Source organism: Pongo pygmaeus, chromosome 18, assembly GCF_028885625.2.
Source record: "Pongo pygmaeus isolate AG05252 chromosome 18, NHGRI_mPonPyg2-v2.0_pri, whole genome shotgun sequence".
Taxonomy (NCBI): domain Eukaryota; kingdom Metazoa; phylum Chordata; class Mammalia; order Primates; family Hominidae; genus Pongo; species Pongo pygmaeus.
Genome location: NC_072391.2, coordinates 53,743,591 through 54,002,500, shown reverse-complemented (window position 1 = coordinate 54,002,500; position 258,910 = coordinate 53,743,591). Strand labels below are relative to the sequence as shown.

General features: G+C 45.2%; 10 protein-coding genes, 1 long non-coding RNA gene and 4 pseudogenes across 22 annotated transcripts; 2 read left to right on the top strand and 13 right to left on the bottom strand.

The window, feature by feature from the left end:
* Nucleotides 1-15,611: 15,611 nt before the first annotated feature.
* On the bottom strand, nucleotides 15,612-134,466 carry NUP93 (nucleoporin 93). 5 transcript variants are annotated; one of them, XM_063655170.1, is made up of 23 exons: nucleotides 134,329-134,464; nucleotides 117,387-117,579; nucleotides 104,644-104,761; nucleotides 61,063-61,125; nucleotides 54,001-54,129; nucleotides 41,802-41,876; nucleotides 38,951-39,040; nucleotides 36,699-36,838; nucleotides 31,418-31,550; nucleotides 29,843-30,000; nucleotides 28,523-28,688; nucleotides 28,141-28,234; nucleotides 27,117-27,308; nucleotides 26,274-26,400; nucleotides 26,086-26,158; nucleotides 25,750-25,794; nucleotides 23,796-23,912; nucleotides 22,660-22,778; nucleotides 21,323-21,440; nucleotides 20,797-20,880; nucleotides 18,529-18,657; nucleotides 17,661-17,778; nucleotides 15,612-15,878 (listed from the first exon to the last, which is right to left on the bottom strand). In XM_063655170.1, the coding sequence occupies exons 2-23, from the start codon at nucleotides 117,563-117,565 to the stop codon at nucleotides 15,703-15,705; spliced, it is 2,643 nt and encodes an 880-aa protein (XP_063511240.1). In that variant the 5' UTR covers nucleotides 117,566-117,579; nucleotides 134,329-134,464; the 3' UTR covers nucleotides 15,612-15,702. The 5 variants fall into 5 exon arrangements, with proteins under 5 accessions (XP_063511240.1, XP_054309007.1, XP_063511241.1 ...); XM_054453032.2 differs by lacking the exon at nucleotides 17,661-17,778 and having other exon boundaries at nucleotides 134,329-134,466; XM_063655171.1 differs by lacking the exon at nucleotides 20,797-20,880.
* A 98-nt stretch (nucleotides 134,467-134,564) lies between these two features.
* On the top strand, nucleotides 134,565-158,874 carry LOC129016035 (uncharacterized). Of its 2 annotated transcripts, none has more exons than XR_008494709.2 (3): nucleotides 134,565-135,057; nucleotides 157,334-157,414; nucleotides 158,084-158,874. It is a non-coding gene; the product is annotated as an uncharacterized LOC129016035 (long non-coding RNA). The 2 variants fall into 2 exon arrangements; XR_008494708.2 differs by having other exon boundaries at nucleotides 157,151-157,414.
* A 20,333-nt stretch (nucleotides 158,875-179,207) lies between these two features.
* LOC129015162 (developmental pluripotency-associated protein 2-like) lies at nucleotides 179,208-180,424 on the bottom strand (annotated as a pseudogene).
* A 2,650-nt stretch (nucleotides 180,425-183,074) lies between these two features.
* MT1X (metallothionein 1X) lies at nucleotides 183,075-185,045 on the bottom strand. Of its 2 annotated transcripts, XM_054453061.2 has the most exons (3): nucleotides 184,687-184,841; nucleotides 184,025-184,090; nucleotides 183,075-183,317 (listed from the first exon to the last, which is right to left on the bottom strand). In XM_054453061.2, the coding sequence occupies exons 1-3, from the start codon at nucleotides 184,712-184,714 to the stop codon at nucleotides 183,226-183,228; spliced, it is 186 nt and encodes a 61-aa protein (XP_054309036.1). In that variant the 5' UTR covers nucleotides 184,715-184,841; the 3' UTR covers nucleotides 183,075-183,225. The 2 variants fall into 2 exon arrangements, with proteins under 2 accessions (XP_054309036.1, XP_063511238.1); XM_063655168.1 differs by having other exon boundaries at nucleotides 183,075-184,090; nucleotides 184,687-185,045.
* A 4,341-nt stretch (nucleotides 185,046-189,386) lies between these two features.
* On the bottom strand, nucleotides 189,387-191,233 carry LOC129015329 (metallothionein-1A-like; annotated as a pseudogene).
* A 4,462-nt stretch (nucleotides 191,234-195,695) lies between these two features.
* LOC129015323 (metallothionein-1H) lies at nucleotides 195,696-197,033 on the bottom strand. Its single transcript, XM_054453066.2, has 3 exons — nucleotides 196,914-197,033; nucleotides 196,254-196,319; nucleotides 195,696-195,926 (listed from the first exon to the last, which is right to left on the bottom strand). Exons 1-3 carry the CDS (start codon nucleotides 196,939-196,941, stop codon nucleotides 195,835-195,837), a joined length of 186 nt encoding a protein of 61 aa, XP_054309041.1. The 5' UTR covers nucleotides 196,942-197,033; the 3' UTR covers nucleotides 195,696-195,834.
* Nucleotides 197,034-198,726: 1,693 nt separating this feature from the next.
* Nucleotides 198,727-200,081, top strand: LOC129015321 (metallothionein-1F-like). Of its 2 annotated transcripts, none has more exons than XM_054453064.2 (3): nucleotides 198,727-198,840; nucleotides 199,435-199,500; nucleotides 199,846-200,081. In XM_054453064.2, exons 1-3 carry the CDS (start codon nucleotides 198,813-198,815, stop codon nucleotides 199,935-199,937), a joined length of 186 nt encoding a protein of 61 aa, XP_054309039.1. In that variant the 5' UTR covers nucleotides 198,727-198,812; the 3' UTR covers nucleotides 199,938-200,081. The 2 variants fall into 2 exon arrangements, with proteins under 2 accessions (XP_054309039.1, XP_063511237.1); XM_063655167.1 differs by having other exon boundaries at nucleotides 199,435-199,543.
* A 7,469-nt stretch (nucleotides 200,082-207,550) lies between these two features.
* On the bottom strand, nucleotides 207,551-209,054 carry LOC129015322 (metallothionein-1F). Its single transcript, XM_054453065.2, has 3 exons — nucleotides 208,743-209,054; nucleotides 208,118-208,183; nucleotides 207,551-207,785 (listed from the first exon to the last, which is right to left on the bottom strand). The coding sequence occupies exons 1-3, from the start codon at nucleotides 208,768-208,770 to the stop codon at nucleotides 207,694-207,696; spliced, it is 186 nt and encodes a 61-aa protein (XP_054309040.1). The 5' UTR covers nucleotides 208,771-209,054; the 3' UTR covers nucleotides 207,551-207,693.
* Nucleotides 209,055-221,545: 12,491 nt separating this feature from the next.
* LOC129015328 (putative metallothionein MT1DP) lies at nucleotides 221,546-222,758 on the bottom strand (annotated as a pseudogene). The gene is made up of 3 exons (XR_008494535.2): nucleotides 222,731-222,758; nucleotides 222,312-222,375; nucleotides 221,546-221,776 (listed from the first exon to the last, which is right to left on the bottom strand). The product of XR_008494535.2 is annotated as a putative metallothionein MT1DP (transcript).
* A 6,635-nt stretch (nucleotides 222,759-229,393) lies between these two features.
* On the bottom strand, nucleotides 229,394-230,708 carry LOC129015326 (metallothionein-1E). The gene is made up of 3 exons (XM_054453068.2): nucleotides 230,626-230,708; nucleotides 229,967-230,032; nucleotides 229,394-229,617 (listed from the first exon to the last, which is right to left on the bottom strand). Exons 1-3 carry the CDS (start codon nucleotides 230,651-230,653, stop codon nucleotides 229,526-229,528), a joined length of 186 nt encoding a protein of 61 aa, XP_054309043.2. The 5' UTR covers nucleotides 230,654-230,708; the 3' UTR covers nucleotides 229,394-229,525.
* A 1,570-nt stretch (nucleotides 230,709-232,278) lies between these two features.
* On the bottom strand, nucleotides 232,279-233,621 carry LOC129015324 (metallothionein-1E-like). The gene is made up of 3 exons (XM_054453067.2): nucleotides 233,515-233,621; nucleotides 232,860-232,925; nucleotides 232,279-232,512 (listed from the first exon to the last, which is right to left on the bottom strand). The coding sequence occupies exons 1-3, from the start codon at nucleotides 233,540-233,542 to the stop codon at nucleotides 232,421-232,423; spliced, it is 186 nt and encodes a 61-aa protein (XP_054309042.1). The 5' UTR covers nucleotides 233,543-233,621; the 3' UTR covers nucleotides 232,279-232,420.
* A 1,774-nt stretch (nucleotides 233,622-235,395) lies between these two features.
* LOC129015318 (keratin-associated protein 5-8-like) lies at nucleotides 235,396-237,436 on the bottom strand. Of its 2 annotated transcripts, XM_054453060.2 has the most exons (4): nucleotides 237,337-237,436; nucleotides 236,629-236,846; nucleotides 235,971-236,036; nucleotides 235,396-235,623 (listed from the first exon to the last, which is right to left on the bottom strand). In XM_054453060.2, exons 1-4 carry the CDS (start codon nucleotides 237,390-237,392, stop codon nucleotides 235,517-235,519), a joined length of 447 nt encoding a protein of 148 aa, XP_054309035.2. In that variant the 5' UTR covers nucleotides 237,393-237,436; the 3' UTR covers nucleotides 235,396-235,516. The 2 variants fall into 2 exon arrangements, with proteins under 2 accessions (XP_054309035.2, XP_054309034.2); XM_054453059.2 differs by lacking the exon at nucleotides 235,396-235,623 and having other exon boundaries at nucleotides 235,636-236,036.
* Nucleotides 237,437-241,752: 4,316 nt separating this feature from the next.
* On the bottom strand, nucleotides 241,753-243,821 carry LOC129015161 (uncharacterized). Of its 2 annotated transcripts, XM_054452758.2 has the most exons (3): nucleotides 242,985-243,821; nucleotides 242,330-242,395; nucleotides 241,753-241,983 (listed from the first exon to the last, which is right to left on the bottom strand). In XM_054452758.2, the coding sequence occupies exons 1-3, from the start codon at nucleotides 243,724-243,726 to the stop codon at nucleotides 241,862-241,864; spliced, it is 930 nt and encodes a 309-aa protein (XP_054308733.2). In that variant the 5' UTR covers nucleotides 243,727-243,821; the 3' UTR covers nucleotides 241,753-241,861. The 2 variants fall into 2 exon arrangements, with proteins under 2 accessions (XP_054308733.2, XP_063511235.1); XM_063655165.1 differs by lacking the exon at nucleotides 242,330-242,395 and having other exon boundaries at nucleotides 242,985-243,775.
* Nucleotides 243,822-248,344: 4,523 nt separating this feature from the next.
* Nucleotides 248,345-249,791, bottom strand: LOC129015320 (metallothionein-1E-like). Its single transcript, XM_054453063.2, has 3 exons — nucleotides 249,576-249,791; nucleotides 248,924-248,989; nucleotides 248,345-248,575 (listed from the first exon to the last, which is right to left on the bottom strand). The coding sequence occupies exons 1-3, from the start codon at nucleotides 249,601-249,603 to the stop codon at nucleotides 248,484-248,486; spliced, it is 186 nt and encodes a 61-aa protein (XP_054309038.1). The 5' UTR covers nucleotides 249,604-249,791; the 3' UTR covers nucleotides 248,345-248,483.
* Nucleotides 249,792-256,643: 6,852 nt separating this feature from the next.
* LOC129015325 (metallothionein-1L-like) lies at nucleotides 256,644-258,072 on the bottom strand (annotated as a pseudogene). The gene is made up of 3 exons (XR_008494534.2): nucleotides 257,872-258,072; nucleotides 257,219-257,284; nucleotides 256,644-256,874 (listed from the first exon to the last, which is right to left on the bottom strand). The product of XR_008494534.2 is annotated as a metallothionein-1L-like (transcript).
* Between the last annotated feature and the right edge of the window lie 838 nt (nucleotides 258,073-258,910).

Below are 258,910 nucleotides of genomic sequence, written 5' to 3'. Positions count from 1 at the left end.
GATGAGGACAGGGAAGAGGAGGGAAAGGAGCTCAGGAGGGGTGTGGTCAGTGCAGGAGGAGAGGCAGTGGGACTGAGGCCCACATAGTGCTGTGGGGTGGGGAAAGGAGGGAAGAAATAGTGGGAGATGAGGCTAAAAGGGATCCAATTGTTTCTTCATTCCACTGCATTTATTGAGTGCCCACTGCATACCATGCCCTGTGCTAGGCCAGGGAGGCACCACAGGGAACAAGACAGAGACCCTGCCCTCCTAGAGCTCACGTTCTAATGGGAGAGACAGTAAATAAACAAGCAAGTATTAGAATACATTTAGTGATAAGTGCTGTTAAGAAAACAAATTTTTTTTTCTTAGGAAGAGTACATTAGGCCTCTTTGAGAAATTCAAGCCAAGCTCCAACAATGAGAAGGAGCCACCCACATGTGAGCAGGTATGAGCACAGGGGTTCCAGATGAGGGCAAAGCATGTGCAAAGGCCCTGTGGCAGGACTGTGGTATGGGCTTCAAGACTGGCAAAGAGGCCTGTGTGGCTAGAGCAGAGGGACCAAGCTGTTGGCATTCGAGACATGTAAAAGGGAACATCTAGCCTTATAGGCCAGGGTTAGAAGTGTCCTATTCTGTTCTACAATGGTCAGGTTTATTTTTACAAGCTTATTTTGGCTGTTGTCTGGAGAATGGGCTGAGGGAGAAGGGCTAGGTAAGACTAGTCAGTGGGCATGGTGGCTCACACCTGTAATCCCAGCACTTTGGGAGGCTGAGGCAAGCAGATCACCTGAAGTCAGGAGTTCAAGACCAGCTTGACCAACACAATGAAACCCCGTCTCTACAAAAATACAAACATTAGCTGGGCATGATGGCAGGTGCTTTTAATCCCAGCTACTCAGGAGGCTGAGGTGGGACAATTGCTTGAACCCGGGAGGCAGAGGTTGCAGTGAGCCGAGATCTCCCCATTGCACTCCAGCCTGGGTGACAGAGTAAGACACAGTCTCAAAAAAAAAAAAAAAAAAAACAAAACTAGTCAGGGGCCATTGCAGGTACAGGACAGTGATGGCCAGACTTGGGGAATGGCTGTGGGATGGCAGGATGGTGAGAAGGGTTGGGAGCTGAGATAGATTCTGAAGGCAGAGCCAACAGAACCAGCACATGGATTTGTGTGGGGCAGGGTTCAAAGGAAGGGGGGACCCGGGAGAGCTCCATGGGGGAAATTATTGTATTGTTTCCAAGTAGAGAACCCTGATGGGAAGGCCTTGAAGGCCAGGGTAAGAAGCCTGGCCTTTGTCCTGGGGTCTCAGGCCCCATCTGTTTCTGAAAAGCCAGCCCAGGGCAGCAGTGGTGTGGTGAACAGTACAAGAAATGGGGCCAGGGAGGGCCAGGTGAAGGCTATGGCAACAGTCAGGCTGGAACAGACAATGACCCTGGCTATGAGTTCCAGGGCCCACTCTTGACTACTCACAGACTTCGGCATCACACTGGAACCTCTAACAAATGCTGATTCCAGGGCCCCACCCTGGAGATTCTGTGGACCTGGGCAAGAGGAGGTGAGGGGCAGACATCAGAGTTTTTTGAAAGCTGCCAGGTGCTTCTGAGCAGTCTGGGCTGAGATCCAGTGAGCTACAGAGGACAAGCTTTCACACACAGACTCCCACCCCAACCCCATCCCCAGGTCCTTGCGTCCGGCCCGGTCCCACGAGGCTCGCCTGGAGAGGATGGGTATGATGCAACCCTGGTGTCGTGAAATAGCCGGGTAAGAGGATGCGCTGCTCGTCGGCCTGATTCACAACACCAGCTGCAGCAACGATACCAGAACTCCGCCGGCTTCCTCTAGGCTGTGGCTCCTCCGGTTTTGAAACAGTGATGAACCCATACAACATCTTCCCCAACCAATGGCTGCCCCAGGCCAGTATGGCACCAGGGCTCAGGGGTGTATATGGTGGAATCTGGGTCCCTGCCCGCAAGGGGCTCACAGACTTGATGTTCATGGGGAAGAGGGGAACAGACATTTAAAAAAACCTGTACAATGCAGGGGGTGCAGAGAAACAATGGAGGTACTGAGCACTGGGAAGGCCTGGGAAGCCAGAGGCTGGACTGCAACCTCTCCAGCAACCAGGACCAAGAAATTGAGCCTTGAGGACAGGTGCAGGGGCTCACGCCTGTAATCCCAACACTTTGGGAGGCTGAGGCGGGTGGATCATGAGGTCAGGAGATCAAGACCAGCCTGGCCAAGATGATGAAACCTCGTCTCTACTAAAAATACCAAAATTAGCCAGGCGCAGTGGCAGGTACCTGTAATGCCAGCTACTCAGGAGGCTGAGGCAGGAGAATCGCTTGAACCCAGGAGGTGGAGGTTGCAGTGAGCCAAGATTGCGTCACTGCACTCCAGCCTGGGCGACAGAGTGAGACTTTGTCTCAAAAAAAAAAAAAGAAAGAAATTGAGCCTTGAGGAGCACACAGGTATGTCTATTGCAGTCCTGGTCCTCTACCTGGACAATGTTATAGCAGTTGGACACTAAGGTACTTGTAGCTATTGATAGCTAAAGCAAAAAAGGAAACATATATGATGAGTTAAGACATTTTCATTGTTAAAGGAAGGACTCCCAGCCAGGTGTGGTGGCTCACGCCTGTAATCCCAGTGCTTTGGGAGGCTGAGGCGGGAGGATTGCTTGAGCCCAGAAGTTCAAGATCAGCGTGGGCAACATAGAGAGATCCCGTCTCTACAAAAAAATTTTAAAAATTAGCCAGGCATGGTGGTGCACACCTGTGTTTCCAGCTACTTGGGAGGCTGAAGTGGGAAGACCACTTGAGCCCAGGAGGTTGAGGCTGCAGTGAACTGTGTTTGCCTGGCTCCAATCTGAGATCTTGTCTCAAAAAAAAAAAAAACAAACAAACAAAAAACAAAAACAGAAAGGAGTACTCCTAGTTCCTTTTTCTTCATGGACAGACTAAAAAAAAACAAAACAAAACCCTATTTAGCCAACATTCATTCCACACTTGTAGATATTAATAATGCATTAAACACAATCTGGCTATTTTGAAGGACACACAGAAGGATAAGGCATGGTCATCATCCTCAGGAGCATACAGTTCATCAGAGGAGGTAAAGCCAACAAATAGCCACAAGGCGAGGCAGGAAGACATAAATCCCTGGATAAAATGCTACACGGGTTCAGAGAGAGGATGATTTCCTCTGGCTTGTACCAGGGTAGAGTGAGGTAGATGACACAGAAAGCAAAAAGATAAGCAATTATTTAAGAAGGACAAAGTCCAGTGTTAGCCTGGAGCTTCGTGGCAGCCAAGGCAGAAAGCACAATCATGATCAGCAGTCACTACCTGATGAAAGAATGAGATTTACTTTCTTCCCTTCTTCCTCTTCTCGTTAAAAATAAATAAATAAATAAATAAATAAATAAATAAATAAATAAATAAATCTCCATCAACTCTTTATCTGTCCATGCAGGTTTAGCTGGTGCTCAGCCCTGCTGCATCAACATGAACTGGAGCAGTAATTCTAATAAAAATTCAGTCCTGTAATAACAGACACAAGCATATGTTCCTCCACCCTGATGACTCTGCCAACGTGCTCTCCAAGAAACCAAGGACTCGAACCCATTGTCTTCACTATCTTTGACCTTTCTTTTTTCTGAGACAGGGTCTCACTCTGTCACCCAGGCTGGAGTGCAGTGGCGCGATTACAGCTCACCACAGCCTCACCTCCCAGGCTCAAGCGATCCTTCCATTTCAGCCTCCCAAGCAGCTGGGACTACAGGCTGTGACTACACTACACCCAACTAATTTTTTAAACATTTTTTGTAGAGACAGGTTCTTGTTGCCCAGGCTGGTTTCGAACTCCTGAGCTCAAGTTATTTACCTGCCTTGGCCTCCCAAAGTGCTGGGATTACAGGCGTGAGCCACCGTGCCTGGCCAGCCTTTCATTTTCAAATTTCATTGGAAACCTTTTCTTTTTTTCTTGAAAGCAATAGGGGAAACATGATCATTCTGTTCCATTTTGAATTCCACAGGTAGACTTCTAATCAGAACACTCTTTAATGGATATTTTTGGAGTCTAGGGGCCTATGACTTGCTCCTGCGACCAGAACCAGGAGGCCTAGAATCTCAGAGCTGCGTTTGAAAGCTAAGCTCCCCGACCCACTCCCTCAAGCCAGGCCCAGTCCAGGGAGTGAGGAAGGATGTGAGCCGAGAGGCCTGGCTGAGATCTGTACACCTGCTTTCTGACCTGGTGCTTTTAGGTCACCGTTTGTCAAATGGAGATAATTCTACCCAGCCATGGGTTTTCCGATGATATTAAGAGGTGATCTGTGAAAGCAGCATTTTGGAGGATATTAATAATGCTCTGCAAATGTAAACTTTTTGGTTTTTTTTGGTTCTAGCCCTTAAGCTACCAGAAAAGAAAGGTGGGAGAAAATGTACTCATCCTCTACTTGTTTAAGGCAGTGCTCTTTGGTAAGGGCAGCTGCTACATGTTTTTATTTGTTGGTTTGTTTTTAATTTTAAAAGTTGAGGCAGAGGGAGGAGTGGGAAGAGGAGGAGCTCAGGTCCAAAAGCAGAAACGCAGAGAGTTGGCTTTTAGAGTCATCAGAGCCCAGGCCTTGACAGGCATTGCATGCATGTAAAAGCAGAGAACGTTCAGCGTCCTAGAAGCTCAGTGTCCAGAGGCTCTCCAACATCATCTGGTTGACTCTCCGCCAGATACCTGAAATAAGCGGCTGACTTCCTTACCATCCCCCAGCAGAGCTGTAAAGGATCTTCTGCCAGTGGTCACCCAGCACCCCAGGGTTCAGATGTAAGAAGACACTGGGGCTGGCCTCCAAGGGGAGTCTGCACTCCAGGCTGGGGCCACGGTGGACCTTCATGCTCTGGCTCGGTGCAGGTCCTGCAGGGTATGGAGCCCCACAGCGGGAAGTTTGAGGGGTGGTCTGGAGAACAGAAGTCGGCTCCTTACCCCGAAGGAGCTTGCAGTTAGCGGCAGCACTGTGCGCTGAAGAGGCTCGGGACAAGCCCATTCAGGGCACGTGCCTGCCAGTGGTGAATGCAGGAAGGCCAGGGGCAGCCGGACACTGGGAAAGAGCATCTTTGATCAGGGTCCCCGGGCTCCAACCAGAGCTGTCAAGTGCTCATTCACTTGTGATCTCCTGAAAAATGTGCCCCCTGAGCCCCTCACACACAATGATGCTCTTTAATGTGTTTTTTTTTTTTTTGAGAGGGAGTCTCACTCTGTTGCCCAGGCTGGAGTGCAGTGGTGCAATCTCGGCTCACTGCAACCTCTAAAGCCATTCTCCTGTCTCAGCCTCCCGAGTAGCTGAGATTACAGGCGCGTGCCACCACATCCGGCTAATTTTTTTGTATTTTGGTAGAGACGAGGTTTCACCATGTTGGCCGGGCTGGCCTCGATCTCCTGACCTCAAGTGATCCACCTGCCTAGGCCTCCCAAAGTGCTGGGATTACAGGCGTGAGCCACTGCGCCTGGCCTCTGATGCCATTTTTAACGGTTAACTTCCCAACATTAAAAACCACGTTGGACGGCTAGGCTGGCTTTGACCTTGATGGGTATAGAGTTGGCAAGCTGACCCAATGGGACTTGGGGTGGTGCATGTTTTTCCCTAACCAGATAGAATTTGTATCTTTTTATTTAGTACATCTCAGACATTGTATGAAAATCTGTGTTGGGGAAGGGATTTGGGGGATTTCCACATTTAGAAAGATCCACAGGCCTACTTCATCACTCCCTGCTTCAGTCACAGCAATGGTTCCTGACCCTAGCAGGGCATGAAAATCACTTGGGAAACTTCTAAAAAACAAGAATCAGTGCCTCGGCCCCTCCCCAGGCCAGTTAAGTGGGAAGCTCAGGGGGCAGGGGCTAGGAAATCAGTAGCGGCAAGAACTCCTTGGGTGATTCTAAGATGAAGCCAGGGCTGTGAATTGCAGGGCTGGCGCTGTGAGCTAGAGGAAAGAAGACGCTAACTAAAGCTGTGTGCAGCACAGAATCTGGCTCTTCTTGATAAAGGGATTGCTGATCTCAAGTTTTTTTTAAAAAGTTAGCTTTCATGTTGTAAAAGGCTTTTTTAAAGAGCTTTTTCTCTCCTGGTTAGATACGGGAATACATAAACTGGCTACCAGCCCTTTTGTGCTGGATTCATTGCCCAAGGACAACAGGTAACCTTATAATTATTGGTTTGCACAGAAAGTGTGTGCCCCCAAGTCAGACCACCCCTGACTCATCTCTCTGCCTCATGGGCCACATACACCCCAGGTGCCCTCCATACCCGCCACATACTTACCTCTTGAACAAGGGAGATGCCCTATCAGGCTTCTGCTTGGCCAGGGAAGGGATGAACACGAGGCCTGGGACCTCTGGCAGGCCCCTCAACTCACCTGAGTCCTGCTGTTTCTCCTGCTTCAGGATCATAGGAGAGATTAACAGCTGCACGACACCGCTGGGGCATATGAAGCAGGCCAGCTGCAGCCAGGCCGAAGGGACCTGGGGGTCCCTGCATCCTGGGCTAGCAGGATGGCCACACCCACACAGTGTTCTCCCATCCCTGCAGGTCTGAATCCTGGTCACTTGCAGACAACTCCTGCATCCCCGGCCAGAATCTTTCCTCTTTATATGGCCCTTCCTTGTGGCTTTTTTTTTTTTTTTTTTGACACAGGGTCTTGCTCTGTCACAGGGGCTGCTGGAGTGCAGTGGCTCAATCTTGGCTCACTGCAGCCTTGAACTCTGCCTCCCGGGTTCAAGCTATCTCCTGCTTCAGCCTCCCAAGTAGCTGGGACTACAGGCTTATGCCACTACACCTGGCTTATTTTTGTATATATATATTTAATAGAGACAGGGTTTCACCATGTTGCCCAAGCTGGTCTCAAACTCCTGGGCTCAAGTGATCCTCCTGCCCCAGCCACCAAAATGTTGGGATTACAGGTGTTAGCCACCATGCCAGGCTCTTTGTGGCATTTCTTAAGGCTTCCTATTTGATTATGGTGTCTGTGTGCACATGTATATAACCTGCTTCTCTCTTTTCCCCAACCACACAGTGAACCTCAGAAAGCAGGGATTGCACCTTAGTCTCAGAAATCACCCCATAGTGGGCCGGGCACAGTGGCTCACGCCTATAATCACAGTACTCTGGGATGCCGAGGCTGGCAGATCACTTGAGTCTGGGAGTTTGAGACCAGCCTGGGTAACATGGCAAAACCTCATCTCTACAAAAATACATAAAAATTAGCTGGATGTGGTGGCACGTGCCGGTAGTCCCAGCTACTCAGAGGATTGAGGTGGGAGGATCGCTTGAGCCCCCGAGGCGGAGGTTGCAGTGAGCTGAGATCATGCCACTGTACTCCAACCTAGGTGACAGAGTGGGAGCCTGCCTCAAGGGCCATGGTGGGTGCTAAATGGATGAGTGAAGCTCTTGAGTCAGCCTGGAAAGAGAGACCCTTATAGGAAGAGGCCCCGTATTGTCTCTCACCCTAGTACGAAGGAAGCTCCTTGAGGGCAGAGATCTTGATTCAGTTCACCATTGTGACCCTGTGCCTAGAACAATGCCTGGCACAAGGCAGACCCTTAAACATTTGTTGAACTGCATTCTCCACTTGGCAGTTCCTAAATAAACAGGAACCACAAGTTGAACTTGACATGTCAATGTCTTTCCCCAGTAGCAAATTTTTGACTCATCAATGTTGACCTAATTTTGTCTCTTACCAAAAAAAAAAAAGGCATCCCTGAGGTGGGAGTCATTGATTTGACCTGCACCCATGTGCAGGCCCTGTTGTGAACGGCAGAAGCCCAGTGGTGGAGGACGTGCCTACAGCCCTACAGCCCTGGAGACCGTCTCCACAAGGCAGGGAGCTGGGTGGCCACAGTGAACGTTTATTTATGGAGAGCCCCCTGTGCGACAGGCAACAGGTTTTAACTTCCTCTTCCCAGTGGCCTGATGGAACAGAAACTGGTGTGCCTGCTTCCTACAAGAGCAAACTGGTTCAGAGCAATGGAAGGACTTGCAGCTCCCAAGCTCTGAAGCCTTGTGGTGCAGGGTGGCTGCCTGGCCAGGACTTGCTCCCTCCGGCCAGGGCACGGTCATTCCATGTTCCTTACCTTTCCCTCTTCCCTTCCTCCGCCTCCCGCTGTTGGGAAGACCCTTACTTGCAGAATTTAGTTTTCAAAGAAGTCTGACATACTTGTGCTTTCTGATGCTACTGGCAGCTGCCAGCCACCAGAGGGCCACATCTTAAATATCTGTTTTTGAAGAAAAAAAGTGCTCTATTTGGTTTGGTTCGAATTTTCCTTAAAATTCAAGCCAGCTGCTCCATCAAGCTGATCAGAGACCCACCCCGAGTGTGGTAGGGTCAGTGGTGTGGTGGGGGTGATGCCTCTAGACTGGTGCTATGGGAAGGAGACATTTGGGAAAACTGAGGAAAAAGAATTTCCAGCCAACCTCTCCAACGAAAATGTCTCTCCCCGCAACACCACTCCCAGCAGGCAGGTTCCCCAGCTTCTGGGGCCTCACTTCCCACCATCAGTCCTCATATTTCTCTGTGGCTGTTTGCTTCTCAGGGCTTCTATGCAAACCTGGCCATTTCCAGGAACAGCTGAGGTGCCACTCATGTTGGGGGGACCAATGGCCTTAACTTTGTCTTCTTCCCTTGCAATCTGGGTGGCATTCTAATGGTTTTAACTGAGGACCCAGAAAGAATCTTCACCCCACTGAAAAGCCTATAGCTCTTAAGAAACCTGAGGCCGGGCATGGTGGCTCAAGCCTGTAATTCCAGCACTTTCGGAGGCCGAGGTGGGCGGATCACCTGAGGTCGGGAGTTCGAGACCAGCGTGACCAACATGGAGAAACCCTGTCTCTACTAAAAATACAAAATTAGCTGGACATGGTGGCGCATGCCTGTAATCCCAGCTACTTGGGAGGCTGAGGCAGGAGAATCGCTTGAACCGGGGAGGCGGAGGTTGTGGTGAGCTGAGATTGTACCATTGCATTCCAGCCTGGGCAACAAGAACAAAACTGTCTCAAAAAAAAAAGAAAGAAAGAAACCTAAATAAACAGGGCCACCCTTACCCCCAGAGGCCCTCTCTCCATCCACTCCCAGCCCCTGACAGTCTCCCTCCACAGCCACAGGCTGCCAGCCCCAGCTCCAGGAGGTGCTGTGCCATCCCACGGGAAGCCATTAAACCGGCTGATGGGGTCTGAGGCCCAGATTCCAAGGTGACTCATCAGGAAATGGCCTCCCAGATGCCCGCACAAGCTGAGGGCCCCAGGCAAAGGGGAGGGGCTGAAACTCTTTTGTGGAGCCCCTTCAGGGATAGCACACTGGGCCACTGGGCAGCTGACCCACGTCACTTCAGAGCTCCTGTTAGGGCAGGTCCCCAGGTGGAGAGATATGAACACCCTACCTCCTTAGCCATCTGCACATCCTTGAGCAGAATCCCATGACCCAGATCCTAAAACACCTGCCCTGGTCAAAAGCACAGGCAGCTACTGTCTAAGAGAGCAGGAGACATCTGTCCCAAGGTCAGGCCCAAGCCTCTTCTGCCACCCCACCAAAACATGGCCCCCAAATTCCGGCTCCCCTTCCCCAAGGCCAGTAAGTGGCTCTCAACCCCCATTTAAAATGCTTTCCACTGAAGGTCTAAAACAAGGGGTTACAGATCTTAGCTGTTCCTAGCCCCAGAATGCATGCCGCATGCTGGGTTTATCACCAGAATGCTTCCGACTTACTGTCCCACCACACCTGCAGCCAGAATCTGACCTTTCCCCCCAGAATTCTGAAGTTCAGGGGGAGAAAGCACAAATTTAGAGCTGGGATGGGAGTCCTGTACTTACAGAGACCTCTGGGGACTTTGCAGACCCAGGGACTGGACAGGCCTTAGGAGCCTTCTTTGCAGGGAGTGGAGAAGGGGCCTGGCTCATTAACCCCCGAGGCCAGGTAGAGGTACTTCTGTCACCTTCTGAGGAGCCCCCAGGCTGTGCCTCAGCTAAAGATATTCCCAGGAAAGGCCTGAGAGAGGTTTCTGCTCCACTGAAGGACTGAACAAAGGGGGCACATGGCACTCTGGGAGAACATTCCAGAAATTTACTGGCTACAGACAGGGGTGGTGGTGAAGGAACCATCCTAAACAGAGTAAATGCAGAAGTTACTGTACAGAAAGGAACATGCAGAACACATCCACCAACGCTCTCCCACCGTCTCCCTTCTCCCACAAGCACCACACAGAGTGACTCGAGAAAAGCAAAAAAGAAAAAAAGGAAAATAATCAGTCAACTGAAAAACGCAAAGAATTCTCCCCCACTGAGTTTCTAACACAAGTTACTGATCAAGTGAGAAACGGCTGTACTTTGGCTCTTTCCTTTCTTTCTAAAATACACAGTATTTGAAATTCCTGGTTGAAAAACACACAGTAGATGACAGCCACTGAGGTCAACTGGGGCCCACATTATCCCGCTCAGCTGCCTGCCTAGCTCTTCAAAACTGCGTATCTCACTGTCATTTCCGATGCCCACACAAGCACAAACAATGCACAAAATCAGGGTAATCCAATTCCACTAGAGAGCTCCCGGCAGCCCGTGGCAGGCCTGAAGGTCTCTAGGCAGCAAGCACCAGCAGAGGCAAGCCCAGATAGGGCAGCCACATAGAACTGGGACATACTTACACTAGGAACTTCTTCACTGTTTATCCAAAATGCAAACTTAATTGAGTGTCCTATATTTTTATATGCTACGTCTGACCCGGATGAAGGGGCCTTACCTGCAGGCCATAAAGCCCTGGGTGCCACCTGAAAGCCTGCCTAGGCCAGGTCTGCTGAGGCCACCAAAGTATATGTTCTGATGCTGAAGTCCCCTCTGGGATCACTGGCTCCCCACTTCCTGCTCAAACAGAAGCCAGTGTCTGGGGCAAACTTTTTTGCCCTCCCCATCCCCAAGAAATAGAAGCTCAAGGGCAAAGGCAGCCGGGCGTACAGAGTGTGCTAGTGCAGAGCTGGGTTTCTGCCAGCACCCCCTCCCTTTTTCTTTTTAAAGATCTGGCCTTCATTATTCACAGTACATCAAATTTCCACCCCCTTCTCAATGTTTCCCTGCTGCTGTGCAGCTCTGCAAGTTTCTGTCTTTGAAGGAACAGCCCTGAGTCTCATCTGATCCTGGGAGACATTATTCTCTTCCACCTTCTTTCAGACTGAATGCCTATTAAGGGCCCCCACGGTGAATCATGGAGTCTGAATCTAGGCACATGGAGCTGATCCAGAGGATGTGGGGAGGAGCTTGGCACAGGAGGACAAAGCAAAGCATCTGCTCATTCAAATATCTGCTGAGCAATCTACTGTGGGCCAGATACCCCAGAGAGGGCACCCAGGAGAAGCATATTTCAAAAACCAAGGTTAGGACAGGAAAATATCTTCTTTCCCTGGGTTAGCAACTTAGAACCACGAGTACTTCACTTAGGTGATCCTGGCCAAAAGAGGAAAAAAAAACGAGCCTACTTTTAAAGAATTATGCACAACTCTGGGAACAAATCAGTGTTTGATTACCTCAGATATTCCAGCTACCTAGCACGGCCCAGCACACAAAGAGATTTTGAAATGATCTGCTGAAATGGAACCTTGGCTGATAAATACATGTGGCCTATCTAGCCAATCACAAGTTATGTGTGTAACAAGGCAAAAAAGCAGCACAGACCACTTGAAATCCTTTTCAGAACACTTTAGTAATTTTTAACTTTTTTCCTTTTCAGTTGGAAACAAGTGGCAGAAAGACAGATTTATTTCCTTCCTGTCCCTGCCCTGTGAGGGATACCAATATATTATGGAATTGTCAGAAGATGGCGGAAGATGGGATGACTTCTGGATTCAGCGTAGGATAAAGAATGGGGGATATTTTCTTCCACAGTTTAGACAACTCCTGTTTAATGAGATGCTGACTTCTTCCTGGTATTTCTGAGATGCAGGAACAAAAGCCCAATTCTGATATAAAACACACATTTCCATCAAGAATTTTATATGTAACACTTTCTCCCAATTTGCTGACACGGGGCTCAATTCCTCTCCCAGCTGACTGAGGCTAAGGGAGAGTTCGCAGTCAGTGTGGGGACTGCCAGGACTTTGGCAGGCCTGGGGCAACCCGCCAGCCCAGGGCTTCATTTTCTGACTCAGCATTCAGCATGCTCAAGTCACTTCCTGAGTGGCATGCTGGAAATTTGGCAACTGATGTGAACTACCTAATGAACTAGACAAAGGTTCTGGTGCCTAATAGAGAAAAAGAATAGTAGAGATCCAGTCTAAAGCAGGAAGGTGTTGACAGAGCTGCATATAATTGCTAAATTTAGTATTAAGGGTTCTGGCTAGGTGCAGGCAAGGGTAAAAATTCAAAGAGAGAAAAATCACCCTCAGGTTTTTTTTCGGTCAGCAAATGCTGGACACTGCGGAAAAGTCTATAGTTTTTTGCTTTAAAGTTGCCTATTCTAGGATTTAAATGATGCATCAAAAGAGTAACAGTGGCTGCCAAATTGTCCTTAAGAGGCTCTAATTAGACTGTAAGTTCGCAGAGGACAGGAGCTGGGTCTGCATCCTGGCCCCAGCATAAATGGGCACTTCCTGCTCTTTGATGAGCCCGCCCAGCTCATGAGTGATAAAGGAAGGCATCTGCTGTGGCAGAGCTCACCAGTTTCGCTTCAGTTTTCCCTCTGAAGTTGGGGAGTCAAGAGTTTGTTGTTGTTGTTGTTGTTGTTAAGCCAAAAGAAGAGAATCTGTGGAATTAAATCTCCAGGCATCTGAAAAGGATCCAGATCAAGTCAGTACTTTCCTTTGAGTGTTTCAGTGAGTTTATTATGAGCCATTCTGAGACAGGAACAAACCCTGACAGTCTCCAAGTGCCCCCAATTTCATTAGAAAGATCAAAATCTCACATCTGGAAGACAAGACGCCTAGTGCCACTTTCTCTTAGTTTCTCTGGGTAAATAGTGAAATCCTGGCCCAACATCTAAGGAAAGAGTTAGTTCTCTGAAAAACTGAGCTGAAGATGAGTTTTTAAGCTAATAACTTGTCACAAGATCATGACTTCTGGGCATAAGCTGTAATCATGGGTACATGACAACCTGATGTTGTGGCCTTGCAAATTCAGCCTGTTTCTCATCTCTGCACAATTCCAGAGGCGTGTGCTCAATCACAGAATCAGCTTGTAGGACAAGAACTGGGATTTGCTCCATCCGAGGCCTGGCCCTTCTGGTATGAACCTACTTATCTTCTTTCTCCTACAAATGTCTCTCTCAGCAAGTCCTCAACTGCCAACCAGTGACCACTTTTCTCCCAACTCACAGCTCCCATAGCAGAGCAGCTCAAGGTCTGGCTGCTTTTCTCTCCTTTCTCATTTTAGGACTCATCTACAGGTCAAAGAACCTCATCCCCTGGATGCAGGGCTGGTGTGCAGTTCTCTCTTGGACAAGTAGAACTGCATGATGCAAGGAAAGGCAAATCCATGATTCTCATGGGATAGTGAATAAGAGGTAAACCAGGAGCAAACACGTATTTAAACAACTTGAGCCTTCTCATCTGTGGTATTGTTATATTTCTATCTGCAAGTAAAATCCAGTATTAGAAAAACAAAGCGCTAAGTCGCACTTTATGAAAAGTCCACAGAATACTCTTTTTATTTTTGAGACAGAGTCTCACTCCATCACCCAGGCTGGAGTGCAGTGGCATAATCTCGGCTTACTGCAACCTCCGCCCCTTGGGTTCAAGTGATTCTCCTGCCTCAGCCTCCCGAGTAGCTGGGATTACAGGCGCCTGCCACCACACCCAGCTAATTTTTGTATTTTTAGTAGAGACGGGGTTTCTCCATGTTGGCCAGACTGGTCTCAAACCCCTGAACTCAAGCGAACTGCCTGCCTTGTCCTCCCAAAGTGCTGGGGTTACAAGCATGAGCCACTGCACTTGGCCAGAGTACTCCTTTTGTATTTTTTTGAGATGGAGTCTCGCTCTTTCGTCCAGGCTGGAGTGCAGTGGCATAATCTTGGCCCACTGCAAACTTCGTCTCCTGGGTTCAAGCAATTCTCCTGTCTCAGCTTCCTGTGTAGCTGGGATTACAGGTGCCCGCCACCACACCCGGCTAATTTTTGTATTTTTAGTAGAGATGGGGTGTCACAATGTTGGCCAGGCTGGTCTCGAACTCCAGATCTCAGGTGATCCACCTGCCTTGGCCTCCCAAAGTGCTAGGATTACAGGTGTGAGCCACTCCACCTGGCCAGGAGTACTCTTTTTTAAAAAGCACTATTAAATCATTTGATTAGCTTAAATCAGCACATATAAGCAGGGCACAACTTGCTAAATCAAGGCCCCTGCAGGGCTCATGTTTCAAGACTTTCTAGTAAAGCTCAATTGAAGATAGTCCTCCAGGGTGACAAGATGGGACTAGAGGAGGAAGGCAGAACACAGCTCCACTGACCCTCAGGCCACATCCTTCCTGGAACATGGAATCCTACCGATAAGCAGGAGTTGGTTCCATTATCTACAGATTATTTCTTCCCAGAAGAAAAGGTAACAATTATTTTAACAACTGGGGGACAGTGGGGATGACCATACCCTGTGACAAGACAGAAACTTCTCCCTACAAGCAAAGGCACCTTTGGGGACCCTTTGGGGATCTTAACATTCTGCTGGGAAAGAGTCTACCTCAGGGAGCCGTCCATCAAACCAGCAGAGCAGACCGCTGCCCAGTGCCTCAAGGCTCCAGTTGGCCCATTCAGGAACAAACACACGACCTAATTTGCTCTCTGGTTTAGTCTAGGGCTTTGGGACTGATGGTGGGGGAAACAGAGCAAATGATGGGTGACAACTACTGCTCAGGGAACAAACACCCACGGTGCTGATGTCATGTGGTGGTCTGGATTCTGTACATTGCAGACTCAGCACGTGACCCATGAGCTTGCCTGGCCAATTACCTTAATGAGTGGGGAAGGGGGAACGGGGGTGGTCTGAGCAGAGGAACTGACGACCAGAGAAGGGAAAGAGGGGCTTAAACGTCTTTCTAGGAGGGATGTGTACAAGCCCGAGCAGTCAACTCACAGTGGAGCAGCTACAGAGGAGTGCAGTGGCAAGGTTTACCCCTTCCTCAAGCGCAAGCTGGAGCACTTGCAATCTTCTTTCTTAAGGCTTTTTCTAGGTCTATGCTTTTATCTCCACTGGGATTGCAACAGAACAGCAAACTGATGAATCCTGCAATCAGAGCTGATGATTTGGAGGATGGTCTTGGACCATCTGGACTTAAGTCACACTCGAGAAGAGGAGAACATGGAGTGCTTGATATTTCACACACAAATCTTACATCTTCTAAGGCTGAGGTTGACTTTCACATTCAAATAAAAATGTGAAAATGAATCGTGACTCTGCTATATGGAATATCATATCTAAATAAAAGTAACTCCCAAAGGCTTTGTTTCCTGGCTCATTTTGGGTAAATTTTTAATTATTTAAGGTCAGTTTAACCAAATAATGAATATCTACATAGCCTCTCATTCCCTGGCCCAAGAGCTAGTGACAGCATTTCCCATTACACAAATAAAAATGTAAACAAAATTTCAAAGGAAAAAAAAAGAAAATAAAAGAATGTTGAAAAGAAATACAAATCAAAGAAATTTATTGGTGTTGACAAAAATACATAATACAGAAACCAAAACAAAACACAACAGAAACAAAACCAGAAACCCCACCCTAGTGGGCCCATGTGCCTGATGTACTGACAGTGTGCCGACTCAGACATCCCCAAAGTATGGCACTTAATTCATGAGGACCTCCATCTGCACCAGCCTCGCATTGGTGTCCCCAGACGTTCGGTATGGTATCATTCCAGCAAAGGTAATCAGGGTGCGGGCTTGACTTCGGAGTTGCTGAGAGAGAAGGGAAGGAAGGGAAAGAAATCGGTTAACTTTCGAGTCAGGGCACTATTCCATGTTCTTCCATCCTCTACCCCAGGGTGTCAGGGACAGATCCCTGGTGGGTGGATGACAGTCATACCCTCCTCTGTCATATTCCTTCAGCATGACACAAAGTTAACAAAGCTCATCCCCTGAGGCCCGTTCCACAGGCATCCAAACCCATCTATTAAGCAAAAAGCAGATGGGTCTACCAGGCAAGCCGCCTCGCCCCAACACATTTGGCTAGCTTTTGACAAAGCCCTGAGCTTCAGAACTGCCTGCTCCAATCTTCTGAGCCTCTCTCTGGCTGGTTTCTGTCCATCTGCTTTAACAGGGATCTGAGTCTCCAGACCCCATGAAGCCCTTGTAACACCAGAGGCAAGGGCTGTGACTGTGCAGTCCCAATCCAGCTTTCTTCCTCCCATGCATGCTTCCTCTTCCTTCCTTTCATTCCTCCTGTTTCTCCCTTCCCGACATACATGCTTAGCCCTTCTTTCCCCAGGCAACAGTATTTATGGAATTCCTGGATTGTTCAGGAGGGAAAAAGGTGGCCCTACAAATTTAAACCAAATCTGGACTAGAAAGGGAGAATCTACCACCAACACCTTTCTGGACTAGTAACAAGAATTTAAACAAAAACTGAAGAGTCATCTACTAGGCTTACTTAAGGACCATTCCAGAAGAAAACAGAAAAGAAATGCTTTTTACCTGTTGTGTAAAACAAACTAGCGAGTGTATGTCCTTATTAATGTCCAAATAAAAAGAAATCTGACTGTGTGATGCAAATATCCATTGTATTTTCTTTAGAAGTGAAGAAAAGTGCATGGGCTCTTGTTAAATGAGCTCTAGGGATGTTCAAGTAAAAGGATTCACCCCCTTACTGGGCAGCATCTCACTTTAAACCATGAAACCAAGGACATCAGTGGGCTTGCGGACTTCTTGGGCACGCAGCTTTTATATATAACCTTTTACTTAATCCTATCCCTCCCTACCTTTCAGAAAAAGAAAGAAAAAGGAGAGTGGTGGGCAAAAGGAAGGCAGGAGAATGATCTTCAGACGTGGGACATGGCTTGCCAGGGGACCAGCTCTTCTCAGTGGGCAAGCCCCCCTGAACTGTAAGCAGCACACAGAGCACCAAGAAGTATCCACCATCTCAATACTCACATTCACAAACGTCACTGCACTGGGTTTCTGTCAACAAAAAAGATTCCTGCCAAATGGTGGGCACCATTAGCCCACCGCTGGCACATCTGACATTTAGACTCCTATCTGTCCGGGGTAGGGAGAAGACCAGCAAATGCTCTGGTGCGCACCTGGACGGGCTCACCACTTCAGTGGACCACTCTTGAGCAATGTTACCCACATTCCTAAAGGTGGAAATTTCCGCCATCTTTCACTAAGCACCAAGTTTTGTCAACAACAATGCCTGTGGGGTCACCGTGGAAAGAGCTCACAGACATCCTTGGAGGCAGAAGACAGATCAAGGCTTCTTGGCTGCCAAAACCAGGTCTGATGTTAGACACTGAGATCCTGAGAGTCTCATCAAAAATTAAGTGGAAAGGTTAAAGGAAAGGTAATTTTAAAAAACACCATTGTGGGGCCGGGAACGGTGGCTCACATCTGTAATCCTAGCACTCTGGGAGGCCGAGGTTGGGGGATCTCGTGAGCTCAGGAGTTCGAGACCAGTCTGGGCAACATGGTAAAATTCCATCTCTATATAAAGTACAAAACTCAGCTGGGTGTGGTGGTGCGTACCTGTAGTCCCAGCTACTTGGGAGGGTGAGGTGGGAGGGTGGCTTGAGCCCAAGAGGTGGAGGTTGCAGCGAGCTGAGATCGTGTCATTGCATTCCAGCCTGGGCGACAGCGCCAGGCCCTGCCTCAAAAAAAAAAAAAAAAAAAAAGCAAACACCATTGGACTGTCCCCTTATGGTTTAATTGGGTCAAAAAATACCTTTGCTCTTTTTTTTTGTAATCAGACAACATATGCTGTGAGCCCCAGGGTTCTAGCTACCTGGACTCCACTTGACCCATGCACTGCTGGAGGTCCCACAGGCAGCAGAAAGGGCACAGGTGTCAGAGAGACCCAGCCTCCAGACATGGCCCGTTCACCTACCTGCCACCTGAGGGCAGTTGCTTCCCAACTGCACAGCTCAGTTTCCTCAGCTGTGAGAGGGGATAAGATGCTGTCCTAGTTACCTCTCTAGGGTCACTGTGAACACAGGTGACAGGAGAAACAAGGGTTCACATTAATGTGTTGATCAAAAATAAAGTACGGTTTTAATAAAAGTGTTCACTAATGAGCTAGGACTAACAAAATAAACTTATCTTTTAAAATGTGCAGGAAGTTCTTATGGAGTCAAATAGAAATTAGCATTCTGTTTGATTTGTTAAAAGGTAAGATTTGCAGACCTAGCACATCTTTTTATTTTTTTAAGCTTGAGAAGAGCCGCAATCCCTTTAATATTTGATTTCCTCTGGGAGCCTCCTAACACGAGATTTATCCAGCTGCAAGGTACTGAGAAGAAAGAGCAGTTTTGGGTCACATGGTCTTATAAGAGTGCAACGGATTCCAAACCAGAAAGGTGGTGCTTAGCAATGTTGCTCGCGAATGCTGGGATCTTACAGAGTCGCGGTCCTCGATGACTCGCTGGGGCCTGGATGACGAGGATGGACTTGTTCCCTTGAGCCTCTTAAACTGTGTGAACAAGATGTTCATGGTGGCAAGAAGCACTTCTGAGAGGTTGTGCCTGATCTACATAGACAGAAAAACAGAGTAAAGAAAAAGAACCAAGCCTTTGGGGCCAACCACAGACGGAGGGAGGGTGGGCTGCTCCAGGCAGGCCTGGTTGCATCACTCCTCACCATTGCCAGGTGGAAAGCCACACAGTCACCCAAAAGGAGCTGATGGTACTGAAACGTCAAGTGTGAGAAAAAAACCCAAGCAATGCTGCTCAGGTCAGGTGGTTACTGTTCCTGCTCCTTTATGCTGTTTTTCCCTTAGTCAGGGGCAGCGAGCCAGAAGCATGCTGACATCTGGTTAGCATTAGGCTTAGACTGGCCAGCAGAGTGGCTGCCATTAAATAATCTGAACTTGAATGTCAGGAGGTACAGGTGCACACACTACTGCTCCACAGTCCCTACCACTCTCCACTCTCTCAAACTCACTAGGCTGTTTCCACTGGATCTGCATGGCCCTACCAGAGTCCTTGGGGGCGTCTACAAGGCCAGGCCCTGGTGTACTACTTTAATCCCTGATGCAATGAAGGATGCATTCAAGGAAAGGCTAGAAATAACAAAGGAGCAAGTGGCTAAGGGTAGAGGCCACAGCAGGTATAAAGGGAAGGTCAGCGAGGGGCAAGACCTTCTGAACTGTGTGTACCACAGTAGTCAACATCCCTCTTCATGTGCAGAACTGGCCTTACTTCTTTCTCTAAAACAGAAACTTTTTTTTTTTTTTTGAGACAAAGTATCCCTCTATCGCCCAGGCTGGAGTGAAGTGGTGCAATCTCGCAATCTCGGCTCACTGCAACCTTTGCTTCCCGGGTTCAAGCGATTCTCGTGCCTCAGCCTCTGGAATAGATGGGACTACAGGCATGTGTCACCACGCCCGGCTAATTTTTGTATTTTTTAGTAGAGATGGGATTTTACCATGTTGGCCAGGCTGGTCTCGAACTCCTGACCTCAGGTGATCAGTCCGCCTCAGCCTCCCAAAATGTTGGGATTATAGGCGTGAGCCACCGCACCTGGCTGGAGACATTTTAAAAAAGGCATCTGCTCAATGAGGAATAATTTTAAACTGAAAGACCACTAGTGACATCCCAGAGCCAGGCAGCTGGTTCTAGCGTCTATGGTGTCGACAGCTGAGTTGAGTGTTTGTAGCTCTAGAGAAGAATTTACCTGGGCCACACACTGGAATGACTGGGGGAGGTCTGGGCTGCAGCAATCAGGGAAAACAGAATCTCTGGGGTCTAGGCATGAGGGTTTTTAGAAACTTTTCTAGAGATGCCAGTATGCAGCCCAGCTGAGCACCCTAGGCTAGATGCTGGCAATATGCTAGAAATCCTACAGACAGACAGTGGTTCTGGGGCTTATGGGGTGATAGCTTAGTCCACAGTCACTGCATTTGCTTCTTTAGACAAAATGGATTGGCTGGGCACGGTGGCTCACGCCTGTAATCCCAGCATTCTGGGAGGCCGAGGCAGGTGGATCATGAGGTCAGGAGATCGAGACCATCCTGGCTAACACGGTGAAACCCCATCTCTACTAAAAATACAAAAAATTAGCCGGGCGTGTTGGCGGGCGCCTGTAGTCTCAGCTACTTGGGAGGCTGAGGCAGGAGAATGGTGTGAACCTGGGAGGTAGAGCTTGCAGTGAGCTGAGATTGCGCCACTACACTCCAGCCTGGGCGACAGAGTGAGACTCCTCCGTCTCAAAAAAAAAAAAAAAAAAAAAAAAAAACCCGAAAAAAAAACCCCAAAACAGATCAGGGAGGGCAAGGGTGGCAGTGAATCATGCTGTGTTTCATGTACCCAATGAAACTACTTAAAGATAATCAGAGTTAAGCACTAAAATACCCTCTAGCACAAGCGGATAATAGAAGAATTAAACGAGACTTCACAGGATCAACCAGAAACCTGTTTCTCCCAAGAACATGTCAATCACTGAAGTGACTGTATTTTCTCAATTAGGAATTCAGACAATAATCTGATGGGGATGTATGCACTCACAGAAAAGCCAGGCCAAGGTATCTGAAAGGGAACCACTCTGGAAAACTCAGTCTGGATAGTTACTGTAACTAGAATTCTTAAAGCTGTTAGGTACGGGAAAAGAAAAAGCTTTTGGTGGAAGTGGGGGAAAAAAGAATTCCATAACTCAGGAAGAAGGAACTTACTTCATCACTGAAATTTCTGAAGGCAGCCACTCTCTCTTCCACACTTTCCTGATTCAGGGGCACCAGTTTCAAGCGCTCAATTATCTGTTTAAAACAACCACCGGCCCCATGTAACACAACCATCACAGTCATTTCATCTCTCTACATGTAAAGTCAGCACCTCACACACTCCAAAGGGCTTCTTCGTAGAAAACGCCATTCCCCCTTGTACACACAAAGGCTTTGATTCTAACTAGCTAACTTAATTCTTATCCTCATTTTCTGACACAATTTTTAAAATTCTGAGATTTCAAATTACTTTGAGAAACTTATCTGTTTTCAGATTAAAGGGGAAAGGAATAGGAAAAAAAAAAAAAAAAAGAGCAACACAGGAAACTCCTTTTAAGTCCCAGGATTGTACTTGTCCTTCTTCATTTAACAAACATACTGGCAACAGCTCCTTTGTTTTAAGTAAATTCCATGAAGTGTTTTGAATTTTCAAGGGTGTACATTAACCTGCACTTCAAACACCTTTCCTGAAACTTACATCAAAAGCTCTATCAATATGACCACTATGATACTCGTCAAAAAAGGTGATCAAGTCCAAAAGAAGATAGAACGTGGAGTCCACAAATTTATTTGCGCTTATTCCTTGAGCCCTATACCTGAAAGACAAAAACGGGGTGGGGGTAGTAAGAGTGTATCAGGAATTTCTGTGTAATCCGTAACAGTGGAATAGCATTTAAAAAGACAGTGGGGTGTGGTGGCTCATGCCTGTAATCTCAGCTACATGGGAGGCTGGGGTGGAAGGATTGCTTAAGGCCAGGAGTCAGAGACCAGCCTGGACACACAGCGAGACCCCATCTCCACAAAATATTAAAATATTAGCCGAGTGTGGTGGTACATGCCTGTAGTCCTAGTTACTCAGGAGGCTGAGGTGGGAAGATTGCTTGGGCCCAGGAGTTCAAGGTTACAGTGAGCTATGACTGCACTACTGCACTCTACTCCAGCCTGGGTGATAGAGGGAGCCCCTGTCTCAACATACAAAAAATATATAAAAAGTATCAAAACCTCTTGAGCTCTCTGGGTGAAGTTAATTAAAGAGTATAAAATGGTTTTTATTTTGAAACAGCCAAGCACTGATAGTGGATTTGGTATGAATCCACCTATAGGTACTCCACATGGAGCGTGGTTCTCCAGCCTTGACCATCATCTCAGCATCCAATCTTCATGAAAGGTGGTAGGTCGTGACGGGCAAAAAGCTGAGTGGCCATCACTGGGGATTATTTGCTAGGTGGAGATATCTCATTTACCAAAGAATGTTCTTTTGTGTTACCCTGGGAAGGCACCCCAAACCCAGTTTTCTCTGGGTCATTTTACTAGGAATATCTACAGAGAGCGCAAAAAGTAATGTTGTTAGCCTCAGTCTGGGATGTAAACTAGTTAGAAGTCTGATAATTCAGTTAACTCACTGGGGATCCAGGTAGTCTGAAACACTGGCCACGACACCTCTAAGAATCTCCCCTATCCAACCATCACTAGCTTTGGTCTTGAATGCCTTTGAGAGGGCTGATGAAAGTACACAACAGTATATAGGTGAGCATAATGCTGAAAATTAAACTTCATGTGCGTGATTAAATACTGAGATGCCCTTTCATACCCATTTCTTTGGCAAAAATGTTAAGTTTGATAGTACCAAGTACTAGTTCTGATGTGGGGACAAAGGAACTCACACAGTGCTGGCGGCATGGTGAGTTAGTAGAACCACTTTGGAAAGCTGTCTGCTGTTACCTAGTAAAGCTGAACATGCATTTGGGTGGGCATAGGTGGCCTGACACTGGCAGTGGCACCCTCAGGGTCCCATGGAGCCAGCTCCTGGCTTACCGTTCGGCAATGGAGAGTGCCATGTTCTTCAGCCTCTCCTTGTTGGATTGCGGGGCACTGATCTGGGGGACGACAGGGCTCAGCAGTTTGTTCATCAGCTCCAGTACCTTGTCAGCATTCTGCTCAAGTTTTTAAAATTAAGGAAGCAATCAATAAAGTAATCAATAAAAGGAACAACTATATAATGCCCCCTACCCACCAAAGAGAACTTTCTGGGGTGATGGATGGAAATGTTTGGTATCTGGATCTGGATGGTGGTTACAAAGATACACACCTATCGACAATTCGTCAAGCTATACATATAATTGTTGCACGTTTTTCTACATCTTAATTATACCTCAATCAAAACATTTTTTACCGCCTCCCAGGTTCAAGCAATTCTCGTGCCTCAGCCTCCTGAGTAGCTGGGATTACAGGCATGCACCACCATGCCTGAGTAATTTTTATATTTTTAGTAGAGACAGGGTGTTGCCATGTTGGCCAGGCTAGTCTCGAACTCCTGGCCTCAAGTGATGCGCCCGACTTGGCCTCCCAAAGTGCTGGGATTATAGGCGTGAGCCCCTGCACGTGGCCTATAGCTGGTTTTTTGTCTACTTTTCTCAGTTGATAAAGGAGAGAATGTAATCTTGTTTAGGTCATAGAATCCTTAGCAGTTATCATATGTTCTTAGTCATCATTTGTTCTTCGGTAGAAACACGTATTCTAGTCCTCTCAAAACGCCCAGCTGTGGTCTTATTTTCTTTCACTCCTTCCTGCACACTGATGTGGTCTTATTTTCTAACACCACTGTTCCCCAGTGTGTCTGTGGCTGCCAGGGTCAGCATAATGTCATTTTCAACAGTGGCTTCACCATCGAAATGTGATGGATGCTAATTCTGCTGCCAAGTGAGACAACAGTTCAATGCCTGCAGGACATCCTTTCAATATGTTGTTTGGTCAGAAAAATCTTATGGGCAGAAATAATGCTGTAAAATGGGAATTCTGTCCTGACTGGACCATTAACTGTCTAAGCACTAGAGCAAACGCCTCTGCAGGGAGGGTGCTACAACAATGACACTGTCCAAGTGGCTGCACATTTAATGCCAAAAGACCGGCAGACCTGTGAAGTGCAGAAGAAGAAAGCGGGCACACTTTACCTTGGCAAGGTCATACAGCTTAGCTGCCTCTTCAAACAGTCCTTTATTTTCTGCCACGGAAGCAACTTTGTTGATAATAGGCTTTGTGTCACTAGTAAACTTATCTATGACTCCAGGCTGACAAGACAAATTATGGAGGGGGAGGAAGAGAGAGACGGGTGCACAGAGCTATTATTTTAAACACAGAGAAGCAATTAGGATCCAAAAAATACTTCAAGTGAAATTGCTTGCCCTGGGCAACGCATATATTTCATCAGCCAAACTCTGGCTTTCTTGGGGATATAAAGTCCTATTAAAACTATAAAAGAGACCAAGGAAACTACACATGAAAGGGCAGACTTACTAGAAGCACAGAGGAGTCAGCAATAAGACATCTGTGCTTTCTAATTTTCCAAAATGACCCAGAGAGTCAGTGAAATCAATGATTTTAAATTTGCTGATGAGTAGGAACTAGAGAGAAAAATCAGGAGGCTTAGAGAAAATATCTGAAAGATTTTGGATTTGCTTTCTAAGACAGATGGCAAAAGGAACTCAGTGCTGAAAAAACACACAGCAAGTGGTAACAGGACATTTCTTTTTTTTTTTTTTCTTTTTTTTTGAGACGGAGTCTTGCTCTGTCTCCCAGGCTGGAGTGCAGTGGCGCGATCTCGGCTCACTGCAAGCTCCGCCTCCCAGGTTCACGCCATTCTCCTGCCTCGGCCTCCCAAGTAGCTGGGACTACAGGTGCCTGCCACCACGCCCGGCTAATTTTTTTGTATTTTTAATAGAGACAAGGTTTCACCGTGTTAGCCAGGATGGTCTCAATCTCCTGACCTCGTGATCTATCTGCCCGCCTTGGCCTCCCAAAGTGCTGGGATTACAGGCGTGAGCCACAGCGCCCAGCTGGTAACAGGACATTTCTTAAAAAAAATCACCATCACCACTCAACAGCAACTAAATGATCAGGAGAGCATGAAAGAGGCCTAAGGCACCCTGGGAGAATGAAGGCAAGTGTATAACATCTCTTCCTGGCCATTCTGCTTCTCCACTAGCACTGGACTCTCACGGCTAGACCAGGTCGAGGTGGCTGGACCGGGTCAAGGTGACTTGCCCTGCCACTCGGGAGGCAGCACAGGATAAGGTCTTATCTATGTTTGTAGCTCTGTCAACTCACACACACTGGGAGCCCAATGGCCCCAGTGCAGCCTGTTAAAGAAGAAACTATGCAAAGCGCTCAGCACAATGCCTGGTGATTGTCATCGCCCAATAAGCAAGGCCACTGTCATCAGCACTGTCACTTGCCTTTCTTCTGAAGTAGATGGTGTGAGCAGTGTGAGCTCATCTACAGATTGCTGGGTCCAAATCACTCATTTTTACAAATGAGAAAAGTCAGTCCCTGAGGGGCAAGTGACTTTCCAAAGGTCACAGGGAGATTCAGGGTCAGGACTGGTCTCTGACAACAGGACCTCTGACCCTCCTGTCATGGCAACCAATGGGCATAGTGAGTCCTGAAATCCCTCAAGCTTCCAGGAGTATTTCCAAGGTCACTGTGGAGTTCAAAGCCCTTGGAAACTGCATTTTGAAGGAGGTCAAGTGCATGTCTAACTTTCCCATCTTGGGAGAATGGGTGCAGTAATCAATTTCTTTTCCTTGCATGTTTTCTGAGCCAAGAATGGCAGAAATGTATAATAGCATTCTCAGCTCAAAAAATGACAGAGGCATGAACAAATGAATATTCTGAACATAATAAAAAAGCTATGTAATCACAAATTAACATATTTTAAGAAGATATAAGTGTGTGTAAAACCAAGGTCATCATTTGGGCCCATAATTTTCATTCCATTTTTTAAATTAAGCAACGCTCTTCAGATTTGCATCTTTAGTACCTTGAATCTTAAAATCTAAGTGTATTCTTTCTATATTTATAAATCCCCAATGGCTAACGAACATTTCTCTAACGATGCATTTAACTCACCTTTCTACTTCCATCATTCTCTAGTTTCCCAAGAATCATATCGAACTGCGGAAGGAAAAAAGTTTACTCAAATTATTGGACAAAGATATAAACACACTCCATAAGTCTTCAGAGAAAAAGGAGGGGAATCAAATGGGATGAATGGGATAAGTCTTGCGCAAACTAAAAATCAGTGTGACTGAAATAAATATTTTCATTGTTAGAAACCAAAGAAACTCCAAAAACTCCCTAGGCCTTATCCACCACAACCATATTGAAGTAAACACGCAGTTCGGAATGAGCATGGGACATGCACACTGAAAAACATGGGGAGGAGAGAAAAGGAAACCCACTCACCTCTCGGCTTTCAATCACAAGCTCACTCACACAGCGCAGAAACATGTTTTCTCCTTGACTATCTTTCTCATCCCTGTAAGGGAAAAAAACAACTCAGTTTCCAGTCTGGACATGAGGTCTCTAATAGTCATTCTCAGAATGGCAGAAATTGAAACTAGCTGAAGTAAATGGTCAAAAGCAAACGTTACCTGAGGAAATAGAAGTACTGGAGGGCCTCCCTTGGGTCCGTGGACTCAAACTTCCGGGTGTACAGCATGAGGAGCCGCACAAAGTTCAGCCGCCGCATGCAAGGAGGGTCACCAGGCTCGTGGCTGACTGCGTTGTGGGGGTCAGAATGGGTCACAACCACACTGCCCCTTTGACCCATGCAACCCAGAAACTATGGAAGCTTAATCCACAGACCCAGCAGCATCTACTCCTGCAGCCCAGTCAATGTTTGCCAATATAAGCTTTGGCCAGTCCCTTTTACCATTCTATCCTCAATTCGTCCCCAGGCCCAGAGTGGAGAAAACAGCACTTTGCCATAAATTACTAATATGCTGGTCTTTGAATGAAAAGATAATCCAACTGACGATTATGGCATGTGCTCTGGGATGACTTTGCTGCACCAATAAGGAACCCGCAGCCATTCATCCACATTTACTTTCTCTCTCTCCCCTGACTCTCTCATCCCAGGCAGGTATGCACATGCCTGGCTGGGGTTTCCAATGTCATTAAAGCCAGCCCTAATGGGAATCAGACCCATAACTCTAGGGGCTGCTTCTTCGCCATTTTCCAGGCAATCAGACTGGCCACAAAGCTAGCACTTCGAACAGCACTTTATATACTTAACTTCCAAGGGAATACTAATGCTGGGGGGGGAAAGCAGGAACCCTTAACACTAATCATCTAAAAAGCTCAACTGTCCACATGCTCTAAAATGACTGGTACCCTTTGCTCAAATCCTTATTGGTTGTGGTTTTGTGGCCACTGTCGCCCAAAGGGGGACGTGCTGTGGTTACATTACTGTCAACCCAATCCCAAATACTCACGGAGCTGAGCACTCTGTCCAGAGGACTTTAAAAGCAGCTTCAGCTCAAACAGCACCAGTGCTACATGGACAGCATGGCAGCGCAGCCGCTCCATGCGGAAAAGAAAGGCAATTGCTGCTTCAAACTGCGCTGTCAGGAACAGGACTTGGAAGTAAAGGAAGGGTTGCTGGTTCACCGTAAAGTGGGACTCGCCTGGGAGAGAGGAGAGGAGAGGAGATAAAACCAACTCAGAAAGAAGGTGCTCACTGGTGGCCCAACCCCCAGGCAGCAGCCCTGTGAGCCCACAGGACTTGCTGGACAGGAAGAAAGCACCAGATTGAGTCTGAATTGATCAAGGGGGCCCTGAATACAGTAAACTGCCATGTGAAATGTGACCTGGCTCCTCCACCTTCTCTAGACCTCATAACATTACTGGAAACTGTGACTGTGCTGTAAAACTCCAACTGCTTGCATTAGGTAGGAGAGAAACAGAGCTAAGGACCTTAAAATGGACCACACAGAGTGTTCATCTCCATTACCCTGTTAAGTCACTCAAGGAGAGAAATGAAGATTTCAAAGGAGTTTCAGTTTACTCACAGTCACAGAAATCTGAATGCAACAACTGGTAACCACTATTTGGAATCTTCTTTTCTTCTCAGTTTTTAAAAAATATGGGAAAAAAAGAAGAAAGGCTGTTTCTCTCTCTCTCCTTTGTGCTCAGATCTAGTGACTGGTAAAGATCTACTAGGAAGCAACAGCTAAGTCTTCTTTGTCTCTCCCTGAGCATATGTCTACTAGAACAGTTCAAAGAATTAGAGAAAATAGATTATTGCGTATGACCATGTAAGTTTTATGCATTTCTTAAGGCCACATACCCTTTATTTGAATTTGGAATGGTAGTTTTGTTGTGTTTTGCCTTGACAATCTATAGGAGTTTTGGAAGAAAGACAAAAGTTCAGAGATGAAAAATTTTCCCAGAGGAAAACTGAAGTAGTCACCTTAAGTGGACAAGAGAAGGGAAAGGTGGTTATGTCCAGAATCTTACCATAGTCTTCCAGCAACTGTTTCTGGAACTGTGAGAGAGTGAGCCTGTCTTGTGGGGAGCTGGTGCCATCGTCGTCAAAACACACTTGGTTCAACTAAATCCCCAAGAGAAACACACGCATTGGTACAAACTACACCCTGAGCCACATGCACAGAGTTGTAGCTGTTCAGCAGCCATGCTCAATGATGTCAGCTGGAAGCTGTGTTTAAGGCTATGGTTATGAGCTGGGAATTACACAACAAAAAATGGGGACAGGAGACGAGGAACCTACTGGTCCTGATCACTGTACTGGCATCATACATTAAGCAGGTAAAATCTTTGTGGGGACATGAGCACAGAAAAAGGGGTAAAGCCCTGCGTGGGCAGGGGAAACAGTGCGTACCTTCAGCCACAGGTAATCCTCAGTTTTGTCCGCCACTTCACTCTGGTTGTCGGTGACGTCACATCTGCCAATGATACAGTACACGGCCCGCTTGTAGGGATCTGTATTGTTCCTGAGGGCCCTACGGTAATGCAGCCGGAGCTTGTTTTCCGTAGCTGGGGACAATCTACAGACATAAGGGAACAGACAGATAGATACATACTCAATAAAGATCCTCAAGGGCATCTGAAAGCGTCCCAGGTCCCAAACACATAACAGCAGGGAAGCCGTCCTTCATCCGGGGTAAGAGACGCTGTCTCTGCCCCATCCCCTCCCCTTGGTACCATTGCTTTAACCTGACTTGCAACTACCAGCACCTGCATCTATTGGCCTGCTGGTTTTCTATTTGCCGAGGCCTTCATGGGCAGGTGAGAAATGCCAGGGAATTAGAACTCCATTCCACACTCCAGCAGCACTCAAGCAGTGATGGACAGGAGTGAATCCTTCCCTTAACTGTCTTAGCCCCTCTCTGGCCTCCACACTCCCTTATTCATGTGAGATCACCTCCTAAATAAACAACTTGCACTCAAATCTCCTTCTGAGGGAACCTTAAGACATTAACCCTACTTTAAATTCTAACATGAGCAAGACAGGGGCTTGTGGTTTGAGGCAATCTCTCGACACGACATTATTAATGCTGCCAAGAAAAGTATCCTAGTTTTTCACAAGTACAACTACAGTAACCGCCATCATTTCTTCTACATACATGTACATATATATAACCTCAGTTTGAGTATGAACTTAAGTCCAATTACATTAGCAAAATCCAAGGACAATTAATACTTAGCAGTTCCTTAATGCAAGAGAACTTAAAGACTTAATGAATCAATTCAATGATTATATTTCAATTTTACTAACTTCTAATTCTAGCCTTTAAGCTACGAAGTACCTGACAACATATTTTCACACTGGTTGACCAAAAAAGCACTGTGTTAACAAGTGTAACTTTTAAAAAGTCCCATTTTATAAAGCATCCTTGATGTGCCTTAGATTTACAGAGTAAGTCAAATCATGCCCCTGAACCCGGCCCTTCCTTGTAGGAACAGAAAAATTCCCAAACACAGATGCATGCATGCCTAGACATCAGTGTCAGAATGGGGCATTCTTTCAATGTTTTCACTCCTTATTCCCAAGAGAGTTCTATTTGCTTTCAAAACTTCCTTTCCCCCGCAAGCAGAAACTTGTTTTGGGCCCATCCAGGGAAAAGAGAATAATAACAGTGAAGGTTGCCCCTTTGATTCTGCATGGCTGCCCCTGGGCGTGCCACCTCATTCACCATACCTTCTGTCCTTGCTGTTCATGTACTCCTGGAACCAGGTTTTAAACTCTCCCAGCTGGTGCTGGGCTCGATTAACTACCTGTGAAGCGGCAAGCAGGTCTCCACAGCGCATGCAGTAGTAAATTAGTGCCCACACAGGATGGCCTTCCACCTCTCCATCCTAAAAGAGGAACAGTAAGTGCTCAAAATAAACAAGGAAAAGCTGACTGCTTTCATATGTGCTAAAACCGAGCTAAGCCCCTCTCCTTTATGTCACTTAATCTTCAGAACAGCTCCCTGCAGTGAGAACCATTAACAGCCTTTTCCTGTTTTACAAACAAGGAAACTGAGGCATGGAGGGGTTAAGTCATCTGTCCAAGTAAGCTGTTAAGTGGCAATATGGCTCCAGAGCTTTTCCTCTGAAGCACTATGTACCCAACTTGATCCAAAGCCAACCAATGGTTTTTCCATGGAATCCCAGGGGCCCATAGTAACTGGGTGATGTTCTTGTGTGATAATATACACACATGCACTCCTACAATCCCACAAAGCAAAGGCTAAAGATGTCACTGACCAGTAAGAGACTATCCTTACAGTACTCAAGTTTATAAAACGTCATAAACATTTTACTCAGTATCTTGGTGTCAGGTACTGCTGGGCACTGGGGATCTGAGAGACAACTCCGTTCCCACTCTCTGAATACTACAGCTTATTTATCCCAAGTCTGGTTTTGCCATTTGTCTGCACAGCGGCCTGCACTTACGCTTCTGTCTTTGCTTTTCTTCACCTCCTCCAGAAGTAGACTTCAGGCCTTCTTTCTTGGCACTTCCACCCTTCCCTCAACAGGACTCTTTCTAAAACCCAGATCTGAACTTGCCCACTTAAACCCCTTTGAGCTGTTTAAGTCCAAAGTGTTGGGCCTGGCACTTAAGGCCTTCACTAGTGGGCCCCAAGCTTGCCAAGCCCTACTGTGCACCCAGTCCTCCAGATACTCTCTCCTGCCTCCACGCATCTGTGCATGTGTTACCTCCTCCTGGAATACTCTTTTCCAAAACTTCAGGTTGGTGAACTCCTATTCTTTAAGAGAAAGTGCAAATCTCACCTTCTTTATGCAGCTAATCTCCTCTGTATCCTGCCACCCTTTGCATAAGGCTCCAGTTTAGGGCTTTGCATTACTGTATGATAATCTCCCCAACTGGACCATGAGCTGAGAAGAGACCACATCCTAAAAACTACATTCAACTCCATTCTTCCAGCTGTTTTAGCCAAAAATCTCAGAAGTCATCCCTGACTCTGCCTCTCACACTCAAATCCATGTTCTTCAGCAAGTCCTATTGGCTCAGCTTTCAAAACATGTCCAGAACCCAATGACATCTTCTCCATGCACTCTTCTCCACCCTGGGCTGAGCAACTGCCACCATTACCTGGACTTCTGTACTATCAGCCTCCTAAGAGGTCTTCACCTTCTGTCCTCAGCCGTCTCTGGTCTCATCTCCATACAGTAGTCTCCACAGATATCCTCATTTTTACTGAAAATGCCCATCTGAGGGCAACTGCTCTGGGAGTGTAACTGATCACACAGAGAAAGTTGTCAGTACCTGTAGTCCAGGCAAGGGAGCTGGAAGTTTAATGTTCAGGAAACTTCGAACCAACTGGTAAGTCCCGGGCACCCCGCCCAGCTGGGCCTGATGCAAATTTCCAAAGACAGTCACAAGGGTGTAATTCTTATAACTGGAAAAATTTTAAAAGAAAAAACAGGGAAGATTGAAAACATTTATTACACATCTCTATGCCCATATCCATGACATTACACTGTAGCTTGGAAGGGCAGGGCCTAGACTTCAAGCTCAATGCAGAAGAGGAAACAGTATATGCTTAATGAAGCAAACTACATTATTACTCAGTGGGCTGTGGATCACAGTAGATTTCTCATCACTGCGGAAACTCAAAAGAATCCCTGGAGGAACACAACTGTGGATTTCAAATACATTAAGGGTGGATATACAGAATAATAATTGCTCCAGCTCACAGCCTAATGCTCTGGTGGGTTCTTGTTAAACTTTTTATTTTGAAAACTTTCAAACCTACAAAAAATTAAAATAGTTCAATGAATGCACATAACCTTTTACCTAGATTTACCAATTTTTAACATTTCTTTATGTTTTCTCTCTCCACACACACATAACATTTTTCTCCCCTCAAACCACTTGAAAATATGTTATAAAAATCAGGGGCTACTTTATCTGTAAATATCATATGGCTCTGAAGAACTAGGACCTTCTCCTGGCTAACCTCAATATCATTATGATACCAAGAAACTTAACATTAATTTATTATTATCAAAAATATAACCCACATTTCTTAATAGTGTCCTTTACAGTTTTTCAAGCCAGAATCTCATCAAGAAAATATAATTGTCAAGCCACTTTCCCTTAATCTAAGATAATTCCATTAATTCTACCACTATTTTTGTCTTTCATGACAATGATCTTTTTTTTTTTTTTTTTTTTTTTTTTTTAAAGGCAGAGTCTTGCTGTGGTTCCCAGGCTGGGATGCAGTGTCTATTAACAAGTGCCCTTATTTTTTTTGAGATGGATTCTCACTCTAGTCGCCCAGGCTGAAGTGCAGTGGCGTGATCTTGGCTCACTGCAACCTCTGCCTCCTGGGTTTTCAAGCATTTCTCTTGTCTCAGCCTCCCAAGCAGCTGGGATTACAGGCGTGGGCCACCACACCCAGCTAATTTTCGTATTTTTAGTAGAGACGGGATTTCACCATTTTGGCCAGGCTGGTCTCGAACTCTTGACCTCAAGTAATCCTCCTGCCTTGGCTTCCCAAAGTGCTGGGATTACAGGCGTGAGCCACCACGGCTGGCCCACAAGTGCCTTTAAAGCACTCTACAGCCTCGAACTCCTGGGCTCAAGCAATCTTCCCACCTCAATCTCCTGAATAGCTGGTGCTAGAGGTACACGCCACCATGCTCAGCTGGATACTGACCTTTTATTTATAGAGTCCAGTCCAGCTGTCTGGTAGAATATCTTGTAAGCTGGATCATTATTTGATTCAGGTTCAACTTTTTTGCCAGTAGCCCTACATAGCTAATGCTGGCACTTCCCACTTAATCCCACAATGAAGTAGGTAGTAGGTTTGCTTCTTTATTGGTAACACTAGATATGATTCACTTGCTTGAAAGATGTCCACCAGATTTCTCCATTACAATTTATTATTCTCTTTGTACTTAATAAGTAGTCTGTGGGGCAATACATGGAAGTCATGCAAGTATTCTATTCACCAACAATCTTTTACTCAACGGTTTTACTTTCCATTGATGGTCCTTGCTGCACCAGTTATTACACTGGTGGTCGCAAAATGATGATTTTTCTACCATTCCCTCTTCATTTATTTGCTAGCATGCTGCTTAAAATCCTCTGTAGTGGTTTTAAGTGTTTCCATACCAAGATTAAATAGTCCAATTCACAGATACCCAAATATGTGGTTAATGTAATAACTTTCTAAATATAATGTGTTCTTGTCAAAAACAAGAGACTACCTCAAAAAGTCAGGTGTTCAACACCAGGTGAAGTAAAACAACAGAGAGAGTGAAACAACCTAAATCTTAATAGCAGGAAACAGACTCAACAAAAAAAATTTTTTTTTTTTTTTTTGAGACGGAGTCTCGTTCCATCCCCAGGCTGGAGTACAGTGGCGCCATCTCGGCTCACTGCAACCTCTGCCCTCGGGTTCAAGCGATTCTCCTGACTCAGCCTCCCGAGTAGCTGGGACTACAGGTGCGCGCCATCATGCCTGGCTAATTTTTGTATTTTTAGTAGAGAAGGGGTTTCACCATGTTGGCCAGGATGGTCTCAATCTCTTGACCTCGTGATCCGCCCGCCTCGGCCTCTCAAAGTGGGGGGATTACAGTCGTGAGCCACTGTGCCCGGCCGACTCAATGAAATTTTAGCCACTGTGCCCAGCCGACTCAATGAAATTTTATGCAGTTATGAAAAAAAATACACGTCAAGAACAGGGGGGAAAAAAGAAATATAACAAGGTAATAGGAGCCTCTAGATGGTATACAGGTCCTCCCCTCTTTTTTCACGTCTTATTTTTAGCATCTTCCAAAGTTTCTATAATAAGGATGTAACATTTTTATAATGAAAAACAAAATTTAACAAATGTTAATGAGTTCCCCATCATTGGAAGTTGCTTTTTTTTTTTTTTTAAGATAGAGTCTTGCTTTGTTGCCCAGACTGGAGTGCATGGAGTGCAGTGGCACGATCTCAGCTCACTGCAACCTCTGCTTCCCAGGTTCAAGTGATTCTCCTGCCTCAGTCTCCCAAGTAGCTGGGACTTGTGCCAGGTGCACACCACCACACCCAGCTAATTTTTGTATTTTTAGTATAATTGGGGTTTCACGATGTTGGCCAGGCTGGTCTTGAACTCCTGGCCTCAGGTGATCCACCCTCCTTGGCCTCCCAAAATGCTGGGATTACAGGCGTGAGCCACTGCACCTGGCCTGGAAGTATTTATAAGCAGAGGTTGGATAAGAAATTGAGGAGTTCTATAGCAGCCAGGACAAACAGATGCCCACTATGGTCTCTTCCAATTGGAATTAAGACAGTCCATGTGCTGACAAGGGCCTAAGCTGAAGAAGTTTAAATTCCTTGAGGGCTAAGAAATATATATCATGCCTCAAATCTTGGAATGTGGCAGAGAAGAGACAGACCAATCCTATATTTTCACAACATTTCAGCCTTGTAATTGAAAAATTATTTGGGACTGGTCTACTTTGCCATCTGGTGCATTACATCACTTGAACTATTATTATATGCATACTGTCGGTGAATCAGCAGCAGAGAAAAATATTTTAAAACTCAGTGTAATTATTCTAAAATACCCCCTTTATGAAAGGTGACAATGAACGCTCACAAAAGATGCCATGAGAGAGTGATGCCACTACAGTGAAAAATAAACTTAAGATTACAATTATGAACAGGAAATTCCCAAATAGCTCCAAGAAGCACCGTTAAAGAAATTAATGGAACAAGATAATTTTTAAAACTAAACGAAAAGACTAAAAGAAATGGACTGGCTTACCAGCAATTTAAAACCAAGGAAAGCAGCCCAGTACCATTGGTGAACTCAAGCACTAATGTTAAGGATCAGGGTGATCAAGAAAAAAGTAGTCCCGAGCAGTCATACACTTACACTCATTGAAAAAAAATAAAAATTAAAAAAAATCCTAGGCCAGGCACGGTGGCTTACGCCTGTAATCCCAACACTTTGGGAAGCCGAGCCCAGTGGATCATCTGAGGTCAGGAGTTCAAGACCAGCCCGGCCAACATGGTGAAACCCCATCTCTATTAAAAATACAAAAATTAGTCAGGCATGGTGGCGGGCTACCATGCTATTCAGGAGGCTGAGGCAGGAGAATCGCCTGAACCCGGGAGGCGGAGGTTGCACAGAGCCGAGATCACACCATTACACTACAGCCTGGGCAACAAGAAGGAAACTCCATCTCAAAAAAAAAAAATAGCTGGGCATGGTAGCACACACCTCGGGAGGCTGAGGTGGGAGGACTGCTTGAGCCTGGGAGGCAGAAGTTGCAGCGAGCCCAGATTATGCCACTGCACTCCAGCATGGGTGACAGAGCCAGACCATCTTACAAAAAAAAAAAAAAAATTCCTGGAAGTTTTTATATAGTCTAAGAAATTCTGACTCATTTTGCCGACTGGTAACAAATAAATGCTACTATGTATGTAGGTTCTTTATGGCTGAAGATTGATAAACCCAAAACTTAAACACAAAAATTCAGCCAACACTTGGATGAATTATTTTATAAACCCTTTATTCCTATACTAGGAGAATAAAAATCCATTTTGAGCTCCAGATTTTTCTTAACCAGGGAGTGGAAGCTAGTGAGTGTAATGTGTCTGATGGTGTTCATTTCAGTAGCTCTCATCTAATTAATATACTATTTGGTATAAAAACCTATTCTCTGCTGTACCAAGTTTGAATTACCTCAGTAACATACAAGGAAATCTTCTGACTTCCTAATGAAGTATTGTTTTATTGACAAAAGGCGATCTCACTGCAAGGCTGCTGGCAGGTGCAGAGGCTGAGTGGCAAAGGCCTGCAATTTAGCAAGTGTATTCAACTTGGCTTTCTCTTCTCAGGCCAGCAGGGAGGGGCCCAGCACCCTGTCTCTAAAATAAAGATTCTATTGCACACTCATGACAACCCCTGCTGGCCAATTCAGAGTTGGAAGGAGTGTCCACAGGGAGGGATGATGGCATGGGTCCTACTAACGAAGGGAACAATACTTTGGGCACAAAGGCACTGCCACAAACCCCTCAATAACCAGCTCTGATTGGTGAGGAGGTGGCAAAGAAACCCAGGCATAAATCACAGGCATTATCAGCTCGGAATGACCCTGACTTATGGGAATTAACCAAGTAGAGTCAGAACAAAAATAAAGGGAAAGGAGTTTTCCTAGGGTTTGAAGGTCGTAACATGCCTGGGAGTAAAATTAAAATGTGGAGAGAAAAGAGCCTAAGGAGTAATGGCTGAACCACATTAGAAAACGATTATGACCTAAGGCACTACGGCCTTACGTATTAAGAGAGAGTGTGGAGAAAGAAAAAGGGAATTCGAACAGTGCTCACTTACCATGATTTTTTAATGTGTGATTTTTATACCACTGCAGAAACAGTCCTGGTAGGGAAGTGAAACAGGATTACAACTCTGAGCCTTGTTCAATTTAACATAATAAATCTTAAAGTATACCTACAGCACACTTAGCCTGAGGACAACTTAAGATCTGAGAAACAGCTGACTGCAAGGGATGTGAAAGCCAGCCCCACTGTGCTACTGCTGCCTTACCTCTGCTCAAGGTACGCCAAGGCCTGCCTGACAAACTCCATGCGCACTTCCACGCTGCTGCGGTTCTTCAGGGCATCAGTTGCTGGTGTCAACAACACATCTGTCATTTGTTTTACCATGGTCCACATGTCAGAAATGCTCTGCACATAAACGAAACTGCATATGACAATGCTGCAGGGCCAGAGAAATTATCTAGTTCTTTGTGGCACTCTGACCTCCAAGGTGGGCAGAATGTGGTGGGGGATGAGGTTCATGTCATCTGTCTGTGACGGCTAGGCTTAAGCTCAGTGCAGAAGATGTGTCTCTGCTGGCCAGACTTCAGAGTTCCATCCACCGATGAGCACCCCTACCCCTGCCCTGAGTTGGTTTTCAGATGAATTACTATTCCAGGTCTGACATAACCACGTACATAATTAAAACCACACACAAGTCGCGAGAACACTGAATCTCAGCGGGTTATCCCTTTAGAGAGAAGGAATCCATTTATAGTCATCCAAAGTTCTAGAAGTTTAAACTCAAAGAGCTGCATTTCAGTCCTTACAAGGTTATCTGAGTTTCTAAAGGCTTAAAATAAGAGTTTAACCTAATAATACAGGTTTTTGTCCTCCCAGAGACACTCCAGGGGCCACCGCTCTTACCTTACTTGGTGAGCGTCACAGCCTCCCATTTTCCTTCCTACTCACTCCCTTCAAAAGACGCCTCCCAGGAAAGGAGCGGGCGTTCTTTCCTCTGTGTTACCACCACACAGCTGGGACTCCCTCTCCCCAGAATCCTTCTGCCTGTAAATCGCTCCTTAAAAACAACGTGTTCCCTGAACCCTTGGCAATACTTTAAATGTATGAGTCCTTGCAGGATAGCACTGATTGGAGAAAAAGCAGGTTTATACTTGCTCCAAAGCAAAAGAGAAAAGGCTGTTTTCATGGTCTCTCTCAAAAATTAAAACTTTAGAATGTCCAGACAAATGTGACTCTTCCTAGGTGGTGGAATGATTGGTGAAACCTGACTTTCTTCTTTAGATCTGTTTACATTGTCTTATATTTTAGTATTTTAAAAAATTAAGCTCGAGACCATCCTGGCCAACATGGTAAAACCCCGTCTCTACTAAAAATACAAAAAAATTAGCCAGGCATGGTGGCGGGTGCCTGTAGTCCCAGCGACTCGGGAGGCTGAGGTAGGAGAATCGCTTGAACCCAGGAGGTGGAGGTTGCAGTGAGCCCAGATCTCACCATTGCACTCCAGCCTGGGCAACAACAGCGAAACTCCATCTTAAAAAAAAAAAAAGAAAGAAAGAAAAAAAAAAGTTAGATACTTTTTTTTTTTTGAGACAGGGCCTCACTCTTTGTCACCCAGGCTGGAGTACACTGGCATGATCATGGCTCACTGCAGCCTTGGCCCCCCTGGACTCAGGTAATACTCCCACCTCAGCCTCTCGAGTAGCTGGGACTACAGGTGCATGCCACCATACCTGGTTAATTTTTCTATTTTTTGTAGAGAGGAGGTCTTGCCATGTTGCCCAAGCTGGTCTTGAACTCCTGGGTGCAAGCCATCCACCCACCTCAGCCTCAAAACGTGCTAGGGTTACAGATGTGAGCCACCACACCGGGCTGAGCAATTTTTAAAAAGACAAAAAAAAATCTGTGTATGGGTGCTTGCTTCCATAATAGCCTTCCCTCCTTTCTTCCTTCCTCCTAGCCACCTACCAAGTAGTCATCCATCCACTTTTTTTTTTTTTTTTTTAATTTTTTTTGCCCCTTATGGGAGAAAACTGGCCAGGAATAAGGGATGAGGGAGGAGAATAAAGAAAGGCAGTATATGTGTGTGTCAGAGGAACAGAACCAGTGGTATATAAAGAATGCTCACAAAGGCCCCACCGAGTCAAGCTCCAGGGCACACAGGTGTGAAAAGCCATCACCTTGACAATTCAGCTCTCATTAAGGAGCCTACTAGATTGTGTAAGGAGGGAAACTGGTGAGTGGGGAGTAAAAGCCTGATGGGACTTCAAAGCAAATACGGCTTGAAGAGAACTCTTGTGACTATCAATTGATACTGGCAGGGCCTTTTGAAGATGCATTTAAAAAAATTCATCATCAAGAAAACCACCCAAAGTTATTTAAAATAAAACTGAAGAACCGTTAACATTTCATTCCACAGAACGGGGTGTCTCCGCAGCACATTTCAACCAAATCGGCAAGTTGCTAGCCCCATTAGAACACTGGACCCCAGTTTCTACTTGAGTTAGCTCTAGGTGCTACCTTATCATCCAGCTCTGCGACGGAAGCACAAAGGTCCACCAGGTTAGGCTGCAGGTGTCCATTTACAATTTTCTCATTATAGATATAAATCTGAAATGATAAAAAGCAAAGTAAATGGCACAGTATCTATTTTCTCTTCTTTGTAAACCTGAAGCAGGCAACGGCTGGCAGAAGCTTCGGCCAACCTTTCCTTCCTCGGAGTGGCTGAGCCATCCACACTGGCCAGCTCCCCAGTTGCGCTGGGGTTGTGGGTAACACACCAAAGCTAACTGCCACCCCACCCTCCAAACACCTGAGGAATGGGAGCAGCGGGGTCCAGGGGGAGAAGAACCACAGGCAGATCTGTGCCTCTCTGTCCTAGTGAGGAAGCACCCAGGGGAAGACAGGGGAATGGAAGGGCCCTGGCTGCTGCTTCCTAATAACCAAGGCAAAGGACTCAATTTTTTCAAAAGGACTGAATGGCCCTGGTATAGGGTTCATGGATGGAGTGGGGAATGTTGGGCACTGCCTCCCTCCACAAGTGTTAGAATAGCAGGTGTGGCACATGTGGAATATCCATTTCTCCTGGAAAGAATCTCCGTTCTTCAGGTAAAATTTTCTTAAGGAAAATGAACTATGTGATATTTAAGGTATGGGAAAGCCACTCTTACTTTAGATTTTATTTTCAAGGAGCTAAAATGATGACAGTAGAAATCGTAAATTCACTCTTCTAGATTTAGAACTAGTTAAGTCCTGGTAGGGAAGTGAAACAGGACTTCATTAGTTAAGATTTAGGGCTTAACTAGTCCTAAATCTTAACTAGTTAAGTTCTAAATCTTCCTGTGGAAGATTCTACTTTGTATATGAAGTCTTTGCTCTCCCATAGTAGTGATGTTAGACAAATCATGACCTTGTTGAACTGTAGTTTCCCTCTACGTTAAATGGGGAACATCAGTATCATTCATCTTCCAGGGCTGTTATAAAGATTACATGGTTTCGCTGGGCACAGTGGCTCAAGCCTTTAATCCCAGCACTTTGGGAGGCCGAGGCGGGTGGATGACCTGAGGTCAGAAGTTCGAGACCAGCCTAGCCAACATGGTGAAACCCTGATCTGTACTAAAAATACAAAAATTAGCCAGGTGTGGTGGTGCATGCCTATAATCCCAGCTACTTGGGAGGCTGAGGCAGGAGAATCACTTGAATCTGGGAGGCAGAGGCGGAGGCTTCAGTGAGCTGAGATCGCACCACTGCACTCCAGCCTGGGTGAAAGAGCAAGACTCCGTCTCAATCAATCAACCAACCAATCAATAAAATGGTTTTAAACCATGACGTAGTACTTATTCACTCAATGAGCATTTCTTATGGGCCTTCCTTTGCAAGGTACTGTTCAACATGGGATATAATGCTTCACTCTTCAGTGGAGAGGACAGCCGTGTCAACAGACACAATATTACGGTGTTGTATGTGCTATGAAATGTTAGTTTAATGACATCTTTAGTCTTTGCAGGTGTAGAAGACACACAGTCTCTCTTCTCAGAAGCCTATATTTCATCAAGCTTCTCTCCGTGGCAATAGAGGAGTCAGCCATATAATGAAGGTGAAGGGTAAAGGATGCAGATGCACGGGGGAGTAAAAAGAGAGAGGTATAAAATTGGAGCAGGAGGAAATAAATGAAGGCCAGTGGCAAAACATGAGGGGGTTGGAAGGAGGGGATCTCATGTGTAGGAAGGTGATGAAGCTGGGGGCTTCAGCTGCCTGGAGTTTGACATGGCAATGGCACCCCAAAGAAGAGAGACTTTTAAAAAGACATTTAGAAAATTTCTCTCAACAAAGGGTAAAAGAGGGACTTCTGATAATACCATCAGCTAACCAGGTAATTCAATTCATGTGGAATGCCACTGACTAAATAACTGGCAGCTGAAGAGAGACCCCTTGGTTAAAGAGCACAGGGTCTAACAGTTTCTCACTGCCCCCTGCTCACCTCCATAGCTGCCCTGTTTTTGCCTCCAACCACCCTACTCCAGGCTGGAGGAGGATGAGGTGGGTAATGTTGAGGGCCACAAGTGGGACCCTTGGGTCCCCCTCAAAGAATCTGGGAGGTGGTAATGGCTGAGCAGATATTCCTGGAGCACTGCTGGTAGAGGATAATCTTAAGGGGATGGAGGCCCACTGCCCTCAATTCAAGAAACAGGATATTTTTCCTTCTTTGTACTTTGTGGGAGAAAGCAGCAAATTACAATAAAGCACAAAGTCAGCTGGCACTGCTTTATTTAAAAAGTCAATTCCAGCTATGTATGGTCCTCAGGGTGGTTTCAGTCCAACAGAATTCCTGTGCTTACCACAAAGCATCTCAATCCATACCCATACTATTGGACAGTCTTCATCTACAACCAGAAGGATGACCCCTAAAATATTATGACCTTTTCTAGGACAACAGTGGTATTAAGTAGTGAATACACTATGCTTATCAAGACAAAAAAGCATTTAGAAAATTTCTCTCAACAAAGAGTGAAAAAAGGATTTGTTAATACCATCAGCCTACCAGGTAATTCAGTTAATACGGAACTCCATTTGCTAAGCAGCGGTTACCTGAAGCTTTACTGTACATGGGATTATTGCCAAAAATGCATACTGAGATGCTGTGGTCAGTGTAAAGGACAGACTTCAATTTCCTCAAATCAAATGTGAGTAATTCTATTACCCTATTTGATAGAATTCTCCAGTGGCCTATGGTAAAATATTAACTAGTTCTCTAAATGAAAAAATACAACTTGCTTTCAGGGTTTGACTTTTACAAGTTTTTGTTTCCTTTTACTCCCTAGAGGTTCACAAAGGATTTTCCTGGCTTAATCCCCCTTGAAATCACACTTACTTGCCGCGCATAGGCCATCTCGATGTTATCCAGAGAGCTTCGACCAGGGGGTCCCACATCACTGATGTAGCTTGGCTGTGGATAAATACACATTCAGAATCAGTTAGGGACAGTATTCAGTCATGTGAAGAAATAAAATCACATCATAAACATATTCTTGTCTTTAACAGAGCTGCGAAAAGTCTGTTTCCTAGTTATGAATTCCTCAAAGTGATGATTTTAGGGATTTCAATAACATGCAACTTTTACTGTGAACACATGAGAAGAGAGCAGGCATGAGACTGGATTAACTAAATAAGAGTGAGGGGCTGCATAAACCCTATCGATACCTCAATGACTGTTTCTGGAAATGTACATCTTTCCAACATTCTGTTTCAATCTCAAGCCCCCTCTCTACCTCATCTTCCCTTCCCATGTCTTCACACTAGTGAGGCCCTTATTTTTATCAGTGGGCCTCTTTTTCATCAATCATATCAGGCAGTTGAGGGAAAGCAGTTTATAGAGTCAAACACCTGATTCAGACATTTCCACACTAGACTCCACACTAAGACAACAGCTGCTGATTACTTTTCTGTTATCTGAAGATGTGAGACCAGGGCAAGTTGGACATTCATTCAGTAAATATTTGCTAAGTGCCTGCCACATGCACAGCTGTGTGTATATCCATCTCCATAAGAACAAAAACAAGCCAGCCTGCGAAGCCTGTCCCCAAAGAGCTTACAATCTGAAGAGGAGAGTGCAATAAAAATACAGTCATATATTACTTAACAATGAGGATAGGTTCTGAGAAATGCATCATTAGGAGATTTCGTCATTGTGTGGACTTCATAAAGTATACTTACACACACTAGATGGTTTAGCCTACTCCACACCTACGTTGTATGCATAGCCTATTGCTCCTAGGCTACATACCTGTACAACATATTACTATACTGGATACTGTAGGCAACTGTAACACAATGGTAAGTGTGTATATATTTAAACATAACTAAATATAGAAAAGGCACATAAAAATATGGTATAATCTTATGAAGCCAGCCACCATCACATATGCAGTGCATGACTGTGTATGAAAAAAGTTTTAGTCTTTTTTAAGAAAGAATATTCATCTTTAGCTAAGCTTATTTCTTCTGTAAAGAAATACAGATCAAAATTAGGTAAATTCTTAAGTTCCCACTGACTAGTTTGTACTGTAGCATAGCAGAGATCAAATTCTTTAAGCTTATCTCATTTATTAAAAAAAAAAGCTGAATGTTCCATACACTAAAATCTAAAATAAATCAGTTTAAACTAAGCTTTCTGTGAAACCAATGGAGAAGATAACAGCCAAGCTTCCCAGCACTATGAAGCTGGTAAAAGGAAGAGTACAGTGGGCATGCACCAGGAGTGGGGGAGAGAGGGGAGGGGAGTTATCAGAAAGGCAGTTAAGCCCCTGGTTCTGGAGAATGAACACTGGACTGTCAAGGATGCCTGGGTTCCAGGAGGGCCACTTCACTCCCTGGCTTTGGGTTCTGGAGCAAAGCACCTCCTCAGATTCCCATTAGTCAAATGAAGGGGCTATCCTAGGTGACCTTGAGAGGTCCCCTCAGCTCTGATTTCCAGCTATCACTGGTATTAAAAGAGCTTAAACAGTTCACTGATCTGGGTAGATGCTGCTGGCTGGCACAATGACCATTCCCAATTCCTACTTCTCACATCTTTACACTCTGCCACCTTTCAAGCTGGAATTTAGAGTTATTAGGTTGGTGTGCAAAAGTGATTGTGGGTTTTGCCATTACTTTCAACGGCAATCACTTTTGCACCAACCTAATAAATGTACCCAATAGTGTGCTGGTAAATGTTTTTTTAACAGCCAGCTCTTGGGAAAAGGGATGATGGGTAGCATTGCTGGTGTCTGTGGTTTAAATTCCCCACCATGGCAGATTTCAAGCTATTCAAGGTAATATCAACTAGACTGCAAATTCCTTGAAAATTTAACAACAGGTCCTCATGTGCTGATCCCTATACACCACTGAATATACCCTTTTCCAGACTCTACTACAGCAAGGAATGGCACACCCTAGTTCTAGCCAATGAGATGAAAACACAAGCCTGCTAGTATACTTGGGGACAGATTCTGCTTTTACTGATTGGAGGGCTGAGGCAGGGGGCCTGTCATGGCTTTTCAGCTCTCTCCCCTTCTTTCTGCCTTGAATGCAAATATAATGTCTACAGCTCCTGCAGCCATCTTGTGAACCTAAAGTAGATGGATGTGCTAGAGAGGGTAGTGCACCAGGACAGAAAGATGTTGGGTCCCTGACGGCACTGCAGAACAACTGGATTAACATCAACACTCTCCACACCTGCAGACATCTTGGTAGGTGAGAAATATACACCCCTATTCAAGCTACTAAAGCTCAAGGTTTCCACTACTCACAGCCGAAAGCATTCCTACCTGAAACACAGATTTAATTTAAAAAACCACTGGGTTACAATAATAACAATAGCTATTAATGAGCACTTACTATGTGCCAAGCACTGTTTGAATTTCCATGTTATTAACTCCACAACCCTATGAAGTAGGTACTTTTATTTATTTATCCATCTTACAGGTGAAGACACAAAGGCACACACAGAGGTGAAGCAATTTGCCCAAGTTCACTTCAGTAGGAAGCAGTGGAGCTATGGCTTGAATCCACAGTCTGGCACCACACTCTGTACTCTTTGCTACTGCTCTATCCTGCCTGCCAGGGCAGCCTAGGGCAACTCTCCAAAAACAGTCATCACAGAACAGTAGAGAGGAGTAGTAGTAGTAGTAGTAGTAGTAGTAGTGGTAGTAGTAGTAGTAGCAGCAGCAGGAGTAGCTGGAAATCCTGGATCCACTACTTATAACAATGTGACCTGGAGCATACTGCTGCCTTTAAGCCTCAGTTTCCTTAGCTGTAAAGTGGGGGTGGTAATGGTATCCACCACATAGGATTGGGATGAAGATTAAATGGGGAGAAAAATAGTATGAATCCCTACCTCACAGCACTGTTGTGAGGAATAGGTGGAAGACCTCAACACAGTGTCCAACATATGGTCAATAAACGCTAGCTGTTATCACTTTATAAACAAAAAGAAACCACCACAACGAACACAGGAGCAAATCCTATGCTCAACAACAACAGACAGATATGGACACCTCAGAAATATGACCTAAAGTATTTTACTTTGTGCAGGCTGAAAGTCTCATTTCATTTTTCTGCAATGAATACACATTCCTTGTTTGATGGAAGCCCCCCCAAGCCCCCCGGCCAGGGCATTTTATACTTCTGGACTCATTCTGAGTCTTCCTATTAACACTGTATTAAGGACTGTTCTCTAAGACAGCCACCTTTCTGAAACAGAGCTATCCAAAAGCTGGAGATTCCACAGTCTTTTTACAGGACACAGCACTAAGCCTGTTAATTCCAGTAACCTAGTCAAGGAGAATAAACAAGGAAATGAAAAGGAGAACAGCACTAAAGCATTTTTGCAAGGACACAGTTGTTGTAGCTAAATATACATGAGCAGCCTTGAGAAATATTTTCCAGTGCTAAAAACCTAATTTTTAAAATTATCCATTTAAAAAGTAGCTGGGTATCAGCCTTCAAATTTCCATTTAAATTAATTTTGCCTAATGCTCTTGTTTTCAAAGGTACCTATCCTTCAGTTGCCCTTGACCAAGCCGTTATTTCACCACACATAAAGTCAATTATCCACAAGAGGATGTGTACGTGCACATTCCTGAACAGAGGAACCGGCAAATATTTAGCTGGAATTCCACAGCCAGGGACTGCCTGAGGGCTGGGAAAGCCACCAATCTCTGGGGTTCTCTGCAGTGGGGCTTGGTGGGGCCATAGCAAGGACGACAGGACAAGATGACAGGAGCAGGGAGCCAGAGACCAAAAGAGCAGGGAAGACAACAGGGTTTCTTCTTTTAGAAGAAAACAAGCAGCTCACCCAGGAGTCTGGAGACAGATATGTGGAAAAACAGCAGCCTCTGGGAACACAAACTGAGAACAGTCTCGTCAGAGTAGATGGTGTTCCCAAGACAGCCATTCCAGGACAGGATGGGGACCGAAAGTGGCAGGAGGGAACCGCAAACTTGTATTAAGCACCTACTATTGTACAAAGTGTATCCAGGGATGCATAAAACTCTTTTCCCAAGGAAAGCACATTCTAGTTAGAAAAAAACGAAATGCAGGCAAGGCGTGGTGGCTCATGCCTATAATCTTAGCAATTTGGGAGGCTGAGGCAGGTGGATCACTTGAGTCCAGGAGTTCAAGAACAGCCTGGGTGACATGGCAAAACCCTGTCTCTACAAAAAACAAAAACAAACATTAGCTAGGTGTGGCGGAACGCGCCTGTAGTCCCAGCTATAATACTTGGGAGGCTGAAGTGAGAGGATCACTTGAGCCCGGGAAGCGGAAGTAGCAGTGAGCTGAGATTGCGCCACCGCATTCCAATCTGGGTGACAGAGACCCTGTCTCAAAGGTGGGGGAGAAAAAGAAAAAAAAGGAATGCAACTAGCACTCCTAGCAAAACGAATATAGGGTAGTAAGAAAATATGATGATACTGCAGACGGAAAAGAATTTAATTTCTAAGTGGAATGTTTTGGCTTTATGTAAGCAAAATGGAAACATGGTGATTAATTTACAATAGTTAGCTTTAAAATCTGTAGGCAAAAGTCCAGTACTACTAGGAAAAAAAACACCAACCAGGGACCAGAGAGGACTAGGGTCCTAAATGCAACCCAGGTAATAACTGTGTGACCTTATTAACCCTACTAATGATTGTGTGACCATGGACAAAATGAGAGGAATACTTGGGCCACACATAGGCCGGAACACTATTAGAACTACTAAAAAACGACAGACATCTATGTGTACTAACCTAGGAGAAGTTGCAAAATATGTAAAACAAAAAACATAATGCAAAATTATAGGAACTAATATATAAAATGATACTATTTGAGATAATAAATCGATAAGATACACAGACGTGCATGTAAGGCCCTGGGAAAAACTGGAAGTGTGTGCACCACTGACAGGTTGTGTTTGGGTGCAGGATGGGGAAGAGCAGCAGAGTGGGTCTACATTCCTTTACTGTCAGAAAAGCGCACAAGATCAGACAAGGGCCTGTTGAGTTGAGGTTTTTAAAAAATCTTTTTGAAAGAGCAGCAGAGCACTTTCTATACCTGAACTCCTACTCAAACCCCTAACAGGTGAACTGGGTCCATCCCCAAGGAAACTGCCAGGGAGCCACAAAATACAGCTCAGAATCCTATGGTCTGCAGTTTTCAAACTGTTAGTTCATATTCTACTATATTTCATTTCATCTAATAGTCCACCTATTGTAAAACACTGTTATGTATCAATAAGAAATTTTAAAATGCTGTTAATGATATACTGCTGAATTTAAGACATATTCTGATTTGAGAGATGTTGAGATGTGATGGAATATAGTATTAAGAGTTATCAAAATTAGAGACTATGTTCAACATACACTGTTCACATATCATAGTGTGGAATGTTACCATCATTATCTACACTTATTAAGCTACAGTTTAGCTTCTCTAGTGAGATTTCTTGCTGAGTCATGTTCCAGACAATACATTAAGGGATTGCTCATTGACTATGTCTAATACCACAAAGCAGCCACTAGACTACACTCAGGTTAAATTTATCTTTAAATGTTGTTTTAAAAGTTGGCTAAGGTACATCATGGATTCCCCAAACTGCTCAAATCCTGCATGCTGTCATGCAAGCCTCAACAGGGAAGTTCTTCCGCATGCTGAGCAGATGCAAAAACTGGGATGTGAGGATTTGTAGCCAGGGGTCTCATTTTTGTTTCAAAGCACATCATTTTTATTCACACCACAACTTAAAGAGTTAGTAACAATCTTTCAATTCCTACTTTCCTCTAAAAAGTATACTTTTTTCTTCCAGTGATATCCTAAGGAAATTAATTTCCCAAATTGACTCTACGCTACTGAAGCATCATTTCCTTTATTAAAACTTGCTAGGGGGGCCGGACACAGTGGCTCACGCCTGTAATCCCAGCACTTTGGGAGGCCAAGGCGGGCAGATCACGAGGTTAGGAGATCCAGATCATCCTGGCTAACACAGTGAAACCCCGTCTCTACTGAAAATACAAAAAATTAGCCAGGTGTAGTTGCGGGTGCCTGTAGTCCCAGCTATTCAGGAGGCTGAGGCAGGAGAATGGCATGAACCCGGGAGGCGGAGCTTGCAGTGAGCCAAGATCGCGCCACTGCACTCCAGCCTGGGCGATAGAGCGAGACTGTCTCAAAAAAAAGAAAAAAAAACCAACTTGCTAGGAACAGATATCACCAATGTCTCCTTTAGAAGGAACTGGGGGAAACTCCTGTTATTGGAAGGTGTGGGGGAAAAACATGTTTCAGAAACCACTATATCCTAGTCTACTTTTTGCTAAACAACAACAAACAAACAAAAAAAAGCTTTGAGCCTCTCTTTATATTAAATTACCAAAATTTGGACATTTTCCTTCAAGTGTTAAGGTCAGCTCAAAATTATGTGAAGCTGTCTTCTTAACCAATGACTCTATTCCAACGACCTTATTCCTGACAATAAGGTGCCCAGAAAAGAATGTTTTAGATATCGTCATACTCCTTTAATTATCTCCTCTATTTATATGCAAAGATTTTTTTGATTCCTAACAATACTTTATAAATCAAGGAAAACACTTAAAAAGGGATGGATCCATATTAAAATGATTAAAGTAAAAATGTGTATCTTACCAAATACCAACAATTGCACAAAGAATGCTAGAATATGCTGACTGTGTACACTATGCTAGGCACTGGGCTGGCCACTTTACATATTCTACATTCCTTACAACAACAGTTTTTTAAGAAAGACATTTCATGGCCAGACGCAGTGGCTCACACCTGTAATCCCAGCACTTTGGGAAACAGAGGGGGGCAGATCACTTGAGGTCAGGAGTTCGAGACCAGCATGGCCAACATGGTGAAACCCTGTCTCTACTAAAAATACAAAAATTAACCAGGCATGGTGGCACATGCCTGTAATCCCAGCTATTCGGGAGGCCGAGGCACGAGAATCACGCCATTCCACTCCAGCCTGGGTGACACAGTGAGACTCTGTTTCAAAAAAAAACAAAAACAAAATATTTCATAATGAGGAAGCCCAGGCTTGGGGACCCAAAGCCTGCTGAATACCAAAATCTGTCTTATGCCTTTTACATTGTGTAGTCTCCTATAAAGAGGGTGGACAAGGTGTCCGTCCATGTGAAGTATCACCTTTTCATTATTTTGAAGGAAATTATACGGAAAAGGCCTACAAAAACACAAGGTTCCACATACACACTGGAATGGTTAAACTTAAAAAGACAGAAAACATCAAGTGTGGCAAGGATATGGAACAAATGGAATTCTCACATACTGCTGGTGGGAGGGTACTCCAATACGACCATTTTGGAAAACAGTTTGGCAGTATCTACTAATGCTGAACATATGCATACCCTCTGGCTCAGCAATTCCCCTCTTAGGTGTACCCAACAGAGATGCAAATATGTGCTCACCAAAACACACAAAAATGCTCACAATAGTACTATTTATAAAAGAACTGGAAACTAAAAGGTTCACCAATACTAGAATGGATAAACAAATTGCAGTTATACTGTTTAGCCATGAGAATGAATGGCTTAAAAGTACATACAATAATATACAAAAGGTTACATAAAAGCAGCTAGAAACAACTGTAGATACTGTATGACTCCATTTACATAAAGTTCAAAAACAGGCAAAATTAATTTACGATATTGGATGTTAAGATAGTGGTTTCCCTTGTTGATAGTGGGTGGTGACCAGAAAGGACCACAAAGAGGATTTCTGGTAATGTTCTGTTTCCTCATCTGGGTGTGTTCCATTTGTGATGATTCATTGAGTTGTACACTGTTTAAAAATTTTTTAATTTTTTGAGACAGAGTCTCACTGTGTTGCCCAGGCTGGGTGTACAGGCTGGGGTACAGTGGTGCAATCACAGCTCACTGCAGCCCCAACCTTCTGGGCACAAGCGATCCTCCCACCTGAGGCTCTTGAGTAGCCCGGACTACAGGAGCGTGTAACCATGTCCAGCTAATTAAAAAAATTCTTTTTGTAGAGACGGGGTCCCACTATGTTGCCCAGGCTGGTCTCAAACTCCTGGATTCAGGTGATCCTCCTGCCTCAGCCTCCCGAAATGCTGGGATTACAGGCGTACGCCACTGCACTCAGCCTGAGTTGCATACTTACGTCTCTGCACTTTTCCATCTATACGTTATACATAAGGAAAAAAGTTCAAACAACAAACAACAAAATCTGTAAGATTCCAGAAAAAGGCAATTCCCTGGATAATCTGAAGAAAGACCTGTATGCATCACTTGCCAACATTTACAAACTACTCTGCCAGGTGTCACAATAGAGAATAGCAAAAGCATAGATAACTCCCTTCCACGGGGACTTGAGGTCAAGTAAGAAGAGTCTACTAAACAGACTATTCTATTTTTAAGAGAAGAGCAATCAAGAAAGAACATCCTATTATCAATTTATAATTACATCCAAATCCCAATACAGAACACAACCTATTAACACCATTTTAAAAAGTGAAGTTTATAAAACCATGAGCTGTTCTAATTATTTGCTCAGATTCACAAAGAATTGAGAAAGAAACATTAGGCTGACCAATGATATTATACATTTGTTTTTCGTTCCCAAAGACTCTGATTTCAGTCTGAAATCTTTAAGTCTAAGAAATAAGGGACAGGGTCCTTAATGAGCAATTTCCCAACACAATGACTTTGGCATCTATTTATTTGGGGGCTAGTTTAATAAAACAAAACCAAAAACCCTGGTGTTTAAATCAGGAACAAACCAGGAATAGATACCAGATGTGTAGTTACCCTTTGCCAATGCACCTATCCTTGACCTAGACTTCAGTAGAGTAAGAGTCCACAGGCCAACCGTCCTGGGTCTCACGAACATATTATGTGTCTCTCTGAGCCTCAGTTTTCTTATCTCGATGTGCAAAAAGAATCTTAGCTACTCATGAAACAACTTCTGGGGAAAAAAAGACTTATCAGGAAGCACTGATGATATTACCTGAAAACATCTAGCACCTAATTTTTGTAACGTAATTTTAAATCTTCACCTCTAAATTACATGAAACTGCTTTTTAAAAGACAATAGGGAATGGCTATTATGGGTCAGGTGCTTTACATTATCACTAATCTTCCTCAATAATCTCACTTCAATCAGTAAAGACCCTGAAGGTCTGCAGGGTTAATTAAATAACTTGGACAAAGCGTCAGAACTAGTTACTGCTGATTTGGAAAAGCTAGGAAAAAGCCCAGGGCTGCCCTCCCTCAACACCAGGTGGTAAATGTGTGGCAAGCCCTGGCTCCCTCTGGCACAAAGGCAAAAATCATAGATAAAGGGAGACACTCTTTTTTGCTGCTCCTGGATGTAGCCTCAAAATCCCTCTCAGGAAAGACCTCTGGGATACATGAAGGGAAAAAAGAAAAAATGCAGAACAGAGCATGCAGTAAGCTAACGTTTCTGTAAGAAGGAATGGGGATAAGAACATACAGTCTCATATACTTGTATAAAGACACTTTGCGAATTTACACAAGAAAGTACTAATAGTGATTACCTACGGGGAAGACAAAGGGAGAAGAGAATAGGGTATTTGGGGACAGGGTGCTTTAATATTTGAATCATACAACCACACTGCATATATATATGTATTTATATATATATATTTTTTTGAGACGGAGTCACGCTTTGTTGCCAGGCTGGAGTGCAGTGGCGGGATCTCAGCTCACTGCAACCTCCAACTCCCCTGGTTCAAGTGATTCTCCTGCCTCAGCCTCCGGAGTAGCTGGGATTACAGGCACACGCCACCAGGCCCAGCTAATTGTTGTTATTTTTAGTAGAGACCAGGTTTCACCATGTTGGCCAGGATGGTCTCGATTTCCTGACCTTGTGATCCGCCCTCCTTGGCCTCCCAAAATGCTGAGATTACAGGCGTGAACCACCGCGCCCGGGCCACACTGCCTATATTTTTAAATTAAATTTTAAAAAGAGGGAAAAAATTTCAACTTAGCACTAATGTCAGTCAATTAACACTGGTAATTAAGAAAAGGGCTACTTAACATAACCATTCTATAATACACTGTTTCAATATATCCCTAATAGTTCAGTTAGTATGAAGTTAGCTACAGCCAAATGATTCACTCAACAAATATTTCCTGAGCATCTACAGTATTCCAGGCACTGGAGATAAAGGAATAAACAAAACAAAGATCCTTATCTTCAATAAGTTTACATTCTAATGGGAGAAAGAGACAATATAAAGACATAAAACTTATACTATGGCACATAGAAGGATATGCCAAAAAGAAAAATGCAGGAAGAGAAGGGGATATGCAAAGTGTTGAATAAGAAGGGGTTGGTTTGGATTTCAGGGCCTTGGAAGGTCTGAGATGGCAATGGGTAAATATCTGAAGGAAGTGAGAGAGACTGCCATGCAGTCCTCTGGGGGAAGAGCATTCCTGGCAGAAGCAACAGGAAGCACAGAGGACTCGAGGTAGAAGCAGGGCTACCAGGTTTGCTGAAGGAACCTGTAAGAAGCCTGTTCGGCTGGTGCAGCAAGAGCAATGGGGAAAGCAGCACAAGATGAGCTTGGAGAGGCAACAAGACCATGTCATGTAAGGACCCACATGTCAAAGTGAAGACTTTGGTTTTCATTCCATGTGAGATGAGAGTCACTGAAGGGTTCTGAGCAGAGAAGTGACACAATCTAACCTGTCCTTTAATAGTTGTGTTCTTGCTGCTGTGTTGAGAAGAGACTGTAGCAGTGTGCAACAGCAAAAGCAGAAAGACCAGAGTGGTCAGCAGCCTCTAAGATGGCCCCAATAACTCCCACCTCCTGGTAGTCAAGCCCTTGTATAATCCTCTCCCCTGGAGTGTAGGCTGGATTTAGTGACTTACTGCTAACCAACAGAGGTGGGATACTACTTTTAAGTTATAGAAAGATGATAGTTTCTGTCCCGGGGGCTCTTTAGCTCTCCCTTGGACCCATTCCCTCTTGTTCTAGGGGAAGCAAGCTATCATGCTGTGAGCAGCACAATATAGAGGCCCACTTGAAAAGAAAATAATGTCTGCAGCCAAGAGCCAGAGAGGACCTAAGGCTTGCCAACAGCCATATGAATGACCTTGTGAGTAGATGCTCTTTGCATCTAGCCTTGAAATGAGTGCAGCCTCGGCCAATACCCTGATTGTGCCTAGAGACCCTGAGCCAGAAATACCAAGTAAGAAGCTACACACTTGTTTTCAACAAACAAGGTTTGGAGTAATCTGTTACATGGCAATAACAACAACCAGTCAGGAGGCCCAGTTCAATAATCCAAGCAAGAGATGACAGTGATTTGTACCAGAGTGTTAAAAGTGGAGGCAGTGAGAAGTGGTTGGATTCTGGGTATATTTTAAGGTAGGGTTAACTGGATTTGTCAACATGTGAAAGAGACTGGGTGTGAGGTGGGCAAGATGGAGAGGACAAAAGTGAGGCTGAGGTGTCTGATCTGAGCAAGTGAAAAACTGGAATTGCCATTTATAAAGATAGGGAACTCTGTGAGAAGAGAAGGGGGATAGGGAAGGAGTTGCTATCATGACTCAATTCTGGACATATTTAGCCTGTGAGGGCAATGAGACATACAAGCAGAGCCAAGAAGGCAACTAGATAAATTAACACTGGCTAGATAAATTAACTAGATAAATTAACACTAAGGCTCAAGGCTGCAGGTGTAAATCTGAAACTCTTTGACATATAGATGATAGGTATTTAAAGCCCCAAGCCCAGATGAAATCACAGGACAGCGATTGAGAGAGAAACTGAAGAGGTCAAGGACTGAGCCCTGGGACACTCAAACCTATAGAGGTCAGGGAATTTGAGGAAAGCTCAGCAAAGGAGACTGAGAAGAAGCAGGCAGACATGTTGGAGGAAGTCCAGGCAAATGTGGCATCCTAAAAGCTAAGTGAAGAAAGTGTTTCAAGGGGAAGACAGTGATCCACTGTGCCAAAAATACTAGTCAAGTAGACAAGCATTCTTTGACTTCATGTTTTTATTAAGAGTAGTTTATCTTTTGCATTCAAGCTACCTCGCTTTCTTGAGTAAAGTCAAGGGCGTCTTCTCCTGACGCCAGCAGTGTGTGCAGAATTCGCTGTTTCACTTGCTCCCACTCGACCAACATTGACTCTCGATGGTACTCCTCAGCCATGCCAAAGGTCTGTCAGAAAGGAACAGAGAACAATGACCCTCAGGAAAAAAACAAAAAACACATGGTTTAAGACCCAACAGCAACCTAAAGCCCTCCAGACGAACCACTTCTCCATAGGTAGAGAAAAAGCAATCTACTTTAAAAATTATCTTTAAAGAATTTACTGGCTGAGCGTGGTGGTTTACACCTGTAATCCCAGCATTTTGGGGAGCCAAGGCAGGCAGACTGCTTGAGCCCAGGTGTTTGAGAACAACTTAGGCAACATGGCAAAACCCTCTCTACAAAAAATTAGCTGGGCACAGTGGCGTGCACCTGTAGTCCCAGCTACTTGGGAGGCTGAGGTGGGAGGATCACTTGAGCCCAGGAAGTCGAGGCTGCAGTGAGTTGTGATCGCAACATTGCACTCCCTCCTGGGTGACAGAGCAAAACCCTGTCCCAAAACAAAACAAACTGCACTCCAACCTGGGCAACAGAGCAAGACCTTGTCTCCAAAAAAAAAATAAATAAACTTACTGACAACTGTTTGCAACATACCGTATTTCACTGATTTTCAGACATTTTAATAAAACTTTGGTAAAATATAAACTTTTTTTTTTTTTTTTGAGACAGAGTTTCACTCTGTCACCCAGGCTGGAGTGCAGTGGCACGATCTCGGCTCACTGCAACCTCCACCTCCACGGTTCAAGTGATTTTCCTGTCTCAGCCTCCCGAGTAGCTGGGATTACAGGCGCCCACCACCATGCCTAGCTAATTTTTATATTTTTACTAGAGACGGGGTTTCACCATGTTGGCCAGGCTGGTCTTGAACTCCTGACCTCAGGTGATCTGCCCACCTCAGCCTCCCAAAGTGCTGGGATTACAGGTGTGAGCCACCGTGCCCAGCCCACATAAACCATTTTTAAGTGTATAGTTCAGTGGTATTAAGTACATTCTCATTATTGTGCAATCATCACCACCATCCCTTAGCTCCTGGCAACCACCACTCTACTTTCTGTTTCTGTGAATTTGACTACTCTAGGTACCTCACATAAATGGAATCATACAGTATTTGTCTTTTTGTGAGTGAAATAAGCCAGAGACAATCAGCATAATGTCCTTAAGAGTTGTAGCAAGTGTCAGAATTTCCTTTCTTTTTAAAGCTGAAAAATATTCCATTGTATGAATATACCACATTTTCTTTATCCATTCATTCACTGATGGACACCTGGGTTGCTTCCACTTCTTGGCTTTTGTGAATAATGCTATAAACGTGGGTGTACAAATATCCCTGCTTTCAATTCTTCTGGGTATATACTCAGAAGTGGAACTGCATGGTAATTTTATTTTTAATTTTGTGAGGAACCGACATACTATTTCCACAGAGGCTGTACCATTTCACATTCCTACCTGCAGTGCACAAGGGTTTCAATTTCTCTACATCCTCACCAACACTTAATATGTTGTTTTCTGGTCACAAGTGGTGGCTCATCCCTGTAATCCCAGCACTTTGGGAGGCCGAAGCAAGCAGATCACTTGAGGTCAGGAGTTCAAGACTACCCTGGTCAACATGGCAAAACCCTATTACTACTAAAAATACAAAAATCGACTGGGTGTGGTGGTGTGTGCCTGTAATCCCAGCTACTTGGGAGGCTGCGACATGAGAATAGAGGTTGCAGTGAGCTGTGATTGCACCACTGCACTCCAGCCTGGGCAAGACTGTCACAGAAAACAAAAACATAAAAACCATATATATATATATTTTTTTTCCCTGTTTTTTCCTTGTAACCATCCTAATGGGTATAAAGTGGTATCTCACTGTGGTTTTGATTTATGTTCCCCTAATGATTTGTGATGTTGAGCATCTTTCCATGTGCTTATTAATATAAACATCTTTATAAAAGCTCTGAAATTAGATCGTATGTCATAGCAGTATTTTTTCTTTGTAGCATATAAAATAATGATGGATTATAAAATCAATAGTATCTTACGATATAATAAACATCTAAGATAAGAAAAAACAAGTTTCTCCCAGTGTTTTATTATTATTATTATTATTTTTCTGTTGCCCAGGCTGGAGTGCAGCAGAACGATCTCAGCTCACTGCAAACTCCACCTCCTGAGTTCATGCCATCTTCCCACCTCAGCCTCCCAAGTAGCTGGGATTACAAGCATGCACCACCACACCTGGCTAACTTTTATGTTAAGACTTTTAGTAGAGACAGGGTTTCACCATGTTGGCCAGGCTGGTCTCGAACTCCTGACCTCAAGTGATCCGATCGCCTTGGCCTCCCAAAGTGCTGGGATGACAGGCGTGAACCACTGCACTAGGCCCCAGTGATTTGATTTTTTAAAGAAACACTAATACTTTTATAGGAGGAAGCAAATCAGTAAAAGAAAAAGAGACTTCTGGGATTAAACTGCCTACTAGGCTACTCAAAGTTACTGAAAAGCCACTGTCTACTGGTAGTTGCAGGTAGCTGCCAAAATAAAGGCATTCAGAAGGAAAAGAAAAAAGAAAGGAAGTCTGGGGAGGGGGCGGGAAAGGGAAGAAGGAAGATGACAAAAAAAAAATCTGAGAATTAAAACAACATAGATATATTGAATTATGACCATTCTCAGCCTATTATTCTCCAATTGGCAGACCAGGTTTCCTATCAGCTTAAGCCTTTTTGAAAAGCCATTTCATTTACAATCAGATTGGCATCTAATTAGGCAGCAATAAGGGAATGAGTATTAGCAATGCCTGCTTTATTACTGGCAACACAGATAATTTATACTGATAATATTGATATGCATGAGCTTTGGGGAACTGTTAGAAAAATCACATACATATACTCTTCCTACAATTGGGATGTTTCGTTTCAGACCAATATTTATTAAAATGTGAAAAAAGGACATCAGACATACACACACAGACACGTGATTAGGAAGAAGGTTGGTGCGTTGCTGGACCCTTTTCTAATACATATTCTGCAGACACAGGAGAAATGATAATTACAAATTTTAAAAACAGTCTTCCAACTGGTTTTTTTCTTTTCACTGACAGTCAGGCAGAATGGACCATTCCAGTCAGTTAGCCAGAGCTGAAAAATACCCAGAGAAAAACCTTTGCTTCTTGCTCACATCCATAAACTTAAACATGAAAGCTATGCATTTTAAATCAAGAGAAGTATGATGGAACACAAAGGTGGGGTGGGGGGGGAAGAGATAATTTTCTTAGAAGTTGTCCAGAAAGAATGGACAAGTGTGAGCCACAATTTTGTCTAAAACTTCCCTACATAGTGGTCAAACCAACTGCCTCCTCAGCCTCTAGCCTCTCCCAGCAAGGTAAAATGGAGGGCCAGGTGGCATAAGGATCAGGTAGGGTAGAAGTAAGGAGGCAGGGGGAGGTTGATACGCTATACAGCCTACCGAGCTGCAACACGAAGTGAGCACACCACAAAGTGTAGCAAGTCTTTTTTTCTTAAGGACAAGACCTCTGGCTACGAGTGGCAGAGTAGCAAAGGCAATTAAAGAAAACAGACAATACACCACCCACAGAGACTGCTGAAAGTGGAGAGAGACTTTCAGCATCAGGTAAGGGTCAGAATGACGACAGTGGGAATTAACCATTCCCTGTTAATTGGGCTGCCTGCCTGTGTGCCAAGAACTCCTGCTTAGCACTTTGAAAGTACTTTGAAAACTATCAGCTTTCCGGGTTCAAATCCTCAGATATATCTGAAAGTACGCCAGGCTACTCATTTAGAAACACCCTCACAACCTGAATGAACAGTGCTGTAGTTCTATTTACCATTAGTGTGATAAGGAGCTTCAAATAAAAATAAATGGCCCAGGCGGGCAAATTGCTTGAGGTCAGCAGTTCAAGACCAGCCTGGCCAACATGGTGAAACCCCATCTCTACTAAAAATACAAAAATTAGCTGGGCATGGTGGCAGACGCCTGTAATCCCAGCTACTCGGATGGCTGAGGCAGGAGAATCATTTGAACCCTGGAGATGGAGGTTGCAGTGAGCCGAGATCACACCATTGCACTCCAGCCTGGGTGACAGAGCAAGACCCCGTCTCAAAAAATAAATAAATGATCCAATATCAAAATTCTCTTCCCTTAATTGCATCACCTCCAGCTTATCTTAATTACATTAGAGGTAATGGAACATTCAATCTGTGGGCTAATCAGGGATGATCAGCCACCCATCTGTCCCATTCCAATCTATTCTGTTTATATCCACATCTGAACCATTGAACTAAAGTGCAAGGAAGAATGCTAACTAGAGGAACTAATGAGAGGGAATCAACAGAACTGCTCAACTAATAACTAAGAGAAGAGGAGGGCAATAAGAGTCTAAGGTGAGGTGGGAAGCAGTGATAAGAAGAAACTCAAGAGAAAAGAAAAACGATAAACTGGAAGGGTGTGGAGAGATCTAAAAATTAAAAGGAAGGCAAAACAAACCACAGAAAATGACAAAACAGTGGAGAAACTATTATAAATTAAATCTGAATCTTTCAAGTTATTATGTGTGGAAAATATTTCTCTTTGAACACAGTTAAGAAAAAAAGCATGGAAAGAATTGGACAGCTGAATTAAGAGCAGGTGGGGAGCATTTGAACCCCATTTTCATAAAGGGAAGAGGGCAATATGCTTTGACTTCACACCCATTTATTACTGCACTGTTGCTGGCTTTTAGAAACACTGCATATGTTCTGATAATGTTGTTCTGTTTTTGCTGGGATGTACCAAATGGCGAAAGACAGGACACACTTGTGGTTTTGTAGCTTGTTTTCTTGGCATTTCAGCAGGACACTGGCAAGTTATTCAAACATGAAATAGTCACAAAAATACCAGAAAGTTGCTCACTTTTTGTGTGAAAATGATTCTTGCTCAGTGGCAGTTTCCTGGTGTCCAGACAGGTCAAAGGTCTCCCCCTAGGCTGGCTCCCAACACTGGAATGCCTCCCTCACAAACACATATGCACACATTTTGCACTGTGGTATGTCACCTAAATGTTTTGGCTGGCTGCACATTTAGTCTCAGTATGGCACAATGTTCAGAGACTGCCAATTCCAGAAACACATTCTGCGGGGTAAATGGATTAATAAAGCTTGGTAGCATTCAACAATCCTAATTTAATTTCACTGGTCCTTTACAGCAGAAGAATCAACGTTGGTGAGTAACTCAATTAATGTGTGAACCAAAAAAAACCCTTTTAAAAATATTTTCAGATCTGAATCAAGTGAATTTCTCTGTATCTGTGACTAAGTACTATTGCCAACAATATAATTAATGAAATTTTGGGGATTTTATTTATTTTTTTGAGACAGAGTCTCACTCTGTCACCCTGGCTGGAGTGCAGTGGCACAATCTCAGCTCACTGCAACCTCTGCCTCCCAGGTTCAAGCGGTTCTCCTGCCTCAGCCTCTTGAGTAGCTGGGACTATAGATGTGCACCACCACAACTGGCTAATTTTTGTATTTTTAGTAGAAACAGGGTTTTGCCATGTTGGCTGGGCTGGTCTCGAACTCCTGACCTCAAATGGTCCACCTGCCTTGTCCTCCCAAATTGCTGGGATTACAGGCGTGAGCCACTGTGCATGATGGGAATTTTATTTTGATAACTAAACATATCAGTCATTTAAATAATGACTTTGGAACATTTCCTTATAAACTGGAGCTGGCAAGTCTCCCTGCTGCCCTATTTCACCTCAGTACTACTGAGACATGTTCACCTTCACAGAATATTTTAATAAAGCACACTGAGAAGCAGCATTTTTTTCACTTTATTATTTTTGAACTACATAATAAATAAATTTCACTGGATATAAGAACTAAATAAGTAAACAGAAAAACAGAGGTGTCACTTTAAGCCTACTCCCTTTGCAGAGAGGGCCACTGCTAGCTGATGGAAGGTACCCTGCCAGCCTCCTTCCTGGGGAAAGCTGCACTTCTAGAACCAATTCCACAGGACAACTAGCCTTTCTTTTCCCTCACCAAAAGGCCCCAATGGCCCAAAAATCTCTTTCACTATAATGGGATGTTATGGAAAGGTTTTGATATTTGGATCCTTGTCAGAAATAAATGGAGATAACTCACATGTTAGTAAACAATCTTTGAGAATCTTGCAGGACTGCTTGTTGCAGAATATTGTTGCACATATAATGGCTGCTCTTTGGCAGATTTATTTACCATCTTTTCAAGCATGGAGCTAGTTTTATGTGTGTGTGCTTTTTTTATTTTTTTTTGAGCTTGGAGAAATTGTTAATATAAAAGGTGGTCCACTCATACTGTGTAATAAAAGGAAACTAAGTTGAAGGAAATTGTCAGCGATCACAGCTGCTTTTCTGAACTGCTGATTCAGTAGAAACCAAAATACCATTTATACAATAACAATGAAACCACTAATTTTCTGGTCTTTCCATTTTAAGATTAATTTAATAGTTAATTGTCCAGTCCAGTGTCTCAGATGCATTTTAGTCACTAAATACATACAGAGTTATAAAGCATGGTATTCTCCTCAAAAAATGGTTCCTGTAGAACTCTCTCTGTAGGAGAGAACTGGGCATGGGACAGATTCCAGCTTCCAGATCCTACACTCCCCTAGTATATACTGCTACCCCTCATCTGCTTTTTTTTTTTTGAGACAGGATCTCGCTTCTCATTCTGTCCCCCAGGATGGAGTGCAGTGGCATGACTCGGCTCACTGCAGCCTCTACCTCCCAGGTTCAAGCAATCCTCCCACAACCACTGGAGTAGCTGGGACCACAGACGTGTGCCACCATGCTTAGCTAATTTTTTGCATTTTTTGTAAAGATGGGGTCTCACTATGTTGCCTAGGCTGATCTTGAATTCCTGGGCTCAAGCAAACTTCCTGCATCAGCCTCCCAAAGTGTTAGGATTACAGGTGTGAGCCACCACGCCCAGCCCTCTTGCCCTCATCTGTATACATCTACATTTTGGTTAATTTTCTTACCCTCTTCCGGGACTCTTCAATGGCAGACAGCAGGGCATTGTCCTTCTCATTCTTCAGGAAGCCCTATAAATGGGGGAAAAATTAACACAACTTAAAATTAACTTTCAAAAAATCAAAAGTATACTGCAGGACAAACAGTAACCATAATGATATCTACTATGCTACCTACACCTCACAAAACTCTCCCAACTTGAAAACATCAACATAGATGACTTTTACAGATGTTTCTTAGTTTCTTCCATTCTGGGAGCACATGATGATTGTTAGAAAGTAAAGTCCCCATGAAACAACAGTGTGGGGTTCTATATCCCATAAACATGTAAAAAGTGGAAAGTCAAGACTGTCCTTCAAAATTCCTAAATGGCTCATATTGCAGATACAGCCTTGGTGATGAAGCTAGTCACAGTTCCTCTAACTGTTCCTTAGTCTATATTTCTCTGTTGGTTTAAATTAATTTCTTCCTAACACTGATGACATCATCATTGCCCACTTGTCTGTGTGCTTTTCACTTGTTGGCCAATATCTGGAAAATTCTAAAAATCCTTTTTTTACACATTTCTTCCAGCGTTTTGCCATGTGCACTCTCTGTTTCAGGTCTGATGATGTCCACTGCTCATTTAATATAGGTGAGGTGAAAAGACAGCCTACAAGTCTAGTTTAATATAAACAGGTTAAATGCCTGTAACACAATGGCCAAAAGGATAGGCTTTGAAATTTGACAGTTTCAAATCCTAGTGCCTCCATTTACTACTAGTAGCAGGACTTTAGCCAGGTCGCCCAAACTCCCTAAACCTCAGCTTACTTGTTTGTAAAAAAAATAAGATAATGTAATCAAGTTATTGACCCCAGGCTCAATACATGTAGCTCTATTATTAGAATCGATTAGATTTAGATCTGTTGGTGACTTCCATTAGTGAAAGAGATGCCCAGGATGACCTCTTTGCTGCTGTTCATTGTCCTTATTTGCTTCAGCCGAGATCCGACAGGAAAAGGGCTGAGACATTATTCTGACAGCCACAGTTGCAGACAGACAGATATACAGAGTGCACTTCCCTGCCAACACCTTGCTCTTCATACAAGGGTGCAGTTTCTTTTCCATAGCTTGGGCTGGTGGGGGGCTGAGTAGGAACAAGATGACCCATCAATTGACATATAGAGATCAAAGTCTTAGTTGTAATATGAAGAACTCAGGTTACCTTACACATCAGATCCACCTATACTCCAATGCAAGGTACAAGCATGTCACTACTGGTGCATTTATACATGTCTAAAATCACTCTGTCACCCAGGCTGGAATGCAGTGGCACAATCTCAGCTCACTGTAAACTCGGCCTCCTAGGTTCAAGCGATCCTCCTGCCTCAGCCTCCCAAGTAGCTGGGATTACAAGCGTGCACCATCACACCCAGCTAGTTTTTGTATTTTTAGTAGAGACAGGGTTTCACCATGTTGGCCATGATGAGGACAACACGTTGGCTCGACCACGAGTGATCTGCCTCCCAAAGTGCTGGGATTACCGGTGTAAGCCACCGCACCCAGCCTCGTGTTTTTGCTTTTTTTTTGAGACGGAGTCTCGCTCTGTTGCCAGGCTGGAGTGCAGTGGCGCCAACTCGGCTTACTGCAACCTCTGCCTCCTGGGTTCAAGTGATTATCCTGCCTCAGCCTCCTGAGTAACTGCGACTACAGGCGCGTGCCACCACCCCCAGCTAATTTTTGTATTCTTAGTAGAGATGGGGTTTCACCATGTTGGCCAGGATGATCTCGATCTCTTGACCTTGTGATCCAACCGCCTTGGCCTCCCAAAGTGCTAGGATTACAGGTGTGAACCACCGCGCCCAGCTCTGTTTTTGCTTTTTAAAGCAACTTTGGGAAAATGTAATACAAAGTAGAATTTGGCAAAAGCTTTTCAAATGACAAGCTAAATTAAAACACAATCGTTTTCTTGCATTGGAAATGGTTAATTAGTTTTTGATCATTTTATAATTTAACAACTGTAATGTTTTAGTATATAGTCATGCATCACTTAATAACAGGGATACATTCAGAGAAAGGCTCCTACTAGGCGATTTCATCATTGTGTGAACATCATAGAATATACTTACACAAACCTAGATGGTACAGCCTACTACACCAAGCTGCATATGGTTTAACTTGTTGCTCCCAGGCTACCAACCTGTATGGCATGTTACTGTACTGAATACTACAGGCAACTGTAACACAATGGTAAGTATCTGTGTATCTAATTATAGACAAGTTACAATAAAAATATGGTATTGTAATCTTATGGGACCACTGTTGCATATTTGGGTTTGTCCTTGACAAAAACATCATTATGTGGCACATTAGTGTATTCTGTTCAGTCTTTTTAAGAAGGTAGCGGAGGCAGGTTGGGAGGCAGGATAATATTGGGGATATACATTTAAATAAAACATTACTAATTATAGATTTCCCAGATTCCTTATGTATTGGCCTATGTCTCCCCAACACGTGCTGTCACACCCCAAAAACCTGGGCAGTGCACTGGGATGGACAGGAACAATGACCAGCAGCCCAGGAAATAGTTCCCTCTTAAAGACTCCATGGCCAAGCGCGGTGGCTCATGCCTGTAATCACAGCACTTTGGGAGGCCAAGGCGGGTGGATCACTTGAAGTCAGGAGTTTGAGACCATCCTGGCCAGCATGGTGAAACCCTGTCTCTACTAAAAATACAAAAATTAGCCAGCCGTGGTGGCGGGCGCCTATAATCCCAGCTACTCGGGAGGCTAAGGCAGGAGAATCGCTTGAACCAGGGAGGCAAAGGTTGCAGTGAGCTGAGATCACGCCACTGCACTCCAGCCTGGGTGACAGAGACTCCATCTCAAAAAATAAAAATAAAAATAAAAATAAAAATAAAAATAAAAAGACTCCTCCAGCACAGCCTCTCAGGCCGCTCTGAGGACACAACATGAAGACTCTCCAAATACATATACTGATAACGGGGGTAGGATGGGGAATGGCATCGGTCATTTGCCTAATGTAATGACATCAATAAACCAGAGCACATAAAGCTAGGAACCCACACGGTTCATTCAGAAGGGGGCAGCTGGTCACCACCTACCTGCTTTTGGCTATCACAGGGGACCCAGACACAAAATAATGGCAGATTTTAATGGGCCTTGTTTGTACCTTTCACAGCAAATGATTATGTCAAGTCAACAAACCTTTAGTATAAACACATTTTCATTAGTGGTCTCCAATGTGGCTAAAGCTAAAGGCTTTAGTGTCACAGTTCACAAACAAAGCTATGAAACTATTATCAAAGACTAATGCTCCGAAACAATGAGTAGGCATGGATTCTGCTCCGTGGCACCTTTTTGTGGCTGCCGCTATGCTGCTGATTGTCCAAACAAGCTACGTTTGGGGGTTGGGGGGGGATTACCACTGCCTCACAAAGCCTGGTCTAACATTTTCGTTTTGGTTGTGGGGAGGGGAGGGACCTGGGTTAAGTCTGGTGTTCTGTCATATTCCTTTTCTGGGCTTCTTCTGTTCTTCCCAGTCAATAATGACCAGCCTATCCCATTCTTTTTTTTTTTTTTTTTTTTTTGAGACGGAGTCTCGCTCTGTCGCCCAGGCTGGAGTGCAATGGCGCGATCTTGGCTCACTGCAAGCTCCACCTCCCGGGTTCAGGCCATTCTCCTGCCTCAGCCTCCCGAGTAGCTGGGACTACAGGCGCCTGCAACCACGTCCGGCTAATTTTTTGTATTTTTAGGAGAGACGGGGTTTCACCGTGTTAGCCAGGATGGTCTCGATCTCCCGACCTCGTGATCCACCCGCCTCGGCCTCCCAAAGTGCTGGGATTACAGGCGTGAGCCACCGCGCCCAGCCTATTCCATTCTTTTAATGACACCCATGTTCACATCTCTCTCTCTCTCTCTCTGTCACACACACACTTACAACACAAATGCAAAGCAATGACCACATTTGTTGAAAAGCAAAATAATATTCTGCAAGAAATGCAATTCCCAAATTTCTGAGAGATGAAATTTCAAGTAAGAATGAAACAGAAGAAAAAAAAGACATTATTGCTTTGGGATAGATTACTCTGGTCTTTAAAATATTTACTATAAAGCTACATTTTACAACTCTCAATAAATTAAACGAAGCGTGTGTGTGTGTGAGTCAAACCTCACCCACATATAAACAAAGACCATTAACCATTATATACTTAAAAAACTGGGCCTAAGCACAAACTGAGCCCACAAAATAGATTTTGAATTTTAATTTTTCATCTTTTCTTCCTTTCTAAAATGAAGTGTTAAATAGGTTATACATCATATTTTATTTTAAAAAACACATGTGGTCTGTCTTTTCAAAATATTTTTTAAAATAATAATACATCTATCTATCTATCTATCTATCTATCTATCTATCTATCTAGAGACGGAGTCTCGCTCTGCCACCCAGGCTAGAGTGCAGTGGCGTGATCTCGGCTCCCTGCACCTCTGCCTCCCGGGTTCAAGCGATTCTTCTGCCTCCTCAGCCTCCTGAGTAGCTGGGACTACAGGCACATGCCACCACGCCCAGCTAATTTTTGTATTTTTAGTAGAGACAGGGTGTCACCATATTGGTCAGGCTGGTCGCGAACTCCTGACATCGTGATCTGCCCGCCTCAGCCTCCCAAAGTATAAAATAGTAATTTATACATCAGAATACTGCTGGGATCTGTGTGCCATCTAGTGGCAGTTAGTTTCTTTCAAATAACCCACACCTCAAGGAAAAGTAACAGCCCACTGGAATTAAAGAACTAAAAAGTTGGGCAGAACCATACCTGCCTCAGTCCAGGTCCCCCACAGATCTCCTGACTTCCCTTCCCTACCCATGTGTTTCCTTTCTCTCCAAACTCCTTCTCCTGTGAGATGCCTCTCATGCCTCACCCAGGAGATGTACTCGTATAGCTTACGGGAAAATGAGTTCTCTGGAGAAGGGAGCTGGAACGTGAAGGATTAACTGGCTCCCTGCCACTGAGATGCCCCCTGAGCACAGAAAAGGCCCAACAGTTCACCTCCCGCTGGTAGATGCCAGCATCTAATGATGACCCTCAGAGCTCCCCATCACTACTATCCCTTCATTCCCATCAACAAGCACTTGTAATTGCTCACAGTCCCCCATCTGATCCTTCTGCTGTGGGTCAGCTCAATAAAGAACACCCCCCAAAACATCTGCAGGCCAGCTAGGTAAACAAGCTCCTCCTGACTTCCCCATCTGTGTACTGCTCCTCACTGCCAGGGTGCTGAAACAGACCCTTGCCTAACTGGCTCCTCAAATGTGTTTTGGTTTCCAGCTTTCTATAACACATAATAGCCACCATTCAGGAAACAATTAAGGGCCAGACACTGCTCTAGGCAATTCAAAGACATTATTGCTAATCCTTTAACAATATGAAAGAACAGACATGATCATCCCACTCTCCCCTACCGCCCTCCCCGGCCCCATTTTACAGGTAAGAAGCTGAGATTTCCACATTTAACTAACTTGAGCAAGAATTCCCGACCAGGAAGAGGCAGAGGCAACATTCAAACATAGTTCCGGCTCTCAAGACCAACTATTTCTGAGATACTTAGGGAAGAGTAAACCTCTAAACAGCAAAAATCAAGAAAAAATTTCTCTCTCTAAAAGGACGGAACCCAGGAGGAGAGTAAAATTTCCTTAAATTTGTTTTCATCATCAGGCTACTCTTTACAAACAATAAAGTTGAGGGTCAGAGAATACGTATGGCATACTAATAATAGCTAACACTTAAATGGTGATTACTTTGTGCCAGGTATAAGTGTGTTACACACATCTGGTTCTAGACCTCATTTTTAACCCAAAGCTACTGTCTCTCAATACTACTTAACTGGATCATACTTTGAAGTATATCCTTAATAGAGATTTAAAAGTTGAGTGAGCTGTACAAAATGGTTTCTTGAGCCTCTACTAACTTAAAAGCTCTGTGGGGTTCTATGTCCAGATGACCCAGTTCGTACACAGCAAAGTTCAGACTCAGAACCCAAATTTTGTGATCCCTTATTTTCCCTTTTCCACTCTCCATGCTATCTCTCATCATAGCAAATCAAGGTGAGATAAACTGGTATTTTATGTTTGCACATTTATTCCTCCCCCCCATACATATATAAGAAATGAAACAACAAATGTCAAGTTTTTGCCATTCCTTTAGAACAGTGGTTTTCAAAATATGAATCAGAACTCATAACTGGGTCATGAAATCAACCAGTTTTTTGTTTTTTTGTTTGTTTTTTGTTTTTTAAGAGATGGGGTCTCGCCCTGTTGCCCAGGCTGGAAACAAGTGGCACAATCACAGCTCACTGCAGCCTCAAACTCTTGTGTTCAAGTGATCCTCCCACCTAAGTCTCTGGAGTAGCTGGGATTATACATTCTTGCCAAATCTGGCCCAATCAGCATTTTTTAATAAAATAAATGCAACAGAGATATGTGGTATGGGTACTGATTTGTGAAACTTTTGTTTCAATTATATATATGTAATTGTATGTGTGTATGAGTCACAGTCTAAAAGCTTGAACTCATTGCTTTAGAGGTCAACACCATAGTGTTTCAAAATAGTGCTACTATTATTGTTGTAGAACAATAAATGCCACACATCTGCCCAAGCAGTATCTCCAGTCATGTGTTCCATCTTTGACAGAGAAAGTGCTTCGCTGCCTTGCAATGTATCCTGGCAAAGAACAACCCAGAACGTAACATCGAGGTTAACTTGATTCTCCTAAGGAACATGTAGTCACATTTCAAGGACCTGGCAGCCAAGGTGGCTCTTAAATGGCTCAGGTCAAGAAAGGCATGAAACTGCCTTATTTTTACCTATCATGCAGACTCTGGGTTTCAGAATACATACGGCAGCTAATTCCTACCATAGAAAAAGGGAGCGAGCAAAAGGATGTTTGTTTTTGCCAAATGGCCCAATTCTCTTCGCTTATTTGTTCTCAAAAGTGAAAACTACAATAAATAAGAGTCTTTGTGAAAAAAAAAAATTCAGTATCCACCTTGGCCAGGAAAGTCAGATGGCAAAAAAGTGCTCACATTTGTTCTTTCACAGTTCTGTCCTTCCCACCTATAGCAGATAAGTGATTGGACAGTTGGACAGTTACATAGTCTGAATTGATGAACATAAAAATTTCCTGTTAAAATAAATAAACAAGAGTCTAATTTGGGCTTACAAAGCAATAGTCATGTTTTCATGGCCTTCAAAACACAAGAGACTATCTCATGTCTCTTTCCATTAAACAGACCAACCAGCAATCCACCATATCAAAATGTAAAAGTGAGGCATCTACAGCAGGCTGAACATTTACCAGAAGGTATCTGGTATGACACAAAAATAGGTGCCGGGTGCTACAAAAATCATGTATCATCTCTCATTTTAATATGTACAATACATACAAATTAATAGGAAATCTGCAGCCAACATTCCAAATCAAAATAACATCAACACAAAATGAGCAGTGGCATCAGGAATGGTCATTGTTGTTGAAAAACCATTGCTAAGACACAAGCAACAGCTAGAAAGCAATGAAGGAGGAAAGAAAATATAATAAAGCAGTTAAAAATTAATCAATAAAGGATCTGCTCCAAGATAAAACAAGAATTCCAATAAGTATTGGAATACTATTAAGTATTCAGTTAGTACTAAAGTTAGTACTTTAGTTAGTGCAATGGAGAAGTATCCACATTCTAAGAAGACAGGAATGTAAGTTGTACCATTACTTTGCTTCAGCTCATTCTAAGTAAAATACTCCCTGAACCTCTCCCAAACCTTCTTGCCAATTTCTGAACAAACGAATGACCTCTTCTAAAAACTTCTCTTGGATAAAATTAGTACAAAGATAAAAAACTACTTATGGAGAAAATGAGGAAGGATGAAATAAGATACTGTTTTCAGATGAGCACAACAGAAATCCTACCAGTACCTGGAGAGCCTCTGGGCTTATCAGATGGTGTGGACTCGCTTTTCATTAGCTCCCTTTTGTGGTGCCTACACGGAGAGTGCCTCAGGGATTTTTTCAAGTGCAAAGAGATGTTCATTACTGATAAAGCCCAGAAAATGAACAAAGAAATTTTTAAATTTGAGCAGTTTCAAGATTTGGGTGAACTTCCATAAGGGTTTATAGCATGTTTGGTTATTTCATTAGACCACTATTACTGCAATAAAATAAGAATACATAAAACGTCAGCTTATAAGGCCCATGAGAAACTGAATTTCCTTCTGCAAGGAATACAGACTGAACAGCAAAAGTCCAGGCTTTATTCTCCAACTCAGATATTTAAAGTCCCACTGCTTGTTTTTTTGTTTTGTTTTGTTTTGAGATGGAGTTTTGCTCTTGTTGCCCAGGCTGGAGTGCAGTGGCACCATCTCAGCTCACTGCAACCTCTGCCTCCCGGGTTCAAGCAATTCACCTGCCTCAGCCTCCTGAGTAGCTGGGATTACAGGCGCACGCCACCACGCCCAGCTAAGTTTTTATATTTTTAGTAGAGACGGGTTTTCATCATGTTGGCCAGGCTGGTCTCGAACTCCTGACCTTAGGTGATCCACCTGCCTCGGCCTCCCAAAGTGCAGGACAGGCGTGAGCCACTGCACCTGGCCCCACTGCTTGTTTTCTACAAAAATTTTAATACTTTAAATTGTTTGTTCACAGATTGCATATATAACTTCAAAAATAACCCTGCAGAAAGCAGTGCTAAGCGGGCAGAGCTGACATTCGCCAACTGTAATATGTTTTTAATGCTGTTATATGATTTCTTGCTGTGCATTTATGCAAAAGCCTAGCTGCTCTCATTCAGCAGGTGGCAGCAGACGCTGTAAGAGTGGCTGTGGAGTTCCACCATTTGCCAGCTCGGCAGATCCATCACTGCTGCAGGCAGCTCTGGAGCCACAGGTGGCAGACCTTGGCGATATAACATGGCACTGTGTGGGCACCAGGCCATCTGTCACTGTCAGACTGCTGGGTCCCATTTTGTACATGGTTTCTGCTATTGGGCTAAAAAAAGGTTCACACAATTATGTGATGGATTTGTGTCCATTAAGGCAAAACAAATTACTTGCCCCCATGATTTAAATTGGTTTTCAGAATGGTCTATAAGTTCTCACAGGTTAAAGAGAATTGAATGTGCATAAGGTGATTCAAAACCTGACAACAGATGGCACTGGGCAATGCCTCCTCCTGGACCAGCAAAGGGCTTTACAGGCAACACTTTAGCCCAAGTGTGCTGGCATGCTTGGTCCCTTCAGGGGCATGCCATTACAGCTGTGATATAACTCCATCTGCACCTTTGCCTTCTGGGAAAGCCACAGGCCTTAGAGACACTAACGTAAGTCTATCCAAATGCCTTTTGCAGACCCTACCTATTACCACCCCTCCACCTCCCAAAAAAGAAAAAAAAAATTATCACACAACAAAAACCCAACTTCAAAGATTTAAGCATTGGGTAAAAAAATAAATAAATAAAATAAGAGGTGGGATTCACCATGACCCAGAGGGGAAAGCTACAGGGAAAGTCATCTGCAATAATGGGGACATGCCATTCCTGTGGTGGGGTACTGAGGAGACCAGAGATGCATGACACATCTCCCTTGTCAACACAATGTAGGCACATAACTACTAGATGGCTCTTCTGATACCTACACCACGGTATCAAGCTGGGGCTGCTAGCGCATCTGTTGCTGCACTTGGGGAGGAAGGCCAAGGTTAAGGGCATTCCTATGATGGCCATTTAAATCTCCGTGCTACTACTGCAAAGCCAGTTCTGCCCCCTTTCAGGGGCCCTGGGGCATTTCTGTTATTTGCACTTCTCTCTCTGGTCATCCCAGGAAGCAGTCCTTCCAGCTCAGTTACTAAAGGGCTCTGAGACTCCGTATGGAGTGGAAACAAGTTAAGGGCATAATATAAATGATGGCCACCCAGGCACTAATGGAAAAAATGCTTCTCAGCAGAACCTCCCTCTTCTCCAAAATCCAGCAAAGCCCTATGCTACCCTTTTAGGGTTGTAGAAGCAACTTTCCTTTGGAAGTCACAAGACGGATAGGGAAAGGAATTGACTGCTCTGTACTGCTACTTTACCACCTCCAGAAAATCAGGCCAGAGCCCGTGTCCTAGTGAGAAGGGCCGTGATGCAGCAGGATGTGCCAGGCTGTGGTGGAAGGGCCTCTGCTGGCCATCCTCTCTCTCCTCTCCTGGGAGGGTAGGGGAAGCAGGACCGACAGAAGTCAAGTGGGGGAGGGAGAGCAGCCAGCCAACTGCTGTCAGACTGCTGAGGTAACCCCAGGAGAGAAAGCAGGGATAACTGTGAACATTTTATCCCCTTCCCTCAACCACTCCATAAAGGTTAGGGCTAAACTTTGGAGACACAAGAAAAGAGAGGATTCGGAGGAGAAAATGGTTCAATCTAGCTTCGCAAATGGAATATTAACAGTGTGTCACAGTATGTCTGGCTTCAAAGAGCAGCAGCAGAGCCCTCTCCTCACCCAAGGTATAAATAGATCTAAAAAATATTAATCTCATAGTCACACTAAGGTGATGGGCAAGATAAGATAAGGAAGATACATTCAGGGATGACAAAAAATGTTTCAATATGTCTTTAGGGAACTGATTTCCACCTTGGAAATGCATTAATCCACATCCAAAGGACTCTGGATGCTAAAACCGCACTGCAGTATAAAATGGGAATGCATCAGTAATGGCCTTTATCATGACCAGCATTCCTTCCCACAGCTCCCGAAACCCACCCTACAGGAACCCACTAAAGCAATTCTTTACTATTTAAAGCACACACACAGATCCCCAGCTTTGTCATATCTAGTGTCTTTTTCCCTTTGGAAAAAAGAAACAAAAGCAAGATTTGGGGACCACAAGCAGGAAAGGATAGCAGAGGGTGTGTCTCGCAGTCTGTCAGGTAGGAGCTGAGCAGCTTTGCCAGGCTGGTTTCTACAGCGCTCAGGATTAAGCCTCGAGTTCTACTTAGCAAGCACAAGGAGCGCTGTTAGTCAGGACAATGTTTGGGAACCAAGTCTCACATTTCCCTGCTGGTATACAGTGTCAGTCATTTACACTGCAGTTGAAAATCACAGCTCCTCCTGCTATGCAGCAATGCTTATGCTGATGGGATTGGAGCACCAATCATCACAGATCTGTCACAGAAAAGGGAGCTCTGGTTTTGCTGCAGTTTCTTCTTATTCATTCTTTCTTCAAAAATGGATTTGTTTGGAGACTACTAAAACAAACAAACCTTCCCTTTTGTAATTTCACATTCTCTTAAATGGAATTCGTCAAGGTATTCCTTTGTTAACAGTATTGGTGATTTCACACTCTCTAAAACCTTAATTAAGTTTGGAAACATTGTGACTTTACCCTGTCAGAGCTGAGGAATACTGCAGAATGCAACACTCACCACTATCACCACAGGTATGGAAAACTGGAAACACTGCTTAGCTGGAGTGGCAAATACAGGCAACAGAAAGAGAGATGGTAAGACCATTATTCAAATACAAATTGCCTGAAACTGACAGGGAGCTAAAACCTTTCACCTAGCTCATCCTTACTGGGAGGAGAAAGGGAGACTCTGCCCTGCAGGACCCCTCACACCGAGAGTTAAAGAGGTCGTGACCCGCTGAAAGGACATGTCAGAATGCCTGGCTCCATCCTAGCTTACAGCGCATGAATTTAACAACTCTGCCCATCCCAGGAGATTTCACCGTTCATGCCGAGCCAACACAATGGATCCAAAAGCTCAACTTGCAAGATAGAGTTTATTTTTAAATGTTTGTTTATAAATGCTTATCATCTTCAACATAGGCCCAGGAAGACTCCAAGCACAGCTCAGTAAGTAATTTCTGGCACAGCTGAAAAGGAACATCTCTGTGAGTTAGGTTGCTAAGGCAAAGACAAGACAGACTTTGCTGAAAGCTCAATCCATTAGATCAATCAGTCACCAGCAAGCTGGCAGAGAAAGAAATGGAGTCAGATACAGACAGAGACACAGCGCAGCACAGATTAGGAGTCAGGTGGTCCAGATTTAGGGCAAAATCAACTGCTTTCCAGATGTATGACCTTGAGAAAGTTATTTAACTGCAGTTAAGCCTTCCTTTACTTAACTATATAACATGAGCTGATTGCACTAAACCCTAAGGCCAGCACCAGAACTCCAACTTCATGAGAGGTGGGAACAGGTGAGAAATCAACACTGTCATTACCACTACGACTACTGTTCACGTGCAAAATAATCCATACCTTGAACCACAAAAGAAAGAAAATAAGCTTTGTTTTTGAAGGTGGCCAAAATACATATTTTATATATAAAATAACTAAAACCCACAAAGAGCTAGAATGAAAACCACAGACAAATAACATAGTTTCGTAGGAATGCTACTTCACCTCACCATAAAGGAGAAGCATACTGTCCTTTGTTTTCTAAAAATTCACCCTATGTTGGAAGGAGTAAATTTTTATGCTAAAAAAGAAAAAGAAAGCATAAGGCAAGGCATTTCAGAAGTATTAATACAAAGTACTTTAAATTCTATTTTAACCACACTTGCCATCAATTTCTTAGAAGGAACATTTGAAGCCATCTACATATAAGTGCTAATTAAATCTTTACTTCGAAAATCTCAAAATTTTTATCTTCTAACAATAAAAAGTGGCTGTAAATAGGCAAGGCAGTGCTCCTAAAGGTGTCTTCAAACTTAATTTAAAGAAAATAATTCGTGCGGTCCACCCCTTATCACAGTGTTCCTGGTGACGCCATTTTACTCCTTCCTCTCTGCCATCTTAGTACCACGGAACGTTTACTAGCGAGCTGGCTGACATGCTTGCTTATCCACATTACAGTACTGCCAGAGCAGTCAAAGGTTTGATACAAATACATTTTTTGTTGCAAAAAGAACCAATCCCTGACTCTTCACTATCAGCCAGGCTAAAATTTCATGAGAAAACTGAAGAGTTTCCAGATTGAAGAGGTTCAGGAATCCCCTACAAGTACCAGAAAGGAGAGCCTCTTCCGAGCAGCCAAACTTGAGTAGACCATGGTGGAGGCAAAGAAAATAGGAAGAAACTGGGTCTCTCCCACCTCCCCCAGGATACTTAATACCTAGCCTTACTGTAAAGCCAGCAAAAGGAAAAAAGACCAGGATCTTCAACCAAGTTTTACTGTAAAAATTTCAAAGGGAGGCTTTGTGACACCCCCCATGTCATCCAACCAAACATTTTATGCAAGCAAATCTGCAGTTAAAATGGAGTTCTAATTTGCTGACCTAAAACTCTTTCATTTCAAGGTGCAAGCCTCATAAAAACCAAAGGAAAAGAATCCCTTTGCATTCTACCATATATTTAAACATGTTAAATGCTGTCCCCATAATTAAAAAATTATGCTGAGATCTAGGCTCTTATTCCGTAAGTTAATATTTGCACCACAGATTTATGGATCTTGTAGGATTCTAACCAGGGCTTACAACAACCGAACCTTCCTATGTCAATGAAAAGGCTGATGTGAAGAAAATCATTTTCTCCCTAGTCTCCAACATCTATTAATTGGAGAAGACAGCACTCAGTGAGTAGGATAAACAGGAGTAGGATAAACAGATACCCAGTTCTGTGAAGCTTCAACTCCTGAAACAGCTAATAAAGCATGTTGAGCAAATTCTTCATGGTAAAGTTTACTATAAAATACACGCACTATAAATTCTTCAGGGTTTAAAAGATAAAAATTCTTCAGCCTTTAAAAGAAACACACATCAAAGTTAAAATCCACTTGTTTCCTCTTAGTAACAGTATAAAGGAACAAAGAAATAAGCCGGGTCAAATCCAATTAATTTTAAGAATCAAGATTTATAAGCTTACAATTACAAACAAGAGTTTTACACAAGCAGCTTTGAAGTCACAACTATTAATTAAGTAGAAAGCACTAAAAATTATCCCCATGAGTGAGAGTGAAAGCCTCAATCTATTGATCTTTGAAAACAAAAATCTTGTTTTGTCAAAACATTTGTTTCTTGTGTATTTTAATCAGCTATTACAGGTCATTAACCCGGAAGCATTTTCATAAAAAACAAGAGCAAAAATAAGACACTAAAATTAAAATCCAGCAATTCTTTTCAGGAATGGAAAACAGACTGCTTTTAAAAGACAGTGAAAAGAAACCTGAACTCTTTTAGATTTACCATATTCAGATTTCTTTTTCCTCTCAAGTGTCATTTCCATTCATGACTAGTGATAAATTCATACTTCTCATTAACTTAAATTACTGATGAATAATTAAAATCATGTGCTAAAATCACTCACAAAACCTATATTTTAAGCATATATATCACACCTGGTTTTTGAGAAATACATAAAAATAAAATCCAAGAACCTCTGCGTTACACTTTTCATATTTGCAGCGTTCATTTAAAAGTCTATTTTGCACATTCAACCAAAAGCAAATTTTCAACCTCTCCCCGCTATATGAGTACAAGAAATACTTACTGTAGACAAAAGAATTCCATTTTCTTTCTGGGAATATTCTCCACCTTCCTAAAGAACTCTTCTATACAATGTGCAAATTCATTTTCGTAGTTTTACAGTAACAAAGCTCCTGTGCCATGGAACCTAATGTAAATGAAATGGCCTTGCAGCTGCCTTCAGAATACAGCTCACCTCGACCATGATACAGCTAATTGTTAAAAATGGTGGCTGAGACATTTTCCATACATTAAATTAAGGAGCTCTGATGAAGGCGCTGGCATCCACCCACTTCAGACAAAGGAAAATAATTTGCAACTGTACCAAGGCATGGATAATTGAGTCATCTCCCATACAGGGTCAGTGTTAGAGGTTTCCTCCATCTTTACAAAATGCAAACCACATCTCATTGTCTCATCTCAGAAATCGATTCTTTGCAATGCTGCACTGGGTCAGAGTTTCAAAGGAATCTTAGTCATGGGTAAATCCAGAACTCCAATGCCAAGAGGAGCCGAATTCTCACAGTTCCTCTCCCTCTGCTGAGCAGCTCTCCTCTATTCCCCAATTGAGAGCTCCTCAAGTCTTCCTATTGTTAAGAGTAAAGAAAGTCCCCACACCTCCAAAAGGAAATAAACCCCTCAACTAGGGTGAACAATTTCCAAGTACATGCTTCAGAAAGAGGTCCAGACCCCACAGGTCCCACAATACAAATACATTCCTTAGGATAAAAAGCCATATGCATCATCATATTTTGTTGTTGCTTTTAAGGGAAGACAACAAACAAGCTGCTTTTTAATGCCGAATTAAATGTATTGTATCTTTGATATTAATCAAGGAATTAAAAGTATTGCAGGCAACATTTATAATTCTATCACCCTCCAGATAATGCTTACATGACTTAGGAAGTTTTCATTTCACTTATACAAATTATATTCTCTAGCCAAAAATTTGAAATATACTTAAATGACTCCTATTATCTCTTTTGAGGCTGAATTTAAGAAATAAAAAAGAACCATCTCAATTTATATTGCCAATATTTAGTAAATACTCAGGAATCCTCCTCTTTGGTGTTACTGTTTAGTTCTTCTCATTTCAAGCCTTATGCTAAAACATTTCCTGTGATAGTTCAAAAAATCTCTAATAGTACTTTTTCCCTAACCACCAAATATAAAGGACTGAATTCCTAAAGAATCCTACACACACACACACACACACACAAACACACACACACACTCACTCACTCTCACCTGCAATCCCAAAGAAGGATCTGGTTTTAGCAAATAAAATAAATTCTATTTTCATATTCCACCTCATACAAGAATTCTACACTTCACATGTATCTCCTTTAAAAATCCTAAAGACCACACTACTTGCTACTTAAAGAAGTTCACAAAAATCCCAATAACCAACTATTTAAATATTTAAGCAAATGCTGCCCCACCCAATACATTTTTAAAAGAAAAATATTAGAATGGCAAGATACAAATCTGAACAATTCTCAGAAGAATCAAGTACTTCTTCTCTCAAATGAGTTAACTGCTTCCAAATTTATCTCAAATTTTCAAACAAACCAAGACCTTGTCTTTCAGAGGCACTGCAACAACATGCTGCCACTCTATTTACCAGAGTGCATTTGTCTTAATTTCTTTACAAAACACAGCCAATCCTACCTGCAGCTCTCAAATTTAAGGAGTTACAGAACGGTCGATGCTGTCGATCACTGCAGCTCTTCCATACCTTCTTATATGAGATGAGCTCTGTCGGAACCAGTGCTCAAGTTTTTCCCACCCCAAACTGCCTGAATTGAGGGATGGGGGTGGGGAGAAGGACAGAGAGAAGAGAAAAAGAGAGAAAGAAGAAAAAGGAAAAGAACAACCCCTCTGCAAGTGCTGATGTGACTGAAGCACTAAAGAGTCAAATTAAACAATGAGATTGCAGGGTCCCTTTAAAAAGGGTGCACCGCAGCCCCCGGAGCACAGCATTCGTTGTGCTCTACACAAATTCAGAGAAGTCAGCCATCAGTTTGAAAGCACAAACTGATGGGAGTAACAGTTTATAGGTTACAGAAGGGTATTTTATTGTTAACGGACTGTACCAAGTTAAGATTTAAGAGGGGGAGAGACAACATGTAGGCAAGGAATGCTATGATACTTTTTTTCCCCAACCCAAACCACTGCAATTACTCTGATGTGAATTTTTGATGACTTCCGACATCTTGCATGGTTAATAATCGCTTCAGCTGTCATGTTTGGTTAATGTGGAAAATGCATTTGCTGCATTGTGATGCAGTGCTGTGGCCACAGATTGTAACACCAGTTGTGAAGCTGGTCCCTTAACTGAGCAGCAGGAATTTGCACATGCCATGATGCTAAAATAAATGGTAGTTAAAAGATTTTATACAGCAGCAGACAGATTCTGCCATTTTAGTCTACAGTATGTGTAGATACAACATACAGAAGCATCTCGGATCATTGTGCCCTTGTCAATTGTACTGTCCTTCAAGCAGAACAGTAAATTCGCCATCTTAAATGTTTGGCCTCTTAGTAGTTAAAAGATTTTGATACTGTTTAAATAACTATTCAGATTAATTATAGCTTTGAAAAGAACAGAGGTTATTTGCATTTCAGGAATATACAGCCAATGAAACTGTCACTGACACAGGAAAATGCAGACCTTTTATTAACATATGCTCAGCTCAACTGTCACTTCTTTGTACAACATTTAGGGGAAAATATATGATGTGTAAGTAATGAATATTCCCATTCTACTGCAATGATTTTTAAAAGTGCTCCTCAGGAAGGGATTTTTTTCCTCCATGTTTTAACATATAACCTGAAAATTAAAGACTACATTAAAATATTATCATGTTTTTCACTGTCAAAAAAGGAAATTCAGTGCAGCAAACAACTGTACAATTATAGGAAAGCTTGTGAAAAAGCAAAGATAGAGCCACGCTAAGACCAAGGCACCAGATGATTAAAGTCAGGCTGGTCAGGTGATGGGTCATCATCATGGTGCAGACTGCAAAAGGAAAATAGAACGATTCTCTCCTCAAAAACAAAAACCACAAACCCTAAGACTGCAATCTGTTGGTTGCAAAACCAACATCTATACTGCAGAACCTGAAAGACACACAATATTTGCCAATTTCATGATGTATTTTTATATAAATATTAACTTGGCTATTTAGCATACAGAATTTGACTACTGACGGTTCTTACTCTTCTACCATCATCATTTTTGTATTTTAAGAAGCAAAACCAACTTACATTGTTCCTTTAAAAGAATAAATATAATGAACTTATTTCTTACATCAGAACTTTTGCCAATTAAATAAATACCCAGAGTTGAGATGTTTCAGACATTTCTGCCTTACAAAAGCAAACAAAAAACCCCAACTAAACTAAAAAGAATGAACATAGGAACACACTGGTGTCTGAACAGTGAATAACAATGAAAGAACTTATGTTACTAGCATAAAAATCAACTCATGATTTCCTTTGTTTTATTCATTGTGATAACACCAAATGCATAATTTGGAGGTGCATGTGTTAACAAGCACTGTAAAGCTGAAGAGCTTTCTAGTTTTCTTACTCTAACTTAAAATTAACTGCACCAACAGTGCTATGTGGTGCCACAGCAGATGTCACAGTAGTTGTAGCTAACATTCAACAATCAAGCTTTTTTTGTTCCAGACCCAATACAAGGTACCACTAACAGCTGAGAAAACTGCACAAGGAAGGAGGGAGAAACGTGTGTGTTGAGGGTAGCTTTGAAATTAACCAGGCTCAGCTTATGCTCCAATTACTGAACAAAAGACAATCCTGGGGGACCTCTCTCTGAACCAGTGCAAGAAGCAAACTCTTTTGTTTCTGATCAAATAAATACTGTACTGGAGCATGGTGGATATACAGCAATAGGAGTCTCTGCCTAGGGATGAAAAGAACCCAAAGACCCAAGTGTGGTTAAAGTCAAACTATATCACGGATGTAAAACCTGTTCCCAAGGGATACATCTGAGGTTCACTACAGGGGAGTAAGAAAACCCTCTTTATTTACTGAAAAAAACCTCACCGAGTCAGTTAAGACGTTTTTCCTCTTTAGTATTGCCAACAAATAAATTGAGAGGGTATTTCTTTATGCTAGAATAAATTCTAAATCAGCTCAGCCCCTTCTTCCTCCATCTACGAGTATCCCAAGGAAACTAGATAAGTGGCTGGCTTGGAGTTGCAAGATATGCTGGCTGGAAAGGACCTCTGAGCAGAAGTGTTAACTATCCTGCCTTCAGACCCCAGATGCCTGAATAGGTAAGGAGGTCACAACAAAAATGCTACAAAGAAGCCACCTTACAAAGGAGGTGCTTCTCTACTTATTTGTCACTAACTGAACATAAAGTGATCTATTCCTAAATTTGGTAGTCCATTGTTTAATTTTGTATTCTGGCTTTACATAACCCTAGACACCAAAAACTAAAGCAAAAAGAAAAGGGTTAAAAACTAACGGGTCCGTGCAGAGACACACATAGGCTCAAAATAAAAGGATGGAGGAAGATCTACCAAGCAAATGGAAAACAAAAAAAGGCAGGGGTTGCAATCCTAGTCTCTGATAAAACAGACTTTAAACCAACAAAGATCAAAAGAGACAAAGAAGGCCATTACATAATGGTAAAGGGATTAATTCAACAAGAAGAACTAACTATCCTAAATATATATGCACCCAATACAGGAGCACCCAGATTCATAAAGCAAGTCCTGAGTGACCTACAAAGAGACTTAGACTCCCACACATTAATAATGGGAGACTTTAACACCCCACTGTCAACATTAGACAGATCAACGAGACAGAAAGTCAACAAGGATACCCAGGAATTGAACTCAGCTCTGCACCAAGCAGACCTAATAGACATCTACAGAACTCTCCACCCCAAATCAACAGAATATACATTTTTTTCAGCACCACACCACACCTATTCCAAAATTGACCATATACTTGGAAGTAAAGCTCTCCTCAATAAATGTAAAAGAACAGAAATTATAACAAACTATCTCTCAGATCACAGTGCAATCAAGCTAGAACTCAGGATTAAGAATCTCACTCAAAACCGCTCAACTATGTGGAAACTGAACAACCTGCTCCTGAATGACTACTGGGTACATAACGAAATGAAGGCAGAAATAAAGATGTTCTTTGAAACCAACGAGAACCAAGACACAACATACCAGAATCTCTGGGATGCATTCAAAGCAGTGTGTAGAGGGAAATTTATAGCACTAAATGCCCACAAGAGAAAGCAGGAAAGATCCAAAATTGACACCCTAACATCACAATTAAAAGAACTAGAAAAGCAAGAGCAAACACATTCAAAAGCTAGCAGAAGGCAAGAAATAACTAAAATCAGAGCAGAACTGAAGGAAATAGAGAAACAAAAAACCCTTCAAAAAATTAATGAATCCAGGAGCTGGTTTTTTGAAAGGATCAACAAAATTGATAGACCGCTAGCAAGATTAATAAAGAAAAAAAGAGAGAAGAATCAAATAGACGCAATAAAAAATGATAAAGGGGATATCACCACCGATCCCACAGAAATACAAACTACCATCAGAGAATATTACAAACACCTCTACGCAAATAAACTACAAAATCTAGAAGAAATGGATAAATTCCTCAACACATACACCCTCCCAAGACTAAACCAGGAAGAAGTTGAATCTCTGAATACACCAATAACAGGAGCTGAAATTGTGGCAATAATCAATAGCTTACCAACCAAAAAAAGTCCAGGACCAGATGGGTTCACAGCCGAATTCTACCAGAGGTACAAGGAGGAGCTGGTACCATTCCTTCTGAAACTATTCCAATCAATAGAAAAAGAGGGAATCCTCCCTAACTCATTTCATGAGGCCAGCATCATCCTGATACCAAAGCCTGGCAGAGACACAACAAAAAAAGAGAATTTTAGACCAATATCCTTGATGAACATTGATGCAAAAATCCTCAATAAAATACTGGCAAACAGAATCCAGCAGCATATCAAAAAGCTTATCCACCATGACCAAGTGGGCTTCATCCCTGGGATGCAAGGCTGGTTCAATATACGCAAATCAATAAATGTAATCCAGCATATAAACAGAACCAAAGACAAAAACCACATGATTATCTCAATAGATGCAGAAAAGGCCTTTGACAAAATTCAACAACCCTTCATGCTAAAAACTCTCAATAAATTAGGTATTGATGGGATGTATCTCAAAATAATAAGAGCTATTTATGACAAACCCACAGCCAATATCATACTGAATGGGCAAAAACTGGAAGCATTCCCTTTGAAAACTGGCACAAGACAGGGATGCCCTCTCTCACCACTTCTATTCAACATAGTGTTGGAAGTTCTGGCCAGGGCAATTAGGCAGGAGAAGGAAATCAAGGGTATTCAATTAGGAAAAGAGGAAGTCAAATTGTCCCTGTTTGCAGATGACATGATAGTATATCTAGAAAACCCCACTGTCTCAGCCCAAAATCTCCTTAAGCTGATAAGCAACTTCAGCAAAGTCTCAGGATACAAAATCAACGTACAAAAATCACAGGCATTCTTATACATCAATAACAGACAAACAGAGAGCCAAATCATGAGTGAACTCCCATTCACAATTGCTTCAAAGAGAATAAAATACCTAGGAATCCAACTTACAAGGGATGTGAAGGACCTCTTCAAGGAGAACTACAAACCACTGCTCAAGGAAATAAAAGAGGATACAAACAAATGGAAGAACATTCCATGCTCATGGGTAGGAAGAATCAATATTATGAAAATGGCCATCCTTCCCAAGGTAATTTACAGATTCAATGCCATCCCCATCAAGCTACCAATGACTTTCTTCACAGAATTGGAAAAAACTACTTTAAAGTTCATATGGAACCAAAAAAGAGCCCGCATCGCCAAGTCAATCCTAAGCCAAAAGAACAAAGCTGGAGGCATCACGCTACCTGACTTCAAACTATACTACAAGGCTACAGTAACCAAAACAGCATGGTACTGGTACCAAAACAGAGATATAGATCAATGGAACAGAACAGAGCCGTCAGAAATAACGCCACATATCTACAACTATCTGATCTTTGACAAACCTGACAAAAACAAGAAATGGGGAAAGGATTCCCTATTTAATAAATGGTGCTGGGAAAACTGGCTAGCCATATGCAGAAAGCTGAAACTGGATCCCTTCCTTACACCTTATACAAAAATCAATTCAAGATGGATTAAAGACTTAAATGTTAGACCTAAAACCATAAAAACCCTAGAAGAAAACCTAGGCATTACCATTCAGGACATAGGCATGGGCAAGGACTTCATGTCTAAAACACCAAAAGCAATGGCAACAAAAGCCAAAATTGACAAATGGGATCTAATTAAACTCAAGAGCTTCTGCACAGCAAAGGAAACTACCATCAGAGTGAACAGGCAACCTACAAAATGGGAGAAAATTTTCGCAACCTACTCATCTGACAAAGGGCTAATATCCAGAATCTACAATGAACTCCAACAAATTTACAAGAAAAAAACAAACAACCCCATCAAAAAGTGGGCAAAGGACATGAACAGACACTTCTCAAAAGAAGACATTTATGCAGCCAAAAAACACATGAAAAAATGCTCACCATCACTGGCCATCAGAGAAATGCAAATCAAAACCACAATGAGATACCATCTCACACCAGTTAGAATGGCAATCATTAAAAAGTCAGGAAACAACAGGTGCTGGAGAGGATGTGGAGAAATAGGAACACTTTTACACTGTTGGTGGGACTGTAAACTAGTTCAACCCTTGTGGAAGTCAGTGTGGCGATTCCTCAGGGATCTAGAACTAGAAATTCCATTCGACCCAGCCATCCCATTACTGGGTATATACCCAAAGGACTATAAATCATGCTGCTATAAAGACACATGCACACGTATGTTTATTGCAGCATTATTCACAATAGCAAAGACTTGGAACCAACCCAAATGTCCAACAATGATAGACTGGATTAAGAAAATGTGGCACATATACACCATGGAATACTACGCAGCCATAAAAAATGATGAGTTCATGTCCTTTGTAGGGACATGGATGAAACTGGAAATCATCATTCTCAGTAAACTATCACATGAACAAAAAACCAAACACCGCATATTCTCACTCATAGGTGGGAACTGAACAATGAGAACACATTGACACAGGAAGGGGAACATCACACTTCGGGGACTGTTGTGGGGTGGGGGGAGGGGGGAGGGATAGCATTGGGAGATATACCTAATGCTAGATGACGAGTTAATGGGTGCAGCGCACCAGCATGGCACATGTATACATATGTAACTTACCTGCACATTGCGCACATGTAACATAAAACCTAAAGTATAATAATAAAAAAAAAAAAAAACAAAAAACTAACGGGTCCAGCATTCATCAATATAAGGGATTAAAGTGGGCTCACTTAAACAAATGTAGAGATTACAGTCTAGAAAAGGGAGCTATTGAACTTTTGTGGTTCAAGTAGAACTATAATAATTGCCAGGTAAAATAATATTCAAGTGAACAACTGTAGAGCTCTACAGTACAGTGACCATATATAGGACTTCACCCAGAAAAACTTTTACAGATACTTGGGCTCTGCTCTGTCTTCTGCCAGGTTCTCCAGGCTGCTGGGAAGATCAATAGTACTGGTGGGTAAGTGCTTTTAAGAGTAAAGAAGGAAGCCAGGTGAGGCTGGGTGATGACTCCCTCTATGAGCAAACTCCCAGCTTTCTGAGATATAGCTGGGATAGCTGGGTCCCTGCTCCCTTTCCACCCCACCACTACCAACCTCCTCCTGGCTTCTTCTCCTCACTGAGACCGTGGCCCTTTGCCTCCTGCTAAACATTTCTCCTATTACACATTCATTTCTACTGCCACAATTCTTCTCTCCAGGCCTGTGGCTCTTGAAAATTCTGTATGGAGCTGTTTTCTGAGCAATTTTCTTACCCCATCTCCAAATGCTTCAGGAGCATTTCCACAGTGATAGCTTACCAGAACATCAGAAACGGAAATGAAATCTCAACTCTCAATCTAGTTAATCTTCCAATTCCTTAGCCTCAACAAAAAGCACCCATCCTTCTCCTTGCCCCAAACCTCACGTAATTTCTGAACATCCTTCTTAAGCCCATCAGGCACCACATGTGGCAGATGTTTTATCCCAAATGTCCTTCACACATCTTTTTCCTCTGTTTTCTCAGCTTCCACATTGGTCCTGGCTGTTGTCACCTCAAAGCTGTATTACTACAATTGCCTCTGAATGTCATCTAGCAGCTATCCTTCCACTGGCCAAACCAACTTCCATAAGCACTGCCATGCCCTCCCTCTTCTCAACATTTACCTGCTCCGAAACTTTCAACACCTACCACCTACACTCCACTGCCTGGCAGTCACTCCTTCCATGTTTGACTGCCCTTCCCTGACAGATTTTACTTCTTAGCACATAACTTCCATTTCTTACCTCCCTGACTTTGGTCAGGTTATTACTCTTCTTTCACTTCCTGCAAGCTAAACCCATTTCATTTTTCAAGGCCAATCTGTTCCAGGGAGTCTTTCCCAACTACCCCAGAATTCACTTGTTATTAACCGCTTCCATGCCTCTGAATTCCCATGGCATTTAGAATCCTGTGTCACTCTCATTCAGTCTGTCTGTCACTTTTCACAGCTTGGACAGTTTGATCTTGCAGGAATGTCGGTGTTGGCTCTCCAGATAGAAGACAAACTTCCAGAGGGCAGCATCCAGAATTTGTATTTATTCGAATTATCTCCATAGTGTTGTCCTTAATGGGCACTGAACAAAACCACTTCTTAACTTTTATTAGTGTCTACTAGGCCCTGCCCAGGTAGATGCAGGCAGTTATACTTAAAGGGGAGCTAAATATTACTTTTGCTTGTTCTTTCAAATCTTTCCAGCTCCCTGAGATAATTCCAGCCTTAGGTGGTAAGATACTAAGGCGGTTCTTGGCCAATGTGCCAAGGCACTAAGCTCTTCTTTGTGACTAAGCATCATTACCAACAGTATTCAATTCCCAAAGTTGGCTTCCTCATTATATGCAACTAGATCCACGGAAGTTCGGGGAAAATGAGACGGCCTGACCCAAAGTCAGTGGCATAGCATTCACAGCTCATCTGTCCTTACTAGTCAGCTGAGAATGAAAAAGCAATCTGCTAATTTATTGCAGACATTTCATCCTGAATATTATTTTAAGTGAGGAACACCAGATTTAGGCAGTCAATAAAAAAAGAGAAGATTTCTGCACAGCCTTATTTAGCACTAAAACAAATTACAGTTCATTCTCTCTTGCTGATACACAAACTAGACTCCCCAGGGGTCAAGAAACAACAGGGAAAAGTAAGCTTTCCCGGCTAATAAGTTCCTGCTGCCCCAGAGTGGTAGTTCTGCCTTTGATATGACTATAAACCAAAAGGGTGAGAGCAGGGTTTATAAGTGGGCCAGATACGAAATGCACCTCGGTGAAAGAAATTTCAGAAGTAAGATTTCCATTTTAAGTGTGTTTTCAAGTAGTTCCCCAATAAAAGCAATTATTAATGGGAAGAGGCTAAAATGGGAAGAGGAAGTATAGTCCTCGATATTTCTCCAGGGCAATTCACTACAGTTTTAAGCAGCCTCCCAGATTTCTAAAAATCAAAATGGGAAAGGCTCTTTTCCTATCAGTCTGTCTCTGTTTCTGTCACACACACACACACACACACACACACACACACACACACAAGCTCACTCTCTCTCTCTCTCTCTCAGCATCTATTAAGCGTTGGTATTTAGACAGAGGGAACAAATGAGACTTTCAGCAAGAACTTGTAGAATATGTGAAGAAGTTCTACCACAGTAAAAAATAAATGAAATAATAAGATATATGTTCATTGGATTCATAGCCACAAAATTCCAGGCACAGAGAGACTCAAACTCAGGTTCTGGCCCAGGTCCTGGCTTTGGGCCCAAGACCTGGCTTTCTTGTTTCTTTACAGAGAGAGCTCTTGGCACAGCACTATGGGACACGTACTGAGAAAAATTGCATGGGTGCCTGCTAGAGCCCCAGATTTCATGGAATTTTAAGTCATTACATGGGCGATGGTGGTGGTTGCACAAGAACGGCTTCTAGCTTGTTAATTCTTGTTACCAATGTACTTTTCACAACAGATGTATTTCTTGCCAGGTTGATTGTAAATAGAATTCTTTTAAACAAATTCTATTTTAAATTCAGCAGGGAAGCTGTTATTTGAAGGAACACTAAAGCTGAACACTGTCCCAAGGTTTCTTTTACAAATCTAGATATTCAGATTTGGATTTGCTTATTAAAAGCAGAGTCCATCATAATTTTACTATTATGTTAAAGAAAAGACACTAAAACCTTAATTTTTATATAGTTTTTGCAAATATTTATTATTTGTGCTACTATCTGGAAAACAGTGATATGGCCAGATACTGGTAAGAAAAATACAAAATAAAAGACCCCTCAACAGAAAGAAAAGGATTATTAAAATTATCCAACCCTCAACGATTTAAACAAGGGGGAAAAACTGTATTTCTTTCATTATCAGGTTATAATTTTACTTTACACACTGACATAAATAAAATGTAGCTTTCTCAAAGTTTTCTACGAAGAAAACTTAAAGGCAAAATTCTATTTTTTCATCAATCCCTATTATAAAATTGAAAATAGCATTCCTCAAAGCAATAAAAAAAATCTGGCACCAACAAATAAAAGTATATTCAAGGATATAAACTTTAAGAAAAAAAAAACTATAAAATAGCCAGAGTAAAAATGATGAGAAATGACAGTAAAATGAATTTGAAACAGCAACTACGGTGACGACCTGTGGGATACTGGTCCTACATGAAGGATGAGAGAGGTGAGGGGGCCCCTGCCTTTCTTCACCCCTACTTCAGGTCAGGATAGACAACCATGGCAAGGGAGGGGTGGCCTTGTCTATGGGGCCCTATAAAATACAGGGTTGGGCTTTCATCGCTGTACCTGTGCCCTCCTCATCTCAAAATAGGGGCACGAGGATCTGCAATTCTAAAATTTTTTTTGGAAAAACAGGCTGATTTTAAAATCTGCTTTCCCCATATTGTTCTCTCCATCAGCCTTCCAGCAGGGATGCACAAATGGTTTTAAAAACAATGGTCCAGTTTTATTAACATGCTTCTTAACACTATGTCCTCCAGAAAACTACTGAGGAGACCAAAACGTTTCCAGTTCTACTACTTTGCCATCTCACACCCTTAAGATACTGGAGCATTTTAAGTAGCCAGTTTCCCTCAGGAAAACCTACAACATTGAAACTGTAGTAAGAATGGGGACTATGTTATATCTACTTAGAGTGCTTAACACAGCATCATGCACAGAGTAAGTGCTCAACATGACTGATTAACCTATAAATTGCTGAATATTATTATTCAGAAGTTCTAGAAATGTCTACATAACTCCAGATGGTCATCAGCCTTTTCCAACTGTAGTGTTTCCTGGCAAACTATCATTTAGCATTTAATCTGGTGAAGTGTTCCTATGAAGCTACCTACACATTATTAGAACTTAATTCGGGCTGGGCGCGGTGGCTCACATCTGATCTCTGCACTTTAGGAGGCCAAGGTAGGTGGATCGCTTGAGCTCAGAAGTTTGAGACCAACCTGGGTAACATGGTGAAACCCCATCTCTAGCAAAAATACAAAAAATTAGCCAGGCATGGTGGCATGCGCCTGTAGTCCCAGCTACTCGGGAGGTTGAGGTGGGAGGATCACTTGACCCTGGGAGGTGGAGGTTGCAATGAGCAGAGATCGCACCACTGCAGTCCAGCCTGGGCAACAGAGCGAGACTCTGTCTCAAAAAAAAAAAAAAAAAAACCTTAATCTGGTGACTGATAGGACTACCCACATATGATTTCTAAAATCAAGCAGTGATCAAGTCCAGTGGAAAGCATACTAAAGCTAGAGTCAGAACAACTGGGCTCTAGGTAACCAAATCATTCACCTCATGCCTCAGTTTCTTCATCTGCAAAATGAGAAAATACCACCACACCAGGATAAAGTAAGAGCACTGCATGTATTTTCAACTATCTATACAATAGGATTCTCTTCAAAGCCAAGAGAAGCCATTTCAAATGATTTCTAAAACACAGGCAGCACATTTTAATACATTTTTCAAATATGCAGACTGATTTAGACATTTCCAAAGAAATACTTGTTCTGCTTCTCTGCTTTCTCTCACGGCATCTGTTGTTACTAGCAGCTAAGGAAAAGTAAAATCTAATGTCATTAACAGCAGACCCAAGATCCCTAGTACACATTTAATGGTGGGGGTGGGGGGCATACAGAGAGAAGCAAATGAAAAGGTGAACAAAATGAGAATGAGAGGAGCTGAGAGAAAGGCAGAGAAATCAGGTTAATGAATAAAAACAAGTCCATCTTTCATCTCTCCTGGCTCCTACTGATGGCAGACGGTGTATTTAATCTGCTGAGAGACCAGATTTAAGGCCTCCTTTTGGCATAGTCCAACCATGAATTATTAACATTTGCAGAAGCAACAGCACATCCGCTCACAGTAATCAGAGAGGATAATGATGATTAACTAAGATGGGATTATTAATCCTCCCACTTCCCTTTCCCATGTCTCCCTCTCTTCTTTATTCTCCTCTGGGCTCTGACTACTTTTTAGGTAGTATATTTTGAGCTACAGCCTTAATATCAGATTCAATACCTCTATGATGAAAACAATTATAACTGACAAATTATAAGTCATAAGTTTTTAAATATATATGTTTTAAACATATATTATATTGAACACTATGTCCTTGATGAAGCAAAGATAAAAACAAAGGTGGTTATAAATTCTTTATGGACTCAAACACTTAAAAGATAAATACACTGCTTTGCAGGCTGCTTTGTTTACAGTTTGTTTAGTGAAAATTCAGTATTAGTCCACAGGTGGACTGAGTTTAAAAGTTGGCAGAGACACCTAGAAAAGCAGGTTTACCTACAGTAGACTTCTGTTATCACTTAATTCAGTAGATCTCAAGCTGGAGTACTTGTTAAAACACAGACTCTGGGTCGCACCCTCAGAGATTTGGATTCAACAGGTCTGCGGGGAGCCTGAGAATCACATTTCTTAAAAGTTCCCAGGTGATGCTGATGCTGCTGGTCTGAGCGCCACACTCTAGAATCACTGACCAAAAGGCTTTTCTCTGGTTGCCAAAGGTGTTCAGGGCAGGAGAGGAATGGAGGAGGAAATTAAACCCAACCTGAGCTAGAAAGTTAATACAAAGACAGAGATGAGATCAGTGGCTCCTTCCCCTTCCTAACCCGCAAGGAAAAGCCTAGATGCCTGAAAGGCTCTGCAATGCGTTTGTTGCTCGAAAATAAAACCCATCCCATAACACTGCCCCATTCTCAAAAAAGAAAGTAGAATGAATAGTTAACAAATAGTGAAAAGCATATATGAGGTTGGGAGGTAGATTAATTTACAACTTCATTTCAGAAACACAAGAAATGCAACCAAACGCCTTCTTTTCCTTGGTCAGTTTCTTCCCTGTTCTCCCCCTACTTAGATTTGGCTTTAATGTATAATCAATCATCTAATAATAAATAAGTTGCAACTCTCACCTCAAACCTTGGCTTACTAAGTACTTGTGAGGAAAAACCAATTCAAACTGTGTCTACTCTGCTCTCACCACACAATGACAATCAACACAGAAGACTTCCTTTTGGGTTTTTATGGAGGCTTCCTTATGTAGGCATGCCTGATTAAACCACTGGCCACTGGTGATCAACTTAAACCTTCAGATCCTCTCTCTTCCCAGAAGGCTGGAGGAAACAGGGTCCAAGACCAAATACATATTTCGCACTATCACAGTACTGTAACAGAAAACTCTTACAGGCCCTCAATACCAAGCTGAGTCAGACACTAAAAAACAAAGGTAGAAAATTAGCAGAGGCTTCAGGCAACGGCCAAAGTAAGGAAATGCACTTCAGGGTACATATTACAAGAGCAGAACATGAGCAAACTGGCTAGACAAATAAAACTAAATTCCATTTATTTGGGGTTTGCAAATGCAGAAAACACAAGTAAGCAGAGTATGTAGGGCAGTGGAGAAACAAGGAAGAGGCCCACCTCTGATACACAGCAAGGCTAGGCTCCCACAGAGCTTCCGGGCCCCTGATGGGGAAATGTCATTGCATAGAAAACAGATAAGAAATGGTCAGAGGAAAGGCAGGGACAAAACATTAAGAAATTTGACCAGTGGTGAAAGAACTAGCTTACTGTCTTTGCAGAAAAGAATAATATGGCATTTACCCAACGAATCCATCACTTGATGCCTTCTTCAGCAAGGCATAAGAAAAGGAAGACTACAGGACAAGGTATAAAGAATCCGGAGTCCAATCTCACTCTCCAACTGTGCTCATTCCACAGGAAGATAGCTTTGGTGGGTGCATACTGCCAAGCTGTGGGAGCCATTCTAACAGCCATGTTTTCACAGCTAACACTTGATCAGAAAAATGAGAAAAAATTCTACCCAACCGTGTTCTCTACCCTTTTTCTGCCCTCAATACCGCTGAGGCATCTGGTACACTCCCATTAGCAATGGTAACTCCTGCTGACAACCAGTCTAAAAAGGCTGAGGCAAGGGGACAGGTGGCAGAGAGAGGGATGCAAAGGACAGAAGGAAAGCAAAAGTGAAAGGAAGAAAGGAGAAAAGACCAAAAAAGAAAAAGAAAGAGAATGAAAGGGAAGGGAACAGAGAAGGTGGTATCCAGCATAAAACAGAAAGCAAAATAATGGCAAAAACAAAAACAAAACAAAGAAATCTTTCCTTCAATCTGCTCTAAAACCCCTGACATTCCTTCCAGTCCACCTAAAGTTCCAAATATGGCATTTGTTTCAGTTTGCTGCTTTTCATTTGCTTGGCAGCAATGACCTACTCAGACAGCATAAACCCAGCACCACGTCACATAAAGGAAAACAGCAGTAAACTATGTTAGCAGTATCAACAAACATCAGTATAACTTTTTGTTCCAAAGTATATCTCAGATGGAAAAAATGAGGTTTATCACCACTCAGTGTACAGTCCACAGAAGGCAATCATGCCAAATTACTCTTCTAAGTAGCATTTCCATCCCTAATTTAGTTAACCAGCAAGTCTTTCGTGCTGGAGGGAATAAATGGAAATGTCATTCCTTAGAAAACAGGTAAGAAATGGTCAGAGGAAAGGCAGGGACAAAACATTAAGAAATTCGACCAGTGGTGAAAGAACTGGCTTAGTGTCTTTGCAGAAAAGAATAATATGGCATTTACCCAACCAATCCATCACTTGATTCCTTCCTCAGCAAGGCATAAGAAAAGTAAGACTACACGACAAGGTATAAAGAATTATTTGGGTTCAAGTTCCACCTTTTACAGTAACTAATCTATCTTAGTCTCAATTTCTTCCCCTTTTAAATAAAGATGATGCCAACACTCAATCAATCCATCTCATACACTGCAGTGTGGAACAAGAGAATAACAAAGCCCACTGTAAAGTATTATACAAATGAAAAGATTATTATGATGTGTCCCTCAAACTTCATACAAAGTTCCAGGCCTATTACTTCCCCCTAAATCTTCCAAATTAGGACAAAGTCACAGAACTTCTCAATAACCAGCCTTCCAAATAGTTTGAGGGGACAATGAAATGATATAAGGGTTGTTCATGAAATCAGCACATCTCTGATACCTTTTTGCATATAAGGAAGCTTTTCCATTACAGAATAAAGGAACAGACTGTGTGTCAATTTATAGGAATTGACCAATTTTGAGCTATGAGGGTCACATGTTTTTTTGTTTTTTGTTTTTTAATTTTTCAGTAGAGACGGGGTTTCACCATGTTAGCTAGGATGGTCTCGATCTCCTCACTTCGTGATCCGCCCACCTCAGCCTCCCAAAGTGCTGGGATTACAGGCGTGAGCTACTGCGCCCAACCTATGAGGGCCACTTTTACAGTCTATTTCTAACACACACTTCATGTACCAGTCCCTCACTTCTCTATTATCAATTTTCCTTGTCATTTCAAACAGAAGATGTTCTACTGTTTCAAGTATCCGGTTTAAAAAGTTCAACACTCCCCAAATGGTACCTGTTCTAACAACTTCAAGGGGGAGTACAACAGTCAAGAAAGTGACTATGGAGCCATTTTCCAAATTTTCTGAAGTAAGCCCATCTTATTTTTGTGATTAGTGGGGGTGGGGGAAGTCAATTTTCCCACCTTAAAGCCATTTGGTTCTCATTTACTCTCAAAGTCACAGATTTAATGTTTTTGTCATCTCACTCCCTCAGCCTTAACTCAGGGGGTGAAAACACACCCTTTATTCCAGTCAAAAGATGCCCAGGCTGTGAAAGCAGATGGTGAAAGTTTCTTGTGACCAATGATGACTTCTCCAACCACTCCTGAGCCCCTGGCCAGCTCTCTCCATAAACAGGAGACTGCACCAGCCCTTCAGCTAGATTCTAATTTCAACTCCATGCCAGCAGAGTGGAACCAGGCAAACCTAATTGTCACCTATTCTTGCATACTCACTGACACCCCTTCTCCCTTCCCTGCTTAGTCTTCTCTTCCTGATTCTGTTATGTTAGTTTGTGTTTGTTTATAAAAGCCAGATAGCCCAAAGAGTACCAGTTTGCAAGACATCAGGTGTTAATGTTCAGCTGAATGTCAATTCCTCACTTTTATACTCTTAGACGTGAATAATTTTGCTGTAGAGAAATCTGTCTTGTATTCTGGAATATACACACAAAGTTGAGGGCTTTGTGTCTTTAAAACCAAATACACATAATACCCTTAGACAGACAAATCATATTATGCAATACAAGATTTCAACATTCCGGCACATTGCCAGGGCTTAATGGCCAGTCAGACGCTAAGTAAGGAAATGGGTTTGCATTAAACCTACAAATAAGTCAACAATCAATAGTTCAGTATTACAGTAAAAATTTGATGTGCCCTTTAAATTGCTTCTAGCATCATGCTTCTAACTCAAGTTCAGCTTCAGAAGCAAAACAAAACAAAGATGATCAAGCAAGAAGCTGAACACAACCTATTTTCACAAGCACAAAGCTTTGGCATTTTGAAACTAAAAGGTGCTCCAGGATTTCACAGAAATCCTTTACAGTGTACCTGTAGGGCAGCAAACCTGAAAAATAATAGGCTGAGCTTTAGACAGTAAATTAAACTGACAGCTCAGCAAGCAGAAAACTATGGCAAAAAAAGCAAGCACCTGGAGATAAATGGATGAAGCAGGTTTGGTCTTTCTGCAAAACTGAATGCCCCTCAACCACCACCTCCCAACACTCCGTAAGAGTTCACATCAGGGTTGAGAAAGTATGCTCCAGCTTCTCCCTCAATCAATGTTATTTTACTACTAAGCTTGTGTAAATAAGAGCTATGCCTACCACATCCATTCAAAAGATACTTTTCTCCGGCACTGTGGGCTTTCTATTCTTTATTTTGCTCTAAATGAATGATCAATTATACTTCTATTTTATACTTTCACTAACTTTCCTCCTTCTAATACATCCTCAAAAACTTCCCTCCTTCACTAAAACAGTCTTAGTCTGCAAATGCAATTTAAATCCTAGGCAGCTAAGAGCACAGTATTGGACTCAAATCAATAGACTGGAGCTCTGGTCTGGCATATCTAGCCTCTGTAAGCCTCATCGGTGACATGGGGTTAACAATAAGTATCCACCTCAGAGGGTTGCTGGGAAGATTCAATGAGCAAGCCTAGGAAGTGCTTAGCACACGTCTGAACATAATAAATGCTCAATAAACCTTGGCTTTGCTTCCCTGATGTTAGCTGGGGTAAGACAAAAGTCAATTTTTTTTTTTTTTTTTTTTTTTGAGACAGAGTCTTGCTCTGTCCCCCAGACTGGAGTGCACTGGGGCAATCTCGGCTCATCGAAAGCTCTACCTCCCGGGTTCACACCATTCTCCTGCCTCAGCCTCCAGAGTAGCTGGGACTATAGGCACCTGCCACCACACCAGGCTAATTTTTTGTATTTTTTAGTAGAGACAGGGTTTCACCATGTTAGCCAGGATGGTCTCAATCTCCTGACCTCGTGATCCACCCGCCTTGGCCTCCAAAGTGCTGGGATTACAGGCGTTAGCCCCCACACCTGGCCAAAAAAAAAATTTTTTTTTTTGAGACAGAGTTTTGCTTTTGTCACCCAGGCTGGAGTGCAATGGCACGATCTTGGTTCACCACAACCTCCGCCTCCCGGGTTCAAGCAATTCTCCTGCCTCAGCCTCCCAAGTAGCTGGGATTACAGGCATGCACCACCACGCCCAGCTAATTTTGTATTTTTAGTAGAGATGGGGTTTCTCCATGTTGGTCAGGCTGGTCTCAAACTCCCGACCTCAGGTGATCCACCCACCTCAGCCTCCCAAAGTGCTGGGATTACAGGCGTGAGCCACTGCGTCCAGCCAAAAGACAAGAACTTAATGTGTCTCTGGTACTACGTTTCCCTGCAACGGTGAGAAACAGGGAAGGAAGAAGGAAGGAGAAAAAAACACAACTATTTAAACTTGTGGTACTCAAAATATGGTCAAAGGAGCATCGGTCCACAAATGGTTTGCTCCCAGTCTGCAGCAGATAAGTGCAAAAACTGACAATAAGGATTTATAGATTTTTACAGCAAACTGAGTAATTTTATAGCTATCAAATCCAATTTTAAAAAGGGCTTGTATTTTGCATGTCTTTTTTTCCTAGTAATTCATTTTTGTTATATTTTATAAAAGTATCTCTCAGTCTGAGATAAAGTGAAGAAAAAAACTGGTTTGAGAAGCATTGATTCAGTAAAAGCACCTTTTGAATGAACAACACCCACCACTATATTCATTCAATGCTAAGACATCTGGGGCAGTTTAGGACCTCATTACAGAATTAAATGATCCTGTAAATGCCCATAAACTTTCAAGGGTCTGCCAGGCCCTGCTCATTTAGAGACTGGTCCTCCTGTTGAGAAAGATTGATGTGCACTGTGAAAGTGAGAGAACCTACTAGAAGAGAGAAAACTCCCAGGGAATATCACACTAGTGTATTTTGGTACCTTGAGCAAATCAGAGATACCATATAACCTTCCATGGCTGTTTCTACCTGTCCCTAAGATAGCAACAGCATTTTAAAATAGACTATTTTTTTAAAAGAAAAGGGAGGAGTGGAGGAAACTCTCCCCCATATCCTTTTGTTCATCCCATTCAAAGAAATAAACCAAATTAGTCAGTAATTTTTAAAAATCAGCAAGTAAATCCACACTCCCACTTACATTCTGCTGACCTAACCCTCCCTCCCTTTTGTTTTATAAATTAAACAAATAGTCTAGTCTTCATTGCAAATATGTCTTATAAGACAAGGGTTCTTTCTGAATAATTTCTTGGCAGCTGTGTCACGCCCAGCCCTGCTCAGCAGATTCTGCTGCAGTGCTTCAAGTGCTGCAGCTTTCTGGAAAGCACAGGCAGGATTTTGCTGATGGCTTCTCAGCCTCACAGCCACTCCACAGTGAGAGGCAAGGACTGGCCCTTCTGTCCTCCAGGATAATTAAAGTGGTGCGTGCACCACTGCCGATCTTGTGATCGCTGCAGACCAGCAGCTGTCAGAATCAAGGGCCTTAGCCCCAGCATGGCTGTCAGCAACCTGGGCTTGGGGAACACATACAGCCTCTCCATATCTGAAGTGCAAGATGGAAGCTGAGCATCTGTGAAATGGAAAGATGCTTTAAAAGAAAGCGATACACACTGGTTCTTAGAGCACTGCAGCACAAGAAAATTCTAAGTCTAGGTCTTGTCAGTAGGGGATGCTGCCCATCTTACCTCCCAGCTTCTTTTCCTGGTCCCTACCAAACAAACAAATGAAAAGCAGTAAAGCCAAGGGTCTCCCCTCTATGTAATCCCCTCTCTCGGTTCCATCGCAGATCATGGATTTTTAGTGAGACACTACCAACCTGGGCCCCAAAGTTTTGTAACTGAGAAGCCTCAGTTTGCCAACTGCCACATCAGGCTGCACGCCTGCACAGCTTTGGATCGAACATTCCAAAAACAGAAATAAGAGATCACAAGGTGCTGTGGCAAGCTGATCAAAGTGGCACACTGGGTAAAGGGCTGCCATCTGAGAACAACAGACTGGTCTACAGTAAAACATTCAATATTTGACAAGGCTTTAACCACCATTTAAATCACAACCACTCCAGTATCAAATAGTTCAGCAGATAAAAAGACATGCCCATTTCTGGTTCCTGCAACCGAGCAATTTATAGATGCCAGACTGAAGACGTCAATCTATGTTTCTCATCTCCAGAGTGCTGGGGCATCAGTGGTATCGGCAGGTTAAGAGACACCTGGTGAAGGAGGGAGGGGACGACTCAACTCCAGTTCAAAGGCACCAGAGCCTGGCCAATATCTGAAGTCTTCTATTAAAATGTTAAATATTTCAGCCACGGGGCTTGTTCCAAAATACTCTTAGAGAACCATTCCAACTTCTTTCTTCTTTAAGTTGGTAATTGATATTCTCTTGCTCACTACAGGATATAAGAAACCTCCTAGAAGACAAAAAAGCCTGTCATTTCCTGCTCATTCAGAATGCATTCAGCATCCATTTACTTGCTTCTTCTGAAAGCCTTGCATTCAGGAGTAAGTGTGAATGGATAAATAAAAAGGGTGAAATCTTATATCCCTGGCTCACATAAAAGCAGTTTTTCACATTTTCCCCAACCCATTTTTATTCCAAAGTTACTATTTTTAATTCCATTCACAGAATACTTTAATGTAATTGCATACTTTGCCACCAGACCACAATGCCTACCTTTTCCCTTATCATGGACAGGCAGAAAAATTAAATCATTTCAATTTCTTACCACTGTGATCAGCATTAGGCTACCTAATTATAAACACGAAACAGGATGGCACATTAGCCTGCCTCTGTGAATACATTATTTTTTTTTACAGGTTTACTGGTTTTTACCAGCTCCAAGATTTATACTGGGTCAGGGTTTAATGACAAGGAACAGCAAATAAACGTTTATTAAGTAGGTGTGATGTAGACACCACTGTGTTCACATAGGGGACAAAGCTTGGCACCACTTATTGTCCCTCAACCAGAACAGGGCACAGTAAGATGTAATGTCTTTTCTACATGCAATTCAGTCACTACACCCAAATCTTGGCCTAAAATGTACCTGGTGTTCCAGGAAAGGATTTCTCTTCAACTAACAGACTTTGGATCTGGTGATAATCAGATTCATCACTCCTACTGAGCCCAGGAGCATTAACTATAGGTTGTTTTAAGTCCAGGATGGGCAGCTGTCATAAGCTGAGAAAGAGCAAGATTCAAATATCCATTAAATCCCTCTAAAAACTCAAAAGAAAGGGTATCATGAACATCCTGTTCATTCTCTTAGGGACAAGAGGAATATAACAAAGGAGATCAATAAATGCAAATGCTTAACTGAAAGCCTTCACACCATTAGATTCCACGGAATAGTCTCTTATATTTTTATATTATGTGAAAATATTTAGACAGCAAAGTCTTATTCCTTCAGGGTCCACAGTCCATCAGTTCAAAATCATCCAATTTGGGCTAGATCACCATTTTGTGCAGAAGAGCCTACTCAGGCATATTAAGAGCAGAAACAAGATGGAAGATAGGGATGTTCTGCCTACTTAAACCATTTCTCAGAATTGTTACACGAATTATCAGTATGCAAACAGACGCAACTCTTAAGAACTTCATCTCTTCCTTAGATTTGCTAAAGCAGGTCTGGTAATAATACTTTTCCTTGGTAAACATGCTTAGCAGTTTCAGTTTCAGAAACAGATGAAAATGACAACTGCATTTCTTTCAGTCTTAGAATTAAGATACTGTTTACCCATTCAGACTGTACTTTCCCTTAACTGATTCAAGCTAAGGAAATTTTACTGTACTTTTTCTTCAATATTAATATTTTGCCAGTAATTCCTGAAGAGCTATTTGCATACTAATCATTCCAGGCAAATCTGACCCTCTTTCCAACAAACTGCCACAGTATTTCTGCAACCTGTTCCCAACCAACAACTTGCCAGTACTACGAACACCCAATTAGTGAGCAACTACTTTTCCTCTTTGCTGTTATACATAGCTGCATTTAAGGAGCAGAAGACAGAAAACTAAAAGACTATAAAAATAATTCAGGTGATAAGGGGTTACAACACTATTGATTCATTTTTTAATTTTATTTATTTTTTGAGACACAGTCTCTCTCTGTCGGCCAGGCTGGAGTGCTGTGGTGCCATCTCAGCTCACCACAACCTCCACCTCTTGGGTTCAAGTGATTCTCCTGTCTTAACCTCCTGAGTAGCGGGATTACAGGCGTGCGCCAACATGTCCGGCTAATTTTTGTATTTTTAGTAGAGACAGGTTTCACCATGTTGACCAAGCTGATCTTGAACTTCTAACCTCAAGTGATCTGCCTGCTTCGGCCTCCCAAAGTGTTGGGATTACAGGTGTGGGCCACCGCATCCGGCCATTGATTCATTTTTATACTTAACAAAACCATTTAGTTTCTTCTTACTATTTAAAAGACAAACTAAAAGTGGTTTGAATATATTCTACATTTCCAAGGACAGGAAAAGGAAGAAAATAATGAATATATTATAGATACAATGTGGCAAGCAAAACAAGTTTTTAACAGTCAATTATTATCACACCTTTAGTCTTACATATGATAGTTCAGTTTCCCTAACTCTAATTTTTTTATGGTTATTTTATCCTGTTTATCATTTCTTTTCCTCTTTACTCATATAGGACAGATCTCCATCTGGAGATTTAGGCAGATTATAAAGGCCTTCAGAACAGAGTCTTTTTTTTTTTTCTTTTGGGTAGAAGGGGCTGAATTTTCACTTAACTGATTAGAATTGGCGGCTAAGTCAATTCCAACATAATCTAGATTTCTATTTACTTTGTAAGGGAACATGCAGAAAGTTTTGTCTTTTCCTAAGCAGGGAAGCCAATATACTATATTTGGAGGCTGTGGGGAAAACAGGTCTATTAAGACTGCAGAAGAGGTGACATCTAAGGAAAGCCTTAGGGTCTTAGACTGAAATTAGGGCTTGGATGTTCCAGGATAAGTGAAGGCAGTGAGCAAAGATATAAGTTATAAAAGAAAAAAGAATGGGTTGGGCATTTACATATATATATATACACACACACACACACACACACAAGCAGGTCCTTCTACCTTGGAAAAATGCCAAAATTTAATCCTATCTATACTTACCTTAAAAACTACATATTTAATACTTTAAGAAGTAGAGAGTTTCTAGTTGAAAAAATGTCTCTAGATAAATCTCTCAAACACATTACAGACTGTTAACATGTTTAGAAAGAATAACTACTATTAAATTCTGAAATCAGACGTAAGTAGTCACCCTCATTTCCCAAAGACTCAAAGGAGAATGAGGAGGATGACATGAGAAACTTAGTTGGGACCTGCAGTACTGAACGACTAGCAATGGATATCTTATCCCAATACTGCCCATGGATATGAAATGGAGTTAGATTTGAAGATGTTTCATTCTTTACAGTAACAGTTTTAAAATTTCTGGCACTATAAGTACAGTGGGTTGAAGTGTGTGTCCCACAAAAAGATATGTCCAAGTCCCAACCTCTGGTCCTTGTAAATGTGACCTTACTTGGAAATAGGGCCTTTGCAAAACATAATTAAGGATCTCAAGAAGAGATTATCCTGGATTTAGGGTGAGTCCTAAATCCAATGACTGGTGTCCTTATATGACATGAAATGTAGACCTGACACGCACAAGGAAGAACCCTGTGAAGATGGAGGAAGAGACTGAAGTTATGCTGCCATAAGCCAAGGAATGTCAGGAGCCAACCAGAAGCCAGAAGAGGAAGGAGTCTCCCCTAGAGCCTATGGAGAGTGTGTGGTGCTGCCAATACCTTGATTTCAAAGTTCAAGATTCCAGAACCGTGACAGAATAAACTTCTGTTGTTTTAGGCCACCAAGTTTGCAGTACTTTGTTACAGCATCCCTAGGAATTTAATATAGTAAGTTTGGCAATTATTTATTATTGCTCTGCAATGGTCTAATGCCATTAAAAATATTTTTAATTGTTAGGGATACATCATATTTATTCATGTTGTACATGTGATACTTTGATACAAGCATACAATGTGTAATGATCAAATCGGCAATCAGGACACCCTTCACCTCAACTGTTTATCATTTCTTTGTGTTAGAAACATTCCAATTCCACTCTTAGTTATTTTGAAAGTCTAATGCCATTTAAAAATATTATAGCCTAATGCTGGGAAACTGCAGCTCCCATTTTCATGGCCAACTCAGGCTATTTCTGCACAGACTTCTTGAAATATACATGCAATCTAGTGAAAAAACCCAGAATATAACTGAACTATGTAAATTTGCACTTTATTATTATATAATACACATATCCATGATACATTAGGTCTGTTCAGATCACAGTAAAGATGTGCAATATGCCCTCAATATTTTTTTCTCCAAAGACAGAAGTGAGCAAGTGGATATCTGTGAGAGGACGCATACTCCCAAGCACCACAAAGTCATTTAGAACAGATCCAGAACAGCTGTTTTAGTAGCATGTCCTGTTATCACTCTTCACCTCTATTACACAAATGTAGGCCTTCTTTATGACCATTTCCAAAAAATAAAATCAATAAACATTAAAAAAATTCTACTAGTATCATCCCTACATATATTTAAGTGGCGTTTCTTTAATATACTACCTTTGCTGGTCACAGCAATTTTTTTAAAATGCATTCACAATGCACGCAAACATTATTGATTATGACAAAGAACAAAATGGTAACAAAAAAAACCCATATTAATTTCAAGCTCCATTAGAAGCAGAAGGAAATATAATCAATGTTTACCAAATAGAAAAGGACAATGCATACATGGCAAAATGCCTTTAAGCTTATAAGTAATGCAAACAATGGATAGTACAAAGTCCTGGACAGTATTTGTCAAAGAATGCATCAGCATTTCCTTTTTATGAACAGTACTTTAAGTGGCTTATAAATTGACATAATAATTTCCCTCTGACTGATAGCACATGGAATTAGGGTGCATTCTCACCTCAAAAAAAATGCATTGATTGAAAAACAAAAGTTCAATTACAAAAGTCCATCAGATTTATGGTATGTGAATTATATCTCATTTAAGCAATTAAAATAAATGAAAAAAAAGTCCATCAAATAGTATATCTGGCTTTTCTAAAGACAAATCACTGAAAATGTCCAAGTTTATTCTTCTTGGATAACCAACACATTATGAGAAGAATTAAGAGGAGGATCACTCCATGCCAGGAGTGCAAGCTGGCTTGGCTCTTATGCTTGGTTACTAAACAAGAAGTCAGGGAAGGATATGTGTATAGGAAGTTTAAGCACAGGTCAACTGAGCCACACAATACAACTTAAAACCTCCAATCCCTATTGATAAAACGGAGTTCCCCCAGATCAGGCCAAAGCTAAATTTTCTCCTTTAAGCCTTTGCTGGCAAGAAGATGAAGTCAACAGAGAACTTATTTCAAAACTAGTAAGCCTTAAACTTTTACTTCAGGTCTAGATGATCGATTCCTAATTAATCAAAAGTTATCTTGGACTGACCATTTTGCATTTTTGAAGCTATTCTGGAACAGCACAACGAAGAGGTGAGTTGTTTTTTGGTTTTTTTTTGGTTTTTTTTGAGACAGGGTCTTGCTCTGTCACCCAGACTTGAGTACAGTGGTGCACACAGGAGGGACTCACTGCAGCCTCAACCTCAACCTCCTGGACTCAAGTGATGTTCCTGCCTCAGCCTCCCCCTGTAGCTGGGACTACAGGCATGCGCCACCATGCCCCGATAATTTTTTATCTTTGTAGAGACAGAGTGACATAGTTTGAATACATGTCCCTGCCAAATCTCATGTTGAACTGTAATCCCCAATGTTGGGGGTGGGGCCTGGTGGGAGGTGACTGGATCATGGGAGCAGATTTCTCATGAATGGTTTAATACCATCCTCTTGGTGCTGTCCTCATGACAGTGAGTTCTTATGAGATCTGGTGTTTGAAAGTGGCACCGGCCCCTGCCCCCAACTCTTTCTAGCTCCTGCTTTCACCATGTGACGTGCAAGCTCCCACTTTGCCTTTTGAAATGAGTAAAAGCTCCCTGAGGCCTCCCCAGAAGCAGATGCTGGTTTTATGCTTCTTGTACAGCCTGCAGAACCATGAGCCAACTGAACCTCTTTCTTTATATATTACCCAGTCTCAGGTATGTCTTTATAGCAATGCAAGGATGGCCAAATACAGGGGGTATCACTATGTCGCCCAGGCTGGTCTTGAACTCCTAGGCTCAAGCAATCCTCCCACCTCAGCCTCCTACCATGCTGGGATTAGAGGCATGAGCTACTGTGCCTGGGCAAGAGGTGAACTTTTGAAATGGAAGCATCCTTAATCTCAAAGTTCAGAGACTTCCCAGCGGTACAGGACCAAAGCTCTGATGCGCTCATTCCAAATTAAGAAATTCTCTTTGATGTAACTAAGCATATATTATTAGAAAACCATCTAATGGCAGTGTTGAAGGAGGGTATTCTTCCATTAAGTAGAAGGTTAGATGAAATGATCATTATGACTCAATGCATGTACAAACCTGTCAATACCTTAAGGTAAAAAAATGGAGTTTCACATCACTGGAAATGCATGAAGTGCATCACAAAATGCTGTTGAGTATTCAAAATACCTACTCCAAGAATATCAAAGAAAATGTAAAAAACACTTTGTTTTTCAAACAAACAATTTCTCTGGTATTTTCAACATTAGAAACAAAAACCCTTTCAGCAGGTGCCATTTCTCTCCACATTATTAGGGATGCTCCCAAAATATATGGTGATTATTCATCCCTGTTATATGTATTTGTTAACAGAGAGCCTCAAGCAGTTGTACGGGGGAGGGGCACTAAAACTTAAAAAAAAAGTTTAAAAAGTATACATGCCATTTTAAGATTACATGGAAATGAGAAGGCAACTGTAAGTTGACAGGCAAAAATGATTTAGCATATAAAACTGGAAAAACTGGATTTTCATACTTTGGGAACATAGCAGCAATAGGAAAAATATCTATAGTTCTTCAACTCTCAACTCAAAGTAGTTTTAGGTTTCTGAATTCAAATAAATGCAGTAGAAATGTGGCCATTAGATGGACTAAAATGGTTCTTAGGAAGGTTACTAGGGTAGAGAGTATTAATTCAAATTGAGCCCAAATAATATTGCCCATTTCTACTAGAATTTGCCTCTGCAGGAGGCATCCTCTCATTTTCAGGTAAATCAATGATAAAAAAATAAAATGGTACCCCACTGTCCCTTCACTCTAATGCAAATGCAGTGTTCCAATTCCTCAAAAACTAAATAGACCGTGAGTTTTTTCCTTAACAATTTTATGTCAGTTTCTGATTAGATTAAAACAGCTATCAATTGCTTGTGGCATGTTTGGTTAAATGAGACTGGAGTGTTCTATTAGACTACTTCCTGGTGCCACTAATGCAGCCAAACACTTCTTGGAAATCACTGAGTAGGTTTCAGTAAATAGTACTCTAAGTTTTCCCCAGCTTTTTGCCAACCAATACAAGCAAGATGTAAAAAAGAAATGTGGAAGACGAATAGTAAAATTATTTGAGATCTAGCAAAGAAAGTGAAAGAAACTTGTGACTAATGTCTCTGAGCCTTGGATTAAGCCCAAGGAAGGAAGAGAAATCTGTTCTCCTAATTATAATAATCTAAAAAGTGCAGGTTGGAATTGCTTTTTTAATTCAGCCACACAGAGAGCTCTGAAAATAACCCAATGTTTTCCACTATACCTCCAAAGCTGAATCTACTGTTCTCTTAATATCTGAGGAAGAAGAAAATTAACAAAGAAAACTGAAATTCCTCAATCTGCTGGTTAAAGAAGGGCCAGGGTCTTCAGCCCGGGTTATATGCTCTGGGTTCCACCTGCACTTGGCAGCCCTTACCTGAATGTCAGTGTCCTTCACAGGCTCAAGAGGCTCAAAGGTGGTGGCTGCACTCAGACTCTCCAATCGCTGGGAGATGTGGGATATGTCAAGTCCCCGAGATCCAAGGAGAACTGACCTATGTGAAGATATAGAATAGGGAGATATAAGTAAGGGGAAAAGTAGGATTAGGACATCTAATATGCTTCATCAAATACTGGACAGTATTTTTAATTCAAAACTTCCTATATACTGTCCAGACACTTTTACATAGTTGTTTTATATCTTTCCATAGAGAACACCTGGAATAAGAGCCATAACACTGTACTGTGTAGTAACAGATTCAAGTTCTAAGCATGCCTGAATTTGAGAGCCTTGTCTAGAATAAAACGATACTACTACCATAGACTAGACTGCTCCAAACATGTCATAGTAAAGAAACCCATGAGGTACATGCTATCATTCATCCCCATTTTATGGATGAGAGAACTAAGGTACAAAGAGGACAGCCAGCTTGCCCAAAGTCACAGAGTCAGGAAGTGGCAGAGGCAGGTCATCTAGTTCTGCGGCACAACCCTTTTTTTTTTTTTTTTTTTTTTTTCTGACAGTCTCACTCTGTCGTCCAGACTGGATTGCAGTGGCACGATCTCGGCTCACTGCAACCTCCGCCTCCCAGGTTCATGTGATTCTCCTGCCTCAGCCTCCCGGGTTGTACAGCACAACTCTTAACCACCATTCTACACTTACAGCCTCCGTAGATGGATATAGTGAACTACAACATTGTAGACGTTTCAGGAGTAACCTAGTATAAACGTCATTCATGAGCTAAGGAAACTAAAGGTTCAAGGTGACCAATGATTTGCCCAGGGGCAATCAAACCAGAATTCAAGGCCAGTTCTCCACGGCTTCCCTTCAAAAGCCAAACGCCATGTTCAGCACATCTGCAGGTTCCCTCTCTGCTGCCCAGTCTAATAATATAGGAGGCTGTTATCTGATCAGTAAATGCGTTTGAAGAGAAATGGGATAATATAGCCATCTTTATTTCTACTCATCTGGGGCAATGTAACAATGCAAGGGTAGTTTTTTTAAAGAAAAGGTTGCACTAATATCTAGAACACTCTCTGGAAAAAAGAAACTTAGGGGAACTCAATACACTCTACTCTACTGTACTCTACTGTACTCTACTCTGGAAAAAAGAAACTTAGGGGAACTCAATACACTCTACTCTACCTCCACTCCACTCCACTCCACTCCACTTAGGGGAACTCAATACACTCTACTCTACCTCCACTCCACTCCACTCCACTCTACTCCACTCCACTCCACTTAGGGGAACTCAATACACTCTACTCTACCTCCACTCCACTCCACTCCTCAATACACTCTACTCTACCTCCACTCTACCTCCACTCCACTCCACTTAGGGGAACTCAATACACTCTACTCTACCTCCACGCCACTCCACTCCTCAATACACTCTACTCTACCTCCACTCTACCTCCACTCCACTCCACTCCACCCGACTCCCTCCACTCCTCCTCCACTCCTCCACTCCTCCACTCCTCCACTCCTACTCCTACTCCTACTCCTAACTCCTACTCCTAACTCCTACTCCTACTCTACTCTACTCTACTCTATTCTATTCTATTCTATTCTATTTTCAGACAGGGTCTTGCTCTGTTGCCCAGGCTGGTCTCAAACTCCTGGCCAAGCGATCCTCCTGCCTCAGCTTCCAAAAGTGCTGGGATTACAGGCGGGAACCACCACATCCAGCCCATTAATTTGTAGACTGTTTTTGGATTATAAATTAGTATCAAAAACTCTCACTGATAACATTTGTGTTCACTTTGTGTAACTTAGTAGTCAGAGAATTTGGCAGCACATGTAACCCTAACACCTACACGTATAACACCTAAAAGTTTCAATCCTGAACTAACAGACTTATTGGAGAAGAGAAAGGATTTCGCATATGCAGTTCTAATCCAATAAATACTACAGCAACAGATTACATTTACCCAGAGGTTCCTTCCTATAGATTTTTGTCTCTTCCACATCAACTATGATGCCATCCCCGGGGCTTTCCCTCTAGGTTGCCATATCTTGCCTCTTTCCTCTAATAATCCTAAATAGTTAACTCTCTAAAAGAGTGGGTCTCCCTTCTCAAAAGAAGACATTTATGCAGCCAACAAACATATGAAAAAAAGCTCAATATCACTGATTATTAGAGAAATGCAAATCAAAACCACAATGAGATACCATCTCACGCCAATCAGAATGGCAATTATTAAAAAGTCAGGAAACAATGGATGTTGGCAAGGCTGTGGAGAAATAGGAATGCTTTTACACTGTTGGTGGGAGTGTAAATTAATTCAACCATTGTGGAAGACAGTGTAGCAATTCCTCAGGGATCTAGAAACAGAAATACCATTGACCCAGCAATCCCATTACTGAGTATATACCCAAAGGATTATAACTCATTCTACTATAAAGACACATGCACATGTATGTTTACTACAGCACTATTTACAATAGCAAAGACTTGGAACCAACCCAAATGCCCATCAATGATAGACTGGTTAAAGAAAATGTGGCACATATACACCATGGAATACTGTGCAGCCATCAAAAAGAATGAGTTCATGTCCTTTGCAGGGAGCTGGATGAAGCTGGAAGCCATCATTCTCAGCAAACTAACACAGGAACACAAAACCAAACACTGCATGTTCTCACTCATAAGTGCGAATTGAACAGAGAACACACGGACACAGGGAGGGGAACAACACACATCGGAGCCTGTCGGGGGTGGGGGGCAAGGAGAGAGAGAGAGCATTAGGACAAATACCTAATGCATGCAGGCCTTAAAACCTAGATGACAGGTTGTAAGTGTGGCAAACCACCACGGCACATGTACATCTATATAACAAACCTGGACATTCTGCTTATGTATCCCAGAACTTAAAGCAAAATTTTTTAAAACTCAAAAAAAAAAAAGAGTGGGTCTCAACCCTGGCTGCACATTAGAATCACCTAGCTTCAGGAGTAACCTAGTCTAAACTTTCCTCTCAACAACTGTGATTAGTTGTGATTAATATTGGACTCAAACTCCTGGGCTCAAGAGATCCTCCTGTCTCCACCTCCCAAGTAGCAGGAACTAAAGATGCTTGCCGCTGCACCCAGCTTTACAATTTATCATTTAAAGTATACAATTTGGTTATTTATTTACTTATTTATTTTGAGACAGAGTCTCGCTCTGTTGCCCAGGATGGAGTGCAGTGGTGCAATCTCAGCTCTCTGCAACCTCCAGCTCCCAGGTTCAAGCAATTCTTGTGCCTCGGCCTCTCAAGTAGCTGGGACTACAGGTGCACACCACCACACTCAGCTAATTTTTGTATTTTTACTAGAGACAGGGTTTCTCCATGTTGGCCAAGCTGGGCTTGAACTTGAGGCTCAAGTGATCCACCCACCTTAGCCTCCCAAAGTGCTGGGATTACAGGCATGAGCAACCATACCTGGCCTACAATTCAGTGATTTTTATGTATTCATAAAATTGTACAACCATCACTACAATCAATTTTAGAATATTTTCATCACCCCAAAAAGCAACCCCTGACCAATAGGTGGTGATTCCCCATTTCCCCCCAAACCTCCCCCATCCCCTGGCAACTACTAATCTACTTTCTGTCTCTATAAATTTGCCTATTCTGGACATTGCTCATAAATGCAGTCACACAATATACAGTCTTTTAACTGGCTTCTTTCATTTAACATAATGCTTTCAAGGTTCATTCGTGTTGAAACATGTATTAGTACTTCACTCCTTTTTATTGCCAAATAGTATTCTACTACATGGACATACCACATTTTATGTATCCATTCATCAGTGGATGGGCATTTGGATTATTTCCACTTTTGGCTATTATTTTTAAAAGTTGCCATGAACATTCCTTCACAAGTTTTTGTGTGAGTATACATTTCCATTTCTCTTAGGTATATACCTATGAGTGGAATTGCTGGGTCATATAAACCCTATGCTTAATCTTTTAGGAAATGCCAGACTGTTTTCCAAAGCAACTATACCATTTTACATTCCCACCAGCAAGGTATAAAGATTCCAATTTTTCCCACATCCTCGTCAACACTTGTTACTATCTTTTTGATTACAGCCATTGTAGTGGCCCACTTGTTTAAAGCTATTATAGAAAAAAATTAAAAACACAAAATTTTGGGAGCCTCTGAATAGCTACCAGAGAATGTAGAGAAATGTCTGGATATCCAGGCAGAAGTCGGCTACAGGGGCAGAGCCCTCATGGAGAATCTACTAAGCAGTGTGGAGGGGAAATGTGGGGTTGCAGCCCCCACAAAGAGTCCACACTGGGGCACTGCCTAGTGGAGTTGTGAGAAAAAAGCCACCATCCTCCAGAACTCAGAATGGTAGACCCACTGACGGCTTGCACCATGTGCCTAGAAAAGCCACAGGCACTCAACACTAGCCCATGAAAGCAGCCAAGGGGGCTGTACCCTGCAGAGCCAAAGAAGCATAGACGCCCAAGGTCTTGGGAGCCTACCCGTTGCATCAATGTGCTTGAATGTGAGACATGGAGTCAAAGAAAATTATTTTGGAGCTTTAAAATTTAATGACAGCCTTTCTGGGTTTTGGACTTGCATGGGGTCTGTAGCCCCTTTGTTTTGGCCAATTTCTCCCTTTTGGAATGGGAACATTTGCCCAATGCCTGTACCCCCATTGTATCTTGGAGGTAACTAACTTGTTTTTGGTCTTACAGGCTCATAGGCAAAGAGACGTGCCTTGTCCCAGATGAGACTTTGGACTTGGACTTTTGAGTTAATGCTAGAATGAGTTAAGACATCGGGGGTCTGTTTGGAAGCCATGACTGTGCTTTGAAATGTGACAAGGACATGACATTTGGGAGGGGCTAGGTGTGGAATGATATGGTTTGGCTCTGTGTCCCCACCCAAATCTCATGTCGAACTGTAATCCTCAACATTGGAGGGGGTACCCAGTGGGAGATGACTGCACCATAGGGGCAGACTTCCCCTTTGCTGTTTTCATGACAGTGAGTTCCGATAAGATTTGGTTGTTTAAGAGTATGTAGCACTTTCCCCTTCACCCTCTATCCTGCTCCACCATGTGAAGATGTGCCAGTTTCCCCTTCACCTTCTGCCATGATTGTAAGTTTCCTAAGACCTCCCCAGCCAGGCTTCCTGTACACTCTGTGAAAATGTGAATCAATTAAACCTCTTTTCTTCATTAAAAAAATTAAAATAGTAAACCTCCTTATACCCATCACCCAGCCCCAACAATTTGCATGTCGTAGCCAACCCTGTTTCATCTACATCCCTACCTATCTTTCTCTATCAACAAATATGCTTATTTGTTATATCCAAGATATTGCCTAATTTTTTCACAACTTTTAAAGTTGTGTTTGTTTAAATGAAATCCAAATAAAGTCTCTACTTGTGGATGATTAATATGCCTCCTAAATCTCTTTTCATCAACAGGTTGCCCCTCCATCTCATTTTTTTCTCATAATCTTTGTTGAAGATTCCGGATTATTTATCTTGCAAAGCAGTGTTACTCAAGCCTTAAATGTACATGTGATGAGAAAGGTACAGACCAGAAAAAAAAAGTGCATATGAATCACCTGGAAAGCTTGTTAAAAATGTAGATTCTGATTTAATAGGTCTGGGATGGAGCCTGAGAATTTCCATTACTAAAAAGCTCATGGTTGATGCTGATGCTGTTGATCCATTGACTACACTCAAAGTAGCAAGGCTACAGTTTCCCACAGAAAATGTTTTACTGACGGAATCCCCATGATATCATTTAACATGCTCCTTTGTCCTCTGTATTTCCTGCAAATTCAAAGTTCCAAGGGTTTGATTAGATTGAGGTGCCACTATTTTTATGGCTAGATTACTATGTACTTTTCATCAAGAGGTATTTAATATCTGGTTATCTCTATCTGAAATATTTGCAGTCTTGATGATGATTGCTTAGATCCATTTACTCCTCAGTAGTTGCAAAATGGTGGTATCCTAATTCCATCTTTATTAGCTGGAATACTTCCATTCCAAGAAACTCTAAAATCAACTATGTAATTACCCTGAATAATGAGTTGGTTCTCTAGTATTCTCCAAAGGCGATCAATGAGTTTTGTTTTAGTATATAAACTCATAAATTTTAAACATATTTGATATGTTTCAATCCAATGCAGTTATTATCCTAATTGATGATCAAATAATCTCATCTTTGGCCAGTAGAAGCCTCTTCAACTTGGTTTCTGGGTCCTTCTGCCAAGACTGTCCTAGCATCATTTGTTGAAAAGACTGTTCTTTTCACAATGAACGGTCTAGGTACCCTTGTTGAAAATCAGCTGATCACAGACACATGGGTTTATTTATCTGGATTAATAATTCCATTCCATCAATCTACATGTCTATCCTTATGCCAGTACCATAGTCTTAATTACTGTGACTCTGTAGTAATTTCTGAAGTTGCAAGTGTGATTCTTCCAACTTTCTTCTGCTTTTTAAAGACTGTTTTGGCTATTCTACGTCTCTTGTATCTCTATATGGATTTTAGAATCAACTTGTCACTTTCTGCAAAAAATCCCAGCTGGGATTTTGATAGAGACTGTGTTGAATCTGCAGACCAATTTAGGGAGTATTAATATCTTACTATTAAGTCTTCTGATCCATGAACATGGGATGTCTTTCACCTGCTTTCTTATACAAATGATAGAGTACTAAACACTTTTCTCTACCCTGCATTTTTTACTTAATAATATGCCCTGGAATCACTCCATGTTACTGTATATTCTCATTCCTTTGTACTACTGAAGAGTACTCTACTACATAGACATACAACATTATTCCACTAGTCACCTACTGATGGACATTTGTTTGTTTTCAATTTTTGCTATTACACATAATGCTGTAATGAATATCCCTGTGCACAGGGTCTTCTTGTGTGTGTTTTTTACCAGTATATCTTTGGGACAAAACCCTAGAAGTGGAATTGCTGGGTCAATTTTGCTAGCTATGTCTAAATTTTGTCCCATGGTGCTGTACTCTATCAGAGACAAATAAGAATGTATCCAGTGCCAAAATAATTTTAATGTATACCAGGATTTTGAGAACTTCAGAATTTAAAAATTAGCTACTAGACATGAAGTCCTTGCCCATGCCTATGTCCTGAATGGTACTGCCTAGGTTTTCTTCTAGGGTTTTCATGGTTTTAGGTCTAACATGTAAGTCTTTAATCCATCTTGAATTAATTTTTGTATAAGGTGTAAGGAAGGGATCCAGTTTCAGCTTTCTACATATGGCTAGCCAGTTTTCCCAGCGCCATTTATTAAATAGGGAATCCTTTCCCCATTGCTTGTTTTTCTCAGGTTTGTCAAAGATCAGATGGTTGCAGATATGCGGCATTATTTCTGAGGGCTCTGTTCTGTTCCATTGATCTATATCTCTGTTTTGGTACCAGTACCATGCTATTTTGGTTACTGTAGCCTTGTAGTATAGTTTGAAGTCAGGTAGCATGATGCCTCCGGCTTTGTTCTTTTGGCTTAGGATTGACTTGGCGATGCGGGCTCTTTTTTGGTTCCATATGAACTTTAAAGTAGTTTTTTCCAATTCTGTGAAGAAAGTCATTGGTAGCTTGATGGGGATGGCATTGAATCTATAAATTACCTTTGGCAGTATGGCCATTTTCACAATATTGATTCCTCCTACCCATGAGCATGGAATGTTCTTCCATTTGTTTGTATCCTCTTTTATTTCATTGAGCAGTGGTTTGTAGTTCTCCTTGAAGAGGTCCTTCACATCCCTTGTAAGTTGGATTCCTAGGTATTTTATTCTCTTTGAAGCAATTGTGTATGGGAGTTCACTCATGATTTGGCTCTCTGTTTGTCTGTTATTGGTGTATAAGAATGCTTGTGATTTTTGTACATTGATTTTGTATCCTGAGACTTTGCTGAAGTTGCTTATCAGCTTAAGGAGATTTTGGGCTGAGACAATGGGGTTTTCTAGATATACAATCATGTCATCTGCAAACAGGGACAAAAAGCAATGGCAACAAAAGCCAAAATTGACAAATGGGATCTAATTAAACTAAAGAGCTTCTGCACAGCAAAAGAAACTACCATCAGAATGAACAGGCAACCTACAAAATGGGAGAAAATTTTTACAACCTACTCATCTGACAAAGGGCTAATATCCAGAATCTACAATGAACTCAAACAAATTTACAAGAAAAAAACAAACAACCCCATCAAAAAGTGGGCAAAGGATATGAACAGACACTTCACAAAAGAAGACATTTATGCAGCCAAAAAACACATGAAAAAATGCTCATCATCACTGGCCATCAGAGAAATGCAAACAAAAACCACAATGAGATACCATCTCACACCAGTTAGAATCACCATCATTGAAAAGTCAGGAAACAACAGGTGCTGGAAAGGATGTGGAGAAATAGGAACACTTTTACACTGTTGGTGGGACTGTAAACTAGTTCAACCATTGTGGAAGTCAGTGTAGCGATTCCTCAGGGATCTAGAACCAGAAATACCATTTGACCCAGCCATCCCATTACTGGGTATATACCCAAAGGATTATAAATCATGCTGCTATAAAGACACACGCACACGTATGTTTATTGCAGCACTATTCACAATAGCAAAGACTTGGAACCAACCCAAATGTCCAACAACGACAGACTGGATTAAGAAAATGTGGCACGTATACACCATGGAATACTATGCAGCCATAAAAAATGATGAGTTCATGTCCTTTGTAGGGACATGGATGAAACTGGAAACCATCATTCTCAGCAAACTATCGCAAGGACAAAAAACCAAATACCGCATGTTCTCACTCATAGGTGGGAACTGAACAATGAGAACACATGGACACAGGAAGGGGAACATCACACTCCGGGGACTGTTGTGGGGTGGGGGGAGGGGGGAGGGATAGCATTAGGAGATATACCTAATGCTAAATGACGAGTTAATGGGTGCAGCACACCAACATGGCACATGTATACATATGTAACAAACCTGCACATTGTGCACATGTACCCTAAAACTTAAAGTATAATAAATAAAAAAGAATTAGCTACTAGAATTGTTAGAAAAGAAAGGTCATTTAAGTGGTTGACACCTGTAGAAACTGTTCAGAGTGTGGCTTATGCAGTGTATGGCTTATACGATGCATATGCAGGGAGAGAAAGGACTGATGAAGGAGACAGGGAATCTAGGGTAGGGACGGCTTTATAAATAAAGCCTGTACTAGAAACTTTCAGTCTGTAAGGGCGGAAAAATCCTTAGAAGGTTCCCTGCCTTCTACCTGCTTCAATTCCCAAAAGCCAGGCAGTCCCGCATGAGCAGTCATGGAAGCTGGAGTCTCCTTCCAGTTCCAGGTGAGTAGAAGGACAAAGACTGTTCCCAGCATACATGGGAAGCATATAAAATGTCAGGAGGCCTGGGTTCAGGTCTCATCTGTCACTTACTGAAAATATTGGATACATCACCTTTCTAAGCCTCAGTTTCTTCCTCTGTTGAATGTGGGGGAAAATGCCTTCCCTACCTCTCAGGCACTGCAGACCAGTCAGGAGAGTGCCTGTGACAATCCTTCAGAAACTGAAAAGTACCATACAAATATGAGGAATTCTTACTAAGTTGGATTTGAAATTCTGGCTTGGCCACTCATTATTTGACTTTCCTCAAGTTTAAAACACAGATAACACTTTCACAGGGTTATTTTAAAAAGAAATTATATAATGCGTGTAAAGTGTGTGGCACAGCGCCTGACAAACAGTAAGAGCTTAAACAACAGCTTATAGTATTATCACAAGGAGAGTTATAATTTGCTGTTAAACTTTAGGGCAATAAATGTTTATATATGCTTTGCGTGATCTTGGAGAAGTATGTGAAAAAATAAGCAAATTAATAACATTGGTTATGTTGGATGACAAAGTTAGGGAGAAAGAGTGACTATTGGCTTTTTCTTTATACACCTCTAGCTTGCCTGATTTCAGAATTTGAATGGAAAAATCTAGCGCGGTGTCTTTGATGAGAAAAGAGGGATATGCAATTGATGATGGGCACCTTCCAACCTCCTGGGCTCAAGCAATCCTCCTACCTCAGCCTCCCGAGTAGCTGGGACTACAGGTGCGTGTCACCATGCCTAGCTAATTTTTTGTAAATGGGTTTTGCCATGTTGTCCAGGCTGGTCTTGAACTCCTGAGTTCAAGCGATTCACCTGCCTCAGCCTCCCAAAGTGCTGGGGTCACAGGCATGAGCCACGGCACCCAGCTCAATATTCCGTTTCAGTTGATCAATGTGCACATGGGTATTCATTCATTTTATTATTTATACCAGGAGTCAGCAAACTTTTTCTGTAAACAGCAGATAGTAAACATTTCAGGCTTTGCAGAGCACATGATCTCTGTCAAAACTACTCAACTCTCATACAGTAGCACAAAAGCAGCACAGACAATAAAGTTCCAATAAAATTTTAAGGCTGCATGTGGCTCATGGGCTGTAAACCCCGATTTACATTTTTATATATGTTAAGCATACTCTTCTTTATGTGTGAAAAAATTTAACAATTGTAAAAGATCAAACACACATATTAAAAAAAGCTATCAAAGCTATTCTCTAAAACAAAATATTCAACACAGTGTATTTGGACAAATACATAAATTTGGCACATAACATTTCAATCTTAAATCTACAACCTAAAATCTTAAAGACAGAATTTTCTTTCAAAACTTATTTCATGTAAGAAAATTTTTCCTACTCAGTTCTCTCTTCTGCCCTCATCTTGTATGTACTAAAATATTCACACCACACTTTATGTCTCTGCCTATCAAGAAGATGGAAAAATACAGTCATCAGCCCTTTGGTTTCTTTTTAAGCACCTGCCCCACCCTATACCCATTCTTTCAACATTCCAACTTCCTCCTCCCTAAAATAATGAATTTAAGGTAGAAAGAAATGAAAAAGAATGGAAATTTACAAGAGAGCATGACCCATAATTGTTACCAAGAAAACATTTTCCCTTTTTGCTCTTAATAGGCTGTAAAGCTGATGCAATTAAATTATAACTATAGCAACTAAGCTGGCATCATGGGCCTTTCGCTCCAGCAGTATCTCTGCATACAGCACAGAGCCTGCATGCTCAAGACTGGGGGTAACTGCAGGCAGCCAGGAGTAGCAGGTAAGGAGCCTGCAGGGAAGGCAAGTTAGCAGAAGTGTCTAAAGCCTGGTTGGGCTGTGAGAAAGCAGTGTAGGGAAGCAGTTGGCTGCATTTAGCTGCAAGGCTGCAGGGTAAAAAATCTCTGCCAGGGTTCCTCTGATTTGCCTTTACCAATGCCAACAGAACCAAAACCAACTAGTTATTTTAGAAAATAACATTTTGGGGAGGCCTACAGAATATTTCCACTACATCCTTACTGACTCGACAGAGCAGCCAAAACATTCAGCTCTCAAGAACAAGAATGTAGCCCACTCCTACATAATACTCCTGTGACATCTGTTAAATGCTTAGAGCAGACAATGTCCCACATTAACACCAGCACTCAGTTCTTTCTCAAGTTCAAGGAATGAAGACTGAGGAGATGACTGCCAATTTTCCGTATTTCCTGCACAGAATCTCAGTGTCTTTCCAGACCCACCAAAGGCACAAGTAGCAGCACCCTCTCCATCCTCCCATGCCCTTCCATCACAATCAGAGGAGTATGCACTCTGGAGTCAACCTCACTAGGTTTGAATCCTGACTTTACCACTCGCCAGCTGTGTGATCTGGAAGAGTTACTTGCCTTCTCTGAGCCTTTGTTGCTCAACTGTAATGTGGAGATTGTAGCCTAATGATGGTTGCGAAAATTAAGCAAAATCTCACATCTAGCCAAGCTTGTAACACACAGTAAATAATCAGTAAATCACATTTCTTAAGGAAAGCAGCATAGTTTTTTTCTGCCCCACTCCCCACATTATAAGCTCCTTGAGGGCAAGAACCATGTCTAATTCATGGTTGTCGCCCCAGAGATGGTCCAGACCTGGCACAGCGTGGACCTTAAACATGTTTGTGGAATCAACAGCCCAGCTGATACTGTGTGGCAGCAGTGGCTGCCAGCCCAGTCAGTCAGCACTTTTCCCCAGCTGCACTCTCTTGGGGCTCACCCACTCTCCTGTTCTACAATCAGCTGGGGGCACTGTATCTCCAAGGCCTTTCAGAAGCAGCTTCCTGGGTCACTGACAACAAGCAGACAGAATCACTCCTCACTTGGATGGTTTCTCGTCACTAACTGCTCATCAATTTCTTCCAAATGCTCTTAAAAACTGTCCTCATCACTGAGTGCTCTCTGGCTTTGAAGGTAAAACTCATCTGTGGGGCCCATATGTATTAACATAACAGGAGCCATTTATGACCCAATGATCACTGAACCCAAGCAGAACTACTGTGACCAGATTCAGCATGACAGAGCTCTTTCACCCCCTCGCACCTTGTGATCATCTCTCCCTGTGATATCGGCTCATGACTTGGTGAGGCAGACAGGCTAGAAAACCTGAGAGGCAGGGAAACAAACCAAGGCTGCTGTCCTGTTTACACCTTTCTGAGTTCCCAAGAATCTGGCTAGTGGCTGTCATTCACAGATTGGATCTGAATTCAAGGAGGAAAGAAGAAACAGATCCTACCCCCAAGCCACCCAGTACTAATGCTGCCTCCCTACCAGTACTCACGCCTTGACATCTGCCGTCTCCTGGGACGTGCGTGTGAGGGTACGGGAACACAGGCGCTCGCCCGCCTGCTGGATCTCCTGTAAGTTCCGTTCCACGTGGGGAAGCTCTGAGATGCCCTCAGTCTCAGCAGCAAGCTGTTCAGCTTGCTGAAGGAGCTCACCAAACCCCTCAGTATCCATTGGAGATGCAGATCCTAGATGGGAGAAAAAAATGAAAAGATCTAAATCAAGGGAAAGACAGGTTTCAAACACTGCCTGAATCTGTTACAAGCTTAACAAAACAGCAGAACTTTTTGTAAACAGACGAGGACACAGCTCATCAACAAGCAGGATTTGTTCCTGAACATAGCCCAAGAACAGGCCTGACAGAGAAAATGAGTCAGGCTATGAAAAAACAGATCATTTCTGTGCAGATTGACAGCCCCAAGATTGATTTCTGCCATCAGAACAAATGCACAGATATCAAGTCACAGACCAGAATTCCTGCCTCCTTCCACAGACTCAAAGCAGATAAGGAAATGGAAATCATTGTGGCAACCTCTAGGAGGCTTAAAGAACAGTCAACCTGCACCTCTTATTCTCCATCCATCTTAGAAAAACACTACCACCCCAAAAAGCACCAGGCAATTTATAAGACCTTATCTCAAATGATCCTCACAACCACTCTGTGAGGAACAAAGAAAGAAGAACAAATTCCAATCCACAGAGGCTGAGTTACATGCCGAGAATACTCTCTACTGTGATTTGGCTGAACCAAGACCAGGAAACATAGGCATTCTTCGGATTAACCACCACTAACTCTCCCTCTCTCCCCTACTGTTATTCTAACACACCTGCCCCTTCACTAACATAGAAGAAATTCTTCTTCTTTTTTTTTTTAATACTCACGTCCAGGTCTCCATTCACACATTCTTTATCTTACAAGGTTACTGAGAGCACAGATCTGTGCCTGCTCGTTATATATGGCATCCAGGACATTAGATTTGTTACTGTACCTGCTACTTTTAGAAATGCCAATAGTACAGAATATATACTGCACTATTCTTATATAAGGTTCTTGACCAAGAGAATGTTTTTAACTCCTACCACTAATTAAATCAACAGAAGATAAAAAGTAGCACCATGGTAAGAAAATTGGGCACAGTGGCTCACGCCTGTAATCCCAGCACTCTGGGAGGCCGAGGCAGGCAGGTTGCCTGAGGTCAGGAGTTCGAGACCAGCCTGGCCAACGTGGTGAAACCTCCATCTCTACTACAAATACAAAAATTAGCTGGGCGTGGTGGCACACACCTATAATCCGAGCTACTCGGGAAGCTGAGGCAGGAGAATCACTTGAACCCGGGGGGCAGAAGACTGCAGTGAGCCAAGATCACACCACTGCATTCCAGCCTGGGCAATAGAGTGAGACTCTGTCTTGGGAAAAAAAAAAATTTACATTGCTAAAAGGTTCAGAAGAAAATCTTTCATTAAAAAAATTACTTGTACAATAGCTCTTGTTATACTTTTTTTCCTTTTTTTGGGAGACAGAGTCTCGCTCTGTCAGCCAGGCTGTAGTGCAGTGGTGCAATCTTGACTCACGGCAACTTCCACCTCCCAGATTCAAGCAATTCTCATGCCTCAGCCTCCCAAGTAGCTGGGATTACAGGCGTGCACCACCACACCCAGCCGGGGTGACACTACCGGCTTTTTTGTATTTTTAGTAGAGATGGGTTTTGCCATGTTGGCGAATAATTATATGTCAGCTATGAAGCACAGGTTAATTGTCAAAAGGACACTGTTACTGCCATAAATCCATTAAGAACTTTTAAAAATGAGCATTAAAGGACATTAACTTTAAAGGCAAAGGCACAAGGTTAAAACAAAAATAGCTCAGCTGGATTAAACATAAAGACACTTTGGTATTCTTTATGAAGTTCCAAGCTGACTTTAATCTTCAACAAAAATTCACGTACACAATAACTCTTAGCCTCAAGTTTCTAAACAAATATTGTAATTTTTTTGACCCATATAATCAGGCTGTAATTCGCAATCTTTATTGTGAGAAAATGGAGATAGGAGAATTAGGAAGGTATCCTCAGGGAGAGAGGAGGAAACACAAGAATTTTGAGGAGAGGGGCATTTTTAAACAACTACTCCGGCCTGATAGAGAAACGTGTTTTCTCAGGAATGTTCAAGGCCAATGACATTCTACTAATTACACGAAACCATGGTCATTCACCAGAAAGGGAAAAGAAAAGAAAAGCATTCCCTTCTCCAGAACCCCACCCCTCCCCTCCGCTCATTATTTTTACTCTAAGATAAAAATAATTTTTCTAACAGAGTCAAGGAAAAGAAAATACTCTTTTCTTTCATGAGGAAAACTTTGGAAATCCCTAACTAAAGAACTGAATGAAATAAAACTTTTCTATGATTAAAAAAGAAAAAGAAAGATAAAGGAAGAAAGAAATATAACTAATATTTCATTTCATATTCATATCAGACAAAGGAAATGCTCAGCTTCTCAAATGACCAGCCCACCCCAAAGATTTTGAGCAATGAATTTGAGTATAAGTAATTAATACAGAATCAGTCATTTACTTTAACATGGTCTAATAAAGTTTTTTTAAGTTAATTATATAGAATTGTTTTTGACAATGGTAAAACAAAGGTTGAATCTATGAACAACATCCTAAACGTAATATCCCAAAACTGGGCTCTAACTTTTCATCCACAAAACCTGCCCCTTGGCCTTCTCAGTGTGTGAAGACTTCATTATTCAGTTGCTTGGACCAAAACCCATGATGGCCCCATAACTCACATCCTACATCCAATCAACCAACAAAGCCTTTCAAATCTACCTTCAAAATATATCCAGAATATATTCCCTCTAAATACCAAGACCAAAAACCAGGTGAACAGAATCTGCCTGTCCTCGCCATCTCTACCTAGACACCTCCCCACATCCAAGCTGCCTCCCTAGACTCTCTCAGCAGTCTCCCTCCCTAACCTCCCAGCTTCAGCCCTTGCCTCCCACAATCTATTCAGTCTATAGCAACCCAGCAACCAGTGATCCTTTTACAGTCAGTCAGATCACATCCCTCCTGCTTAAATCTCTTGTACAGAATGAAACCCTACAAAAGGGGCCCCACCTCCCCTCATCACTCAGACTCATCTCCAGCCCTATCTCCACTCCTTTCATGGGTGCCAGCCACTCTGGGGCCTCTTTGCTGGTCCCCAACGGATCAGGCACATTCCTGCCTTACAGCCTTTGCACTCCGTGTTTCCTCTACTGGAATGCTCCTCCCCCAGAAACACTCAAGGCTGACTCCCTATTGTTTCGGCTCACCTGTCACCCTGCCTTTGAGGCCAACCTAGAGAGCTATTTAAAAATACAAGCCACCCCCAGCAATCCCCCATCTCCTTTACTGTCTGTCACCTCTGCGAGAATATAAGCTGCACGAGCACAGTGTTTTGTTCACTGACGTACCCCAAGCTTCCACAACAGTGCCTGGCACATAGCAGGTACTCATTTTTTGAATGAATAGGAAGGGTTTTTTCTTCCGTTGGTGAGAGTCTGTCCTTCTCAAAGGCTTCCTGCACTCCCTTGCCAAATGGGCACCCACTAGCAAGCAGAGATCTGAACAAAAACATTCCCTTCCAGTTGGTATCAGACTACCAACTGATACTTAAAATTTCTGAGGCAGCACAGCATAAGGCAGTGACAGTCTAAATGGCATGAATTCATATCACACTTGGTCCAGACTAGTGCTTTCCCTCTAAATACCAAGACCAAAAACCAGGTGAACAGAATTACAAACCAAAAGAAACAGATATATATAGAAAGAATTTTGCTACATAACTTCAGGGTAGGAGTAAAAAGAAAATAAGCTTGTTCCACGTCTGCACAGAAGAAGAGAGATATGTATGAAATACTATATTTGGGAAAAACTGGATCTGTCCTGCATTATTATTCAACCAGTAGAAATTAATTATACAAAAAAGTTTTATTAAAGTTTCCAAATTTATACATTTTTTGTTACAATCATTGTGCAACTAAATCTATACTTTGATGTATTAATCATCCCACTGCACTAAAATGCTTCAATTTATGGCTAATTTCATAAATTTAGGACAATTTTTGTCCCCACCACAAAATATCAATTTAGCCACAAAATATAGAGATTAAACCACAAAATCAACTTTGACCCAAGAGACTAAAAACTAATCATGAAAATAACCTCAGTAAGCTTTGTCCAGTAGAAACAATTAAAATGATCTATGGGGGAAAAAAACTGAAGTCCAAGCCTTGTGTTGGGAAAATCTGGCCATGTAGCCTGGACACCAGCTGCATCCTTGAGGAACTATGGAGGAGAGGCACAGGAAGAAGCAACAGTAAGAAACCACGGAAGCAGGACCCGGAGCAGTCAATGCAGCACAATTGGGGCTGGACAGGAAAAGGCCAGCAGGGACAGCGGAACAGCACTAGGGCTCCTCTATGACAGCAGTGACTAAGCCCTTGAGCGTGATTGGGAATCTTTTGGCAAGGCAACACTGGCAGGCACTTCAGAGAGCATCGCAAAGTATCAGGGCCTTGGGCAACAAATTACTCTCCCTATAAGTAGGACTTGGCAGAAGTGCTACTGAGCCTCCACACAAACTCCTCAACAACCTGGGCAACTGAGAACCTTAAAATGAATGGCAAACTTATCACTGCTGTTAGAAGGTAGGATTGGTTACACTTGTGGGAGTAAGGACAGAAAGGGAAGGATGAGGAAGGCTTCAAGGGGGCTGGCAATTTTCAGTTTTTTGATCTAACCGTTGGTTGACAGTATGCTCACTTTTCAGAAAATTAGTCAATCTAGACTCATGATTTGTGCATCATACTTCAATAAAAAGCTCCCCGCCCCACTGCTGCCAAGCAAAGGACAATGACCCACCTTTTGTCAGAAGCTGCAGTAGGATACCCCACTAAGCTAAAAATAAGGAATGTTCTCAGTGGGAAGCTCCCATAATGTAGATCTCTTCACCACACCTAGAGGATGCTCAGCAAATTAACTAAATGTAAAAAGTAAAACCCACAGTTTGAAAGAGACAGCTCCTACCTAGAGCTAAACCAAGGGCTGGCCAAACTTCTACTTCCTCATGCTGGTCTGTGTTCACCTGTTATTTAGTGTCTAAAACACACGTCCCTTTAGGGCATATCAACATTCATAAATGAGGTGGAAAAAAATTCCCAAACTGCATATAAGGTGAAATGAACTAAACATAAAGGCAGAGCAAAAATGCACAAAATAATTTCAGTTCATTTACTATTAACATGTGAGTCTTATGAAAAATAAAATCATTTCCACATTCCGAATATAATAACTATGTTAAATATTTAATCGAGCCAGAAAGAGTAGATACTTAAATATTCAAACAGCTAAGCACTTCTAAACCATTGTAAATCAGTATTTCTCAAAGACTGGCCCCTTCAGGATTTTATAGATGGTCTGAATCTTAATCTGTTACAGTATTCATGCTTATTATATTAAAATCCCACATATCTGTTTTCTGATATTATTGGTTCATTGGTTTCGTTTATTTTTTTTTTCATTGATGGAATCATGCCCAATTTTTATTTTTTTATTTTATTATTATTATACTTTAAGTTTTAGGGTACATGTGCACAATGTGCAGGTTAGTTACATATGTATACATGTGCCATGCTGGTGTGCTGCACCCATTAACTCATCATTTAGCATTAGGTATATCTCCTAAAGCTCCCCCCACCCCACAACAGTCCGCAGGGTTTCGTTTATTTTTAAAGCATCAGCCATGAGTAGAATACCTCTCTTCCTTTACTCAGGGCTTATGGACTCTCAAGCTGGGGAATCACTGAGTCATCCCACAAATAGCTGTTACTCACTAGTTCTCTAGACTTAAGCCTATGTTACTCCCAGGATATACTCCAGAAAATTAAAGCACCAAAGCTACAAAGGGAAAAGGAAAATGAAGCAAAGGAAGCTATAAAAGAGCCTCAGAGCCATCCATCCTAGACATATCTGCCAACCGCTTGCCCAGTTTCTAGTCTCCTAGGGCAAGAGTGAGCAAACTTCTTCTGTAAAAGGACAGGTAGTAAATAGTTTGGGCTTTGTGGGCCAGGCTCTGTAGCAACTACTCAACTGTGCTATTGTAGCTTGAAAGCAGGCATAGGTAATATGCAAACCAATAGGCGTGGCTGTACTTTAATAAAACATTAATCATGAACACTAAAATTTGAGTTTCATATAATTTTCACATGATTATAAAATATTTTTCTCTGGATTTTTTTTCCCCCGAGGATCCAAAGATGTAAAAACCCTTCTTAGTTTATTTGGCACATAGGCCATAGTTTGCCAACCCTTGGGCCTAAGGTATTTAAGCTAGACTTGATAAGCCAGCTACCCTAACTAGGCCCCAGTGTGAAAACATTGTTAAAAAGATAAAATGAGTGACACAATAGGTGTGTTGCCCTCTCGTTTCCTCTTTAAACTGTTCATTTGGAGAGCATACTTGGGGAAGAAATCTGTTTTGTAAATGATGATGCCTGTCCCATTGACCTAATGCACAGGATGCTAAAGGGAATCCACTGCTCTTTGTAAGTATAATGCAACATATCAAACCCATGTGAATTTTCCCTTTTCCTTATCACCCACAATCCAAACAGCCCAGTTACGCAAGAAATACAAAGGGCTGAGAAAAAGATGAAAGAATAAAGACAAAAACATCTGTCTTTTCTTCCATGTTAAAGAAATCTCTCTCCATTCACTGACTTGCATGGGAGATGACACCAGCTATTTTCCTGCAGAATTTCAATATAATCAAACAATACTGACTGAGGAATTCTAATTTAGTAAAATGTATGTAGTAACATACCCAAATATTGTCTCTTTCAACTTCAAAGATCATGCAACCTAAAAAAGACAGTTGTTAGCACTGCTATTTTTTTTTGATGTTGTCAAAGGGTGAGATTTTATATACATCAGAGAAAGTAACAGATGTTGCTATTTATATCCTTTCTTCCAAATGTACAACTGACAATGTTCTTCCTTTTTTGATTATTTTAAATAATTATTTTTGATTATTTTAAATATTTTAAATAATAACAGTAAAATAACAGTAAACAGTACTGTTTTTAATAACAGTAAAAGAAATGGAAAATAAAAACATATTTTAGACAGAATGGGTGAGAAGATTACATCGTGAACCCAAACACCTGGTTCCAACACAGAATGTTCATTTATTAGCAGATAAACTGATTTACCTCTGAGATAAAACCCCAATTTCTCTGTCTCAATTTCCTCATCAATCAAAAATGGTAATTCCTACCTACTTCAAGGAGTTGTTGATACATAAAAGTATCTTATAAACTCTGCTGATTTATGTAATTGTAAAATGCTATTTTAGCTTTTTTTCCCAAGTTGCCAATTTGGCAACATTTTATCACTTAATTATAAACATCTCTGCTTCAAAAAATCTTTTAGTAAATATTTAATCCCAAATTATAACTTATTTAATCACAACTTTATATCATTAAGTAAGAACTTCTGGAAGACAATTAAAATGTTTAAATCTATGTTGTATTGCCCACTACCAAATATGCTTTTTATTATAAATCCAGATTTCCATAATGAAGGTGTGATTCGAAAGAAATTTAGCATTTAATTTTAAGCAGAAACTCTGCCCTCAAACCTTATTAATCAGACTATGACAGGAGTAAAACACAAGAATGGTGTTCAACATTCTTGTGAATGATTCTTTCTTTTCTCATCCAAGATTGATGAGAAAAACCTCCACTCAAGGTATCAAAAGTTTAATACTGATTCTGTTCTCCTCTCTTTTGAATACATAAACTAGCTAGATGACAATATCATTCCACTTTTTACTATTATCTGTCAGCTGTCAATTACAACAACAACCCAAAAAAAATTAAATCTTGACAGACATCATTGTTTCAGATGCCTCTGGAAGAGAGAGGAGAGGAAAAAAAATGTTGGAAAGTTCTTTATAGCCCTGTGAGACTAAGTAAAAGAGTTAGACCTTATCATTATTCAGAAGGTAGAGTTCTGGAGAAAACAAAGACCTAAAATAAATTAACCTAGACAGAAGAAAAAGACCTGGGTGATTCAGTAGCAGTACTGCCCTCAATGACTCCATGTTTGCAATAAGGAATGCGTAGTATCAGCTTCCCTGATACATAAAATATCACTTGTATTATTTCCTCTTCAATGAGCAAAGAGAAGTAATAACCTGGCATCGCAAAGAAAAATAAATTATCCACATAAGTAACTTTCTGATAAACTCTTGGCTGTCCAGCAGAAGGCCCAGCTGGGAAGAAAGTGCTGTGGACTACAGCTTGGCTCCATCCCATGCCAGCCCTCTGACCCTGGGGCTGGATCCTCTCTGGATGAGGGGGTTGCTCAGGTGATCTCTAAGGGCCTGCTCACCTTAAAGAATTTACAAATGTGAGATGTTTTAATTCGGTCTTTAAACTTACTTGATGCTTCCTAGGAAACAGCCCCATTTTAGTGGTGATGGAAATTATCTCTATAGAGAACCTTAGGAATGATACTAGTTCTGTCTTACAACTAGCATAAACAGGGGCAGATCACCAAGTCGGCCCCAAAAGGCCTGTGGCTTTGGTTCTGGCTCTGGCTCTTCTCTCTAAACCAATGCTACTCAACTTTGCCCCACAGGGGACATTCAGCAACAGCTAGAGACATTTTTGGTTGTCACAACTTGGGAGGCAGAAGGTGTGCAGATTCTAACAAAAGTCTGGGTCCCTACCATAATAATTTTAAAACCATTGCACGTAGAGAATCATCCCACTTGGGCTTTTTATGGCAGTATATTCATACCTTGGTATACCACACAGCAATGGAAAAGAAACTACAGACTACACAGAACATGGATGAATTTCGCAGACATCACAGTGAGCTGAAGAAGCCAGACACAAAAAGAAAAAAAAAAAAAAGCACTGTATGACTCTATTTATATGGATCTTAAAAACAGGAAAAACGAATCTATGGCACTAGAGATCAGAATACTGGTTATCCTTGGGAGTGTAGGGGGAGTGCTGATTGGGAGAAAGCACAGCAGAGCTTTTCGGGTACTAAGGACTGAACTGTGTTCTCTCAGAATTCCTATGTTGAAGCCCTACCCCACAATGTGATGCTATTTGGAGACGGGGTCTTTGGGAAGTAATTAGACTCAGATGAGGTGACGTGGGTGGGGTCTTCAGGATGGGATAAGTGCCCTTAGACACGCCAGAAAACTTGCTTTCCTCCACCTACCTCTCCCCACACATACACATCAAAGAAAGGTCTTTGACTACACACTGAGCAGCTAGGAAGAGGGCCCTCACCAGAACCCAACTATGCTGGCTGGCATCCTGATCTCGGACTTCCAGCCTCCAAAACTGTGAGGAAATAAATTTCTGTTTAAGCCAGAACAACAGATATTCTGGTATTTTATTATGGTGATCTGAGCTGACCAAAGTACCAGAAATGCTTTATATTTCAATACGGACAGTGGTCACATAAGTGAATAAATGTGTAAAAATTCCCTAAGCTGTATACTTAAGGTTGACTCACAGTTTTTTAGAAGGAATAGCAAGAAACAAAGCACTAACTTAGCAAGAAACAATCTAGCATTACCAAGGTGAGAGTTGGGAGACTTTTCTACTTTTCTTTTTTTTTTTTTTCTGGGTTCGACTTCTTTTTTTTTTTTTTCTTTTTATTATTATTATTATTATTATTATTATTATTATTATTATACTTTAGGTTTCATGGTACATGTGCGCAATGTGCAGGTAAATTACATATGTATACATGTGCCATGTTGGTGCGCTGCACCCACTAACTCGTCATCTAGCATTAGGTATATCTCCCAATGCTATCCCTCCCCCCTCCCCTGACCCCACAACAGTCCCCGAAGTGTGATGTTCCCCTTCCTGTGTCCATGTGTTCTCATTGTTCAATTCCCACCTATGAGTGAGAACATGCGGTGTTGGGTTTTTTGTTCTTGCGATAGTTTACTGAGAATGATGATTTCCAATTTCATCCATGTCCCTACAAAGGACATGAACTCATCATTTTTTATGGCTGCATAGTATTCCATGGTGTATATGTGCCACATTTTCTTAATCCAGTCTATCATTGTTGGACATTTGGGTTGGTTCCAAGTCTTTGCTATTGTGAATAATGCGGCAATAAACATACTTTTCATTTGATTCCCTTGTCAGGGTGAATTCTTCTCCATGAGTATATGTGATCTTACATATTTTTTAATAACTTGTTAATTTTAATATTGCTCTAAATTCTCTACTTCAGAGTGTGTGTCTCACCACTGCCCTTGAAGCCTCAATGGCAATGACTGTCAAATCCACACCTGCCCCCGAGTACTCAAACTCCAACCATGAGTTTCCAGGCACCACTGGTGCATCTCCTCTCAAGCACATAACTGTCACACCCACCATGTCTCCAAATGCAGTTATCCACCCCCAACTCCTCCTCCGCCTCTGCCCCTGGCTTCTGTCTCCCAGGTTCTAATTCACCCTGCTCCTTTGCATCTCTGTGTGCCCTCAGATTGTTTACTTACAGGTGTCCCTCCACTCTCAGACTCAGAAACCAAACACATGTAGATACATTTTTCCATAGCAAGCAGGCAGGTATTCCTCATTATCCAAACTATTGCTATTCTCTAACTAAAACTCAGGAAACGAAATACTACAGACTCAGATAACATGATATTCCTCACTCTCCAAACTCTCATTACCGAAACAGATTATTTATTTATTTATTTATTTATTTATTTACTTTTAAGATGGAATCTCACTTTGTTGCCCAGGCTGGAGTGCAACAGCATGATCTCAGCTCACTGCAACCTCCACCTCCCGGTTTCAAGCAATTCTCCTGCTGACTCAGTCTCCCGGGTAGTTGGGATTACAGGCACGTGCCATCACACCAGGGTAATTTTTTATTTTTAGTAGAGATGGGGTTTCACCATGTTGGCTAGGCTGGTCTCGAACTCCTGACCTTAGGTGATCTGGCTGCCTCAGCCTCCCAAAGTGCTGGGATTACAGGCATGAGCCACCACACCCAGCTCCTAAACAGATTTAAATAGCATGGGGTATTTATATTTTTGCAACATCCTCTAACTATTGCTTTCATCCCCATCACTATCACCTAAGGCCAGACCTTCATTCCTTTAAGTCTAAGTCCTTCTTACATGCTAGAACATGGCCTTCCTCCTTCTAGCCCTGCCCCCAACTCTATGCACCCTACTCTCTGTGGCCACCTCTATCTTCCTTTTTTTTTTTTTGAGACAGAGTTTCACTCTTGTCCCCCAGGCCGGAGTGCAATGGTAAGATCTCAGCTCACTGCAACTTCCACCTCCCAGGTTCAAGTGATTCTCCTGCCTCAGCCTCCCGAGTAACTGGGATAACAGGCACGCACCACCATGCCCAGCTAATTTTTGGGGTTTCACCATGTTTGCCAGGCTGGTCTCGAACTCCTGACCTCAAGTGATCCGCTCGCCTTGGCCTCCCAAAGTGCTAGGAATACAGGCGAGGGCCACTGCGCCCGACCCCACCTCTCTTTCTGACACGGCTGTTGCCCCTGCTCAAAAAACCTCACTGGCTCCCACTCACAGGGATCCGGGTGAGACACTGCTTTTAACTTTCTACCTCCCAGAATAAACCTTGTGTACCAGTCACCTGATTTACTTGGTCCCTGACTATCCTTGCACATGTCCTGCTCTGTGCCATTTTTCCCAAAAAGAAACACCTACCCAACCTTCCACTGCAGCCCTGAGCTCCAACCAGCTCCTTCACTCTTTAGCTCGATGACTTTGGGCAAATTAATTACTCTCTCTGGGCCTCATCTGTGAAATGGAAAAATAACTGTATCTCCCTCACCTGTCACAAAGTAACCACTCAATAAACATTAGCTATCATTATTACCACCAATTCAAGTCCTACCTACCAAATGGTCTTCCTCAATACACATTACCTACAGAAATTTTCCCTCATCTAAATTCCTTTTACTCCATTCATTTATTTGCTCGACATCATCTCCTGAGCTCTGTCTGTGTATGAGTCCCCACTATGGGCTTTATTTGTATAATCTAATGTCATCCTCACAGCAGACCTCTAGTGTCCAAAGGGACCAACTGGTACACAGGTTTTTCAGCAGGGGCAGCAGCCGTGTCAGAAAGATAGAGATGGGCACAGACAGTAGGGTGCATGGAGTGGGAGGGGTTAGGAGGAGGAAGGCCGTATTCTAGCATCTAACAAGGACTTGGACCTTCCCCATCTTCCTCATTTCAGTAAATAGTATCTTCATGCTAGAAGTTGCTCAGGTCTAAAACCATGGCATTGTCCTTGACTTCTTTTCTCCTCTTATACCCTACATTAGCAATTCATTTCTACACTACATTTATTCATATATACATAAGTCGGACCCACTTTTTGTCTCTTCTACCACTATCATCCTGGTGCAAGCCACTCTCATGTGTCACATCTGGGCGATACAGTAGCCTCCTGTCTCCCTGTTCTTACTTTGTCTCCTCCCACTTCCCAGTCTGTTCTCCACACCACACTGGGAAGGATCCTCTGAAGGGGCTCAAACCTTCAATAGCCCCCATCACTCACAGGCTGAGATCCAAAGTCCTTACCCTGTGCTGTGAGGCCTACATGACTATCCCCGACCCAACTCCTTCTGTTACCACTCTTCCCCAGGATTATGCGCTTTGGTCCTATGGCCTTCCGCTCTTCTTCAAATATGCTAAATACACTGCTGACTTGGGCTTTCAGTCACTGTTTCCTCTGCATCTGCAGGAATATTCTCCTCCAAAATACCTACCTGGCTAACCCCCTTAATTCCTTCAAATCTCTGCTCAAAGGTTTCCTTTTTAAAGAAGCTTCTCAGCACACCCCAGCTAAAGCAGCTCCATCGTCCACTCTACGTTTCTGTTCTACCTCGTTGGTAGTATGTTATCAATTTCTGGCATCACATGTCTACCTGTTTGTTCATTTATTGTCTGTCTCCTAACAGGCTCCTTGAGCCTGGGAACCTTGTCTGGTCTGTCCACAGCCCCATTTCTAGTGCACTGAACAACAGCACCTAATGCTCAATAAATATGTGTTAAATGAATGAAGGAAGGAAGGAAGAGAAGACTATAACTTTGGTGTACCTAACAGATCAATGTAGGAATTTTTGGTAAGGTTTGAGGAAGTTTCTTCTGGCTGTTAGCAACTGTGTATGGGAGATCTAGCTGTTTGAGGACACTGTTGAAGCTATAAAAAAGTATAAAGCTACAAAATATTTCAAACTTTATGTTATTTAGGGGAGAAGAGATGTAGGTATAACAGACATTAATATAAGGCAAGTAAGTGAGCTAGGAGGACTCTAATCTATCAAAACAAAGGGGATTCTCATATCTCTATGTCCAGCCCAACTCTTTTCCCAAGCCAGTATTTCCAACTGTCCACCTAAAACCTATACCTGGATGACTCACAGGTGCCTCAAACTACACATGTCCCAAATCAGACTCATCACTTCTCTCTCCTTAGCCACTGCCACTACCAATGCTTCCTTCTCGTGGGTTCCCAGTCTCTTTCAGTAAAACAATTAGCACACAGTCAAGTAAGCCAGAAACCACCTTCGAGTCACCCCAGCGTCCCCCTTCACCTCCTCAACACTCAGCCAATCTCAAGATCTACTTCTCAAACCTTTTGCAAAGTCATACCCTCATCTCTCGCCCCTTCTCTGACTTGCACCCCGACTAAGCCTTCTTGTTCCTCCAATCAACCTCCCCATGGTCAGGGAGGTCTTTCTGAAATGCTTTCCTGTCTTAAGTCCATCAGGGACACCTTCCATCCCCTACAGAATAAGATGCTCATGTTTTGACACAGCTATAAAGGGTGCTCTCCACACAACAGACACTGCCACCCTTACTATCCTCATCTCTCACTGCCTTCCCCCAATTATATACCCTAGCAATTCTCTATTCTTTGGGGTGCCTGTTTCCTCCCTTCATACTCCTGTACATGCTAAGTACACACTCTCTATAACACATCCCCACCCCTATCTTGTCACATGGGGAACTCCTATGTATGCTGCAGCCAGCTGGGAAAGTCCCACCTATGCCAACCCCTCCCACACTACTCTGAATCTTCTATACTGTTCTTCCCTAGTGCAGCAGTTGTGATTATTTCATCACACATATGTCTCCTTCTCTAGTGGCAAATTTCCTATAGGGTAAGGTCCACAGATGCTCAACTCTGAGTCCTCAGCATTAAGTCTGGCACATAATAGGATCAGATACATATTTGTTGAATTAAAGTGACCTGTTCCCTGAACACACCAGTGAAAGATCTTCCCTCTAACTCCATATTCTTTAAATAAACTCTTTCGTGAGGAGTGGGCCCTCTCACCTTCGGATCTTTGCTCCAACCTGTCCCCCTCCTTGGCACATCCATCTTTCCATCAACCTTATTTTCTACATCAGTCCATCAAAAAGCTGGTTCAGACCCTCAGGCTCACCACATCTCCAGCTGCTCACACTGTAGGGTCTTTGCACCTGCTCTACCCCCTACCAGCAATGCTCTCAGATAGTCCCATGACCTGCTCATTCATTTCAAGCAGGTCTCTATTCAAATATCCCTGTCCTCCTTTAAGAAACAGCCCTGACATCACACTTCCTATCTGTGCTTTTATTGCTAGTGGTACCCTCCATAGGCTTATCAGTTCAATGAAGGCAGGCCTGTCTCCTTCACCACTGCATCCCCATGCCTGCAAGAGTGCCAGTAACATCCATCTAGTTCATATTTTTTGAGCACCTACTGTGTGCCAGACCTAGGTGCTAGGAACACATCAGTGAACAAAACAGATAAAAATCCCCTCACTCACATTCTACAGGGGGAAGACAACAATACACAAGAAAAATACATGAAATATAAGTGCTAAGAACAACTAAAGCAATGAAGGGAGGCGGGAAATGGGGAAAGCCTCACTAGATGCCTCCCTAGTGAAAACCTGGAAGAAGTGAGTGCAAACTACATGGATATTAACTTGCAAGCACAAAGGCCCTGAGGCTAAAGCATGTCTGACATTTGGAAAGGGAGGGAGCAGAAAATGAGACTGGGAAAGTAACACTGGGTCAGATTATGTAAAGCCTTATAGCTCACTGTAAAGGGGTTTGTCTATCATTATTAACGAGATGGGGACCCATTGGAGGGATTTTTTTTTTTTTTTTTTTTTAAGTAAAGGAATGATACGATCTGACAGCCTGTGTTTTAAAAAGATCCCCCTAGCTGCTGTGCAAAAAACAGGGGCCAGGACAGAAGCAGGAAGACCAAATGGGAAACTATTTCAATAATCCAAACCAGAGGTGGTGACCTGGCCCAGGGTGGCAAGTACTATTTGTGGCGTGAAAAACAGAGGGCTGGGTGTGGTGGCCCACACCTGTAATTCCAACACTTTCGTGGGAGGCCGAAATGGGCGGATCACTTGAGGCCAGGAGTTCAAGACCAGCCTGGCCAACATGGTGAAATCCTGTCTCTACTAAAAATACAAAAATTAGCCAGGTGAGGTGGCACACGCCTGTAATCCCAGCTACTTGGGAGGCCGAAGTAGGAGAATCGCTTGAGCCTGGGAGGCAGAGGTTGCAGTCACACGATGACACGAGATCGCACCACTGCACTCCAGCCTGAGCTACCGAGGGAGACTGTCTCAAAAGAAAAAAAAAAAAAAGAAAGAAAAGAAAAAGAAAGACAGCAGTCAACGATGGCTCAAAGGTTATTAGCCAGGGTCTTTCCTATGATTGAGATGAGAAAAAAAAGGCAACAGAAGCAGTTTGGGGAGAGTAATGAAGGGGAGCTTGCTAGCCCTCTCTTGGCATGTTTAATTTGAGTTGCCTATAACCCATCTCAGTGGAGATATTAAGTGGGTGGCTGGATAAAGGTCAGGGGTGAGGCCTGCGATGGAGATACAAATATCGAATCTGTTAGCCTCTGATATGTAGGTATTTAATGCTATGAGATCACCATCAATGAAAATAAAAATATTGCAAACACAAATGCACAAAGGAGAATTTAAAGAAAAAAAATAAAGAAGAAAAGCTAGGATGACCGAGGATACCCTCCCACATCCCCCGGAAAGAATACAAAAAGGTGACCCTCGCTTTTGCTGAAAGACAACTCGGTCAAAATAAAAATTAAATAAATAAAACCTCCTTCCCACGTCTAGCAGAAGGGCAAACCCAGACCAGAGGCTCTGTCAACGGGTCTTTAATACTTTCACCAAGGACCCATAGGGCCGGCCCCGTAATTTTTTCAAAAGAAACCCAGTGAACTTGGGCATCGCCTCTGCAGAGAACGGGATGGAGTAAGCACAGAGAAGGGTGGGCCACCCCTGGGTTCCAATCACCAGCATCCTCCTGGATGTACAAAAGGTAAGCCAAGGGTTGGGAGAAGCTCCCCTCGCCCCAAAGACCCCTTCCCTCGCAGAGCAACGCCTCCCTACAGGATGTGTCCATGAGGGGTAGGCAAGCAGGCAGGGCACGGTCAGGAAGGTAAGCACGCGGGGCGTTGTGGCGCAGGCTTAGGCAAAGTGGGCTCGCGGGGCACGAGGTGGAGGTGAGGGCAGGGGCGTGGCGCGAGGGCACCACAGTGGGGAAGGGGGAGTCGGGAGGCCTAGGTTCTGCATTCAGAAAGTGGTCCAATGATAGGCACCCCCAGGGATGCAGCCCGACTCTAAGCCTCGCGGGCGGCTCGACAAGGCGTTGTGTCGCCGGCGTCAGGCGTGCCCGGCTGCCATGAGGAGAACGGGAAGTGTGAGCGGCGGGGTTCCGAGCGTGGGGACGGCGCTCCACCCAGTCACGGGGTCCTGGGTTCAAGGACAAGCCCACGGTCGCAAGGACGCGACCAGACACACCCTTACCTTGTACTACAGCCGTCTCCGCCGCTCAGGTGCCGGCTTGAGGACGCGGCCGCCGCTTCTCGCGCCGCTCTCCCCCGCTTCCTGATTGGCCAAGGCTGGCCGCTCCCAGAAGCCCTCGCGCGGTGCGCCGCCAAATGAACTTTATGGAGACCCGTGGGGGAGGACAAGAACAGGGGCGGGGCTGGGGGCGGGGCTGGGGCGGGGCTGGGGGCGGGGCGGAGGTGGTGCCTTGGGCCAAACTGTCACCGCTGGGCCACAGGCAGCCACGGACCTCGCCTTTCCCACTTGGTTAGAGTCGGCTCTGCCGAGAGAAAGCGATTCCAGAATTCCCTAAGTTAAAGGAATTTCTTACTCCTTATTGAGCGCCATCCAAGGGCCAGGCCCTAGTCTAGGAACTGGCAAAACGGTGGCGACCGCGTCAGACAAGATCGCTGCCCTCATTGAGTTCCCAGGTTGGCAGGGGAAACAAAAATCTAATAAATAACTGCAGTTTGCAAGAAGAGCTATGAAGAAAAAACAGGGTGATGGGAGAGAGAATGCTTGGATGTTGAAGGGAGGCCTTTCTGAGATGGTGACATCTTAAGCTGAATAAAGAAGAATGAGAAAGGATGGGGCTTGCAAAGTTCTGGCTTCAAAGAATTCCAGGCAGAGGGAACAAGAGTGAAGTCTCCAGGGGAAGCCAGCTTAGTGTTTGGAGACTAGAAAGAAGGGGTGTGTGGCTGGAAGATGGTGAGTAGGGACAAGTGGGGTCAGACTCATCCATAGACTGGATGGCTTATACACAACAGAAATTTTTTTTCTCACAGTTCTGGAGGCTGGGAAGCCTTAGATTAAAGCACCCGCAGATTCAGTGTCTGCTTAGGGCCTGCCTCCTAATTCATAGATGGCACTTGATATGGTTTGGCTCTGTGTCCCCACCCAAATCTCACCTTGAATTACAATCCCCATAATCTCCACATATCAAGGGTGAGACCAGGTGGAGGTAATCAGATCATGGGGGGCAGTTTCTGGCATGCTGTTCTAACGCTAATAAGTCTCATGAGATCTGGTGGTTTTATAAGCGTCTGGCATTTCCCCTGCTTGCACTCATTCTCTGTCCTGTTGCCCTGTGAACATGTGCCTTCCACCATAATCGTAAGTTTCCTGAGGCCTCCCCAGCCATGCGGAACTGTGAGTCAATTAAACCTCGTTTCTTTATAAATGACCTGGTCTCAGGTATTTCTTCACAGCAGCATGAGAACGGACTAATATAGCACTTTCTCCCTGTAACCACACACAGAAGGGTGAGGGGAGCTCTCCAGTATTTCTTTTATTAGGGCTCTAATCCCATTCATGAGGGCTTCACTCTCATGACCCAATCACCTACCAAAGTCCTCACCTCTTAATACCATCCCAATGGGGGGCAGAGTTTCAACATATAAATTTGAAGGGGGAGGACACAAACATTAAGAAGTCTATAGCAACTAGTGTCCAGCTTTGTTTATTTTTAATACCTCACACCAGCATATTGTGAGTTCTCTATAAATAATTGGTGCTGATTAACAATATGTATGAATGTGGCCTTTGCCCTGAAGCTATTAAATATGTAACCAGACCCTGCTGTGGTCAGAGAATATCCACAAAGATAATAGTATCTTGCATCTCAATAATGTTTTATACTTTTACCTTGTTTTTCCTTTATGTAAAAAAAAAAAAAAAAAAGAACTTTTAATGACATAGACAAATGCTTGTGCAATATTGCCAAATGAAAATTCAGGACACTTGCCTTTTAAAGCTGAATATCTCTACATTGTAAAACCCAGCAATTCAACTCCTAGATATATGCCCTAGAGAAACTCTTACACATATGCACCAGGAGTTATAAGCAAGAATCTTCATAGCAGCACAGTTCATATTAGCAAAAAACTTGAAATAAGCCAAATATCTGTTAACCAAAAAAAAAGGATAAATAAATTGTGGGATATTATGCAATGGAGCATTACACAGCAGTGAAAAATGAATGTGCTTCAGCCACAGATACACCATGGATGAATCTTGGAAACGTAATGTTAAATGGAAAAAGTGGCCAGGTGCAGTGGCTCATGCCTGTAATCTCAGCACTTTGGATGGCTGAGGCAAGAGGGTAGCTTGAGCCTCAGAGTTCAAGACCAGCCTGGGCAACATGGTGAAACCCTGTCTCTACCAAAGATACAGAAAAATTGGCTGGGCATGGTAGTGTGCAGCTGTAGTCCCAGCTACTGGGGAGGCTGAGGTGGGAGGATCACCTGAGCCCAGGAGGTCAAGGCTGCAGTGAGCCCTGGTCGTGCCACTGCACTCCAGCCTGTGCAACAGAGTGAGAGCTCATCTTAAAAATCCTTGCGGTTTTCCAGATGGTCTTCCCATATACCTTCCTATCCCCAGAGATAACCACAATGTGACATTTCATATTTATCATTCCAATGTTTTATAGTTTTATCACAAATGTATCTGTGCATAAACAATATATTATTTGGGTTTTTTTTGTTTGTTTATTTTTTATTTTCTTGTTTTTAAGAGAATTGGGTGCATTGGCTCACTCCTGTAATCTCAGCACTTTGGGAGGCCAAGGTGGGAGGATCACTTGAGCCTTGAAGTTCAAGACCAGCCTGGGCAATGCAGTGAGACCCCCATCTCTACAAAAATAATAATAATAATAATTAGCCAGGCATGGTAGCTCATGGTCGTAGTCCCAGCTACTCAGGAGACTGAGGTGGGAGAATCACTTGAGCCCAGGAGGCGGAGGTTGCAGTGAGCTGTGATCACGCCGCTGCATTCCAGCCTGAGCTACGGAACAAGAGCCTGTCTCAAAATTAAATAAATAAATACACAAGAGATAAAGAAAGAGGATATTGAAATATGATGAAGTGGGAATGATGTCTCTCCTGGCTGGGGGAACCACAAATGAGTCCTTAAAACCTAGTGTACTTTTCAAGATTTCTGCAATGAAGTGACCATGCATAACTCCCATAATCAGAAAAAATACACTAAAACTGAGTTGGTTGGTTTTGTTTTGTTTGCACAGAGTTATAACCAACATCAGCTTCCCAATATTTGCCCAGGTATGTGATTCAAAGAATTTCCTTTGAGGATTCTGAACTCACCTCCAGCTCTACTCCTTGAACTGTCGTCTTGTCCAAATGCCACAGAGACAGGAGTTTTTATCTCCTGGTGGCAAGATCTGTAACAGAGCAATTTCTGAAGCTGTTTCTGTCTGTCAATTAATTACATAGCTTAGAAGAGCTTTTTTTTTTTTTTTTTTTTTTGAGACGGAGTCTCACTCTATCGTCCAGGCTGGAGTGCAGGGCTGCTATGTCGGCTCACTGCAACCCCCGCCTCCTGGGTTCAAGCAATTCTCCTGCCTCAGCCTCCCAAGTAGCTGGGATTACAGGTGCCCGCCACCATTTCTGGCTAATTTTTGTATTTTTAGTAGAGACAGGGTTTCGCCATGTTGGCCAGGCTGGTCTTGAACTCCTGGCCTCACGATCCACCCACCTCGGCCTTCCAAAGTGCTGGGATTACAGGTATGAGCCACCATGCCTTGCCAGAAGAGCTTTGTTAAACATCACTTTATCTGAGCTCAGAATCTTTCAAGAGCCTTTGCCTTGAGAATTGTTCTGAGATGTGCCCCAGAGCCCCTGCAAGGCCCCTTTCTCAGAGGTGGTGATTTACAAGCTCTTTCCTACTTAAAAGGGAGCTGGGTGGTGGCGGAGAGTCCTTACCTTCCCTCATTTAGTCCTACTGGGTCCCAAACATTATTTAACAGAATCCTGTTTTTCAAAGGAAGTCTTTGATGGAACCCTGTATTGTAACACAGATTTTGCATCTCTTCTGTACATACCAAGTGTATAACTCTGCATTTTTTGGCTGCACGATGATATCAAACAAACACAGGTCTTTGTACGCTCGTCTAGTTCAATTGCGCTTTTGAATATTCTTAGTCTTCAGATGAACTCATTGAGTATATGGGATGTGCATTCAATGCACTATACCGTATTACCAGACAGTTGCTCTCTAATGGGACGTCTTTTAACACTTGGACTCCCCTGTGGAGCGTTCCTGCCCCAAATCTCAGTCCCTGTGTTTTGATTGGTGGCATGTGACTCAGGCCTCGCCAATCAGAGCAGAGTACTGCAGTACCCTGGCCATAGGGACTGGTTATAACCCAATAGGATCAAGAAAATGCACTCTTAAGATGTTCTGCTTGGACAGTTATCTTTATGACTGGAATAAATTAGAACTGTGAAGATGTTTTTGTAGGCATTATCATTCCTTTCAAATTTTTGTTTGTTTGTTTGTTTGTTTATTTTGAGACAGAGTCACACTCTGTTGCCCAGGCTGGAGTGCAGTAGCACAATCTTGGCTTGTTGTAACCTCCGCCTCTCAGGTTCAAGTGATTCTTGTGCCTCAGCCTCCCTAGTTGCTTGGATTACAGGTGTATGCCACCACGCCCAGCTAATTTTTGTATTTTTAGTAGAGATGGGATTTCACATGTTGGCCAGGCTGGTCTGGAACTCCTGACTTCAAGTGATCTGCCCTCCTTGGCCTCTCAAAGTGCTGGGATTACAGGCATGAGCCACCATGCCCGGCCTGTTTAATTGTTTATTGTCCACAGGGGAAGAATTTGTCTGGGAGGGGAGACAATACAGAAGAGAGCAATGTAGTGATGGAGAGAGAGCCTGTACTCAAGTGACATTGTGACACAGCTTCTGGATCAAGCTGTGCCTAAAGCTAACCCTATCCCTGGAATGTTTTGTTGCATGACCCAGAAAATTTTATTTTTTGCTCAATTTCACTGAGGTTTTACGTCACTTGCAATCAAAACAATCCTGAAGGATGCAGGTATTACTTGAACCCTTATAGCATCTCATCTAACATGCTTGTTATAAGGTCAATAGGCCAGAATTCAGTAAGCTTAATTCAGTAAACTTTTCCCAGTCGAACTGCTTTTCCATCACATGCAATATAGGGAAGTATTTTCCACAATGTCAAGAAGAATGTTTTCACCATCAGATTACATTTTATTCTACCCATTAACAAAATCATATTAAACAGTTCCATTTACAAAGAAGCTGAGAAAGTCTTATTTTCATGTTCATTGCATTTTGTTCCACAATGACATTGTAACTTGGCAAGGAATACAGAATTATGTTGCATGGTTTTGTTTCTGTGTAAGTTTGATCAAGACAATGGTCAAGTTTTATTATTAAAAAGATGAGGCTTTTGGATACATAGCATTACAAATTTGCTTGAACCCACAGAATGTACAACACCAAGAGTAAACCCTAATGTAAACGACAGACTGGGTGATCATGATGCGTCAAACGGGCTCATCAGTTGTAAGAAATGTACCACTCTGGTGGGGGATGTTGGTAATGGGAGAGGCTAGGCGTGTGTACAGGCAGGGGGTATGTGAAAAATCACTGTACCTTTGGCTCAATTTTGCTGTGCTCCTAAAACTGCTCTAAAAAAAAAGTTTATTAAAACATTTTTTAAAGTAAGGCTCAGCTGGGCATGGTGGCTCATGCCTGTAATCCCAGCACTTTGGGAGGCTGAGGCAGGCAGATCACTTGAGGTCAGGAGTTCGAGACCAGCCTGGCCAATATTGTGAAATCCTGTCTCTACTAAAAACACAAAAATTTGGCCGGACGCGGTGGCTCACGCCTGTAATTCCAGCACTTTGGGAGGCTGAGACGGGCATATCACGTGGCCAAGAGATTGAGACTATCCTGGCCAACATGCTGAAACCCCATCTCTACTAAAAATAAAAAAAATTAGCTGGATTTGGTGGTACGTGTGTCTAGTCCCAGCCACTCGGGAGGCTGAGGCAGGAGAAGCGCTTGGACCCGGGAGGCAGAGGTTGCACTGAGCCAAGATCACGCCACTGCACTCCAGCCTGGTGAAAAAAATAAAAATAAATAAATAAATAAAAATACAAACATTAGTTGGGGTGGTGAGCACCTGTAATCCCAGCTACTCAGGAGGCTGAGGCCAGAGAATCGCTTGGACCTAGGAGGCAGAGGTTGCAGTGAGCCAAGATTGCACCCCTGTACTCCAGCCTGGGCGACAGAGCAAGACTTCATCTCAAATAAAAAATAAAAATAAAAAATAAAAGTGATTCATTGTTCTTCTTGTGACTTTGTGGGGAAAGGGCTTCCATTTGACCTCCTTTCATTTAGTCTCTTGAAAAATATTTGTTGAGTGCTGCTGTGTGCTGAGTGCTGGGGATTCAGAATGAATGAAATTGATGAGATCCCTGGCCCCATGGAGCTCACATTCTAACAGGGCAAACACACAATAAACAAATGAACAGATTTTGGGGAAGGTTAATTTCAGGGAGTGATAAGCCTGTATATAAAAAAATAGAAAGGGCCAGGGGCAGTGGCTCATGCCTGTAATCCCAGCACTTTGGGAGGCTAAGGTTGGGGATCACTGGAGCTCAGGAGTTCAAGACCAGCCTGGGCAACATGGGGAATCCTCATCTCTACAAAACATACAAAAATTAGCCGGGTGTGGTGGCATGTGTCTGTAGTCCCAGCTACTTGCGGGGGCTGAGGTGGGAGCATCACTTGAGACCAGGAGGTCGAGGCTGCAGTGAGCTATGATTGAGCCACTGCACTCCGGCCTGGGTGACAGAGTAAGACCTTGTCTCAAGAAGAAAAAAAAAAAATAGAAAGTGCAGCTGAGGGAAGTGAGTGCTGCTTCAGCTGGGGAGGTAATGGAAGACCTCTCTGAGGAAATGACATCTGAGCAGAGACCTGGATTCCTGAAGGAGCCATGTGAAGCTATGCGGGGTCAGCAAGTGTCAAGGCCTCTGGGACAGACAGGATTCCAAAACACACCTTCTACTTACCACCAAATCAAACAAACACACCAAAACCAGAAAACTCCAGGCCCAGGTTCCTTCACTGGTGAATTCTTTCAAATATTTAAGGAAGAAATAATATGAATCTTACATAAACTCTTCCAGAGAACAGAAAAAATAAGAACACTTTTCGACTAGTTCAATGAGGGGGGCATAACCTTGATTCCAAAACCTGGCAGGACCCTACAAGAAAAGAAATAGAAGAACAGCCCTACTAAACATAAAGGCAAAAATCTGAAATAAAATATTGAGAAACCAAATCTAGCAATATAGCAAAAGGATAATACATCAGGATCATAGGAAGAATTATTTTTTACCAAGAATGTAACATTAGAAAATGTGTGTAATTCTCCGCACTAACAACATAAATGAGAAATATAAATGTTTATCTTAATAGATGCCAATAAAAAGCATTTAATACAATTCAACATGTATTTATGATAAAAACTTTTAGCAAAGTAGGGATAGATGGGAACTTAATCTGATGCAAGGTACCTATAAAAAACTTTCAGCAAATATCGCTTAATGGAAAAATATAAATATTTCTCCTAAAGTCGTATAAACATAACAAAGATGTCAGCTGTTACCATTTATATTCAACATTGTATTAGAGGTCTATGCCAGTGCAGTAGGCAAGAAGGAGAAATAGTAGGCATAAGGATTGGCAAGAAAAAAATAAAATCACCATCATGGACAGATGACATGAATACATAAGAAGAAAATCCAAAATAATCTACAGACAAAATATTAAAATTAATTAATGAAGTTAGCAAGCCTGTAAAAAAAAGTCAGTATACAAAAATTAATTATATTTCTATATATTTGTGAAAAATAACTGGAAAATGAACATTTTAAATGATATCATTTGCATTAGCATAAAAATCATATAAATAGGATTAAACCTCACAAAAAGATGTACAAGATTTTGATGCTAAAAACTACAAGGCATTAATGAGAGCAACTGAAGAAGACCCAAATAAATGTTGAGATAAGCCATGTTTTTGGATCGAAGACTCAAGATGCCAGTTCTCCCCAAAGTGATTTATGGATTCAATGCAATCCTAACCATAATCCTAGCACATTTTTAATGGAAATTGACAAGCTGATTCTAAAATTTATCTGAAAATGCAAAAGGCCAAAAACATTCTTTTCAGAAATTCTTAAAGAAGAAAATGTGGGAGAGGGACTTATGCCTCAAGATTTCAAGACTTATTTAAAAGTTGTCATCCTTATTTAAAAAGGATGATCTTGGCAAAAGAATGAATAGACAAATGAAACAGAATAGAGAGCCCGGAGACAGACCCACACTTATATAGTTACCTGATTTTAAAAACAGTAACTCAAGGGGAGAAAGGATTCTATTTTCAATAAATGGTATTGAATCTATTGGCTCTATAAAAAATTTAAAAAGAACAGCAGCATTCATCTCATCCTTACCTCACACCATAAACCAACAATGAATTCCAGATGGCTTATAGACCTGAATGTGAAAAAAAAAAGTACAATAAACTTTCTTAAAGATAAGATAATAGGCTTAACGACCTAGAGGTTCTGGGGGTTGGCAAACATTTCTTAAACAAGACACAATAATCATTAACTGTAAGGAAAAGACTGATAAATTAGATGGAACTGAGAGAGTGAAAAGGCAAACCACTGGAAGAAGTTTGCAATACACTAATCTAACTAAGACTCATATCTAGACTATATAGAGAACTCTTATAAATCAAGAAGAAAAAGACAGATCCTGTTAGAAGTGGGCAAAAACCTAAACAGGTATTTCACAAAAGAGGATATGTGATGGTTAAATTGTATGTGTCAACTTGACTGGGCTATGGGATGCCCAGACATTTCATCAAATGTTATTCTGAGTGTGTCTGTGGGGGTGTTTCTGGATGAGATTAACATATGCATGGGTAGACTGAGTAAACCAGATTGCCCTCCTTAATGCGAGTGGGCTACATCCAATCAGTTGAAGGCCTGAGAAAAATGCAAAGGCTGAGTAACGGAGAATTCCTTCTACCTATCTTTAAGCTGGGACATGGGTTTTTTTTCTGTCTTTCAACTCAAACTGAAACATTAGCTCTCTTCCTGAGTCTTGAGACTGTCAGACTGGGACTGGAACTACACCAACCACTCTTCTAGGTCCTGGGTCTCCAGCTTGATGACTGCAGATCTTGAGACTTGTCAACCTTCATAATCATATTAGATCTATCTATCTATCTATCTATCTATCTATCTATCTATCTATGCACACACATCTGATTGGTTGTGTTTCTCTGGAGAACACTGACTAATACAATATCTGACTTGCCAATAATATATGCAAGGTGCTTAACACAATTGGTCATCAGGATAATGAAAATTAAATCCATAATGAAAAACCACTACATATCTATCAGACCAGAATAACTAGATATTTTATGGAGGATACTTCCATACAATAAAATGCACTTGTTTTAAGAGTACACTTAGATATGTTTAGTACATGCATATATCTGTATGACCATCACCACAATCAAGACGTAGAACATTTCCATCATCCTGATGTTTCCCTCATGTCCCTTTGCAGTCAATGCCTGTTGGCTAAATTTCATGTAAATGTAATCACCCTTTATCTTTCGTGTCTGGCTTCTTTAGCGCAGCATCTTTTTTTTATGTTTGTCCATGTTGATGTCTGTATCAATAGTTCATTCCTTTTTGTTGATGAATAGAATTCATTTTATGGATATATCACATTTTATTTATTCATTCATCTTTGTTTTGTTTTGTTTTTTTGAGACAAAATCTTGCTCTGTGGCCCAGCCTGGAGTGCAGTGGTGTGATCTCGGCTCACTGCAACTTCTGCCTCCCGGGTTCAAGTGATTCTCCTGCCTCAGCTTCCCAAGTAGCTGGGATTACAGGCATGCACCACCACACCCCACTAATTTTTGTATTTTTAGTAGAGATGAGGTTTCGCCATGTTGGCCAGGCAGGTCTTGAACTCTTGACCTCAAGTGATCCACCCACCTCGGCTCCTAAAGTGCTGGGATAACAGGCGTGAGCCACTGTGCCTGGCTTATCCATTCATTTTGGTGGATGTTTGGGGTTATTTCCAGTTTTTGGCTATGAGGAATAAAGCTGCTGTGAAAATTCTTGTATAAGTTTTTGTGCAAACATATGTTTTCATTTCCCTTGAATAAATACCTAGCAATGGAAATTCTGGGTCATATGATGCATATATATATATATAACTTTATAAGAAAATGCCAAATTATTTTCTCAGTGGTTGTATCATTCCCACCAGGAGCAATGTATGAGTTCCTGTTGCTTCAATCTTTGCTCACACTTAATATTGTCCGGTTTTTTCTTTATTTGAGGCATTCTAATAGACGTACAGAGTATCTCATTGTGGTTTTAGTCTTCATTTTCCTGACAACTAATGATGTTGAGAAAATGGCTACACTTTAAAACTGACAATACTAACTGTCCAAGAGGTTGTGGAGCAACTGGGACCATCATATGCAGCTGAGGGTTTATAAATAGGGACAACCACTTTGGAAAACTGGCAAAATATATTAAAGCTAAATATACACATACTCTATGACCTAGTACATCTATCTATCTATCTACCTATCTATCTATCTTCAGCATAAATGTGTACATATTTTCATTAAAAGCCATGTACACCAATGTTCATAGCACCATTATTTGTACTAGCCCAACAGTGGAAACAACTCAGAAGTCCATTAACAGAAGAAGGGAAAAATAAATTATGTTGTGGTCATATAATAAAATAATTCAGGAACAAAAAAGAATGAACTCCATCCACAAGCAACAACATGAATGAATCTCGCAGACATAATGTCATACAAAAAAAGCTAGACACAAAAGTATAATTTCATTTATATAGAGTTCAAGTAAGGAAAAACTAATCTATAGTGACAGATATCAGGACAGTGATTATCATGAAGCAGGGAGAGGTTGTTGCCTGGGAAGGGGAATGAAGGAAACTTCTGAGATCTCTTAATGTTCTATTTCTTCATCTGGATGCTGAGTGGATGGATGTATTCACTTTTTAAAAATTCATTGAGCTGCACGTTTAAGATTTGTGCACTTTACCATACATATATTATTCGTTATGCTACAATAAAAAGTAAAAATAAAATAGAATATTCCCTTCACCATGGAATATTAAATATTTTTGCAATCCGAAATTCATGTCACTTTCCCTAATAGTTTGCAGTCTGGAAACTTGCTTTCCTTCTTTGGTATTCCCCACAATAGCTAGCATGTGGTTCATGGAAGGAAAGCAAGAAATATTTCTTAAATAACAGAATCCAGCTCCACTAATTGTTACCCCCTATCTTGAGCTGCTGCTTCCAGAGACGATTTCTTAGTGGGGAGTCGCAAATTACATAAAGCTTGGTGAGCTGTGGCTGAGTGATCAGCAATATTCTTCAAAAGTCATTGAAAGCTTTGGCTAGGCAAAGTGGCTCACACCTGTAATCCCAGCACTTTGGGAGGCCAAGGCAGGGAGATCACTTGAGGTCAGGAGTTTGAGACCAGCCTGGCCAAAATGGTGAAACCCCATCTCTACTAAAAATACAAAAATTAGCTGTCATGGTGGCACGCACCTGTAGTCCCAGCTCTCAGGAGGCTGAGGCAGGAGAATCACTTGAACCCAGGAGTTGTAGGTTGCAGTGAGTCAAGATTGTGCCACTGCACTCCGGCCTGGGTGGCAGAGTGAGACTCTGTCTTAATTAAAAAAAAAAAAAAGTCATTAAAAGCTTAAAAGGGAAGCTTCTTACTTTGCCTTTCAGATGGGTTTCATGTCAGCAGCATAGAAGGTGACTTGACATTATCCAGGATAGCAAACAGGCTTTCTCTAGAACACCAACCCCTGGAAATTGATTGAGTTTGTGGGAAGCCAAGGGTTAAGGATACTGAGAGCAAATCCCAAATCCAGGCTCAGTGGAGGAAGGCCGGGACCATTTGACCTGTCAGTCGGGACTGACTGGCTGCAAACAACCAGTTGAAATTGGCCTAAACAGTAAGAAAATGTATTAGCTAAACTAATTAGAAGTCCAGTAGTAAGGTGAGTGTCAGGTTGGTTGATTCAGCCGCTCCCCAAGGATTCAGGTCTTTCCATCTCTCTGCTCTGCCATCCTCAGTATACACTCCATCTTGCGGGCAGTAAAGATGTTTCTGGTCAATAAAGGTGGACAGCTCCTACCGTATAAAATGGATTGTAATTCTTAGGCTCTGTCAGCACTCCTGACAGATGTGTAGCACTTAAAGGTATTCTCTCTTGCTGGGATATGTTAAAGAGTAGACAAGAAAGGCTTGCAGTGAGCCGAGATCATGCCACTGCACTCCAGCCTGGAGGACAGAACGAGACTCCAACAACAACAAAAAAAAGTAGACAAGAAACGAAAGAGAGAGAAAAAAAAGAAAGACCACAGCAATCACTAATTAAGCACAAACTGTGTGCAATGCCCTGTGCTAAGGTCTCTACAAGATTTTTCTCATTTAACCCTCACAATGACTCTTGGAGAGGAATGCTATAGAGAGCCCTGTTCTACAGATGCAGAAAATGAGGCTAGAGGGCCTCAGTATTTCAAGGCCATGTAGTGAGCCCAGTGCAGAACAATGATTCAAACAAGACTCAGACCCATGCTTTGTATTAATCCCAACACTACATCTCCTCCCTCAGAGTAACAGTGATACCCCCTACATTGTAGAGGGCACCACAGTTTAAAGTTAACAAGCATAATAAAGATCTAGAGCAACTAGAGTTCTCACAACTTTCTGGAGGGAATATAATTACACACCTATGGCTGGGTGCCGTGGCTCACTCCTGTAATCCCAGCACTTTGGGAGGCCAAGGTGGGTGGATCGCTTCAGCCCAGGAGTTCAAGAGCAGTTTGGGTAACATAGTGAAACCCTGTCTCTACAAAAAATACAAAAATTAGCCGGGTGTGGTGGTGCGCACCTGTAGTCCCAGCTGCTTGGGAGGCTAAAGTGGAAGGATTGCCTGAGCACAGGGAGTAAAGGTTGCAGTGAGCCATGATTGTGCCACTACACTCCAGCCTGGGCAACAGAGCAAGACCCTGTTTCAAAAAAAACAACAACAAAACGCACACACACAAAACCCACAATTGCTTTGGAAAACTAGCAATTTCTAAGAACGTTAAACACACACTTACCCTGTGACCCAGGTGTTCTACTCCTGGGTTATTTACCCAAGGGAAATTAAAACACATGCACACAAAAATACTTGTACAAAAATGTTCATAGCAGTGTTAAAATATGCTCCCAGCTAACAGACAAAATGGACTTCCCATGGCAAACTGAGGTGCTCAAAGTTAAAACAGAACCAGGCAACCATAGGTGGGTGAGTGAGCAGTCATGTACTCTGTGATCTCAGAAAGATGTAAAAGTGTCACAGGACCAACCTTTCTACAATCAAATCAAACTAGTGCCTGTTTTCAGTGAGAAGATAAACTGCCCCTTCCTCCCATCGGGCCTTTTGAAAGAAACCTTTGATAGAGACTTCTGGTTCAGGGCTTAGAAACCACCCAATCAGGGCTCAACTATGTGTGTGTGTGTGTGTGTGTGTGTGTGTGTGTGTGTGTGTGTGTGTATATATAATTTTTTTTTTTTTTTTTTTTTTTTTGGTGAGACAGAGTCTTGCTCTGTCACCCAGGCTGGAGTGCAGTGGTGCAATCTCTGCCAACTGCAACCTCCACCTCCCGGATTCAAGTGATTCTCCTGCCTCAGCCTTCTGAGTAGCTGAGATTACAGGTACGCACCACCACGCCTGGCTAGTTTTTATATTTTTAGTAGCGACAGGGTTTCACCATGTTGGCCATGCTGGTCTCAAACTACTGACCTCAAGTGACCTGCCTGCCTGGGCCTCCCAAAGTGCTGGGATTGCAGGCGTGAGCCACTGCGCCCGGCTTAGGACTGGACTATTTTGACTAATCAGAACTGAACCAGTTTGAATCCTTCATTTGTACAAGCAGACCTAATTGAGAATTTTCCCTGCTGAAGCCAGACTCTACCTTTATTCTTCCCAGAGTAAGCTTTCACTTATGCTGAAGACTGTGCCTCCCCATTCTGCAGATTGTTTTCCATGTATGTAGAGAGAGAAAATAAAGCTCTCCCTCTTCCTCTGCAGATCTCATGGTCTTTTGTAATGGCAGCTTTACTCATAATAATCCCAAACTGGAAACAATTCAGATGTCTACCCACAGGAGAAAAAATGGATAAACAAACTGGATTAGCCACCCAGTGGAACACTACTCAGCAATGGAAAGGAACACACCACTGACTGCTGCACCAATAGAAATGAATCCCCAAAACCTCTGTCAATTGAAAGCCAGACATAAAAGAATACACACTATGAGATTCTACTTATCTCAATTTCAAGAACAAGCAAGCTCATCTCTAGTGATAGAGGTGAGAATAATTGTTCCTTGAAACTATGGGCCAGGAAAGAGCACAGGGAACTTTTTGGGGTGTCAGAAATATTCTATATCTTGAGCTGAGTGGCAACACAGGAGTATACATAACGCAAAAATTTACTTATTTATCTATTTGTGTATTTATTTATTTATTTATTTATTTTTTGAGATGGAATCTCGCTCTGTCGCCCAGGCTGGAGTGCAGTGGTGCGATCTCGGCTCACTGCAAGCTCTGCCTCCCAGGTTCAAGTGATTCTCTGGCCTCAGCCTCCCGAGTAGCTGAGACTACAGGCGCCCGCCACTGCGCTGGGCTAATTTTTTGGTTTTTTAGTAGAGACGGGGTTTCACCATGTTAGCCAGGATGGTCTCGATCTCCTGACCTCGTGATCCACCCACCTCTGCCTCCCAAAGTGCTGGGATTACAGGCGTGAGCCACCGCACCCGGCCCTATTTGTGTATTTATTTAATGTATTTTTTTTTTGAAGCAGGGTCTCACTCTGTCACCCAGGCTTGAGTGCAATGGTACGATCTTAGCTCACTGCAACCTCTACCTCCCCGGCTCAAACTAACCTCCCACCTCAGCCTCCCAAGTAGCTGGAACTACAGGTGCAGACCACCACGCCCAGCTAATTTTTGTATTTTTTGTAGAGATGAGGTTTCACCACGTCACCCAGGCTGGTCTCCAACTCCTGGACTCAAGCTATCTGCCCACCTCAGCCTCCCAAAGTGCTGGGATTGCAGGTGTGAGCCAGTGGGCATGGCCATAAAAATTTATTAAGCTGTACACTTAAGATTTGTGCATTTTACTGGATGTAATTATTTCTCAAAAATTTTAAATTAAGGAAAAAGTGATTGACAGCTATTATTCCACTTGAGCCTTGCAATGACTTAGGAGTAGACAGGGCAGAGTTTATCATCATTATGTATCCTATGGGGAACCTAAGCTCCAAGGGGATTGAATGACTTACCCGAGTCATATAAGGAAAGAGTGTCAGACCAGGGCTTGCACTCAAGTCTTCTGAAATCGAGGCCAAACTGGGCACAGTGACTCATGCCTGTAATCCCAGCACTTTGGGAGGTCAAGGCAGGTGGATCACTTGAGGTCAGGAGTTCGAGACCAACATGGCCAACATGGTGAAACCCCATCTCTACTAAAAATACAAAAATCAGCCAGGTGTGGTGGTGCATGACTGTAGTCCCAGCTACTCAGGTGGCTGAGGCATGAGAATTACTTGAACCCAGGAGGCAGAGGTTGCAGTGAGCCAAGATTGCATCACTGCACTCCAGTGTGGGCAACAGAGTGAGACTCTGCCTCAAAATAAAAATAAAAAAATAAAAAAATTAAAATCAAGGCCAGTGCTTTTTATCTCAAGAAAGCCTCCAAGGTGAATTTAGAGCCCTTCATTAACTCTATTAAGGAATTATCCAGAGAAGTCCTTACATGGACATTTCTGCCAGCTTTCTGAATTGAGATTGGAATGAATCCCACACTCATTAATCAGCAGCAGCTGACTATCAGATGACATTGTCAAGGTGGTAGGCTTTTTTTCAACATCTGGTTGTTTTATTTGTTATTAAACATACTGACTGTTGAATGAGAAAAATCCTTGTCCTACACATCTCTCCATTGCTGCTGTTTAAAAACAGCTTTGCCGACATCTATCAACTTTGTTATGTCAAATTGCACAATTTGTCACTGATGCTGAATTTGCCAAAAGAAAAGTGAATTTGATTGACAAGGCCCAAGGGCTTCTCTCTCTTCCTTTTCAACATTCCAGATGTTTAAAAAAGTTGGATCCACCCCCAGGAAGGCTCATCTGTGGGTGAAAAATGTACCAAAGGAGCTTGGGGGATATGGTTTCGGTTTTTGTAGAAACTTTGCCTCCAAGAGACCCCATCTTCTTGAGTGGTTCAAAGTACCCTCCAATTTTAATCGCCGCCTTTCAATGGAGCCATCTGTTTCAAGGCCCATCTGTCAAGGGCTGTCTTGTGGTTGATTATTAAATGTATTTGCAGCTGGAGTTTCAAGAAAAAAAACTTAAAATGATAAAAGTGTCCCCAAGAGTGAAAGTAGAAAATAGAAACAGACTTGTAGCTATTGCCACTCTTAGAAATCAGAGGACTTAGGCCAGGCACGGTGGCTCACACCTGTAATCCCAACACTTTGGGAGGCTGAGGAGGGTGAATCACTTGAGGTCAGGAGTTTGAGACCAGCCTGGCCAACATGGTGAAACCCCATCTCTATTAAAAATACAAAAATTAGCTGGGCATGGTGGTGGGCACCTGTAATCCCGCTACTTGGGAGGCTATGGCACAAGAATCGCTTGAACCTGGGAGGCAGAGGATGCAGTGAGCTGAGATCACACCACTGCACTCCAGCCTGGGTAACAGAGAGAGACTCTGTCTCAAAAAGAAAGAGACAGAGAGAGAGAGAGAAAGAGAGAGAGAAAAAAATAAAGAGAAAGAGAGAAAGAAAGAAATCAGAAAACTTAGTCCTTCTCTGCAAACCCAGAAGAAAATTGATATCAGCAAACCAGTGTGGAGAACAGTAGTGAACACAGCTGGCTTTGGAGCCTTCTAACACCCTTCTTTGGTAACTACACCAAGAATCTCTCCCCATTTACTTTCCAGGGATTTACTTCTTTCACATTGTGGGTATTCTTATGGGGATAACGGAAACCCACCATGAAGGGTTGTTACAAGGATTGGGCTACTTAATACATGTTAAAGACTTAGAACAGAGTTTTGCATATGGTAGGTGCTCAGTAAGTGTTAACCATTTTATTTTTGGCAAGGCCAGTGGCCCCAGTACTCTAGAATTGAGTAGAGGTCTCCTCGCCCCACCAGTGCAAAGCTGTCAAGTACCCTACACACATCATAAAAAGTTGCAATTTTTTATTCTTATCTTTTAGAGACACGGTCTTGCTGTGTTACCCAGGCTGGAGTGCAGTGGTGCAATCATAGCTCACTGTAACCTTGCACTCCTGGGCTCAAACAATCCTCCTGCCTCAACCTCTGGAGTAGTTAGGACTATGGGCACATACCACCATGCCCAGTTATTTTTAAAAACTTTTTGTTGAGATGGGGTCTTACTATGTTGCCCAGGCTGGTCTCAAACTCCCTCAAGCGATCCTTCTGCCTCCGCTTCCCAAAGGCCTGGGATTACAGGTGCAATTTTTGTTTCGTGCATAAATTTCACTAGAATGGAAGCCCTTGAAGGCTTTGTGTCCATTAGTGGGTGTTCAGTGAATGTCAGTTTAAAAAGGTCCTGAATGACCTGCCAGGACACTCTCAGAATGGAGGCTCCAATCACCCAAGTTATCCAATTGCTTGAAGGCAGAGTCTTAACTCAAATTTGACCCAAACTGGGGCACACTGGCATGTGTGGCATAGCAGAGAAGACCAGCTCCTATACATGACCTCTCTTGGGGGTCAGCCAGTTCAGCTGTTCTGTAATGTAACTGTCTAGATCTTATCAGCCTTGAGGGATAAGACTGTGCCCAGTGCTGGCCGCTGGGCAGAACTCAGACTTCAGTAAACCAACCCCACAGTTCTGAAAACTGTGGGACACACAAGCTGGAGGCTGTAGCCCCCTGGTTGATGGCTGTCTTAGAGGTCTCATTCTTTTTTAGAATAGGTAATAATTTTTAAAAATCGTGAAAAAGTCAAGCAAAAGGTCAGGAAAAAGAGGATGCACAGGCAAAAACAAAGCTTTCTTTACCCATCTGACTGACAATGTTGTAATTGCTTTTCATGGAAAAGCATGTTTAGGTGCTTTTTTAATCCCTAAGTGTCTTCACAGCATTTACTTTTTGTTATGTATCTGATTTTGTATTATGAGAAGTCTGATTTTTAGTTTCATCGTTCAGTTAAAATTGGGAAGTATGTGGCCAGGTGCGGTGGCTCATGCCTGTAATCTCGGCACTTTGGGAGGCCAAGGCAGGAGGATTGCTTGAGGCCAGGAGTTCAAGATGAGCTTGGGCAACATAGTGAGACTTGTCTCTACAAAAAATGTTTTAAAATTAGCTGGGCGTGGTGGCATCTGCCTGTAATCCCAGTTAGACGGGAGGCTCAAGCAGGAGGATTCCTTGGCTCAAGGAAATTGGGGCTGCAGTGAGCTGAGATCGTTCCGCTGGACTCCAGCCTGGAGACAGAGGGAGACACTGTCTCAAAAAAAGAGAAAAATTCAGAGGTGTGAAGGAAGAGTTTTTATTCCAATATGGTCTTATTTATTTATTTATTTATTTATTTATTTTTGAGATGGAGTCTTGCACTGTTTCCCGGGCTGGAGTACAGTGGCGCGATCTCGGCTCACTGCAACCTCTGCCTCCCAGGTTCGAGAGAGTCTCCTGCCTCAGCCTCCTGAGTAGCTGGGATTACAGGTGGGCACCACCATGTCCAGCTAATTTTTTGTATTTTTAATAGAGATGGGGTTTCGCCATGTTGGCCAGGCTAGTCTCGAACTCTTGACCTCATGATTTGCCCGCCTCGGCCTCCCAAAATGCTGGGATTACAGGCCTGAGCCACTGCACCTGGTCATGGTCTTAATATTTTAAATAGTCAAATTCTCTGCTGTTTTTTGAAACTCTATGCTGGCAAAAATCAACTTTTCTATTTTGTTTTTCCTGAAATTAGTTACCATAAATAAAATGAAAATATGTTCACTTCAAGCAAAGCCCTGTGTAGAATAAGCCATTACTATACGTGTGCAATGAATAAAAGAAATACAACAACCTGAGCAGAACAGGAATAACTTCTGTGCTGTGGGTTTGGCTGGGCATGGCTTAGCCCATTGTTTCATTACACCTGTTGACAACAATGACATTTACAGAGGCTGCAGGGAACTAGTTAAGCCTTTTTGGCTTGTTTTTGTCTTGCCCTTCTGCCTTCTGCCATGTGAGGAGATGGTGTCCAAGGTGCCATCTTGGAGCAGAAACCAGACCTTCACCAAACACTGAACCTGTTAGCATGTTAACCTTTGTCTTCCCAGCCGCTCCAGAACTGTAAGAAATAAAGTTCTATTATTTATAAATTACACAGTTTGTGGTATACAGTCATAGCAGCACAAACAGGCTAAGCATCCATTAACAAAAACCAAAAAGTTGATTTTCCCCATCCCCTCACAGGAATAGCAGCCAGTATAGAAATTAGACTTCAATTCAGCTATGTAAAGAAACAAAAAACAATGATGACAACAATGCCAACACTTAGGGGCTTGAACAAGATAAGACATTATTTCTGTCACATGAGAGAATTCTGAAGAGAAGCCATCTAGGCCAGGTGGTGGCTTCAGTCATCAAGGACCCGGCCACCTACATTGCTGCTCCCCCATCCTTAGCATCCTGCCTCAGTCTCCAAGATGGTTGCTGGAGCTCCAGCCATTATGCTCTTGTTCCAGCCATTAGGAGGACAGGGACCAGAGTGGCACCTCGTCCCTTTCAAGGATACAGTCCTGAAGTTTTACGTCCACTTCAACTTACAAATCATCGGACAAAACGGTCACGTGGCCACTCTTGGCTGCCAGATAGTCTGGGAAACGTAGTTTTGGCTGTATGTCTACGTCCCAGACACTTGTCAGGTTCCTATTACTAAGAGGAAGAGGGGATAGATAGTGGGGCAAACCCATTGTCTCTAACCCAAAATTTCTTGGGTTCTTAAATTCTGGGTTTCTTGTTCTATGTGGCAGGTGTGTGTGTGTGCATGGGCACTCAAAGGCATGTATGTTAGGGGAAATGGTGTCAACCAGGGCAAAAAAAAAAAAAAAAAAAATAGTGCTTCATTATCTGAGAGCAGTGGACCTCAAATTTTAGTGCATAACAGAATTACTTGAGAAGTTTGTTAAAAATATAAATTGTCAGTAGGCAAATATTCTTAGAAAACTAGCACTAAACAAAAGAGACAAAACGATAAACTGGTCCTCAGGAAAAATGAAAACTTCTGACAATCAAAAGATACCATTAAGAAAATGAAAAGTGTGGCCGGGGGTGGTGGCTCACGCCTGTAATCCCAGCACTCTGGGAGGCCGAGGCAGGCGGGTCACTTGAGGTCAGGAGTTCATGACCAGCCTGGCCAAGTTGGTGAAACCCCATTTCTACTAAAAATACAGAAATTAGCCAGATGTGGTGGCACATGCCTGTAATCCCGGCTACTCAGGAGGCTGAGGCAGAAGAATGGCTTGAGACCAGGAGGCAGAGGTTGCAGTGAGCCAAGATCGTGCCACTGCACTCCAGCCTGGGCGACAGAGTGAGACTCCCTCTCAAAAAAAAAAACAAAAAGAAAATGAAAAGTGGCAGTTTTCTTGGTGCAGCTGGCAGCATGTTGGTCTCATAAGCTGAAGAAAATGAAAAGGCAAGACATAGACTGAAAGGACATCTTCTCAACACACATATATGACAAAGGACAGGTATCCAAAATATACAAATAACTTCTGCAAATTAATAATGTAAAAAAAAACGATTTTTTTTAACGAGCAAAAGATTTGAATAGGCACTTCAGAAAATACAATATAAAAATACCAATGAACACATGAAAAAATAGTCCACATCAGTAGTCATCAAGGAAATCTAAGTTAAAGCCACAATGAATAACACTTCATACCCAGTAGAATGGCCACAGTTTAAAAGTCTGACAATAGCAAGTGTTGGCGGGAATGTGAAGCAACTGGACCTCCCATATTCTGCCAGTCGGGGGTGTAAAATACTACAACCACTTTAGAATATGGTTTGGCAGATTCTAATAGGACCCCAGCAATTCCACTTCTTGGTGTCTATCCCAGAGAAATAAAAGAACAAGTCCACAAAATGACTTGCACAAGAATGCTTATAGCAGCTTTATTCATAATATCCCCAAACTGGAAACGACCTAAATGTCCATCAAAGAAGAATGGATAAACAAACTTTGGTACAGGCATACAATGTAATACTACTTAGAGATATGAAAGAACAAACTCTTGACACATACAACCATATGGATGGATTTCAAAAACATTGGATTGAGTAAAAGAAACCAGAACAAAAAAGTACACACTCTCTGATTCCATTTATATGAAGTTCAGGAACAGGCAAAACTAATATGGGATAGAAATCACAATAGTGTTTTCTGGTCAGGGACGGGTGGGATATGGACTGGCAGGGGGATGAGGGAACTTTCTAGGGTGATGACATGTTCTAGACCTTGAATGAGATATGGGTTACATGGTGGTATATGTTTGTCAAAACTAGTCAAACTGCTGTTAAGATTTGTGCATTTTAGCTGGGTGTGGTGGCTGACACCTGTAATCCCAGCACTTTGGGAGGCTGAGGCGGGTGGATCACCTGAGGTCAGGAGTTCGAGACCAGCCATGGCCAACATCTCTACTAAAAATACAAAAACTAGCCAGGCACGTACCTGTAATCCCAGCTACTCAGGAAGCTGAGGAAGAAGGATTGCTTGAACCCAGGAGGGCGAGGTTGTAGTGAGCCGAGATCATGCCACTGCACTCCAGCCTGGATGACAGGGCGAGAGTCCTTCTCAAAAAAAAAAAAAAAATATATATATATATGTATATGTATATATACACACATATATTAGTGCATTTTATCAAATGTAAATGTAATTTTACCCCCAAAATTATGTGTGTGCAGGCGCGGTGGCTCACGCCTGTGATCCCAGCACTTTGGGAGGCCGAGGGGGCGAATCACTTGAGGACAGGAGTTGGAGACCAGTCTGGCCAACATGACAAAACCCCGTCTCTACTAAAAATACAAAAAACTAGCCAGGTGTGGTGGCGTGCTATTGTAGTCCCAGCTACTTGGGAGGCTGAGGCAAGAGAATTGCTTGAACCTGGGAGGCAGAGTTGCAGTGAGCCAAGATCCCACCACTGCACTTCAGCCTGGGTGACAGAGCGAGACTCCGTCTAAAAAAAAAAAAAAGTTATGTGTGTGTGTATGTGTGTGTATATAAATTGCTAGCCCTGAGCTCAGAGATTGTGATTAATGAGATAGGGGGAACTGACATTTTGGGGCATTTTTATTACCCCTTCTTCCTTGGGGAGTTTTGATGTAAGTAGACAAGATGGACAGGGGTTGCTCATGCTGGGGAGGAAGGTGTGGAGGCGGGTGGCTCTGAAGGGAGTGGTTCCCTAAAATCTGGAGGACCACAAGGTCTTGGATCTGCTGCACACAGTGCCCTGGAGGAGGCTCTCAGATACTGCTGGTACCAGAATGTCTGGGGACACCGGTGCCTAATACTGGGATCTTGGGGGAGTAGACAGGGTCCCATCATGGAGGCTTGTGGTCAGTGGTGAGGGTGGCTGGGAGGGCATCTTTGTGGCCTGCTGAGAGCAGCTGCGGCCAATGGCCAGTGGAAGCACAGCCCCGAAGCAGCCTTGTTTGTGCAGCAGGATGCCTGGTGACAACAGTGTCCGGGCTAGTAATCACAGTCACGGGTGACATTAGCTGAGCATTTCATCAATGCTAAGTTTTACATGTATTTACTCATTTCATTATTCCCATTTTAGGGATGAGAAAACTAAAAATCCAGGGAGATTTTAGCAACTTGCCTACCTCACACAACTAGTAGCAGAGCCAGGATTTTAACCCAGACAGTTCCAGGGCTCAGGTCCTTACCCTCTGGGCTGGCCTTCCCCCTCCACTGCCCCCTGATACCCTCACTTTTCTGAACATTGGACTCATTCCTGTAGCTGGAGATAGAGGATGGAAACTCAAAAGATGATTGAAGATTAAAAATCAAGACGATTGAGGTTGGACTTCTCAAAGCCTTGGTGAGTGGGAAGCCACAACCGCCTGCAGGGCCAACCTGGTCTTGTAAATGATTAAAGCGGCAGGTGTGATGTATTAGGGAATGGTGGGGCCTGTGGCAGGACTGCTTTAAAGGGGGTGGCCGTTACTGAGATGTGCCCTTGGGGCCATGCAGAAACAATGGCCCAGGGCTCCAGAAGATCCACGTTTTTTAAGATTTTGATTTTTATAGCCCATGTTGCAGAAAAATAAAACATATCTGTAGGTGTGCTGCAGCCCAGGGTGATGGCAATATCTGCTCTCCTCTCCCTCCTGGGTGATCTGCACCAGGATGGGCAGCAGGCCAGTGACCTTCAGAGGCCCAGGCCTTTGAAGGATGAGGGTGCTTAGCCCTCTGTGAACCCATTCTCCCCTGCACCTTGAACCAGGGCTTTTTGAGACTGCTCTCCTGCCTGCATGCCCCCATCTCCTAACAAACAGGAGCTCCATCTCAGACTCGAATGATCCTCTGCCAGGTCTTTCCGTTGCTTTGTCCAAAGGCCTACACATCTGCCAAAGTTCAGGGTTATCTCCCCTCCACCTTTCCCTTTGTCTCCAGCCACCTTTCTGCTGACTGATTTTGTTGTTTTTTCTTTTTATAATTCCATTTGTGCTATCATGCGGCCCGATCTTCCATCTCATTCCACATCCAGCTGCAGCCTGAGCTTGAGCATTTGTGAGCTTTGCAGCCAGATATGAACAGAAGACAGATTCATTTCCTGCTGCCTGCTGCTCCAACCCCAAATCTCCCAGTTTGATCCGAGAGCCCTGAAGATTTGCCTTCACCCGGCGCCCCCCAGATGTTTCTTTATAAGCCTTGCTTGTAAATAGGTGTCAGTAAGGGTCTCACCATGCAGGATGTGGGTGTGTGGGTGCTCCAGATCGCCCCACCGGCTGTCACCATCCCCCTGCTGTTGCCAATGCATCCGTTGAGGATGCCTGGCAGGTTACATCCCATCCCGGGGGCAAATGGTGACTGACAACAGAACAAGCACTCACCCGCTTACCCCACAGCAGGACAGTTCAGTGGGAGGAATTTGTTCTAGAGCACCCTGGATCAGGCCGAGGCTTTCCCCTTCCATATTCGGCTTCTTTTGCTCCTCTAATAAGTCACGCATGTGGAGCCCTAAGGAGCTAAAAGAAAATTGGAAATGAGCTTAGCTGGCAAGAACAGACACAGGGGTAGAGGGGAGTGAATGTTCTGAGAAATAGGGTCAACCACAAACAGCTCACTAGCACCCAAACATCTTGTTGCAAGCATTCAGCTCACAGCCCACCTGCACCCAAGCTTCCTGTCTGCAAGCCTTCAGCCCAGACAGCACAACTTTATAAAGTCCCCTGCAGCCCCTGCCTTTTCGCAGACAGCATTCCCTCTGCTATGTTGCTCGTTGCTCCCTTGGAACATATGTCCCACTTTTCTCTAATAAATCTACCTTTCTTTCCCCACAACTGTCTTGGCAAATTCCTTCACCACCTGTGACGCTGCCCCCAGGGAGTCAGTTTTTTGTTTGTTTGGTTGTTTTGAGACAGAGTCTCGCTCTGTCTCCCAGGCTGGAATTCAGTGGTGCCATCTCGGCTCACTGCAAGCTCTGCCTCCCAGGTTCAAGCTATTTTCCTGTCTCAGCCTCCTGAGTAGCTGGGATTACAGGCATCCACCACCACGCCCGGCTAGTTTTTGTATTTGTAGTAGAGATGGGATTTTACCATGTTTGGCCAGGCTGGTCTCAAACTCCTGACCTCAAGTGACCTGCCCGCCTTGGCCTCCCAAAGCGCTGGGATTACAGGCATGAGCCACCGAGCCCAGCTAGCCCCCAGGCAGTCGTTGACCATGATAACGTGCACCTGAATCCCTGTCTCCAGCTCTGCATTTGAGAAACTCGGACAGAAGACAACTCCTTACAACACTACAGTGGGTGTTTGTGTCTGTGGGCAGAAAAGGGGCAGCAGCGGGCTAAGTGGAGACCGGGGCAAAACAGTCCCATGCTTCCATTACCAAAGGCAAGGCACGTAAATCCTACATGTCATAGTGAAAAATTAAGCAATCTCAACTTTCCAACAATAAGGAACAGACTCAATATATCATAAAACATGCTTATGATACATATTACGCCATCATTAATGGTGCTGTATGAAGTATTAAAAAAGTTGATATTTTTTGAAGCGCAAGGAATGGGTACATGGGGGTTCATTTTACTATTCTCTCTGCCTTTGTATATGTTTGAAATTTTCCTTAATAAGATGTATGTTAAAAATGGATGGAGAAATTGCTGTAGCATATTGAATGGTATTTAGAAAGAACTCACACTGTATAGTTAGGTGAAAAAACTGGCTAATATATAACATAGTAAGTCTATATGTATGTGGATTTTTTTTAAATATTAAGAAATTGAGAGGCCAGTCACGGTGGCTCACACCTGTAATCCCAGCACTTTGGGAAGCCGAGGCGGGTGGATCACGAGGTCAGGAGTTCAAGACCAGCCTGGCCAAGTTGGTGAAACCCCGTCTCTACTAAAAATACAAAAAAAAATTAGCCGGACATGGTAGTGCGGCCTGTAATCCCAGCTACTCAGGAGGCTGAGGCAGGAGAATTGCTTGAACCCGGGAGGCGGAGGTTGCAGTGAGCCGAGATCACACCACTGCATTCCAGCCTGAGCGACAGAGTGGGACTCCGTCTCAAAAAAAAAAAAAAAGAAAGAAATTGAAAGCTGGGTGCTGTAGCTCACACCTGTAATCCCAGCAACTGGGGAGGCTGAATGGGAGGATGGCTTGAGCCCAGGAGTTCAAGGCTTCAGTGAGCCGTGATTGCACCACTGTGCCCCAGCCTGGGTAACAGAACAAGACCCAAAAGCTTAAAAAAAAAAAAAAAAAAAGAAAAGAAATTGAAATGTACTTTCCCGTTGACCCTGCAATTCCACTTCTAGATAGAGAAATCTACACGGGAAAGGACATAGGTACAGCCTAAATGTCCGTTAATAGGAAAATGGCTTTTAAAACTGTACCATATTAAGCTGGGCTCAGTGGTGCATGCCTGTAGTCCCAGCTACTTGAGAGGCTGGCTCATGCCTGTAATCCCAGCACTTTGGGAGGCCAAGATGGGAGGATCACTTGAGGCCAGGAGTTTGAGACCAGCCTGGGCAACATAGTGAGACCCCTGTCTCTACAAAAAATAAAAATAAAAAAATTAGCCAGATGTGGTGGCCATTGCCTGTAGTCCCAGCTGCTTGGGTAGCTGAGGTGGGAGGATCACTTAAAGCCAGGAGTTGCAGGCTGCAGCGAGCTATGTTAGCACCATTGCACTCCAGCCTGGGGGACACAGCAAGACCTTGTCTATAAAAAAAGAAAGAAAGAAAATAAAGAAAAACAGGGGCCGGGTGTGGTGGCTCACACCTGTAATCCCAGCACTTTGGGAGGCTGAGGCAGGTGGATTGCTTGAGGTCAGGAGTTCGAGACCAGCCTGGCCAACGTGGTAAAACCCCGTCTCTACTAAAAATACAAAAATTAGCCGGGTGTGGTGGTGTGTGCCTATAGTCCCAGCTACTCAGGAGGCTGAGGCAGGAGAATCACAGGAGAATCGCTTGAATCTGGGAGGTGGAGGTTGCAGTGAGCCGAGATTGTGCCACTGCACCCCAGACTGGGTGACAGAGCGAGACTCTGTCGCAAAAAAAAAAAAAAAAAAAAGAAAAGAAAAGTCTGTATATTTCTATGTATGTAAAGAATAGTTCAGAGTGCTATTTATTACCCTGGTGAAGTGGCCATCTGATCTGAGAGGTGACAAGGGTTGAAGGGAAAGGACCAGGAGTGGGGCTGGCTTACTACTGAGACTTAAGACTTATCTGTTATGTTTTAATTTTTTACAAGAAGAATATATTTGTCTATCACGCATAATTAAAAATTAATAATGCCCAAGACTACATGTAAATACACTAAAGTGTTCGCAAGGATCATCTATGGGTGATGAGAGTTTCTTAGTTCTTTTTCTATAATTTATGAATTTTCTACCGCAATCATATATGACTTCAGCAATCAAGGTTGGGGGAGGGAGGAAGGGAGAAGAAAGAAAAAAGAAACTAAAGTATCATTATTGTGCCAAGATATGTCCCCACTTTCACCTCCGGGGTGCATTCAGTTCATTCTGCCTACTCAAGGCCTCCCCACGCAAGGTTTCCTGATCCCCAGCCCCTCCCTCCAAAAAGAGGCTGCTCTTTCCTTAGTGCTCTCTGAGCCTTGGATAAGACCCCCATAGCAGACACAAACCCCACAGGCCCACACTGGATGGATGTGTAAGTTTCCATACCCAGGGCAGGCCCTCCCCGCTGGCCTCTGACCTCCTGGCAGCATCCCCCGACCCCACTCTCCACCCTGAGCCTGGCCCTTGGGCATCAATTATAGTTGGTGAAATTTACATTATTCAGAGACCTTCAATAGAGAAGAGGAATCCTTCACATGTGCCTTTCCCTCCCCACTTGGGGCTCGTTGTGCATCCCAGGGGTCTTCTTACCATTTCTCCCACCCCAGTACTCCCAAGTGTGCATTGCCACCCCAGCTTCTCGCTCACCTGTTCTTTCTCACTAAGCATCTATTGTGTGCCAGATATTGTTCTGGGCACTGAGATACAGCTAAATAAGTGAGCGGCTCCCAGTGACATGCTCAGTAAATGGCAGAGACGGGACTTGACCCTAGGCCTTCAGATGCCATGTCCGACACTGACTCCAGAACTTCATACCCCAGAACCATTGAGGGTGAAATTCTTGTTTTTATTAGAGCCACAGCAGCAATCATGATTCATTTCTTGGCACTCATCTGCCAGTGTGGTTATTCTGAAGTTCAGGGCGATTACTTCACAATTGCCCTTTGCTGTTCTTATTCCTTCCTTGACTGAATAAATCTTTAAGGTAATAAGAAGGGAAAATATAGTCAGCTCTCTTCTGGGCCTATAAAACCAAGATGTGAGATCATTATATTGTTTCATGTGCTAAGTCAAAAAGATCGAATATTTTAATGCATCATTATAAAGCATCTTTTCCTATAATGACATAATATATGTCAACTTATAATTGCTTTCCTTCAAATACTGCTCCTATTTCCAAAGACGGAGATCTTTAATTTGCAAGTTTGCCTTGTCTGACTTTTTTGTTTTGTTTTTGTTTTTTGTTTTTTTGAGAAAGGGTCTTGCCCTGTTGCTCAGGTTGGAGTACAATGGCATAATCACTATTCAATGCAGCCTCGACCTCCTAGGCTTAAGCGATCCTCCTGCCTTGGTCTCCTTAGTAGGTGGGACCACAAGCACATGCCACCATGCCTGGCTAATTTTTTAAATATTTTTTTGTAGAGACGAGGTCTTACTATGTCCCCCAGGCTGGTTTCAAACTCCTGGGCTCAAGCAATCTTCCCATCTCAGCTTCCCAAAGTGCTGGGATTACAGATGTGAGCCACTGTGTCCAGAGTGTGACTTATTTCTTAAGTATACACCCTGCCATTTATGTATGTATTTATTTATTTATATTTTTTTATTTATTTTGAGACAGAGTCTCGCTCTGTTGCCTAGGCTGGAGTGTAGTGGTGCCATCTCGGCTCACTGCACCCTCTGCCTCCCAGGCTCAAGCAATTCTCCTGCCTCAGCCTCCCAAGTAGCTGGGACTACAGGCCTGCACCACCAGGCCTGATTAATTTTTGTATTTTTAGTAGAGATGGGGTTTCACCATGTTGGCCAGGCTAGTCTCAAACTCCTGGCCTCAGATTATCCACCTGCCTAGGCCTCCAAAAGTGCTGGGATTACAGGTGTAAGCCACTGCGCCCGGTCACACCTTGCCATTTAATGTCTGCAGTAAGAAAGAATTTTTCCATTTACAAGATCCCTGCCCTTATGGAGTATGGAGTCTGTCAGGGGAGATAGACAATACATCAAATAAAAATATGGGAGGTTAGATAATGACAGAGGCTCAGGGAAAAAAATAAAGCTGGAAGAGGAGTGGGATGGGTTTCTGATGGGGAGTGAGCTGAGTGAAGACTTGAGAGAAGTGAGGGAGGGAAAGAGCCAGCTGGCAGAACATCCCAGGCCCCCAGGCAGCAGGTGCAAAGGCCTTGAGGCAGGAATTCTTGGTGATCTTGGGGAAAAGGAGGAGGCAAATGTGGGTGGTAGGAGAGAGTCATGAAGGGCCTTTTGGGCCAACATAAGGACTTCAGCTTCTACTCCAAGAGAAATGGCAAGCCATGGAAGGGTTTGGAACAGAGGAGTGACCTGTTCTACCAGGATGAATCCCGTGGCTGTGTTGAAAATCCATGACAGTTCTGGCTGCAATCGCCTGAAGTATCTCCTAGCCTCTTGAAACTTCATTGTTATTGCTATTAAATACCCAATTTATGATGGTTTGCCTTAGGATTTCTTGACTTTACAATGGTGCAAACACATTCCGTAGAAACTGTACTTCGAACACCCATACAGCCATTCACCTTTTCACTTTCGGTGCAGTATTCAATAAACCACATGAGATGTACGACACCTTCTTATAAAATAGGCTTTGTGTTAAATGATTTTGCCCAATTGTAGGGTAATGGAAGTGCTCTGAGTGTGTTTAAAGTGGGCTAGGCTAAGCTATGATGTTCAGTAGGTTAGGAGTATTAAATGCATTTTCAACTTACAATATTTTCAACTTATGATGGGCTTATCAGGATGTAGCACCTTCTTGCCCCCTGAAGTCAAGGAGCATCTGTATTGTTCAATCTAAAAACGACCGAAGAACTTGACTTCTGCCCAAGTCTAAACCTCAAATAACCATTTTATCTGGGCTGGATGGACAGGGAGGTGGCCCAAGCCTGGAAACTGAGGGTCAGGAAGACTCCTCACCCTCAAGGTCACCCAGCTCACTGAGTCACTATAGCAACAGCTCTGACACCCCACGGACACAGGATTCTCAGATGGCCTTGCTCCTCACAATGTGCTGGAAGGTTCCGTGCATTAATTTGTCTATTTCTAATGATCAGACAAATTTGGAAAACACTGCTTTGATGTATAAGATGTTCCTCTCTTATGGCACCCTGAGTGTGTCTAATTACCTCCAAGTATACAAAATTCTCAAAAATATACTCACAGAAAGAATTCAGATGCACTGGATCATGAATTATAAATGCATTTCAAGTAGAACCTTTAGCAGCAGGAAAGGTAGGGGCAGAGTGGGTGTCCTAAACATGCAAACTAAGGTAGGCCCGAGGAAAATGGGCAGGTCACTGCTTATTCCAGCTCTTTCTAACCCCAGACTATTTTCTCAAGGGCCTGTGTGTGCACCTCTCACGTGATCTGAGCTGTGAGCCCCAGGGCTTCTTTCTAGAATCTAAGGAAAGCAAGTCTGACTGTCTTAACCTTTTTTTTTTTTTTGACAGGGTGTCACATTGTCACCCAGGCTGGAATGCAGTGGCGCAATCTTGGCTCACTGTAGCCTCGACCTCTCAGGTTCAAGCGATTCCCGTGCTTCGGCCTCCCAAGTGGCTGAAATTACAGGCATGTGCCACCACGCCCAGCTGATTTTTATATTTTTGGTAGAGGCAGGGTTTCACCATCGTCTTAACATTTTGATGTGCTGGTTGGGTTGACTAGGGACACTGAATTGGAAGTTCCATTAGCTTGCAATAAAGAGAAATGACCACCAGGGGACAGCAAACGTCCAGTAAGCAAAGTCAGTGCCTTTTGAAAAAGTACTCAGGCTTTACAGAAGTGAACAGAAGGGCGGGGAATTTGTGACAGTGGGCGGCGGAACACTTAAATTCTTGGTAACCATAGCTGAATTGTGTTACTGATTTTTTTTTTTCTAACATACCCGGCTTTCAACCTGCCTAGAATCCCCCTACCTTTATCTAGGACCTTAATTTTAAGAAAGTACTTATTTGATAAACTAATCAATGAATTAAACCAGTTCTCAACTGGCACTGGTGTTATTTTGCATCCCAGGAGCATTTGGCATAATTTAGGAATATTTTAGTTGTCACAGTTAGGGGTATATAATACTGCCGGCATCTAGTAGGTTGAGGCCAAGGATAATGCTAGACAGCCTACAATGCACAGGGCGGCCTACAGCAAAGGATGATGTGAACCTATATGTCGATGGTCACAAGGCTGAGACAACCTGGCTTAAACCAACAAAGTCCTACCTCTCATGATGTGAAACCTGAGCTCCCCGTGTCTCTTCTCTCTGTAGCCCAGCCCCTGGTCTAGGACGTAGCAGGGGGAATCACCCATAATGTCTGGGAAAATAAGATATTATTGCTGTCCTCAAGGAACTGACAGTCTGCAGGAATTGAAATTTCAGATGCCTACAGGGCCAGGGAGGTAATATAAAGAGATGAAGCAGGCAGGTAGGAGATGGGATGGGGAGTGGTGAGGAATGGGGCAAGTTGGAGAACGCGGCTCTAAAAGAACAACCACCACTTAGCTCAGCTTGTTGCCATGTATAAAAGTGGGCCCACAGGCCAGGCGCAGTGGCTCACGCTTGTAATCCCAGCACTTTGGGAGGCCCAGGTAAGTGGATCACCTGAGGTCAGGAGTTTGAGACCAACCCGGCCAACATGATGAAACCTTGTCTCTACTAAAAATACAAAAATGAGCTGAGTGTGGTGGTGGGCTCCTGTAATCCCAGCTACTCAGGAGGCTGAGGCAGGATAATCACTTGAACCCGGGTTGCGGAGGTTGCAGTGAGCCAAGATCATGCCACTGCACTCCAGCCTGAGTGACAGAGTGATACTCTATCTCAAAAAAAAAAAAAAAAAAAAAAAAGTGGGCCCACTATTGCCAGACCTCCAGCTGTGGGGAATACAAAGGGGTTACATTTGGGCCAGTCCTTGAAGGATCAGCAGAATTTTGCTGGGTGGAGAGGAAATAGGTGAGAATTCGTATTTCAGACAGGGATGTTCCAACCAGAAGCTGCAAATTGACCAAACCTGGCCCTCTGACTTTTCTTTGGTCCACACAACCTTTTTCTTTCTTCTCTTTTCTTTTTCTTTTATTTTACTTTATTTTATTTACTTACTTACTGAGACAGGGTCTCACTCTTTAGCCCAGGCTGGAGTGCAATGGCACAATCACAGGACCCTGCAGCCTTGACCTCGCAGACTCAAGCAGTCCTGAGCCTTGGCCTCCAAGTAGCTGGGACTCCAGGTACAGGCACCATGCCCAGCTAATTATTTATTTATTTATTTATTTATTTATTTATTTATTTATTTTATTTATTTTTTTAGAGATGGGGGTCTCACTCTGTTGCGCAGGCTGGTCTCAAACTCCTGAGCTCAAGCAATCCTCCTACCTTAGCCTCCCAAAGTGTTGAGATTGAGGTGTGCCTCTTTTATCTTATTTTCTATTTTTTTTTAATTTAAGCTCCTAGAACTGAGTCTTTTCTTTTAATGCAACTTTTTATTGCAGTAAAATATGCATAGCATAGAATTTACCATTGTAACCATTTTTAGGTATATAACTCAGTGGCATTAAGCACATTTACAATGTTGTGTAACCATCACCACCATCCACTTCCAGAACATTTGCATCGTCTCAAGCAGAAACTCTGTACCATTAAAAAATAACTCCCCATTCCCTTTCCCACTGGCCCCTTGTAACCTCTATTCTGTTTTCTATCTCCATGAATTTGCGTCTTCTAGGCGCCTCATGTAAGTGGAATCATAAAATATTTGTCCTTTTATGTCTGGCTAATTTTAATTGGCATAATATTTTCAGGGTTCCACACAATCTTTTTAAAACTTGGATATTTTACATAAAAATCTGGATTCCTGGCTTGTCCTAAAAAATTGCCAGAGTTGAGTGGCCTAAGAATGGTTTCACATTTTCAAAGGTTTTTGTTTTTTTTTTAAGAGAAGGAGGAGGAGGGGGAGGAAGAGAAAGAGGAGGTAAAGAAGAAACAGAATATGCAACACAGATTGTATGTGGCTCACAACGCCTAAAATAATTACCCTCTGGCCCTTTACAGAAATGTTATGCAGGCTTCTGGCCTGCATAATAATAGAATACAGTACAGCAATTAAGAACTGATGAGTTTTGAATATTTATTCCTTTTGTTTTATTTTATTTATTTTGATTTTTTCTAAGATGGAATCTTTCTCTGTCGCCCAGGCTGGAGTGCAGTGGCACGATCTCGGCTCACTGCAACCACTACCTTCTGGGGTTCAAACAATTCTCCTGCCTCAGCCTCCCGAGTAGCTGGGATTACAGGCGAGCACCACCACACCTGGCTAATTTTTTTGTGTTTTTAGTAGAGACGGGGGTCTCACCATGTTGGCCAGGCCGGTCTCGAACTCCTGACCTCATCATCTGCCTGCCTCAGCCTCCCAAAGTGCTGAGATTACGGGCGTGAGCCACCGCACCTGGCCTATTCCCTTTATTTTTAATATAACTTACGTAATTGTAAGTTTATATAATTTTTAGTAAAGGCTGGGTTTGAAAGTGGTTTGCAAAATTTCTGAAAATTTAACAATTGACTCCCATGAGCCAGTACTGGCTGGCTTCAGAACCACTCTTTATCTTTCCATTTGTTTAGAAAGTCTTAATATCTCTTAATAAAGTTCTATAATTTTCCCTGTAACAATTTTGAACATTATTTGTTAGATTTATTCCTGGGCACTTGGTATTTTCTGATAATGCTGTACATAGTATTTACTCTTTAATTGCACTTCTTAGTGGTTTGCTCCTGGTATATAGAAATACAAACAACTCTTGGAGGTACACAGTCACTTTACTAAACACTCCTATTATTCCTAACAAGTTAAATGTATATTCTTTTGTTTTTCTATGTAAATGAATGCATTACCTGCAAATAATGACATTTTATTCCTCCCTTTCCAATCTTTATGCTTCTAATTCCTTTTTCTTTTTTTATTCCTCTGGCTGGGACCTCCAACAGAATGTGCAGAGGAAGTGACAGTGGGCATTTTGTCTCATTCCTGACTTTGAAGAGAATCACTCTAGGTTTTCTGGCATATTTGGGTTTTTTTGGGATTTTTTTGTTTGTGTATTTTGTTTTGCTTTGTATTTTGTACTCCCTCTGTCACCAGGCTGGAGTACAGTGGCAATGATCATGGCTAACTGTAGCCTCAGTGGGCTCAAGTGATCCTCCCACCTCAGCCTCTTGAGTAGCTGGGACTACAGGAGCCTGCCACCATGCCTGGATTTTTTTTTTTTTGGTAGGGATGGGGGTCTCGCTGTGTTGCCCAGCCTGGTTTCATACTCCTGGACTCAAACAACTTCCTCACTGAGCTTCCCAAATTACAGATGTGTGAGCCACTGCACCCAGCCTGTTTTGTTTTTTAAATGAACATGCCTTACCAGGTAAGCCAGTGACCAGTTCACTGTCTCTTCGCTCCAGATCTACCCTTCTCTTTCTGCTCTGTGACCATGGAGGAGGGCTTCATAAATATTTCTCCTGGGCCATCCAGAGCATGGTGAAGCATGTCAGAAGGCACTGGAGGGACAGTGGAGGAGGAAGGCATTTTCTCCTCCAGGTTGCCGTGTGTCTTTTTTGATGGGCTCCTGTAGGGTGCTTTCTCCAGCACAGTCTGTAGAATGCAGTTTCTCCAGCACCCAGCTCCTGCAGGGCATGGTTTCTCCAGCACTTGGCTCTCGCAGAGAGTGATTTCATACACTGAATGCTCATGTCCTCACCCCTAAATTCCTATATTGAAGCCCTAAGCCCCAATGATGATATATGGAGATGGGAGCTTAAGAAGGTAATCAGGGTTACATGAGGTCACGAGACTGGGACCCCCATGATGAGATTAGTGCCCTTATAAGAAGAGACATCAGAGAGCTCTCTTTCTGTCTGCATGTGAAACTGAGGAAAGGCCGTGCGAGGACACAGCAAGATGGAAGCTGCCTCAAGCCAGGAAGAGGGCCTTCCTCAGAACCCAACCATGCTGGCACCCTGATCTCAGACTTCTGGCCTCCCGAACTGTGAGAAAATAAATTTCTGTTGCTTAAGCCACCTAGTCTATGGTATTTTGTTATGGCAGCTAGAGCTGACTAAGACAGGTGTTTCTCTAGCTCCCAGGTTCTATAGCGTGGTGTCCAGCAGCAGCCAGTGGCCCAGCAGCTCCCTGGCATCCTCTCAGGTGACTTTGTAGCAAGTTTCAAGGTGCAATGCCGTTCTGTGGACAACAGCTTTCCCCAGCATCCCAGATGGCAGATTCCCAGCAAGTCCCATCAGCAAGGCACTTTAGTGACATCTCCACCAAACACTAAGCCAGGGCTGAGCCCTCCCCATCAAGGTCTGCATCCCAGCCCTGGAGCGGCTCTGCTTCCTCCCTGGGTTCTCTAGCATCTGTCTCTAGCACAGGCCCAGGATAGCAGCTGCTCCTTGTATCTGCCATTCCTGCATTCTTTGGAGTTTCCTTTACTCTTACCATCAATTCTGTTACTCCAATCCCCTGTTAATAAGTCTTTACAGTAAACTTTGACTTTCTCTGTTCAAAATACTCTCTCCTGATTGGACCTTGACTGATTGAGCAGGTTAAGAAAATTACCTTGTAATTTACAAAGAATCCTTATCATCAATGGTTGTCAAATTTTATCAAATGGCTTTTTTCCCCTGTACCTATTGACACAATCTTATGTTTTTTTTCTCTTATACTCCCCTGTGGTAACTAATATTTATTTACTTTATCATATTCAACTTTCCTTACATACCAGGAAAACTTGGTCATAATGTATTTTGTTATGCATTGTTGAACTAGATTTTTAAAAGATCTTATTAGGCTGGGTGCAGTGGCTCAAGCCTGTAATCCCAGCACTTTGGGAGGCCAAGGTGGGTGGATCGCTTGAGCTCAGGAGTTTGAAACTAGCTTGGCCAACATGGCAAAACCCCATCCCTACTAAAAATAGAAAAAGTAGCTGGGTGTGGTGGCACACACCTGTAATCCCAGCTACTCGAGAGGCTGAGGTGCAAGAATTGCTTGAACCCAGGAGGCGGAGGTTGTAGTAAGTTGAGATCACACCACTGTACTCCAGCCTGCGCAACAGAGTGAGATTCTGTCTCAAAAAAAAAAAAAGAAAGGATCATATTAAGCATTTTGCAACCATATTTGTATATGAAATGGGCCTAACAGGAAGCCTTTAGTTCCTCCTCTGGGTAGCACTGCATATTAACTGGATAATTAGAAATTACTTCAACTGCTTTCCAGGCTTCCTTCAGTTCTTTTGCAGGTCTTATATGACAGTAGCAAGTCAGCTCAGTGGTGGAAAGGAGAACACTCAATAAATGGACCTGACGGCTCACCAGGAAACCTGAAATTGGATCCGTCTCAACTCCATACGCAAAAATCCATTCCAGATGAGTGAAGGACTTAGATATCAAACACAAAATTTTAGAAAAAATATTTTAGATAGTTTTAGGTATTCAAATATCTTTTTGACCCGGAAATAGCAAAACATTCCTTAAACAAGTCACAAAAGAATTGAATATATAATAAAATGTGATACATTTGACCACTTTAAAAGTAAGACCTTGGCCAGGTGTGGTGGCCTCACACCTCTAAGCCCAGCACCTTGGGATGCTGAAGCAGGAGGATCCCTTGAGCTCAGGATTTCAAGACCAGCCTGGGCAACATAGGGAGACTCTGTCTCTATGAAAATTAAAAAATTAGCCAGGCGTGATGGCACATGCCTGTGGTCTCAGCTATTCAGGAGGCTGAAGTGAGAGGATGGCTTGAGCCCAGGAGGTCAAGGCTACAGTCATTACAGGATCTTTGGGGTGTCAATTTTCTGGCCGGACACCTCTGTGGCTGGTGGCACCTTCGCAAGAGTTCTTGTCCTGCATCCAGGAAGAATGAGCTATGCAGACAAGTGAAGGGTGAACAAGACGAAGAGCAGCTTTATTGAGTATTAGAACAGCTCAGAGGAGACCCGCAGTGAGTAGCTCCTCTCTGCAGGCAGGTCATCCTTACTGTTCAGCTCTCAGCAGGGAGGAGGCCTTGGAGAGGGTAGGCCTTGGAGAGGTTGTCCTGATGTCTGCCCAGTTCCTAGGAGAGAGGAGGCCCTGGAGTAGGTTGCTGGTAGTGCTGAGGTCTCTGCAGGTCTCTGAAATTCTCAGCAGAGAGGGTAGCTCCTTTCTGCAGGTGGTTGTCCTGTAGTCTGCTCAGCTCGGTCTGGGGCTTTTATGGGCCTTGAAGGGAGGAAGGGCACACCGATGGGCCCATGGCTAGCCATGGGCAGGCCCAGAAAAGACACTGTAAGTTCCCACTCTGGTCAGTGGGACAGGCAGCTTGGCCCCCAGCCTTCAGGCCCTCCTTGGCTTAAAGGTGGGGCCTCACCAGGACCACCTACTTCCTCCCAGGAATCTGTCTGCCTCCTGCTGTGGTTCATGGCCCCCAGGCTCAGCCCAGACTTTGCTCCCACATCCGAGTGTGCACTGATAGCAGGGAGAAGCCAGGCAGTGGGAGCAGACACTTCTGAGCCTGTGAGGGCATGGGGGGGCCTTCTTGCTCCCCCAGGAGTGAAGGGATGCCTGAGTCTGCAGCCACAACTTGGGTGGTTGCAGCCCCACCCAGGGGGGCAGAACTCCTGCCTGCTTCTGGCCCCCCAAGAACACAAGATGGCTCAGATCTGCAGCCAGAGTTTGGGTGGCTGCAGCCTCCATCTAGGAGGGTGGGGCTCCTGACTGATCTGTGGAGTGTGCAGCCTGCGTGATGGCAATGGCAGCCATCTGGAGTGGTGGCAGCTGCCATCACAGTGAGCCCTGATGGCGTCACTGCACTCCAGCCTGGGTGACAGAGTGATAGCTTGTCTCAAAAAATAAAAGTAAAAATAAAAACAAATAAAAGTAAGTTGTTTTGCCCATGAAAAGACTCAGTCAGGCAAGAGATGCAATTCAAACATATATAAAGAGCATCTATAATGCAATAAGAGTCATACAAGTAACTCATAGAAAAATGGGTGCAAACAGAAAGTAATGAAGTACTGAAAAAAAAATATATAGTCCATAAGGATAGGGATATGTCAAAGGGACACAAGAGCCACCTGAAAGAGCCCCCAGTTGCCAAAGCTGGAACAATTAGAGCAATACAATAAACTGGTATTGGATTATAAACCAAAGTATAAAATACATATCCGTGAATCCATTCTGATATAACTAAATAATTGAACATGTAAATAAAGGAGAAGAAAAAATATCTCCTGTATAAAGGAATTCCAAATAATTTACATAGGTCCTTGCCCTCAAGGAGCATAACTTCCCATTCCTTAAGTGTGGGCTGCACATAGTGACTTTTTTTTTTTTGAGACAGGGTCTCACTCTGTCACCCAGGCTAGAGTGCAGTGGTGTGATCAGGGCTTACTTCATTGATCGCCCAGGCTCAAGCAGTCCTCCTACCTCAGCCTCCCGAGTAGCTGGGACTGTGGGTGTGCACCATCACAACTGGCCAATTTTTTAAAATTTTTACTAGAGATGAGGTTTTGCTATGTTATCCAGGCTGGACTCGAACTCCTGAGCTCAAGCAGTCCTACCTGCCTCGGCCTCCCAAAGTGCTGGGATTACCGACATGAGCTACTGTGCCCAGCCCATAGTGACTTCTTTCCAAAGAATACAGCATGTAAATGGAAAGAGGAGGAAAAAAAAAAAAGATTAACTTCACAGTGGAGACACCAGACAACCACTAGCTCAGCCAGGTAATCTCGGTCAACATCAAGAGTGATAAGTCATATTGATAGTATTGTACCATTGATACTGCATGATGAGGAAGACCCTGTTTCTTTCTTCCCAGAAACCCATAATTCCAATCTAAGAATGAGGAAAACATCAGACAAATTCCAGCAGAGGGATATCCCACAATGCATACGCTCAGGACTCTTCAAAACTGTCAAGGTTACCAAAGCAAGGAGAATCTGACAAAACGATCACAGCTCAGAAGAGCCTATGAAGACCCACAGACTACGTGGTATCTTGGATGGGACCCTGGAACAGAAAATAGGCATTAGGCAAGAAATCGAGAAAATCTGAATGGCACTGGACTTTAGTAAATTTTTAAAAAATTGTTTGTTTGTTTTTGTGTTTTTTTTTTTTTTTGACAAAGTCTTGCTCTGTCACCTAGGCTGGGGTGCAGTGGCACCCTCACGACTCACTACAGCTTCAAACTCCTGCACTAAAACAGTCCTCCTACCTGAGCCTCCCAAATAGCTGAGACCACATGTGCATGCCACCACGCCTGGCTAATTTGTTGTTGTTGTATTTTTTTGTAGAGACAGGGTTTTGCCGTGTTGCCCAGGCTGGTCTCAAACTCCTGAGTGCAAGTGATCCACCCATCTTGGCCTCTGAAAATGCTGAGATTACTAGGGCCATCACGCCCAGCCTAGTAAATTTTTTTGAACGAGGCAAGATATAGACAGGCATTTCTCAGAAAAGGAAATATACAAATGGTAATAAATATACGAAGATCACTAATAAACATCATTAGTGATCAGGAAAATGCAAATTAAAGTCACAATGAGAAACCATTTTGGACCCATTCGTTCTGCAGAAATTTAAAATTCCAATGTACCAAGAGAGGATGTGGATCCATAGGTTCTATTTCAGCCCTGAGGGCCATTGTAAGGACTCTGACTTACACGGAGTGAGACAGGGACCAGTGAAGCTCCTATAAATAAAGGAGAAGAAAAAAATCTCCTGTATAAAGGAATTCCAAATAATTTATGTAGGTCTTTGCCCTCAAGGAGCATAATTTCCCACAGTGGAAGAGAAAGATCCCCTTAGCTTCTAGGCTGAGCGTAGGGTTCAGGTAGTAAGGACAGACTAGGGAGAACAGGTTGGAAGCTGGGGCAGTCATCCAGGAGAAGCAGGTGGTGATTTGGACCCATAGCAGGGGGGATGGTAGGAGTTTGTGGGGTGGTGGAAAGTGACGGGAGCTGGTTTGACGCCACACTGCCTTCTTTCACTCTATGTTGAATTTATTTGTGTCCTTGACTCCCTTGTCTTCATGCCATAGACTGAGGACCCCAGGAGGGCAAGGATTATCTTATTCACTATTATTAAGTCCTTGTCACAGGCCCAGCACAGTGGAAGTAGCCAAGAATTAATAAATGAATACTCCCAGTCACATTGTTTGCTTGCCCCTTAACCCTCTGTGGCTCCCTATCACCTGGGAAGTGATCAGACAAGACTCTTTCCCATCTCTAGGCCTTTTCTTATCATCCCCTCCTCCATGAGAAGCAAGGGTCCATACCAGGGTGGGTGTGCTGGAGGGGTGTCAAGGGTGCCAAGGACCTTGCACACATGCCCTCTTTGGCCTGTTTCCCTCTAGGGGAGATTGCCTTGGGGATTTTGACTTGGCTTTTTCTTTTTCTTTCTTTTTTTTGAATCGGAGTCTCACTGTATCACCCAGGTCACCGAGGCTGGAGTGCAGTGGCACGATCTTGGCTCACTGCAACCTCTGTCTCCTGGCTTCAAGCAATTCTCCTGCCTCAGCCTCCCTAGTAGCTGGGATTACAGCCACGTCCCACCATGCCTGGCTAATTTTTATATTTTTAGTAGAGACAGGATTTCACCATGTTGGCCAGGCTGGGCTCGAACTCCTTACCTCAAGTGATCTGCCTGCCTCGGCCTTCCAAAGTGCTGGGATTACAGGTGTGAGCCACCACGCCTGGCCTTGCCTTGGCCTTTTCATCCGTACCAGGGATTTAGTCCATGTGACCCACCAGACTCTGAAGAGCCACTTCGGACTGTTACAAACTTTGAATCCTTGCCAGGAAGGTAAGTTTTCCCAGGCCTGAGAGTGGCAGGCCCCAAGGGCAGGAAACGCCTACCTTCTCACTCAAGGGCGTGTCTCCCAGGCCCAGACAAGAAGGAATCTTGCCTCAGGATGAGACGAGATATCCAGTTCCCCATCCAGTTCCGCCCTCAGAGTCTCAGGCCCTTGAGGTCAGATGAGGACAGTCTTGCTTGGTCACAGGGGCTGGCCCTGCGATGCCATGGAGAAAGCCCCCTCATGCTAGCAACACCTTCCCCACCAAACGGATGTCTGTCCAGACTCTGGTTGCAAGCAATAAAATTAAGCTGAGGCAGGAGCATCGCTTGAACCCGGGAGGCGGTAGTTGCAGTGAGCCAAGATCACATCACTGCATTCCAGCCTGGGCGACAGAGGGAGACTCCATCTCAAAAAAAAAAAGAATTAAGCTAAGGGTCATTTGCTGGATGGGTAAAAGGTGGGGGCTGTGGGGTCATTCTCATGAATCAAGCAAATGCTGTGGGGTTGGGGTGTGCACCTGTGATGGGTGTCCTTTGAGACACATTCTACCCCATGTCTCAGAGTTCCCAAAGGGAACATCCAATCAACTGAGGCTCCCTGGAACACAAGTTTCTGGCCCTCCAGCTTTTATAGGTGAAGCCAGCCCCTGGCTCTCCCCTCCCATCAAGGCTGTGCCCAGTGGAGGTGGGAGAATTCCCCTAAAGTAAGTTGGGGAGATGGATACCAGACAGTCAAACTTTACCAATGCCCATGCCAGCCCAAATGCCCCCCAGAGAGTCACTTCTCTGGGTGAAGCATTGCCCTATCTCTCTGAAGGACCACTGATGCTGGCGAACTCTCCCAGGCTGGGAAACCCAAGATCATTGACCTACTGGTGTAGGTTCTGGGTTAGCCTTACTCAGGTTTGAGGGGGGTACACCCACCCCCAGGATGGAAATGATATTTCAAATGGGCCAAAGTGGCTGGTGATGGGGCACAGGTCTATACCCCGGCTTTGTGAGGCTGCCTCTGGAATCCCCAGGGGACCAGTCCACTGAGCCCTTCATATCACTGAGGCCTGGGTGACAACAAACAGCTTCCCAGCCTTGTCTCTGCTCCTTCCCATGCAGACTCAAGAATACCCAAGTCTGTCCAGCAGAGGCAGAGGCTCAGAAGAGGGAGGGGCTCTGACTCCTGAAAAGCAGCCAGCCTTTCCATCCCACCCTAGCCTGCCACTCCCTACATAGAAGAGTTGTGGGTTTCTGCAGGGAGGGAGAAACTTTCTCTATGGAGGGTAGAGGGGGCCAGAAAGGAACTAAGAATGGCTGATGAGGGTGAGGGGAACTAGGGCCAGCCTTGCTGACTTCACGGCTTTGCCCAGGGCAGGAGGTGGATGTGGTGCTTCGGCCAGCCAGGGATGGTCCCAGGGATCACCCTGAAAAGGTGGCTCTTGCAGCACTGTTCACAATAGCAAAGACATGCAATCAATCTAAATACCCATCAGTGACAGACTGGATAAAGAAAATGTGGTCCATATACACCATGGAATATTATGCAGCCATAAAAAAGAACAAGACCGTGCCTTTTGCAGGAACATGAATGGAGCTGGAGGCTATCATCCTTAGCAAATTAAAGCAGGAACAGAAAACCAAATACTGCATGTTTTCACTTATAAGTGGGAGCTAAATGATAAGAACTTATGAACACAAAGAAGGAAATAACAGACAATGGGACCTATTTGGGGGAGGGGGAGGAGGGAGAGAAGCAAAAAATATAACTATTGGAAACTGAGCTTCATACGTGGGTGATGAAATAATATTTACAACAAACCCCCATGACATGTGTTTATCTAAGTAACAGACCTTCACATGTACCCCTCAAACTTAAAATTAAAAAAAAAAAGAAAAGAAACCTGGAAAGAAGGAAAAAAAAAAAGGTGGCTTAGTAGGTATTGTGATGCCACAAATGAAGCCAGGTAAGCGTCCCATGGGGACACACAGGTGTGTGATTCAGGTTCTTCCCCAACCTCCACTCCTCACGGGGCTCTGAGCAGACTTGCTCAGCCACATCTGCAGACAGACATTCTGAGAGCCCTCAAATACCTGCACCACCTCCACCCCACCCTGAAGCCTGCTTCCACCATACATGGCTTCCACCATCACCCCTGACCCCCTCCAACCCCTTAAGCTGAATTTGTCTTTAGATTAGTTCCATTCTCCCAGGGTGTAAGGAAGAGACGCACATGGCCTTTAGTGACGGGACACAGCCTATTTGCGGGTGTGCTGGGTATTTTCTAGACCCACTCTCCACCCTCCTCCCGCCACCCAGAGAGAGGGAGGGAGCGGTAGGGCCAGCATGTGTTTGGGTTCAGCCAATGAGCGCATTGGCAGGAGATGGGAGAGGAGAAGAGGAGGTCAGCGAATGGACTCCCTCTTCACCAAGTTGTGTAGCAACCTGAGAGTCACAGCTCCTGTTGGGACACCCTCTCCTGCAGCTACTTTCTCTGGGTTCCAGGGATAGCCATGCCTGGGCCTGGCAATTGCTCCCCAGTGTTGCAGGCCTGGGAGTCTTTGCATCTTTTGTTCATTTCTTTTCATCCTTCCTGCTCCTTTGTAAACAACCCCTTCATTAAACTCTCCACAATGACTCACTGATCTCCTGCCAGGACTCCTCCTGGTATAGGAAGAAACCCCACAGGGTGAGTCTCAGGGTGTGCAGAGTCCCACGTCCCACTAGGGAACGTGAAGGTGGCCAGATTCTCCTCCCCACTGCCAGCCAGTGGACTTCCTGAGACTTTGAATCCTAAGCTGGAGGTAAAGAATTCAGTGAATAGTTTAGAACTCATTCACAGTACCAGTGGCCAATGGCAGCGGTGGGGGCATTTGGGAACAGCAGAAGCGGTGGTGACAGCTGTGTAAACTGCTGCAGCCCAGACGGGCTGCTCCTGTGACATGACCTGCTACCTGACCACTCACAGCAACCACCCATTTTCTGAGCCTAGTTTTCCATCCTTCTAGTTGACTCCATGGGTCTCCAGTATCTTTCCAATGAATTTGTTTTGCCTAATTTAGCTGGAGTCCATTTCTGTTGCTTGCATCCAAGGAACCCTGACTGATACAGAGTTTGTTTTCAGGATTCAAAGGGAGGTAGGTATCACTGGGACCCCAGTCAGCAGATGTTCAGCCTCTCTGGGTCCCTAGAGGACTGAGATATATAACAGTTCCCACGGAAAAGCAGGCATGTGGTTTGGGCTAATTGCCCTCATGGCTACTATTTAGGATGGGTTCTTTACTGTTCTCATGATGCAGCTCCAGTTTTATCATGAGCTCTGGCAGCCCTGTTAGCCCCTCAGGTCTCTCAGAGGAGAGGATCTGAGTGGTTCAGTTTGCCTTCATCATCCACATTGGGCAGTGTCAGGGCAGCCCCCTCCGGAAGAGTTAGCCTCTTGCTTTGTCCAGCCTACCCATCAATGCTCTATCTGCTGTGGCCAAGATGTGACCATGTGAATGAATGAATGAGTGAATGAGTAAATGGGTTTTGTTTTGTTTGTTTGTTTGAGATGGAGTCTTGCTCTTGTCATCCAGGCTGGAGTGCAGTGGCGCGATCCCGGCTCACTGCAACCTCTGCCTCCTGGGTTCAAGCGATTCTTCTGCCTCAGCCTCCTGAGTAGCTGGGATTACAGACTCGCATCACCACACCCTGCTAATTTTTGTATTTTTAGCAGAGACTGGGTTTTGCCATGTTGGCCAGGCTGGTCTCAAACTCCTAACCTCAGGTGATCCACCCACCTGGCATCCCAAAGTGCTGGGATTACAGGCTTGAGCCACCGTGCCCGGCCTGTTTTTGTTTTCAAGGACAACTGCAGTGACTTTATTTTGATGGGTTTTCAGACTCTCTTTCTGTGGGGCTCTTTAGATGAGGCTGTGTCACTAGTCAGCCGTCTTCACTGTGGAGTCCTAATCACTCTGATTTTGTTTTGTAGATCATGAGGATTCATTCAAATTGTCTTTGCTTCCATTCCTTCATAGTGTGTTATATGGTGTGAAAGTACATCTCTCCTTCTCTAGTACATTGTATTCAAACAGGTTGCTGCTGCTTCTCCATTGTCATTCATCTTTTCATCATCTTCTTATTCCTCTTAGCACAGTCAGCACGTAACATATTATCTTCTATGCCTAGGGATGGAAAAATGCAGGCAGATAACAAGAGAGAAATCATCCTCCTGTGAGTGGTAGGCACCCAGGCCTGACTTGCATGAAACTGCGGGTGTACACAACCCTTTGTGTCTACCGTGATAAGTCTGCCATGGACCACATGACACCCGACACCAGAGGCTTACATCAAAAAGGCCTCAACAGAAGCAGGAATAGAACATGAATTCACAGCCTGAGGCTGAACAGCTCTCACAGCAATTCTTGCCCATGATGCCAACATGGCTTCCTGAGTTGACGTTATCACTTCAAATGTATTAGTCTCTTCTGCTTTCTCATTCATCTCATGACTTTTCTGAAGCCTTGCTCTCTTGGTCACTGCCTTGTGTTTCCTCGACCATGGCTGTAATCTGGTCTCCTGTGACATTTCAGGAATATCTTGCTGTTGTTCAGGGTAAGCATGTCTATGGAGCCTCAGATAAACTTCTTTTTTTTTTTTTTTTTTTAGATGGAGTCTTGCTCTGTCACCCAGGCTGGAGTGCAGTGGCGTGATCTTGACTCACTGCAGCCTCCACCTCCCGGGTTCAAGTGATCCTCCTGCCTCAGCCTCCCACGTAGCTGAGAGTACAGGTGCATACCACCATGCCAGGCTAGTTTTTTGTTTTTTGTTTTTTTTGTATTTTTAGTAGAGACAGGATTTTGCGACATTGGCCAGGCTGGTCTCGAACTCCTGACCTCAGCCTCAGCCTCCCAAAGTGCTGGGATTACAGGCGTTAGCCACCACACCTGGCCCTCAGATAAACTTCTATTTTCTTGCCGTTAGGACTCAAACCTCGCTGTTGACACCAGTTCCACAAAGTCTCCCGACACAACTTATTAATGGGAGGCAAAGTGGTCAGCAAGGGAAAGACTGGTATTTTGCATCCAGCTTTTGTGGAGCTGTGAATTGTTTGTTTGTTTGAGGTAGATGAACTTTATTGTGTTTCTTAGGCTTTCTCGTTTTGACATCAGAAGTTGAAGAAACACTTATTCTATATTTGGATCATCTTTAACTGGCACCAATGTCAAAATCACACTTTCCTCATCATCTATTTCCCCCTCAAAGAAATTATTCTTGCTGCTATCAAAATTTGAGTCTGACATTTTCAGCAACACCCCTGTCTTGTCCATTCAGTGACAAGTTTTTTAAAAAATTAAGCCAGGCATGGTGACTCATGCCTGTAATCCCAGCACTTTGGGAAGCCCAGGCAGGCGGATTGCTTGAGTCCAGGAGTTTGAGACCGGCCTGGGAAACATGGTGAGACCCCCCTGTCTCTACCAAATACTCTGTTTTTGTTTTTTGAGACAGGGTCTTGCTCTGTCACCCAGGATGGAGTGCAGTGGCACGATCACAGATCCCTTTACCCTCGACCTTCCAGGCTCAAGTGACCCACCCACCACAGCCTCCTGAATAGCTGGGGCTACAGGTGCACGCCACCATGCCCGGCTAATTTATTTATTTTTTTCATTTTTGTAGCGACGTTTCACCATGTTGCCCAGGCTGGTCTCGAACTCCTGGACTCAAGCGATCTGCCCTCCTTCACCTCCCAAAATGTTGTAATTACAGGCGTGAGCCACTGCGCCCAGGCGAGTGAATGTTTTTCTCCTACTCCCCTGCTAAATCACATTCTTCTCCCAAAGCGTCCATACCTCTGTCTTAACCTGTCTCACGCCCAGCCTATCCCAGAGTCAGCGTGGAATGGGTGCTTCTCCTGGAGGTAGAAATCTTTAGCCCCCATGTGGCTCTCTGTCCCAGCCCAGCAGCTGCATCTTGCAGTGGTAAATAATTGCTCCCTGAATTCAACAGAGACTTGAATAAGATCTCCAGCAAAGGAACTGGCTCTTATTTATATATTATCTTACCTCTCTGTGGGCAGTACAATGGTTTACATACTGAACGGGGTCCCATAAGTGCTCATTGAATTAAGTAGAGAACATTTATGGATCACCTACTGATTGTCAGACATCACATCTGGCCCACACTTACTGAGGACTTGATATGCTCCAGGGACAGTGCTAGCCACATTCAACCTCACCACAACCCTATGGCATAGGCCCTGTTATTTTCCCCACATTGCAGTTAAGAAATGTGAAGCACAGAGAGACCACATAATTCGCCTAACTAATGGAGCTGTGGGTCTAGCCAGGCAGCCTGGCTCCAGAGCTAACGCACTTAACTGCTTTACCAGGCTGTTTCATGATGGTGTGCTTGACACTGAAGCTTTTGGAAGTTAAACAAGGCATTCCAATAAGAGCCACATCAAAAAAAATTGAATGACTGTACATTAATCTCTCCAACAGACATCCACAATAATCATGTCCCACCCAGCCCCAAGGAAGATGGGGCTCAGGACTGGGGGTGAGGGATGGAACAGGATGCCACTTCACACATGACTTGAAAAAGAAGCCTTAAGTTGAATGATCATGTTTGTCAGACCTGGCAAAAACATTTTGTACCTATCCCTTGAGAGGTTTGGCAGCTGCAATTTCCCAAAACAGAGTTATGAAAGAGCAATGGCTGGGTGCATTTGTGACTTTGGCACCAGGGCTTCTGGATCAAATCTCAGACAAACAGGGCAGTGCCCACATCACACTCCTGCCCATGCCTTATGAGGTCTCTGCCAGATTCTCTACCCAGAGAATGGCGCCTCAGACACCAACCCAACCTCAATGAGGTGGCGTTTCCCTAGCATGATCCCCCGAGGAAGCTCAAATCTACCCTCTGAGCTTGGTTTGGTCTCCATGAAGACATTTGCCACACTACGTGGTAAGGATTGCCAGCCTCTCCCTCCACAGCCAGCCAGAAGCTGGGCACCTCCAGGTTCCCTCAGCCACCAGGACAGGCAGCCACATGTTGGAGAGTTGCTCCAAATACCAACTGGGATGGAAAATATCTCCTGGTCCTGAGACCAGAGAGGAACTGGCAGAGGCCACTTTATTTCACCAAATAATTCCGTGTGACTGCTTCAGTGGGTTGCAAACCTAGGTACTTATTAAAAATTAAAAGATAGGTTCCCTGGGCCCACTTAGCCCTAAACAAATTGGAAAGGGGGCTGCAGGGGTGGGGTAAGTAGAATACCAGCTCAAGCACTTTTCCAGCCTCTCCAAGTGATTCAGCTGTGGAGCCAGTGAGGCCGTCCTTCAGATGAATGAGGCACGTGGCCTCTGCCCTCCCCTCTCCAAATGGAACATGGGCTTCTCCCCTCACACAATCACACATTGGCCTTCTGTTCCCTGAGTGCCAAACTCTTCCCCACTTCCGGGCCTTTGCTAGAGCTGTGCCCTCTGCAGGAATGCAGCTCTCAGATCCCAGTGGAAAGAGTTCTTCATTCAGGCTCACCCCAAGTGCATTCAGTCACAGCACCTTCTCCTTTATAAGATTCCTTATTCTATCATTTTCTCTCCCCTCAGCAGTCCATAAGCTCCCTGTTCCCCTCACCACTGAGAACCCCATGCCTAACTGTATATGCAGTAGGTACACCATAGGTGGCCGGTGAGTATAGGCTGTGTCACAGCTACACAAAAAGGGCAGCTACTACCAGTTAACTGTTGCTAGAGGTTGGTAGAATAAACCCCCTAGTTTGCCATAGTTCACAAAGGAGAGCCAAGGCCAGGCAGGATTACAGGAACCTTGCACCCAGACCCCCACTGCCATGGTCCCCTCTCTGAAATGCCCCACAATCTGGGTTTCCTACAATCCAACTGGAACCAAGTGCCATATACCCAGTGACAAATGAGGTGCCCAGAGCCAGAATAGTCTAGATGAATTTATTGCCATTCACATATTTCATAGAAAAACAGATGTAGCAAACGGGTCAGGGTTGCACAAAAACAAACAAACAAACAAAAAATCCAGGTTTATACAGGTTGCTCTATTTACATCTGAGAGCAGGGCTGTCCTGACATCAGGCACAGCAGCTGCACTTGTCTGACGTCCCTTTGCAGATGCAGCCCTGGGCACACTTGGCACAGCCCACAGGGCAGCAGGAGCAGCAGCCTGGAGAAGAAAGGGAGAGTGAGAGGTCAGAGCAGACTCAATCAGGCACCTCCCTGCCCCAACAGAGGCCTGGCTCGAGCCCTGCCTCCAGCCCCAGAGGACCATTGTTTCAGGATGGCATGGCTTTGTCAGAAGAGAACTGGTGGATCTTTGGGATGAGGGTTTTATATGAAAAAGCTGCCCAGCCCCACCTGAGTCTGGGACAGGACAGAAGACTGGACAGGTAGTGATTGGGGGTACAGCAACAAAAGGAGGCCAGTTCCCCAAAACCTACACTTAAATGAGGAAAGTCTTCACAACCGGACGGGGGCAAACCCCTGACAGCAGTTCTGGGGAAGGCTAGGGAAGCTCTGGGCTGCCCCTGCAGGAAAGGGCTGGATCATTAGGTTTGAAATCACCCGGGGTCTTCCAGATCCTGGGCCTTAAGTGCTTCAGGACCCAGAAGGGTTAAGAAGGCTGCATCAGGAGGCAGGAGAGCTTTGTTCCCAACACTATCTGGTAACCTCTCTGGGCCTCAGTTTCTAGTTGGGTAATAAGAGGCTGGGACTCACCCATTTTTAAGGCAACTTGAGGTCTGATTCTGAATCAGGTGTTGAAGGAGGGGTTTGGGGAAGCTGGTCATTGGCCTGCCCCTGCCTGCAGAGCTCTGGGTTCCCTGCTCTAACTTGGCCCATCCCCCAGATTCGCAAGGAAGGCCCCGCACTCACTCTTCTTGCAGGAGGTGCATTTGCACTCTTTGCATTTGCAGGAGCCGGCGCAGGCACAGGAACCACCTGCAAGGAAGACGAAAAGGAAGTGAGCGGGGAGTGAGATGCAGAAGGTACAGCAGCTGGTCAATAACGCCTCAGTGCCCCCTCCTCTGTGCTGCAGGACCAGCCATCAGAGCTCCTTTCCCACTCAGGGGAGAGGAAGAGAAGCCCCATCTTCTCTCCCTTCATTTTGGGAAGGGCAAGTGTCCTCTTGCTTTTACCCCACGAGCAAGGTCCCAGGCTCCAGACACAGCCCAGGAAGGCTAAGACAGGAGGCCAGAACCTTCTGTCCTGAACTCCGAAGAGGCAATGGCCCCCTACTTCCCATCCACCCTGACTGCTCAGAGCCTGGTCAGAGCATTGGGGCTCAGCCAGCAGCTCCCTGACCAACTGGGTGACATGGAGCAGGACAGCCTTGGGCCTCAGTACCCTCAACTCTAACTTAGAGGCACAGAGAGGTGGGAAGTGGTCTCAGGGACGTGATCGGGAAGAAAGCACCTAACGAAATAAAGGAGCCCCTTCAGCTGAGAACTTAAAATGCGACTTCTTCAAACCCAGGAACAGTCTGTACTGTGGCTGGGAAACGGGCATCCCAAGGCGCGGAGCTAGGTGTCCCTTACCAGGTGAGCAGGAGCAGTTGGGGTCCATTGCGAGGCAAGGAGAAGCAAGAGTTCCCGATCAAGAGGAAAACACGCAGCAGGACAGATGAAAAGCGTAGTGGAGCACAGCAGCCGGCGGCTCCCTTTATAGTCCGGGAAGAGGGCCGGGCGCAGAGGCCCCGCCTCGTCCTTGCACCCGCCCCAGCTGAGTCTGCACCGCCCGCGATCCTGGGCCGGGTGCAGCAACCCGTGAGCTCAGCGCCGGGCGCACGGCGGGGCCCGCCCCTTTGGCCCCACCTCGTTGTGAACCTGGCAGTACGTGGCGTCCCTGGCGTCCTGCCTGCCCTTCCCAATTTCCCTGACATTGCCTTCCTCTCCCTCTCCTAGGCGCGCCGGGAAACTCCTAATCCCGGAGGTCTACACACCCCCAGCCTCCGCTCCACTGTGTGTAGCTTTGCATTTCCCAGAGTCCCTGGATCATGTCCCTGGATAGGCGGGAGCGGGGAGCATAGCCAGGGAGCAGTGTGCAAATGAGAGGCAGAGGATGTGACACTCGGGTTTCCTGCATTGCCGGTCCCTGTCCCCGTCCCCACCTCGGTCTGTTGGCCACGTTTCTCTTATGTCTAGGGACAGAACAGACACAGGGCTCTGCCCCCGTCCTTGCATTCTCCACTCTTGAGAGGCTGAATGGGCACATTTGCCCAGGTCCTCCTTTGCATAAAACTCTCCAGGTCTCCCCACAGCCTAGCTGGGCACCCCACCACAGGATGACAGTTTGGAAAATGTGGAATGCTCCCAGAAAAGGGATCACTTTAGGTGATATGCGGATTCCGGATTAAATTAAAATGCAAGAAACAGAGTTATTTTTTCTTCTATATTCTTATTACTCTACATAACATTAATCCGTGTTAGGCCCTTTTTAGTCACTTTGCATCTTTGAACCCTCACAGCAACCCTAAAGGGACATACTTCTATTTATGAACCCATATTCTAATCTGAACAACAACAATAAAGGGAGTTCAAGCAACCAGCCCAGGGTCAGAGGGCTGCAAAGTGACACTGCTGGGTCTGAATCCGGTCAGCGTCCCAAGGCAGTGATGAAGCTTCCCTTTGGCCTAGGTATATTAATCTCTTTACTGCTTGAAATCTTTAAACAAAACCAAGCATCAAGGTCAGTCCTGGAAGCAAAACAGAGATGCAGAGGGGATATGAATAAGCATAATTTGATGGCAACCTTCTATGTCTGGAAGTTAAACTGATTCTTTTTTCAGTAGCACTAATGAGTTTGCTTTCCATATAAATACATCTAAGGAAATAGGAATCATTTGAAAGAAAAACGTTAAGTCACGTATTGGTGCAGGTGGTAGCAGAACTGGCAGGCATCCTTCCGTTTCTGTTATGGGGACAGGGACTGTCTTGCTCATGGCTTTATATTTCTGGTGTGAATCCCTATTTTGTGGGCAGAGTGCAGGACCCTGTCAGGACCACAGGTCAATGCTCATGTGGCTGATGAGAAAGACAGAGGACACACAGGGAGGGACACCAGGCCTGGCTCTTTTGTCTGGAGTAAAAATGTCAACTATGTTATTGTCTGAGTCCATTTGGGCTGCTACCACCAGATACCTTAGACTGGGTACCTTAAAACAGCAAAAATATATTTCTCTCAGTTCTGGAAGCATGGAAGTCCAATGTCAAGGCACCAGCATATTTGGAGTCTTGTGAGGGCCCCGTTCCTCATGGATATCTCTTTCTTGCTGGGTCCTCACATGGTGGAAAGAGTTAAACAAGCTCCCTCAGGCCTCTCTTATTAAGGCACTAATCCCATTCATGAGCACTAGGTCCTCTTATTTCAGTCACCTCCCAAATGCACCACCTCAATACCAACACACTGAAAATTAGATTTGCACATATGAATATTGGAGGCACACGAGCATTTAGACCATAGCAGCCATGAATAAAAATAACAAAATAATAGTTAATATTATAGATCATTTGCCATGTGCAAGGCACCATTCTAATTTCTTTATACCTATTAAATCATTTGTTTCTACAAGTCAGACCCCATTACAGTCATATGCTGCTTAGTGATGGGAATACATTCTGAGAAATGCATTGTTAGGTGATTTCGTGTTGTGCAAACAGTGTAAAGTGTGTAATAACAAACCTAGATATTATGGCCTACCACAGACCTAGGCTATGTGGTATGGCCTATTTGTCCTAGGCTTCAAACCTGTACAGCATGCTACTCTACTGAATACTGAAGGCAATGATAACACAGTGGTATTTGTGTATCTAGACATAGCTAAACATAGAAAGGTACAGTACAATTACCTTATAACCTTATAGGACCACTACGCTATATGCAGTGCATCTATAACTAAAACGTCCTTATACAGCACATAATGTATTATTATATTCTGCCCCTTTTACAGTGCAGGAACTGAGCCACAGAGAGGTTGTGTCACCCAGGTATACATGATGACACACCTGGGATTGGCACTCATACAGGCTGACCATAGAATAATGCCCTCAATCACAAGCCTGTGTCACCCCGTCATGTGACACATGAGGACACTAACTCTGGCACAGAGGCACAGTGGTAAGAGCACTGAGCTGGCAGTCAGAACCTCTGCATAGCTGTGTGTCCTCTCTGGCTTCAGTTCACCAGCTATCAAGTCAGGGCCACAATTGTGCTAACTAACCATGGGCCCTTCCAGCTCTGGAATGTGAGGGTCCGGGCTTAGCATCCATTGACAGCATGATATTTCACTATGGCGAGGGCATGAGGACACCCACAGCATAGATTCATTCATGCCTTTACTTCTAAACTGTGTGACCTCGGGAAGATTGCTTAACTCCTCTAGAAGACAGTACAACTCCTTTAGAAGACAGCGCCATCTCACCAAACCCTTCACATTCACTGTGTCTCTGGTTTGTGTGAAGATCAGATGACTTGAAAGGCCGGAAAGGCTTGTTCTCTGTCTGAACGCTGGAGCATTGTCTTATCCTGGAGAGCGGGTGCAGGAGGTCATCCACATGCCCTTGAGACCAGAACAGCAAGACTCCAAACCCATCTCCAACTTCCAGTCCACATAATACCTGCAGGCAGATGGGCCTTTTCCAAGGAGCTTGATGGGAGCTAACAGGATTGTCTGTCTAGAAAGCCCACATGGACAAATTATTATAATAGCACTGTTCAGTCAGCCCTAGGCCACTAGTACCAGGCCACTGTCCCATTTGATCCCTACATGGAAATATAATCTCCTGTATACAGATGAGGAAATGGAGGCTCAGAGAGGTTAAGTGACTTGTGCAGGCCACACAGCCAGTCAGGAGTGAAGTGGGCTGTGAACCCGGTTGTGTGACACCAAAGCCTGCACTTGGCCCAGGCTACCTTCTGAAATTCTCTCGTCACAAAGAGCACTTGCAGCCCATCTAGGTCTTGACTCCTGGGGCACCTGTCTCATCTTCCTTGTGATTGAACCCCAAATAACAATTCCCTGAGCAGATAGCTGGAGGGACCAGCTGTTGGTAGCAATGATCAGTCCTCATCCTTCTCAATGAACACCACACACCTTCAAACTACAGAATATGCCATCATCCCTGCAGAGGTGGAGTCAAATACTTTACCTGGGAACCCCAGTTGCTATCTATAGTCAGCTTGCCAGGACGATGCTGGACACTTCGCTCCACCTGCCTATTCACTGCACTGGCCTGAAGTAACCAAGGGCTGGAATTTGAAGGAGACTGCAGCCTGACCTTGGGAGAAACTTCCAAAGATTCAGAGCCGAGTCAGAACAAGGAGCTCTCAGGGGTAGCGAGAGTTCCATGAGTTACATGGTGCCATTCAGGACTGATAGTTCCTTTTGAACATGTCCAGGCCAGCACTGCTGAAGGTGTGTGATCCATGCACGAGAGTCAGTCTACAAACTGTTCCCAGTCTGAAATACGCACCCTAGAACATATATGCAATGTTTGCAAATTTTTATTTTTCTGTTTTTTTATATATTTATTTAAATATAGTCATATATTTTGTTTTTCATATATTGTTTTTTGTATGTATTATTTTATTTTCATATATTTATATTTATTAATAATTTGCCTGTTTAATATTAAAAAGTAGATTTTGTTTTTATATTTCATACTAATTCATTTTAGTTTATTTTCCCAAAGTTTAGGTCTGTTACAGATGTCCACGCCCATGCCATTATATCTCTTACACGTATACTGCTTTTTTTTTTTTTTGAATTGGAGTTTCCCTCTTGTCACCCAGGCAGGAGTGCAGTGGTGCAATCTCGGCTCATTGCAACCACAACTTCCTGGGTTCAAGTGATTCTCCTGCTTCAGCCTCCCAAATAGCTGGAATTACAGGCACCTGACACCACTCATGGCTAATTTTTGTATTTTTAGTAGAGATGGGGGTTTCATCATGTTGGCCAGGCTGGTCTTGAACTTCTGACCTTTTGTGATCGCCCACCTCAGCCTCCCAAGTTACTGCGATTACAGGTGTGAGCCACCATGCCCGGCCTACATGTATAATGCTTTTACATTTTTTAGCAAAGACAGGTAATGTGATTTGCCTTAAGGCACTCAGTGTGTAAGGTGATAGGACATGGTACCAGCACCCATGTGTCTGGACTCTCAATGCAATCGCTTATCCCAGCTCTGTTGGGTATCAAGTCACTTTTTTCCAAGGCACACAAAATAAAACTGAGCCAGAATAAAGTCAACTTTTATTATCATTAGCATACTTTATTTTTAAAAAACCAAATGTACTAATGGGTCAGGGTTGTATGGAAAACAATTCCGGGTTTGTACACTTTCTACTTCTGGGAACAGAGCTTTCCCTACATCAGGAGCAGCAGCTGCACTTGTCAATGTCCCTTTGCAGACACATCCCTGGGCACACTTGGCACAGTCCATGGGGCAGCAGGAGCAGCAGCCTGGGGAAGAAAGGGAGAGTGATAGGTCACAGCAGACTTGAACAGGCACCTCTCCGCCCCAACAGTGGGCCTGGCTCAAGCTCGCACCCAGACCCAGAGGAGCCTTAGTTCCGGATAGTGTGCTCTGTGAGACAATGGTGGATCTTTGGAGTGAGAGCCTTCCTATGAAAAACTCGCTCAGCCCCACCTGAGCCAGGCAGGACAGGGCAGAAGACTGGACAGGCAGTGACTGGGACTGTGGGGACAAAGGAAGCGCAATTCCCCAGGACCATACACTTCAGTGAGGAAAGCCCTCAAGAATCAGGTCTGTGGTTGGCCAGCTGGTACATTCTTGTGACCTCAGTTTCCCCATTGTTAAGAATGAAGGTTGGGTAGGAATCAACCATCCCTAATGTTCTTCCAGCTCTGATCCTGAATCCGTTTCAGGGGATGTGGGAAGCTGGTGATGAGCCTGCTCCTGCCTGCAGAATCTGAGATCCCTCCTCTGACTCAGCCCAGCGCCTCCCCCCTCCCTGCGATTCCCAGGGAAGGCCCCGCACTCACTCGTCTTGCAGGAGGTGCATTTGCACTCTTTGCATTTGCAGGAGCTGGTGCAGGTGCAGGAGCCACCTGCAGGGAAGAGAAAAAGGCAGTGAGCGGTGAGTGTGGTGCAGGGTTAGGAGCAGGCCCTCAGCATCCTCCTGCTCAGTGCATGGGAAACCTGGTACCTTGTTCCACTCAGGCACACGGAAGCCCAGCCCCACTTTTTTCCCCACAGGCTCGGATGGGCAGGCGCCCTCCTCATTTTACTCCCCAAGGGCTTATATCAGGAATCCCTAAGAGGCAATGCTGCCTGCCTCCCATCCACCTCAGGCAGCTCTAATGCTGGACAGAGCACTGGGTCCCAGCCCGGGAACCCACTGGCTATCTGGGTGACCTGGCAGTTTTGAGCCTCAGTCTTCTCGCTTCAAAAATGGGAGGGCCACTTTGGGAGGCCGAGGCGGGCGGATCACGAGGTCAGGAGATGGAGACCATCCTGGCTAACACGGTGAAACCCCGTCTCTACTAAAAATACAAAAAATTAGCCGGGCGTGGTGGCGGGCGCTTGTAGTCCCAGCTACTCGGGAGGCTGAGACAGGAGAATGGCGTGAACCCGGGAGGCGGAACTTGCAGTGAGCCAAGATCGGGCCACTGCACTCCAGCCTGGGCGACAGAGCAAGACTCTGTCTCAAAACAAAACAAAACAAAAAACAAAAACAAAAACAAAAAAAAAAGGGAGGCGCTGGGAAGATGACAACATTCCAAGTGGTAATGAAGGCGCTTGACAGGGAAAAACACGAGAAGTGCAAAGTAAGGGAGGCCACTTTAGGAAGAGCTAACATGCACCTCCCTCCTGCCCCGGGTACATTCTATCCTCTGGAATGGAAATGGATATTCTGAGGCCCCGAAATCCGGTATCCCTTACTAGTGGAGCAGGAGTAGTTGGGGTCCATTACGAAGCGAGGTGAAGCTAGAGTTCCTAAGGGAGAGGCGAAGAAGCAGCGGGGCAGGTGGGAGGCGTGGTGGATTCTAGGAACCGGAAGCTCAATTTATAGTTAGAAGAGGGGGCCGGGTGCAGAGCACCCCTCTTCCCCACCCCCACGCGCCACGCGGAATCCCCGGCGCCTGCGGTCTTGGGTTGAGCTGTGCGCAGCAGGCAGGTCAGGCGCACTATCCCCTGAGTGCAGCCTGGTGGGCTCCCGAGGGCCGCCCCTCTGGGGCCCGCTCGTGCGGGAGGGGCTGTACGCGCCGCCCCTGCCACCCTGAGGGCCATTTCCCATTCCCAGGTGGTCGCGCTGTCGCCACCCCCTCCGTTCCCCCCGCCCCGCACCGTCGCCCTCAGCTTAGCCTCTCCCGGGTCCGTGGTGCATCCGGGTCCATCCTCGTGCTCACCTTCTTCATCGGCTGGAGCGGGGAGCAGAGCGAGTGAGCCGTGTGCAGATGAACCACGGTGGAGGTGACTTTTGCTTCTGCCTCGCCCTCCCCCCACATTACCTGTACCTCTTCCCACCTAAGACCCTCAAACTCGTTTCCCCTGTAGACAGATCGTGGCGACCACCGGTCGGCCTCTCTCTCTTCCCTCCATGCTCCTCCTCTGAGGGGATGGCGGGCACATTTGTCAGTTTCCTCCTTTTCATATAGTTCTCCGGGACTTTCCAGGCCTGCCGGCCACCCCACTGCAGGATGGCAGTTTTGAAAATGAGGGATGCCCTCCAAAGAGGATGACTTTAGGTGACATGCAGACCCTGCGGTCAATCAAGGAGAGAAGTGCGTATTTCTCTTCAATGTTCTTATCATGTAACATTTAGAATGTGCCAGGCCTCTTTAAATCATTCATTCCTTGAACACTCCCAACAATCCTAAAGGGAAATTTTCACTCGCGTCCGTGTGAAAAGACCACCAAACAGGCTTTATGTGAGCAACAAGGCTGTTTATTTCACCTGGGTGCAGGCGGACTGAGTCCGAAAAGAGTGTCAGCGAAGGGAGATATGGGTGGGGCCGTTTTATAAGATTTGGGTAGGTAAAGGAAAATTACAAAGGGGAGTTGTTCTCTGGCCGGCAGGAGTAGGGGTCACAAGGTGCTTAGTACGGGAGCCTTTGAGCCAGGATGAGCCAGGAGAAGGAATTTCAGAAGATAATGTCATCAGTTAAGGCAGGGACCAGCCATTTTCATTTCTCTTGTGGTGGAATGTCATCAGGTAAGGCAAGGCAGGGCATTTTCACTTCTTTTGTGATTCTTCAGTTACTTCAGGCCATCTGGGCGTATATGTGCAAGTCGCAGGGGTTGCGAGGGCTTGGCTTGGGCTCAGAGGCCTGACATAAATACTATTTATGACCCGTTTTACTAATCTGACAACTATAACAAGAAGTTTAAGTAACTTGCTCAACGTGACAGAGCTAAAAAGTTTACACTGATTTGAATCTAGCCAGCGTTTCAAGAGAAAATGTCCAAGATCAAGCCTTCCTTTGGCCCAGGTTTGTCAGCACTTCTCTATTGCTGGAAATCTTTTTTTTTTTTTTTTTTTTTTTTTTGAGACGGCGTCTCCCTCTGTCGGCCAGGCTGGAGCGCAGTGGCACGATCTTGGCTGGCTGCAATCTCTGTCTCCTGGGCTCAAGTAATTCTCCTGCATAATGCTCCAGAGTAGCTGGGACTACAGGTGTGTGCCACCATGCCAAGTAATTTTTGTATTTTTAGTAGAGACCGGGTTTCACCAAGTTGGCCAGGCTGGTCTCCAACTCCTGACCTCAGGTAATCCGGCCGCCTCAGCCTCCCAAAGTGCTGGGAATACAGGCATAAGCCACCGTGCCCAGCCTTTTCTGACTATCTTCTATGTGTGGAATAAGACTGATTTTCATTTTCACTGGTGGAAAAGAGTTTGCTTTAAATAAAAAAATATATTTAAGAAAATATCAATCACTTCAATGTTATATGTTAAGTAAAATACAGTGACTGTGAGTGCAGAAATGACATTCTTTTTCATCTGACATGAAGCATGGAATCTTGCTTCTAGCTTAATATCCCTAGTGTCGATGACTATTATATGGGAGGAGCAAATGTCCCTTTTGACCACAGGACACATGTTCATGTAGTAGATGAGAATATCAGGATACACAAGTGAGCGTATCTGGCCTAGCTGTTTTGTCTGTGACTAAATAAATATCCCCCATGCTATATGTAATGAGAAAAAAAAAAAGCAACAGTTAATGTTATAGATGACTCGCCGCTTGCCAGGCACCATTCTAAGTTCCTTACATGAATTAAATCGTTTAATTTTACAAGCAGCTATTATTATACTCCAGTTGATGAGACTGAGACACAGAGAGGTTGCGTCACACACGTAGTGGCAGAGTTGGGATTTGCACTCATGCAGGCTGACTGCAGCATCATGTCCTTACCCCATGCTCTATGCCACCAAGTCAACACAAATATGAGGACGCTGAATGTCCTCATATTCCACCGCTGGGAGGCAGCGGTGGAAGCACGTTGAGTTGGCAGTGAGACCCCTGTGCAGAGCCGTGACCTCCCTGGGCTTCAATTCCTATCTCTCAAGCCAAGAGCAAAATTTGTTCATCTCAGAAAGTATTAATCATGTCAATGTGAAATGATACATAAAATGTGCACATGGCAGCAGAAATGGCAGTCATTCTATATGTGATACGAGGCACAGCATCTTGCTCATAGCTTTATACCCCTGTGTTGATGACATTTTTGTGGTTACAGTGAATGACTCTCTGGTTTACAGGACCCGCGTTTGAGTGGCAGATGACAGTGACAGTATACACAGCTAGGCACTCCAGGCCTGGCTGCTTTGTCTGTGAATAAACAAATATGCCCTGAGCTATGTGTAATGATTGTTTTAAAGAAGCAATAGCCAATATTATAGACTACTCACCACTTGCCAGGCATCATTCCTCATTCTCTCTATCTCTCTTTTTTTTTTTTTTTTTTTTTTTTTGAGGTAGAGTCTTGCTCTGTTGCCCAACCTGGAGTACAGTGGCACGATCTTGCTCACTGCAACTTCTACCTCCTGAGCTCAAGTAATCCTCCCTTCTCAGCCTCCAGAGCAGCTAGGACCACAGGTGCATGGCATCACATCGTCTAATTTTAGTAATTTTTGTAGAGATGGGATTTCTCCAAGTTGCCCAGGCCGGTCTCAAACTCCTAGGCTCAAACAACCTTCCCACCTCTGCCTCCCAAAGTGCAGGTGTTACAGGCATGAGCCACTGTGCCCAGCCCACTCTCTCATTTAATCCCTGCATTGAGATATAATCTTCTTTCTACAAATGAGGCACTAGATGCTCAGAGAGTTTGGGTGACTTGCCCAAACCACACAGCCAGTAAGTGGTGGAGTGGGCTGTGAACTAGGACTGCCTGACAACTAAAACTATGCCCTGGGCGCAGGCTGCCTTCTGAAATCGCTTAACATGGAAGCAGCAGGTAAGCGTGGTTTTGACTTCTACACAAGGAGACTCATCTTCCTCTTTGACTGAACATCGAATAGCATTCCCTCCAGAAATGGAGAGACTAACTTGTCATTAATAAGACATCCAGGACTCTTTCCCTCCTAAGGAACATCACCATGCTCAGCCAGCTGCACAATCTGCCATAGCTGTGTTCTGAGAACTTGTGTAAATAAAGTATTAGTAATTATGGAGATGATGAAATCACAAGCAAAATTCCAAAATAACTTCATCTGCAACCCACGATCACATTGCTCTTGCCAGGAGCATGCTGGTTTGAAGTAGTCAAGGGCTGGAGCTTGAAAGAGGAACAAATGAAGCCCGACCTTGGGAGGAACTTCCAAAGATTCAGAGCCAGCTCCCAACACGGAGCTCTCAGGGTTCAGTGAGTGTCCTGAATGTGCTGTCTGTCTGTGACGCTGGCTAGGCCAAGCCTGATGGTTCCTCATGAGAATGTCCTGGCCTGTGCTGCTGAAGGTGTGTGGTCCACAGTGGGGCCAGTCTGCTGTTTCCAGTCTACAATGCAAATCACCCATGAACGTAAGTGCAGAGTTTGTAAATCTTCCATTTTTCTGTTATTTCTGTATGTATTTATTGATTTTTTTGTGTAAAATGTAAAACATGGGTTCTATATTTTGTGTTTCATTATCTTCATAATTAATATTACTTTATTTACAGACATTTAGGTCTGGGATGGATATAAAATGAAAACTGTCCCTTCACTGTGGAGTTCGAGAAGCCCCGTGGAGGATTCAAGTAACTTAGGCGTTGGAATCCACCTCCTGTGGTCACTTTCAAGCCTAAAATCTGCTGAGGAACTGAACCTGGGCAGGGAAAACTGAGAATAAACATGAGGAATGGAGAAGTCTCTGTACCACGTTTAATATGAGTGGAGCTGATAGCATATGTTCCCATCCCCATATGATCCAGCACAGTGCAGGTGCATTTTACAGAAGATGGAGGTCAGTGATGTAATGGGGCTCGCCTGAAGGCACTCAGACTGTTCGGCACTCACATTTCCATCCAGAGCCCAGTCTCCAAACTCCCAGTTCAATCTCCCACCCCAGTCCCTTATTCCAAAAAACACAACAGGAACCAGAACCAGAATCAAGTCTAAGTGTTTAATTATTATTCACATATTTCACAGAAAAAAAGGAATGTAGCAAATGGGTCAGGGTTGTAGAAAAAAAAATCCTGGATTTTACGTGTCATTCTGTTTTCATCTGACAGCGGGGCTGTCCCGACATCAGGCACAGCAGCTGCACTTCTCTGATGCCCCTTTGCAGATGCAGCCCTGGGCACACTTGGTACAGCCCAGGGGGCAACAGGAGCAGCAGCCTGGGGAAAAAGGGAGAGAGAAGTCACAGCAGATTTGACCAGGGAGCTCCCTCTCCCAACAGCCGGCCTGGCTGGATCTCAGACTCCAGCCCCAGAGGATCCTTAGTTCAGGATGGCATGGCTTTGTCAGGAGACAACTGGGTGGATGTTGGGGTGAGTCTTCCTAAGAGAGACTGCCCAGCCCCACGGGAGCCCTGGACAGGGCAGAAGACTGGAAAGACAGTGACGGCCTAGGGGGACAAAGGAAGCAGGCACTCAGGGCCAGCCTTGGGTTCCCTCCCAACCTTAGCCACAGCCCCAGATTCCTGGGGATGGCCCGGCACTCACTCTTCTTGCAGGAGGTGCATTTGCACTTTTTGCACTTGCAGGAGCCAGCGCAGGCGCAGGAGCCACCTGCAAGGAATAGAAAAAGCCAGTGTGTTGTGAGTGAGATGCAGAAGGTACAGCAGTGGGTCAATGAGTGTCCAGTTCCCCCTTCTCTGTTCAGGACCAGCCCTCAGAGCTCCTTTCCCACTCAGCAGAGGAAGAGAAGACCCATCTCTTCTCCATTCATGCTGGGAAAACCAAGCACCCTTCGCTTGTATTCCAAAGGTAACTCCCAGGCTCCAGGCACAGCCCGGTAAGACTGCCACTTGGACATTCTGTCCTGAACCCCGAAGAGGCCATGTCCCCACCTATCCAATGCCTCCCATCCAAACCGGCTGCGGTCAGAGCCTGGTTAGAGCATTGGGGCTCAGCCAGCAGCCTCGTGACCAACGGGGTGATGTGGAGTAGGACAGCCTTGAGCCTCAGGACCCTCGATTCTGTCATAGAGGCACAGGAAGGAGGGACATGCTCTCAGGAGCTTGGCCAAGAGGAAAGCACTGGAGAAGTAAAGAAGTCCTCTTCAGCTCAGATCGCAAAATATGACCTCCTTAAACCCAGGGACACTCTCTATCGTGTCTGGGAATTTGGCATCCCAAGGCACAGAACCCGGGCGTTCCTTACCAGCGGCACAGGAGCAGTTGGGGTCCATTGCAAGCCGAGGTGAGACTGGAGTTCCCAAGCGAGAAGAGAAGAGGCAGTGGAACACGTGGAGGGCGTGATGGAGCGCAACAGTTGGCAGCTCCTTTTCTAGTCAGGGGAGGGAGCCGGGCGCAGAGACCCTGCCCCGCCCTTGCACCCGACCCACTGAGTCCGAGCCACCCGTGGTCCTGGGCTGGGCTGTGCGCAGCAGACGGGTCGGGCGCAAAGTACCCTGAGCGCAGGTCGGTGCACACCGCGAGGACGCCCCTTTCGCAGCGGCTCCCGCGGGAGGCGCTGTGCACCCGGGTGAGCTGCTTCTTTCACCCTGCGGGGCCTGCCCAGTTCCTTGAGATTACCTGCTTCTCCCGCCCCTTGGTGTTTCGCGTGCCCTGAGATCCTGACCTGCGCCCTGTCAACAGCTAAGGCTTTCCTGGAGTCCCAGTGCAACCCCGGTCTCATGTTCAATTGTCTGGATTGGTGGGAGCAGGGAACACAGCGAGGGAGAAGTGTGCAAGGGACATGCGGAGGATGCGACCTTTGGATCTCTGGCATTGCCTGTCCCTGTCCCCGTCCCCACCTCAGTTCTTCGGCAACGTTTCTCCTGTGCACAGCAACACGGAAGACACAGGACCCTGCCTTCCTCCCATCAAAGTATACTTATTTATATCCCTCTATGTCTCTGTTTTGCTTCCAGGACTGACCTTAATGCTTGGTTTTGTTTAAAGATTTCAAACAGTGAAGAGATAAACATACCTAGGCCATAGGGAAGCTTCATCACTGACCTCTCTACCTTGAGAAGCTGACAGGATTCACACCAAGTAGTGCCACTTCCCAGCCCCCTGACCCTGGGCTAGTGGCTTGAACTCCTTGTCATTGTCCAGATTAGGAATACGGGTTTGTGAATAGAACTCATGCCCCTTTAGGGTTGCTGTGAGAGTTCAAAGATAGAAAGTGACTAAACAGGGCCAAACACAGACCTGTGTAACGTAGAGTAATAGGAATATGGAAGGAAAAATAACGAGCGCTCTTGCTTTCTAATTTAATGCAGGATCTTCGTATCACCTTCAATGATTCCTCTTCTAGGGACATGCCACACTTTCCAAACTGCCATCCTGTAGTGGGGTACCCGGCTAGGCTGTGGGGAGTCCCTGGAGAGATTTACACAAAGGAGGACCTGGACAAATGTGGTGGCCCTTTCAGCTTCTCAAGAGTGGAGAATGGAAGAGAGAGAAGCAGAGCCCTGTGTCTTCCGTGTTGCTGTGCACAGGAGAAACGTGGACAAAGGACTGAGGTGGGAACGGGGACAGGGCAGATAATGCCAGAGATGCGAAGTTCGCACCCTTGGCCTGCCCTTTGCACACTACTCCCTTGCTATGCTCCCTGCTTTGGCAGATCCAGAAAGTGGAGCACAAGACTGGGGTTGCCCTCGACTCCAGGAAAGGCTTAGCTATTAACTAGAGACCTGGGCCTTGGTGAAGGTGAGTGGAAAGCCAGAATACTGGGGTAGGCGGAACGCCAAGGGGAGGGTGTAGCAGGCAACCTCAGGGAAGCTGGGAAGGCCTGGCAGGGTGAGAGAAGCCGCACACGGGGAGCACAGAGCCTCCCTCGCGATCCGGTGCGAAAGGGGCGGTCCCGCGGTGTGCACCCAGTTGCGCTCAAGGGACCTTGCACTTGGCCCATCTCCTGCGCACAGCCCAGGCCAGGACTGCGGGCGGTGCGGACTCAGCGGGGCGGGTGCAAGGACGGGGCGGGGCGTCTGCGCCCGGCCCCGTCTCCTGACTATAAAAGCAGCCGCTGGCTATTGGGCTCCACTACGCCTTCCACGTGCACCACTGCCTCTTCCCTTCTCGCTTGGGAACTCTAGTCTCGCCTCGGGTTGCAATGGACCCCAACTGCTCCTGCGCCGCTGGTAAGGGACGCCCGGGTTCTGTGCCTTGGGATGCCAAATTCCCAGACACCATGGAGAGTGTCCCTGGGTTTGAGGAGGTCGTATTTTGCGATCTGAGGTAAAGGGGACTCCTTTATTCGTCCAGTGCTTTTCTCTTGGCCAGGCTCCTGAGAGCATTTTCCTCGTCCCTGTGCCTCTTTGTCAGAGTTGAGGGTCCTGAGGCTCAAGGCTGTCCTGCTCCACGTCACCTGGTTGGTCACAGGGCTGCTGGCTGAGCCCCAGTTCTCTAACCTGACTCTGAGCAACCTGATTGGATAGGAGACACTGGATAGGAGGGGACATTGCCTCTTCCAGGTTCAGGATAGAAAGTCGAAGTCGCCGTCTTCCTGAGCCGTGTCTGTAGCCTGGGACTTTCCTTTGGAGTACAAATAGGAGGGTGCTTGGTTTTCCCAGCATGAAGGGAGAGGACATGGGGCTTCTCTTCCTCTGCTCTGAGTGGGAAAGGAGCTCTGAGGGCTGGCTCTGCACAGAGAAGGGGGAACTGGACACTCATTGACCCACTGCTGTACTTTCTGCATCTCACTCACCATTCACTGGCTTTCTGTCTTCTTGCAGGTGTCTCCTGTGCCTGCGCCAGCTCCTGCAAGTGCAAAGAGTGCAAATGCACCTCCTGCAAGAAGAGTGAGTGCGGGGCCATCTCCAGGAATCTGGGACTGTGGCTAAGGTTGGGAGGGAACCCAAAGCTGGCCCTGAGTGTGTGCTTCTGGGGAACCGGCCTTCCTTTGTCCCTGTAGGCTGTCACTGCCCATCTAGTCTTCTGCACTTTCCAGGGCTTATGTGAGGTGGGGCAGCTTTCTCAAAGGAAGACCCACTCCAATGTCCACCAATTGTCTCCTGACAAAAACCATGCCATCATGAACTAAGGGTCCTTTGGGGCTGGAGGCAGGGATTGAGACAGGCCTCTGGTGGGGCAGGGAGTTCTCTGGTCAAGTCTGGTCTGACCTCTCACTCTCCTTTCCTCCCCAGGCTGCTGCTCCTGCTGCCCTGTGGGCTGTGCCAAGTGTGCCAAGGGCTGCATCTGCAAAGGGGCATCAGAAAAGTGCAGCTGCTGTGCCTGATGTTGGGACAAACCTGCTCCCAAGTACAAATAGAGTGACCCGTAAAATCCGGGATTTTTTGTTTTTTGATACAATCTTGACCCATTTGCTACATTCCTTTTTTTCTGTGAAATATGTGAATAATAATTAAACACTTAGACTTGATTCTGGTTCTGATTCCTGTTGTGTTTTTTGGAATAAGGGACTGGGGTGGGAGATTGAACTGGGAGTTTGGAGACTGGGCTCTGGATGGAAATGTGAGTGCCGAACAGTCTGAGTGCCTTCAGGCGAGCCCCATTACATCACTGACCTCCATCTTCTGTAGAATGCACCTGCACTGTGCTGGATCATATGGGGATGGGAACATATGCTATCAGCTCCACTCATATTAAACGTGGTACAGAGACTTCTCCATTCCTCATGTTTATTCTCAGTTTTCCCTGCCCAGGTTCAGTTCCTCAGCAGATTTTAGGCTTGAAAGTGACCACAGGAGGTGGATTCCAACGCCTAAGTTACTTGAATCCTCCACGGGGCTTCTCGAACTCCACAGTGAAGGGACAGTTTTCATTTTATATCCATCCCAGACCTAAATGTCTGTAAATAAAGTAATATTAATTATGAAGATAATGAAACACAAAATATAGAACCCATGTTTTACATTTTACACAAAAAAATCAATAAATACATACAGAAATAACAGAAAAATGGAAGATTTACAAACTCTGCACATAGGTTCATGGATGAGTTGCATTGGAGACTGGTAACAGCAGACTGGCCCCACTGTGGACCACACACTTTCAGCAGCACAGGCCAGGACATTCTCATGAGGAACCATCAGGCTTGGCCTAGCCAGCGTCACAGACAGACAGCACACTCAGGACACTCGCTGAACCCTGAGAGCTCCATGTTGGGAGCTGGCTCTGAATCTTTGGAAGTTCCTCCCAAGGTCAGGCTTCATTTGTTCCTCTTTCAAGCTCCAGCCCTTGACTACTTCAAACCAGCATATTCCCGGCAAGATGTAGTGTGATCGTGGGTTGCAGATGAAGTTATTTTGGAATTTTGCTTGTGATTTCATCATCTCCATAATTAATATTATTTACACAAGTTCTCAGAACACAGCTATGGCAGATTGTGCAGCTTGCTGAGTGTGGTGATGTTCCTTAGGAAGGAAAGAGTCCCTGGATGTCTTGTTAATGACAAGTTAGTCCCTCCATTTCTGGAGGGAATGCTATTTGATGTTCAGTCAAAGAGGAAGATGAGTCTCCTTGTGTAGAAGTCAGAACCACGCTTACCTGCTGCTTCCATGTTAAGCGATTTCAGAAGGCAGCCTGCGCCCGGGGCATAGTTTTAGTTGTCAGGCAGTCCTAGTTCACAGCCCACTCCACCACTTACTGGCTGTGTGGTTTGGGCAAGTCACCCAAACTCTCTGAGCATCTAGTGCCTCATTTGTAGAAAGGAGATTATATCTCAATGCAGGGATTAAATGAGAGAGTGGGCTGGGCACAGTGGCTCATGCCCGTAATACCAGCACTTTGGGAGGCAGAAGTAGGGAGACTGTTTGAACCCGGGAGTTTGAGACCAGCCTGGGCAACATGGAGAAACCCCGTCTCTACAAAAAATACAAAAATTATATGGCTCTGGTGTCCTGTGCCTGTCCGAGCTACTCTGGAGGCTGAGATGGGAAGGTTGCTTAAGTTCAGGATATAGAGGCTGCAGTCAGCCAAGATTGTGCCACTGCCCTCCAGGCTACGCAACAGAATGAGACTCTGTCTCAAAAAACAAAAAGCAAAAAACAAAAAAAAAGGAAAAGAAAAAAGAAAATAAGAGAGTGGCCTGGCTCCTGCCTAGGTTTTAATAAACAATGGAGATTATGATGATTCTCTCTGCACTGACTTTCTTGGAAAAAGATACCATTAAATCCTAACTCACTCCTGGAGAAAGGCTCATTGGTTTGGAAGCATTGCTCTGGATGGGATGCTGTGAAGGGGTTGCATACCTGGCTGATCCAGTGCCAGGAGGAGTGTGGATGTCCTCCTGCAGAAAGTCCTCTGTGATAAGACGCTGCCCCAACATTTGAACACACATAAAATCCTTTCCCGTTCTTCATGTCATTTGACCTTCGTGCAACCTGTTGAATGAAGGTCACAAGCTTCAGGACAGGGACAGAAAATATTCAGTGGCTGGTGTGCTTGAGTCATCTTTCAGAGGAATTAAGCAACCTGCCCAATGCCACACAGCTGAGAAGGAAAGGGATGGATGAACCTACGGTACAGCTGGCCTCTGGCCCTGCCCACAGCTGGCAGATAATGGCATCCCTAGATGCCAAACCCTGCCAATCTCTGTTCAAAGCTATAAAGGACCTTGGGGATGAACAAATTTTGCTCTTGGCTTGAGAGATAGGAACTGAAGCCCAGAGAGGTCATGGCTATGCACAGCGATCTGACTGCCAACTCAATGTGTTTCCAAAGCTGCCTCCCGGCCAGACATTCAGAGTCCTCATCTTTGTGTTGACTTGGTGGCATAGAGCATGGGGTAAGGACACGATGCTGCAGTCAGCCTGCATGCGTGCAAATTGCATCTCTGTCATTTTGTGTGTGACACAACCTCTCAGTCTTATCAACTGGAGTATAATAATATCTGGCTTGTAAAATTAAATGATTTAATTCATGTAAGGAACTTAGAATTGTGCCTGGCAAGGGGTAAGTCATCTATAACAATAACTGTTGCTTTTTTTTTCTCATTATACATAGCATGAGGGATATTTATTTACTCACAGACAAAGCAGCCAGGCCAGATGTTCTCACTTGTGTATCTTGTTATTCTCATCTACTACATGAACATGTGTCCTGTGGTCAAAGGGACATTCGCTAACACTAGGGATGTAAACCTATAAGCAAGATTCCATGCCTCATGTCAGATCAAAAAGAATATCATTTCTGCCCTCCCAGTCACTGTACTTTACTTAACATACAATATTGAAGTTATTCATATTTTCTTAAATATATTTTCATTTAAAGCAAACTCCTTTCCAGCAGCGAAAAATGAAAATCAGTCTTATTCCACACATAGAAGATAGTCAGAAGTAGTATAAATGTGTGTTGTATGTGTGTGTATATATATTACAGTTATAGATTGCTTTTGTCACAGCTTATGGTTCAGCTTGTGGCTTGACATTGTTTAAGAGATTTCCAGCAATAGGGAAATGCTGATGACATACCTGGGCCAAAGGAAGGCTTGATCATGGACACTTTCTCTGGAGAGGCTGGCTAGATTCAAATCAGTGACAGCTTTTCCACTCTGTGATGTTGAGCAAGTTACTTAAACTTTATGCTATCATTGTCAGATTAGTAAAACGGGTTCATAAATAGTATTTCCCTTTAGGATTGTTGCGAGGGTTCCAAGAAGCAATGATTTAAAGGGGCCTGGCAAAATCTAAATGTTATATGATCGCATCGAAGGAAGAGAGAGAGGCTGATCCGGGGTCGCCAGGTTCTGTGTACAGGGGGAACCAGTTTCAGGGTCCTAGGTGGGAAGAGCGACAGGCAATGTGCGGGGGGCGGGGGCGGGACGCGGAGGAGAAACAAAAGTCACCTCCACCGCCGCACATCTGCACACGGCTCACTCTCTCGGCTCCCAGCTCCCGCCAATGAAGAAGGTGAGCACGAGGATGGAGCTACACACGGACACGGGAGAGGCAAAGCTGATGACGAAGGTGCAGGGCGGGGGATGGGGATAACGCGATCACTTGGGAATAGAAAATAGCCCTCAGGGTGGCAGGGGCGCCACGTACCTCCGGGAGCATAGCCCCTCCCGCACTAGCGGGCGCCAAAGGGGCGGCGCCCGGGGACCCACCAGGCTGCACTCAGGGGATGGTGCGCCCGACTCGCCTGCTGCGCACATCCCAACCCAGGACCGCAGGCGCCGCGGATTCCGCGTGGGGGTGGGGGAGGGGGTGCTCTGCACCCGGCCCCCTCCTCTAACTATAAATTGATCGCCCGGTTCATAGAATCCACCATGCCTCCCACCCGCCTCAGTGCTTCTGCGCCCCTCTCTTAGAAACTCCAGCCGCACCTTGGCTCGAAAAGTACCCCAAGTGCTCCTGCTCCACTAGTAAGAGATACCGGGTTTCGGGGCCTTAGGATCTCCATTTTCATTCCAGAGGATGGAATGTCCCCGGGGCAGGAGGGAGGTGCATGTTAGCTCTCCCTAAAGTGGCCTCCTTTACTTTGCGCTTCTCGTGCTTTCTTCCTGCCAAGCGCCTTCATCACCACTTAGAATGTTCTCATCTTCCCAGTGCCTTCGATTTCTGAGGCTAGAGGACTGAGGCTCAAAACTGCCCTGCTCCGGGTCACCCAGATAGCCAGTAGGGTTCTGGGACGGGACCCAGTGCTCTGTCCAGCATTAGAGCTGCCTGAAGTGGATGGGAGGCGGGGAGCATTGCCTCTTAGGGATTCCTGACATAAGGCCTTGTGGAGTAAAATGAGGAGGGCGCCTGCCCATCCGAGCCTGTGTGGAGAAAAGATGGGGCTGGGCTTCCGTGTGCCTGAGCAGAACAAGGTACCAGGTTTCCGGTGCACTGAGCAGGAGGATGCTGAGGGTCTGCTCCTAACCCTGCACCACATTCACTGCTCACTGCCTTTTTCTCTTCCCTGCAGGTGGGTCCTGCACCTGCGCCACCTCAGAGGCAAGCATCATCTTGACACACGCCTGTAGTCCCAGCTACTCTGGAGGCTTAGGCAGGAGAATTGCTTGAGCCCGGGAGATGGAGGTTGCAGTGAGCCGAGATTGAGGTTGCAGTGAGCCGAGATCAAGCCACTGCACTCCAGCCTGGCCGACAGAGAGAGACTCCATCTCAAAAAAAAAAAAAAAAAAAAAGATTTCCAGCAGTAGAAAAGTGTTGATGATGTTGATGACATACCTGGGCCAAGGAAGGCTTGATCACGGACAGCTTCTCTTGAGAGGCTGGCTAGATTCAAATCAGTGAAGAGTTTTCAGCTCTGCGATGTTGAGCAAGTTATTTAAACTTCTTGTTATAGATGTCAAATTAGTAAAACGGGTTCATAAATAGTATTTCCCTTTAGGATTGTTGGGAGTGTTCAAGGAATGAATGATTTAAAGAGTCCTGGCACATTCTAAATGTTACATGATAAGAACATTGAAGAGAAACACCCACTACTCTCCTTGATTGACCACAGGGTCTGCAAGTCACATAAAGTCATCCTCTTTGGAGGGCATCCCTCATTTTCAAAACTGCCATCCTGCAGTGGGGTGGCCGGCAGGCCTGGGGTAGTCCCAGAGAACTATATGAAAAGGAGGACAAGGATAAATGTGCCTGCCATCACCTCAGAGGAGGAGGATCGAAGGAACACAGAGAGAGGCCGACCCATGGTCACCACGTTCTGTCTACAGGGGAGACGAGTTTGAGGGTCCTAGGTGGGAAGAAGGACAGACAATGAGAGAGGAGGGCAAGGGAGAAGGGGAGAAGCAAAAGTCACCTCCACCATGGCTCATCTGCACACAGCTCACTAGCTCTGCTCCCTGCTACCGCCAGTATAAAAGGTGAGCACGAGGATGGAGCTGCACACGGACCTGGGAGAGGCGAAGCTGATGGCGACGGTGCACAGAGGGAGGAAGGGAGGGGTTGGGGATAGCATGTAAGAGATATAATGGTATGGGCATCTGTAACAGACCTAAGCTTTGGCAAAATAAACTATAATGAATTAGTATGAAATATAAAAACAAAATCTACTTTTTATATTCAACAGGGTGGGAAAGGATTGTTCTCTGTCCAAATGCTGCAGCAGTGTCTCATCCTGGAGAATTTTGCGCAGAAGGTCATCCACGTGCCCTTGAGACCAGATCAACAAGAGACCCATCCTCAACTTCCAGTCCACATAATACCTCCAGGCAGATTAGTGTTACTCAAGGAGCTTGATGGGATGTAACAGGATTCTATCTCCAGGAAGTGCACGTGGACAAATGATTATAACAGCACTGTTTATTAAGCCCGAGCCAGGTGCCAGGGCACTGTCACATTTAATCCCTACATATATTTATAATCTGCTTTCTACAAGTGAGGAAACGGAGGCACAGAGAGGTTAAGTGACTTGTGCCGGCTACACAGCCAGGAAGGTGTGAAGTGGGCTGTGAATCTGGTTATGTGACACCCAGACTTGCACATGACCCGGGCTGCCTTCTGAAATGCCCTCTTCACAAAGGGCAGCTGCGGGCAAGCATGGTCCTGACTTCTGGGCCACTTGACTCCTCTTCCTCTGTGATTGAACATCAAATAGCAATTCTCGAACCAGTAGCCAGTGGAACCTACTGTTGGCCTAACTACCAGTCACCAGGGTGACTCTTCTCTCCTTAATGAACAGCAACACACCTTCCAGCTGCAGAATATGCCATCACCACTGCATCAGCACACTCAACATCCTTCATCTGGACCCAGTCCTTCTCATGACTCTGCATTGCCGAGATGATGCTTTCCTCCACATCTCCAGTCACTTTGCTGCCCTGAATTAATCAAGGTTGGAATTTAAAGAACAAAAATAGCTGAATCTTGGGAGAAACTGCCACAGATCCAGACACAAGTCACTACAGGGAGCACTCAGGAGTCGGAGAGTGTCCTGTTGGTGACAGTGGGCCGGCCAGGACTGATGGTTCCTTGTCAGGATGTCATGAGCACTGCTGCTCAAAGTGTGTAATCTACACACTAGGGCCTGTCTGCTGTTTACAGTCTGCAGTGCATGGCATCCATCAACATACACATAGTTTATAAAGTTGTAATTTTCCTGGTATTTCTTTTTATATTTATTGAACTTTTTCCTGTTGAGTCTAAAAATGGATTTTGTAATTTTTTTTATGAGGTCTCCTTCTGTCACCCAGACTGGGATGCAATGGTGCAAACATGGCTCACTGCAGCCTTCAGTTCCTGAGCTAGATGGATTCTCCTGCCTCAGCCTCCAAGTAGCTACCATTACAGACTTGCTCCACCACACCTTGTTAAGTGTTTATTTATTTATTTACAGACAAGGGTTTCCCTATGTTGCCAAGGCTGGTCTCAAACTCCTGGCGTCAAGTGAGCCTCCCTTTTGAGCCTCTCAAAGTACGGGGATTATAGTTATGAGTCATCCTGCTTGGCCGGATTTTGTATATTGAATTTAATTTCATGACTTCCATCATTAGTATTATTTCATTTACCAAGGTTTAGATGTGGAATTGATAGGAATTAAAAACCCCTCCTTCACCCTGGAGTTTGAGAAGCCCCGTGTAGAATTCAAATAACCAAGGGGTTTGATTCCATTCCGTGTAGTCACTTTCTAACCTGAAATCCAAAGAGGAATTGAAGTTGGGCAGAGAAATCAGAGAAGGAACAGGAGGCATTGAGAAGTTTCTGTGTCACATTTGAGAATGAAGTTGATCCTGTATTCTGGATCCCCACCAATGACCTGACAAGGTGCTATTCCATTCTACAGAAGAGGAAGCACAGTGAGGCAGCCTGGCTTGCCTTAAGGCACTCCGATTGTTAGGGGCTCACATTTCCATCTAGAGCCCAGGAGTCTGCAACCCTAGTTCGATTCCCCACCCCAGTCTCTGATTTCCGAAGCACATAAGGGAAACTGAAGTCAGAATCAGGTCTAAAGTGTTTAATTATCACTCACATATTTCACAGGAAAAGGAATGTAGCAAATGGGTCAAGGTGGTATAAAAAAAAAAAAAATCCAGGTTTGTACATATCTTTCTGTTTACATCTGGGAGAAAGGCTGTCCTGGCATCAGTCACAGCAGCTGCACTTCTCTGACGCCCCTTTGCAAACACAGCCCTGGGCACACTTGCTACAGCCCACGGGGCAGCAGGAGCAGCAGCCTGGGGAAGAAGACAAGCATGAGAGGTCACAGCCAAGTTGCCCAGGGACCTCCCTCCCCAACAGAGGCCCCCAGCAGAGCCTCCAGCCCCAAAGGACCCTCAGTTCAGGATGGTATGGCTTTGTCAGGAGACAACTGGGAAATATCTGGGGTGGGTCTTCTTATGAGAAAGCTGCCCAGGCGCCCTGCACAGGGCAGAAGACTAGAAAGGCAGTGACAACCTACGGGGACAAAGGAAGGCCAGTTCCCCAGAAGCATGCACTCAGGGCCAGCCTTGGGTTCCATCCCAACCTTAGCCACAGCCCCAGACCATGGAGATGGCCTCACACTCACTCTTCTTGCAGGAGGTGCATTTGCACTCTTTGCACTTGCAGGAGCCGGCGCAGGTGCAGGAGCCACCTGCGAGAAAGAGAAAAAGCCAGTGAGCGGTGAGTGACCTGCAGGAGGTACAGCAGTGAGTTAATGAGTCTCCATTGCCCCCTCCTCTGTGCGAGGCCAGCCCTCAGAGCTCCTTTCCCACTCAGAGCAGAGGAAGAGAAGCCCCATGTCCTCTCCCTTCATGCTGGGAAGGCCAAGCAGCTTCCTGTTTGCACTCCAAAGGAAAGTCCCAGGCTCTTCGACTTTCTGTCCTGAACCCCGAAGAGGCAATGTTCCCTGCCTCCTATCTAATCCTGCTGCTCAAAGCCTGGTCAGAACACTGGGGCTCAGCCAACAGCCCTGGGACCAACCGCGTGACGTGGAGCAGGACAGCCTTGAGCCTCAGTACCCTCAACTCTGACACAGAGGCACAGAGAGGAAAGAAATGCTCTCAGGAGCTTGGCCAAGAGGAAAGCACTGGACTAGGTCAAGGAGTCCCCTACAGATGAGATCTCAAAATACGACCTTCTCAAACCCAGGAACACTCTCTATGGTGTCTGGGAATCGAGCATCCCCAGGCACGGAACCCGGCGTTCCTTACCAGCGGCGCAGGAGCAGTTGGGGTCCATTGCAAGCCGAGGAGAGACTGGACTTTCCAAGAGAGAAGCGAAGAAGCAGTGGGGCAGGTGGAAGGCGTGGTGGACCCCAACAGCCTGCCGCTGCTTTGATAGTCAAGGGAGGGGGCCGGGCGCAGAGACCCCGCCCCGTCCTTGCACCCGCCCCGCTAGTCAGCGCTGCGGGAGGTCCTGGGTGGGCTGTGTGCAGCAGAAGGGCCGGGCGCAAGGTTCCCTGAGCGCAGCTCGCTGCACACCGCGGACCGTCCCTTTGGAGTCCGCTCAAGCGGGAGGCGCTTTGTGCCTGGGTGAATGGCTTCTCTGCCCTCCTGCCCGCCTTCCCAGTTTCGCCAAGATTGCCTGCTACACCCGCCCCTTGGGGTTCCGGGTACCTGGAGATCCCGGCCTTCGCCCCGCCCCCCGGCCCCGCCCCGGTCCTTCGTCAACAGCTAAGCCTTTCCTGGAGTCCCAGTGCAACCCCAGTCTCTTGCTCCACTGTCTAGATTGGCGGGAGCAGGGAGCCTAGCAAGGGAGTAGTGTGCAAAGGACAGGCCGAGGATGTGACCTTCGGATCTCTAGCATTGCCTGTCCCTGTCCCCCTACCTCAGTCCTTTGGCCATCTTTCTCCTGTGCACAGCAACACGGAAGACACAGGGCTCTGCCCCCTCGCTTCCATTCTTCACTCTTGAGAGGCTGAATGGGCACATTTGTCTGGGTCCTCCTTTGCATAAATCTCTCCAGGGTCTCCCCACAGCCTCGCCGGGCACCCCACTATAGGATGGCAGTTTGGAAAATGTGGGATGTCCCCAGAAGCGGGATCACTGAAGGCGGAGATTGCGGTGAGCCGAGATCGCATCATTTTTGTACTCCACCCTGGGCAACAAGAGTGAAACTCCCTCTCAAAAAAAAAAAAAAAAAAAAGCTTAAAATAAGAAGTGAGACAAGTGGTTAATTCCCTTCAATATTACTAGCTATTGCTTAAGGTTGAGTCTGTGCCAGTCTCCTTTTAATCATTTTCATTGTTTGAACCTTTACAACAATTGTAAAGGGAAATACTACGCATGAACCCGTATTAATAAATGGGCATCTACAACAAAGAAAGTTCAAGGAACGTGCTCATCGTCACAGAGCTAAAAAGCTGTGCACTGATTTGAATCCAGCCAGCCTCTCAGGAGAAATTCTCTGAAATAAAGCCTTCCTTTGGCCCAGCTATGTCTTCTCTATTGCTGGACTTCCCTATGGCTTGAAATCTTTTAAATAATAACAATTCAGGCTGAGCACTGTGGCTCATGCCTATAATCCCAGCACTTTGGGAGGCTAAGGTGAGCAGATCACTGCAGGCCAGAAGTTCAAGACCAACTTGGCCAACATGGCAAAACCCCATCTCTACTAAAAATACAAAAATTAGCCAGGTGTGGTGGCACAAGCCTGTAATCCCAGCTACTTGGTAGGCTGAGGTTGCAGTGAGCCAAAATTTCACCACTGCACTCGAGCCTGGGTGACAGAGAGAGACTCTGTCTCAAAATAATAATAATAATAATAATAATAATGACAAGTCGCCAGCGCAACCATGGGCAATGACAAAAGCAATCTGTAAGTGTAATAAGCATACACACACACACACACGCACATACACGTGCGCACATATATACTTTTCTGGCTATCTTCTACATATGGATAAGACTGATTTTCATTTTCGGTGGTGGAAGAGAGTTTGCTTTTCATAAAAATATATTTAAGAAAGTATTAATCATTTCAATGTGAAATGATAAAATGTGCACATGGCAGCAGAAATGGCAGTCATTCTATTTGTGACATGAGGCACAGCATCTTGCTCATAGCTTTATAATCCTGTGTTGATGACATTTTTGTGGGAACAGTGAATGACTCTCTGGTCCACAGGACCCGTGTTTGAGTGGTAGATGACAATGACAGCATACACAGCTAGGCACTCCAGGCCTGGCTGCTTTGTCTGTGAATGAACAGATATCCCCTATGCTATGTGTAATGATTGTTTTAAAGAAGCAATAGCTAATATTATAGACTACTCACCACTTGCCAGGCATCATTCCAAGTTTCTTACATGTATTAAATTATTTAATCCTGCATGCCAGATGCCATTATTATGCACATTTACAGGGGAGGAGGCTGAGACACAGAGAGGTTGCAAGGCACAGCTAAAGTGACAGAGGCGGGATTTGCACTCATGCATGCTAATGGCAGCATCATGCCCTCACCCACCACTCTATGCTACCAAGTCGCAAGAAAGATGAGGACACTGAAAATCTGGCCAAGAGGCAGCAGTGGGAAGCACATTCAGTTGGCAGTCACTTTCCCCCTGCACAGCACTGTGACCTCTCTGGGCTTCAATGCTCATCTCTCAAGCCAAGTGCAAAATCAGTCTATCCCAAAGCATCTTTATAGATTTGAACCAGGGTAGACAGAGTTTAGCATCCAGTGATTAGCAGATCATGCTCTGCCAGCTGTGACCAGGACAACAGGCCAGGGGTAACATAGGTTCATGCATCCCTTCACTTCTGAGCTACGTGGTCTTAGGCAGGTTGATTAACTACTCTGGAAGACAGCACAGGCACTCCAGGCCCTGCATATTTGCTGTCCTCGTTCTGAGGCCTGTGGCTCTCATTCCCAAGGTTCTGTGAAGATCCAGTGATATGAAGAGTGAGAAAGGCTTTTGTGTCTGTACAAATGCCAAGCAGTATCATCTTATCCGATACCACATTCCTCCTGGCAGGATCACCAGGCTGCAATCTCATTCCCAGCATCTAATCCAGAGTAATGCTTCCAAACCTATGAGCCTTTCTCCAGGAGGTTGTTGGGATTTAACGGAATTTGTCTAAGAAAGTAGTGTAGGCTATGTGCAGTGGGTCACACCTGTAATCCTAGCATTTGAGAGGCCAAGGTTGGTGCATCACTTGAGATCAGGAGATCGAGACCAGCCTGGCCAACAGGATGAAACACTGTCTCTACAAAAATACAAAGCTTAACTGGGCATGGTTGTGTGCATCTGTAATCCCAGCTACTCAGGAGACTGAGGCGGGAGAATTGCCTGAACCCAGGAAGCGGAGGTTGTAGAGAGCCGAGATCCCACCACTGCACTCCAGCCTGGGCAACAGAGGGAGACTCCATCTCAAAAACCTTAATTAATTAATTAAAAAATAAATAAAAAGAAAGTCAGTGTAGAGAGAATAATCATAAGCCTCATTATTTATTTATTTTTAATTTTTTTCATCTTTTTTTCTTTTTTCTTTCAGAGATGAGAATCTTACTTTTTTTGGTGGTGAAGCAGGCTATGAACCAAGACTGCCTGACACAAAAATCCATGTCCTAGGCTCAGGCTGTCCTCTGAAATCTCTTCACAGGGAAGCAGTGGGTAAGCGTGGTCCTGATTTCTAGGCCAGGAAATTCATTTTCCTCTTTGATTGAACATCAAATAGCATTCCCTCCACAGAGCCAGGGGGACTAATGGTTGGCTTTTATTATAAATCAGCCAGGGCCTCACTCCTTAATGAGCACCACCACACCCTCCAAACCACAGAGTCCTCCATCACCCCTGCATGGGCAGACACGAAGAACTTCTTCTGCAACCCACGATCACACACACTGCACCTTGCTGGGAACATGCTGGGCATTTCCCTCCACATCTCCAGTCACTTTGTTGTTTTGAAGTAGGGAAAGGCTGGAATTTAGAAAGAAGAACAAATTCAGCTTGAGCTTGGGTGGAGCTTGCAAAGATTCAGAGCCAAGTCACAACTGGGAGCTCTCAGGGGTCAGTGAGTGTACTGTCAGTGACACTAGGCAGGCCAAACCTGATGGTTCCCTGTGGGGACGTGCTGGGCAGTGCTGCTTAAGGTGTGTGAGCCACACCCTGGGACCAGTCTGCTGATTCCAGTCTGCAATGCACATAAGCAAAATATGGGCAAAGTTTGTGAATCTTTCATTTTCCTGTTATTTCTGTGTATACTTATTGAAATTTTTCCTGTTGAATCTTAAAATGGTTTCTGTATTTTGTGTTTTATTTCATTATATCTGTAATTAATATTATTTTATTTACAAAGGTTTAGGCCTGGGATGGATGGAAATTAAAAACTGTTTCTTCGCTGTGGAGTTTGAGAAGCCCTGTGTAGAGCTCAAGCAACTGAGGAGTTGGATTCCACCCCGTCATCACTTTCAAGCCTAAAATCTGATAAGGGACTGAAGCTGGGCAGGGAAATCAGAAAATAAAAATGAGAGATGGAGAAGTTTCTGTGCCACATTTGCACATTGGACATGACCCGAGGCAATCATGCATGTCCCCCCGACCCTGTCGTGTGATCCCACACAGTGCAGTTCCGTTTTACAGAAGATGGAGCTCAGGGAGGTAACCGGGCTTGCCTGAAGGTACTCAAACTGTTAGGGGCTCACATTTCCATCCAGAACCAGGTCTTTAAATTCCCAGTTCAATCCCCCACTCCAGCTGTTATTTCCAAGCCACACAAAGGAAAGGAGAGTCAGAATCAAGTCAAAAGTGTTTTATTGTCATTCACATGTTGAATAGAAAAAAGAATGTAGCAAACCAGTCAGGGTAGTTTAAAAAAAATCCAAGTTAGTACTGGTTGCTCTATTTATGTCTGGGAGCAGGGGTCTCCCAACATCAGGCACAGCAGCGGCACTTCTCTGATGAGCCTTTGCAGACACAGCCCTGGGCACACTTGGCACAGCCCACAGGGCAGCAGGAGCAGCAGCCTGGGGAAGAAGGGGAGAGTGAGAGGTCACAGCCGGCTTGACCAGGGACCTCTCTGTCCCAACAGCAGGCCTGGCTCAAGTTCAGCCCCCACACCCGGAGGATGCATTTTTAGGTTGGCACAGCTCTGTTCTGATGGTAGATTTGAGGTTTGTGTCCCAATAGAAAAAGTTTGCCCTGACCCATCTGAGTTCAGAGCAGAAAGCCTGGAGAGGGAATGACACAGCCAACAGGGGCGAAGGAAGACCAGTTCCCAAAAGCATGCACTCAGGGCCAGCCTTGTGTTCCCTCCCAAGCTTAGCCACAGCTCCAGATTCCTGGAGATGGCCCCGCACTCACTTTTCTTGCAGGAGGTGCATTTGCAGTCTTTGCACTTGCAGGAACAAGCACAGGTGCAGGAGCCCCGTGCAAGGAAGAGAAAAAGGCAGTGAACAGTGAGTAAGATGCAGAAGGTACAGCAGTGAGTCAATGAGTGTCCAGCGCGCTGTCCTCTCTGCAAGCCCAGCCCTCAGAGCTCCTTTCCCACTCAGAGCAGAGGAACAGAAGCCCCATGTCCTCTCCACTCATGCTGGGAAGGGCAAGCACCTTCTTTTACATATCCCATCAGGAAGGTCCCAGCTCCACACACAGTCCAGGAAGACTGGGGCTGGAGGCCAAAACCTTCTGTGTTGAACTCTGAAGAGGCTATGTCCCCCACCTCTCACCAATCCCAGCTGCTCAGAGTTACAGCAGAGCATTGGGGCTCAGCCAGCAGCCCCCTGACTAGGTGGGTGACATGGAGCAGGACAGCCTTGATCCTCAGGGTCCCCAACTCTGACTTAAAAGCACAGAGGAGGGAAATGCTCGCAGGAGCTTGGCCAAGAGGAAAGCACTTGAAAAAGTAAAGGAGTTCCCTTCAACTCACATCTCATAATGCAACCTTCTCAAACCCATGGACACTGTGTACGGTGGCCGGGAATGGGCATCTCAAGGCCCAGAGCCAGGCGTCCCTTACCTGTGGTGCAGGAGCAGTTGGGATCCATTTGGAGCCAAGACAAGCCTGGAGTTCCTAGGCAAGATATGAGAAGTCACTAGGGCAGGAGGAAGGTGTGATGGAGCCCAGGAGCTGGCTGCTCCCTTTATAGTCAGGGGAGGTGGTGGGAGGCAGAGGCCCCGCCCTGGCCCTTGCACTCACCCCTGCTGAGTCTGCACTGCCCATGGTCACTGCCTGGGCCGTGAGCAGTGACCTGGCCTGACTCAGGACTGTTATCATCGTTACCTTCCCTGGATACCGTGTGCAACCCCAGCCTCGTGTTCAACTTTCAGGATCAGCAGCAGTGGGAGCTTAGGGAGAGAGTTGTGTGCAAAGGACTGGTGGAGACTGTGACCTTTGGATTTCCCAACTTGCCTGAGTATGTCCCCACCTCGGTCCCTCAGTCATATTTCTCCTGTGCACAGCAGCAGGACAGAGACACAGGGCTCTGTCTCCCTCCCTCCCATTCTCCACTCTTGAGAGGCTGAATAGGGATATTTGTCCGGGTCCTCCTTTGCATAAATCTCTCCAGGGTCTCCCCACAGCCTAGCTGGCCGCCCTACTACAGGATGGCAATTTGGAAAATGTGGGATGTCCTCAGAAGAGGGATCATTGAAGGTGACTTGCAGATCCTGGATGAAATTAGAAAGCAATTTCCTTCCATATTCCTATTATTGTACATAACATTAATCCATGTTAGGCCCTGTTTAGTCACTTTGCATCTTTGAACCCTTACAGCAACCCAAAAGGGACACACATTCTATTTATGAACCCATATTCCTAATCTGGACAATGACAATACAAGGAGTTCAAGCCACTAGCCCATGGTCAGAAGGCTAGGAAGTGTTACTCTTGGGTCCAAAGCCTGTCAGCTTCCCAAGGGAGACAGGGCAGGGATGAAGCGTCCCTTTGGCCTAGGTATATTCATCTCTTTACTGCTTGAAATCTTTAAACAAAACCAAGCATCAAGGTCAGTCCTGGAAGCAAAACAGAGATACAGAGGGGTATGAATAAGGAGAATCTGATGGCAACCTTCTATGTCTGGAAGTTAAACTGATTCTTTTTTCAGTAGTGCTAATGAGTTTGCTTTTCACATGAATATATCTAAGGAAATAGGAATCATTTGAAAGAAAAATGTTGAGTCACATGTTGGTGCAGGTGGTAGCAGAACTGGCAGGCATCCTTCCGTTTCTGTTATGGGGACAGGGACTGTCTTGCTCATGGCTTTATATTTCTGGTGTGAATCCCTATTTTGTGGGCAGAGTGCAGGACCCTGTCAGGACCACAGGTCAATGCTCATGTGGCTGATGAGAAAGACAGAGGACACACAGGGAGGGACACCAGGCCTGGCTCTTTTGTCTGGAGTAAAAATGTCAACTATGTTATTGTCTGAATCCATTTGGGCTACTACCACCAGATACCTTAGACTGGGTACCTTAAAACAGCAGGAATATATTTCTCTCAGTTCTGGAGGCATGGAAGTCCAATGTCAAGGCACCAGCATATTTGGAGTCTTGTGAGGGCCCCGTTCCTCATGGATATCTCTTTCTTGCTGGGTCCTCACATGGTGGAAAGAGTTAAACAAGCTCCCTCAAGTCTCTCTTATTAAGGCACTAATCCCATTCATGAGCACTAGGTCCTCTTATTTCAGTCACCTCCCAAATGCACCACCTCTTAAAAGCAACACAATGAAAGTTAGATTTCAACAAATGAATATTGGAAGGACACAAGCATTCAGGCCATAGCAGCCGTGAATAATAATAACAAAATAGTGGTCAATATTATAGACCACTGGTCATGTACAAGGCACCATTCTGAGTTCTTGACATCCATTAAATCATTGGCCTCTACGAGTCCAACCCTATTACAGTCATGTGTCACTTAATGAGCAGTATGCATTTTAAGAAATGTGTCTTTAGGCAATTTCGTCATTGTGCAAATATTGTAGAATGTACTCACACACACCTAGATAATACTGGCTGCTACACACCTTGGCTGTCTGCTTTAGCCTATTGTTCTTAGGCTTCAAACTTATATACTATTAGGCAATTTTAACACAATGGTAAGTATTTGTGTAGCTAAACATAGAAAGGTACAGTAAAAATACCATTTTATAATCTTAAAGGAATCTTTTTTAGCTGAAAAAGTGATCTGAGACAGGGAACCGGGTTTTCCTTAAGGCACTCATGGTGTAAGATGATCAGGCATGGTCCCAGCGCCCAGGTCTCTGGACTGTCAATGCAGCCGCACATACCAGCTCTCTTGAGTATGGGGTCCACTATTTCCATGCATACAAAGAAAACCAGAGCCAGAATAAGTCAACAAGTTTTATTATCATTCACATATTTCATAAAAGAGAGACAAATACAGTAAATAGGTCATGGTTGCATGGAAAAGAATTCCAAGTTTATATAGGTCACTCTTTCTACATCTGTGAGCAGTGCTGTCCCAGCATCAGGCACAGCAGCTGCACTTGTCCGATGCCCCTTTGCAGATGCAGCCTTGGACACACTTGGCACAGCCCACAGGGTAGCAGGAGCAGCAGTCTGAGAAGAAGGGGAGAGTGAGAGGTCAGAGCAGACTCGACCGGAGACCTCTCTGCCCTGACAGAGGCCTGGCTCAAGGCCTGCCTCCAGCCCCAGAGGACCCTTAGTTCAGGGTGGCATCGCTCTGTTAGGAGTCAACTGGTGGATCTTTGGGGTGAGGGTCTTCCAGTGAAAAAGCTGCCCAGCACAACCTATACCTGGGAGATGACAGAAGACTGGAGAGGCAGTGACTGGGGCTACAGGGGCAAAGGAAAGCCAGTTCCCCAGAACCATACGCTTCAGTGAGGAAAGTCCTGTAGTGTCAGGTCTGTGCTTGGCAGGCTGGTGCACGCACATGCCCTCAGTTTCCCCATTTTAAGAATGAAAGTTGGGAATCAACTATCTTGTGTTTTTCCAGCTGTGATCCTGAATTACTTGCCAGAAAGGGGATGTGGGAAGCTGGTCACTGTCCTACTCCTGCCTGCTGAGCTCTGGGTTCCCTCCTCTGACCCTGCCCAGCACCCCGATTCCCAGGGAAGGCCCCACACTCACTCTTCTTGCAAGAGGTGCATTTGCACTCTTTGCATTTGCAGGAGCTGGCATACGTGCAGGACCCAGCTGCAGGAAAGAGAAAAAAAGCAGTGAACAGTGAGTGTGGTGCAGGGTTAGGAGCAGGCCCTCAGCATCCTCCTGCTCAGTGCACCGGAAACCTGGTACCTTGTTCCACTCAGGCACATGCAAGCCCAGCCCCACCTTTTCTCCACAAAGGCTCGGATCAGCAGGTGCCCTCTTTTTCATAGCACACGGGGACTTCAGTGGGAAATCTTGAAGAAGCAATGTTTCCCACCTCCCTACCAGCCCAGGCAGCTCAAATGCTGGACAGAGCACTGGGTCCCAGCTCAGCACACCTCTGGCCTGTAGGTGACCTGGAGCAGGGGCAGTTTTGAGCCTCATTCCTCTCGCCTTAGAAATGGGAGGCGCTGGGACAATGGTAACGTTCTCAGTGGTAATAATGAAGGCGATTGGTAAGAGAAAATGCACCAGAAGTACAAAGTAAAATAATCCACTTTAGGTAGAGCTCAAAATGCACCTGCCTCCTGCCGCAGGGACATTCTATCCTCTGGCATGAAAATGGAGATCCTAAGGCCCCGAAACCCGGTATCCTTTATCAGTGGCGCAGGAGCAGTTGAGGTCCATCTGGAGACCAGGTGAGGCTGGAGTACCTAAGCCAGAGGCGAAGAAGCAAGCAAGCCGGTGGGAGGGGGAACAGAGCTCAGGAGCCACCTCTGGCTTTGTAGTTAGGTAGGGGTGCCGGGCACAGAGGCCCCCCCACCCAGGTCTGTCCCCGGCTCCCGCAGTGTCAAAGGCGCCCTAGGGTTCAGGGCCGGGCTGTGCGCAGCAGACGGCCCGGCACAGGATCCTCCGTAGCGCTGCCGGTGCGCACCCTGGGGGCGGCCCTTTGACTCCTGCTGTCTTTGGCGGTAGGCGGCGTCCCTGCTATAATCCCAGCCCTACTGAATTTCCCGGGGATTGGAGTCCACTCCTGCCCCTGAGCTGTCCGGCAACCCAGCCTTAGGTGGTCACGGTGTCCCCAGCCCAACACCCCGCACCAATGACCTGAGCTTCGCCTCTGTGGGAGTCTGTGTGCTACCCCAGCCTAGTGCTCATGTCCCTAGACAGGACCGAGGCGGGAAGTGCAGCGAGGGAGTTGTGTGCAGAGGACAAGCCTCTCATGTGACCTTTGCCTCTCCTGCATTGCCAGCCAGGTCCTTTGGCCACGTTTGTCTTGTTCACAGCAACAGAGCAGACACACGGCCCTGCCTCCCTCCCTTCCATTCCCCACTCCTGGGAAGGTGATGGGCACATTTGTCCAAGTCCTCTTTTGCTTTAATTTCTTGGGGCTTCCCACAGCCTCGCTGGCCCACCAAGCCCAAGGATGGAGCTTCCCAAAACTTGGAATGTTCCCAAGGGAGGGATCTTTTCCCTTATGGGCTCACCCTTGCATTAAATTAAGAAGCATGAAAAGTGGTTATTACTTTCAGAATTCTTAACTGTTACAGAGCTTTTAGTCTCAGCCAGACCCTATTTAGTCACTTTGTCTATTTGAACCCTCACAGCAACCCTCAAGAGGAATACTCTTTATGACAGCATCTTACTAATCAGATGACAACACAAGGAGATAAGTAATTAGCCCGGGACAGAGGGTAGAAGTGGTGCCGCGGGTCTCAATCCACTCAGCTTTTCAAGGCAAAGAGGTCAATGATGCAACTTCCCTTTGGCCTGACTATGTCTTCAGCACCTCTTTATTGCTTGAAATCTTTAAACAAAAACAAATGTCAAGGTCAATCTGGAGAGCAACAGAAGTGATACAGAGGGATATATATAATTGTATGGCTACCTTCCATGTCTGCAAGGTGAGACTGATTCTTATTTTCAGTAGTGTCAAAGAATTTGCTTTTTCTATAAATACATTAAGGAAATATGATTGTTTAAAAGAAAACGTTATGGAAAATAACAGCACAGGTGTTGGCAGAAATGGCAAGAATCCTTTTGCATCTGTTATGCAGACAGGGACTGTCTTGCTCATGGCTTTATATATGCAGTATGGATCCTTATTTGTGGATGGGTAGGGGTCCCTCTCTGATCCACAGGTCATATGCTCATGTTATTGATGTGAACAACATGGGACATACAGCTAAGCCCACCAGGACTGGCTTATTTGCCTGGAAGTACTAAAATGTCCCTATGCTATGAATAAAGATAATAAAATCATAGCTATTACAGACGACTTGAGACACGCCAAACGCTATATTAAGTTCTCTATATGAATTAACTGATTGGTTCCTACCAGCCAGACCCTGTTATTATGCAAGGGAACAGAGTAGAAGCCTGAACCACAGACAGGTTGTGTCACCCTGGTATAAATGACACACCTGAAATTTACACTCATGCAATATCATTCCTTCAACCACCACCCTATGTCACTATGTCACGTAAAACACAAGGACACGAAAAACCTGGCACAGGGACAGCAGAGGGAAGAGTAATGAGCTGGCAGTCAATCTCTCTTCATAGCTCTTAACCTCCCTGAGCATCAGTGTGCCATCTATCCAGTCAGAGCACAATGGAGTCAACTAACCAAGGGTCCTTCCAGCTAAGAACTGTGACAGGCAGAGCTTAGCATCCACTTACACAATGATCTGCCAGCTCTGGAGAGGGCATGAGGACAGCTGTACCATAAGTTCATCTATACCTGTAGTGCTGAGTTGTGTGACCTTGGGCAGGTTCTTAACTACTCTAGATGACAGTGCTTCTCTGCATAGGCAGCCTCTACACACACTGTCTCTCTGGTTTGTGTGAAGATCAAATGACTTGAAGGGTGGGAAAGGCTTGTTCTCTGTCCAAATGCTGGAGCAGTGTCTTATGCTGGAGAGTTGGTGCAGGAGGTCATCCACATATCCTTAACACCAGATCAGCAAGACTCCAAACCCATTCCCAACTTCCGGTCCACAGTCATGCTTCCAAGGAACTGGCTCTTTCCCAAGGAGCTTGATGGGATCTAACAGGATTCTCTGTCTGGAAAGTCCATGTGGACAAATGGTTATAACAACACTCTTCATTAAGTCCTAGCCAGGTGCTAGGCCACTATCACATTTCACATATCTCCACTATGTAGAGATATAATCTTCTTTCTACAAATGAGTAAATAAAGCCTCAGAGAGGTTAAGCGCCTTGCCCAGTTCGCACAGCCAGTAAGGGATGAAGTGGGCTGTGAACCTGCTTGTGTGACACCAAAATGCCTGCACTTTGCCCAGGCTGCTTTCTCTTCTTGTTTTATTTTAATTTTTTGTTTTACATAGAGAGAGGTTCTTACTATGTTACCCAGGCTGGTCTCAAACTTCCGGCCTCGGGAAATCCTCCTGCCTTGGATTGAGCAGAGCATGATGTGAGCCACTGAAGCGGTGTGAGCCACTGTACCCGGCCAGGCTACCTTCCGAAATCCCCTCTTCACAAAGCACCTTTAGGCCAGCATGATGCTTACTCTTGGGCCATGTGACTCTTCTTCCTCTTTGAATATCAAACAGCAATTCCCTCACCAAATGGCCAGATAACTAACAGTTGCCAGGAAGTACAAGACACCCAGGGCCTTCCTCCTTCCTACTGAACATCACTGCACCTTACAACAGATGTGCAGCGTTAGTATTTTATTTTTCCTGTCATTTTGTTCTTCATGTCTGTTTTGAGATTTCCTTGTTGAATATAAAAAATGAACTTTGTATTTTTATTTTTCATACTTATTCATTCTATTTATCTCACCAAAGCATAGGTCCATGACTGATTCCTGTGCCCTCATATCATCTGGCCCGATGTTCTTACATTTTTAGCTAGGAAAGGGACCTGAGACAGGTGACCCGACTTGCCTTAAGGCACTCAGCATATAGGATGATCCCAGCTCTGCTGGGTCTGAGGTGTCTTATTTAGGACACCCCCTCAAAAACACCAGAGGCAGAATAAGGCCAATAATGTTTATTATCATTCCCACATTTCACTTAAGAAAACAGACATAGGAAATGGGTTAGGTTTGTGTTTTAAAAAAACTAGGTTTGTAGGGGTTGCATTATTTACATCTGGACGCAGGGCTGTCCCAACATCAGGCGCAGCAGCTGCACTTCTCCAATGCCCCTTTGCAGGTGCGGCCCTGGGCACGTTTGGCACAACCCATGGGGCAGTAGGAACAGCAGTCTGGGGAAGAAGGGAAGAGTAAGAGATCACAGCGGGCTTGACCAGGGATCTCCCCGCCCCAACAGAGGCCTGTCTCAAGCTGTGCCTCCAGCCCCAAAAGACGCTTAGTTCAGGATGGCATTGCTCTGTCAGGAGACAACTTCTGGATCTTTGGGGGGAGAGTCTTGCCATGAAAAAGCTACCCACCCTTCCTGTGTCCAGGACAGGGCAGAAGACTCAAGAGGGAGTGACATGCTCTTTGCAGTAAAAGGAAGGACAACCTCCTAGAATAATACACCTAAGTGAGGAAAGTCCTCAAGTATCAGGCCTGTGCTTGGCAGGCTGGTGTGCTCTCTTGGTGTCAGTTTCCCCCTGGTAAGAATAAAGAGTGGGAATTAACCATCTCTAGTGTTCTTCCAGCTGTGATCCTAAGTCATTTGCTGAAGCAAGGGGATGTAGGAAGTTCGTCATTGGTCTGTTCCTGTCTGCGGAGATCTGGAATCCCTCCTCTGACTCTGCCCAGCCCCCAGATTCCCAGGGAAGGCCCCACACTCACTCTTCTTGCAGGAGGTGCATTTGTACTCTGCATTTGCAGGAGCTGGCACAGGTGCAGGAGCCACCTGCAAGGAAGAAAAAGGCAGTGAGGAGTGAGTGTTGTGTGCCTCCCATCCACCTCAGGCAGCTCAATGCTGGACAGAGCACTGGGTCCTAGTTCAGCACACCTTTGGCCTTGAGGGTGACCTGCAGCCGGACAGTTTTCAGCCTCAGTCCTCTCTCAGAAATGGGAGGCAATGGGAAGATGGCAGTGTTCTAAGTGGTGATGAAGGCGCTTGGCGGGGAGAAAGCTCGAGAAGTGCAAAGCAAAGGAATCCACTTTAGGAAGAGCTCAAAATGCACCTGCCTCCTGCCGCAGGGATGTTCTATTCTGTGGTATGAAAATGAAGATCCTAAGACCCGAAACCAGGCATCCCTTACCGGTGGCGCAGGAGCAGCTGAGGTCCATTTGGAGATCAGGTGAGGCTGGAGTTCCTAAGCCAGAGGCGAAAAAACAGGCAGGCCGGTGGGAGGCGGAACAGAGCCCAGGAGCAGGCCGCCTGACTTTACAGTCAGGGCAGGGTGCTGGGTGCAGAGGCCCCGCCCCAGGTCTCGCATCCGCCCAGCGCAGTGTCAGCGCCGCCCTGGGTTCAGGGCCGGGCTGTGCCCACCAGGCGGGCCGGGCGCAGGATCCTCCTTAACGTGGCTGGTGCGCACCCCGGGGGCGGCCCTTTGGCCGCCTCCGCTCACGCTCGCTTTGGAGGGGCTGTGCTCCTGGCGGTATGCGGCGTCCCTGCTATAATCCTGGCCTTCCCGAATTTCCCGGAGATTGCACTCCATTCCTGCCCTGGGCCGTCCGGGAAGCCAGCTTCGGGTGGTCGCGGTATCTCCACCCCCGCACCCCGCACCAGTGACCTGAGCTTCGCCTCTGTGGGAGTCCATGTGCTACCGCAGCCTAGTGCTCACGTCCCTAGATAGGACCGAGGCGGGAATCGCAGCGAGGGAGTTGTGTGCAGAGGACCAGCCTCCCATGTGAACTTCTACCCACCTGCATAGTCACCCAGGTCCTTTGGCCTCATTTGTCCTCTTCACAGCAACAGGCGGGACACGGGGCCCTGCCTCCCTCCCTTCCATTCTCCACTCCCGAGGGGGCGATGGGCATATTTGTTTAAGTCCTCTTTTGCTTTAACTTCTTTTGGGCTTCCCACAGCCTAGCTGGCCCACCAGGACTAAGGACATCCAAAGCTTGGGGCGTCACCAAGGGAGGGATCTTTTCCCTGATGGGTGACCCTGCATTAAATTAAGAAGCATGAAAAGTGCTTATTTCACTTTTAGAATTCCTGACTATTGCAGAGCTTTTGGTCTCGGCCAGACCCTGTTTAGTCACTTTGGCTATTTGAACCCTCTCAGCAACCCTCGAGGGGAATATTTTTTATGACAGCATCTTACTAATCAGACAACGACAACACAAGGAGATAAGTAACTAGCCCAGGACAGAGGGTGCAAGTGCTGAGGTAGAATAGGTTCTGGAGGCAGTGAACCTACGGCTAATTCACAGTCTTTCTAGAACTAAACCAAAAGGAAAACCCCAACTTTCCACACCCAAGTAACAAAAGGACAAGAGACTACTTCATTTGCAACCCCTCCCCACTTTGTCTGCATGGCAGGTGAGAAATTGAAAGTACCTCTGATTTGTCCCTTATGGCAACCAATTGGGCTAGTCTTGGGCTACATCTTCATTTGCACAGGAGTGACTTTGTAACTTCACTTCAGCTTCTAATTGGTTGCTTTCTGCAATCAGTCAGACTGATAGCGGACCACTACTTCATGTACATAGGGTGTACACTAAGTAACCAATAAGAAACCTCTAGAGGATATTTAAACTATAGAAAATTCTATAACCAGGCCCTTGAGCCGCTTGCTGGGGCCAGCTCCCACCCTGTGCAGTATACTTTTGTTTTCAATAAATCTCTGCTTTTGTTGCTTCATCTCTCCCTTACTTTGTACATTTTGTCAAATTCTTTGTTCAAGGTACTAAGAACCTGGACACGCTGCACCAGTAACAGTGGTACTGTGGGTCTCAATCCAGTCAGCTTTTCAAAGGAAAGAGGTCAAGGGCAAACTTTCCCTTTGGCCTGGGTATGTCTTCAGCACCTCTTTACTGCTTGAAATCTTTAAACATAAACAAACGTCCAGGTCAATTCTGGAAGTGACAGAAGGGATATATATGTAATTTTATGGCTACCTTCCATATCTGCAAGTGTGACTGATTCTTTTTCTCAGTAGTGTCAAGGAGTTTGCTTTTCCTATAAATATATTAAAGAAATATGATTACTTAAGAGAAAATGTTAATGAAAATAACAGCGCAGGTGATAGCAGAAATGGCAGGAATCCTTTTGCATCTGTTATGCAGACAGGGACTGTCTTGCTCGTGGCTTTATATATCCAATATGGATCCTTATTTGTGGACTAGTGGAGGACCGTCTGTGGGCCACAGGTCACGTGCTCCTGTTATTGATGAGAACAACATGGGACACACAGCTAAGCCCACCAGGCCTGGCTTATTTGTCTAGAGGTAGAAAAATATCCCTATGCTATTAATAAAGATTAAAATCAAAGCTATTACAGACTAGTCAACACAAGCCAGGCACCATTTTAAGTTCTTCACATGTTTTAAGTGATTTGCTCCTACCAGCAGGCTCTATTATTATGTCAATTCACAGTTGAGGAGACTGAGCCACGGAGAGGTTGTGTCACTCACATGTAAGTGATGCAGCTGGGATTTGCACTCATGCATGCTGACTGCATCACGGTGCCCTCAACAACCACCCTATGCCACTGTGTCATGTAAAACCCAAGGACACTGAAAATCTGGCACAGAGACAGCAGTGGGAAGGACACTGAGCTAGCAGTCAATCCCTCTGCATAGCTTTGTGACCTCTCAGCCTCAACATGCCATCTCACCCATCAGAGGCACAGCTGCACTAACTAACCAAGGTCCCTTCTAGCTCTGAATTGTGACAGACAGTTCTACAAAGGAGGAAATGGAGGCTCAGAGAGGTTGAGCAACCTGCCTAGGTCTCACAGCCAGTAGGTGGTGAAGTGGGCAGTTAAACAAGACTGCCCTGACCCTGAAACCCATGCTCTTTGCACAGCCTGCCTTCTGGAACCCTCTCTTCAAAAGGGGCACCTGCAGGCCAGCATGGTCCTGATTCCCGGCCTGCTTGACCCCTTTTCTTCTTTGAACATCAAGTAGCAATTCCCACAACAAATAGCCAGAGGAACTAATTGCTGCCATTAATTACAAGTTACCTGGGGCCCCCTACTCCTTCCTAGTGAACACCACCACACTTTAGAAACTGCATAATATGCCATCATCTCTGCATAGGCGGACTCAAAGTACTTCATCTGGAACTAATCCTTCTCTGTACTCCATCTTGCTGGGAGGATCCTGGGTAATTTCCTCCACTCCCCCAGTCACTTTGCTTGCCTGAATTAACCAAGGGCTGGAATTGAAGGAGGAACGGATTTCAGCCTGACCTAGGGAGAAACTTCCGAAGATTCAGAGTCAAGTCACAACATGGAACTCTCAGAGATACCAAGAGTCACATCAGTGACCCTGGACAGGCCAAGACTGATGGTTCCAGGTGGGGATGTCCTGGCTGGTGCTGTTGAAGGTGTGTGACCCACATACTGGGGCCAGTCTGTGAACTGTTTCCAGTCTGAAATATACATCCTAGAACAAATGTGTAGTGTAATTTTATTTTTCCTATTTTGTCTTCCATATATTTATTGAAATTGTCCTGTTCAATATAAAAAATGGATTTGGTGTTTTTTTCTTTTTGTCATACTAATAGATTTTATCTTACCAAAGCTTAAGTCTGTGACAGATTCCTGTGGCATTATATCATCTGTCATCACTCTCTTACATTTTTAAGAAACTGACCTGAGGCAGGTACCTAATTTGCCTTAAGGCACTCAGTGTGTAAGATAATAGGACAAGGTCCCAGCACCCAGGTCTCTGGACTCTCAATGCAATCCACCATCCCAGCTCTGTTAGATATGGGGTCCCTTATTTCCAAGGCACACAAAGAAAAGCAGAGCCAGCATTAAGTCAACAACTTTTACTATCATTCACATATTTCATTAAAAAAATACAGTAAATGGGTCAGGGTTGTATGGAAAAAAATTCCAAGTTTGTGCAGGTCACTCTTTCTACATCTTCGAGGAGGGCTGTCCCGACATCAGGCACAGCAGCTGCACTTCTCTGATGCCCCTTTGCAGATGCAGCCCTGGGCACACTTGGCACAGCTCACAGGGCAGAAGGAGCAGCAGCCTGGGGAAGAAGGGAGAGTGAGAGGTTAGACCAGACTTGACCAGGGACTTCCCTGCCCCCAAAGAAGCCTGGCCCAAGCTCTGTCCCCAGCCCCAGAGGACACTTAGTTCAGGATGGCATGCACTGTTGGAGATGGGAGATAAGTGGTGGATCTTTCGAGTGAGGGTCTTCTGTGAAAAGCTTATCTCCATCTGAGCCCCAGACCTGACAGAAGGCTGGAGAGGCAGTGACTGGGGTTATCAAGTACAAAGGAAGGCTGGCTCCCCAGAACCATACACTTAGGTGAGGAAAGTCCTTAGGTGTCCTGTCTGTGCTTGGCAGGCTGGTGCACTCTCTTGGCCTCAGTTTGTCTATTTTAAGAATGAAACGGGAATCCATCATATCTAAAGATCTGGCTCTGACCCTGAATCAGTTGCTGGGGAAGGGGATGTGGGGAATTGATCACTGGCCTACTCCTCCATGCCCAGCTCTGGATTCCTGCCTCTGACTTGGCTCAGCCCCAGATTCCTGGAGATGGCCTCACACTCACTCTTCTTGCAGGAGGTGCATTTGCACTCTTTGCACTTGCAGAAGCCAGCGCAGGTGCAGGAGCCACCTGCAAGGAAGAGAAAAAGGCAGTGAATTTGATACAGAAGATAACAGCTGTTGGTCAACAAATGCTCCCAGCTGAGTGCATTGCCAGGCCTGATAGATAGCTCCTGTCCGACTCAGGGTACCATGAAGCCTCATCTTACTTCTATCTGTAGAGGCTAGGATGGGCTTTATGTCCTTAATCCTGAAAAACCAATAACCCCTGTCTCCCATCCACCCCAGGAACTGCACAGAGTACTGGGGCTCAGCCTAGCAGCCCCCAACTACCTGGGTGACATGGAGCAGGAGAATTATGAGCCTGAGTCCTCTCGCCTCTGAAATGGGAGGTATTAGAATAGGAATGTTCTAGGGGTGATGAAGGCTCTGAGTGGAAAATCACTAAATCAATGAAATAAATGACTCCACTTAGCTAGAACTCAAAAAACACCTCTACTCCTAGGGACATCTATCCTGTGGCGGGGAAATAGGTATCCTAAGGACCAGAAACCTAGCATCCCTTACCAGTGGCGCAGGAGCAATTGGGGTCCGTTTCGAGCCGCGGTGAGATTGGAGATCCCAAGCAAGAAGTTGAGAGGCTATAAGAGGCACGTGGAAGGCCTGGTAGGGCCCAGCAGCCAGCGGCTGCTTTTATGGTCAGGGGAAAGAGGGCCAGACGCAAAGGCCTCGCCCCGCGCCTGCGCTCGCCCCGCTGAGTTCGCCCCGCCCGAGGTGATGACCTGGACTGGGCTTTGCGCGCAGAAAGGCAAGGCGCACAGTCCACTGAGCTCCCCTGGGTGCGGACCACGGGACCATCCCCTCCCCGCTTTGGCGCCCGCTAACGCGGGAGTGAGTTTACGCCCAGGGTACGGGGCGTCCCCGAGGTCCCGGTCGCCTTTCCCAGTTTCCCTGAAGTTGCCTTCCACCCTAGTCCCCGCGCGTTCCAGGAACCCAGCCTTGGCGTTTCGGTCGTCTCCACCCCACCCCTTTCACGGTTTTCAGCTCGGCCTGTCCCGAAGTCTGAGTGCAGCGACAGCCTCCTGCTCCTGTCCCCGGATCGGCGTAGTGCAAGTGGGGAGCGTGCGGTAGCGAGCGAGTTGTGTGCGGAGCACCCGCCACCGATGTGATTTTCGTTTCTCCTCGCTGTCGCCTTGCCTGTCCCTGTCCACACCTAGGTCCCTCGGACCCGCTCCTCCGTACACAGCAACACGGGGAACACGGGTCGGCCTCTCACTCCCTTCCATTCTCCTCGCCTGAGAGGATGTGGGGGCACATTTATCCAGGTCCTCCTTTGCAAATAAATCTCCATGCTCCCCACAGCCTAGCCGGCCACCACAATACCGGTTGGCAGTTCTGGACATGTGGGACATCCCCAAAAAGGAGATGACTTCATGTAATGTGCTGACCCTGCTTTAAACTAAAAAGCAAGATAGGGGAGGTGGCGGGAAGCTGCAGTCCAAGCTACTTAGGAGGCTGAGGCGGGAGGATCACTTGAGCCCAGGACTTCGAGTCCTGCCTAGTCCACATAGCAAGTCAACGTCTCTAAAAAAATACAATTAAAAAGCGAGACATCCAGTTATTTCTCTTCAGTATACCTGACTATTGCATAACATTGAGTCTATACCTGTCCCTTTCTAATCACTTTCATTCACAGCCACCACTGGAGTGACCTACCAGAGGAAGAACTCACTCTTCACCATGGGATGGCACCAAGCCATTCTTTAGGGATCTGTCCTCATGACCCCAAAAGCTCCCATTAGGTCCCACCTGCAATAGTGGAGGACACATTTCAACATGAGATTTGGCAGTGACAAAATATCAAAATCATAGCACCCATGTAGGATTCAAGAGACTAAGAAGTTGGGTTCCAGCACTATAGCCACTTTTAAGCCTAAAATCCAATGTGGATCTCAAGTTGTGGAGGAAAATCAGAAAATAAAAATAAGGGATGAAGTTTCTGTGCCACGTTTGGCATGAGACTGGAAGTGATCACGTATGGTCCCCACCCATATGGTGTGGCAAAGTGCAATACCATTTTACAGAAGTGTAAACTCAGTGAGGTAACCTGGCTGGCCTGAAAGTGTTCACACGATTAGTGACTCACATTTCCATCCAGAGCCTGGTCTCTAAGCTTGCGGTTTAACCTCCACCCCAGTCCATTTTTTCCAAGGCACACAAAGAAGACCAGACTAAGATTCAAGTCAAAATTGTTTTATTGTCATTCACATATTTAATATGAAAAGAAATGCAGCAAATGGCTCAGGGTTGTATTAAAAAAAATCCAGGTTGTGCTGGTTGCTCTATTAACATCTGGGAGAAGAGCTGTTCCCACATCAGGCACAGCAGCTGCACTTCTCCGACGCCCCTTTGCAGACGCAGCCCTGGGCACACTTGGCACAGCCCACGGGGCAGCAGGAGCAGCAGCCTGGGGAAGAAGAGGAGAGTGAGAGGTGGCAGTAGACTTCCCCAGGCACCTGCCTGGCCCAATAGCAAGCCTGGCTCCAGCTAACAGACGCCAGACCCAGAGGATGCTTTTTTCGTCTGGCACAGCTCTGCTTTGAAACCATAGATGGTGCAGTTGGGGTTTGCATCCCAAGAGAAAAATGCTTCCCTGCCCCATCTGAACTCAGGGCAGAGAGCCTGGAGAGGGAATGAAATGGGCAATGAGGGCAAAGAAAGCCCAGTTCCCCAGAAGGATGCACTCAGGGCCAGCCTTGAGTTCCCTCCCAACCTTAGCCACAGCCCCAGATTCCTAGAGATGGCCCCGCACTCACTCTTCTTGCAGGAGGTGCATTTGCACTCTTTGCACTTGCAGGAGCCGGCGCAGGCGCAGGAGACACCTGCAAGGAAGAGGAAAACGCAGTGGGCAGTGAGTGAGATGAAGAGGGTACAGCAGTGGGTCAATGAGTCTCCAGCGCCTCCTCCTCCGTGCAGGGCCAGCCCTCAGAGCTTCTTTCCCACTCAGGACAGAGGAACAGAAGCCCCATGTCCTCTCCACTCACGCTGGGAAGGGCAAGCACACTCCTGTTTCACCTCATCAGGAAGGTCCCAGGTGCACACCCAACCCAGGAATACTGAGATTGCCAGCCAGAACCTTCTGTCCTGAACCCTGAAGACTCAATGTCTCTAGCCCCTGGTCGACCCTGATTGCTCAGAGCCTGGAGGAGAACACTGGGGCCCAGCCAGCAGGACCCTGACCAACTGGGTGATGTGGGGCAGGACTGCCTTGAGCCTCAGTATCCTTAACTCTGACTTAGAGGCCCAGGAGGGAGGGCAGTGCTCTCAGGGGCGCGATCAGGAAGAAAGCACCCCAAGGAAGTAAAGGAGTCCCCTTCCGCTCAGAACTTAAAATGCGACCTCCTCAAACCCAGAGACCCTCAGTACTGGGGCTGGGAAATGGGAATCCCAGGGCGCAGAATCGGGCTTCTCTTACCGGTGATGCAGGAGCAGTTGGGGTCCATTTCGAGCTGCGGTAAGGCTGCAGATCTCCAGTGATAAACGGAGAGGCTGCAAGGTGCACCCGGAGGGCGTGGTGGAGCGCCACAGCCTGCGGCTGCTTTTCTACTCAAGGGAGGGGGCCCGGCGCAGAGGCCCTCCCCTGCGCTTGCACCCGCCCCGCTGGGTTCGCACCGCCCGGGGTCCTAAGCTGGGCTGTGCGCAGCAGGAGGGCCGGGGGCAGCATCCCCTGAGCTCCACTCGGGGCGCGCCGCGCGACCGCCCCTTCGGCGCCAGTTCGCGCGGAAGGGACTGTGCGCCCGGTGGTACGCGGTGTCCCCGAGGTCCCGGCCGCCTTTCCCAGTTTCCCCGAAGTTGCCTTCCACCCTCCTCCCCGCGCGTTCCGGAACCCCAGCCTTGGCGTCCCGGGCGTCTCCACTCCACCCCTCGCCCCGCAGTTTTCAGCTGGGCCTGTCCCACAGTCTGGGTGCAGCCCTCCTGCTCCTGTCCCCGGATCGGCTGAATGCGGAGCAGGGAGCTTGCGGTAGCGAGCGAGTTGTGTGCAGAGCACCCGCCATCGATGTGGCTTTCGTTTCTCCTCGTCCCTTGCCTTGCCTGTCCCTGTCCCTAGGTCCCTCAGACCCGCTCCTCCGTACACAGCAACACGGGGAACACTGGTCGGCCTCTCTCTCCCGTCCATTCTCTTCACCTGAGAGGATGTGGGGGCACATTTGTCTAGGTCCTCCTTTGCAGATAAATCTCCATGCTCCCCACAGCCTAGCCGGCCACCACAATACCGGTTGGCAGTTCTGGACATGTGGGATATCCCCAAAAAGGAGATGACTTCATGTGATGTGCTGATCCAGCTTTAAATTAAAAAGCAAGATGGGTGAGGTGGCGGGAAGCTGTAGTCCAAGCTATTTAGGAGGCTGAGGCGGGAGGATCACTTGAGCCCAGGACTTCCAGTCCTGCCTAGTTAACATAACAAGTCAACGTCTCTAAAAAAAAAAATAAATAAATAAAAAGCAAGACATCTAGTTATTTCTCTTCAGTATACCTGACTATTGCATAAAATGGAGTCTATACTTCCCCTTTCTAATCACTTTCATTCACAGCCACCACTGGAGTGACCTACCAGAGGAAGAACTCAATCTTCACCATGGGATGGCACTAAGCCATTCTTTAGGGATCTGTCCTCATGACCCCGAAAGCTCCCACTAGGCTCCTCCTGCAATAGTGGAGGACACATTTCAACATGAGATTTGGCAGTGACAAAATATCAAAATCATAGCACCCATGTAGGATTCAAGAAACTAAGAAGTTGGGTTCCAGCACTATAGCCACTTTTAAGCCTAAAATCCAATGTGGATCTCAAGTTGTGGAGGAAAATCAGAAAATAAAAATAAGGGATGAAGTTTCTGTGCCACGTTTGGCATGAGACTGGAAGTGATCATGTATGGTCCCCACCCATATGGTGTGGCAAAGTGCAATACCATTTTACAGAAGTGTAAACTCAGTGAGGTAACCTGGCTGGCCTGAAAGTGTTCACATTATTAGTGACTCACATTTCCATGCAGAGCCTGGTCTCTAAGCTAGTGGTTTAACCCCCAACCAGTCCATTTTTTCCAAGGCACACAAAGAAGACCAGACTAAGATTCAAGTCAAAATTGTTTTATTGTCATTCACATATTTAATATGAAAAGAAATGCAGCAAATGGCTCAGGGTTGTATTAAAAAAAAAACAGGTTGTGCAAGTTGTTCTATTAACATCTGGGAGAAGAGCTGTTCCCACATCAGGCACAGCAGCTGCACTTCTCCGACGCCCCTTTGCAGACGCAGCCCTGGGCACACTTGGCACAGCCCACGGGGCAGCAGGAGCAGCAGCCTGGGGAAGAAGGGGAGAGTGAGAGGCGGCAGTAGACCTCACCAGGCACCTCCCTGCTCTAATAGCAAGCCTGGCTCCAGCACAGACGCCAGACCCAGAGGATGCTTTTTTCGTCTGGCACAGCTCTGTTCTGAAACCATAGATAGTACAGTTGGGGTTTGTATCCCAAGAGAAAAATGCTTCCCTGCCCCGTCTGAACTGAGCGCAGAAAGCCTGGAGAGGGAATGACACGGGTAATGAGGGCAAAGAAATCCCAGTTCCCCAGAAGGATGCACTCAGGGCCAGCCTTGAGTTCCCTCCCAACCTTAGCCAAAGCCCCAGATTCCTGGAGATGGCCCCGCACTCACTCTTCTTGCAGGAGGTGCATTTGCACTCTTTGCACTTGCAGGAGCCGGCGCAGGCGCAGGAGACACCTGCAAGGAAGAGAAAAACGCAGTGGGCAGTGAGATGAAGACGGTACAGCAGTGGGTCAATGAATCTGCAGTGCCCCCTCCTCTGTGCAGGGCCAGCCCTTAGAGCTCCTTTCCCACTCAGGACAGAGGAACAGAAGTCCCATGTCCTCTCCACTCACGCTGGGAAGGGCAAGCACCCTCCTGTTTCACCCCACCAGGAAGGTCCCAGGTGCACACCCAACCCAGGAATACTGAGATTGCCAGCCAGAACCTTCTGTCCTGAACCCTGAAGACTCAAGGTCTCTAGCTCCCCATCTACCCTGATTGCTCAGAGCCTGGAGGAGAACACTGGGGCCCAGCCAGCAGGACCCTGAGCAACTGGGTGATGTGGGGCAGGACTGCCTTGAGCCTCAGCATCCTTAACTCTGATTCAGAGGCCCAGGAGGGAGGGCAGTGCTCTCAGGGGCGCGATCAGGAAGAAAGCACCCCAAGGAAGTAAAGGAGTCCCCTTCCGCTCAGAACTTAAAATGCGACCTCCTCAAACCCAGAGACCCTCAGTACTGGGGCTGGGAAATGGGAATCCCAGGGCGCAGAATCGGGCTTCTCTTACCAGTGGTGCAGGAGCAGTTGGGGTCCATTTCGAGCCGCGATAAGGCCGGAGATCTCAAGCGATAAATGGAGAGACCTCAAGGCGCACGTGAACGGCGTGGTGGAGCGCCACAGCCTGAGGCTGCTTTTCTACTCAAGGGAGGGGGCCGGGAGCAGAGGCCCTGCCCCGCGCTTGCACCCGCCCCGCTGTGTTCGAGCCGCCAGCGGTCCTGGGCTGGGCTGTGCGCAGCAGAAGGGCCGGGGGCACCAATCCCTGAGCTCCACTCGGGGCGCGCCACTGGACCGCCGTTCTGGCGCCGTTCGCGCTTGAGGGGCAGTGCGCCCGGCGGTATGCGGTGTCCCCGAGGTCTCGGCCGCCTTTCCCAGTTTCGCCGAAATTGCCTTCCACCCTCCTCCCCGCGCGTTCCGGGACCCCAGCCTTGGTGTAGCGGGCGTCTCCACCCCACCCCTCGCCCCGCCGTTTTCAGCTCGGCCTGTCCCGGAGTCCCGGTGCAGCCCTCCTGCTCCTATCCCCGGATCGGCTGAGTGTGGAGCGGGGAGCGTGCGGTAGCGAGCGAGTTGTGTGCAGAGCACCCGCCACCGATGTGGCTTTCGTTTCTCCTTGTCTCCTGCCTTGCCTGTCCCTGTCCACACCTAGGTCCCTCAGACCCGCTCCTCCGTACACAGCAACACGGGGAACACGGGGCGTCCTCTCTCTCCCGTCCATTCTCCTCGCCTGAGAGGATGTGGGGGCACATTTGTCCAGGTCCTCCTTTGCAGATAAATCTCCATGCTCCCCACAGCCTAGCCGGCCACCCCACTACCGTCTGGCAGTTCTGGACCTGTGGGATGTCCCCAAAGAGAGATGAGTTCAGATGATATGCAGACCCTGCTTTAAATTAAAAGGCAAGGTGGGAAATTAGCTGGGCGTGCTAGCGGGCACCTGTAGTCCCAGCCTCCGGTGGCTGAAGCAGAAGAATGGCATGAACGTGGGAGGCGGAGCTTGCCCTGAGCGGAAACCGCGCCACTGCACTCCAGCCTGGGCGACAGAGCGAGACTCGGTCTCAAAAAAACAAAAAAACAAAAAAACCAAAAAAAACAAACAAAAAAAAAAAGAAAAAAGAAAAGAAAAAGAAAAAAAGCAAGGTGGGGAAGGTGGCGGGAAACTGAAGTCCCAGCTACCTAGGAGGCTGAGGCGGGAGGATCACTTGAGCCCAGTCCTGCCTAGTCCACATAGTGAGTCAACGTCTCTAAAAAAATAAAATTAAAAAGTGAGACGTCCAGTTATTTCTCTTAAGTGTACCTGACTAAGGCATAACATTGAGTCTATACCTGTCCCTTTCTAATCACTTTGACAGACAGCTCTGGACTGATCTACCAGAGGAAGAACTCAATCTTCACCATGGGATGGCACCAAGTCATTCTTTAGGGATCTGTCCTCATAACCCTAAAAGCTCCCACTAGGCCCCACCTGCAATAGTGGAGGACACATTTCAACATGAGATTTGGCAGTGACAAAATATCAAAATCATAGCACCCATGTAGGATTCAAGAAACTAAGAAGTTGGGTTCCAGCACTATAGCCACTTTTAAGACTAAAATCCAATGTGGATCTCAAGTTGTGGAGGAAAATCAGAAAATAAAAATAAGGGATGAAGTTTCTGTGCCACGTTTGGCATGAGACTGGAAGCGATCATGTATGGCCCCCACCCATATGGTGTGCACAATGCAATACCATTTTACAGAAGTGTGAGCTCAGTGAGGTAACCTGGCTGGCCTGAAAGTGTTCACATTGTTAGTGACTCACGTTTCCATCCAGAGCCTGGTCTCTAAGCTCACGGTTTAACCCCCACCCAGTCCATTTTTTCCAAGGCACACAAAGAAGACCAGAGTAAGATTCAAGTCAAAATTGTTTTATTGTCATTCACATATTTAATATGAAAAGAAATGCAGCAAATGGCTCAGGGTTGTATTAAAAAAAAAAAAAACAGGTTGTGCAGGTTGTTCTATTAACATCTGGGAGCTCAGCTGTCCCCACATGAGGCACAGCAGCTGCACTTCTCTGACGCCGCTTTGCAGATGCAGCCCTGGGCACACTTGGCACAGCCCACGGGGCAGCAGAAGCAGCAGCCTGGGGAAGAAGGGGAGAGTGAGAGGTGGCAGTAGACTTCACCAGGCACCTCCCTGCCTCAATAGCAAGCCTGGCTCGAGCTCAGAACCCAGACCCAGAGGAAGCTTTTTTCGTCTGGCACAGCTCTGTTCTGAAACCATAGGGGATACCGTTGGGATTTGTGTCCCGAAAGAAAAATGCTTCCCTGCCCCATCTGAACTCAGGCCAGAAAGCCTGGAGAGGGAATGACACGGCCAACAAGGGCAAAGGAAGCCCAGTTCCCCAGAAGGATGCACTCAGGGCCAGCCTTGAGTTCCCTCCCAACCTTAGCCAAAGCCCCAGATTCCTGGAGATGGCCCCGCACTCACTCTTCTTGCAGGAGGTGCATTTGCACTCTTTGCACTTGCAGGAGCTGGTGCAGGCGCAGGAGACACCTGCAAGGAAGAGGAAAACGCAGTGGGCAGTGAGTGAGACGAAGAAAGTACAGCAGTAGTTCAATGAGTCTCCAGCGCCTCCTCCTCTGTGCAGGGCCAGCCCTTAGAGCTCCTTTCCCACTCAGGACAGAGGAACAGAAGTCCCATGTCCTCTCCATTCACGGTGGGAAGGGCAAGCACACTCCTGTTTCACCTCATCAGGAAGGTCCCAGGTGCACACCCAACCCAGGAATACTGAGATTGCCAGCCAGAACCTTCTGTCCTGAACCCTGAAGACTCAAGGTCTCTAGCTCCCTATCCACCCTGATTGCTCAGAGCCTGGAGGAGAACACTGGGGCCCAGCCAGCAGGACCCTGAGCAACTGGGTGATGTGGAGCAGGACTGCCTTGAGCCTCAGCATCCTTAACTCTGACTTAGAGGCCCAGGAGGGAGGGCAGTGCTCTCAGGGGCGCGATCAGGAAGAAAGCACCTAAGGAAGTAAAGGAGTCCCCTTCCGCTCAGAACTTAAAATGCGACCTCCTCAAACCCAGAGACCCTCAGTACTGGGGCTGGGAAATGGGAATCCCAGGGCGCAGAGTCGAGCTTCTCTTACCAGTGATGCAGGAGCAGTTGGGGTCCATTTCGAGCCGCGGTAAGGCTGGAGATCTCAAGCGATAAATGGAGAGACCGCAAGGCTCACCCGGACGGCGTGGTGGGGCGCCACAGCCTGAGGCTGCTTTTCTACTCAAGGGAGGGGGCCGGGCGCAGAGGCCCTGCCCTGCGCTTGCACCGGCCCCGCAGGTTTCGGGATGACAGCGGTCCTGGGTTGGGCTGTGTGCAGCAGAAGGGCCGGGTGCACCATCCCCTGAGCTCGGCTCGGGGCGCGCCGCGGGACCGCCACTCTGGCGCCCGTTTGCGCGTGAGGGGCTGTGCGCCCGGCAGTATGCGGTGTCCCCGAGGTCCCGGCTGCCTGTCCCAGTTTCTCCGAAATTGCCTTCCACCCTCCTCCCCGCGTGTTCCGGGACCCCAGCCTTGGCGTCGCGGGCGTCTCCACCCCACCCCTCCCACCGTTTTTAGCTCGGCCCGTCCCAGAGCCCCTGTGCCGCCCTCCTGCTCCCGTCCCGGGGTCTACTGAGTGTGGAGCTGGGAGCGTGCGGTAGCGAGAGAGTTGTGTGCAGAGCACCCGCCACCGATGTGGCTTTCGTTTCTCCTGGTCCCTTGCCTTGTCTGTCCCTGTCCCTAGGTCTCTCGGACCCGCTCCTCCGTACACATCAACACGGGGAACACGGGTCGGCCTCTCTCTGCCGTCCATTCTCCTCACCTGAGAGGATGTGTGGGCACATTTGTCCGGGTCCTCCTTTGCAGATAAATCTCCATGCTCCTCGTAGCCTATCCGGCCATTCCCACTACCGGCTGGCAGTTCTGGATCTATGGGATGTCCCCAAAGAGAGATGACTTCAGATGATATGCAGACTCTGCTTTAAATTAAAAAGCAAGGTGAGGAAGGTGGCAGGAAGCTGTAGTCCCAGCTACTTAGGAGGCTGAGGCGGGAGGATCACTTAAGCCCAGGAGTTCGAGTCCTGCCTAGTCCACATAGCGAGTCAACGTCTCTAAAAAAATAAAATTAAAAAGCAAGACATCCAGTTATTTCTCTTCAGTGTACCTGACTATTGCATAACATTGAGTCTATACGTGTCCCTTTTTAATTTCTTTCATTCTTTGAATCCTCATAGCAATCTTAAAGGGAAATACTAGTTATGAGCCCGTTTTGCTCATCACAGGACTACAAAGAAAAGAGTCCAAGTAACTGGCTGGTGGTCACAGAGGTAAATAGTTGTGCACTGATTTAAATCCAGGAAGCCTCTAAATGGAAAGTGTCCATGATCAAGCCTTCCTTTGACCCAGATATGTCGTCAACACTTCTCTATTGCTGGAAATCTTTTAAACAACAGGGGCCGGGCCCAGTGGCTCACACCTGTAATCCCAGCACTTAGGAAGGCCGAGGCAGATGAATCACTTTAGGTCAGGAGTTGGAGACCAGCCTGGCTGACATGGCGAAACCCTGTCTCCACTAAAAATGCAGAAATTATCCTGGTGTGGTGGCGGTTGTCTGTAATCCCAGCTATTCGGGAGGTTGAGGCAGGAAATTCACTTGAACCCGGGAGGCAGAGGTTGCGGGTTGGGCGATTGCACTCCAGCTGGGCAAAGAAGGTGAAACTCTGTCTCAAAAAATAAAAACAAAAAACCGCCAAATAAACAACAGGAAGCTACCAGCTCTTCGATGGACAGTGGCAAAAGCAATCCATAAGTGTAATATATATATATATGTATATATATGTGTATATATATATACATATATGTATATATATGTGTATATATATATATATATATACACACACACACACACACACATTAATTTGGGGCTATCTTCCATGTGTGGGACAAGATTGATTTTCACTTTCTCTGGTGGAAAAGAGTTTGATTTTCATAAAAGTGTTTATGAAAGTATTAATCATTTCAGTATAAAATAGTAACAAAAAATGGTGCAGGTGGTAACAGAAAGGGCAGTCATTCTTCTGTATCTGACATGAAGCACAGATCTGGCTCATAGCTTTTTAACTCTAGTGTTAACTACAATTTTGTGGGAACATTGAATGGCTCTCTTTGGACCACAGGACACGTGCTCATGTGGTAGATGAGAATAACAGGGTACACAGCTGAGCACTCCAGGCCTTTGTGTGCAAATAAGTAAATATCCCGTATGCTCCATAAAATGATCAAAAAAACAGTAGCTAATATTGTAGACCACCTGCCCCTCACACCATTCTAAGTTGCTTATAAGCATTTCACCCTTTAATCCTATAAGCCAGAGGTTAGTATTATGCCCTTTGTACAGTTGAGGAGACTGAGCCATAGACAGTTGGTGTCATGCAGCTAAAAGTAACAGAGGTGGGATTTACACTCATGCATGCTGATGGCAGCATCATACACTCACCCACCACCATCTGCCACCAAGTTACATGAATGATAAAGACACCGAAAACCTATCACAGAGGCAGCAATAGGAAGTGCACTCTGTGGACAGAAATGTCTCCCTGCACAGCTCTGTGACCTCTCTGGGTTTCCGTTCTCATCTCTTAAGCCAAGAGCAATATTCATCCATCCCACAGAGTCTTTGTATCTTTGAACTGAGATAGGCAAGATTTAGCATCCAGTGGCATCATAATCTACCAGCTGTGGCCAGGGCCACAGGCCAGGTTTAGCATGGATTCATTCATCCCCTTACTTCTGAGCTATGTGACACTGGGTAGGTTACTTAACTAATCTGGAAGACAACACAAGCACTCTAGGCCCTGCATATTTGCTGTCCCAGTCTTGAGGCCTGTGGCTCTCGTTCCTGAGGTCATGTGATCAGGCGATATGGAGAATGGGAACGGATTTTATGTCTGCTCAAATGTAGGGGCAGCATCTTATTGACAAGCACTTTCAGAAGGTCATCCACACTCCTCCTGGCAGGATCAGCCTGGTTGCAGTCCCATTCCAAGCATCCAGTTTACAGCAATTCTTTCAAACCCATAAGGTTTCTCTTAGCTTTGGGATTTAACAGGATTCATTCTCCAAAAAAAAGCCAGTGTAGAGTGAATGATCATCATTGCTACTCTTTATTAAACCCTAGCCAGGGGCCAGATTATGCTGTCATTTAACCCCTGCATTGAGATATAATCTGTTTTCTACAAATAAGGAAATGGAGGTTTGTAGAGTTTCAGTGATGCACTCAGGCCACACAGCGAGTACTGGTGAGGTGGGCTGTGAACCAGGACTGCCTGACACCAAAACCCATGCCCTAGGCACAGGCTGCCTTCTGAAATCTCCTCTTCACAGGGAAGCAGTGGGCAAGTGTAGTCCTGACCTCCATGGCAGAAGGATCATCTTCCTTTTTGACTGAATGTCAAATAGCATTCCCTCCACATAGCCAGGGGAACTGATCGTTGGCTTAAATTACAAGTCAGCCAGGGCCTCACTCCTTCCTAACGAGCACCACCACATCCTCCAAACTGCAGAATCCACCATCATTCCTGCATGGGCAAACGTGAAGTATTCATGTGGAACCCATGATCACACACACTTCATTTTGCCAGGAACATGCTGGGCATTTCCTTCCATATTCCCAGTCACTTTAGTGGTTGGAAGTAGTCAAGGCCTGAAATGTGAAAGAAGGAGAAATTCAGCCTGGGTTTGGGAGGAATTTCCAAAGATTCAGAGCCAAGTCACAACAGGGGGCTCTCAGGCGTCAGCGAGTGTCCTGTCAGTGACCCTGGGCAGACCAAGCCTAATGGTTCCTTGTGAGGATGTGCTGGGCCGTGCCGCTCAAGGCGTGTGAGCCACACACTGGGGCCACTTTGCTGTTTCCTTTCTTTTCTTTTTTTGAGACAGAGTCTCAGTTGCCCCAGCTGGGCTACAGTGGCACAATCGTGGCGCACCGCAACCTCCGCCTCTGGGGTTCAAGCAACTCTTATGCCTCAGCCTCCCGAGTAGCTGGGATTACAGACACAGGCCATCATGCCTGATTAATTTTTATATTTTTAGTAGAGATGAGGTTTCGTCATGTTGGCCAGACTGGTCTTAAACTGCTGGCCTCAAGTTATCCACCCAACTTGGCCTCCCAAAGTGCTGGGTTTACAGGCCTGAGCCACCACGCCTGGTGTAGTTTGCCGTTTCTGGTCCGTAGTGCACACCATCATATGTTCAAAGTTTGTACATCTTTCATTTTCCTATTATTTCTTAATGGATTTATTGAACTTTTTTCCTGTTGGGTCTAAAAAATGGGTTTTGTATTTGGTGTTTTATTTCATTATCTCCATAATCAATACTATTACATTTACCAAGGTTTAAGCCTGTGATGGATAGGAAATAAAAACTGTCCCTTTACCATAGTGCTTCAAAAGCCCCATTGTGCTAGCCTGTTTGCATTGCTATAATGGAATCTCTGAGACTAGGTAATTTGTAAAAAAAAGAAGTTTGTTTTGACTTCCGCTTTCACAGGCTGTGCAGAGTATGGTGCAGGCATCTGCCTCTGATGAGGGCTGCAGGAAGCCTACAATCCTGGCTTCCTGAAGACCAAGGGGGAGCAGGTACATCACGTGGAGAGACAGGGAGCAAGAGAGAGAAGGGGACGGTGTCTGGCTGTTTTAAACAGCCAGCTGTAGAGTGACCTACCAGAGGAAGAACTCACTCTTCACCATGGGATGGCACCAAGCCATTCTTTACAGATCTGTCCTCATGACCCCAAAAGCTCCCACTAGGCCCCACCTGCAATATTGGAAGTCACATTTCAACATGAGATTCGGCAGTGACAAAACATCCAAATCATAGCACACTTGTAGGATTCAAGGAACTGAGGAGCTGAGTACGAGCACTATAGACACTTTGAAGCCTAAAATCCAGTGTGGATCTGAGGTTGGGCAGGAAAATCAGAAAATAAAAATGAGGAATGCAGTTTCTGTGCCACATTTGGCATGAGACTGGAAGTGATCATGTATGGCCCCCACCCATATGGTGTGGCAAAGTGCAATACCATTTTATAGAAGTGTGAACTCAGTGAGGTAACCTTGCTGTCCTGAAAGTGTTCACATTATTAGTGGCTCACGTTTCCATCCAGAGCCTGGTATCTAAACTCACAGTTTAACCCCCACCCAGTCCATTTTTTCCAAGGCACACAAAGAAGACCAGAGTAAGATTCAAGTCAAAATTGTTTTATTGTCATTCACATATTTAATATGAAAAGAAATGCAGCAAATGGCTCAGGGTTGTATTAAAAAAAAATCCAGGTTGTGCTGGTTGCTCTATTAAAATCTGGGAGAAGAGCCGTGCCCACATGAGGCACAGCAGCTGCACTTCTCCAATGCCCCTTTGCAGACACAGCCCTGAGCACACTTGGCACAGCCCATGGGGCAGCAGAAGCAGCAGCCTGGGGAAGAAGAAGAGAGGGAGGTGGCAGTAGACTTGACCAGGCACCTCCCTGCCCCAATAGCAAGCCTGGCTGGAGCTCAGATGCCAGACCCAGAAGATGATTTTTTTCGTCTGGCACAGCTCTGTTCAGAAACCATAGGGGGTACAGCTGGGGTTTGTATCCCAAGAGAAAAATGCTGTCCTGCCCCATCTGAACTCAGGCCAGAAAGCCTGCAGAGCGAATGACATGGCCAACAGGGGCAAAGGGAGCCCAATTCTCCAGAAGCAGGCACTCAGGGCCAGCCTTGAGTTCCCTCCCAACCTTAGACACAGCCCCAGATTCCTGGAGATGGCCCCGCACTCACTTTTCTTGCAGGAGGTGCATTTGCACTCTTTGCACTTGCAGGACCTGGCACAGGAGCAGGAGCCCCCTGCAAGGAAGAGAAAAACGCACTGGGCAGTGAGTGAGATGAAGAAGGTACAGCAGTGGGTCAATGAATCTCCAGTGCCCCCTCCGTGCAGGGCCAGCCCTCAGAGCTCCTTTCCCACTCAGGACAGAGGAACAGAAGCCCCATGTCCTCTCCACTCACGCTGGGAAGGGCAAGCACACTCCTGTTTCACCTCATCAGGAAGGTCCCAGGTGCACACCCAACCCAGGAATACTGAGATTGCCAGCCAGAACCTTCTGTCCTGAACCCTGAAGACTCAATGTCTCTAGCCCCTGGTCCACCCTGATTGCTCAGAGCCTGGAGGAGAACACTGGGGCCCAGCCAGCAGGACCCTGACCAACTGGGTGATGTGGAGCAGGACTGCCTTGAGCCTCAGTATCCTTAACTCTGACTCAGAGGCCCCGGAGGGAGGGCAGTGCTCTCAGGCGCACGATCAGGAAGAAAGCACCTAAGGAAGTAAAGAAATTCCCTTCCGCTCAGAACTTAAAATGCGACCTCCTGAAACCCGGAGACCCTCCGTACTGGGGCTAGGAAATGGGAATCCCAGGGCGCAGAGTCGGGCTTCTCTTACCAGTAGTGCAGGAGCAGTTGGGATCAATTTCGAGCCGCGGTAAGGCTGGAGATCTGAAGCGATAAATGGAGAGACTGCAAGGCTCACCCGGACGGCGTGGTGGGGCGCCACAGCCTGCGGCTGCTTTTCTACTCAGGGGAGGGGGCCGGGCGCAGAGGCCCTGCCCCGCGCTTGCACCCGCCAGGCTGGGTTTGCACCGCCAGCGGTCCTGGGCTGGGCTGTGCCCAGCAGAAGGCCCGGGCGCACCATCCCCTGAGCTCCGCTCGGGGCGCGCCGCGCGACCGCCCCTTTGGCGCCGGTTTGCGCGGCAGGGGCTGTGCGCGGGGAGGTACGCAGTGTCGCTGAGGTCCAGCCGCCTTTTCCAGTTTCCCCGAAGTTGCCTTTGCCTTCCACCCTCCTCCCCTCGCGTTCCGGGACCCCAGCCTTGGCGTCGCGGGCGTCTCCACCCGACCCTTCGCCCCGCTGTTTTCAACTGGGCCTGTCCCGGAGTCCGGGTGCAGCCCTCCTGCTCCCGTCCCCGGATCGGCTGAGTGCGGAGTGGGGAGCGTGCAGTAGGGAGCGAGTTGTGTGCAGAGCACCCGCCACCGATGTGGCTTTCGTTTTTCCTCGTCTCCCGCCTTGCCTGTCCCTGTCCACACCGCGGTCCCTCGCACTCGCTCCTCCGTACACAGCAACACGGGAAACACGGGTCGGCCTCTCTCTCCCGTCCATTCTCCTCGCCTGAGAGGATGTGGGGGCACATTTGTCCAGGTCCTCCTTTGCAGATAAATCTCCATGCTCCCCACAGCCTAGCCGGCCACCCCACTACCGTCTGGCAGTTCTGGACCTGTGGGATGTCCCCAAAGAGAGATGACTTCAGAGGATATGCAGACTCTGCTTTAAATTTAAAAGCAAGATGGGTGCGGTCGCGGGAAGCTGTAGTCCCAGCTACTTAGGAGGCTGAGGCGGGAGGATCACCTGAGCCCAGGAGTTCGAGTTCTGCCTAGTCCACATAGCGAGTCAGCATCTCTAAAATAATAAAATTAAAAAGCAAGACATCCAGTTATTTCTCTTCAGTATACCTGACTATTGCATGACATTGAGTCTACACCAGTCCCTTTTTAATCTCTTTCATTTTTTGAATCCTCACAGTAATCCTAAAGGGAAATACTAGTTATGATCCCGTTTTGCTCATCACAGGACTACAAAGGAAATGTCCAAGTAACTGGCTGGTCGTCACAGAGATAAAAAGTTGTGCCCTTGTTTAAGTCCAGCCAGCCTCTTAAAGGAAAGTGTCCATTACCAAGCCTTCCTTTGGCCCAGGTAGGTCGTCAGCACTTCTCTATTGCCGGAAATCTTCTAAACAACAGGGGAAGGGCGCCGCGGCCCACACCTGTAATCCCAGCACTTTCGAAGGCTGAGGCGGATGAATCACCTGAGATCAGAAGTTGGAGACCAGCCTGGCTAACATGGCGAAACCCTGTCTCCACTAAAAATACAAAAATTATCCTGGCATGGTGGCGGTTGCCTGTAATCCCAGCTACTGGTGAGGCTTGGGCAGGAAAATCGTTTGAACCCGGGAGGCAGAGGTAGCAGATTGGGCCATTGTACTACAGCTGGCTGACAGGGGTAAAACTCTGTCTCAACAAACAAAAACAAAAACAAACCAAAAACTCTCAAATAAACAACAGGAAGCTACCAGCTCTACGATGGGCAGTGGCAAAAGCAATCCATAAGTGTAATACACACACACTTACACACACACACATTAATTTGGGGGCTATCTTCCATGTGTGAGACAAGATTGAATTTCATTTTCTCAGGTGGAAAATAATTTGCTTTTCCTAAAAATATGTTTAAGAAGTATTGATCATTTCAAGGTAAAATATTAACTAAGAGATGGTGCAGGTGGTAACAGAAACGGCAGTCATTCTTCTGTATCTGACATGAAGCACAGAATCTTCCTCATAGCTTTATAACCCTAGTGTTGATTACGGTTTTGTGGGAACACTGAATGGCTGTCTTTAGACCACAGGACACGTGCTCATGTGGTAGATGAGGATAACAGGATACACAGCTGAGCACTCCAGGCCTTTATGTGCAAATAAATAAATATCCCTTATGCTCCATAAAATGAACAAAACAAGCAATAGCTAATATTGTAGACCACCCACCCCTTGTACCATTCTAAGTTCCTGATATGTATGAAATCCTTTAATCCCATAAGCCAGAGGTTGGTATTATACCCCTTGCACAGTGGAGGAGACTGAACCACAGAGAGATTGTGCCATGCAGCTAAAGGTAACAGAGGTGGGATTTGCACTCATGCATACTGATGGCAGCATCGTACCCTCAGCTACCACTCTATGCCACTAAGTCACATAAAAGATAATGACACCAAAAACCTAGCACAGAGGCAGCAGTAGGAAGTGCACTCTGTGGACAGGAAGGTCCCCCTGCACAGCTCTGTGACCTCTCTGTGTTTCAGCTCTCATCTCTCAAGCCAAGAGCAACATTCATCCATCCCAAAGAGTCTTTGTGTCTTTGAACTGAGATAGGCAAGATTTAGCATCCAGTGGTATCATAATCTACCAGCTGTGGCCAGGGCCACAGGCCAGGTTTAGCATAGGTTCATTCATCCCCTTGCTTCTGAGCTATGTGACATTGGGTAGGTTACTTAACTAATCTGGAAGACAGCATAAGCACTCCAGGCCCTGCATATTTGCTGTCCCAGTCTTGAGGCCTGTGGCTCTTGTTCCTGAGGTTGTGTGATCAGATGATATGAAGGATGGGAACAGATTTTTATGTCTGCTCAAATGTAGGGGCAGCATGTTATTGACAAGCACTTTCCGCAGAGTCATCCACACTCCTCCTGGCAGGGTCAGCCTGGTTGCAATCCCATTGCCAGCATTCAATCCACAGTAATGCTTTCAAACCCATAAGGTTTCTCTTAGTTTTGGGATTTAACAGGATTCATTTTCCAAAAAAGCCAGTGTAGAGAGAATGCTTATAACTGCTACTATTTATTAAACCCTAGCCAGGGGCTAGACCATGCTGTCATTTAATCCCTGCTTTGAGATATAATCTGCTTTCTACAAATAAGGAACTGGAGGCTCAGAGAATTTCAGTGATGCACTCAGGCCACACAGCCAGTACGTGGTGAGGTGGGCTGTGAACCAGGACTGCCTGACACCAAAACCCATGCCCTAGGCACAGGCTGCCTTCTGAAATCTCCTCTTCACAGGGAAGCAGTGGGCAAGCATGGTCCTGACCTCTAGGTCAGGAGGATCATCTACCTCTTTGACTGAATGTCAAATAGGATTCCCTCCACATAGCCGAGGGAACTAATCATTGGCTTTAATTAGAAGTCAGCCAGGGCCTCACTCCTTCCTAATGAGCACCAGCACACCCTCCAAACTGCAGAATCTGCCATCATTCCTGCATAGGCAGACATGAAGTATTTAATTTGGAACCCATGATCACGCACACTTCATTTCGCCAGGAACACGCCGCGCATTTCCTTCCATATTCCCAGTCACTTTAGTGGTTGGAAGTAGTCAGGGGCTGAAATGTGAAAGAAGAACAAATTCAGCCTGAGTTTGGGAGGAATTTCTAATGATTCAGAGCCAAGTCACAACAGGGAGCTCTCAGGGGTCAACAAGTGTCCTGTCAGTGACCCTGGGCAGACCAAGCCTGATGGTTCCTTGTGGGGATGTGCTGGGCAGTGCTGCTCAAGGTGTGTGAGCCACACACTGGGGCCACTTTGCTGTTTCCTTTCTTTTCTTTTTTTGAGACAGAGTCTCAGTTGCCCGGGCTGGAGTGCAGTGGCACAATCTTGGCTCACTGCAAACTCCGCCTCCGGGGTTCAAGTGACTTTTCTGCCTCAGCCTCCCGAGTATCTGGGATTACAGTCGCATGCTATCACGCTCAATTAATTTTTATATTTTTAGTAGAGATGAGGTTTCATCATGTTGGCCAGGGTGGTCTTGACCTCCTGGCCTCAAGTGTTTCACCCACTATAGGCTCCCAAAGTGCTGGGATTACAGGCCTGAGCCACCACAACTGGTCTAGTTTGCTATTTCTGGTCTGCAATGCACATAATCATATGTTCAAAGTTTGTACATCTTTCCTTTCCCTTTTATTTCTTTATTTATTGAATCTTTTTTTCTTTTTTTGAGACGGAGTCTCACTCTGTTGCCCAGGCTGGAGTGCAGTGGTGCGATCTTGGCTCACTGCAAACTCTGCCTCCCTGGATCACGCCATTCTCCTGCCTTAGCCTCCTGAGTAGCTGGGACTACAGGTGCCTGCCACCACGGCTAATTTTTTTGTATTTTTAGTAGGGACGCAGTTTCACCGTGTTAGCCAGGATGGTCTGGATCTCCTGACCTCATAATCCGTCTGCCTCGGCCTCCCAAAGTGCTGGGATTACAGGCGTGAACCACCACACCCAGCTATTTATTGAATGATTTCTCGTTGAATCTAAAAAATGACTTTTGTATTTTATGTTGTATTTCATTATCTCCATAATTGTTACTATTACATGTAACAAGGTTTAAGCCTGTGATGGATAGGAAATAAAAACTGTCCCTTCACCATAGTGCTTCAAAAGCCCCATTGTGTTAGCCTGTTTGCATTGCTATAACGAAATCCCTGAGACTAGGTAATTTATAAAGAAAAGTTTGTTATGACTTCAGCTTCTGCAGGCCGTGCATAAGTGTGGTGCAGGCATCTGCCTTTGGTGAGGGCAACAGGAAGCCTGCAATCCTGGCAGAAGAACAAGGGGGAGCAGGCACATCATGTGGAGAGATAGGGAACAAGAGAGAAAAGGGAATGGTGCCTGGCTCTTTTAAACAGCCACCTCTGGAGTGACCTACCAGAGGAAGAACTCACTCTTCACCATGGGATGGCACCAAGCCATTCTTTAGGGATCTGTCCTCATGGCCCCAAAAGCTCCCACTAGGCCCCACCTGCAATATTGGAAGTCACATTTCAACATGAGATCTGGCAGTGACAAAACATCCAAATCATGGCACCCATGTAGGATTCAAGGAACTGAGGAGTTGGGTTCCAGCCCTGTACTACTTTTAAGCCTAAAATCCAATTTGGATCTGAAGTTGGGCAAGAAAGTCAGAAAATAAAAATGAGGACTGAAGTTCCAGTGCCACACTGACATGAGACAGGAAGCGATCATGTATGACTCCCGCCCATATGGTGTGTACAGTGCAATACCATTTTATAAAAGTGTAAACTCAGTAGCTGGCCTGAAGGTGTTCACATTGTCAGTGACTCACCTTTTCATCCAGAGCCTGGTGTCTAAACTCCTGGTTTAACCCCCACTCAGTCCATTTTTTCCAAGACACACAAAGAAGACCAGAGTAAGATTCAAGTCAAAATTGTTTTATTGTCATTCACATGTTTAATACAAAATGAAATGCAACAAATAGCTCAGGGTTGTATTAAAAAAAAATCCAGGTTGTGCAGGTTGCTCTTTTTACATCTGGGAGGAGAGCTGTCCCCACATCAGGCACAGCAGCTGCACTTCTCCGACACCCCTTTGCAGACACACCCCTGGGCACACTTGGCACAGCCCATGGGGCAGCAGGAGCAGCAGCCTGGGGAAGAAGGGGAGAGTGAGAGGTGGCAGCTGACTTGACCAGGCACCTCCCTGCCCCAATAGCAAGCCTGGCTGGAGCTCAGAACCCAGACCCAGAGGATGCTTTTTTTCGTCTGGCACAGCTCTGTTCAGAAACCATAGGGGGTACAGTTGGGGTTTGTGTCCCAAGAGAAAAATGCTGTCCTGCCCCATCTGAATTTAGGGCAGAAAGCCTGGAGAGGGAATGACACCGGCAATGAGGGCAAAGAAAGCCCAGTTCCCCAGAAGGATGCACTCAGGGCCAGCCTTGAGTTCCCTCCCAACCTTAGCCACAGCCCCAGATTCCTGGAGATGGCCCCGCACTCACTCTTCTTGCAGGAGGTGCATTTGCACTCTTTGCACTTGCAGGAGCCGGCGCAGGCGCAGGAGACACCTGCAAGGAAGAGGAAAACGCAGTGGGCAGTGAGTGAGATGAAGAAGGTACAGCAGTGGGTCAATGAGTCTCCAGTGCCCCCTCCTCTGTGCAGGGCCAGCCCTCAGAGCTCCTTTCCCACTCAGGACAGAGGAACAGAAGCCCCATGTCCTCTCCACTCACGCTGGGAAGGGCAAGCACCCTTCTGTTTTACTCCACCAGGAAGGTCCCACGTGCACATACAACCCAGGAATATTGAGACTGCGAGCCAGAACCTTCTGTCCTGAACTCTGAAGAGTCCATGTTTCCAGCATCCCCAACCACACTGATTGCTCAGAGCCTGGACAGAGCACTGGGGCCCAGCCAGCAGGCCCACGACCAACTTGGTGATGTGGAGCATTTCAGCCTTGAGCCTCAGTATCCTTAACTCTGACGTAGAGGCCCAGGGATGAGGGTAATGCTCTCAGGGGCGTGATCAGGAAGAAAGCATCTAACAAAGTAATGGAGTCCCCGTCGCTCAGAACTTAAAATGCGACCCCCTGAAACCCAGAGACCCTCTGTAATAGGGCTGGGAAATGGGGATTCCAGAGCGCAGAGCTTCCCTTACCAGTGGCGCAGGAGCAGTTGGGGTCCATTTCGAGCAAAGGAGATGCTGGAGCTCCCACCGGTGAGGCGAACAAGCAGTCAGGAAGTTGGAAAGCGCGCTGGAGCCCTGCAACTGGCTGCTCTATTTATAGACGGAGGTCGGGCGGGGCGCAGAGGCCCAGCTCCGCGCCTGCACCCGGCCCGCTCAGTCCGCACCGCCCGCGGTTCTGGGCTGGGCTGTGCGCCGCAGAAGGGCCGGGCGCACCATCCCTTGAGCTCCGCGCGGTGCGCACCGCGGGACCGCCCCTTTGGCGCCCGTTCGCTCGGGAGGGGCTGTGCGCCCGCAGGCACGCGGCGTTCCCGAGGTCCAGGCCGCCTTTCCCAGTTTCCCCGAGGTTGCCTTCCACCCTCCTCCCAGCGTGTTCCGGGACCCCAGCCTTGGCGTCGCGGGCGTCTCCACCCCACCCCTCGCCCCTCCGTTTTCAGCTCGACTTGTCCCGGAGTTCGTGTGCAGCCCTCCTGCTCCCGTCCCGGGATCTGCTGAGTGCGGAGCGGGGAACGTGCGGTAGCGAGCGAGTTGTGTGCAGAACATCCGCCACCGATGTGGCTTTCGTTTCTCCTCGTGCCCCGCCTTGCCTGTCCCTGTCCACACCTAGGTCCCTCGGTCCCGCACCTCCGTACATAGCAACACGGAGAACACGGATCGGCCTCTCTCTCCTGTCCATTCTCCTCGCCTGAGAGGATGAGTGGGTACATTTGTGCAGGTTCTCCTTTGCACTTAAGTCTCCATGCTCCCCACAGCCTTAGGGCAACCACAATACCAGATGGCAGTTCTGGACATGCGGGATGTCCCCAAAGAGAGATTACTTCAGATAATATGCAGACCCTGCTTTAAATTAAAAAGCAAGGTGGGCGAGGTGGCGCCTACTGCTGTAGTCCCAGCTACTTGGGAGGATCACTTGAGCCTAGCAGTTCGAGTCCAGCCTGGGCAACATAGGGAGTCAACGTCTCTAAAAAAATAAAATTAAAAAGCAAGATAGGCCGGGAGCGGTGGCTCACACCTGTTATCCCAGCACTTTGGGAGGCTGAGGCGGGCGGATCACGAGGTCAGGAGATGGAGACCATCCTGGCTAACATGGTGAAACCCTGTCTCTACTAAAAATACAAAAAATTAGTCGGATGTGGTGGCGGGTGCCTGTAGTCTCAGCTACTCGGGAGGCTGAGGCAGGAGAATGGCGTCAACCCGGGAAGTGGAGCTTGCAGTGAGCCAAGACTGCGCCACTGCATGTCAAAAAAAAAAAAAAAAAAAAAAAAAGAAAGAAAGAAAAAGAAAAAGAGAAAAGAAAAAAAAGAAAAAGAAAAGAAAAGAAAAAAAGAAAGCAAGATAAATGGTTATTTCTCTTCAATATTGCTGATCTCTTCAATATTCCAGGCTGAATGCATAACATTGAGTCTGTGCTGATCTCTTTTTAACCACTTGCTTTGTGATCTTAAAGAAAAATACGATTTATGAACCTGTATTACTAAACAGACAGCTACTACAGAGTTAAAGTAATTGGTTCAAGTCACAGAGCTGAAAAATTGTCACTGATTTGAATCCAGCCAACCCCTCAAGAGAAAGTGTCCATGGATCAAGACTTCCTTTTGCCCAGGTATGTCATCAGCACTTCTCTCTTGCTGGAAATCTAGTTCTAAACAATGGCAAGCCACAAGCTCAACCATGGGCGGTGGCAAAAGCAATCCATAAGTGTAATAAATGTGTGTGTGTGTGTGTGTGTGTTGTGTGTATATATATACACACAACACACACACACACACATTTATAGTTTTCCTAGCTGTCTTCCATGTATGGATAAGACCGATTTTCATTTTTGGTGATGGAAAAGAGTTTGCTTTTCATACAAATATATTTAAGAAAATATTAATCATTTAAATATAAAATGATAAGTAAAGTGTGCAGGTGGTAACAGAAATGCCAGTCATTTTATATCTGACATGAGGCAGAGAATCTTGCTCATAGCTTAATAACCCTGTGTTGATGATGATTTTGTAGGAGCAGTGAATGGCTCTCTTTGGACCACACGACACATGTTCATGTGGTAGATGACAATGAGAGCATACACAGCTAGGCACCCCAGGCCTGGCTTCTTTGTCTGTAAGTAAATGTCCCCCATGCGATGTATGATTTTTTTTTTTTTTAAAGCAATAGCTAACATTGTAGAATGTTTGCCAAGCAGCATTCTAAGTTCCTTACATGTATAAAATTCTTTCATCTTACAATCCAGATGCCATTATTATGCTCCTATTACAGGAGACACAGAGAAGTTGTGAGGCACAGCTAAACGTGACAGAGGTGGGATGTGCACTCATGCATGCTGTCTGCAGCATCATGCCCTCACCCATTGTATTAGTTTGTTTCCACACTGCTGATAAAAGACATACCAGAGACTGGGCAATCTACAAAAGAAATGGACTTACCATTCCACATGGCTGGGGAGGCCTCACAATCATGGTGGAAGGCAAGGAGGAGCAAGTCATGTCTTACATGGATGGTAGCAGGCAAAGAGAGAGCTTGTGCAGGGAAACTTCCATTTTTAAAACCATCAGATCTCATGAGATTCATTCATTATCATGAGGACAGCACGGGAAAGACCTGCCCCCATGATTCAATTACCTTCCACTAGGTTCCTCCCATGACACTTTGGAATTGTGGGAATTACAATTCAAGATGAGATTCGGGTAGAAGCACAGCCAAACCATATCTTTCCACCTCTAGCCCCTCCCAAATCTCATGTCCTCACATTTTGAAACCAATCATGCCCTCCCGACAGTCCCCCAAAGTCTCAACTCCCTTCAGCATTAACTCAAAAGTCCACAACCCAAAGTATTATCTGAGACAAGGCAAGTCCCTTCTGCCTATGAGCCTGAAAAATCAAAAGCAAGTTAGTTACTTCCTAGATACAATGGTGGTACAGTCATTGGGTAAATACAGCAATTCCAAATGGGAGACATTGGCCAAAATAAAGGGGCTACAGGCCCCATAAAAGTCAAAAATCCATCAGGGCAGTCAAATCTTAGAGCTCCAAAATGATCTCCTTTGACTCCATGTCTCACATCCAGGTCATGCTGATGCAAAAGGTGGATTCCCGTGGTCTTAGGCAGCTCTGCCCCTGTGGCTTTACAGCCCCCCTCCTGGTTGCTTACATGGGCTGGCATTGAGTGTCTGTGGCTTTTCCAGGCACATGGTGCAAGCTGTTGGTGGATCTACCATTCTGGGGTCTGGAGGACGGTGGCCTTCTTCTCACAGCTCCACTAGGTGGTGCCCCAGTAGGGACTCTGTGTGAGGGCTCTGACCCCACATTCTCTTCCACACTGTCCTAGCAGAGGTTCTCCATGAGGGCCCTGCCCCTACAACAAACTTCTGCATTGCCATACAACTTCTGAAATCTAGGCAGGGGTTCCCAGTTCTTGACTTCTGTGCACTCACAGGCTCAACATCATGTGGAAGCTGCCAAGGCTTGGGGCTTGCACCCTCTGAAGCCACGACCAGAGCTTTACAATGGCCCCTTTTAGCCATGGCTGGAGTGGCTGGGATGCAGGGCATGAAGTCCCTAGGCTGCACACAGCACAGGGACCCAAGACCCAGCCCATGAAACCACTTTTTCCTCCTAGGCCTTTGGGCCTGTGATGGGAGGGGCTGCTGTGAAGTCCTCTGACATGCCCTGGAGACATTTTCCCCATTGTCTTGGGGATTAACATTCTGCTCCTTGTTATTTATGCAAATTTTTGCAGCCAGTTTGAATTTCTCCTCAGAAAATGGGATTTTTTTTTTATATTGCATTGTCAGGGTGCAAATTTTCCAAGCTTTTATGCTCTGTTCCCCTTATAATTCTGAATGCCTTTAATAGCACCCAAATCACTTCTTGAATGTTTTGCTGCTTAGAAATTTCTTCCACCAGATACCCTAAATCATCTCTCTCAAGTTCAAAGTTCCTCATATCTCTAGGGCAAATGCAGAATGCCACCAGTGTCTTTGCTAAAACATAACAAAAGTCACCTTTGCTCCAGTTCCCAACAAGTTCCTCATTTCCATATAAGACCACCTCAGCCTGGACTTTATTGTCCGTATCACTATCAGCATTTTAGGCAAAGCCATTCAACAAGTCTCTAGGAAGTTCCAAACTTTCCCACATTTTTCTGTCTTCTTCTGAGCCCTCCAAACTGTTCCAACTCTTGCCTGTTACCCAGTTCCAAAGTTGCTTTTTTTTCTCTTTCAGAGATGAGACTCTGACTTTTTTTTTTTTTTTCGGTGATGAAGTAGGCTGTGAACCAGGACTGCCTGACAGCAAAACCTATGCCCTAGGCTCAGGCTGCCTTCTGAAATCTCGTCACAGGGAAACAGTGAGTAAGTGTGGCCCTGACCTCTAGGCCAAGAGACTCATCTTTCTCTTTGATTGAACATCAAATAGGATTCTCTCCACATAGCCAGGGGGCACTAATCATTGGCTTTAATTACAAGTCAGCTAGGGCCTCACTCTTTCCTAATGAGCACCCCCACACTCCCCAAACTGCAGGATCTGCTATCACTCCTGCGTGGGCAAACAGGAACATCTGCAACCCATGATTACACACACTGCATCTTGCTGGGAAAATGCTCGGCTCTTCCCTCCACAGCCCCAGTCACTTTGATGGGTTGACATAGCCAAGGGCTGAAATTTGAAAGGGAAAATTCAGCTTGAGCTTGGGCAGAACTTTCTTTTTTTTTTTTTATTGTTATTATACTTTAAGTTTTAGGGTACATGTGCACAACGTGCAGGTTTGTTACATATGTATACATGTGCCATGTTGGTGTGCTGCACCCATTAACTCATCATTTAGCATTAGGTATATCTCCTAATGCTATCCCTCCCCCCTCCCCCCACCCCACAACTGTCCCTGGTGTGTGATGTTCCCTGTCCATGTGTTCTCATTGTTCAATTCCCACCTATGAGTGAGAACATGCGGTGTTTGGTTTTTTGTCCTTACGATAGTTTGCTGAGAATGAGCTTGGGCAGAACTTTCAAAGATTCAGAGCCAAGTCACAACAGGGAACTCTCAGGTGTCAACAAGTGTCCTGTGACGCTGGGCAGGCTAAAGCTAATTGTATCCTCTTTTCTTTTCTTTTCTTTTCTTTTTTCTTCTTTTCTTCTCTTTTCTTCTCTTTTCTTCTTTTTCTTCTCTTTTCTTCTCTTTTCTTTTCTTTCAGACAGAGTCTTGCTCTATTAACCAGGCTGGAGTGCAGTGTCAAGATCTCTGCTCACCGCAACATTCATCTCCTGGGCTCAAGAGATCCTCTCACCTTACCCACCCCCACCACCCCCAACCCGAGTAGCTGGGAGTACAGGCACATGTCACCAAGCCCAATTAAATTTTGCATTTGTTGTAGAGACAGGTTTCGCTGTGTTGCCCTGGCAGGTCTCGAACTCCTGAGGTCAAGCAATCTGCTGGCCTCACCCTCCCAAAGTGCTAGGATTACAAGGTTGAGCCATTGCCCTCAGCCCAGCTGATGGTATCCTTATGAGGTTGTCATGGCCGGTGCGGATGAAAGTGTGTGATTCTCACAATGGGACCAGCCCACCGTTTCTAGTCTGCAGTGTACATCACTCATGAACATATGTGCAGAGTTTGTAAATCTTCAGTTTTTCTGTTACTTTTTTTTTTTGAGATGGAGTCTTGTTCTGTCACCCAGGCTGGAGTGCAGTGGCATGGTCTCAGCTCACTGCATCCTCCACCTCCCGGGTTCAAGCGATTCTCCTGCCCCAGCCTCCTGAGTAGCTGGGATTATAGGTGCCTGCCACCACGCCCGGCTAATTTTTGTATTTTTAGTAGAAACGGAGTTTCACCGTGTTGTCCAGGCTGGGCTCAAAATCCTGACCTCAGGTGATCCGCCTGCCTCGGCCTCTCAAAGTGCTAGGATTACGGGCATGAGACACCGTGCCTGGCCAATTTTTCTGTTACTTCTTTATGCATTTATTGAATTCTTTCCTGTTAAATATGAAAAATTGTGTTTTGTATTTTGTGTTTGATTTCATTTTCTCCATAATTGACATAATTATTTTTATCTTCCCACCTAAGAGGACGTATCCTCCACCACACCTCTCAGCAGGACAGTTTACTCATGAATTTGCCATGTTTTTGCCAAAGCCAAGATTTTGAAGCAAGTATCCATCTGGAGCACCAAGGCTCAGGCCGTGCAGCCTTCCCCAGCCTCAGTGTCACTTGGTGTCAGGGGTCGGGGGTTGGGGGAGCAGGTAGCAACATCCCAGCCCTGAGATGGCTTCCCTTTTCTTCTTTGTAACCAGATTTTGAAACATTGTTAGTTTATTTTTATTTTATTTTACTTTTTATTTTTTGAGATAGGGCCTCACTCTGTCGCCCAGACTGAAATGCAGTGGCACGATCTTGGCTCACTGCAACCTCTGCCTCCCGGGCTCAACTAATCTTCTCACTTCAGCCTCCCAAGTAGCTGCGACTAGCCAGGCTAAAATTGCTAGTTTTATCAGGCTCTGATCCACAATGGCCTTTTGCTATCTGCCTCCTGAGAAATCTCTTTTTTTATAAATAACAAAGTTTTAAAAACGTGTTTTCTGAAATCAGTGTTTTACATGCCAGAATAAAAAAGAAAAGGTTTATGTCTGGGATGCATAGGTAGTAAAAAGTTCCTTCACCATGGAGTTTGAGAATCCCGGTGTGGGAATCAAGCAGCTGAGGAATTGGATTCCACCCCTGTCATCTCTTTGAAGCCTAAAATCTGATGAGGAAACTGAAATTGGGCAGGGAAATCAGAAAATAAAAACGAGAGATGGAGAAGTTTCTGTGCCACATTTGATATGACCAGAGGTGATCCTGGATGTCCCCCCATTATGACCTGGCACAGTGCAATTCCCTTTTATAGAAGATGAAGCTCAGTGAGGTAACCTGGCTTGTCAGGAGGCCCTCAGATTGTTAGCGACTCACATGTCCATCCAGAGCCTGGGTCTCTAAACTCCTGGTTCAACCCCTAACCCTGGCCCATTAATTCGAAGCCGCACAAAGGAAAGGAGAGTCAGAATCAAGTCAAAACTGTTTTATTGCCGTTTACATATTTAATAGAAAAAGGAATGTAGCAAATGCTCAGGGTTGTATGAAAAAAAAAATCCAGATTTGTACAGGTTGCTCTGTTTACATCTGGGAGCAGGGCTGTCCCGACATCAGGCACAGCAGCTGCACTTCTCCGACGCCTCTTTGCAGACGCAGCCCTAGGCACACTTGGCACAGCCCATGGGGCAGCAGGAGCAGCAGGCTGGGGGAAAAGGGAGAGTGAGAGGTCAGAGCAGACTCAATCAGGCACTTCCCTGGCCCAACAGCAGGCCTGGCTCAAGCTCAGACTCCAGACCCGGAGGATGATTTTTTAAGCTGGTACAGCTCTGTTCTGAGACCACAGGTGGTACCTTTGGAGTTTGTGTCTCAATAGAAAAAGGCTGCCCTGCCACATTCAAGCTCAGAGCAGAAAGCCTGGAGAGGGAATGACATGGCCAACAGGGGCAAAGAAAGGCGTTCCCCAGAAGCATGCACTCGAGGCCAGCCTTGAGTTCCCTCCCAACCTTAGCCACAGCCCCAGATTCCTGGAGATGGCCCCGCACTCACTCTTCTTGTAGGAGGTGCATTTGCACTCTTTGCACTTGCAGGAGCTGGCACCGGAGCAGGAGCCCCCTGCAAGGAAGGGATAAAGGCAGTGAGCAGTGAGTGAGATGCAGAAGGTACAGCAGTGGGTCAATGACTCTCCAGTGCGCCATCCTCTGTGCAGGGCCAGCCCTCAGAGCTCCTTTCCCACTAGAGCAGAGAAAGACAAGCCCCATGTCTTCTCCACTCATGCTGGGAAGGGCAAGCACCCTCCTGTTTCACCCCACCAGGAAGGTCCCAGATGCACACACAACCCAGGAAGACTGGGATTGGGGGCCAAAACGTCCTGTCCTAAATCTCAAAGACGCAGTGTTCCCTGCCTCCCACCCACCCTGCTTGCTCAGAGCCTGGACAGAGCATTGGGGCTTGGCCAGCAGCTCCCTGATCAACCAGATGATGTGGAACAGGACAGCCTTGAGCCTCAGAACACTCAACTCTGATATAAAGGCACAGTGAGGAGGGCTATGCTCTCAGGAGCTATTCCAAGCAGAAAGTACTGGACGAAGTAAAGGGTCCCCTTCTGCTCAGAGCTCAAAATGCGTCCTCCTCAAACGCAGGAACACTGTACTGTGGCTGGGAATTGGGCATTCCCAGGCGTAGAGCCGGGCTTCCCTTACCAGTGGCGCAGGAGCAGTTGGGATCCATTTCGAGCCAAGAAAGGACGGGAGAGGCGAAGAGGCAGTTAGGCAGCTAGAAGGCGCGTTGGAGCCTGGAGCCGGCTGCTCCCTTTGCAGGTGGAGATGGGACGGGACGCAGAAGCCCCGCCCCGCGCTTGCACCCGCCGCGCTGAGTCTGGGCCTCCTGTGGGTACGTGGCGGGACTGAGAGCAGCAGACGGGCCGGGCGCAAGGTGTGCACCGTGGGTCTCTTGTTTGGCACCCGCTCGCTCGCTCGCTCGCTGAGGCCTGTGCGCCCGGTAGTCCGCGGCGTCCCTGCCGTCCTGCCCCCCGCAACTTCCCCGTTTTCCCCATTTCCTTGTGGTTGCTGGCCATCTCCGTCCCCGAGCGTTCCGGGAACCCAGCCTCTGGTGGTCGCGATATTCCCACCCCCACCACCCCATCTGCGGTATTCAGCCTTTCCCGGAGCAAGTATGCAACCCCAGCTTCGTCCCTGGATAGGCCTGAGCCGGCGAGCGCGGCGAGGGAGTTGTGTGCAGAGAACAGTCATGGATGTGACCCTTACTTTCTGCCCTCCTGCCCTCCAGCATTGCCTGTCACTATCCCCACCATGGTCCTTCTGCCACTTTCTCTTGAGCCCAGCAACAGGGTGGAGGCGAGCCTTCCCTTCCCTTCCCCATGCCTGGGAGGTTGTATAGGCACATTTGTCTGGGGCCTCCTTTACATAAAATTCTGCAGGGGCTCCTCCAAAGCCCCTAGCGTGCCCACCCAACTCCAGGAGAGTAGTCCTGAAAATGCGGAGTGTTCCCAAGGGCGGGATCTGCTTAGGTAACTCCAGACCCGGAGGAGGCAGAACCTACGTTAAATAAGAAAGCAAGAAGTGATTATTTACCTTTCAATTTTCCTATTACACAACAATCTGCGTGAGTCCGTTTAATCATTTTAGTTTTTTGAGCCCTCTCAAGAACAATAAAAGGGAAATACTGTTCTAAACACGTTTTTCCAATGGAAAAACTAAGGCACAAAGAGCCTTAGTAACT

Excerpts from the sequence above, each read along its gene's own strand:
- NUP93 (XM_063655170.1), bottom strand. The coding sequence starts at position 117,565 with ATGGATACTGAGGGGTTTGGTGAGCTCCTTCAGCAAGCTGAACAGCTT. Across the intron at positions 54,130-61,062 it reads TTGAAGAGTCCCGGAAGAGG|ACCTTTGGCATGGCTGAGGA; the intron begins GTAAGAAAATTA and ends CCTTTCTGACAG. Across the intron at positions 18,658-20,796 it reads TCAGAAATTTCAGTGATGAA|ATCAGGCACAACCTCTCAGA; the intron begins GTAAGTTCCTTC and ends CTGTCTATGTAG.
- MT1X (XM_063655168.1), bottom strand. The coding sequence starts at position 185,030 with ATGTCAGGGAAATTGGGAAGGGCAGGCAGGACGCCAGGGACGCCACGT. Across the intron at positions 184,091-184,686 it reads CAACTGCTCCTGCTCACCTG|GTGGTTCCTGTGCCTGCGCC; the intron begins GTAAGGGACACC and ends TCTTCCTTGCAG.
- LOC129015318 (XM_054453059.2), bottom strand. The coding sequence starts at position 237,392 with ATGGAGATTTATCTGCAAAGGAGGACCCGGACAAATGTGCCCACACAT. Across the intron at positions 236,847-237,336 it reads GTGCCCACACATCCTCTCAG|CCCAACCCAGGACCGCTGTC; the intron begins GTGAGGAGAATG and ends TGCTGCACACAG. Across the intron at positions 236,037-236,628 it reads CAACTGCTCCTGCATCACTG|GTGTCTCCTGCGCCTGCACC; the intron begins GTAAGAGAAGCT and ends TCTTCCTTGCAG.
- LOC129015321 (XM_063655167.1), top strand. The coding sequence starts at position 198,813 with ATGGACCCCAACTGCTCCTGCGCCGCTG. Across the intron at positions 198,841-199,434 it reads CAACTGCTCCTGCGCCGCTG|GTGTCTCCTGTGCCTGCGCC; the intron begins GTAAGGGACGCC and ends GTCTTCTTGCAG. Across the intron at positions 199,544-199,845 it reads AATCTGGGACTGTGGCTAAG|GCTGCTGCTCCTGCTGCCCT; the intron begins GTTGGGAGGGAA and ends TTTCCTCCCCAG.
- LOC129015161 (XM_054452758.2), bottom strand. The coding sequence starts at position 243,726 with ATGTGCCCCCACATCCTCTCAGGCGAGGAGAATGGACGGGAGAGAGAG. Across the intron at positions 242,396-242,984 it reads CAACTGCTCCTGCACTACTG|GGGGCTCCTGCTCCTGTGCC; the intron begins GTAAGAGAAGCC and ends TCTTCCTTGCAG. Across the intron at positions 241,984-242,329 it reads ATGCACCTCCTGCAAGAAAA|GCTGCTGCTTCTGCTGCCCC; the intron begins GTGAGTGCGGGG and ends CTTCTTCCCCAG.
- LOC129015323 (XM_054453066.2), bottom strand. The coding sequence starts at position 196,941 with ATGGACCCCAACTGCTCCTGTGCCGCTG. Across the intron at positions 196,320-196,913 it reads CAACTGCTCCTGTGCCGCTG|GTGGCTCCTGCGCCTGCGCT; the intron begins GTAAGGAACGCC and ends TATTCCTTGCAG. Across the intron at positions 195,927-196,253 it reads ATGCACCTCCTGCAAGAAGA|GCTGCTGCTCCTGTTGCCCC; the intron begins GTGAGTGCCGGG and ends CTTTTTCCCCAG.
- LOC129015322 (XM_054453065.2), bottom strand. The coding sequence starts at position 208,770 with ATGGACCCCAACTGCTCCTGCGCCGCTG. Across the intron at positions 208,184-208,742 it reads CAACTGCTCCTGCGCCGCTG|GTGGCTCCTGCACCTGCGCC; the intron begins GTAAGGAACGCC and ends TCTTTCTCGCAG. Across the intron at positions 207,786-208,117 it reads ATGCACCTCCTGCAAGAAGA|GCTGCTGCTCCTGCTGCCCC; the intron begins GTGAGTGTGAGG and ends CTTCTTCCCCAG.
- LOC129015320 (XM_054453063.2), bottom strand. The coding sequence starts at position 249,603 with ATGGACCCCAACTGCTCCTGCGCCACTG. Across the intron at positions 248,990-249,575 it reads CAACTGCTCCTGCGCCACTG|GTGTCTCCTGCGCCTGCGCC; the intron begins GTAAGGGAAGCT and ends TCTTCCTTGCAG. Across the intron at positions 248,576-248,923 it reads ATGCACCTCCTGCAAGAAGA|GCTGCTGCTCCTGCTGCCCC; the intron begins GTGAGTGCGGGG and ends CTTCTTCCCCAG.
- LOC129015326 (XM_054453068.2), bottom strand. The coding sequence starts at position 230,653 with ATGGACCCCAACTGCTCCTGCATCACCG. Across the intron at positions 230,033-230,625 it reads CAACTGCTCCTGCATCACCG|GTGTCTCCTGCGCCTGCGCC; the intron begins GTAAGAGAAGCC and ends TCTTCCTTGCAG. Across the intron at positions 229,618-229,966 it reads ATGCACCTCCTGCAAGAAGA|GCTGCTGCTCCTGCTGCCCC; the intron begins GTGAGTGCGGGG and ends CTTCTTCCCCAG.
- LOC129015324 (XM_054453067.2), bottom strand. The coding sequence starts at position 233,542 with ATGGACCCCAACTGCTCCTGCACCACTG. Across the intron at positions 232,926-233,514 it reads CAACTGCTCCTGCACCACTG|GTGTCTCCTGCGCCTGCGCC; the intron begins GTAAGAGAAGCC and ends TCTTCCTTGCAG. Across the intron at positions 232,513-232,859 it reads ATGCACCTCCTGCAAGAAGA|GCTGCTGCTCCTGCTGCCCC; the intron begins GTGAGTGCGGGG and ends CTTCTTCCCCAG.